A 288,358-nucleotide genomic window follows, 5' to 3' on the forward strand; every position below is an offset into this window, starting at 1 on the left:
TTGAAGGAGGTGAGGCTCTTCCTGCAGGGAAGATTCTCACGGGACAGCAGCTGTGCTCACAGACCTTGTTTCAGAGGGGTTTCTCTGCATTTTAAAGCAGGAAATTTGCATTGATCCAGGATGAAGCCTTAGACATTAACTAACCATGCTCCTTAAGTCTAAGGAAGAATTAATTTTGTTCTCAAGACCTTGGAGACAAAAGGGCTGGGAGTTCTTCCAAGGTTGCCTAACTCTTCCCAGTCCTGCAGCTCCTTTATCACCCTTGTGAGCCCACCCTGCTCCTTCCACTCTCTCCTGGGTGCTCCTGGACATCGTCGCTGCTACACATGGATGGGCAACCCTGCCTTCCCTGCTCATCTCAATGCTTGAGCCCACTGTCCAGAGGCTTAGAAATACAGAAACATTACGGACTTCACATTTTCCTAGCTGACTCAGGATCCTAAATATTTCCAAGTATGAAGGAAGTCAGTATGGCACTGCCTTCTGGGGTGTGTGGGGAAAACTGTGCCTCATCTCACATTTCCCAGAGGAAAAAGTGAACATCCATGTTAATCTCTCTCTGTTCATCCCACCCAGGGCAATGGAGGGAAACATCTCCATCCTCTCCAGTGATTGGAGAGACCCTAAATGGAGAAACACACTTGAAAAAGTCCAGCTGCTGCTGACCCAGGAGCCTCAGGAACTTCACAGTGGGACGTGGAGCACTTGCTAGTCAGGGGTCGATTGAGGATAAGCCTTCCCTTTGTTTCAGACCAAGATATACTAGATGGAGACCAAGAGTATTGATAGAGATCAATAGTGTCGATTCCAGTTCCACACTGCTCTTGGCAGGTGTGGGATCCAGCTCTGATCCTGGAGTAGGTCAATCAGACAAAGCATGGAAAGCACACCCTCTTTATCCCATGCTGCCTGGTTTGCCAAACCCACAAACCTGATCCATCATCAGAGCCATGGGACCTCTCCAACATGGTCACTGCTGGTGGTGAGCTGAGGGCTAGCTGTTTGCAAGCCTGTTGGGGAAGAATTGCACGTTTTCTGCGAGTGGATTTGCCATTTGCTAGCAGGAAAACCAATCAGGTTCAGCCTGGAGAGAGAGGTCAAAGCCTTGTGTGTCCTTTTGCATCTTTTGCAGATGTTCTCCTCAGTGGGCCGTGGCTCTCTCACACACAGGATGCAGCAACATAATGACAACTTCCTTTGATCCCAGAAATGTCAGCAAAGCTGTCCCCACAACTGGAGCCTTCCCACCATGTTTCTTATAGGAGCAGGTCCAGCCCAGCCCCCTGTTCTACCCAGAATTTCCTTTTATTGTTCATCTCAGCAAAGTGAAACACAGACCACATCTGGAGTGTTCTCCTGGACACTCAACCGTCCCACCAGCCACTCTTCTTTGTGATGTTTATTGCCTTCTCTGGAAGGAGAGATTCAAGCTGCCCCCTTGGTTAACTGTTATTTTAATTGACTCCTGAGGAATTTCTCTGCTTTGCTGTGTCCTGCTGTGTACTTGGCACAGAGCTGAATCCTAAAAAATTCTCCATGTCTCTCTGCAGTGTCTTCAGATCTCTTGCCCTTCTGTGTGCACCATTGCACAGCTTGCTTGGTATAAATACAGAATGTATTCACTCAAATGCAGAATCACCAACAAAGCAGCCACATCTTTCACCTCCAGGAGCACAGGGTGTTTCTCTGGGCCCTTCAGTAAATGCAGTGTCCATTTGAGAAGTCCCAGAGAACCCCCCCTGGCTTCCAGCTACTGCATCTGTCTCCTCTAGTTACTGGGACACACCTGCCACTGTGGGTGGGTGCCCAAAAACCTGACAATTTGAATCACATTCCATCCTTAACTTGTGCCCCAGAAGTGATCACATTTCAATACAGGACAAAGCTGGATGTGATGTGCACCCTTCCAGGTTCCCAGATCCATATTGCAACCCTCGTGTAACTGCAAGGACTCCTGGAGAGAGGAGACCAGGCCACAGAAACCACAGGTTGATGGGGATTTATTAATTTTATTAAATTTATTAAATTTCCTTCTATTTCTCTCCACTCTGGCTTTTAACTCTCCTCTTTTTATTATCTTGATAGAGCTGCAGCCCATCACACTGCAGAGCAGAGGGGAGTGGGGTGTGCATCTGACTGGTGCAAGTGTAGGGGTGCCCTTGCGGAGCACCCTCCTTCAGGATGCTCAACCTCTGAGCCAAAACTGACATTTTTAGGACAAAGCAACTCCCCTGCCATCACCCCCTGCATCTGTGAGCTGAATCCCTCCTCCTGCAGGTAGCAGAGAGCTGAGGCACGAAGCAGGGCTGTATCTGATGTAAAATACCAAGGTGGAGGGTTGTGAATGCTGCTAATTGTCCTTCACGAAATGTCAGCTCCCCAGGTACCTCATTAACATCCTTAACCCAGCCAAGAGGATGTGGCTTTATGCTGTGCTGGGACAGGGCTGCTCTCCATGCCTGTTTGCACAACACTGAGCAAAAGGCAGCTTTGAATCCATTTGAGCTTTCTTAGATCAATCTGAACCACAAGAATGAGCAGTGATATTCCTCAGGTAGAAATAAATCCCATTTCATTGCCAATACCCCAGGCTAAAAGGAGAATTTCTTTTTACTCGTTGAGGCTGCAGGCATTCTGCCTCCAGGCTGGCTCGATCTCTAGGGGGTGAAGTGTTTGCACAAGGTCTCCTGGCAACAATTTCCCAGTGTCTGGGTAGTAGGTTTGGCTTAAGCTGAATCAACAGTGACTCCACAATTTGGGGTGATTCAGGTTAATAACTCCTGCCTAACTTATCTTAGATCTGAGTGCCAGAGAAGAAGTTAAAGCCATCACAGATCACCAGTACCCAACTGCAGCAGGGAAACACCTCATAAGCCTTCCCCAAGGTCAGCACTTCGCTGGCAATCCCAGCACTGTCAGAGGGGAGATGATGACAGGCTCTCACACCTTCGAAGTCTTTCCTTTCCCAGCTGCTTGGAAAGCCCTGAGATGCCTTTTCTTTTCAAACACCATGCAAAAATTGTCATGCTGGGGGTGCTGCTGGTGTGGGCACCTGCACAGAGCTGCAGGAATGGTGAGGAACTGGCTGGATGGAGACTTCCCCTGCTCATTTCCCCTTTTCCCCTGGCTATTTATTGTGGAGGATTCTTTTGCAACTGGAGAGAGAGAGCTTTGGCCACATGTTTTGGTGCAAGCAGGAATTCTCCTGTCTCTGCACTTGTCCAGCAGGGAAATTTATCTCCATCTTTGTCAACCTTGCAACCAGCATCCTTCTGTAATTCCCATTACTGCTGATGAGAGTGACGCATTTCCACTAACTGGGTGAATGCCCCTTAAATTAGTCTTCACTGAGACATGGGAGCAGGGAAATAAAAGGGAGGCAGGGTTTCAATTAGCTCCTGGTTTGTTTTCAGCCTTGTCTCTAAATAGGAGAGCTCCACATAAAGTGTTTAAAAACCCCTCACTATTAAGGAAGAAAAAGAGCAAATTTGTTCATCTGTACAAAGCTTTAGTTTGTGAAAATAACAACATTTATTATTTCCACTACATGTTCTTTCTGTAAATGTCAAAACCTTTCACAGACCCAGCCCGTGACGATCTTGTTAATCTTGTTGAGATGCAGGATGTAACTTGGAGCTCGTGTTGGGAAACTGAGGAACTGGAAGGGAAAAATACAGGTTAAAAACTAAACCAGTGTGAACATTAGAAATGAGACTTAGGAGTGGGGTTCACCTCATCTGATTTCGAGAAATAACTCACCTGTCCTATCCTGGGTTCCCACTGTACAAGTGAATTCCCCTGCCCAAAAGCCCATTTCTCACCTTAATCCACCACGAACAAACACCAGCATAAGGATGGGAGGTGCTGGGGTGACACGGGATTCACACCAACTCTGCTGTGCTGATATCCCAGGGAGGAGTTTTGGGGGTGGAAGGAAGCCATCTGAGGTGATTCACGTCTCAGCAACCTATAGTTTGCACCAGGCATAAGGGAAACTGCTCACAAGGGCACTGGGAGCACCAGCCCCACTGTGGACATTGGAGTGGGGAAGAGGAAATGAGATTTTTGATAGTGCTGGAGGAACTGGAGGGGTCAACCACTTCTCTGGGACATGAGGCTTTAATTTGACCCCTTCTTTCCTCTTTATTTTTTATCCATGTCTAAAAAAGCACAAGGGAAAGCAGGAGGACACCAACTGAAACACAGTCCAGGACAGGGACAGGGAGACCAACAAACAGGGATTTGCCCAAGGCTACCTGACCCAACCCAAGCCTCTGGCCCTCACTCCCTGCCCTCACTGTCCTCCAGGCACCCTCAGAAAGCCCCAACCACATCCTAAATGCTCCATGGAGGGGCTCCACAAAGACAATCCACAAGCTCCCTCCCATCCCTTTCCCCACTCCAGGCTCCGAACAATTCCCCTCATCTCTAATAATTCAACGAGCTTTGTTATGACAGGGCAATGCACTTAATGGAGAGTGAAATTGAAGAAGAATGTGTGGAAGTTGCAGCTTTTATCTCTAAAATAAATAGTGAATTCCTCAGGGCTGCTGCAGACCCAAACAATGCTCCAGAGCTGCTGGACTTTTGCAGGTTGCCCTGGTAACTTCCAGGCTTTTTTGGGGGCAGGTCCTTGTCAGAGGGAAGACGTGGTGGCAAAGCCACTCCAAAGAGATGTGGAGTTGGTGTTGGGAGAGCAGTGTGGGCCCAAGTGGCAGAAGATATTTAGGTTGGAGAGGTGTGCTGCACCCAAGGATCATCGTGGGTAATTCTCACTGAAAAATCCAGATTGGGATTTCAAGGAGTTTCCTCTCCCCATGTTGAAGGAAGTATTTCTGGTCTCTTGTCCAGTAAAATGGAGCAATCCCTCCCAAATTTCTTTTAGAGGTTTCCTACTGGTGCTTCACATCCCACAGACCTCTGCAGGAGTTTGTGGGGAGGATGAACACAAGGGATTTTGGAGCAGCAGTGGCCACTCACTGTGGCCTTGGAAAAAGGGTTATCTGTATTGGTCTCTACCCCTTCCTGAGGAGGGGAAGTGGGGAGGGAGGTGCTGAGCTCTACTCCCTGATATCCAGTGACAGAACATGTGGGAATGGTTCAAAACTGTCTCAGGAGAGGTTCAGACTGGACATGAGGAAGTATTTCTTTACCCAGAGGGTGGTCAAACACTGCAACAGGCTCCCTAGAGAGGTGCTGCATCGGCACTGCAGGAAGGTTGGCAGCTTGCTGAAAATGAGGTTCCTTGCTTTTTCTCTTAAAAAGTTAAACTCAAGAGAATCAGAAATTACACCTGTCTGAGTGGTCAAGTGCAGAGAAAAGTGGAAGAACAGAAGTTCTTCAAAATAGGATCACAGCTGAGACCGGAGATTATTTCAGAACTGAGGGGTGAACCTGGATTTTGTAAGTCTTTGTCTGATACCAATGGGATTTTTGCCTCTCCATTCGCAGAAGTTCGGGAACAGACAGCTGGCATTGTGAGCAGTATCTCAGGCTGTTCTTGGCTTTCTCAAGACGATTCCTGCTCCTGAGGCTAAAAGCTGCATTTTGTTTCCTTCTTCTGGGTCAGGTCCAGGCTAAGGAGCAGATTCCCATGTGACATTTCTGACTCCCCAGCTTCTGAAACATAAATACAAACATCAGACCTCTGGTATTTTTGTCTCTTGATGAAAGGAGGGTAGTTTGGGTTTGGGTTTTTTTGCTTTCCTTCCTGGAATAGCCTCTAATGATCCTCAACCCAGGAGCCCACAGGCTGCTGCTCACACTGTTACTCACGTCAGAGGTATCAGCCCTTCATCTTCCCCATCGTAGCCCCAGATCTGAATTCCAAACATTATTACTTGGTGCCCAGTTGCACAAGGAGATAGGTGACGACATTCAATAAAATCGGATTACTGGCAAGTTAAATGATCCTAAGCTGGATCTCAGCCCGAGGATTTTTGAGCTGCACAGGCTTCCCTCGGTCATTTTCTGTGAGAAGAGGTAAATATTGCAAGGCTCCCTGGAGATGTCAGTCAAATGTTGTGACGAATCTGAACGCAGCCGAGAAGGAATTACAAGGTGCAGAGAAGATAAAACTGTCTTGGGGAATTTATCCCAGCATTGTGAAGCACAAGAGCAACTCCTACTTTATGTTTTCTTCTCCTTTGTCCAGTTTGCATTAAATTGCAGAGAAATGGGGTGTCTGTAGCCTTTGGGGAATCACAAAAACATCTTGGGATTTCTCCAACAAGGAAATCTTGTGTCATGTGGAGTCTTCCTCCTCCTGAGAGGGTTTCAGCCCAGCTGACTTGCATACCTTGAAACCAATGACTCCCTGTGCTGCTCTTTCACAGCCTTACGTAAATATTTGGCTGGAACACACAGACCCAGGTACATGTGAACCTGTGTGCAACCGTATTAATGTCAGGATTGAAAAACACACTTGGCTGACTTAAGCCCATGAGATTTTAAATAATCATAATGTCAATAATAAATTTTAAAGTGAATCCTTATTTTTGACTCCCACTTCTCAGAGAGATGTGCAGGCCATTCTCCAAAGGGTTTCCCTACACCTCTAAGGCATTCATGTTTGGAGTTGAAAGCAAAAGCCTCTACATAATTTCCTGGCCCAGTGATTTTGGTATTTAGGAAAACCTCCAGAGCTGGGATACTCGTGATAAAGCTCCCAGTTAGCAATGCTGCATGTCTTGGGGTGTCAAAGACTGTTTCCATCTTTCTGGGAAACACCGATGCCTTTTTGACACCCCCAGAAAGTGCCCAGTTTCCCAAATTAGGGTTCTTTTCCTGGCCTTTCCCCCAGCTGATGGTTGGGATGTACTTTATCAGACACCCAGCTTTTGAAGCAGTCTTGCTAAATATCCCTTTATTTTTCCCTCAGCTGCTCATGATTCACAGCCTTGATCTGACACCCTCAGTAATTATCCCCTTTGCAGCAGAGGCAGATTCAGAGCTGGCGCAGCTGGGAAGGCGCCTGTACCCTGCAAAGCAGCAGGAATAATGGGAGATCTTCCTGCTGCCCTCCTGGAAAAGGAGGCTTAACTCCATGTTTCTGGAAGAATCTGTTTTTCCAAGAAGCGGAGGCCATGCCGTTGTTTCAGCCACAGTGGCGATTGCCAGCAGCCGAGGCTTGAGGAGACAAAAGACCATTGCGTCCAACAAGCCTCTTGAGAACTCACAAAACTGCCTGTGTAAGTGCCAGGGTGCCTTTTGTGATAATTAAGAGAAAACCTACGTCCCAAATCAGCAATCTAGAAGGATTTAGATGCTCAGGGGTGAGGCTCCTTCCTCCTCCTTGCCCAAGGCCAAAGGACCAGCACAGCCCAGATCTGCTGATGGGACCAACCAGGCAGAATTCTTCTCCTAACTCTCATTACAAACAACAAAACCAAATCCAGCCTGATTTCTAAGTGGATTTCAGGCCGTTCTGTTTTCCTTAGGTTGCTGCCAAGGCAGCTCTGTTCTTATCTGTTATTCCCACAGCCCTCACTTTGAGAAGACACCCAGCACACCTTGGGGAATCCCCCATCTCCCAGGCACTGCTACCCCTGAGCAATGAGCCACGGGATATTTTTGCAGTGTTTTAGGGGCACTGGTGCCATAAAGAGAGAATTTGAGGAGCTCAGCATCACCTCCCTCCTGTCCATCCCAACCTGTACTGAAGCAGCTCAGGTTTTTCCCTGGGCTGTCTTGGCTTGGCAGTTAACAACAAAAATTCGGAGAGACTGTGTGTATGAATGGGATCTGGTATTAAAAATACTCCTCAGGGAGAGAAGGAAGTGCCTCTCTGATACTGGCAGGATTAACAACGTGCACCAACACATTCATTCATTTATTGCAACTCGAGTTTCACAGCTTTTGGGTGCTGTGTAGTGCAGAGTGGTAGCAAGAGGAGCTGAGTCTGGGCTGAGGCACCTGGAAAGTCTCTCTGCAGTGGCCCAGAAGTAAATCAGGACAAGAAGCCTTTTCTGGGGACAACATGTGAAGCAGGGAGAGCTGAGCCAGCAAACCCAAGCATCTCCTCATCTTCTGAAGGTGACCTTGCAACAAGAACAAAGTCCACCTTTAACTGAAGGCATCAAGAAAACCATATTTGAAAAATCCTTTTTGGAGTGAAGGTTACCTTCACCACCTCTGGGTCCAGGCTGGGAAGGTTCCTGGATCCAGCAGAGCCAGGAGGAGGATCCAGTGCAAAGGTCTGACCTTATTTTCAGTCTCCTCCCAGCTGCAGCGAGTGCTCCTTGCCTGAACACTACAAAACAACTTTTGGTGCCTCAACACAAAACAATGCTGAGATTTGATCATAGTTTTGTCCTTCGTACTTTGGACACGTGGCTGACTGTGAGACATTCTCAAACAGGAGCTAATCTTTCCCAGAAAACATCCTGGGAAAATGTACATTCTCTGGGGGGAAGAGGAGGGGTCAGTGTGTGTGTATATGTGGTGTATATGCAGAAGGTGATCCCAAATTAATCCCACCTTCTGATGAAAACTCCAAATAAACCCCCAGCCCTGCTGAGAATCCCAGAACTAACCCAATCTAGATTGAAATCCCCAAGTAACCTACACCTGGATGTGAATCTGAAATCAAACCCCAAACCCCCATCCAGATGAAAATCCCAAATCCACCTCCAAATGCCCATCCTGATAAAACTCACACATTTTTGCTGTGCAGGTGGGAATCCCAATGAGATCCCCAAGTCTGCATCCAGACAAAAATCCCAAATCCTTGGTCATGTGGGTGGGAATCCAAAATCAGTTTACAAAACCCTATCCAGATTAAAACTCCCAATCCCTCACAAGTCTTCACCATGACAAAAATCCCCAAATACTCCAGTGGAACCCCCCAGATCACTCCTATGTATGTTGAAATACCAAATCATCCTCATGCCTCTCATTCCAATAAAAACCCCAAATCCTCCCCAACATCCCAAATCCAACCAAAACCCCAACCACCCCCCCATAGATGGGAATGACAACAAATCCCCCCTCAAATGCCCACACTGACAAAACCCCAAATCTTTCCAAAGTCTTCATCCTGATGAATACTCCAAACTCCCTCCATGCAGGCAGGAATCCCACCACCCTTCAAGTCCCCATCCCATTGGAAATCCCAAATCCACTCCTAAATTGAATGTAAACCCCCATGTAGTTAAGAATCCCAAATCCCCTCCCCAAATTTCCACACATCTTCACCTCAATGAAACCCCAAAGTCCTCCCCAAGCCCCCAGCTCTAACAAAACCCCTGAATCCCCTGTGCAGTTGAGAACCCCAAATCCCAATAAAGCCTCTAAATCTTTCCAACCTCCCAATTCCAATGAAACTCCCAAATCCCTCTATGCATTTGAGAACCCCAAAACTTAATCCCAACAAAACCCCCTAAACCCTCTCTCACCTCCTAACTCCAACAAAACCCCCAAATCCCGACAAAACCCCTAAATCCTCTCCAACCTCCCAACTCCAATGAAATCCCCCAAATCCCTCCATGCAGTTAAGAACTCCAAATCTCCATCCCAACAAACTCCCCAAATCCTCTCCAACCTCCCAACTCCAACAAAACCCCCAAATCCCTCCATGCAGTTAAGACCCCCAAATCCCCCAGACCCCAATCCCAACAAACCCCCTAAACCCTCTCCAACCTCCCAACGAAACCCCCAAATCCCTCCATGCAGCTGAGAACCCCAAATCCCCCAGACCCCAATCCCACCAAACCCCCTAAACCCTCTCCAACCTCCCAACTCCAACGAAACCCCCAAATCCCTCCATGCAGTTAAGACCCCCAGATCCCCCCTCCCACACCTCCACCCTAACGAACTCCTTAAACCCTCTCCAACCTCCCACCTCCAATCAAACCCCCAAATCCCCCCAGACCCCCATCCCAACCAACCCCCGCCTCCCCTCCGCAGGTGCATCCCCCGCTCCTCGCTACCCCGCTCCATCCCATCCCATCCCATCCCATCCCATCCCATCCCATCCCATCCCATCCCATCCCATCCCATCCCACGGCGCTCTCTCCCCCCGAGCCGGGGGCGGAGGCGGGGCGGGCCGGGGCCGTTCTGCGCCTCCCCGGCGGCGGGGGAAGGGGGGGCCCGTGGCCGGGGCCGTGGCCGGGGCCGGGCCGGGGCCGGGAGAGGGAGGGAGGCATCGCCCGCCCGCCCCGCCGGGACAGAGCGCCGGGAGCCGCTCCGGGACGGCCGCGCCGAGGCACCATGCGGGCTGCGGGGCTGCTGCCGCTGCTGCCGCTGCTGCTGCTCGGTGAGTGCCGCCTTCCGCCGCTTTCCGTGCCTTCCTGCCCGCTTCAAGCATCCCTCGCCCTCTCGCCGCGCTCCGCTTTTCCCGTTGCTATTGGCGAGTTTGGCGGAAAAGGAGCTGCGGGGCCGCCGGGCGCCCACCCGGCTCCTGCTTGCAGCTTATCGCGCCGCTTATCGGAACCCCGGGCACATCCAGCGCTCCGCGGCAGCGCAACTTGGGGCGCGGGAGCCGCAGTGCTGCTTCGTTCTGCGGCGGGATGAGCCCGACCCTCCGGCACTTCCCTCCCGCATCCCTCTCCTAAAGCCCCCCCGCTCGGGGCTTGGGGCTCTTGGGAGAGCGATGCGCGGAGCGTCGAGCCCCACACCCCGCTTTTGGGGTCCCATCGAGCAAGGGGGGACCTTGGGTTCGGCGTGGTGGGGCTGTTCTTGCCGCGGTCCAGCGCGCCAGGTGCTGCACCCATGGAGCGTGAGCCAGAGATGGCGCGGGAGGAGAGGGGGGAAAACTGCTGGAGACAGCAATTCCCTGCTGGAAGTTGATGGTGGAGTTGGGAAAAGGTTAAACTGGAGACTTAGGGATGTGTCGTGCTGGGGAGGTTTGGGGGAGGAAACAGTGCCTGGGGTCCTGTGGTAGTGTTGGGGTTCAGGGGTGATGGAGTGGGAGTTCTGGTTCTCTGGTGGGGTGTTTTGTCGGAGAAGTGGCCATAAACCACATGGAAAAGTAGCAGGGAAAGGAAATGCACTGATTCTTTCCAGAGTGAATAAAGGTAGGGAGGAGTGGGGCATTTCTTCCGTGTAATCAGGGAAGGCGAGGGAGGTGCGAAATGAAAATAAAATTTAAAAAAATAAAATAAAATAAAAATTTAAAAATAGAGTAAAATAAGAGAAGGTGAAATCCTGCTCCAACCCATGTGCCACAGAAGAGCCTCTGCAGAGCTGAATGTGCTTTTATTCAAGGTAACAAAAGCTGGGGGATGCTCCGGAGGTAAAAGCACAAGTGGAGGCAGGGCCCTGGGGATTTAACTCTGGGGTGAATTCCCAGAGGTCTGGTTGAAATCTCTGCCTGCTCCATTTTCTTTCCTGTTCCTCTCAGGACTCACAGGGTTTGGTGGTGAGCAGGTGTTAACCCCCATCTGTCCCTGATGCCAACATGGGCTTTAAAAGAGATTTCTCTTCCCATTAAAACTCAGGAAGCCCTGAGCATCATTAATATTGGCATAAAGTAGGAGCTGTTAATGCAATTCTTCTTGAGCTGGCCAGAATTTAGCTGAGTTTAGCTGACTTTGCCTGCTCAGAAGGTTTTGATCTGTTTTCCAAAATGAGGTGATAAATGCACTGGGATTGGACAAAACGGGCTGTTAGTTGGAGGATGGTGTTGGGAACCTGTTTCTCTAACACTCTGGAGTGATCCTATTACATCTTTCTCAGAAATTAATTGATTAAATCCTTCCAAACGGTGTTTTCTGCTATTCGTTGCTGCCCTTAAGTTTTGAAATAAGCTCCTCAGAGACGCTTTTATGTTGCTCCCTGGGTATTGGCAGCAGGATTTTCTTTCTTAGGGGCCAAGATCGGCATCCCTATTTGCTGAGTGTTTGGGCTCGGAGTCCCAGCAGTGCTTAACCCCAGGACTGGTATCTGCTGTGATCATCTGAGTTACTCAAAGCCTAAAATTCATCTTTTTTTTTTTTTTCCTTCCTCCTTAAATAAGAAGAAGTTGGGTTTGTAAGTGAAACTGTAAGATTCGGGGTATCTTAAGAAATAGAGATTGGGATGGAGCCTGCATGATTTGCTGTGTTTAAATTGGATGTGGAATGAGAGTTGGGATTTCAGAGCTTGTTTTTGGATGGTGACAACCTCAGTGCGTGGGGCAAAGCAGAACCAGCCCAAGGTTGATGAAGTTTTTGAAAGCAGCTCTCTGGGGTAGAGCAATTTCCCCTGAAATACTGACTTCCAGGCTTGTACATCCCAATCCCCTGATTCTGGAGAGATTCCCCTTTATATCTCTGCTTAAATCAGAGGAAAATCAGCCTCAGACAAGGTACAGCCAGTGTGTACAAAGAGAGATGCAGCAAATATGGCATTAGGCAAAAAACATCTTTAAATTCCACCAGCCAGAGAGAGGCTCAGAGTTACCCACTACAGCATCTTCACGGGATATTTTATTTTATTTTATTTTATTTTATTTTATTTTATTTTATCTATTGTTTCTCTAAGTTGCATCTCGTATTCCCACAGGGGATCTGATAGCAAAATTGCATCAGGAAGAGACAAACAATACTTTTTATTCTCAGGGGATTCAAAAGAGCCACAGCTCAAACCTGTCCGGGGGGCAAAAAAGGGCAGGAAGGGCTTTTACCAGAGATCAAGCACCCGGCTCAAGGCAAACCACGGATTGATGGGTTTGAAATCCTTGTTGCCAAAACACCGCTTTTCATTCCCAAAGCTGAATTCCCAGGGTACCTCCCTGGTACTGGGAGTTCTCTGGTACTGGGAGTTCGTGTTTGTCCAGGAGCTGTCAAAGATGTGCGTTTAAAAAAAAAAAAAAATGTATCCATTGAATACTAATCCTGACACGGGCAGGAGGAGGCAATTGGCGCCATGTCCCTAGGAGGAGGAAAAACATGTTTAACCAGCGGGTTTTAGAATCAGCATCAAAGCTGAGAGCTTCTTCTAATATATTTTGTCTCGGAGGAACTTTGATAAGATTTTTGCAACACTTTTGCCATTTTAGCAGTGCAATGTCTTCGCACAGACACAGTAACACTACCCCGGGGGCTGTTTGGGAGGCTTAATTAAAGAATTGTTTGCAAATCATTTGAAGATTCCTGGATGAAAGGAACTGGAACCATGCAATATACTGATTTAATTCCAGGGAGTTGCTCTAAAGGCTTGTGACGAGGGTGATCATTCATGCTGGTGTGACGGGAGACCAGCTGGAAATATCTGCCCTCAGCATTTCCAGGGAGGCTGGGGTTGCGCTTTGGTTATTATTTTCCCTATAAACCATGCATTTTCTCTCCCCATCTGCACTTCTAAAAGGTCGAAAGCCACCAGCATGAGTTCTGGGGTATTTCTGGGGACTCAGGGAGGTCAGTTACAGACAGTGAGTATCCCTCTGGCTGTGCAATGCCCCCCTGTTATCCTGGGGGTTTTATCACTCTACAACAGCAGAGAGGAGCTGTGGGGCTTAGATGCCCTAAATTTTGCCCCTTTATCCATGATGCTGCTCTGGGTGGCCCCTTTGCCCTGTCCCCAAGGACCCACCACAACCCCCAGAGCCCCCTGAAGCTCTGCAGGGCCAGGGAGGATGGGGTGAGTGGGGTTTTATCCTTACAGGGTGATGCTCTGTGGAGGTGAGACACTGCTGTAACATCTGCCTGAGCTGCTCTGTGCTACGGGGGCTCAAACATCAAGCTCAGGTGCCTTCAGCAACTTCATCTCCAGGTGGTCCAGGTGGGATGAAGCCCATGGCAAACCCATCTGGGGATGTGCAGGAATTCCTCCCTCCCCGCTACTGAGCTGGGGGGGAGTGACACTTAAAAAAATGTGCAGGTTGTGAACCTGAATATCCAGCTGACTTCCAGTGTTGTTCCCAGCCTGACAGCACTCCTGCATGACCAAGAACCACCCTCAGCTCTGCCCAGAGCGGAACAGCACGAGAGGGTTTGAACTCTGCAGGAATCTGGGTGGCCCGGTCGGGTCCATTCCCCATGTGCAGGCATGTGAAATCTCACCAGCCCTCTCCAGAGCTTTCACATGCTCCTGCCAACTTCCTGCTCGAGAGCCTGTTTACGTGCTCAGCTCCTTCCACAACTGGCCCATCTCCACCTAAGGATGTTGTTTCTGAATTCTTGCAATGCCTGCCCTTTCCTTCACAGAGAGATCCTGAGCAAACCTTGCTCTTTTTTTCCACTCTCTACTCTAAGCGATGCACGCAGTCATCTGGCATTTGTTGTTCTGCAGCTACCTGTGCTCTGCCCATTGCAGCCCCCAAGGCTTTGCCAAATACTCCACGTTGCAGAGAGCAGTTCCTTTGGGCTTGGAATTGCCAAAAAAAAAATCCATCAAGTCTTTCTCTTGCAGTTTGTGAGACCACCCTGACTCTGCATGGGGGTCTTGCTGGTCCTTTGGGGATGTGTCACCCACCTTTCCCAAAAACCTCTCTGTCTGCCATTGGGGCTTAATAAAAAAAAAGTCCCTATTTTTTTTCCCTGAACTGCCTGGTGGGATGGTGTCCCACACCCCAGGGTGAGGGTGCTTCCTCCTGTGCTTCGTTATTTGGGAGGTTTGGGGACAGTTTCTCTGAGCTTTGTTGGGTTTTAACTGCTCTGATTATGTACTTGTTCGGCTGAAGCCTCATGGTGTTTTGCTCTGGGGATCCTTGAGGAAAACAAAGATCCATTCAAAACAAGCAGGAGGGATGTGCTCTGCCCATATCGCAGCTCCAGAGGTGCCTAAGCACTGGGGCTATCCAAAAACCTGCTGTTTTTTATGCTAAAAAGCCCTGTCTGGAAGGCAGACAGAGCTGGGGAGAATCAGATAATCTTCCCTGTTGCTGTACAAAAATCATATAAGATTTTTTTTCAGCTATGAACTGAAGAGGCAAAATGCTGTTTAAAGGACTGGCTGTGGTGGAATTTCTCTCTGTATTTTTCTTGTGTTTGGTGGAGAGACCGTGCAGTGAGTGGTGAGGGGTGGGGAGATTCTCTCAGGTGGGGCTGCTGCGGTACAAATAATATCGAGAAACGTTCAAAAATGTAGATGTGGTGCTTAGGGACACGGTTTAGTGGTGGACCTGGCATGTTAGCCATCAAATGATTCCATGATTCCATGGGCAGGGACACCTTCCACCATCCCAGGTTGCTCCAAGCGCTGTCCAACCTGGCTTTGGACACTTCCAGGGATCCAGGGGAAGCCACAGCTTCTCTGGACAACCTGTGCCAGGCCTCACAGTAAACCTGAGGTTCCTTCAAGGGTGACTAAGCCTGTTTCAAACCTGCTGGCTTTGAATTGCAAAAAATGCTGGAAATAGTGATTTTTTAGGGGAATCTTAGAAAATGGCAATAGTAACCTTACTGCTTTCAGGGGGTGCAGAGCTCTGTGGTGGCTTATTTGGGGTGACTTTTGGGGATTACATGCCCATATCCACTGGATTTGAGCTGTTGTGTGTCTTAGAGCCAGCCTGTGGCACTGAATATTGCCGAAATCCATTGGGAACCAGAAAATGCCAGGATACCCTAAAGAGAAAAAAAAAACCCTTTCTCCTTCAAGAGGTGAAACAAAGCTGCTCCAAACTCCACAAGCAGCGATATCCTTCATTGCTCATCTGCCTGTTGGGTCCCAGGTCTTGCTGATGGAAGTTTCATCACCACCAGATGTGCCTGTTTAGCAAATCTTTGCATCCCTGCAGCTCTGCATGTTGCAGGCACCTTTTCTGCCCCGTAAATAACGTGCGTCTCACGCCTCGCTTGGCCGCAGGCCAGGCGCTCTCAGCAGACACCAGTGACAGTTTGGTGACAAAGCATTGCAAGGACACAGGGAGAATTCAGACAACTTATTAAAGTCAGCTCAGTGTGATGTCTCAGCACCCAGCAGAGAGCGGGAGGGGGAAGGAACGGGGGTGAACGTTTTTTTTTGGGCGATGGGAATTCCAGCACTGCTGGAACTTCTACTTTTAGATGTGCAACCAGCAGAGGGAACAGGCCAGGCTGAGATTTAGTTTTCAGCAGGACTTCATTTGTGAATAATGTCCAGGACTCTGTGTCTTGGGGTTGGGTAGCAGCGGGAAGGGAATGGGATCTTCTTTGGACAAACTGAGACGACTGGACTTGAGGAGGAAGGGAAAGTTGGAAGTCACAGTGTGACTCTTCTGTGTTTTCTTCCCACTGAGGGACCCAGGGTAAGGCCATGCAGGTTCAGATATTTAACTAAGATACTTAAGGTTGAAGCTGAGTTATCCTTGAATCCACCTGCATCTGAAGGCAATCCAGATGTGTCTTGGGATGAGTTATCCACTAGAGATGCTTGTTTCCATAAATGATCCCCAACATGGCCTGATGTCACACCAAAAATATCCAAGATCTGCCCCTGGAAACATTTATGTTGTGTAACACTGTCTGTACGTGCTTAAAAACATTTTAAAAATTTAGTTTCGGGATTTGGAAGAACTTCTTGCTGGTGGGTCAGGAGTGTACCCTAAGGGCTGCAAAATGAACAGGTAAATAAGAACACGGTCCTTGGGCTTAAAAACCAAATCTGTGCTTGCTGTCAGGTGCAGGACAGATCCTTAGAAATAGGCAGAGATGGGATCTGCGTTAAAAGCTCCTCCAAAATTGAAAATGTAGTTTTTTTAATTTCTGAGTCAGTCCCATTTTAGATGTTGCTTTGAGGTCCGGTTCATATCCTTATCATCCTTCATAAAAATTGGATTAATCCAGTGGCTTTTTCTCTGTTTCACAGGCTCTGTGTGCAGGGAGCTTTGGTCTGAGGCCGCATGGCTGACGAGGGTGGTGAAAGGGGGAAGGAAGGTCATTTTGCAGTGAAAGAATAAGGCCTCGGTTATTAATGGCAAAGGCTGAAATGTTCTCTCTCAGCCTTAATTGATTTTGGCAAATTTAACTGGAGGAGGAGAAGGTAGAAATTGGCTTAGAAATTAAGCTCTGGTACCTAAATATGTATCAGATCTATTGTAGAGAAATGAGGAGACTGCCTTGTTAGGCATTTATTCTAAGTGGCTTCTGCTGGATACAGGCAAAGAGAAAAATACCCAATTTCTAACTTGGACAAAGGGGACTTGAAAGGCTCTTCAGAAAGGTTTGGAGAAACTCTGAAGGAGAAAGTCCTTCTTTGAAACCTAATAGCAAAGACCACTTTTTTTTTCCCCTCCTCCCTGGAGTCCAAAGGCAGGAGGGTGAGATAAGACATTCCACCACGTAGGCAAATGGGGGAAAAAAACGGGAAAAGTTTAAATGATACTGCTGCAGGCTGTGGAGAGTGGAGAGCTCTCAGGGTGACTATTATGTGCTGCTTATCAAAATACCGTGAGCCCTGACTGTGAGAAAAAGCAGAGTATTTAAAGAGATGCTCTGTGCCAGCACGGATCTGGTTAGCAGTGATTTTACTGGAGTAACACCAAGTAACCAAGGTTCTTGAGATATATCTATATCCACATTAAATAAGCAGTAAAGTTGTCCTCATTGGACATCTCTAATTTATCAAGCAACAGAAGAAATGTTTAAAGCACAGGTAAAGGGAGAAAGTTTTCTGAGACAGTTACTAAGGAGCAGCCTCAAAGTGGGATGTGATTGCTCAACTCCAAACCAGTATTCTCATCATGCATTTTTTCAGCCACCTCTCTGCTGGCAACCTGGTTTGGTTTAGGAGCCTAAATGAATAAAAATAACAAATAAACAAACAATAATTTGTTCCCGTGGGTTTTTCTTGGAGAAAGTAGCAGCACTCAGTAAAAGCATAAAGCAGCCTCCCCCAGTTTTATTTTCTTCTTTGATTGTTTTTGCTTCTAATATTGGTCTCATTTTTAGATGGATCAGCCCCCTGATCTGGTTTGACACAATGCTAAGAAGTGTTTGTTCTCTCCACTGCCTCATTCTAAGGGCACACAAATCACAGCAACGCCGTAAACACCCCCAAAATCCTGTGTGACGACAAAAAGCTGTGATACCTGTGCTGCAAATGCGATGAACAAGCAATTCTGGGGCTCCCAAAAATCCTCATCCAACTGAGAGACAATCACAGAAAAATATAAGCAAAATGGGACAGGGCATCCCATCAGCTGTGAAGCCAGAAAGCAAAATTCACAGCCTTGAGCCCAAATTTCAAGCGTGCAGGAGTTAATCTCCCCATCACCTCTGCTTTCCCAAGCCTCAGGGTCATTCCCATGCCAAAAAGCCAAGGAGAGATGCTGATCTCTTTGACATAAAGAATAAATTTTCCTGCCCCGTGCAGCATGTGGAATACTGCAGAAAAAGAAAGTTTAGAGATTAATGCAACACCCTATTAGAGACAATTATTTTGTTTCCTAAAAAATTTTCCCAGATGTCTAAAAAAAGCCCTCAAGGCTCTCAGCCCATGTGATTTTTTGGGCTTCTAAGACAGTTTCTGCCCATGAATGGCACCAATAAATCCCCATTAACCGTATTTAAAAGGAGAATGATCTTTTTTTCTCATTAAAGCCTCGCAAAGGGTTCAAAACCTCATTTTACTGGCAGGGTGCTTTGATTTAAATTGATGTGGCTTAAATTATGAATTTTAATCACGACTTAAAATACGGAAGGAGAAAGTCATAATTTGAATGATTTGATTTTAATCATGTTTTTCATTTACAATTCATAGCTGTATCTCTTAAGCAGGGCTGAATCTCCTCATTGTAAAGCTTGGAGATTTACAGCCCACTCTTGCCTTTCAACTGTGTTTTCTAACCGGGCTGGCACACTCTGAACATATTTGTTGAAGGAATTTTATAGCCTGAGACCTCTCTATTTTGATTTCTAATTTATGCATCTCTGGAGCCATCCTTGGTAATGATGAATAAAACTAATTTAGGGTTTATTGGTGGAAATCACTCTTTGCTTGTAGAGGAAATTTATGTTAAATTGACAAATGCAAAAGAGCATTTAAAATTCCTCTGAGATACATCAAATAACCGAGGACCTGGGGACCTTATGCAATAAACTTTTCAACAAGCTTTTGAGTTTAGTGCTAAGCAACTCACTGAGCAAATCTGGAGCATCAATCTGTGATGGAGTTAGTGACTGAAATGAATTGTTCTGTGTCTCTCGAGGGTTTCAAATAAACGGGAGTCGCTCTCTTAAAATTCACTTTTACTGTTGAAAATGGGAGAGGAGACAATTTTATTTTTTGGCTGCCAGTTTCCAGTTGTTTTCGCAGCTTGGAATTAACTGTTGGTGGAGCAGCTGAATGCATCTCTCCTTGACCTGCAGAGGGAATTTCAGTGGATAGCTGAGGTTTTTGCACATAACTTTTGGCTGTCTGGCTATCCCATGCTGAATGTCTGGATACCCTGGACATCTGCCCATAGCGTGGGCAGAAAGCAATTAAAGAGAAGCAAAAATTAACAAGGCTTTCTTTAATTGACTGCCCTGTTTTTGTCTCACATCCAAATCCAGCCCCACTTAGTGTTGGAAAACCCGAGTTCCCCAAGTGCCACGGGTGTCCTGGTTGGCTTTAGTCTCACTGTAATGTATTTAATGGGTTTTTTGGTGCTAGATGATAAAATCTGGCCTCTCAAAAGTTAGGAAGAGATTTGGCCTTGATGGATTGTGGCCCATTCCCCTCATCCAGCCTTGCTGATCCAACATGAGAGCATTTTCTCCAGAAAGCTTGACAAATGAAACTTCTCTGTTTAAGGCAACAGTCACAGAGGGGAGAAGAAGAAGGAAAATAAAATAATCCTGTGGTGAATGTGGTTGCCACTCCTGCTGTCACTGCTTTGCACGAAGCCATTCCAGTGGAAGGGATGCACCTGCTTCTGCTGCAACACATCAGTTTAGGCTGATAAAGGTCTCTGATAAGCTGCAGTCTGACCCAGCTCAAGGTGGAGTATGCACTAACAGACCCTGGGCAGGTCCCTGCAGCTCTCACTCTGTGTTCCTTAGCCCAAATCCCTCTCAGGCTCTTGGGAGGAGCAGCATCCCATGATGGCCGTGCTCCTGAGAAGCTCTTCCATGGAGAGTGGTTCCTAAAACCTGGACAATAATTCACCATCTCACCCCAAACATTATTTTGTGGGGAGTTTTCCAGCCAGGAGAAGGTTGATAGTGGATGGGGTGGTGTTAAGCAATTCCTAATGAGGACGAGGGTGGACAACACATCCCCCACTGTCAGCTGCCGAGTGAAGGACAAAGCCTTTCACCCATCACTGTCCATGCTCTCCATTCCAGGTTTCTCCAAATCATGGCTTCAGTTGCTGGGGGTGATTAAGGGTAGATGGTTTGCGGAAAAAAGCTTTTATTTTGGCAAAGGAAGTGGCACAAGAAGGGCAGAGTGGTGGGAGGGTGGCGAAAAGTGGACAAGTGAGGTTGGGTTGGTGGCAAGAGAGATAGGAGATGTCATGATCAGCGTGTGCATTTATGAATGCCCTTTACAAAGGGTTAGAGAGGGAAACACAGGAGTCCAAACTGATGAGCTGAGAAAGGAAAAAGATGCTTTTCTTCTTTAAAAAATCCACCTGTTTGTGTGCTCCTATTATGCATCTGGTCACGGGTAGCTGACAGCTGCACTGGGTAAAATTTTGGGGGTTTAAAGGAGTTTGGGTGTCACAGGAAGACCCCAAGGGAGCAGTGCTCTTCCTCCCTGATCATATCAGAAATGAAAATTCCAGCATCTTGTCACCATCCCTGGTGGAGGCAAAGTGACCTGTCCTGCCAGCAGCTCCTGCTCCTGCAGGAGCCTCTGCACTTAATCCCTGGCCAGTGCAGAAGATTCCAGCATTGCAGGACATGCCATGGACAGTGGGATAGGCCTCGGGATGGGTACAGAGCCCCAGCACGATGGTTACTGGTGAAAAATTCATGGGGGTACTGTGTAGAGCGGATTATTTTGGACCAGATCCAAAGCCAAGCTCTGGAGTGGTCCCACTGCGTACAACTCTCCACGTCTCAGCCGTGCTCTCACAGAGAAAAATCCCACTGCCAATCCTGATAAAATAGTGCAAGGAGGGAAAAAAAAGAAAAAGAAGTCAGGAAATCACCAAAAGAAGCTGCGTGTGCCTTGGGGGTTTGGTGGGGGGACAGCCACGCCGAAGGAATGCTGGCTGTTTCGGGCTGTGTTTGTGTTTGAGCAGCAGGAGGAGGAGGAGGGTTGCAGCTCCACACTTTGTCTGCCGTGAGAGCCTTTTGCATGTCTGGTAGGATGGCTCCAATCTGATTAGAAAGGGTCTTGATTAGGAGGGGTCCTGATTAGGAGGGGGCTCGCTGTGGGGGCAGCAGCAACGATGGAGGTAAAGCTGCTTTCCCTGGGAGCAGCGGCCAGGGGATGCCCTGAGCCCAGCTGGCCTTTTGGGGAGGGTTCCCTTCTAATCCAGCTCAGAAGCAATTTTGGGGCAGGGGTTTATCTCTGTCTTGGCTGGTCAGATTGGTACCCTGAGGTGCTGGAAGAGGAGTGTTGATAAAGTGGATGGGAGAGGAGGAGCAGCACAAGGAGTGCTCTGTGGGGGAATTGGCTTTGAAGCTGGGTTTTGGAGAGCGCTTTTGGGATTGCACTTTATTTATTTATTTGTTCCCATCCTGAAGGCTGACACTCCTCACAGTGAGGAGAAGGGTAAGAAAAGTGCAGTCCATGAGCTGTTCCTGCAAGGATTTCCACTCGGTCTGAGCAGACACATTCACCCCACAGAGGGACAGCAGAGAGAATGGGCAGGAAGATTTTGTCTCTGCCCAAATCTGACAAGACCAGATGCTCGCAGCCTATGTCTGAAGTAATTAGAAGCATTCCCGCCACAGGAATTTCTTCCTTAGAGGAATTTTTTAGAAAGGAAATAGAGGGATTATTGAAGGAAATATTTCTTAGAATTTATTTCTCATGCTCTCAGATCTCTCAGCCCTTGTTTTATGCACCAAGACTGCTCTTTGCTGAGATGGACTGTTGTGCCTGTGGGCAGATTTCCCATTTTTCTCCTCACAAAAGGCAAGAAATGGCTTGTTACAGGAACCTGGTGCCACCTGCACCTCTCAGGACTCCCCAAAGCCAAAGAGTTGCAAATTTTCCCAGCCTGTTCAACCTATGGCTACCGTCATGAAACTGCCAAGAGTGGGGAAAGGCATAGCCCTCTGCTTGATAATCTAGATTAGGAATAATTAATTTGTTTTGTAGTAATAAGGATCAGCTTTTGAATCTGCTTGGATTTGGATTTGAGCCATCTTCCCAGGGGTGAGGGTCTAACATCCAAATGTCCTGGTACTGTAACTCATCTCCATCACAGGTTTGTGCTGCCCTCCAAGCATCAGGGATTTGCTCCACATCTTGCTTTCCTCCAACACTTTTCTGCTCCTGTTTGGGAGAGCTGATTCCAGTCCTGCAGCAGCCCAGGACCTGGCCATCTGCTGCATCATCCACAGTCCCAAAATGCAGTGCCTGGATTCCAGCATGTGTCCTATTTATTTGGCAGCTCTGCTGTGCACAAACTTACTGGGCAAAGGACCTGGTGCTGTTGGTTTGCATCACTTGAGCATTTCAGCCTCTCATCAGTGACACTGTTGCCCACATTGAGAGGTCTGGGCACTGCAAGGGACTGCTGATGGACAAGGAGAGCAATTCAAGGCCAGGTTGAATGGGGCTCTGGTCTAGTGGGAGGTGTCCCTGCCCATGGCAGGAGGGCTGGAACGAGATGATCTTCAAGGTCCCTTCCAACCCAAACCATTCTGTGATTCTGTGATGATTCTGTGCCAGTACCAGGGGCACGAGCATGCCTGCACCACAGAGTAGTGTCTGCAGTACATAGGCTTGCAAGTTATCAATTATTTAAAGCAATCAGCTGCTAAGAATTTAAAGCAAACCACAATCAATTACAGAGAATTATCAATAAGAATTGCTAGAAGTCGTCTTTTGCTTTTGATGGCTCAGCTCTTTCTTGCCTCCATGGTCAGCTTGGGGCTTGATTTCTGAGTGGTGTCCAGCAGCCTTTTGCGCAATTACAATTTCCAGAGACATCAGGAGGAGATGGGGCTCAGGGCAACGAGAGGGTATTTTTGCACAGCTGATCATGCTTCTCCAAATGCACATTTGAAATCTGTGGGGGGATTTTTCAGCTGTCTCTTCTGCCTTGCTGTAATCAGGGATGCTGTTTTCAGGTAGTTTTGGCAGCAAAGCCATGCTTTGATTTGGCCAGGGATCACTTGCAGACATGCCAGGAATGTTCATGTAGCTGCAGCCTTCACCAGTGTAGGGGCTCCATCTCCACTGCCCAGCTCCAGGATTACAACCAGCAGCACCCACTGAATGCCAGTTCAGTGCCCACTCTCTCCTCTGCTCTCCTGATGGATTTCTGTGGGTTCCATATGTCCCCACCCTCTCCTCCCATCTCCAACCCCACCATGACTTCAGCTCAGCTTCCTGAAAGAAACGTCCAAGCTGACATGTCAGAGTTTTCCTGCTGAGCCCAAACCGGGACCTGGTGTCTGTCATCCCAGGAGCAGAGGAACTGGGTTATTATCAGCAAGCCCAGCCCCACAGCTCCCTCCCGTATCCAAAGCTGCCACTCACCTCTGTGGATCCCCTCCAAGCTGGGAACTCAACCTGGTGTTTACAGACCTGATGGCCTCTCTTAGGAGAAAGAGGAGGATGATAAACAGCAGGGAGGGGATGCAGCTCCTTCTTCCTTCCTGCTTCCTTTGCTCCTTTCCCTTGCCCTGCTGTGGCCTTCCCTGCCACACAACCTCCAGGCACTGCCCTGGAGAGAAGGGTTTTGATGGCAGGGAGAGGTTTTGGTGACAGAGAGACACTTTGGTGGCAGGGAGATATCAGCAAAGCCCTGAGCTTACAAGGTGACAGGGCCTGTTCCATCCAGACCATCCTGGGTGCAGTTGCTGTAAGCTTTGCTTTCCTCTAGATACCATTTAGGATTTTCCTCCCTGATCAGTGAATCTCTTCATGCTCAAACTCACTACCTGTCCAGGCAGTTTTTGGGGAGCAGAGTATGACCATTGTTGTGTGCTGTATTTTTTTCATATATTACTTTTTTTTTGCTGGGGTTTCTCAGCACACAGCTGTGCCATTGAAACCTACTGAGTGCGAAGCGTTACAGCCCCAACCCAGTGACATCCCACAACTTCCCATGTTCTTCTGCTCAGCTGTAACCACGCAGGAATCTCACTCCTTGCTGGGCTGCTGGGTGGACAACATTGTTCCCCTATTGAGTCATTAACAATGAGGTCATTGGGCTGGAAAGACAATGTCATTCAGCAGCCAAGAACCCAGCTGGCTGATCCCCATTGTGTCTCATCTCCTATGACAAAGCCACTTTTAATTGACTAATTAAAGCTTTTGCAGGCTCCGTCTTGGAAGGGATGACCAAAATACGCATTGCTCTTTGTCAGTATTAAGTCAGGCCAGTTGGCTGATTAAGAAGCAAGACCTTTCTTCCTTCTCCACTTTGCTACTTGCTATGAAGGCCTAAATTCTTGGTCCTGGCAATGGGAAAACCTCCTCAGAGGATTCCTCAGAGATATCCCACAATGTGTGTGAGCTGCTTGAACGAGGACCCATGGACCTCAAGAGAACTCACCCAAAGCCCACTCAAGCCACTTTGGGATGGCCTCTCTGCATTACCATCAAAGCTTTTGTTGGACACTTGTTATTTTGGATTCTCAGCTCCTACAGGAATTTGATATTGCACCTAAACCTACGGCACTGGGGTGCTTTCCATGCCCTGTAGACCTTACAAGGACAATTTGGTCCACTGGCTGTGGGCCAAGGGCATTTTTCTTTCCATTTCTGGGCCATCTTTCCCTTTAGGCACTTTTTGGGTGGCACAGTGTAGGCAGAAAGCAGGGGAAGTCCAAGCACTGGCAAGAGATGTGCCCACAGTAAATCCCTGCTTGCCTTAGCTGAGTGCTCCCACACTGCCAGGACCCTCACCACTCTCTGAATGAAGATGTTTTGAGCCCTGAGACCAGTGGGCACTTGACATTTCTTGCTCTCATTGCCACTCTGAGGAATATCATCCTGAAAACAGTGAATAAATGTGCCCTGAGGGACTCCGCAAGATGAACACTGCTCAGTGCAGCTACGTTGCTGTTTCCATTAAACCCTCAGGGCTTTTTCTGCCTGCACTGTGATTGTCTCAAATTAGATTTATCTCCTCTTTGCTGCCCAGGCCCAGCTGAGCAGGAACGCTGGGTGTGTGTTTACCAGGGCCGGTGTCCCAGCCCTAAAGCACAGCAGCCGCTTCTTTTGAAGAACACACAAAGCAAGGAAGAGGAGCAATTGTTTGGGAGGAAGTTGAACCATAATGTGATAGACTCCCATGGGATTTACTATTAGTAATTATTTGTATTGCTCTGGCACCTGACCAAGGTTGGGGCCCCAGTTAGAAAGGTGCTGGATCAGCCAGCAAACGAAGACATCTCCTCTATACAAAATCTGTCCACTCTTGCAGGTAGAGATGGGGAAACTGGGGCAGGGAGAGGTTGACAAGTGTAACGAGGGTTGTTTTGGAGAGTTGTGGCTGAGCAAGGAGGTGAGCCAGCATACAGTGCTTACAGGAGCATCCTTCCTCTCTGGGGGTAAATCCTGGAACATGGAGTTGCAGAATGGTTTGGGTGGGAAGGGACTTTAAAGACCATCTCATTCCACCCCCCTGCCCTGGACAGGGATACCTTCCTCTGGACCAGGTTGCTGAAATCCCATCCAACCTGGCATTGGACACTTCCTCTACTTGTGCTGCTCCCAGTTCCACGTAAGAGGCCACTCGGTTACAAATATGCTGTGCTGGAGATTCCTGCACTGAGACAGCACTGGAAAGGTCAATTTCTCACTGTTTGTGCCTTTAATAAGTGATTTCTGTGACCATGTGTATTATTTTAAGGAGGGTCAGAGCAGGAGCTGTCGAAGAACACAAGTTCGTCAAATGGAAACTGAGTCCCAGTGCTCCTGAAAAACAAAATCAATCAAACAAACAAACAAACAGCAAAACAAAAAGCTAAAATGGATTTTTTTTTCAGTAAAACTGACTGTTTCAGGAGAGTTAAGTAACGAGGCAACTACAAAATGACCAACAATAGAAGCTGATCAGATTACACAGGCCTGTAAAGCCAGATCGTCACTGGAGCCATTTGGTGGGAAAGAAACTCAGTGCCAGACAGTCTTTAAATAGTATTGAATAGGAGGGAGGGTTGGCTGTGTCCTTCCCTTCCGAGGCTCTCCCCACCTAAAGAATAGCACCGAGCCTCCTGCCAAGTCCAGCGTGTCCAGTTCATGCCCGAAGGCTCCACTCGCAGGCCCAGCTATACAAATATATATAGGTGCTCGTGCATGCACATGTGTATATATAGAGCTCCCAGTTATCCGGGAAGACCCCACCCTGAGGGAGGTGAGGGTGTGGAACTGGAGAAAAAATAAAAATGGTGGGACCCAAAATAGCACCAACACACAAAGGATTCCAAGGAAATGTGGAGCTCTCCTCACGGCATTGACAGGAAACCTCCGGGCTGCTGGCTCGGTAACCCTGGCTAGCCAAGGTCATGGGGGACTGATCACAGTGGAGGGATGTATCCTGACATCCATCTTCTGCAAAAATCATGGCATGAGGGGTGTGAGGTGGAAGCTTTTATGTCAGTGAAGATTTGCAGGTGTCCCAGATGTGCCTGCAGAGGAATCTGTCTCCAGAACAGCACTGAACAGTGAATATTTAACCAGGAATCACACAAAGTTTTACTTAGAGAGGCTGGGATGCCTGAGGAAGTCACCAGTGCCTCTTGGCTTCTATGTCACTTGGCATCACTTGTGTGTTTCACATCACCTTAGAGTGTCAGTGGACCAAAGATCACAGAATCACACGATATCTCCAGCTGGAACAACCCACAAGGATTATCCAGTTCAAGACATTTCAGCTCATCCTCTTTGGGTCCATCCTGACCTGGTGGTGGGTGGTGTGTGAGATGGGCTCAATGTGACTCATGACCCCCAAAAAGTTTAAAAGTAAATTTGCTGGCTGGAGGGCGTAAATTTGGGCTGATTTGTGACTCATCAGAGGTTCTGGGAGCACAAAGGAGGGTGAGGCTCTGGGCCTTATCGTGTCCCCACCATCTCTTTTCCGCTGGTGCGTTCTGTCCTCGGGATAGGCAAGCAGTGTCTGAGTGCTGCCCTGAGCATGGCCCCGGGAGACTGGCAACCTCCGCACGACAACCGTGGTGACAGGAGCAGGCAGAGGCTGTTGCATGAGGGCGATTCCTGCTGTAAATCTTCAGGGGAGGTGGAGAGGAAAGGGAGGTACAAGAAGCAGGGGACAATGTGTTGCAGTGCCACAGCAGCACTGTGTGCCAGCACAAACTGACCTCCCACTCACCCATCTCCATTTTTTCCCCTTGTACCAGAGCAGCCTGTTACCAGGCCGAGGTCTCCTTATTCTTTTGGGTTTAGGGTCTCTCCTCTTGTTTTCTGCCCCTTAGGGCTGTGGCTTGGACCTCCTGCACGCTGGGCCTGCAGCTTCAGCCTCCAGCTGGGGATGGCATCCTTGGTTTTGGTGGCACAAGTTTGGGCATTAGAACTCAGATGCTAATACCAGCTCTAATGCCTCTCCATGGCCTGGCTTTGTCAGGCTGTGAGGTCCCAGAGAAGCCAGTAGTCCCTCTTTGGGTTTGAGGTTGATCCTTTTTCTTCAGGAAGAGCCCCCACCACAAGAGAGGGAATATTTCCTCCCTTCCTCTTCCTCACTGCAAAAATTAGAGTGACACTCCCAAAAAGTGAGGAGAGATTCGGCTACACAACTAACCCACAGGAGTTCTGCTCCACGAGAGCCTTGTGGCCCTCACTGCCCACAGATAAAATCTAGACAGGTCTCCGATGCACAGCACCCAACTTGAGTGACATTGGATGTGACAGCTCTTCCCCGGTGCCGGCCAGCTGGCAGAGGTTCAGCTGGCAGGATGAGTAGCTCAGGGCCAGCTCCATCCCTGCCTTGCTCAGCGTGAACCCAAATATGGACCCAGCCAGCTGGAGAGGAGAGCAAGGCGAGGAATTTCATCCCCCATGCCACCTGACAAGTTGTAGGGTGCTCTCTCCACTGCCTTCTTGTGATCCTGCCTTTCTCTGTGGCAAAAACTGAGAAAAACTGAGTTCCAGGGAGATCTGATTGTGGCCTTTTTGTAGTTAAGGGGGCTTATAAGAAAGATAAGTGAACAAACTTATTAACAGAGTCCGTTGCAGTAGGATGAGGAATGATGGTTTTAAATTTAGATTAGATACAAGGAAGAGATTTTTGATAGGAGTGCTGAGATGCTGGCACAGCTCTTCCAGTGAAGCTGTGGATGCCCCAACACTGGAAATGTTCAAGACCAAGTTGGACCGGGCTCTGAGCAACCTGATCTAGTTGAAAATATCCCTGCTCATTGCAGTGGGGTTGGACAAGATTTTAAACATCTGTTTCAACCCAAACTAATCTATGATTCTATGATGTGACATCAAATCTGACATCAATCAGAGCTTTCCATGCCCAGGAATTAGGGCAACCTCAGCTGGGGAGGAAGTTGTGCCCCATCCCTAATGTTTGGTCAATGCAACATTTAGGAGCTTGTTTTTGTGGGGACCATCACCAGATTTCTCCTGAATTATATTTCTTAAAGTGCATCAGCTCCCCATCATCAGCTTTGAGAGCTGAGGAGACTTTGATTTGATTTAACCTACTTCATTTAGGCTAAATTAAATAGAGACTGATTTAAAGCTGAACAAGAGTGGCCACCTGGTGGGTTGTGTGCACTTTGACTAATCCACTCTGAAATCATACCTCCTTTTAATTTTAGATTAATTTTTTCTGAGTACCCCTGTGTAGACAAGCCATCAGGCTGAATAAAGATCAGTTCCTGTCTCGTGGGCTCACGTCCTCACTCCTTCCCAAGCTGTCTGGAGTGAAGTCCTCCAGGAAAAGCCAGCAAGGGGTGATTCATCTTTCTGAGGTGAAAAGCAGGGGGAGGAACTTTTCCTCTGTCTTAATGAATAAATCTGTGTCCTCAGACACCCTCGATGGTGAGTGGCAGGGCTGGAGAAAGGAGGTCAGGTCCCCAGGAGGGGCTGCTGCGATGTGACAGTTCAGCCCTCAAGAGCAAAGCTGATGCTTTGGCCAAGCAGCTCCTTGTGTTGGCTTCTCCAAAGGTCTCCTTCCCACCACCTTGCAGGCAGCTCCATAGCTCCTTAGTGCTGGAATCAGCTTATGGCCCAGCCCTCAACTCCAGGGAGAGGTGGTGAAGTTCCTCCAACCCTTCTTCCACCCTGGAGAGAGGTGGTGAAGCTGGTTGGGATCCTCATGTGGTCAAGGTGGAACCCCCAATCTGGCAGCCCCAGTCTTTAGGTCCTTCCCATGGACCTGAGATTCCTCTCCAAATTCAGACATATCTAGACTTTGAACGTATTTGCCTTTTCTTAAAAAAAAAAAAAGGTTTTTTTAGCACTTGTTCACAGACAAAAGCCTGAAAGACCATCTTAAAGACTTACAACACTGAAGAAAAATCCCAGATATTCAGTGTGTAACAAAGTTCCTTGTTCTTATGGTTTTCCTGTGGTTTTCAATGTTGTGTTGGTTCATCGCCACTGTTTTGGGGCAGAAGCACCTGGGTTTTACCTTGATATAGAGAGACTTTTCTGGTTCATCACTCAGTGTAAACCTTGAGTTTCTTCCAAAGTCCTGTGTGACTTTTGCAGAAATAGAGGGGTGTCAGGGCTAAATGTACCAGACACCGTGTCCTTCAGCCGATGGGTGATTGATGCTCGCTTGATACAGGCCACAAATGGTCCTTCAAAGCAGCAAGGTCATTGTGGGATAGTTCCACTCCAGTGATATAAAGGATTCAGGAGCAGGACAGGAGCATGGCCACGCTCTGTGTTGTGGAGGGCCTGGTCAGGCTGGGACATGAGGCTTTTTTGGCTCATGCTCCTCACGTTTCCGCTCCAGCAGCTCCGGTGCCATTTCCTCCATGACAAGGTGTTTCTGGCTGCAGAGACCCCGGCTCGTTCTGCAGCCCAGGGAAGGGTGCAGGGCTGCAGTCAGGTCCTTTAAAAATACCATCAGCTGCTGATGGGAGAGGATATTTCCAGGCTTAGTCGTGAAAAATGCCTGTGGGTTGCGTGGATAGAGGTGAGCATGTGTGTTTGTGTTTGTTTGCCTCCTTGACAACCTCCTGTGAAGGATTTCGGAGATTTCATTTTCCACAGTGGTCTTCCTGTCTCCTTCTGGTGGTTTTTTCATCTTTCCCTTCACTTCTTGGATAGCCACAGATTTTCCATGAGAAGAATTATGGAGACACTATCCTAAATAGGATGTCCTATGTTTATCCATAAGAGAGGCTGGACTTCCCACTGCCGGCATTCCTCACCTCTGGCCATGGGGTGCAGAACTGCCTGGGATGGTCCAGCTGGGTCCATTTGAGTGAAAAATGCCCCTGATCACAAATTTCTGGCAAACCCCAGACTCTGAGGAGAAATTCAGGAGTGGTCCAAGCGTGGCACAGAGGGCAATTCAATGACAAAGCTTTTGAGAAGGTGAGAGTGAGGAACACTGAGATACTCCTGCTCCCTCAAATCCACTGTCTGGTTATTAATTAGTGCAGCAAATGAACCCATTTCTACCTCCCCAAATGTGGTGTTAAGAGGGATCAAGGGAGGGAGGAGGAGACAAGTCAGGGCTGCAGGGAAAGAGGAGTGTGGGGAGGTGTGCCTTGGGATGATTATTTTTAATATTTGTCGTACTTCCAAATGAAACAGCAGATGAGCTGAGCTGGCTCAAATACTTGCAGAAAGAGCTGATGGGGAATTTGTTAATGAAGCAGCTTTCTCATCAGAAAATCCCTGTTCATCAAAACCTGGGTTCTGGGGACATGTGTTGCAGTCCTGGCAGGAGAAGCATACCAGGCTGCGGGTGGGTTTCTTGGTTGAAATCAAGGAGGTTTTAAAGGCTGTTGTGCAAATAAAATAAAGCCAGGCAGATCTAACAGAGAGGATGAAGCAGCCAAAGCTCGCGTGAGGTTTGCTTCAAGTCCTACTCTTCGGGCTTAAGGGTTACTTGTACTCGGTAAAAATATGGACAACTTGAATTTTTCCCGGTTCTGGAAGCAGAGTGGCCTTGTGGCTACTGTAGGGATGTGACTCACTGCAAAATGCTGCAGACTTAGAGTCCTCAAGATTATGCTAAAATGCTGTGAGGACATGCCCCAGATCTCCTGCCAAGGGGTATCTTCAGGCTGGCAGTGGAGTAGGAAGCCCTGGATGCTCCTCTCCATCTGGAGATGAAGCAAATCTGCTTGGAGCTTGAAGTCCATCCATTCCCCCCCTGCCCTGTTCCAAGTCCAGACAGTAAGGGTTTATTGTGAAGGTTTTTCAGGGCAGAGGCTGTGGCTGCAGATTCCCTTAATTTGACAGCAGAGAAGAGGGCACTCGTCAGCATTATTGCCTTGGTCTCACTGTCACTTCCATGCACAATCTAAACAGCAGCAATTTGAAGAGTTTTTTCAAGAGTCTTTTCACAGCAGGGCAAAGGAGGTTCCCTGCTGACAATAAATCCGGTGGCTCTAAATCACAGTCCAGGCACACTCGTTCCATAGAACCATAGAATGGTTTGGCTTAGAAAGGACCTTAAAAATCATCTCATTACAACCCCCCTGCCATGGGCAGGGACACCTTCCACTATCCCAGGCTGCTCCAAGCCATGTCCAGTCTGGCCTTGGACACTTCCAGGGATCCAGGGGCAGCCACAGCTTCCCTGGGTAACCTGTGCCAGGGTCTCACCACTCTCACAGCCAAGAATCCTCCCCCCTGACCTGCTGCCCACACTTCTTTGATGCAGCCCCTCCCCAGGTGTTCCTGCAGCACTAATTAGACCCAGCCATTCCATCTCATCTTTAATATTTTGCAGAGCAATTCTATCAAAAGTGTTCTGCAGCAGTTTTTATTCTGGCAGGGGTTTGGAGAGGATATGTGTGCACTGGATGATTGGTCTGATGGATTAGCGGCTAATGCTCTGGCAGCTGATGTTGGATCTTTCCCCATTCTCTAACCCAGGAAGACAAGTTGATCTTTGGCCTGGGTGAAGCCATTTCATAAAGCTGATGGTGAGCCTGGCAGCAAAGGGGTTGGGTGATGCTCATTAGGAAATGCATCTTAAGACATGGAGAGTGCCAGGGTGTGTAAACCATCCTTGTACCATATCCCTCACTAAAATCTCCACCGGCAGCTCAGGAAGAATCTGCTTGGATCCATCTATCCCTAAGCTGATGGAAGGGAAAGAGCCTCTGCACAGGCAAAATTAAAAACTCTGTGAAGTAACCATTTGCTCTGGTAGCCCAGCTTAATTCCAGGATAAATAACACTGCTCTGTGATATTCTGCCAATCTGATCTCTCTCACAGTTTCAAAAGGAGGTGACAGATTTCCTCTCCTCTGCAGCGACTGCGCTCTGCTGCACCTCAGACACGGCTGCACTGCAGCTGGTGGATAAAACCCTCCTTGCTCCCAGGAGCTTCTTGCAATGCAAAGGAACGTCCAGGAGCTTCCTCATTCACTTTGGCAAATGCTGTCTCCTAGGAAAGGCCACCCCCGGAGCCTCAGCCCCTGCTTTGCCTTTGATGAACTCAACCCGCTGCCCCTGTTCAATCAGGAAAGGCTGCAAAAACGAGGAGGAAAATAGGAACTTCCTCAGGGCCTGGCTCACATCCCTTCCCCTTCCCTGGGTTGCTCAGGCTCCTTAGCTTTCTCATCCCGCCTTGGGAGGAGCAGGAGCTGGCTGGCGTAAGGCTCCGAGCCGGGCTCAGCCTGCTGGTGTGGGGTGTGTCACCCACCATTTCCTAAGTTATTCTTTTGAGTTTCCTTTTCTCACTATTAATAGAATTTCAGCCAATATCTGAGCTGTTTCAACGAGGTGGACAGAGGGGAGACAGGGGGAGGCGTTACCAAAATAGGAAGCAGGAAGCTGTTGGGCAGGGAATTAATCAGAGAAGCTGCGTGGAGAGGGAATTAATTGCTGGCTTGGGGTGGGCTGCAGGAGGATGGACAGGACATGTCCTTTCACTTTGCATTTTGAGCCTGTTTAATTCTCATTTTGTGGTCCAAGCCTTGACCTTTCCAAAAAGCTTCTCCCCTGAGTGCCTTCCCCAGCCTGCAAAATTCCACGTACTCTCTGCATGGAGGTTACAACCAGAGCATCACTCCATGGCATGGTTAAACTGCAAGAGAGTCACTTTAGGTTAGATATTAGTAGGAAATTAGATTAGATATTAGTAGGAAATTTCTCCCTGGGAGGGTGGTGAGGCCCTCAGAGAAGCTGTGTCTGGTCCATCCCTGGAAGTGTTCAAGGCCAAGGCTTGGAGCAACCTGGTCTAGTGGAAGGTGTCCCTGCCCAAGGCAGGGGGTTGGTCTAGAGGGTCTTCAAGCTCCTGTTTAACCCAAACCATTCTGTGATTCCATGAGTCTGTGGTTAGAGGTGGTGCACAGCAGCTCAAAATTGTGTCTGTAACTGCTGTTGCGAGGAGCTGTGTTGGCACAAATCAGCTCAGCTTTCCTTTTACGTTTTGGGTGACTTTTCACATCCCACCAGCCCCTGACCAGAGAACTCCCACACCAGCCCTATCCACGAGCGCCCACAGGGCCACTTCCAGCCTCCCACATGGGGCGAACAAGCCCATGTGGGTAATTAGCAATAAGGGAAAGTTCTCTCCCCTCCTGGCTGTCCCCATCCCAGACACACCATATCGCAGGCACAGTCATGGGATACACGTATCCGGACATGAAATCATGTTTTTGCAGCGGACTCATTTCCTCCTGCTTGGCCGCTGAGCTCACGGATGAGTGGCGGGCTTGCAGCCTCCTCCCACAGACCTACCCCACACCCAGCACCAGAGGTCTGGGGTTTCTGAGGGATACATGAAAGAAGAGAAGTGCAGACCAACCTTTAGACTCTCTGCAGCCAGTGCTTATCAAAATACCTTGGTAGCTGATGAATCGCTCTCATCTTCCCTAAAATGTGGAATTGGTGACGGTCCAGAAAAGTGAAATCAAAAAAGCAGCCTTGGCGTGCCAAAATGCAGCCAGGAAGGTCAGGGGCAGGTGGCTTTTTTCTGCCTTCTGGAAAAGAGGGTGAGGGACTCTGGTCCAGTTCAAGTGGACTTTCTTCTGGAGAGGGTCTCCTCTGGGTAAGGGGAGTGATAACTTGGAGGATCTTTCCTCCACCCTCCTCCTCCTCCTCCTCTCTCACAGATGTGTTAAATCCTTTTATCTGCGGGGCTCACGGTGTGAAGGGATCACTTGTTCCCTGCAAAAAGACTTACTGTATCTTTTGTGAGTAATTTTCATGCTGAAGGGGCCCTGAACATAATCCTGTCCTGTCTGGCTGTCCTTACCAGGGGTTTTCTCCTCCTTCAACCAAATCCTTTTTGTTTCTTCTGTTGGGGACAGTTGTCAGGCAATACTGGCGACTAGCCCAGGCAAACAGGGGCTCATTACCAGTTATTACCCCTGGGTCCACCACTGAAATTTGGCACAGGTGGCCAGTGGCAGAGAAAGAGATTAAAAAAACATTTTCTGGCATTTGAAAGAGATACAGTACGTGTGGAAGGAAAACAGTGACTCCTGGGACTGTGGTGCTTGTTCCGTAGTTGTTTCTGCTTTGGAATTAAGTTTGCAGTTGGTTTGCCTAAGCCAGGTCTTCTGTGGGTGGTGATCCTGCAAGACACCAAAAAAAAGCAATTTTTCTAAATGAAATACATTTTTTCCCAAACCTTCAGTGAGAGAGAGTCCCTGGACAAACAACAACATTAAGCTCAGAGCAATAAAACTTCTGGAAGGCACTGAGCCCCGTGACTGCAGCAGCACCTTGTGCAGCAGCAGTGAGAAAACAGTTTCATTTAATGGAGAGAAAAGGTAAATTTTGCTGACAGAAAGGTGCCCAAAAACCTGCAGGAGGGGTGTGGGGATGGATGTTGTTGCTCATCACCCAGCTGTAGCAGCAGCTTCTCTCCACTGGTGTGTTGTGGGTCCAGCCCATGATGCTTGATCCCACTTAAATCACTCGACCTGGCTTAATGAGGAAGAATAAATGGATCTTTTAACATCTCTTGACCTTAGTGGAGAGGAACACTAGGAGTGGATGCAGAGATACAGAAAGACAAAACACCAGTGAGATTTTTGGGTGCCAGCTTGAGTCTTGGTTCTTCTCCCAGTTTCTTTTTTTGGGCTGTGTCCCTGTGTGTGCCCCAAAAGACGCCCTGCTACCACCCCAACCAGGACAAGCCTGGAGGATCTCACCAGACCTCTCCATCAGCAGAACAACCCCTTGGTTTGGGCTTTTGCCCTCAGTTTTTGCTAAAAGTGGTAAAATCTTAGCTGTATCTCCCTGGGGTCGGACAGGGAAGTGCTGGGGCAGGGATCCTGGTTCCTTGGATCACAGGGTGGTCCCAGCTGGCCACCAGGACTGGCGTAGAGCCAAGCCATGGTCCTATCCCTTTCTCTTGGAATGAGTTGAATTGAATTGTCTTTTTGACCTCTCTTTGGAGCCTTTAATTTCTGCCCCTCTGGGATGGGGCCGCAGCATGAAGAGGAAACAAGAGCAGTGGGGGATTTCCTCCTTCCTTCCTTCAAACCCTTTCTTTCTTTATGTCTCTTTTATTGGTCCTACCTTCAGGGGATTTTTTGTGCCTCCTTTGTTGTCAACCCCCCTGTCAAACTTTTACACCCTATTTATGGGACAGACCCATCTTGTGGCTCACTGCATGCCTGGGCTCTCCCCAGCTTGGTACAACCATCGCCGACAATTCAAGCCACACAAATTGATAACACAACTAAGGAGGTGGGTAGATAAAACCCTCTCTTATCTTCTGCACCTGGGGTTTATCTGTCAGGTCCCTGTGATGGTGTTTTGCTTCCTTACCTGTTCTTCTCCTGCAGACAGTGGTCAGCCTATAGGAAATATTACTTATCTCCACAAAAGCTCTTTTCCTGCAGATGTAATGGAAATGTTTTCTCGCAAGCCAAGTGTTTCCTAAAATAATTCATGCTGCTACTTTCAGTTAAACTCACACCTTGTCTTTCCAGGAGTGGCTGCTCCCAGTGGCTGGTGGGGAAACCGTGTTTTGGGAGGAGGTCTGAACTTTTACAAGGGCATGGAGGGACAGGACAAGGGGGAATGACTTTAAAGTGACAGAGAGCAGGGTTAGATGGGACATTGGGAAGGAATTCCTGGCTGAGAGGGTGGGGAGGCCCTGGCACAGGATGCCCAAAGCAGCTGTGGCTGCCCCTGGATCCCTGGAAGTGTCCAAGGCCAGGCTGGATGGAGCAGCCTGGGATAGTGGAAGGTGTCCCAAGGGGTTTGGAATGAGATGAGCTTTAAGGTCCCTTCCAACCCACATCAGTCTATGGTACTGTGATTCCCCTGAAATGGTGAGACAGTTGTATGAGCTGATCAGTGTAGGTCCCTTCCAACTGAAATATTCTATATTCTATTCCATTCATTTCCATTCCATTCCATTCCATTCCATTCCATTCCATTCCATTCCATTCACTTTCTGGATGGCTATGCAAGGCCCAGCTGTAGCTCCACTGCCTTCTCCAAACCCACTCTGTTCCCAGGCATCTCCCACAGGACCTCAAACCTGTTGCAGCCTCCTCATCCCAAATCCCACTTCCCAGGCTCTTCTCAAGCCAGATCCTGACATGGTGGAGTTAAATTTTCCCACCAGAAACTTGACCTTTCATCAGATCTTCCATGCACAACCAGTGTCAATAGACAGGCTCTGTAAGAGAAGATACTTTGCCTGTGTGCCAGCCCAGAGGAACAAAGCAGATCTCTGGAGAGCAGCATTAGGCTAAAAATCAATCCTTGAAAGTGTGACTCCTGTTTTAGAGAGTTGGAAATAATATACTAGCGCTTCATGGGGAAATAAAAAATAATGGCATTTCTTCTGCACAGTTCCCAAATGGAAGAACCTTCTCCCCAAATCAGGTTGTTGCCTTGACTGCAGAGGGATCCACATAAAGTGGCTCAACGCAGCCCATGGTTCCTGAAAGGTGAAAAAGTGGTCAAACTTTTCCTGGGGTGAATTTGAGCAAGAGCCCAGAACTGGTGGTCACCATTTGGGGAAATTCTCCATGGCAGTTCTGGAGCTCCTGCAGTGATTACAAACAGAAGAATAGACACAGGTTTTTATACTGGTTTAGCAGTGAAAATACCCCATTTTGGCATTGCAGCACATTGCAGAGCTCTCTGCAGTGGGAGAGTTCTCTCTTGTCAGGCGAGTTGTCCTTCAGCTGCATCCCCCACTGAGAAACAGGGTCATTATTTGAAAGTTTAAAGTATTCTTCAGAAGCCAACTGCAGATCTCTTTGTGTGTGATAATGTGAGGTAATTGGTTGGGCTTAATGATCTTGGAGGTCTTTTCCAACCTCAATGATTCTGTGATTCTGTGTCACCTTACGCTTTCAGGGATGTGAGAGACCTTTATAACAGGGAGGGACAATTGCAGTCAGTGCATCCCTTGGCTGTCCCCTTACAAGGGCTGGATCTACTTTATTTTGGGAACCACTTGCAGAGCTCTGCATGGAAGCTGGTGGACCTCCCATCTGAGGGAGACCTCTGTCCTGAGACCCAGCAGGTCTTGTCCTCCTGCTCTTGCTCTGAAGTCCTGTGAGTTTGACTACATTTGGAGGTTCCTCAGGTTTCCCCCTCTTGTCCTCCTCTGCTCTACTTCCTGCTGGACTCAGTGATACCAGAACGTGGAATTTGATACGACTTTGGAGAGCAGGAGGCAAGCCCTGAGTGAATGACTCGTGGTTTATGCCAGTGTTTATTTCTACAAATACCTGTTCTGATGGGAAACCAAGGGCTGTTTCCTTAGTTCAGAGTTTACCTTGGCATTTTTATTTTTCCCCAGGTGTCAGGTCTCAGGATGATGCAGGCCTAGGACAAAACATTACCGCAGCAACCATCACAGGGACTACCCCTGCAAACACTACAGGGATCTCACCAGCCATCTCTGCATTGTCACCTACCAAACAACCCCAAACGACCGCCACCACTATGACTGACAAAGGACCCACTCAGATCGCTGCGACAACCACTGCTCAAAGCACCACCACCAATACCACCAACGTGGGAGCGTCATCATCCCCCGCTGCAATGTCACCTACTGCAGTGGGAGGGACCACCCCCACAGCATCAGGGACCACATTGGCTAACACCACCACCACATCAGCCCCCACATCTGGGCAGGACAGCTCTTCACACAACGCCACTACCCCCACAGCCGTCCCTGCTGCAAGCGCCACTACTTCCCAGCAGCCCAGTAATACTACAGCCAGTTCGGGAATCTTGGGGACCATCACTACCGCAAAGACTGTCCTTGCTGGTGCCATCAGTCCTCCAGGAGCCGTAGGGACTGCTACCGCATCCTCTCCCAGCACACAGCCTCAGGGAAAACAGCCTTTGGATCATTCGTCCAACACCGCTGTGAGCACCACAGTGCCGAGGACTGACCCTTTCCAAAGCTCCAAGGATTGTGCTGTCTCTCCTTCCTCATGTGCCACCAAGCAGCCTCCTTCTTCTTCCAGTTCTCCAGTCCAGGGACTAATCCCTTCCACCAGTCCTGGAAGCACTGGCACATCTGTTATCCCTCTGATTACATCCCCGTCCCTCTCCACCCCTCCGACATCACAAGCTGGCAGCAAAGACACAGTCCGAGAGGCAGCCACCACAACAGCTCCTGGGGCAGGTAACCGAAGACAGGAACCTTGGTTTCTTGTGCTGGGGAGGCTTTTTTGTAGTCTCTTCCTCCAGCTACCCTAAACACCTCCTGTCATGATGGGCTGTCACTACCTTGTGTCATTTTAGGACTTTCCAGCGCACTTGTCTGTGTGACAAGCAGGCGTTTAGGTCCCTGTTGTCCTCGGTGGGGGTCGAGTCAATGCAGTCAGTGAAATTCAAGGAATGAATCAACTGGCAAAGCACAGGCATTGGCTTTTGGATGGACCAAACGGTGCCTGAAGCACCATCAACTGCAGCGACTCGATCCCCAGTGATGGCAAACGGGAGCGGCGGCGATGGGTTGGGGACTGACGCGGGAGAGCTGGGGAAGCAGCCTGACAGCCCCCGGAATGCTGCCCATGGAGGATCCCTGGTGCAGCTGACAGCTGAGGGAAGGCTGTCTGGGCATGCACAGAAAACGAGCTTTAGGTGACTAAGGAGATTTTGTGGCTAAACTCCGAGTTTACAACCCCTAAGGAGTCTGACTTTGGTAGGACGTTCATCAGTGCTGTGGGAGGGCTTTAGCTGCTCACGGCTGTCTAAGCAGCACTAGGAGTGTCCACATGCTGTTTAGGACCTTGCTGAACACTGTTAAGGTGTTTTCTCCCACCTCTGGAGCTTTACAGAGTCATGCTAGTTCCTAAGTGTCCCGGTGAGGCACAGTTTAGCCTCCCAAACCAGCATTTTGTCTGGTGGCATTTACAAGGAAGTCGTCACCCTGTAGGACTGCCAGGGCTCCATGGAGCCTTCCAGACTTGGCTGGGATTGTGGGTTCAGCTCACGTGGCTCTGAATAAAAGCTGTGATCACACTGAAGCCCTTTATTATCTTCCCCTGGAAAATGATGTTCTTGACCCAATTTCCAGTTACCTGTAATTAGAAGCCACTCAAAAACCATCTCCACCCCATTCAGCCTCCCAGCTGTGGGCATCACTAAATGGGCCAAGGTTTTATTGCAGGCCCATCTTCACTGTCTTCTCTCAGGTCATGTTTTCATGTGTGGGCAGGAATGAGGTGAAATGGGTATTTTCATGAAGGATATTTCTTTTACCTTTCTTTCCCCTCCGGCTCCACAGGACTGTTCTCCAGTGAAGGACGATATATAAAATTATGTTAATTCAAATTTGACCCCAAGCATTAAGCCTGAAGAGGTCTAAAAAACCCTTTATATTTAATAAATAGCTGACAGAATGCAAGAGAAACAGATGGGTTTGGAATGAACTCTCTCCTGGAGCCTTCAGAATGTTTCTGGGAGAGAAATAGCCCTCATCTTTGCTGTGGAAGAGGCAGGAGTCCCAGAAGCAAACAGGCTGTGAACATCCTGTGGCATTTTAATTCTCTTTGCCACCACTTCAGGATCAATTAGGAAGCTGGGGATGAGGGTCCTTGCCTTCAAAGGGATCTGGGGAGGCAGGAGGCTGCTGTGCTCCTTGCACTACTCCTCTGCACAAATAATTCTACGATGCTACAGACCTTAACCAAGTCCTCAGAGGTGACCTCAGGTATCAGAGACACCTGCATGGGCCTGGTAGATTTGGGACTTGTGACCTTCTGGAATATCAGGCAGGACACCCCAGGCTGTCTCCTGTAGAACCAGGCACCACTTCTAAGCTTGGGACCCTGGAATTTTTCCGTGGAGGTGCAGTCAGCAGAGGTTATGGCATTACATCCCCTCCTAACAGAGGTGGGTGGCAGGTCCTGGAGAGCCAGGTCTGCCCCTGTTGAGGAAATTTCCCTGGAAGACACCCCAGATAAAGTGAAATGAGGGTCACTCCATATTTCTAAGTGATTGCCCAGCTACCCACACACAACAATCCAATAGCCTTTGATTCCTCTTTCCAGAACACTCTGATGGGTTTCAGCAACAGAAAATAAAATCAGTAATAATATTCTTTCTGTATCAAAGTTCATTAAAAAAAAAAAAAATTAAAGAAACAACTTAAAGACTCTCCAGCCCTTGACACAACGAGCTTTGATGCAGGGCTAGAGCTAAAAACTGATTTTGAGCTGACCCCTAACAGAGCTGTGCCAGCTGTATCCTCTATACTGTGTCAGTGTCTCTCTGCTTGTTTTTTGGTGCATATTGGGGAGCCAGACCAGAGTACCCACGATGCTGGATCTGCATCAGCCAAACCCACCAGTGCCTCCCAGAGCCCTGCCAGTGCCCAGACATCGGCCCCAGCCCCGAGGGAACAGACAGACAGCTGCAGTCCTGGCCACCAGCACCCCAGCATTTCTTTCTCAAACAAGGTAACAGCACCAGAATGCGAAGGAGGGCACTTGGCAGTGGGGCTAATTTAGCTGCCATCCCATGTGCACGTGAAGCCTGCGGCTCTTCTCACTGTTTCTGTGTCAGAGAGAGAGAGATCTGCCAGGAAAGTAATTCCAGGTTGCAGAATCACAGAACTGTTTGGGTTGGACAGGACCTTAAGAGGTCATTTACTCCCATCCATTTCTCCTGCAGTTTTCCAGAGAAGAGACAATGGGGATGGAGGTGAAGGGGAGCGTGTCCAGGGGAGGGGTCTGGAGCACCAGGAGCAGCTGAAGGATCTGGGGGGGCTCAGCCTGGAAAAAAGGAGGCTCAGGAGAGACGTTCTCCCTCTCCACAACTCCCTGACAGGAGGGTGCAGCCAGGTGGGGGTCAGGCTCTTTTCCCAGGAAACAAATGATGGACTGCTGGATTGGTGACCAGCTGTCCTTCCAATCTTTGTGCACCACTGAGAATTGCTTTTCTTCTGCCTTTCCAGCTCGTCTGTAAAGACAGGGTGCAACATACCGGGCCCACCATTTATCTGAAGGAACCCAGAACCTGTGTAAGTACCAACTTGTTGACTGCCATGGAGGATTAGCAGCTGTTGGATGTTCAGCTTTTAACCTCTGGTGCTCTGAGCATGTGAGAAAATGCTCAGAAATGAGGAAATTTCATCAAAGATGCAACCAGTGTATAATGGCGAATGCAAACCCAGGCTCAGCAGTGTCACCAGTGGGGGATGTGGCAGGAGGAGAAGAGTCTGGTGTGGTCTTCTTCAAGTAGAAGTCTCAGCTGAGCCCACTCAGCTCTTACAGAAAGATAAATGGGAAATTTTAAAAGGTAAATCTTTCCCTATACAAAAGCTAGCAGGAAAGCTTTTTGCCTAAATTGAGGGGCTGGAATTTTGTGCCAAAACTCAAGAAAAAAATGAGGGGTTCTTCCACAGTTATTGTGTACTTTGTGAGATCTTGTACCTCACACTGGGGTAGGGTGGCATCCAACTGCAGAGCAACTGGGGAGGACAGGAGCCCAGAGTTTGAGACTCACTGTGCTCCTCAGTGCTCTCACAGAACCCTAAAGTGAGAGGAAAAAACTCCATTTCACTTGTTTCAGACCCTCTACAAGACCAAGGAGAAGTACAGTGTGGTGGAAACTCTGGGCACAGGCAAGCCCAACCCATGACCACACACCAAGACCCCTTCTGGTGGGTGGGCACTGTCTGCTGGTGTTCCTGAGGGATATCCACATTCAGAATGGTTCTTGTGGAAGCTGTGAGCTTCCTGCAGTAGTGAAGATGCACTGTACTGATAAGTTCCAAATAGGAAGAAGTTTTAAGTTGGTGATAAAGAGGAAGAGACACCAGTAAATGGCTGGCGAGGTCCTGACAGAGTGATTGTGGGCAGAGCTCAGGGGTGGGTTTTGGCATGATAATGCTCTGGTTTCTGGCAGTGTAAGCAATGGAAAATTGGCACTTCAGGGACCTTCTCACAGCCTGTGCTATGGGCAGGGACACCTTCCACTAGACCAGGTTGCTCCAAGCTCTGTCCTGCCTGGCCTTGGACACTTCCAGGGATGGGGCAGCCACAGCTCCTTTGGACAACCTGCTCCAGTGTCTCACCACCTTCACAGTAAAGAATTTCTTCCTAATATCTAATCTAAATCTCTCCTCTTAATTTAAAACCATTCCCCTTTGTCCTGCCACTCCCTGTCCTGTCCTAAGTGAACAGAATCAGCTGAGTTGGAAGGGAAGTGAAGCCACACTGTGTTCACAAAACCCCTTCAGACACACTGTCAGCACAGCAGCTCTTGAAATTCCCTGTCCCTGGGAAATGGCCCTGCCTGGCAGCCCTGGAAAGGGCTTGGAGCTCCCAACATCACCCACTGTACTCCTGGAGGAGGGAAAGCACCTGCCTGCTGCCTGTTTTCACCTTCTGACTCTGGCTGCTGCTGGGTGTGAGTGCTCCTTGCCCACACGCCTGCCGAAGTGGTGATGTCCATAGTGATGCTGCCCTTAATGCTGAGGATGATTCCAAGGAGGGACCTTATTTCCATGAAGCCCCAGCAGGACAGTCTCTCCTGAGACCATTCCTTTCCCCATGTAATGTCTGGACACAGTTGCAGGTTCATGCTGGGAAAGCTTCTCATTGAATTTTGTATTGAATATATAAAAAGATTCAATCAGATTGGACAAAATCCAATTTTGGAGACTAAAAGTACTTAGGACCATGCTGGTGTTTAAAGCTTCCCCCCTCCTCCTGAGCACTGGGATGCTCTGTCTGGAGCTGTCCTTCCCATAGAGCTGTGCTGGGAGGCTTTTTGGAAGCAGGGATGGTGAGGCTGGGAAGCACCAGCGAGCTGAGGGATGGGCAGACACCACATCTTGGCATCATCCACCACTCCCCTGTGCCCTCTCCGGGGCCGTGCAGCGTTGGAGCTGGCGAGCCAGGGAGTCTCCCACCCTGTTTCCCTTTGATTCCTCTGGGTGTAACAACGAGCCAGAGCATTGTTAGCACAAAATGCCAATTACGCCCCAAAACAGCCACAGAAAGGCTGCAGGGCTGCAAGGGTGCATCCTCCCATCCCATTGCCCTCCTCGGCTGCCAAAGCGCCTCCCACACGCTCGCCCTTAACTTTCCACTCATATTCCTGAGAATTGCAGCCCATTTTGTGCCTCCCAAGCTGAGCAGATAACAGAGAAATGGCACTATCTGGTTTCCCTGCTTTGTAGGCCCGGTAAACACGTCTGTAGCCAAATACTGACAGCAAAGTGAAAAAATCCTTTGCGTTTCACAGCCCGTGGGAAAACAGGAAAGTGTGTGCTATAAGGAGGAGTGTTCCAGAAACAGCTCCAATCCTGCTCCGAGAACAAGCCAGAGTCGGGGTGGCATTGTACTCAAAATTCAGATCCAGCAAGAAACCAGGGAAGCATCAAGGGCAACGTGGGGAACCAGTGATGGGGGACATGTCTGAATCCCACAGGGCAGGGGAGAGGACACTGCAGAGCCACACACCCTGTGCACAGCTGGGCTGGTGGGGCAGCACCAACAACAGGGGGACACCAGCAACTGTTGGGACTGAACCCAGGAACTGCAGACATTTCACCCCACCACACCTCACTTTCTCCAGAAAAAAAAGGGAATTCAAGCCATAAATCCCCCAAAAAAGCCAAATACACAGTTGGCACCGCTTTGTGGACTGTAGGCATTTCACAGGCTGGTTGGTTCCCTGGATCCTTCCTCTTCAGATGATGCTTTAAGCAGTGCTGAACAGTTTGGTCCATGTTCCCCCACCTTCTACTTCTCCTTCCTTTGCTTACAGCAGGATCTTAATGAGTTTTTTCAGTAAGTCTTATTAGCTCAATGCCTCACATTCCATAGGATGACTTCTCCCAAGGTCTGGCTCACAAATATATTTTCAGTTGGGTTGCTCCTGCCTTGGAAGCGATGGATGGATGGATGGATGGATGGATGGATGGATGGACGGATGGATGGACGGACGGATGGACGGATGCTCTGCTCCTCATCCCAACCCTAAAATGAGTTAGGTGAAGCAAGAAGTGATGATGGCAGAGGTGGTTGGTGTAGCCTGAGCTGTGGTTGAGCCACACAACCCCATGTCCCTCTCCCAGGGTTCCTCCTCCATCGTGTCCCCCACCTGGACACAAATGTGCCCAAGGAGCTGAGTCAGTGGATACTGGGGAGCACCAGAACCTGCTGCAGTGGGAGGTGCAAAAGCCACAGCAGGAGCACTCGAGCCCACTGGAATTGCTGTGTGCCACCCACTGCTCTGGGGACACAGGACAGTCCCTGGAGCAGCCAGAGGGACTCCCTCACCGAGCAGGGTCGTGGTCCCCCCTCATCCCGTGCAGCTGGCAGGGGTGGTTTGTTGACTCAAGTGCTGTTACCTCATTCGGGGATGTTGATTTTAGGTCCCCGCCAGTGTGGGAACCGGATCCGAGCTGCTCGGCAGCGCCTGTCAACTCCGGCCAAGGAATGCGAGCGGCTCCGGCGGCGGAGGGGGAGCTGCCAGGGGCATCCCTGCCTGCCCAGCGGCCTCACCCTGCCCCTCTCCAGCCCTGGAAAGGGCCAGTCCCTCCAGTGCACCCTCTGAAGGGCTTTAGGCACTGCTCACCAGCTGCCAGTGAAGCGGTCTCAGCGAGGTTTTAGCCTCGCATCCCATTTCCCTCCCCACCCAAAAACAGGGTCCTTTTTCCCCCCCATGGGATGGCAGAGGGACAAACAGGTTACTGAGGGCTGAGGAAAGCAGAGCTGCGGCAAAGCCTGGGGAAGGAGGATGCAGGGGGGCAGCAGAGGCTTTCCCTGCCTCTGCCAAGCGGCAACTGCTGCACAGCCAGGGACTGAACACTCAACATTCCAAGCGTAGGAGCACAACCCAGCGTCCAGACGTGATAAAACCACCGCGTCCAGCTGGGAACCAGCTTTCCAGGGAATGCTGCCCTCGGGCTGTCCCGGCACCGGGCTGGGGGCAGACTCCCCACCCAGCTCTTTTCCCAGGGACGGTACAACCCCACAGAGGGGCCCCGGGGAAATTCTCCCGGTGCAAAGCGAAAGGACAGGCAAGGGACAGTGGCCTCACGATGCTGAGCTCGCCCTGGAACTGTACCCGGGGCCGGCCTTCCGCCCTGGCAAGTGCATCCTGTCTCCACTGCTGCTTCCCAAATATTTAGATAAGATGGGGTGAGATTAGGTGCCTCCCCGGGCCGGGCAGCTCCCATCCTTGGAGTGCAGCAAGCAGGGTGCTGCCGGCCACCGGTGCTGTTGGGATGGGAGGGGAGGGTTTGGGGTGATGCAGCAGGCAGGAGCAGAGCCTTTCCCAGCCACGTACTTCATTTCAGCATGGATTGAGGACTTTGACACACAGGAGCATCTGCACACGAAGGACTTGTGCACACAGGAGCTGTATATACAGCACCTCTCCTACAGGACCTGTGAGAGCCAGGCCTGTGCACAGAATCATGGAATCGTTTAGATTGGAAAAGCCCTCTAAGATCATCAAGTCCAACCATTAACCCAGCACTGCCAAATCCACCACTAACTCATGTCCCCAAGTGCCACATCCACACATCAGGACCTGTGCATGGAGAAGGGTGATCCCCTCTGCTGAGCTCCCAGATGCTACGAAGCATCAAGCAAAGAACTTCAGAAACACCTTAGAGGGAGTGTGGGCTCCATTCACCCCTCTACCATCTCTCCAGGGATGCTTCAATTTGCCCAGAGAAGCTGTGGCTGTCCCATCCCTTGAAGCGTTCAAGGTCAGGTTGGATGGGGCTTGGAGCAACCTGGTCTATGGAAGGTGTCCCTGCCCATGGCAGGGGGTGGAACTGGATGATGTTTTGGGTCCCTTCTAACCCGAACCACTCTGCGATTCACTCTGCGATTCTATCCAAAAGCAAGGCACTGTCTCTTGCTCTTGCCTACAGAGCTGTGGGGAAGCTCCAGGCAGGACAGGGACCTGTGTTGGTGGGGACAGAGGGTAGAAAGGCTGGAGATGCCTGGGGGCGAACTGTGGGGCTGCACAGCCCTGCCCTGCTCCTGCTGTGGCCCCCTGGCCTCCCCAGCCCCGCCTCGCTTCCCTCAGGGACCTGCTATTCCTGGAACACCAAAAGCTGCGGCTCACAGATAAGGCTGGTGCAGGGCCCCGGTGAGGAACGGCAGCCAAGAGCTCGGCTTCTTGTAAAGAAACTACTTTTAAACTTTTCCTGTTCCCTGGGAGGGCTGGCGGCAGGCAGGCAGTGCAAAGGGATGAGGGAAGATCACAGAATCTGTGTGGTTGGAAACGACCTCTGAGATCATCAAGTCCAACCTATGACCCAATACCACCTTGTCAACCAGACTCGCACGGTCCCTGAGGCAGGCTTCCCTGAGCCAGGACACAGCTGACATTGCTCAACAGTCTCGGAAATTAAATAATATTCACGAAAATATTCTTCCATCGGCATATATTTTGACTCAAAAATTAACTGTGTCCAAACGGTCTTCCAAAAGTCTTTGGTAAGAATTAAATCCCAAGAAACATAGAAAAAGTTCTTGAACAACCATGCCAGGAAGTGTTTCAGTTCCTTTTGAGCTTGAATTAAGCTAAAATTTACAAATCGTTGTTCAAGAATCTTTTCAAGTTTAAGATAAATGTCCATATGCGGCTCTGAAAGCCAAGAGTCTTCCCATGGTTCCTCCATAGTTTAGAGATGGAACAGCAAAACAAAAACAAGAAGAGGAATCCACAGTTTCTAGAATTTATTCACAATCAGTTGCTGTAGGGATCAGGGATCATTCTGCTCACATTCCCCACCATTTGTTACAGTGGGGATACTGCAACACGTGTATCAAACAAGGAGGCCGTGGAAAAGAAATATATATGGACCAATTCTTGATAGATGTTTCAGAGATGTTTATTTCTCCAGCTGCATGGGCGGGGCTCTGCCCAGGAACTCTCACAATCCCCAGACCGAGGGTCCTTGCCCGCGCAGGGGAACACAAAACAGCCACTGGGGAACGAGGCTGACCAGGGGCTCGGGAAACGCCATCTCTGTCCCCTCAGGGCCCCTCTCCCAGGGCTACATGGCAGGGGGAGGAGACCCCGACACCAGCCCGTGGCACTGAGTGGCACATCCAGTCTTAAAGGGGTCATTCTATAAGGATGCGACATCCTGCACCCCTGGCGATGGGGCAGGATGTTCCTGGGCAGTCCCTGGTGGGGAAGCACTGCTGACCCTCACTGTCACTGCAGGCTGAGTGGGAGGCTGCCAGCAACGACACCACCTTCTTTGAGAGCTTCTGCTCCACGGCCCAGCACGCGTTCGACACCAGCAGGGACAGGTGCACGGTGACGCTGACGGCCTGCGAGCCCCAATCCCACTGCTGGGCCGTGTGCGTGGTCCTGCACCGTGAGTATGATCCCACCCTCCTGCTGCAGTGGGACAGGGTGGCACTGGAACTGGGGACCCCAGAGCTGGAGGCTTGGCAGAGCCCTCAGGTCTACTAGAGCTTGGCCAAGGGACTCTGTTCCTGTGGCTGCCCCATCCCAGTGGTTGGGAGAGGTACAACAATTCCAGAAATGAGCTTTGTGCCCCAAGGAATGCACCAGATCCCTCTGCCATGTTGAGTCAAGGCAGGAACCAGTCTCCAGGAGGAAAAATCCCTCCCAGATGGTTAAAATCAAGTGCCCAGTTCAAATCCTTCCCCAAAGACCACAGAAAGCAGCTTCTTGCCCATGACAGAGCCCTGTTGGAATACCCAGCTCAGCCTGGGGGTGCCCAAATATTGCTTTAGGACTGGGGTGCTGGGGACATGGAGACATCCTGCTGCCCTAGCATGAGGGGCAGGAAGGCCTGAGCTCCATCCTGCTCTTACTCATCATCAGAGCAGGGGTTGCATGGGTAGTCCAGACTCCACATCCATCCTCAGGGAAGGCACCCAGGCACTGGGGACTAATCCTTGAGGAGCAAAGTATGGCCCCTCACTGGGCTTGCTCGTAAATCACCCACTGGAGATGGATGGTGGGGCCTGGGGGCTCTGGGGCTGCCCCCTTCCAGAAGAGATCCCGGCTCCTTGTCTGGCTGTGGAGCACCTACAAGGGTTAGGTTAATCCCCACACATCTCCATCCTCCTCCTCCAGAGGATGGTGGCACATCCTCCAGGGGATGGTGGCACATCCCTTCCACACCTTGTGCTCACTGAAGCCTCTTTCTTCCCCCAGTTCGCTTGGACTCTGAAGAAGTCTTCAAGGGGCTGAAGGAGAAGAAGGAGAAGTTAGAGGAGGTAAGTGGGTCCCTGGTCACGGCACAGCTACCCCATGGCTGTTCCCCAAAGGTGGGTGGCACAGGAGCCTGACCTGTCCCTTCTGTGGCAGCTTGGCATCGTCAACATCACCTCTGACAAAATGGTGGAGGACATGACCATCAACGACGAGTTCAGCACCCCCCTGATCATCACCATCATCACCCTGGCCGGGTCCCTGCTGCTCATCGCAGCCATCTACGGCTGCCACCAGCGCTTCTCCCAAAAGAAGGACCAGGTGAGGTGGCATGGGGGTGGGACAGGTATCCCAAGACTTTTTTCATCCCAGAGGCATCTTCAGGAGATGAGGATCATCAGTGTTGCTGTCTCTGCTGGTGGAGACATCCTGGCTTGTCCAGTGGGCACCACCCTCGGTTGTAATTTGAATAAGAAAGGCCTTCTCAATCCAAAACCCCATTCCAAAAACCAGCTGTGCCCCTCAAAAAATTTCTTGAAATACTTTTACGAGTAGTGGAGCTGAGTTGGGTGCTCAGAATCACCCCCAGGGGTGCCAGGGAGCCCCCCTGCGTGCAGGGAAGAAGGAGGGCATCAGCAGGAGGGGCATCGACACCACAGGGCTCAGCCTTTGCAAGAGCTGGGCCAGGGCCAAATTTCAGAGCAGGAGCAGCAGGATTTAAGGAAGAACCAACACAGAAAGATAAAATAATGTGAGTTTTATCTCAGGAAGCAATCCCGGGTGATTTTAGTCCACCTGCAAGGACTGGGCATTCCCAAGCCCTGGGGCACCAAGGTTCGCACTGGTCCCAGCTGCTCTTCCTGAGGATTTAGCTCTGGGACAGACAGAAACAGAAAGAGAAAATAATTATGAAATCAGATTATACAATCAGGGCAAACCACCCTTCCAATGGAGAAGCAAACCTACTTCACTCTTACTTCAAATCATTTTCCCCTGGACCAGCTCATCCTTTCTCAGTGATCCCAACATCTGCCCCATGGGAAAACAAGGAATACAGCTTTAAATATTTAGAGTGCAAGGTAGGTGAACACAGGAGGGAGGGAAGAGCAAACCAGTGCCAATGTCAGACTTGTTTGTACTTACCAGGCTTGATTTTTTTGGGAAGAAATAGGGGAAGATGCAAAACCTCAATAAATATTTGACCTGTGCTGTGGTCGTCCTGGAGCTTACAGGATTTCATCACCCCTTGGATGAAACCTCCCTGGTTGGGGTGAAAAACATCCCAGCAGGGACAGAGAACAGTACAACATGCCCCATGATTTTCAGAAAACAGGTAGAAATAAGGTATTTTTAGCGATGTCCCTAAAATAACCTGGTGCAGAGGAACTGGTACCAGTCCCAGCTGGATGTTCCCGAGGTAAATTCCCACCAGGCACAGAGCAAAGTAGCAAAACCAAAGCTAGTTCTGAAAATCAAACGCATTCCTCCTTCCTGGCTTTGTTTTGGGGTGGTTTCTTTTGTTCTCCTTCTGTTTCAGTTCCAAAAATGACTTGAAAGTTTTTTTCTATTTTTTTTTTTTCCTCCAACCTTCCCTCCCCCTCACCTCCCTCCCTGTTGTTTTATCTTGGAAATACCCAGAACATCCACCCTGATGTCCCCGGGTTTGATGATGGACATGTGGCCCTGATCTTTAATGTGAGTTCCAACACAGGGATCGGAGGGGCGGGCGCCGCATCCGTAACACCCCCAGCTCTCACCTCCGGCGCTTGGTAGGGCCCAGGAGCTTTTAACAGGACTAAAGCCCAGCTTTACAGCCCCCTTCTCCTCGCTGCATGGCTGGAGGGTGCCTTGCCATGGTGGGAGACCAGCAATCCCACAGGGAAGCAGCCCTTGGGAGAGCCCAGATGTGTCCTCTGCTTTCGAGCATCCCCCAATCTCCACCCACATCCCCCCTGCCACGAGTGACACAGGGGACGCCCAGCAGTGCCTTTGCAGCCCCTCTGCCAGCACCAAGCCCTGCAGTTTTGCTTCTCCATCCCTTTCCTTCTCCATGGATTCCCTCCCACGCCTGTCTCCTGACATTTACTAGGAGCATTGTAATAGAGCAAGCTGTGAATCCAGGCAGATTTTAACAGGGCTCCCCAAAAAGGGCTGAGCAAGGACTGCAGTTCCCCACTGAATCCTTCCAGGGAAGGAGAGGCATGAAGGACCCACCGAGTGCCCTGTGCTTCCCAAAAAAAGGCTGACCAAGGACTGCACCTCCCCACTGAATCCCTCTAGGGAAGGATGGGGATGAAGGAGCCCAAGTGGATGCAAAATTAGGATGGGCTGGGGTTCTGCCAAGGGATGAAGGGCAGAGTCGGAGCCTGAAGCACATCACACCAAAGGACCAGGGTGACAAAGTGCCTGATTGCATCTTTCCCTGCCTGGTTGTCATAGAGAGTTCCAGAATGAGGAGGGATGATGCTCAAGATCTGGCAGGTGGGACTACTCCCGAGTTAAGGAAGAGAAGAATAATAGAGCAACTAAACAAAGACAGGGGTGGTGAGAAAGGGGAGGGGAAGAGCAGATTTGAGGTAGGGAGGCAGGAGTTGGGATGCAGCGATGCTCAGCCTCTTCCCAACATCCTGGGTGGAACAAACTGAAGCTGGCAGCTGCTCCTGGAGGTTTTCCACATGTCTCTGGCTGCTCTTTCTTCCTTCCCATCATCAGCAGAGTCTTCCTCTTGCCAGCTCCATGCTATCCCCTCGCTGACCCCACCTCAATCTCACCACGAATGTCTCTCTATGTAGTTACATCAATCTATATGGGGCAGCTGTCACAGCTGGCTGGGAGGTGACAGCCCTGAGGTGATGCTCACAGCGAGGCCAAGGTGTTGTTCAGTGGGGTTCATGGTTTTCTTTCCTCATAGCAGCGCCTGACCGAGGAGATGCAGACCATGGAGAACGGCTACCACGACAACCCCACGCTGGAGGTGATGGAGACCTCCTCTGAAATGCAGGAGAAGAAGGTGAACCTCAACGGTGAGCTGGGGGACAGCTGGATCGTTCCTCTGGACACCCTCATGAAGGAGGACCTGGAGGAAGAAGAGGACACGCATTTATAAGATGCAGAAGTCGATCAAGTGAAAAACGACCACCCCCCCCAAAAAAAACCCCAATAAACCCTACACACATGCACACACAGCTCCAAAATAAGGCAAGATTCCCCCCAAAAGGCAGAAAATCCCTTAATGAACTAATCATGGCCCCTTGTGCCACCACATGGGGTGCAGGATGGAAGAGGAAAGGACATGAGAAGACACCTCTGGGGCACATCAACACAAGCCACTTTGGTGGCCACATCTGGCCAAGCATCCTCCATCCCCCATCCACCTCCCACACCAGACCTGATCATGGGCAAACAGGGTGGCTTTGCTCCTGAAGAGCTGCTGGTGTCTCCTCCAAGCATGTCTCCTCCCATCCCACATCCAACCACGCCAGCTGCATCCTCCAGCTACGGAGCGACTCAAAAATCAAGAGAAATGAAGTAAATAGGACGGGAGATGGAGCACGTCTGACAGCAAAGCAGCACCTGGCAATTACAGCTAGAAAAATCCTCTGGCCCACGCTGTTTAGTCATCACCCTGCCCTCCCTGACACCCAGGTATTGAGTGGAAAAAGCTGGAACAGCCTGTTCCTTTTTAATCCGGTTTCCATCCTCTCCTCAGAGCTAAAACGCACAAGAGCTCCTCGTTGTGCCATAGGCAAATGGATGCATCGGGACCCAGCGGGATGGGAGGGATGCAGCAGTGCCAAGTGATGCTCAGCCCTGCTGCCAGGGGCTGTGGAACAGATCCTGCACCCACTTGGAGACTGAGAGAGGTGCAGCAGCTTCTTGTTTTGAAAGGATGAGATGGAGGGAGAGGAGAAGGAGGAATTCCTTGAGTTCATCCCTCTTAGGAAGGGTGTGGAGAGCAAGAGTGATGCCTGGTCTCTAGTCCAGGTATGATGTTGGCAGTTTTGTGGTGCAGGAGTCCAGCTCTGGTGCTGCATTTCCCTATAGAATGCCTTCCAGGAATTACACAGCAGCATCTCACAGCCCTCATCCATCCTCCACAAGACTGTGGGACACACACACCATGATGGTTTGTGATTTTTGAGGGCACATTTTCCTGCCTGAGCAGCAGAAGAGGTAAAAGAGCAGCAGAACAGGAGCCAGGGAGCTTGGTGGCATTCAGGGTTTTCCACCAGTACAGCCCTTGGTGTTTCCTCCCCTCGAGGTTTAAAAGCTCAGTCCACGCTCTTGAGCTCCTCTTCACAAGCCACTAAGACAACAGAGACCTGCAAAGCAACTTCCAGCTCAGCAGCAAAGCTGGGACTGAGCTTTGTCCTGCAGCCCTTGGTCTGTCACCCAGGTCTCCCTTTGCTGAAGTCTTTAGAGGGGAGAAGAAAGACACGGCTGGACTGAGGCCATTTCTGGATTTTGACTGCCCACCACAGCTCCTAAATGGCTCTGAAAGGTTGGGGAGGGGGAGAGTTTCATGCCTTTGCTCTGGTGAAGCAGCTCAGCCCTGGCAGAGGCAGGGACCAGTGGGAACCATCCTCCAGCACATGAGGACCAGAAGGTCACTTGGCTGAGTCCTTCTCCTGACCTGAGGATGGTGCTTATCCCAAATCCCTCTGCAAACCAGAGGAGCTGCAGATAAGAGCGATGCCCGAACACAGCCCTTCTCCCCTGCTTGCCATAAACCAAGGCACAATGGGGAGATTTCCTTTGGGCTCTGCCACCAAGTCAACCCGACTGGGATCTGCTCCCATGGCTGCCCTGAATGAGGGGAAAAGCAGAGCCAAGCAATGGGAAGCTTGGAGAAACCCTGGTGGAGTTGGGAGTACTCAGGAAGGAGAGGATCGGGGTGGTTTGTTCAGCCCCATGACAGGCACTGGCAGAAGATACATGTGGCTCTTCCCCCTTCTGTCCTGCACCGAAGGGCAGAGTCTGAAGTGTTCAAACCTTTATATTTTTGTATGTAAATATTCCTGCTATTCATTAGCAATGTATTCTGCACACTTCACTTACCTGTGCACTGCACTATGGGGAAGTAATTTTGGAGGGGAGGGGAAATAACAAAATAAAATTAAAAAAAAATTTAAAATTATTAAAAATAAAAAAAAAAATTAAAAGAAGAAAGAAAAAGCTAAAGGCCAGCCTGGTAGGGGATTAAATTTTGACATGAAGCAGGAAAACACAGCTCTTGCCCAGCTAACTCCATGCCACAACTTTACCCCTGTTCTAGCAGCATCAAGTTCAGCTCTTTAACATGGCCATGAGGCTCAGAGAAGCGGCCTCGGCATCCACAATTGCTCTGGTGAGGATTTTGGCCTCCCAGCTGCCCTGAAAGGTGAGCAGCAGGTCCCTGACCTCACACCTCTGTCCTTCCCAGAAATAAACACAGTGAAAACAGGGCGGCAGTGATGCTGTGGCCATGGGGGCTGGAGTTGCCACAAGGACACCCCTGGCAGGGCATCTCCAGGTGGTCAGGCTTTAGCTTGTGCCTAAAGATTCCCCCTTCCCAGCAAAGAGATGCCAAAGTGCTCTAATGAGTCAGGTCCAAAGACTTTCCAAGAGAACCCTACAGAGGCTTGAGATCAAGTAACCTTAAATCTTTCCGAGCAGAGACCAGTGAAGATATTACCTGCTCAGCAAGTGCTTACAGTGATTTATATTTGAATAGGAATTGTACATTTATTTATTTTTCCAGACACCATATTTTTAAACCACTAATATTTTATAGTAGATTTTCCTTCCCCTATTTAAAAGAACTATTTCCACAGGAAAAGAAAACAGTACTTTTTTTTTTTTTTTTTTAATGTTGAGAACATTCTTTTTCGGGGAAAAAAAAAAAATCAGGTAGGAAATGCAGCAATGAGCATCTTTGGCCTTAACCCTTCCCTTCGTAGACTGTAGCCATAACTGTCACACCAAAAATAATAAATAAAAAAATAAATATTTACCAAGGCATTTCCTTCCTCCCTGCCCCTCCTCCCTTCCCTGCGCTCCTCCTCTCTCCCCCAAAACAGCTTTAACATCCCACACGTTGTACAAAGAGATTCTCGCTCTTACCTTTTGGTGAGAGCTTTGCAAGCAGCTCAGATGTCCTTGCAAGAGACTTTTCTATTTTCAGATTCATGAGGAAACGTGTAAATACTTTAGGAGCATTTTATCTCCCGCTCCCAGTGCCATGACCCAGCTGATGAGGTTGATACTGTGACTGCTGCCTACAGAAGACACACAGAAGTCTGTGAGGGACTGGAGAAGGAAAACCTGATTGCCCAGGTGGTTACCTGTTGAGCCTTGCACATATAGTAGAGCTCTTACATACTGTGTGTAGCAGCATCTCTCACGGGGACAGGAGTCTGATTTACACTGGAATTTACTGAGGAACTGGATTGTAAGAGATTATTCTTGCATTTTCCTACAAATATATTTTGAGAGCATCATGTATTTCTGTCAATAAACATTCTTATGTAAAAGACTCGTACCTTTGGATGAGTGAGGGGAGGGGTGGGCAGGGCAGAGCTGGTGCTCCAGGGCCACAGCTTCCTGCTCTGGAGATGCTCCATGGGAAAACACTGACCAGCTGGAACAAAACTAACCCAGACCTTCAAGGTAGCCAGCCATGGAAGAGCCTGTATTTTTCCTATGCAGAAGCAGTATTATAGTAGTGGAAAACCTATTCAATTTAAAAACCAGAGGACTTGGAGGGGTGGGCAGCTGGGGCAATGTGAGGGCACCCCCACCACAGCCAGAGCACTTGCTTAAGCTCTTGGTGCCTTCAGGCTGACAGAGGGAAAGGCAGCTCACCCTTATTTCTGCATTTCACCCTTACTTTCATCCTAACTCACTCCTGGCCTGCAGCCCCTCCTCACACTCAGGGCAGGCTGTGGAGGAGGCAATCAAACCTCACACCCATAAAGCGGGAGAGGCATCACCCAAGGGCAGCAGAGGGGCAGCAGCAGCGTGGGCAGTTCAGCAGCTCGGCTGGCCTTCAAGTGCCCAAAATAAAACATTTTGTCCCACGTTAAGTTTCTGCTTATGTAAAGAAAAAAAAAAAGAATTTGGCTGAAGTCAGATATTAAAAATCAGCGTTTTGCAGCAGCCTATGTTCTAACTCCGTGTTCCTCCCCAGTAAAAGTTCCTGTGAATGTTGGGAACACGCTGGATTTATGGGATACTGACTGAGCTCATCAGTGACATCAGGAACAGGGCCAGACATAATGCACCACTGGTTTCACAATTTCTCCAACACTACAAGACCTTCACAGGCATTTTTCCACTCTCCAAAGCGATGTGAGAACAAAAAGATCTTAAATCAACACCCTTGCTAGCATATACATTTTTATTAAGAAAAAAATGAACAAAATACATTCTCTCCTTATGTACATTACATACAACATAACTACATTTGTAGATATTCCTCGTATCACTCATTCATTTATGTACAGCATGGGGCTCACACACCAACCCAGAAATCATCAAAGATGATTTATGCCAAGGAAGAAAATTAACATTCCAGGCTGAACAAAGATCACCCATAAAGAAAAGGGTGGGATGGGGAATCACCAGAGTCCAGGGAAGATGCCTGTAACCACCATGGGCTCAGCACAGGAGCAGTCAGTATTTGATATGCCTATTAAAACACATGAGCAGTTCACAGCTTTCATCACCCCGTGGATGCTCCTTTCCAGCCCAGGGCTGTCCACACCTCTCAGCTCAGCTCTCCTGTGCTCAGGTGTCCCAGACAACAACTGCAGGACAGACACCAAGGGGAATCCAGACGGACACCAGAGCCTGCAGGATTGCTGTGGAGGTGCAAACCCTTCAAGCTGGGTGCCAAAACAGAACAGAGAGGCCAAATTGTGGACAGGGGGTGGACACTCACACTTGCAGCATTAGGGAGGGAGAACCAGCTTTCGGGGGCCACACTGGGGTGTAGAGGACAAGATAATGAACACTGAAGGTCCAGACAAACCATCACACACTACAGTGATACCATCAGAGCAGAGGCAACAGCTCAACAAACAGCTCAAAACCCCACCCCAACCAGGTGATGGTGTCCAGCCAGCTCACCGTGTTTGACCCCAAGCTACCGGGTCCTGTCTATGCCACCAAATCCCCTAAGAGGGGCAACTGCAGCAGTTTCAAAGGGCAAACATTTAACAAGGCTCAATACTCCCAAAATGAGACATGCTGCATCGCAGCATCTGAATGCACAACATGTACAATACCACCAGCCCACAAGGATGGGAATGTCACCTCCAATTAACTGGGAATGAGCCCACAGACTTTCAATTTCTGTCCCTCAGCAAAGTGGTCTGCGTGGTTCGGGGCCTCCAATTCTCAAAACTCTCATGAACACATTTGTTTGTATAATTAAGCTCTTTTCTCTGGCTGACGGTCTCCCCAGCACCCCCTCATTTCCTTCTGTGGAGGAGGGAGTGCTGGAAGACACAGCAGGAAATACAGCTTTAGCAAAGTAACAGCTACTAATAACGAGGGGTTTGTTTTCCTTTCCACTACCCCGCACAGCAGCTTCTGAAGTGAGGAGTGTTTTGTACATCAAAACATCAATGGGAGGGATAGGAATGAGGAGGGAGAGATGAAGGCAATATTCACCCTCCACTGCTAGTTTGCATTCCTGATGACCACAGCAGACAGGAGGGGAAAACAAGTCAACAGCACAATAGTTCTCCTCCATTTTCCCCTTTTAAGAGCTGGGTTTTTGTCAAAACCTCAAAAAAAAAAAAAAAAAATCACGTTTTAGCCTCCAAGTGGCTTTTTAAATGAACAGACCCTGTTCACACACCGCAGCACTTCTCTGCTTAGTGAAACACTGAGTAATTGATTGAATCCCTTGGTTACTAAGTCAGGATATTTAAAGTATATTTTCCTGTCACTGGGGAGAAAAACCTATCCATTGCTATTTGGGATGTGAAGATGACTGCAACCACTGGAGCCACTGTTGTGGTTTAGCCTCCCCACCACCATATTAATTAAAAAGCACCTAATCTCCTTTAATCCAACTGGCAGCTTTCATCAGAAAGCTCAGAACACTTTTAGGTTTTAACAATCCTTTAAGGCACCCAGACCTGATCCAAAAGCCAGTGGTGCTGCACCACCTCCAGTCTGTCTGAGCAGGGTTAAGCCCAACTTGGCTTCCTTGCAATTGCTGTAAGAGAGAATAAAATTGTATTATCCTCTCTTTGGGGTAGACAGGGGCCAAAGCTCGAGATGAAGCTCCAGGACTAGAAGACCCCAATATTACATCACTTCTCTCTGAAAAAGAGCCAAACAATCCAGCTCACATTGTAAAACCAGCTCTAAACAGCAACGCTACTGGTTAGGAGAGTTCCTCAAAGCTCTTCCACAAGGACAGACCACATCTTATGGATCTACTCAGTCAGGCATCCCTGTATTAACCCCAAGACTATTTATCTTCTCATTCCCTCTGCCCTGCTATGTTGCAGAAATAAACCAAACACCCCAATACTAGTGAAAATTTTGGGATAACAAGAGCAGGTGCAGGAACCTGGGACAACTTGAGGGCTGGTACCATCACCTTTTTCTTCTTGAGGTCACACAAAATAAACCCTGAGATGGGAAGGAAGGAGTATCACAGGACTGAATGTGGGGCCATGGAAGGGCACAAGGAAATAAGTCTGTGCTGCAGTGGGAAATCATCTCCCACACTTCCCTGTCCTTACCCGGGATGAGAAACAGCCCTGGAAAGAACAATGTTAATCACAAGGATCCTTCCTGACTGTTTCAGAGGCAGCAGGAAGGAGGTTTGCAAAGGAAGCAAACAGAGCATGATGTGGAGAAACTGATGCCTCAATAACACTACACAGCTCTAACCTTCAATTCCTCTGTAGGTACCCATTAAACTCAGGGAAGTCTGAAGCATTTTAATAGCAGTGAACAGCCACACAGGAAAAGAGAAGTCAGAATAAATGAAGGAATAACCAAGAGGTCGTGCTTTGACCATCATACCTGCTCGTGATAAGACTCTCCTTTCAAATTAGTAGCAAACCCAAAAATCTAACCTGATAGAGCCAGTTTTGAGCTGTTCACTCACATCCCTGTTTCCAGGAATGAACTGTGATGCCACACTGGAGCTGAACAGTCGAGTGAGTTCTGACAGCACTCACACTCCCCAGGTCATCAGTAAAAGCTGTGCTGACTTACAGCAAACAGCTGGAAACCAAGCCAACGTGGAACTGTGTCTGCATCAAGTATAAATTGAGATTTCAGGGTACCAAGGTGATGCACTGACAGCAGCTCCACTGGAAGCAGAGCACTGAATCTGGGTCACAGCAATATCTGGAGTTCAGCCCCATCAAACCGAGTCCATGAAAGCAAAGCAGAAAGCAGCAATGTGTTATCCTCAGGACCTGTGCTTGGGCAAGGGGCTGCCCTGCAGAGCTCCACACCTCAGCCATACAGCTGGAGTTACACACAGCCCACACAGCCACCGCATCCTCCTTGGAGCTGTGCGGATATAACCGAAGCACACGTGGCTAATCCCGAACTCCAGCCAGCTCTGTGACCTCTGCAGGAATGCCAAAGGGATACCTGCTGGCATCCCCGTGAGGCTCTCCTCTGGGACTCTCCAGAAGCAATAAGCAGGTCATTAACTGGCTTCCACTGCAAAACCGCGTTTGGATCCATTGCCTACGGACAAAAGCATCTGGAGTCAATTTATCCAAGTGCTGAGCCATGGACTCTTATCCTGGTTCCAGTACAGTAAACCTACTTTTTCCACTCCAACTTTTCATTATAATAGAAGCTTTCAGTAAAAGAGGGATTTTGCCTATAAGCCATTACCACAACTTGAATAATCTCCAGTATAACCTTTTCCATGACAGGATATGATCAGGTCTCCCACTCCCACAGGCATTTAGATACACTAACAAGCTTCTGACAGCACATTTACATTTCAACAGTATTTACAGCTTATATACTACTAGCAATCTATATCAAGTCATATAGTTGTTCTTAAACTCTCCTCTCACAAAATAAGACCCATCTCCAAATTAACACATGTACTTATTAAAACAGGCCAAGCTCAGAGTTTCTATAATCTTCCCCCTAAATCAAAACACCAATAATTTTAATTTTCAACTGAGTCCACCTCTGTTTCTGTAGTAAGAACAGCTATAAAACAACACAAGCACTTCCAGAGACATACATGAACTGCTTTTACCGTCAGGACTTCACTTGACAATAGCCAAACATTCCTTAACTCTGAGCCAACTAATAAGCTAAAATTCAAAGCATACACGGGGACTCAAGATTTCACAAGACATTTTTCCACTTTTAAAAACAAAGGGACTGAATGGAAATGTATCTACTCATTTTTGCCATTTTCCCCAGAAGTGGCACAGCATTACATCAGCAGAATTACTGCCTGTACAGAGATGGAGGTTGTACAGAAGTTACTCAAACCTAAAGTTCACTCGGTAAATTCTACAAAAGTACTTATTTCTTGATTCTGAAATGCAGGAGGCAGCAAGAGAGCTGACAGTATTTGTGTTACAGGTACCTACCACCCTCCTGCATTTGAAACAAGCAGCATTAGTGCTCATTTTTCCCACAGTAAGAGCAGCAAACAAGTTTGAAGTGTTACTCAGGACACTGAATCCATCACTCCCCAGAGCAGGTTGGCACAGCAGGGCCAGGTCAGCACACGACTTTGGGACAGAGAAAACTCCCTTCGAAAAATTTGCACACATCAGGAAAATGGTTCAGCAAACAGCTGTTCCACAAAGCCTTATGAAAAACTCTCTTCCAGAGTCATTACTCGGCTTTGGAAGGAGTTTCTTCTGGAAGAAGGAATAGCTCATGGAGCGCTGGACACTCGTGGCTGCCAATTAAAGAAACACACAGATGAGCTGTAGCAATCCTGGCAACGAGCCCCACACCTCTGCCATCCTCCTGCAAATAGGTGGGTCCAGTTAATTTGCTTACTGACTTCTTAATCTTTAAACTCTCATCATTAAATCATTAAATTTTCAGGCTGGGTTATTATAATCAATGACCAAAAAGTTTCAGCAATTTCATTTAACAGTCATCCAGGACAATTCACAAAGGGAAGCTTTTCTACGCTCTTTAGGAAAATTTCTGCTTTCCCTCTAGTTGCCACTGCACAAGGCAATCAATGCCTTAGAAAAGCTTTTCCAATCGGGTGTCCCCATACTGATTTTCCAAAATAAGAGTAAGATTTTGCTAACTGAAGTTCTGGTAGGAAGCTCCAGCCTGATCTCTGAGCCAGCGTGTACCTGTGCACACCCAGAGCCATCCCAGGCAAACAAAAACCTAATTCCAGAGGTTCACTTATGCAACTGGGTACGACTACCTTAACTACCCATGCAAGATGCCACCCAGGGAAAGGGCAAACAAACTTTTCCAAGACAAAGTTCTCCCTCCTCATTATGCTCAGCAAAAGGAAGAGATTATAATAATAAACACATCACAAGTATCTTTAAAACAGCCAGAGGATAAAACCTGCAACTATTTTCCAGGAACATTTTGCATCACCCTTCAGGCCTTCCCAGGACCAATACTAACTAATGGGATCCTCAAAATAAAAAGGCAAAAAGGTGGCTAAGGTGGCTACAATCTCATTTAACATGTAACAAAGTCCTTCTGCCACATGACAACATTTAGGGTCACACCCCAAGAGCAAAACATGCTTGGAGAGGTAATTTTGGGAGGACTCTTTAACAACTTCTGCCTTGTGACTACTGTGAGGGGTTGTGTAAGACAAACGTTAACAAACTCACTTAATTCTACCTAATCCAAGTGACCAAAAAAATTAATTCTGAAGGGCTTTATTTCTCTAAGAAAATGTGTCACTTGACAGGAACAATATAAAGAATAATTTCTTGTTATCCAAGGAGATGATCCACTGAAGGATATTGTAAGGGTCAGTCGGTGACAAACCGAACACAGGAATTTCAAAGGGTATTTTTAAAAAAGCTAAACCAAGAGTGAAGTCTGAATGTCTGTATCAAGTTTATCCCATCCTGACTTCCTCCAGTTTTAAAAGACACACCAGAACCTTGTAACTTTGGCTTTAAAGACCCCAATCATGATGAATGAGTTCCTCTCTGATAAGGAACGATGCTTTCCTTTGCAATACCTTATTTACAGGTTAACACAGAATTTACAGATAAAACTACTCACTGTAGTGCAAAGATTATGTGGCGTGAAGTTCCTACACAAAGTCACTTTATAATCTAAAGGCAAATAGAGTATGTTTGTCTTGTCTAAGCTAAAGAGCAGCCTCAGACACAGCCTGCAAGCAACGATGGTGAAGTTTGAAGACTTCTCACGCACAGCTTGGATATTTATAACCTCGCATGCACTGGGCTGTGAAACGTTTTCAGGTGGCTGTTTTCAGATCCCGTGGGTTTCTTTACTGTCTGTATTTCGGGCTTTCTGTAATGAGCACGTCTAATGCTTTCCTGGAATATCACCAGTGTCTTTAAAGATCAGCATGCAATGAAAATCAGACTGCCTGTGTCACTGCCTGACAACAACTGGCTGATTTTGAAAGGGAATTTATACTTCACTGCTCAGAATTTTTTATTAGATTTTAAAGACTGTAACGTAGCATACACCAATGCAAAGAAATCATTTGACTCCTAGCCTTAAGGACAAAAAGAAGGGAAGACCCTTGGCAAAGCCACAAGAAGCCTTCCCTTTGGATTAACCTCTTTGGCCACATGGTGCCTCTGCTGCTCAACGAATAACTGCAGAGCTGAGCAAAGTTTCTGCTGGTTAATCACCAGCTGTAATCCATGAACTGTGCTGGTGCGAGCGGCATCGATCTGCTCGGGACAAAGGCAGGTCAATATTTGATCATCCTGAAGTGCTCTCGTTAGCTGGGACTGTCAGTCCTGCAGAAGCAACGTTCCCCTCGCTCAGACAAATCATTGATTTGCACGATGCTACAAAACACAGAGCTGAGGCTGCCGGGCCCCGCGCACACCCCTGGCACAGAGGACAATGAGTTTGGATCGAATTCCTGTCACACAAATCAGACCTGACACAGTGCACTGCTCACCAGCAATGCCATTCACAGCTCTGGGCGTTCCTGAACTTCCCCTGCCTGCTCGCCAGGTCTCCTCCACCAAGGTGTATCTTTTGGGTTCTTTTAGCCATCCAAGGTGGACACACAACAGTTTACAAAGAGCTTGGTTAATTAGCAACTGTCAAAAAGACCATTTAATCATCTGACTGAAGCTGAGGATACACAAGCAATGGCATCAAGTGATAAAGGAGCACAGCAGCACTAAATTTAAGTACTAGAGGGTTGCAGAATTTTGGCTGGTTGCATTAAAAGCTCTCGGTTTGATCTCAAGGGAAGCAACACCTCAGCCATAATATTCCCCCAGTATGTACATTTGTACTGTATAAACTCTACGTTAGTTAACAAAGCCTCAGCACAGGTAGCACACCACAAAGCCAAGCAGTGATGTAAAACTTTCCATGCCAATAGGAAGAAAAAACCTGCCATGTTCCAAAGAAACAATTTCATCAGATTTCATTTCCCACACTGAGTGGATTCTTCCCCAGACATCTAACTTGCCATCCACTGAAGTGCACAGTGTCTGAACAGTCTCAAGTGACAGGTTAAAAACACTTCATTTGTACAGTCCTCCCTGAAGACAAGCCTGGCCTCTGACAACACTATTCCTTTCTAAGTGATTAAATACTAGTATGAGATTTTGAAATTTATTTCTAATGCACCAGGACTACAAAAGTCACACAAAGAACATGATAAAGAGGCAATACAATCAAAGCAAGCAGACACTTGATCTCTGAAAAAGACACTCAACTAACTCTTTATTTCAAGAGTCCAAATCATCTTTGCACACACAGGACTTCCACCAAGTTCAACAGGAGCCACAGCGGGTGCAGCAATGATACCCGACTGGCATGAACACTGCTGGACAGAAGGGTTTGCAGTTTCATATAAATATTTACATCTGCCAGTGTGTACTGAATGCTCATGGACACCGAATGCAGAGTTTCTAATGCTGGGTATGCGTGTCCTTCATTCCACCTCACAGTGCAGCACCAAGCCCTTACAGTGTTTATAAAGAACACTTTCAGCAAAAGGGAGAATATATTTTCTATACATATGCATCAGCTCATTTTCAGAGATTTATGCTAAGAAGGCCTCCCTCACATTCAGATCTACGTCTAAAATGCATTGACAAGGGAGCTGCATTACACAGGAAGGAGACAAGCTGTTGGGAGCAACGCCCTGTACATGTACACATGGACAAATGCACAGAGAAGTACATGGAAACAAAGACAGTCTGCTTCAGAAATCCTACACCCAACCCAGGGTCAGGTTGCAGAGGTTGGGGGTGTGTGTGGTGGAAGACCCAGTTCTGCCAGGCTCGCCGAGGACCCGCAGGGTTTCTCAGTGGAAGAGCACAGCAGCAAAGAGATCAACTCCTGAAAAGGGGCCCATGCGGACGGCGACCGCACTCCCGTTTTCCAGCAGTATCTCTGAGGTTCCCTCTTGCCTGCTAGGTTTAAGTGGAAGGCTCCAGAGAACAGGAGACAGGGATGTAGGTAGTCAGTTTAGATGGAGTCTCAGATGCAGTTAGACACGACTGTCAGCACGACTCTGGGACGAGGAGACAGACAGTTCAGAACACGCGCTCGCCTTCCCGCGACACACCGTGAGCACAAGACTCAGGACGTAAATTACATCACCTCAACACGTGCCAGTGTCCTGCCACCAAGTCATTCAGCTGCTGAGGATGGAGTTGTGGGATAAAGCAATACATCATGACTAGCTACAAATGAGGAAAGAAAAACCTCTTCCCCCCTCCTCCTCAGGAAACGCAAAATAAAACCCATCATCTTTAATCCCAGACAACTCACAAATCTTAAATTTTCCCCCATAGGCAAAAAGATCTGGGTTTTATTTCTTTTTCTTTTCCCCCCACCTTTACATTTGCTAACTCAAAATCCAAAGTCAGAAAAAATATATATATTTAGTCAGAAGTACGTCAGTTACATTTTATTAACCTACTCCAAGGGAAAAGCTCCAGGGATTCACCAGACAAGTATAAAACCCCTTTCAAACACCTAGGGGTTACTATATTAACTTCATCCCAGCAGTCAATCAATGCAGTAAAAAAATTAAAATACTGAAAATGGATGCTTTTCCCCTCTTCCATGTGTCCAGTGATTGCTCCATTACAGCGTGATGAGGTCCACCAGGTTGCCTTTAGGAGGGGTCATGTTGTCTGGGAAGAAGTTGACTAACGTGTCAAACAGCTGAGTTCTCTGGGCATATGTGTGGTCAACGTCTGAAAATCCTGGGGGAGGAAGGAAAGGGAAAGTCAGTCCTCACAATCCCAAACATTCAGTTTAGTTGGGAATTGTCCATTTAGGAGAAATGTTAACAGTTTCCTCCCTCTGCCTCCACTAACAAGGCTGCCAGCTCTCCGTCCCACTACTGTGAGCACATATACAGAGATTATGTCACCCCAAGCCAGCACTGCCATCAAAATGCCATAGAAAGTAATGAACAAATGCCTGTTAAGCTCACTGACAGCCCTGAAGAAACAGGGGAAGCAGGAGTTCTCAGGGGACTGCTCTGATGTCCCAAAAACAAAATTCGTGCAGCTATTTTTATTTGGTGCCTCATTTCTTCTGTCCTCAGGCCTTTTTCATTATCTTCACTGCCATAACCAGAACTGCCCCTTGGATTGCTTGGAGTTTTCCTTGAGACAAGCTCTGCTGACAGCAGGAGTCCCAACTCAAGAGTTGGTATTTACTCACTCGACTTGCACCTGGTTGCATATTGGCACACAGGAGCTTTGCAAACTGGTTTCTGAAATGCTGCCCCCCAATACTGCAAGGTTTGGTTTGCACTGTTTATCCAAATCCTACACTGAAGCCTCCAGCAAGAACAACAGGGCAGGCACACAATGATTTCCTCCACTTTGGATTACTCCCATTGCTGCTATCTCAAAGGAATGCTTTTTAATTCAGTGAACTCACTCTTCAGTTAATTAGTCAACCAAGTTAATCAAATCAAGGAGGGCTGGGGTTTTTGTTTGATTTTCAAAGCACCTCTTGACGTACATATCCTCCTATCTGTAAAGCCAAAATCTGGATAAAATGTTGTACCAAGTGAAGAACTAACTCATCTTTAAAAATGCTTAAAACTAGGGAAAAGATTTGAGGGTGGTGAAGCACTGGCACAGGCTGCCCAGAGAAGCTGTAGATGTCCCATGTCTGGAAGTGGTCAAGGTTAGATTGGATGGGGCTTGGGGCAACCTCGGATAGTGGAAGGTGTCCCTCCCCATGGCAGAGGGGGTTGGAATGAGATGATGTCTGAAGGTCCCTTCCAGCCCAAACCATTCTATGAGTCTATGAAAAATCCAACTTTTTTGAAACTTGGGGTTTCTTTCTTTTAAAAAAATTGATCTTATAGGGTCAACTTGATGTCTTCCAAACCACAAGAACTCAGCAGAGCTTCCTCATCCAGCTAGGCAGAAGTGCAGTGGGCTTTCTCTTTCCCTCAATTTCTCAGACTGGGAATTACGCCTCCATAAAAGCTGAAGTCATCCATTCTCTTAGCAAGAGCTCAGTGACTTGAGGACACCCCAGCATTACAAGGATGTAATTTCTGCCTGTAGCTTTCCTGTAGCTCACCCAGGACAACTCTCTGAGATCTCTTAAACAGTTAACTGGACAGAGCAGTGAAACAAATCATGGCTTTGGCTCAGCCCTCCTGTTTCCAGCCCTTCACGCCACTGTTTTCTTCGCTCTTGACACTCTGCCCAAAGAACTCATTCTGCAGAGAACAGAGCGAACCAAACTACTCCAGGAATTGCAGTTATCACAGCAAACAGAGCCGTAGCCATGCTGTGAGATTCCAAAGTAACATGACAGGAGGTGCTTTATTCTGACCAAAGCTTCTGTTTACTTGGGTAAGAGCGAAGGATCAGATGTAATAAGAGACACAAAATGATCCCAGGAGGCACTGGTTTAAAACCACTGATGTTGACAGATGTTTTAAATATGGGCTTGAGGTATTGGATGCTGGTCATTATAAATAACCTCTCAAATGTCTGGGTAGTGGCACTTTGCATATTGAAAAGAGCCTGCAATGTTGATAGGAACTGTAACATTTGATATAAAAACCAGGAGAAACTAAGAGTAATTATCAAAGGGAACATCATGTAATTCCTCTGACACACAATACTCACCAAGAGTTGTGAAATCCGAGCCAGACTTAAATAATGCTGAGGCAAGAAGCTGAAACTGCAGAAGAGGAGGTAAAGGGAAAAAGAAAGAAAAAAGTGTTATTAACCACACAGGCAAAAACCCCAAAGGATTCATTGAAGTCCGAGTAGCTTTAGAGTTGCTGTGTTTTCTCTACACAATCCTCAGAACTCCTGTGCCATACACATGAATAACAGCAGCAGGCACTTTCACATGAGCACTACAATTTGTCACCTTGGCACAAGCCAGATGGTTTTTCCTAGAATTAGAGCAGTGTTGATGCAATGAAAGGTATTTGACTAAGAGCTCTAAAATCTCATTTTTTTACATATAATTTTTTGCCTCTTTAGCAGAAGGTAGAGTCCCTTCCACACAATAACAATCCCAGGGATTAACATGGTACAGGCTCAGCAGCTGGGGATTAGATGGCACAAAAACAGGGTAACTGCTGGAGTGAGCATGAACTTCTTGAACACAGAGAAAACTCTGCCCAGAGAAGCTGTGGATGACCCAACCCTGGCAATGTTCAAGGCCAGGTTGAATGGGGCCCTGAGTAACTTGATCTAGTAGGTGGCACCCCTGCCCATGGCAGGGAGTTTGGAACTCAAGGATCCTTAAGATCACTTCCAACCCAAACCATTCTATGATTCTAATGACAACAATCTTTCTGAACTGCCAGAGATCTCGTATCATGAATTTAAGGCAATACTTTCATAACTAAAAATAAAAATTCTTTGTTTGGGAACATCAGGGCCATGAACAAAAATGTTTTAATTAACACATTCAGGGTTTTATTCTCCCTTCATGTCTCACTGATAGACGGTGACCAAAGTGTCTTCCTCTGCCCCGACTGCTGCTTTCAGTTACCCAAGGAACAGCAAAGCTTAGTGCTTTGTCATGTGTAAAGAAAGAGTTGATTCCTTAAAGCCTTGGAATCTTGTGTCTCCTGCCTGTGTATCTTTTCAGCACACAGCTCGAAGGAAAGGAAGGGAGGAAAAAAACAGAAGAGAAGCAAATATGTTCAGGGAATGAGTGGGAAGAACAGCCAGGCATTACATACCCATCAGTTTAATTTCAATTTCAAGAAAAAAATGGGAACACAGACAATTTGTAGGCATGGAGGAGTGGAGAAGGTGATGAGTAGCAGCCAACGTGAATTTGGCAACAACAAGTTGTAGCACATCAATCTGATTTCTCCTATGAGGCAGAAGGCCCTAGGGATGGGACTTGGCAATAGACTTTGTCCATTCTGACTTTCATAGGAATTCTAACACTTTTATATGATATTTAAAGCACATTGTCAAGGCATCACTTAGATTAAGCCAAGAAGGAAAGGCAAACAGGTCAAATAACTTTACTGTGGGTGGCCATCAATGGTTTGACATCAAAATGGAGCCTTGAATCAGGAGTGATTCATCTGTGCCCCAAGGTCAGCACCACTCTGGGTTTTCAGTGATAACCTGCTTGGCAGAACAGGGCAGGATCACCAGACCTTACACCACACTCAGACTGACTGCCAGCATGGAACAGACAGCCTTCCAACTGTTTTTCCACTTAATCCAAATTATAATGATGGATTGAGGTGCATTTCACCAGGGCCAAGAGCAAATCAACATAAAGAGGAAAAATCAGCAATACAAAACAGGTGCAGAGGCTCTGTGAAAAACGCACTTAGGAGCTGCAATAGATCAGTATCACTTTATTATAAAACTGACAAATGCATGAAAAGGAGCAGAATCTTTAAATAAAATACTCTTGCTGTTATCAAGGTTTTAAAATCTCCTCTACAATAAAGTGCCCATTTTGGGATGCCCTGTATCAATTAGCAACATATGAGGAAAGCACTAGAAAAAAAATTAAGTGGTCTGAAAACCAAGTTCTATGAAGAAAGCTCAAAGGAGTCAGGGCTGCAGAGCCTCCACAGAACAACAGTCAAGTGCAAAGCTGCCAGAAGTCACAGATGCAGAAGGCTGCTACAAAAAGTAGATCCACAACTAAGTGCAAGAAATACTTCAGTAAGATCAGTTTCAATGTGACATCAAGGGAAAAAACAGGCTAAAATAAAGACTGTAGTGTGCCAGGTAAGTTTGAATCCTTTGGGGAGGGTACGGTGGGAAGGTTTAAGAACAGGTTAGAAAGATATGGGATTGACAACTTGCAGAAGTGGGGGGAAGGGTGCAAAGTGCCCTCCTTAGTGTAAGGCCTAAGGTTACATGAAATCACTGCAGTGCCACACATGGATTCCGCCGTGAGCCTCATTTGTGACAGCAGCTTGGCTTCCCAGCAGCACCATACTTAAACAGCTGCCCAGCATAAATAGCTCCAAAAGTTCCAATAAAACCCGTGGCTAAATCTGTGCAGCTTCTGAGAGCAAATGCCATGCCCTGGCCATCCTTCCCTCCCACACAATTACCTCACGGGCCCGCTGCCAGCTGCCTGGTGGCACACAAAGCTGGGATGAAGCGGATGCCACGTGCTTCCAGGGGTTCCCGGGCTGTCGCAGCAAAGCCCTGCTGGGAGCACAAAGCCACCCTGGGGCTCAGGTGCCCGACTAAGAGGCCAGATGAGCAGGGTTCAGCCAGGAACTTGCTGAACTGAGACCAGAACCTGCTGAAAATGGCCTCTGCCAAATATTCCAGCCTGATCTGCACCAGACACGATGGATTTTCACGGCTACGAGTTTCATTGCAGCTTTGTGGGGAAGGAGGATGTTGTTTCCTTCTCCACTGATGGCACCGCTCTTCAGTTAACCTTAAGGGCTGTTGTTAGTTCGGTTTGAAATTAAATTTGTGTATCAGCTCACACTCGAAAAGCAGCTCCTGATGGAAAAGTCAAGCATGTAAGTTAAGAACATCAGTTAAGGACAGTGCTGAGCCTAAGCTGGTTCACTCTGCATTCATATTACAATCCCAAACCCTACAATATTCTCCCAAAGGATCCCTACTTTTTTCCCAAAGCATAGGACAGTTACTGCTCACTCAACACCAGGTCTCCTACATAACTATTCACAGCAGATATCCAATGTGCTATTTTCTTCACAAAGTTCAAGCTCTGCTCTAAAGAGGGAATTATTTTCTTCATTGATTTTCTTATCATATTAATTGTTATTTTAACAGATGGCACTTCTGATTCTTATTAATTGTGGATCTATTTGAAACTAACAGTATCTGATTTTTCAAAATATGCAGTGTTATGCAACAGCTTCTGAATTCACAGAAAAGCAAAGCCCTCAAGCAAATCACACCTCAGATATCTCCCATCAGGCACCAGAATGAAACACCCAATTAATGACTATCTAGGAAAAACAATTTGCTTAATATTGCACAGCAACTCTGTTATGGAGGCAAGACCAGAATTCAATTATCCAGCAGAAGCATCCAACTGCTTTAATCACACCACCACCCATTTTCTTCTGACAATCCCTCTGGCTCACTGGCTTCATCCATTCCAAAGAAAAGACAAAAGACAGCAGTCCCCTTTGTTACACAATTAACTTTTCTCTCAGAGATCCAACCAACCTTCTGAAGAGAGGCAGGGGTTCCTTGCAGATAAACACATATGGATAACTAATAAAAGGTTATACTATGGCTATTTTTATATATTTGCTGCACACCTCTGCCTTTGAACAAACAAAATGGTTAAGGGGAAATGACTAACTCTCATTTGGGATACCGGGCAGGTTGTGTGAATCAGACACAATTCCTCCTCCTCCTCCTCTGTAATGTGTGTAAGTGCTCAGATCACAGCATAAACCAGTTCCTCAGCTTTGATCAGTCCTCTGGGGCTGGTGACTCCCAGCACAGGCTCAAAGAGAGGCTCAAACCCTTTGAGGACGGAGCTGTTGCTGAAATTGGGAAGGCTGAACGCTGTTTTTGTAGAGGCTCCTTGGCTCCAAAGCCTCTGCTCCTGCAGCCCTTGGGCTCTGAGGCTTTACAAAGAATCACAGCAGGACACAAAGAAGAGAAACAGGCTTTTCTTACCTCCTTCCTAGAACTATTTTTCCCATTTGAGCTTTAATTTTCCCAGAAATATCAGTCTAATGCAGATTCAAACAATACTTCTGGGCCCCGATGGCTTTATCTGTCAAATTTATTAAAGACAAGGTCTTAAGAATGGAAAGTATGAAGCAGCCTTGAACAGGGGCCTCCAGTCTCAGTCTACAAGCAAGTCAGGCCTCAGATTGGCCTCCAGGTCCTTGCTCTTTCTCCTACCATGCTCCAAGAAAAACATCCTGCAAGTTTTCCTTGCGCTTTGTATCTGTTTTACAACAATCATGGGATTGAGCTTCATCAGTTGTTGAATCTCCATGTACAAAATCATCCTGCTCTCCCATACTTGGAAAGCACTGGACGTTTTTGGTGTCATCTTGATTTCTACTGCAGCCCATTTAACAGCAGCAAAGCTCTGGGCATGATTACTGCAGTGTTCAAGGAGCATCTTTAGCTTTTGTACATGCACTACTGATGTTTCTGTGCTTTAACAGCACCTGCTCTTCTCTAAGTACAAAATCTGGCATTCAATTTGATATTTATTTTGACTGTCTTTTTATCTTTAAAAGTCTATTGTTGCAATCTACCACCAAATTCACATCTGTGTGTGACAGAGACCACCCATGCCAGCAGAAAATTTTACACGAACAAATGACACTTTTATACAACTTTTAACCTGTTAAATCATGGGCAAAATTCCCCATTCTCTAGGGATTTTCCCTCCTTTTCCTACAGTGACGGGGCTATTAACCCACAGCCAGTAAGAACGATCCACTGACTGGAAAACACTGAACAGACTGAGGAGGTTTAAGGGACTTCAAGCAGAATCACAGTTAAAGAGAACTGGATCTGCATTTGTGGGCAGAGAAATTGCTGGCACACAGCCTGAGGCTACTAAACCAAGCACCCATGCAATACCTGTTACTTGCAGGCATCTACTTCACTTTAAAGTAATAAAAAAGGGAAATAAAAATCTAGTCCTCTTAGCATCCCTAAAATTCACAGCAACAGAATGAAAATCTTGGGGTATGTTCCTACTATCAATCATTCATGCTACTTTAAACAAAATTGGTTACTAAAGCCAAAGTAAGTTTCAAGAACAGTCTGTTTGTTTTCCTTGGCATCCAACTCCAAACAGCTGAACAGACTTGCCTAACTAAGTTAGAAGGAATTACTTCTATTACAAAGCAAGCAAGCCTCACCACAAGGGGAAATTCTGCTTGTAATGGTATATAACACCACCCAGATCTCCATCCATAAAACATGAAGCCATACAGGCCAGTCTCCAGAATTATTGCACAAAGTTGGGGACAAAACTACACAGCCTGGTCCTTCCCAAATTTAACAGTAACCCTGGAAAGAGGGGAAAACAAGCAGGAATTGATTCCCTAAAGTTCTGCCACACTAAGAAGCCTTGCAGCACTCAATGGCTGCAGCCAATCACATCTATCGCCTTCGGTATTAATCAAGATACAAATCAAATAAAGGCAGGGTATGGAGGTGTTTGGGCTGAGAGACACAATCAAACTGGTGCTTGAAATTCGATATGGAATCCAAAATGCCTGCGTCAGTCCTTTGGAAAGCACAGGAGCAATTTGAAGATGCAATGCCAGAGCAAAAAGCCAACTCGATGTGATAACCGGAAGGTAAATTGACGTCAACTGGAAATACACCCAGTCAGTACCAGCCCAGCAGCTGGCTCTGTGCCACCACCCTGGCAGATCTGGCCAGTGTAAAAAAGCTTTGGAAGTTAAAGCTTTATGACCAGCACAATGAATAACAATCATAATTAAAAAAACCAAAACAAAACAAAACCCAAACAAAAATAGGGTCCCAGAAACGGTTAAATGATTTTTGGAGATGGCTGGAATGGATGGAAGCTTTAATTGTGCTGAATGGTGAGTGTTGATCCGACGGCCCAGCATGACAGACAGAAGCTATTGGATTTTGTTTGGACCAGACATTAGGCCTGCAGAGAAAGAATCCACAATATATTCACTCAGCTGGATCGAGCTATGTAAGCTCATTCACTGGATCATTAATGTTCAGAACACCAATGTGCTCTCTGAAAAGGGGTAATTCTTTTTTTCAAACATTTTATTCTATTTCTACCTGGTATGATACAGCTACTACATCCCCCAAAATCTCAGAGGAGCCCATGCAGTCATGTAAATTCTCCATTCCTACAAGGTGGACAAGTTGAACACTGCACACTGAACTGGGAAAAGGAAAAGCAGGATATTAAAGGCTTTCTTGTGCCAGATGTGCCCAACGTGCAGCTTTTGCAGCAGCTCCTTCAGTCTGTCGGTGACAGGAGGCAGCAGGAACTAGGAGAGGAGCTTGCTCATCACACCACAGCTGTTTGCTGTTCAGGGAATAATAACAAGGCCCAGCCAGCCATGAGATGCACGATCTCCTTAGGAGTAACTGGCTGAAGAGAGACAGGCTACCAGCACACAGGTGGGACATGGAGAAAAAGAGACATCAGGGAACATGGGACACATCTTACAGGAGTGGGAGGTAGCAGGAGGGGAGAAGAGAGCATCAGAATGGGGGCTGTATGGTACGGGTTAGTACAGGCTCAAACAGGAAGAAGAAACCTTGAATTCTGTGTTCAGTTTCAGGCCACTCACAACAAGAAAGACACTGAGGGGCTGGAGGGTGTCTAGAGAAGGGAACAGAGCTGGGAAGGGGCTGGAGCACCAGGAGCAGCTGAGAGAGCTGGGAAAGGGGCTCAGCCCAGAGAAAAGGAGGCTCAGGGGGGACCCTGTGGCTCTGCACAAGTCCCTGACAGGAGGGGAAAGCGGGGGGGGGGGGGGGGGGGGGTGTGTCACTCCCAAGGAGTAAAACATAGGACAAGAGGAAAGGGCCTCAAATTAAGGATATCAGGAAAAAAATCACCAGAAGGGTTGTCCAGCTCTGGCACAGGTTGCCTGGGGAAGTGGTGTAGTCCTCATCCCTGTAGGTATTTAAAAGTCATATAGATGTGGCACACGGGAACATGGTTTAGTGGTGGCCTTGGCAGTGCTGGGGCAATGGCTGGACTTGATCCTAAAGGTCTTTTCCAACCTAAATGACTCTGGAAGTGTTACCACACTGGGAAAATGGTACATATTGGGGGAAAAAAAAATCTCCTTTTCTACCTTATGAAATGCAGGATCATCTGTTGTATTTCCTATGCTAGAAATGACTGGAAAGGATGTGAAATTACTTGATATGGGACAATTTGAACAAGAAACCATTTAAAAAGAACAGAGTGTCACAGCACTTGAATGTTTTGTTGGATCACATGTTTATAAAAGCTGATTAGAATTTATGACAGATGTGATCAGTTCCAAGATCCTGATAAGAGTAAACTTTTTTTCTAGTTCTAACCGTACAATCTCATCCTGCACACACGTAAGAAGCATATTCTCCCCCAAGACCTTTCAGTGTCTGTATAATCTTTTCTTTAGCTAAAGTAGCAAGTTAAAGCCACCAGATTAGGTGATTTAATCCAGGGACTCAGCATGGAATAGAACTGCCCCTCCTCCTATCATGATTTTATAAAAGGAGCTGTTGAATCCCTTCCCAAGTCATTAAGGAAAGAAGACAGCAAGAACCACGGACTTTTCCTTATCTACCCATCAGGAGCTGAACGCTGGCACAACTCAAATTCCATGTGGAAATTAATGCCAGAGTCAAATCAACCACCTTATCTGACACTTCTCACTATTTCTTTAATCTGTTTTGTAAAGTGACATGCACTGCAGTACTAGAATCAAAACAGGAAACGGGAACAAATTCCTGGAATAAATAAAGAACATGCCTACTGGATAATATTCAAAAGGCAACGGACATGAGATTTTAAGGGTAGCAAGCAATGTATATATATAAACTACTTCCACAAATATTGATCATCTTTGAAAAAACTTTCCCTCCCCAGAGATGTTGAATGTTGAGAAGCCAAAAGGCAGCATGAGTAAGTTTCTATTCCCTTTCCAATGCACAACCAACTACAGACTGGTGACATTTCAGAGAGTTTACATTTCAATTAAAGCTCCCAAAATATACACCAGCACACTGGAATTAAAACAAAGGCTTAGTCTTCACTCTTAGGAGTACAAAAGCTATTTTATCTGGACCTGCAGTTGTTAACTGACTGTTTCTAAAACAGTGTGAACTTAAGTGCAGAGAAATACATGATACAGCAAAGTGTCTGGCACCTGCAGAGCTTTTATAAACTGAATAAAACCCAGGTTTAAGAGGCTCAAAACTTTCAATGAGAACACAGCTTAAATTTCTTTAGGACAAGGATCATTGATCCTCACCTCCTTTGTCTCCTCGGGGTCCGAGTGATCCACGGTTACATACAAATCATTCTGCAGGTACTTCAGTGCACTGAGAGGGTCAGTTTGAGCTTTCTCCTCAAACCTGCAGAGAAGAGACAGAAAACTTGAGCAAAGCTATTTCCTTTAGAACTAAGTACTACTGGTTCAACAAAGAGCAAAATCCTCATAACAATCACAGTATTTCCAAAGAAAACCATGTTAATGGCAGCTTAGCCTCGTGTTTCCTGGAATTTCAAGCCAGACTGAAACATGAAGGAGGGGTTTTTTGGGGTGTAAAGAAGTTAAAAGGGCAAAGTGTTACATTCTTACTAAAAATAATCAAAAGCATATGCACAGGAACTTCTTAATATATAAATTTAAAATACTGAGTACAGCTTGTTTTCTGCTGAGGTGAGTAGCACCTCACAGATCAGACACAGCCAAGCCCTGAACCCTTCAGACCCTGGGATATTAATATCCCACCTTTGGAAAGAGCACAGCTCCATAAAAATCCTGTGCACCACCACCATTATTTCCTCATTTTCTTTTAATGAACAGGAACTGTAACTTCTGTGAATTCCCTCAAGAAGCGAACAGAGCCCTCAGGAAATGATTCTGGGCTCAGCATCCTCAGTGAGCAGAGGATCGACTTCCCTGCAGCACTGAGTTGGTTGCATAAACCCAGAAAAGATGAGGTTTAAAATGATCTTTTTCCTCCTCTCACCTACCACCAAGTGGAGCATCACACTGTTTGTCATCTTCCATACTGTTATTTTTTTATTTGCGTCATCTACCTGGCTATTTATACCACAGTGGACACGTGTAGCCTGAATTTTGCAACTGCCTAAAGATGTCAGTGACTGAGCAGCACAGGGAGCACAAAGACTTCGTCTGTCACCTGATGCACCTGACAGTTTGGTCACTAGACATGGTTTCAGTCACTGACATAGATTTTCTCAGATGACATCACCATGGTCCAGAGAGCTGAAGTGCTTTAAATAAGTGCAACGACTGCCACCTTGCTCTTTTCCACCTGCCCAGCTTGGCTGACTGGTACTGAACAAGTTCAAAGGAAAAACAGGACCCCAGCTGATGCTGTGGGTTTGCTGTGGATGCAAGACCAGTACCTGTTCTGGTACCTAGAGCTTGAGGGAGTGCAGGAAAACAGCAGCCAGTGATTGCACAGCAATTCAGCTCCAGCCAGGCACCCATCCCACCATCCCTGGCTGCTCAGGTTTAGCTCCCTCACATGGACCCCAAAAATGGCAGCACGGTGCATAAACCCCGAATTTCTGCCAGATAACACACGGCAACATTTCCTTCAAATGCATTTTAAGCTAATAGGAACAAATAATCCAGAGCTGTCTCTGGAGGCTGCACAGCTGCATTTCCATACCACCACATCTGGGTTTAATAAGCCTTCCAGATAACCAGGCAAGGCCTTTTTTCATTCTTGTAGGTATTCACATCTACTGTGTGGCTAATGTTAGTGTCTCACCCAGCCACAGTGGCTGTGAGTTGAGTACAGCAATTTGCTTGCTGCCTCAGAAATAAAAAACCATCAGGAAAACCTGACCTTCCAACTCTTGGCAGAGCCTGATAACAAAGTATTCTCCCCCGGAATGCAAGGAGAGCTATTTACTGCCTTCAAATGATTTCCTGGGTCCTGAAAGGCTCTCTTGCTGCTGCAATTTCTTGACTAAGGCAACACCATAAGCTTGATTCTGAAAAGCAGTTGCCCTAAATAGCAAATATCAGGCAGCTCTGAAGAATCCAGAGTGCAAGAAGCACTGCAGTGTAGCTGAATTCTGCCTAAGTGAGCTCTTTCAGGAGTTTCTGAATGAGAAACTCTGATGACCTCACCACGGTTGAGTCTCAGATGTGCAAAGCCATCCAGCCCCCAGACTTCATTAGCATCCTTGCAGGCTGTTACTATCTCCAAGCACAGTGTTTCCAAAACATACTCCATTTCCTTGGGAGGTGACAGCACCAAAACACATGTTGATGAGCAGCAGAGTGAAAAGGGAATCTAAAAATTCCCCATGACTCCCCACACAATAACCAGATTTTTCTAGTTCTAGAATAGCATAGGCAAAATGCATCAAGTTAATTTTGTAGTTTAGCCCGGCCCACTGCTTTTTATTAAAATAATTTTAAAAAATAACCAAGAAACCTGCCAAAGGTTTGGAAGGGACCTTGAAGATCATCTAGTTCCATATAACCAACAAAATGACATTTCACAAAAATGTTTATGAGAGATTTGAGTCTTAGCAGCTTTAAAAAAAAGGAAAAAGACACACCTGAAAAAGAAAATTGCAAACCACCTTTGTTTCTATACCTGTGCTTTCTGATGAGGTATTTGCAGTGTCTTAGCAGGTATTCCTTCGAAGGTCGACAGAGCTTCAGAGACCAGAAATCATCTAATCTCATCTTTGGAGAGCAGGATTTACCAGGATTCCCTCCAAATAAGTAGTGAACCTAAGGAAATGAGAGGCAGATCAAAAAATTGATTGTGTACATCCACTGAACAAAGACAATTTACTATGTCAGCAGCTTTGCAGAGGTTTATTCTGGTGGGACAAACTCTGCCTTTTAGACAAGTTGCTCCATTTTATTATTAGCCTCACTTTGTCCCCTTGGAGATGAAGAAAGTTCTCTTAAACCATTTACATTTTAAGATAATAGTAGAGTTGTACTGTGAGAACATTACCCTAGCATATACCTAAGAGACTTATAAATAAACATCCCAAATTTGTGCAAACTCTTTCTTTAGGAAAAACCTATGAGCATGATAAATCCTTAAGCACTGACAAAGGGAGTGGGAAGTCCTAAAGATGCTCAGAGTAAAGTGACAGCAAGCCCAGTCCAGCATAACCTAGACTTACAGAGAGAGGCAAATTTCCAGAAGACTGGAAGTGTCACAAAAGGACTGTTTATTTCTTCACTACATTTTTCTTCCCATCATGTGGTAATTTCAGACTCTGAATTGTTGATATTAAACATGCTACAAAGGACCTTCAAATACTGAAGTCTAACAAGTCCAACAGGCTACCTTTCCCCACGGCTTTAAAAATAATCACTCAAAACAATGTATTCTGCATCCCACTGCTGTAGGCTCTCCTTATTTATATCAGAGGAGTTTAGAAAGGTCATTGGAACAGAGGTTTCTAAAAATAAGACTCTTCAAAACAAGCACATCAAACAGCTCTTCAGATAAAGCTGGGCAACAGCAATGATTTAGTAACCTTCAGAGTAACTCATAAAATACTACTCTCAGTCTCATGGTGCCTTACACTTAGAAGTAAAGGCAGAACAGTATTTACTTATTTACTGTATCATTACAGTGAAGACAACAAGCAATGCAAATTCTCCATGCAGAATCTGCACCCATTCCTCTTTAAAATCCCCCCTATTGTCAAAGTTTTGGGCTAGTTGGGTTTCCCAAATTTGATTAACATCCCACAGAATGCAAGATTAAAATATGTTTTTCTTTAACTCAGACTGTTTCAGACTAGGGAGAATTTTTAGAAAAATCCATGAAAGGTTCAGTAAGCATGTCACAGTAATTTAAATTCATGAGTTAATGAATTTATGAACCCAATGTGCGGGTTTGTGCTTTATCGGTTAATATGCACAAAGCTCTAAGTTTACTGAGCTGTCATATACACTAAACCCAATTTTAAGTCTATTTAAGTATGAATGTGTCCATTGGAGGCTGACAGTGCTAAAGAGCGTCAGTTGCTTCTGCAAAGTCAGGCACCTCTGGTTAGCTGTGATTAGTTCATTCGAACACACCTTTCCCTAAAAATGTGGGTAACTCTCTGTTCTCATTTAGTCACCAATAGTTGAGAGTAAATCCCTGAGGATAATGAATGAAGCTTTGTGTGCTCTGAAGCATGAGAGCAGCTCTCGTGTTTACTTCATATTGACATAAAAAGTAGCTTAGCACCTCCTTTTGAAATATGGGGAGTCAAATGGGAGCTACTCACCATATTAATCTGAACATTAACACTAAACTGAAAGCTATATTTATGGTACCATCTTTAAGGAAACAGCTATATCTTAAGGGCAAAAAGACTAAAAAAAAAAAAAAAAATCACCTCATACCTTGTGCAACTCATCGTACACCAGCTGATGGGCAAACCTTGGGCAGGGCTCCTCCTCCTGAAGGCTTTTACCTGGATTCTCTTTTGCTGCTTGGTCATTCTTATAGACACAAGACCTGAAATTCAAAGCAGTCAGGAATTATTAGTTGTACCTACAGGAAGCAGGAAAAGTTGCTGAAAGGCTGGAAGGTACAAATGATGTGTAATACCAAAGATTTTCTTACTTCTATGTTGTCCTCTATTATCCCATCCCATTCTTAGCTCTACAAAGAACCCAGCCAGCAATCAGAGGTCACCTTGGCTGAAAAGAGTCCTCAAGCACAAGCCAAACAGGAAAAAATTCAAGAAAATTATTTCTCATGAGCTTTGGGGCTCTCTTCAGACATTACATTATTTGCCTACAGAACTGTCAGCATGAAGTATTTTTTTATCATGGAAAAAAAACATCTTGCACCCAGTAGAGCTTTAGACCACGGATTACAGCAAAGGTGGTATTTCAGTCACTGATTTCCAAGCAGACTTAAGTTATAACTGAGAATTCACTTTTAAAAAACAACACTCACACCTTTTGAAGTGATCGACCCCACTTTAGAAGAGGCCTTGAACACAAAAACTCTGCCAGCTCTGGAAAGGAACAGTGGCAACAAGCTACCAAGCACAACTCAATGAACAAACCAGGAGATACTTTCTCAGAATGCACGGGGACTTCTCCACCACCATTCACATGCAGCAGTTTCCTCAGTTTCTAAGAACTAGCACCATGTACACTGCCATTAACAACTTACACTGGACTGAATTTGCTGCATTGGTGCTGAACCCTGGCCTTGAACCCTTCCTTACAGGAAAAGCCTTTTATAACTGCTCACTTCCCCTCATCCCCTGCACCTGGCTCCAATAAAGATGTTGACATGATTTCTCTCCCTCATTTGGATTATTGCCATGGTGCCTCTAAAGACAATGGGAAAAAGAGGTGCCTTAAGGGAACTCAGCTGTCTTCAACAACTTTCAACAGTTCCATGGTTAACAGAGCTTACAGAGTTCCCTGGGAGACAGGATTGCTTTCTAAAGAAAGTCAGTGAGGAAATCAGAACCTAGGACTTACCAGCTGTTCCTCACAATGTCATAAATCCAGAAGGAATTCCTTACGTTCTCTTCCCGCTTTTCCTTGTCTTTACTGAGCCCTGACAAGACATGGATTTCATTCAGTTCGGGATCAATGGTGGCCCTTTGAGTGAAACCTGTCATTGGAACTGAGAAAAGAAAATAAAAGTTACAGGCTGGAAACAACGAAGGATGCAGGAAGGGATCCAATCATCAGGCAAAGAGTTTCCCTCCCCCTGCAACTGAGCAGATCATCATCCAGAGGCCAACTTCTTCCCTGCTAAAGCCAAGTCCAACGCAAATTCTCTTCTTCTCTTCCTATCTCTGACTCTTGGAAGGAAAAAAAAGGCATTCTGAGAGCTGCTGTTTCCTAGGGAAAGATATGGATAGAGCTATTTGGGAGACTACCAGCTCAGAAATGAGGATTAAGTGCCTAACATAGAACTAAATGACCAGATGACCCTTACAAATATGAATGGAGTGATTTTGTTATTGTCTCATCCATAAAAGGAAGCATTGATTCCAGAAAGCTTAATCACAAAAGCTGGGAAACTCCAAAAAATTCAAGATGACCTCACTATTCTATAGCTCACAACCCTGCAGGACAAAGATGTCAAAGAAGCTTTTTGTATTTTCTGAATAGTCGGGGTGTAATCACCAAACTTCTTCTGTCCCACCTTCAGATTTAGAAATATGGTGAAATCCTGCAGATTCCAACAGTTTTCATCATAATTCCCTGAAAAAAAGGTCAGCAAATTTGTTTGGCAGCCCTTTTTGTTTGTTGTATAATTCCCCGTTTCCTGTTTCCCTAGGCAACCATCCTTCCAAAATGTATTTGTGAAGGGCACGTGATCTTTGTTTACAGATCCTGTTTGTCTCCTCTCTCTTTCTGGGTCAGTTTACAAAGGCTGGTAAAGGTTCCTGGCCTTCGGTCAAGATTTTGGCATGAAAAATTCTCAGAACTCTTGTATTTTGCAAATTCTTCCTTGTAATTAACTCAATTGCACCCACGGCTTAGAGCCCTATGTTAATAAACCATTTAATATTGCTGTTGGGGAATACACAAAATGGTATTTTGGAAACCCATTGTGTAACTGGTTTCATTCTCACGCTTCACTCTTTTCATTTGTTAGGCCAGGAAAGCAATAAAGGAATTTTAAAATTTTGAGTAGAATTTGGTTTTCTACAATTTTAGCCCCTAATGAAGAATTTAGCAACACCACAAAACCTAAGCATTTCTGAAAAGAAAAAATTTAAATGCTTAATTCTCATGTAAATTTAAATAGAAACTAGAATATATTTGGATAATTCATTTGCAGAGTCCCTTTGACAAAATCCTTCCTTATGATTTCACAGGAGGAAGAGGCTTTGGAGCCCTCATCAGCATAAACCTGTCTAGTCTGACCTCCAACTTTGCCACAAAGTTTTAAAGGAAAATTCATCTAGTTTATAAGGAAATGGGTAGTAAAAAAGAGAAAAAAAAAAAAATCAGGGAATAACACTGGCACAACAACAACTACACATCTTGTTTTACCTGCAAACCACAAAGAACTTGATTTTTAAATACAACAAATGAGGACTGTGAAAGTGATCCCATAAAGAAATTGAGAACAAAAAGACAATTATAGAGTAAAAATTGCTAATTTTTGAAAAGTATTGTGTAATGTGTTTGCTTGCATTGTCAGAGACTAAGTTGCTGACCCAGAAGGATTAAATTCAAGGCCTGTTTGAGACATTTCTGGCAGGAGAGCCACCTAAATTTGATCAGCAATGCTAATGCACATGGAAAATGTCTTTGCAACCCTATCTTCTGCTTTGAACATTTGAGACCATGCCGGGAATATTACATAAAAAAACTCCCATGCAAATCTTCAGAGCACTAATACCTCATTGAAATGAAAATTATTATAATCATGAGAAACAGGGCTGCTCTGTTACCACTGATACCCAAAGCATCTGAAACTTGTCTATGGAAGTCCCATCCCTCCTCCTGAAATGTTGTTAAATAAATGAATTTTGTATCTCGTTTATGCTCAATTTCCCGAAGCTGAAATTATTATTTAAATAATGAAGGAGGGAAAAGCTGCCAAAGTTCAGTGCTGGTGGTTTTTTTCCTCTTGATATTAAGAATAGAATTCATCTGCAGCAACTGCAATCAAACCCAGATTCAAGTCAAGTAATTTCAGGCTTCCCTCAGTTGTAAATCAATCCCTTCTTGAGACTGTTTGAAATGCAGGATTTCTAGAAAAGTATCAGAAGTATAAATCCCCACATTTACTAAGGGCCTAAGACGAGGTGTAACTTAAATAAACTCTGTGACCTATCTAAGCAACTGTGTAGAAACTGTATTTATGTAGTGCCTTAGGCTAGAAAAAGTTGACATCTGGTCTTTTGCAGAGGAGGACAAAATGAGAAAGTTGGATGCAGTATCATTAAAAAAACCCGTAACACAAATTTGATAAACAAGTCCCTGAAAATAAATAGACAGTAAGACAAGATACTACAGAGTGAGCAGGAGAAGCTGTGATGTTTTAAACCCAACAGAAACATCAAAAAGGTGTTTTCCAAGGAAGTCTGATCCTTGACAGAGCAAAAGGGCTCCATAAAACTCTCAGGACTGAAATACTTCCACTAGGGGGTAAGAGAGGTTCACCATCTGCAAGTGCAGCAGACTGGCAGGAAATGTTGGACAGAATTCACACGAGAATAGTTGGAATATTAGAGAGGGACACAGGATGGAAACATTGGAAAAATACTTGTGATATTTAGGTAAAAAAATTACACTGGGAAGGAAATCTAATTCTGCATGGGCAACAAAATGGAACCTATAAAAATGAGTCTAGTAACAGTGACAATAATTGATTGCTTCGGACATATCTTTTTTAATTTTAGGACTTGGGAGAAAAAAGTCAAATAACAAGGGGTGAGAACCAGAGCACTTCCAGATCTGTTATTTGCAATGTACTAGATCCAAAGGGTGAATGAAGTGGTAAGAAAGGCTCCATGCAAGTTCCCTCGCTTCTGCTTCTACACAGAGAGATGTAAGATCAGCTTTGGAGCAAATCTCCACCAATTCCACATCTTTCAGAGCACCTCTCAGGTTGGCCATGGGCAGCCAGCTCCAAGAACAACGCAGTGACTGAGGACTTAGCCCTGGGTGTTTTAAACACTGGCCCGTGGCTACGTGGTATTAACTTGGCTCCTATGACAATACATCACTTATTGAAGAGGAAAAGCTGTAGAGAGAAATCATTAAACACAACACAATCCCAAAAAGTCTAGGAAGATGGTGAATGCCTTTCCTGTGCTACTGAATGTTTTTTTCCCCCTTAATCTCATTAACCAGCCCAGAGTAGAAGGGCAGTAGCCACCTGAAAATAAGAAGTCTGAATCCTTGCTCAGGAACTCATTATTTTCATCCATTTTTACACAATAAAAATTAAAAGCTCATGGCCTCAATATTTGAAAACAACATTCACCCACAGAGGCCTGGAGTTCACAGCCAGTTCCATAAACAAGCAGTAATTCCCGAGCAAGCTCCGAAGTGATGCTGTGGAGCTCTGTACAGTGTAATTTCCATTTAAATACAACACATGGGAAAAGCTTTTCTCCGGAAGTGACACCTAATCATGGAACAGCCACGTTCCCACTACCATGGTCCCTGCTTACAGGGGTTTATGGATCACGGTGATCATTTCAGCCAGCTGAATATTTTTTGGCTTGTGTGTACGAACAGCTACAGTTGTTTCAAGCACAACCTTGGCTGCTGCCAGAATCAAAGCAAGAAAACAGCTTTTACACAGAGACAGAGCTTGCAAAGCAGGAAGTTGAAATTCATGGAATCCTAGGGTGGTTTGGGTTGGAAGGGACCTTGAAGACCATCCAGTTTCACTCCCTGCCATGGGCACGGACACCTTCCACTATCCCAGGGTGCTCCAAGCCCCATCCAACCAGGCCTTGGACACTTCCAGGGATGGGGCAGCCACACGGGCAACCTAAAGTCAAGTTTATGGTTACACAGACGTGGTTCTCATAATACTGGACAGAATTTCAGAAATTAAATCTCATCTCTTACATTTGAGGGGATACTACAGCCAATTTTTCAACATGCTTTGCAATGCAACAATGGCAAAAAAATATATACATTTATAGTCTATAGACCACATCAGAAGGATATCATTAAGGATAAATAAGGGAAGCAAGTTCACTGACAGGGCTTTAGTGTCACCTGAGTTATGAAACCCTCAGAAAATGTGACTGCCAATCCCAATGCAAGTGATTTGCAAGTATCCTCCCTCCTTGTGATGCCTCGTGATTAGAGAATTGGGAGAAAGCTGCATCACATGGATACTACTGCTCACCAGAACCTGGCACCTCCCGGTGGATTAATTTTTAAAAAGTGGTAGGTCTGCAAATTATTCCATGCCACTCCTTGTAATTCCTATAAAGCGGAAGCAGCACCGCCCCCAGAGTTTAATGGAGCAAGTCATGGTGAGTGATAGCACCAGGCCAGCTGTTGACACAGCAAGATAATGATTATCCTCTTGGATTTTTCCTGATGAGACTGCATCTGGCAGTCGGCCAAGGAGCAGCTAAGGAAACCATCTGAACAGTTTGGTCGTCATGTTGACAAAGCAACAATCCAATGTCCAACACTCGGCTCTCTCTTGAGATTTTGGAAAAAACCAGTAAATCTGAATGGAATTCTGAGCAAAGCAACTCTAGGATCTGGTGACTGCCTGCCCCCTTTCTCATCCTCACAGGTAGAAGAAAAGATTTGGGGATTGGTTCAGAGAAGCACCTCCCAAGATGAAAAGCACATAAGGTCCCTCACAAAACAAAATGCTTCCATGGCAAGGGATGTGCTGGCCACTGGCAAGACTTTACCTGAACACAGGCAAAACATGCCAGGTATCACAGAGAGATGATGAAAATGGGATACTCAGGCTGCCTGTCTGAGCTGGATCCCAGCCAAGCTGAGCCAGCTGTACCATCTATTTTGATTCATGTTTTTCTGACTTTGCCTTGTTTCCTGGGCTGGGCTGTGTTGCCTCTGTCCGTGGTACTTATCCATGAAATTCTCCATCCATCAGGCGCACAGTTCTGTATGTGAAATGAGCACCTGCTCAACAAGAGACCTGGGAGCTTCACTGGTAGCTTAAAAACTATTTGTAGGCTGCCCTTAAGAACCACTTCACCATTACAAGAAACCACAAGAACATTTAAGGCTTGCTCACATTTGACTTTGGAAGTTACTCCATGCCAAGGGATATAAGATGTTCTGCATCCTCTTGCAGAAGCAACTCCCCCTCTGAGCAGGAGCTCTGACACACCACCTGAGTCAGGGCCAGAGGGGATTATCACAGGAACCTTGACCACAAGTGTTGCCATGAGCTCCCTCAGGCTGAAATGACTGCCCAGGATTAGTCACGGATTGAGCATGAATAGAGTCAGGAGAGCTCCCAGTCCAGCCCTTGGGGACACCCAGGACTGGTGGCATCTCCAGATCACCCATATGCTTCAGGTATGCGCCATTTTTGTTTGTTGGGGGGGGAGGGTTTGTTGTTTGTGTATTGTTTGTGTGCTTTTTAAAGCAATTAAAAGTATAAAACTGCTCTAAAAGTGTCTGCCTGTCCTTCAAATACAAACTCGATTCAACAGTACTAAAATTCCTCCAATTTGTACCTCTGTTGTCTTCCTTCGCATCCAACACATCATCACAGTTGCATGTCTAAATTTGTCAGAATTATGTCTTTCACTTCAAATTAAGAAAATTTAAGTGATACTTATCACCCATTATTCCCAAACACACCAGCCATCCAAGGAGTTGGTCACAGGATCAACATCAGAGACACAAACAAAAGCAAAGAAATGCTGAACAGCATAAATATCTCACCCAGAAGATGAGAGCAGCAAAATCAACATACCATTACCATGGTTTTATAGCACTGCAACAACTCTGTGTTACTGATAATCCTTATTATCCATTTCACTACTTTTTTAAAAATCTCCCTACTCCACGAGATATTTAAACAAATGCACAATTAAGTTCTTTTAGAAAGGGTAAAAATCAAAATAGCACCACTAAGAATAGAACTGAATGCCACATGCGAGCCAGGAACAAAATGTAATCATGGGACTTTATAGGAACATTTAGGTCAGGCATCCTCAACTTGACTCATCACACTGAGCAGCTTAAAACTTCACAGCGACCAGGCAGGCAATCACTTTGTTCAGACAGATCAAAATGGTGTATCACTACCTAACAAGAGCACAATAAAGACTTGCTTTTTTTGGGTGAAAACAGTGCTGTCAACATTTGCTGTCTGAACGTAATAAGCATTTTGTTCTCTTCCTGTTAAAATGCAAATTATCCCAGCATTTTCTTTCAAAAGCGATGGAAACGTTCAAATCTGTTTGTTTACTTTCTACACACAGGAGAACAGTAAACCAAAAAAATCTACTCGTGAATTATTTCCAGTGAGTCATTTTCTTATTTTAAAAAAAAAAAAAAAAAAAATCTTCTATTCATCACTTCAGGGCCTCTGGGAATGGGAAGAAGGGCTAAAAACTTACTTCATTTCTCTTTTACTTCACTGAACTTTGCAGTTCATGTATGAAAAGCAGAGCTCAGTGTCCTGACAAACTCTATCTTTAAATCTGAAGTAGATAAAGGTGTCAGCTTAGAACATGTTTTCAAGCTTCTGCCTATGAAGACACATAGCTTGAAAAGATCAAAATGGCAGAATGCTACTAATTTCCTGAGGAAAAAAATGAATCAATTCTTTAAAAGCTCTAAGGACAACAAAGGGAGCATGGGTGTGTGCACAGCAGCATCAGGCAACGTTCACCTGAATAAAGGAGACTGTCAACAATATGAGCTGGTTCTTTCTTGGAAGCACTTGAGTAAATAAATGACTCCAGAGAATTAAAGCTTGGGTACTTTTCTCCAGAATTGGCGTAACTAAATTAATGAGCAAACAATAACTCGTCACCATCAATAATTCACTTCAAAAGTTCAGCAAAATTATTTGCTAAAAGTTAAGCCTGATCAAAAGGAGAAGGGCAGCCTAAATTCAAGATTAATTACCTTCCCGGGGTTTTTAGTAACTGGAAGAAAAGAAAACAAGATGTGAACAAGGACTGAATATACATAAAATGAGAAATACTCATAACTTCTGTCCCATAGTGGTACACAGTGCAACTCAAATTTCAAATTCTGACTTGTAGGATGAAAATCAGGGTATTTGGAACAGGGAAATGATGTGCTTATACATGCAGAAATGCTTTTCAGGAAGAAAGGAACATTTTTCTCTGTCATTTGAGGAGAAAAGGTATGAAATCGGTTCTTTATGGTTATGTTACAGGCCTTCTGGGTGTTTTTGAAGACTTCTGTCATACAGAAGTACACATAGGATATGTAGCTCCAGTGCTATGAATCACACAGAACTGAAGCCTTGCTCCCTCCTCTTCCTTTTTTTGCCCCTTTCTGATATTTATTACAAATATAACAGGACAACAGATTGGTCTCATTTTTCTAGTCAAAATGACTTTTGTCCCTCCACTCCAATTCTCTGTCTCTGAGCACCCTACCTGCCTTTCTGCAGCTTACCTCTATCTTATAGTAATTTTCACTTAGTGAAAACCAGAAAAATAAGAATTTGCTTTCTCCTTTCCAGGTTTTAAGACTTTTTTTTTTCAGCTTTTTTTTTTGTCTTTGCTGGAGTTTCAGAAGAGGTATTTTTACTTCTTACTTTGCTGGGCTTTTTTTTCCTTTTGAGGTGCTATGTGGTTTCATGCATCAATTATTTGTACTGTGCTCAAGAAGGGGAGTGTCAAATGACAGAAAGAACAGAAGAGCTGGCATAAGTTTAACCTATATTCTGTGCAGTTTACTTGGGTGTGGAGGGTTAGTTAAGGATGCCAACCTAACCTCACAGGTTGACCCTGGCCTTTCACTTGCACATCTCTCCTTTTACAGTATTTCATCTTTCACAGGGTATTTCTCATTTGTAAAAACAGAAAGAAATGATTATGTAGTTTTCCTCTTACCCATCCCTGAATCTTTCTTTGTGCCATCTGAGATAATGTCCACGTGGTCACTGTCCACATCATAGCTGAAGAAGTCATTCAAGTAAGTCTTCGATCTCTGGCCACCAAATACGTATAAGCAGCGATTTTTCTGGAATGGGGGGCAGAAAAGAAAAGTCTTTTTAAGTTCAAGACAGTATGCTGGTCAACTGTGATCATTAACAGAAATATTTATCATAGAATCAGAAGTGACATTAAAGCCCAGCCAGTTCCAATCCCCTTCCACTATCCCAGGTTGCACCAAGTCCCATCCAACCTGGCCTGGAACACTTCCAGGGATGCAGGGGCAGTCATTAATGAATCAAAGAGGAACAGAGATGTCTCTTCTAAGTTTAAAATCATTGCACACAAGTAACTGCTGCAGCCCTGCCTCATCCAGCTTTAACTGATGCTTTAACTTCACACCATTAAAGCAGCAGCACATCTTTCAAGTTTATTATTAAGGAATTAACAGGCCCTGTCTCTAAAAGCCATCATAAATTCATTGTTAAAAACACAATGGGAACAAAAGACAGACTGTAGGAGAAACCATCCAGGTACCAGCAGATTACTAAATTCAGTACAGGCAAATGGCAAGGAGCAAGCCAAGAATAACAGGTTTATTGCTTCTTTCAAGTCTGCCAAGTGGAAAGTCCGTAAGAGGCAGATTATTTTTCTTTCAAATGGTTGAGAAAACAGAAAAGGACTTAAACTTCCATGACCTGTGCTTACAGAAACCAGTATTCTTACATTTACCACAGGCACCTATTTGAAAGGTCCTCAAGGCCCTGTGCAGAATTTTGTGTGGCAATATGTTTTTCCACAAGATTTTAAAGAACCATTCAAAACAAAAATAAAATTGAAAGCTCTGAAAGCCCAGTATTCACTATAAAAATTCTGATCTTTCACTTGAAAGGGGAAGAGAAATAAAATCAGCAATTTCTTCAAATTGGTGGGTTTTGAATTGGTGGTATTAGTAAATATTTAAACATCACATTTATTTTAATTCTCCTTAATTCTCTTCTCTTAAATAGACATGTGGTTGATGGACACAGCTGGAAAGGCAATGGAAGGTGGTTTTTAATACCCAATACAGAGTAAAATGCTACATACACCCCACCCCTCTGCTCCTCCATGAGGCTCTGGATGGAGTGTCCATAACCCCAGCTGTTTACAGCTGCTCAGGACAACAAAAAGCAGCTTGATGCTCCAGCACCAAGGGCTCTGAGGCCTGTGCAACTCAATGCACACCCAGTAAGTCCCATTCCAGTAAAAACAAAGAGTATCTACCAGATCAGAAGCTTCTAAATTCCTCTACTAACTTAAAAAGAACACATTTTTGGGTCAAACTGAACCACAGCCTTTGGATCTACTCACTATTATTCCACTAAAATCAACTCCTTTAAATTCACCTTGATTTTCACTTGAAATTTTATTCAGTTGAGTCATGAAAGCTCCTAAACTTGAATTAGCACCTGCTGCACTTACTAAAGCAGCATCAGAATGTCAGCAAACATCAAATTAACTGAGACAACACATCGCTCAGGAGATTAAAAGAGCTCAAAACTTGCAAGAAAAACCAAAACCAGATGTTCTCCTTCACGTCAGACATCATAAATCAAAGTAGGGTGTGGATACTCACAGAATGGAACAACATGCAGTGTCCTATCCGGGACTGGATATCCTCGGGTCCGGCATTGCAGGAATCCTCCCTCAGAAGTTTCCACGTCTGGCACTGACAGTCGAAAGCAAACAAGCCACTGAACTGGGGCTCACTGGCTCTGCTGTCGTCCACACTGCCATTGCAGGTCAGAATTCGGCCTCCAAAGGTGTAGATCATGTGTTTTTCAGAATCCATGCACATCTGCAAGAACCAGGGAAGCAGTTTTAAGCTGGCACAGCAAGACCTGAACACTCTGATCTAATCTTAAACATGCCTCTCCTGCAAGCAGTGCCTACTAAGTTAAGACACTGCTCTGCACATTTCCTGAGCCTCCAACCAACAGGAAAGGACACACAATTTCATGGTTGTCAGGTCTTAATCTCATAAAAGAAATTTAAAACACAAACCTAATTTCTATATGCCATTTAATATGCCAAAGAAAGGACTAAATGTACCCTTCATCACCTAAAAAACCTGCTGATTTCAGAGAAAAGTACTTGAGAGTCTTTCACAAGGATTCATAGGGTTCTTTTCCATAGATCCATAGTTTCCACAGAAAAAATCCATGGGGATCTTTTCAAGCTACATCCTTATAGCCAGAGAGTTAACAGAGTATCACCTTTGGCAATGGCTGAGCAAGGAAGAAATTCAAAACTGCTGCTAATTCACTGCCCACCACTCAACTGAAGCAAAAATCAGCCTGTGATTTGTTATTGTGATTCCATTCCAAGCACACATTTACTGTTACCCCCATTACTGGAACACAAAGTAGGGGCATAACCTGGCCAAAGATTCCTCATGGAATATATTTATATATTTAACCCTCAAACCTGAACTGAGCTTATGGCACACAAGAGAAGCACTGCAGCATAGATCAAACCAAACCAAACTCCCTGACTCCAGGTGATGTTTTCAGACAAAGTGCAAAGCAGAGGGTTACAGAACACCAGAGGGGGAAAAAAAAAGCAAACCAACAGACAAGATTACAGTAAGATAGAGATGCTACTCAGCAAAGCCTACTCAAAACACTTCTAGTGCAGCACATTTCTGAAGGTTAAATAAAAACTGAAATTACAGTAGGTGCTGAGGGAGAGAAGAGGAAGAGCTGTAGATTGAGAGAACTCAGTGAGGCCCCTCTTTCCTGAGAGACAGCACAGGATAAAAAGGAATCGTTTCAAGAGGAAAACAAGGTACCCAGAGTAGCCTTGCCAGCTGACAATTTCCTTGTGCCTCTTCCCCAACACCTGAGAGACTGGCATTGGTTATTAATAGAACAGAAAGACTGACTGGCTTTTGTTCTGCAGACATGGCGTATCTTTAATTTTCGGTGTCAGCAGAAAGGCACATTGTGCTGGCAAACAGCAGCTTTGGTTACAAAACAGCCAGTACCAATAAAAGCAGATCTTGGGCTGCTTTAAAAATGAGTACTGATGTGCTGTTTCTTGGCGATGCTTCATTTAAAAAAAAAAAAAAATCAATTGAGAACAAAATACCTTTTTCAAGTAGACAAAAACCACTGAACACAACATAAGTAAAGAAGTTTTCAATTTGAACACGTGGACAGATGTGACTTTTTAAAGGATTAGTAGCCATTCCTCTAAGGTGTTTCAATCTTTACAACTCAAGCACATTCTACAGTTCTTAAAGTAACCAGCTTGGAAAGAATCCTGCTCCTGTGTTGGCCTCATTCCAGCAGCTTGCTTGGAGTATTCTTCCAAAGGTACCAATACACAGCTTTTCAGGTTGCTCCCCAAGGCCCTCTGGGCAGGCAGGTCTGCAAACCCAGCTCAAGGAGACTGATTAAAACCAGATGAACTGTGCTTTGAGCTTTAATAAAACGTGTCTTAATAAAATGCATTTGTCTGCAAAGGTTTTTATGATTCTTCTGACTCAGTTTGATTAGAACACCAGCATCCAGTGGCGTTGAGCAGCAATGCTATTAGGATTTAATTGAGTGCTCACACCCTCCTCATCCCTGCTCTGTTACCTGGTGCAGCACCTTGAAATGGCAGAGACTAGATCGAAACTGACTTTTAAACACTGAGAACTTGCAGTAGGAGGATGAGTGTGGCTGACCTGATGATCAAACACCAGCTTGGGGCCTCCATCTGCTGCAGTGTCCTCGCTCAGCAACATCCAGGTGTTGGTGTCGATGTCGTAGCGATAGAAGTCGCTTTTCAGGGACTTGCTGTTCCTCACGGAGGAATCCAGGTACCGCCCCAGGGTGTATATCTGCCGTCGCTGGATGTCAATGCACATCTTGTGACAGGACCTGGCACTGGGACCACTCTGAGAAAGGAAAGGACCACAAAAATAAGGAGAATAATGGATTTAATATTGCTCCAGGTAGGTCGCTAAGGGAAAATAAGTATTAGCAGCAACTAGAAATCCTTGGGGAATTCAGGAAAATCTGCTTGCAATCAAATACAGGATTAATATATAAATAGCTACAAGAGCACATCCCATAACTTCTGTCCTTTAGAAAGACACCAGCAAAAACCTTAATGTGTTTGTCACAACAAACTTATGATTTGAACCCCTTTTTGTCAGATTCCTTAGAAAACAGTCAGTTTCTCCCAGAAGTGATTCTCAGAGGCGTGTGAAAACTACTTGATCTTTTAAAATAACAGAAGTCGATGCACATGAGAGGCAAATTAAGATGTCACAGCCTATAAATAACTACACAGGAAGAAGATTAAGAAGTGCTCTATTACAAGAGCCTCCGTTTTATTAATAGGCTGTTTTCTAACAGATCATAAGCAGACACTCCCCCAAGCAATCATATCCCATAATGGCTCTGGGAAGGTAACAAAAGCACTCCCTGTCCTTCACAAATAGATATGGACCTCCCAGCCTCCATCTAAAAGAAAGTTTCCCACGGTAAGCAGCATTGCCCTGAGTTATGATCTTCAAGAGAAACACACAGAGTGCCCCATGTCAAATTATTATGGGCTTAATCCATCCAGGAGTGCTCAAGTTAAATCATGAAGTAATTTATTCAATGACATTATGATGATGATACACAGTCCTGGGCAGTTTCCTTTCTGCTTCCCAAATCTCATTCTAAGGGCCTTCATACTCTTTTTCTTGAAGCATGAGAGTGATATTCTGGTACTCCAAAACATTAGAAATGAAGATGTACAAAGCCTTATGTGCAAAATATCAGAAAAAAGAAAAACATCACAACCTGAGTGTAGATCAATTCTATAGTTTGACACAGTTGGGTGACAGGACACAGAGAATGGCTTCCCACTGACAGAGGGCAGGTTTAAATTAGATACAGGGAAGAAATTCTTCCCTGTGAGGGTGAGGAGGCCCTGGCACAGGTTGCCAGAGAAGCTGTGGCTGCCCCTGGATCCCTGGAAGTGTCCAAGGCCAGGCTGGACAGGGCTTGGAGCAACCTGGGATAGTGGAAGGTGTCCCTGCCCATGGCAGGGGTGGCACTGGATGATCTTTCAGGTCCCTTCCCACCCAAACCATTCTGGGATTCTATACCAAAAAATCTATTAAAAATTATTGAAAAGTAAAGATTAGGCAAGTAGGCAAGGATATAGCAAATCACTAAAATCATTATTGAAGACTTACAGTTAAAGAAGAGTAGCCATATCACACCAAATAATCAGCACAATAGTTGCTCCATGTGCTACCAAGTACTGCCTTATGAAAAAATCTGCATAATTGTACCCTTTCACTCAAATTCTACTGAAATTTAAAGTACACTAATGGAATGCACATCACTAAATTGCCTAAAAGAAGAAAGGAAGCATTACATCTTTGTTGTCAAAAGCCTGCACTATTCATGTTACAGAATTCAATTTCTTGATTAGGCAATGGTTCCAGGAAACTGTTTACAGTAACTCAAAAGACCATGTGAAGAGGTGAACTGAATTGTTCATATTTGGTAAATATGAAGCATTATGTCGGCAATGATTACAGCTTTGAGGATTAGTTACTTCATGGCAATTAAGATAATTTTCTTTTCTGAAAAAAAAAAAAGTACTGATAGCAGTGAAGTATTAGCATAAAATCCTGAAATGCAGCAAAAGCTCATTGATTGCCTTTGGTCACGTGGAAGAAGATGACACAGAAGGCAACAACACAATTTACTTTGTTCCTAGAAAATACAAAAACAGTATCTTGCAGAGGGCCCTGTTCCAAACACACAGGGGAGTACCTTTGCATGTGAAGCACCAACCTGCACACACACACAAAGGCAGCCCCTGGTTCACAAATAAGTCACCCCAGTGTGCAAAGTCCATCCCAAGCCATGGAGCTGGGACACTGAGGGATATGGCACCAGTCCTCTGCCAATGAGCACGTATTTGCCTTGGCACAGCTGCCTTGTAGGTGAGATGTGAGGACCCACCTTGCGCTTTCTGAGCCTCCCCTCTGGCACGTCACTGCAGTTTTTTAATTGAACTGGACAATTTAAGAATCATCCCCTACTCCCTGACCTCTATGTGGACTAAATTAAATCCTCCCAAACTCATTCAAATGATGTCTTTGGCACTTTCAAGAGTAAATCTCCAATTTAGCAATTTCCAGACCCTGCCTTGCCTCAAAAAGCTACATCATCAACCAAAATTTGTCTGCGCACAGACACAAGGCTGAGACACTTCACAACTCAACTCCCATTTCAAGGCACTGGCACCAACAACACAGTTGCTACACTAAATATACAACATACAGATTTCCTATGACTATTTTAAAATGAGAAAAGAATTCATGAAAAATACCTTTTTTCTTGAATTACATCCTGGCCACATCTACTTTTTTAAAGATCTCTTAAGGTATTAACATTCCATCTCTACAAACACAGAATCTTCATCACCTCAAGCTCACTCAAGAACTTCACCAAGTTGCAGAGCCTGCCATAGCATGAGCTATCTCTTGTAATACAGGAAACTTCATCCAATTCAAAATTTGTTCTCAAAGAAAACTGGAGTTCTGCCCGCACACCACTCACAAGATCACATGGAACCTGCCAAAAGTTTCCTCCTTAGCCTACATGTTTACCAAAATGAGTAAATAACTCCATTAACAATGGTACACGCTAGTTTGACATTTGAGGCAGAAAAGGGGGAAGGTCTAAACCTGTGTTCACTTCTGAGTTCAGCTTGACCATGGCAGTCCTTGCAGTTCGTATGTACTTCAAGGAGGGACACAATGTCCATTTAGAAAGACACTGCAAATGAGTAAAACGCTTCAAGGCACATGTGATGAATCAAGAGCCCGTGGGTGGCTATGAGTGTTCATGCAAAGCCGTGTGCTCCACGTGGTTACAACAGCAGCCTGTTGTTCACAAAAGGAACACACTGCCACAACTTGTCATGGACACAGCAATCCAGTAAATTCAAATGGGAAAGTTTGTTGATTCCACAAATGTTCAAAGAAATCTGACCCTTTAAAAACAACTAGTGAGAAAAACTGGACCATGACAGAGATGACTCTCTAACCTAAGGTTGAAGAGATCAAGCATGGCTAGAGGGCAAAGGAACAAACTTCTGTCTCCCTGCCAGGATGTAGCCTGGTCATGATCCATGAGTTCATGTCCCAAGCTGAGTGGATCTTAATAGAGATCTCTACACCCTTCTTCAAATTCAGGCCTTAGCACCAAGTCACGGTTTTGATCAGCTGCTTCTGTGGTTACCTGAACTCCTAACAAACCCATGCAAGACTCCTCATCTCTGGAAGTGTTCAAGGCCAGGCTGGATGGGGCCCTCAGCAGCCTGGCCTAATGGAAGGTGTCCTTGTCCATGGCAGGGAGGTGAAACTAGAGGGTCTTTAAGGTCTCTCCCAACCCAAATCATTTTGTGATTCTATGACTCAGTGCTTTACTTTAGATCTGGTTTCTTCTAAGTTGTTGACACATGAAATCTACATTTTTGCAGATGAAGTTTCACGACCTGATTGACTGAGGTAGCAGAGGTGTCCCTTCCCAAACAGAGCCCATCTTCCGTAAGACTCTAAAAGTCACATCCACCAACAGCACCCAAACGACCTGAACAAACACTGGCTCTGGGGACTCCTTCCAGTTCTCATCAGAAAGCTACTGGCAGACATTCTGCAGAAACCCCACGTGAAAGGGGCTTGTGACTGGGCTAAAATGGCAAGCAGTGCGTTGCGCTGCTTTGGCCTGTGCCTCAGCTGCTGCCAAGGCTGTGATGGCAAGAGGAAAGCATTAGCATATCACATTTCTAACCTACAGGACACCAAACAATACCAAAAACGACTAAGCACAGGCACTGCTGGGTTTGTGTGGGACTCAATAAATGCCCACACAGAGCCAGGACTGACCTGAACAAAGTGGCTCTGTGCCACCCAGCTCCACCATACAATCGGCAGAGCACAATAACAGCTAAAACAGATTAAACAGCATGTGCAGAGTCCCATTTGGAAGTGCTACAAAATACCAAGCTTTATGCCCAGCTCTAAGGCTCTTCCTCAAACAGGTTGGTGTTGATGCAACTTCTCTGGTCTCTACAACACAGATAAACGTCCTGGTGAGGGTGGGATGGTGGGGAAAGGAAGACAGTCTGTATGGTCAGGAGCACTTAAGACAGGCTTTCAATCCTTTAAGCACCCAGGGCCAAATAGGATTTTTAGGTTTCGTCAGTGCTACACGAAATTCAATTGTGCAATGCCAAGTGAATACACAGTATACTTTATGAAAAGCCTTCTCAACATGCTAAGCCACTTTATAAAATCTAATTAGAGCTTTCTTCATTTAACTTGCAAATGCTGAAAGCAATTATCCCACTTAAGGACTAACTTACAAAACGTTTTCAAAAAGCAACACAACAGCACCGAGAGACAACACCGCCTCCTTAGAATAATTGATTTGTTCCTATACAGGGGAGAAAGGATTGGGACTCAACTCCTTAGGGTAGGGTCTGCTCAAATCATTATTTATGCCAGAATCAGCAGGCATCATCTTAGCAACAGCATCCTGGCATGCTCCACTAAGGCACAAACATGATAGCTTTCATTTTTTGGTTTGTTTTTAAGTAAGTGTCCTATGAACCTCCTTTAATGTGAACATGACCGCAGGAAGGCGGTTCCACTGCCCATCCCAAACAAAAACTGGGGGAGCTTGGCTTCTTCTGGTTATCATAACCTTTTGCAAATAAAGGGGTTTCAGTTGCAAGAAAAATCTGTTTTATTCAGACCAATCCAGATGAAAAATCTCAGGAGCAAGCCTGGATCCTGTTCAAGAGTCAGGGAAATACAAACAAAGAACAGCTGACTAATTCTCCGTTCTTGGTCCTGTAAAAGACTGAGAGGAATGTGAACACTGCCTCCAGTATGAAGTTCAAAAATAAGCATCATGAGGTAAATGCTCTTGTCCTAAAGCAAACTAGGACGAGGACATAAAAAGACACAAACAACCTACTTTGTTTCCAGTCCTGAGAGCAGCCTGTCAGGCAACAAATAGTCCCTCCTGCCTACACACAACTGCAGAGATTAATTGCTCTCATTTCCCAGTTTCAGAGTATAATTCATTTCCTCCTCCACCCCTCCCCCCCCCCCCCCAAAAAAAGGGAAAGTTCTCCATAAACTTGAAAATGAAAGGAAATGCATATTATTCTTGGCATCAATTCAAGTCCATGTGCTTTAAGATTAGAGCTTGTTAGTGCTTTATCAATGCCGGTCTACAGCTAATAGCTCCCAAAATGTTTCATCTGAGCTGTAGCAAAGATTTGCTTTGCTCTAGCTGAGCACTAAATTCAGCAAGAGAAACAACTGCAGCCACACAACAAAATAGAACACTTCCATCCCATACAAGTTACTCACAGAAGGCATTTTAAGTTTCTCATAACCTAATGGCGCCAGGAACATAATAAAATAATTTAATCTACTGGGTTTTTTATGGTAGCATGGAGGATCTGGATGGCACATCAGCCCAGAACACAAACCAGAAGGAGCTGGGAGCTGATGTATCGTTCCCATCACCCACAAAATCACCGATGCTGTGTCAGGAGCACCAAACCACCAGAGCACACTCAGTCACACAACAGGAGCATCTCAACCATGCTCATGGACAGAGCAGCCCAGCATGGGCACATGGCGGGGCTCAGAGCCCTCTGTAAGGGTTTCTTCAACGTGAAAGACCCTCCCTTAAATAGCACATCCCAATTTCCTACTCTGTAGGATGGCAGAAAGCAGTTCCACCTGTGTCTTTTTATGTCCAAGACTTGACAGCTCCAGCAGTAGATTAAAACCCTTTGGATGTCACACAGGGTAGATGCAGCAAAGGACTGAATGTTTCTAGGAGCACAAAATGGGAGTTTAGCTCCAAAAAACAGATTCTGGATGCTCAATGTACACTCCATTCATTTAATTACTCTGCAAATAATCCCTGGAAGCATCCAAGGCCAGGTTGGATGGGGCTTGGAGCAACCTGGTCTGGTGGAAAGTGTCCCTACCCATGGCAGGGGTTTGGGATTAGATGATCTCTAAGGTCCCTTCCAACCTTCAACATTCCATGATTCTTGCCACTGTTTATAAAAATAACAGATATTCCAATTTAATTTTAAGGCTGCTTTACCAGTTACAAAGAATATTTCTGAGAATATGCAAATTCATCAACCATGGAATGGTTTGGGTTGGAAGGGATCTTAAAGCTCATCCAGTCCCACCACCTGCTATGGGCAGGGACACCTCCCAGTAGCCCAGGTTGCTCCAAGTCTTGTCCAGCCTGGCCTGGAACACTTCCAGGGATGGGGCAGCCACTGCTTCTCTAGAAAACTGTTATATATAATTTAAATATTTTCTGCCAATAAATGTTTTAGGAAGCCTACCAAATAGACCAGAATCTGTCTAAGAGTCATGATGCTGAAAACTCCTCAGGACCAGTACTGGAAAGCCACAAATTTACACAATTTTTCACACAGGAGAGTTAAATGTCTTACGATAAATACTAGGTTTGGATATCAAAAAGTTGTAATCAACTATTAATAAGTCCAGGCACAGCCAAGACAGGGAAGGCACCCTCGGTCAGGCAGTTGACACAGAATTTGAGCTATGGCTAATCTGCTTACTGGTGCCCTCCTGCAGAGATGCCACGGGACAGATTTACCAGCAAAGTCCTCTCTGGGCATCTGACTCAGACATGATGGAGCAGATTAAAGTCAGAGGCAGCTTTTAGCACACACTTTTGTGTGCACATCTCTTCAAGATGGGAAAACAATAAAATTAAACAGGATGAAGATTTTTTTTTTTCTCCCCTTCCTAAAAGCACACTCACATTTGGGACAGTCCTAATTTCCCACCGTTGATGCTGCACAGCCTTGAGCTGAGTCTGCCACAAAGAGACTTTCCCTGCTTAAGTTAGAATTAAAAAAATAAATGGCCTGATGTTCTATTTTTGAAAGACGGTTCAATAAGCTTATAAGTCAAATGATCAGGCTCAGAGATCATACGACACGATCCTTATGACAGCAGTGGGCTGGATTTGATGACCCTTGACAGCCCAACCTTCCAGTCTGACATGAACTTGACTCCAAGTCTTTGCTCCATCCTTCAGGGATCAGCACAGGTTTATCACAGCACAGACTCAGTGCAGCACAGGAACACTGCTATGAAAACAAATAGATAATGCTCTATTCCCATTAAATTTTTATTTATTAGCCTCCCTGCCAGCCTGCTTGCAGAAATAACTAATTTGAGAGTATTTTTATAAAGGAATGAATTAGTACATGATCTTCCGGCTTCTGATGTGCCCTGATCAAGGTACCTCTAAAGACCAAGTGTGTCCTCACAGCTGAACTTTCCAAAGCACCAACATTGTGCTCTGACAGCTGTGCTGCCTGACTTTTCCCCTACAGTGCAGAAACGGCTTTGGCAGACAATGCCAGAGGAACTGCCAGTGCAGGAGCCACATTCCTGCATCTTTTGAGCTCTCTGCTTTCATACCAAGGTACCATCAAGGCCTTCCAGCAATACATAACACCAGGGATCTCATGCTGCAGTACACCAAGACATCTTACCAGCCAGTGGACAGTGAAAAGGGAAGAAAGCTCCACATCTTCAAGCATGCAAAGAGTAGGAAATAATTTGTGGCCGCTCAGTACTTAAAAGGAGGTTGTAAAAAAGATTAAGGGGAACTTTTTACAGAGGCAGATAGTGACAGGACAAAGTGGAACAGTTTTAAACTAAAAGAGGAGACCTTTAGATTAGCTGTTAGAAAGAAATTCTCTACTCAGGAGGGTGGTGAGGCCCTGGCACAGGTTGCCCAGAGAAGCTGTGGCTGCCCTTGGATCCCTGGAAGTGTCCAAGGCCAGACTGGACAGGGCTTGGAGCAACCTGGGATAGTGGAAGGTGTCCCTGCCCACGGCAGGGGTTGGAATGAGTTGATCTTTCTTTAATGTCCCTTCCAACCCAAACCATTCTGGGATTCTTTCATTTACGCGAAGAAGATTGAAGGAATGTGTATGAAGGTCTTGCACAGGCTTTAGTTTACAGTCAAAAATAAAAGTCATTCAACCTTTGTGATTCAGCTTACAAATGCAAACAAGAGAAGTACTGAGGGAATACCCCAGTACAAGGCAACCTTGCAGTGAAAGGACATAAATTCTGTGCTATTTCTAACAAAAGACACAATCCACCTGCAAACCAAGTGCTGCTCACACTGGTGAAATGTGAAAAAACATATAACTTCTTAAATTTTACCAAGTAAATTGTCAGTTTGTTCCACATTCATTCCTCAGCTTTGCTTTCAGCAACACTGATGAAATGTAACAGACGACCCACCAGAGAAGCAGAGCTTTCACCAGCTCCGAGATGGGCCCTCAGGACAACATCCCTTGTGTGCCGAATTTAACTAACCCCATTAACAATTGCAGGATGTTGAATGAGGTCATTTTTGCATGCACCACAAGTTCACGCTGTCCTCTCATTACCAGTAACAATGGCCAACAAAGGTCCAGCCAAGAGAGATTTTTCCATAGACACAAACTACTCAGCTGAGCTACAGCCCCACTTGCAGACCAAAAGGCTGAAAAAATTTAAATGGTTGCTTATAAACTGTTTAGCCACAAAGGTGAGGATGCAGCAAGGTTACACTTTTGGAAATTGATTTTTTTTTTTAATTAATTGTCCCTGAGATGTCAGTGATAGACAAACATGAAATTCTAAGTCTAAATCCTTCAACAGACACAGGCTCTCAGATGTTTCTGAGAAAGTAGAGACAGTTTCAAACAGGTGACAAAAGAGTAGTTTGCACCCAAAGGAGTAAGCAAGTCATAAGAGTGGCTGTTTCATTTCCTAGAGCCCAATATCAGTAACATTTCCATCATATGCATGCCCTGGAAAATTCATGGATTAAGTCCTATTAAACACACTAAGGTCTTTCAGGTAGGTCTGAACTCAACACATCACTGCACCACCCATTCTGCCAGTAAGTTCTCTTGAGACACTCCAGAAAGCTCAATTCCTAATTACCTCCAAAATCCAGTGACTGAGATACCTCAGTAGTATGGTCCACAAAAACTTACTACATTTTCAAGCATGTAATTATCCAGACAATTTAGCTACAGATTTGTCTGGGATACTACTTGAGACTGCTTCCCCTATGTTACCACCTTGGGATAACCAGTATTTCTTTAGGGATTTCTGTATTTGTACAGACTGAGGAATGTTAATGTAACATTAATGTAAAAAGTCTCTCAGTGTAGCTGAAATAAGACATTACTCTACTCGCAAGGCAAAGCAGACTGGTGTGTAAAGCTACTTTCACTCACTGGCAAAAGAGTAAGTTTTCCTTCTACCTCTACATATTCTCCTGTTTCTTTAAAATCCTTTTCTTTTAATCCCTTCAGTGTGAAATGCAGGGGTCCTGACATTCCAGCTGGCTCATCTCACAGGTGCATATTTCTGTGTCTTTAAAAGCCAAAAGGATATAAATCAGAATTCCTTGTACCAATATCAGCCTCTTCACTAAATCTTTACCTGACAATCCGGTAATGTTGTTTTCCCCCAAAATGCATCCACAGCCACCCAAGAATGACTCTACACTGCCTCATCTACTATTCACAGGGAACTGCAAAATGCATTAGGATGATGCAATAATGTCCTAATAAAGCCATGTAAGTAAAATAAAGTTCCATTCCAGACCAGAGATCAGAGCATTAAACTCATCATAAGCTGCAGTTGAAGTGATGATTTTTATCGGAACATAAACGCCACAAATCAACTCTGCCTGATGCATTACTTCAAGGACTAAAAGTAGTTTTACTTTGCAACTGAAAGCTTTATGATGACTTGGAAATTCAGTATAACCTGAAGACTGGCACGCACAAGCTCCAGGGCTGCCAAAGTTGTGCAGCCTCCAGAACACCGGGCACAAGGCATTTATTTAATGCCTCTTCCTCCACGAGACTGACTTGAACAGCAGCGTGTGGAGGAAAGGGACCTCCACACATTCAAACATCTGGTGTGAGGAATAACTGAAGTCTGGCTTGTTTTCTGGGCTTTTTTTCATGCTGGAAGCAAGAAATACAGGCACCCAGTGAGGGAACTGAATAACTTAAGACCTGGAGCTGTTTTCAAATATGGATGATCTTTTCCTTAAAAAAAATGTCAAAGTTAAAAAAAAAAGACAAATAAACCAGTGTTAAGAGGACAGAATTGGAGGCACACATAAATCAGCTTTAAAAGCTGAAAACCTTTTCCAAAATGTTTACTTAAAAATAAATTATTTTTAAAAGCTGAGGTGTTACTCCCTCAACAGGGTCTTTGTGCTTTAGGCTGCCTAAGTGGAAATCACTGGGGATGTCAGTCAGGCATACGTGAAAGTCTCTCTCTAACATTCTGGGGAAAGAATACAGGCTTAGAACATTTTAAGCCATTATGCTACTAATAGGGAGGAAAACAAACCATTAGCCTGTGATATTTAGGATCAGCCTAGGATACTTTTCATTTGGTTCACTTCAGCATCTGCCGTCTTTGTCCCTACTTTTGTAGGCATTTGCACTATTTAGGAAGTTGGCTCCGAGGTATGTCTGCAGTATCCAAGTTTCTTTCAGGGACAGCTGCCTTCTCCCTATGTGCTTTTGTGGCACCAGGCATCTCATACAACTGAGCATCTGTACCACTGGAACTGCTCAGCAGTAGGACATGGCACATTCACTGTATTAGATCTCAAGTCCGTAAACATCACAATATTTGAAACAAAAAGCCCCTCAAGTCACTTGAAGTGTCTTCCAAACTGTATCACCATCTGTGGGAAGAAGTCAATATTTGAGACTAGTTCAATTCCTACACTTCGAACAGCATAGGGTAAAAGCTTTACATTTATAAGCTCATGTACTGCTGCATCACACCCAAAAAACCAGTCAGAGGTGTCACAAACTCTTAACAAAATGCTTCTGTGGTAATACAACACTGAAAGCTTTGGGTAAATTCATCCATGTCAACAAATGTAAGGAAATGCATGCAGAGACTGGAGAAAATTTAACTGGAAATACAATAGCAGCTGAAATTCCCCCTGGCTCTCACCATTAGGAGATCTTTCTACACTTGTCAGCTTTTACTTTCAGCATCCTGGAAAAGCACTTGGTGTTCACAGCAAACTGTCACCTCACAATACACCCATTCTCTACATCATTCTGAACCTAAGGAACAGGAGGCACTTGTTGACCTACACTTTCCTTCATTGTGAGGAAAGATTTATCTTCTCAAGCAGTTAAACCATGACAAGACCTTCACTTCTACCTACAGCAAGAAAACACTTCAAAAATTTTTGAGAGAAACACAGTGTCACCTAAACCTAACCCATTTACACAATTTCCATGTCCTTCACAGAGCTGATTTGAGAGCAGGGCTTTTCTCTGAAGAAGCCAGAATGAGGATGAGTCAATGTATTTTCCAAGAAGCAGCACAGAAGGTACCAATCAGTGCAGTGACACTGTTTGAAGGGAGCTCCCCCCATCTCTGGTCTCTAGGAAATGCTAAAACAAGGTACAGGAATACCAGCGACACACAAAATATGCCAACTATCACACTACTTTAGTCTCATTTATCTGATCTCCAGAGGCATCAACATCCCTCAGCATTTTGATCCTATTTCAAAATCCCCACGCCTATCAATTTACACCAAACGAAGTCTTTCCTATGCTTAAAACTGTCCTCTGCACTGAATTTCACTAAATTACCCTTCAAAAGAGAAAGCTGCTGCTTGGAAACTAGAAATAGACATCAAAACATACACATTAACTTTCTCTATTAACTGACACTGGCCTAGAATAAAAATGTCCAAGGAATGACAAGGTCTGTTTTTTTAAAACTATTTATTCCCTAATCCTGAAGAGGTCTGTTGATCTACAGCCACTAATAAACCCTGAAGACAACAGCATCTGTCAGAACATTCCACCTTGATTTTCAGGGTAGAAACTCTTAAAGGCTCTTAAATGAAATATATTTTGGCTGGGCCTTGTGCCAACTTATTCACAGAGCTGTCACACACTCCAGAGACAGAAGCTGTGGGTAAGCTGAGAGATCCTGAGCTGCTCCATGGAGCATCTCCCTGGAAGGATTCAGGCTTGAGGACAAGGATTTGACAAGGACAGCAAGAGCCCTGCTGGAATACTCTGAAGGGATGGTGGGGTCTGTTTGTCCATCAGCAGTGGTGGTGTGTTCACCAGCAGGTCCTCCACACCCTGTTTTTCAGGCTGTAAGTGATCAGCTACTCCAGCAGTGCCCTGAGCATATTGTCCAGACATACAAGACAGACACGGAGGTGGTAGAGCATGTGCAGGGAAGGGAACAGAGCTGGGGAAGGGGCTGGAGCCCCAGGAGCAGCTGAGGGAGCTGGGAAAGGGGCTCAGCCTGGAGAAAAGGGAGGCTCAGGAGGGACCTTTTTGCTCTCAACAACTCCCTGACAGGAGAGGGCAGCCAGGGGGGGTCAGGCTCTGCTCCCAGGGAACAGGGACAGGAGGAGAGGGAATGGCCTCAAGTTACACCAGGCGAGGTTGAGTTTGGATATTTGGAAAAATTTCTTCACTGAAAGGGGTGTTCATCCCTGGAAGAGGCTGCCAAGGCAGTGGTGGAGTCCCCATCCCTGGAGGGATTTAAAAGCCCTGTAGATGTGACACTTGGGGACATGGTGTAGTGGTGGCCTTGGCAGTGCTGGGAGAACAGCTGGAGCTGATCTTAGAGGGGTTTTCCAACTTAACTATTCAATGATTCTATGAAAAAGAGCTATGGAAAATCAGCTTTGGTGGTCTAATTGTTAAAAAAGACAAATGCAACTTCAGGTGACAAAGAGACACCTCACTGGAAAACTTTGAAAAACAGCAGCAAAAAAGTTTTTAGAAAAAGGTCAAACAACCTTTTCCTAATGCAGTGCAATAGAAGCTGCCAGTACCTTTATCCCAAAAGCATTACTGTGCATTATCCCTACAATAACACTGGACAGGATGCAATTTTCACCATATTTTGCTCTTGTCCAAGTTTAATTATTGAGTGGCTAATTTAACCACTGTCACTGATTAATTAGAATAAAAAAGCCAGAAGCAGAACTAGCACAATACAACAAAATAAGATTAAGCTCTACTGGAATCTACTCTGAATATTTTTTAAAATTCCATGTCAACAGACATTTCCTTTTTGCAAATTGTTTGTGAACAGTGATGTCCCTATTAGAGAAACATCTGGAGTCTCTGTTTTTGAATTTACTTTTCAACATTTGAGATTGACCTTTTCATTTCTAAATCAGGTTTCATCCAGATCTCTTTGGAAAAAAAAAAAAACAAACCACAACCCACTGCTGGTTTCCAAGTAGAGCTGCTGCCAGTTCACTGTACCTCTGAAAGTCACCAAAACCCTGGACTACACTTCAGGAGGCCTCTTGAACACTGCTGAATATATCACAGAATCATGGAATGGTCTGGGTAGGAAGGGACCTGAAACATCATCTTGTTCCAACCCCCTGGAAGGTCCATGTGCAGGACCTTGCACCTGGCCTTGCTGAACTCCGTGAGGCTCACAGGGGCCCCACCTCTCAAGTTTGTCGCAGAGAGTCCTTCCAGAATTCCCCTTCTAAAGACACCCACGTTTCTTTACACTTTTCTCTATTAAGTACATCCCTTCTTCAAAATTCCTCATACATTCATAGATTCAACAAGTCTCCACTTACTAAAAATTCCTCTTTCTTCCTCTCTCCCCTAGACCCTTCCCATCTTCCACCTGAATTTCCTGAACTTCCATAACACTCTGTTAACATTTTTCCCTCCAAAATCCCTTTATAATCATTTAATCACATCAATTCCCAACTCTTCTACTGTGTCTCCTGCACAGCCCTCCTTTTGTGCATCCCTCCTTCCTCCCATTCCAGTTTTATCCTGCTGGAGTCAGGCATGAGGAACCTAAAGAGAAAACATCCCAGCCAGGCCTCCTAAGCTTTACAGAAACTCAACTGGATGTGGCGTGACCCCAGCAAGAAAGGAAATGAATCCCTTAAACACCACTGACCCATACTGGCTTGTGCAGGAAGAAAACACAGTAGCCCCTTTTTGACTAAACACTACATAAATATAACAATTTTACCTCTCCACAGCTTTGTTATGACAGAAACCAGAGTATCATGTTGCCCATTTTGTAAAGGATGTTCCAATCAGTAAGTACATGACACAGAGATTTGAAGGCTACAGGAAATGCCTGTGAGATTTTATTCTTTTTTTTCAGCTCAGGCTATTTGTCCTACTTGATTACAACCTCTAAAAACCTTTGCCATGAAAAAAATGAGAATATTAAAGTGTTATTTAATCTGGTAAGGAAGATCACAAAATTAACCATGACAAGAAATTGGGAAATACAAATGAGAAACAAGACATTTTTATACTGTTTTCAAACAGTTGAGGAAATCAACTCCCAAATTTGTCAAAAAGTGGAGGGATCTCAAACTTTTCATACCTCCAAGAAAAGGTGGCATGAGTTGTCCTCTGACAGACAACTAATGAACTCAAAACACAACAACCACACAGAACTTGAAGATTTCAGCGGACAGTGAAAGGAATTACACAGGCCAAAGGTCTTGGACTTTTTTTGTCTCGCCCTATAACCCAAGCTACATTCATTTCAGGTTTCATATTGTCAAATACTGAGCAAAATAGGCCAAGGAAAATGGTTCAAATGAATTCCACGAAAGCTCTCAGGGTTGTGTAGCCTTTGGCAGTAACCCCTGTCCTCTAGATTTCCATCTGGTAGTTGTCCATTTCTATTCATTTTTGACAGAAGCTAAAAAAATAAACAAATTGTTTCTGAAGCTCGAACACCAGGATCGGGTCTGAAATGTTCATTAGCAAGTTCTTGCAACCTTCCAGTGGAAGGTGTCCCTGCCCATGGCAGCAGGGCTGGAACTGGATGATCTTTAAGGTCCCTTCCAACCCAAACCATTCTGTGATTCTGTGATAAGTCTCACTGTTCAGCCACACTAAATTATTTAACTCGTGCTCTACTCACTGAGCTGATTTTTCTGCTTTTGAGAAATAAACTTTTCCCCTCCAGGAATCTTGAACACTTCAAAGCCATCTCCAGCTCACATTTTCCCCACATAAGCACTTCAAAAGTCTTCAGAACTTGAAGGTCTGAACTCTGTGGCTCTCACCTCATGCTGAACTTCAACACAAGCACTTTAGAAGGGGCATTTTTGTGGGCAACAACTGATGTATTTTAAAAAATACGGATGTTTGCAGAACTTACCTCTTTCTCAGTATCCCTGGATATACAGGTCCACTGGTTTTCCTTCACACTGTATGCCCAGAAGTCAGCCAGATCCTGAGTTCCATCCCAGCCACCAAACAAATAAACAGTTTCTATTATTAAAAAAAAAAAAAAAAAGTTTTATTTTAAAAAGAGAATGTGTTTAAACAGGCTAATGCCCACAAAACATCTGTGACAAAGAGACTATCAGAAGAGAAATTTAAACTCTTTTTTACTGAAAACACCACTCCTCTTTGAATGGAACGAGTCATCAAGACAAAAATGTGGTTTGGTTTAGTAATGGAAGATTTTAGGGTTGATAGACAGCCAATTCTCAGAGTCATTTTCTATTTCCACATTTACATAAGAGGCAATCAAACCCACAGCCTTCTGATTAAAATTCCAGACAGACAAATGAACAATATTTAACATTTTGGATCCTGTGCATGTAGTCTGTCAATGACATCTCAGCCTGTGCCCCGCTTGGTGCAGGATTTATACATCAACAAGATTTCTGAGATAGAAGCAGCAAATCTTTTCTGTTTAGTCCATCCCTTAGACAGAAAAATCTACTTCAACTACAAAATCCTCTTCAAGGGAAATGTCTTGCTTGAAGTAACTTACCTGATGCCACGAAAGCCAGTGAGTAGAAGAGTTACAAGTTTAAGTCAGTGTTTCAGGGCTGTCACCTCAAACCCACAACTGCTCTGTGTACAACAAGTTCTAAGGCTTCCCAGAGTCACTGATAAAACCAGATGAAGCCTTTGAAGAGGGGAAGCATTTAAGAAAGGAGTTTCTGTTCTGCCATGGAGAGATAACCAAACTGCTCCCATTATAGAAACAGCACTATCTGGTCTCAAATGCTAAATATACTTCATTTTTAGACTGCATTAAAACACAACACAAAGCCAAGTCCAAGAAGAACAAGCTCCTCAAGACTTGCAGAGCTTTGAAAAACTCCTTTAAAATCCAAAAACCACTTCTATTATGGAGGTAATGGCCAATTTTTAATCCAACACCAATTAAAGAGCAGGGTTAGAGCGCGATTACAAAATGGGACTAGTCCCTGACCCTTACCTACCATCAGGATAGTGGTCATCACCATGGAAAGGTTACCCTGGTTCATTAACTTTAATTACCCTTCCTCCTGGACTCAGGGCTCCCAGTGTTCCCTGCAAAGAGCAGGTCCCTTTGTGCGCATAAATTCTCACAGCTCACAAAACCCACATTACCACAACAGCTTCATTGATAGCCGAGAAAAATAAAAGATTTGGCACCAGCTAAAAATCCTACTGGGACCTTGCCAAAATGTCAGGCCTGCCTGGAAAGGCTTTGTTGGCTCACATGAAATTTAATAGCAAACCTGAATGACTCTGATGAAAACTCAGATTTTGGAAGTTACCTAACCCAGGCTGACAGAATTGAATGTGAGCACTGAGAGAGGAACACGAGCACCCAGCTGGTGCTGACCATCCCCAGAGCGACACCCCGAACACAAATGGACATGAACTCTGTGCCAGGCCCATTCTTCATCATGAAGTAAAACTGTAGCTCACATGAAAGAAAGGCTCCATCACTGTCTAGACCCAATGAAAATAATTTTTTACTTTCATGCCTTATTGCAGAACTATATGCATACTTCAGAGGAAGGTTCTGTGTTCTAAAAAGATTATTTCTTAATACATAAATGCATCTGTTGCTGGTAATGTCAAGCAAGTAATTTGTTATGGTTCTCCTAAAATTTGGAAATGTTTTCCCATGGTATGAAGAAAAAAAATAGTTGTTTGGTGGTTTGTAGGATTGTTCTTGTTTGGTTGGGTTTGAGTTTGATTGTTTTTCTTTGGTTGGGTTTGAGTTTTTTGGGGATTTTAAGGATTTTTTTGAAGTCAAGCTCCACTCTATTTCCCAACCAGTATCACTGCTTGAATTCTAGCTGTTAATTCAGATTTTACAAGAGGGATTTTTTTTCACCCTGCATGCAGAGACCAACCAGGACAGGTATCAAAGGACAATATTCAAAGAAGAGGACAGAGGCCATAAACCCCAGGCAGCAGCAGTGGGGCAGCTCGAGGGGGGCCCAGCAGTCTCACACCAATATAACTCTGGTAGCACTGGGGAACTCAAGGAGGAAAGGATCCTCCCTTTGCATCCAAGCAGTATGGAACACAGCAAAATTGATGCTGCTTTATTAAAGCAAGTCTCTATTCAGCTTTAGGGGCAGAGAAGGAGAATTTTCAAACCTACCTGCAAGGCAACAAGAAAAAAACATGAAAGCAATTATATTTACCCAAAGCTTTTACCAGCTACGTTTAGGAAGTCAAATTTCTCCTCCAGCATCCTCAGCTTATTTCCTCTACATTTATTTCTGAATACGAATTCAACACTTTGAATTAAATATGTTCTCTGAGTATTTCTAAACTGCTTGCTCAGTCAAAAATGTTTCTGTAATGTCTGAGTTCTTTTATTCCCTTACTCTCTGGATGATTAAAAGGTGCCAGAGAAGTCCTCAAATTAGAGAATGTGCATTCCCAACAATCAACATATTTCCTGTCAACCTCTCCTTAATTTCTGTTTTTCAGAAAAGTAGCAAAGCAGCCTTCTCTAACACATTAAATATCAAAATTCCTGGGGAGGCTTCAGTCCAGGTTCGCACACATTCTCAAGGACAGTTCTTTAACTCCTGTTAACTCCATCTTCTCCATGTGGTGAAATCTTTGGTGGGATTCTGGTACAGGAGGCCTTCCTCAAGGAATGCACTCCGATCCTGGTGACATATTTAACTACATTATTTGGTCAAGTGGTATTTCCATGTCTCTGCTAGAACAGTTCTCCATGGAATATAGAAGAATTATGGATCTACAGCACCTCTGCAAGTCATCTGGTCCATCAGTCATCCCCCAACCCCCTCACAGGAGGGCTAACTTCAGCAGAGACCATGTTGGCCAGGGAATTATCCAGTTATACTTTGAGTATCTCCAAGGATGGACATGCAATGACTGATAAACTTCATTACAATTTTTTCACCCCTAATATCTAACAGGATTTTCCCTTCCTGTCCTTTATCCTATCCCTCTGCTCACCCCAAAATGAGCCTGGCCATCTCCGTGCTCTCACCAGTAGCTGAAGACATCTCTAGGATCCTCCCATGAACCTTTTTTCTACCAGACAAACAAAACCAGCTCCCTAAGCATCTCCTCACACATCACATGCTCCAGCCCTGACCACCTTGGTCAGTTCAGTTTGACACAATCCTTATTTTCCCAGAGAGCCCAAACTGGGCACAGCACTCCAGATATGTCCTCGAGTACCCAAGAGAGGAACATCACCCTCCCCTCTCCCTGCTGGCTGTGCTTGTGCTGGTACAGCCCAGCAGGAGAGGCTGGCCTTCAATGCCACAAGGATATGTTGCTGACACATGCTCCGCTTCCAGTACCTTGCAAATCCTTCCATGCAGCAAGTCCCCTGTCTGTCCTCCTGCACAGCTGTCACATCCCAGGGGCAGGATCAGAACCTCTCAGTTCTCTCCTGCAGCCCCTCAGGGTCCCCTGGACTCACCGCCCTGTTCTCCAGTTCATCACCCACTGCCCTCCCAGTCAGCTGCCAGCCCAAGCTTGCTGGAGCTATACTGGAGCATCAGTGTCCCAGAACTACAAAGGATTCCTCTCAGAAACAAAAAGATCAAGGTGTAAGATCTCACAAAAGCCGCCTACAAAAGGATGTCACTTCTCCACATAGCACCCACACCTTTAGTTATGTGCCAGCAGCACTGTCCACTTTGTGAGGAGCGTTTAAGACAACAAATACAAAATCAGCCTAAAATCTTCTTGCAGTATCACATCCCTTGATTTCTGAGCCACAGTTCAGCTGGATGCAAGTTGGCTGGATACAAGGGGTTTTTTTAAAGGATAGGCACACAGTCCCAAATGTGAAAGCACCATGAAGTTGAGTAACCTCCAGGATTCAGCAGCTGTTTGTGTTTCAGAGCTTAGAAGCCATCTGTGTTTTGTTTCTGAGATCCCTTCATCCTGTACACAAGTCCTGTTTTTAAATATCTTATGGATAGCAGTGTTTTCCTCAGGCAAAACAGCATCCTTCACGTCTGCTGCTCTCTCTTCATCTTTTTCATCTTTCCACGCTGCTTTTGAACCAGCCTTGTCATTTCTGCTGTGCTGCCCACATATACGATGGGCACGCTGGGCCCACTGCTCTGAATCTCCCTCTCTTCCCAACCCACAGATTTGTCCTCATTTATCTAATGGAAGGAAGCAAACAGAATTCCTTCTGACGAAAGGAAAAGCAAAATGATGTACAACCAAAATTACAGAGCAGTTGCACTTCAGTGAGAGCACAGAGGTACCACATCAATAAAGAGCATTTCACTAATGGTTTCCCTCAAGAAACTGTTTTGCCTGCCAAAGAGAAGAGAAATGGACACAGAAAAGAAACCATCCTGGTTGCTTTGCTGTTATTTCTAAAACAGGCTCATTGGAAAACTTCAGAAGGCTTCAGCTTTATGAACTAAAAAGATGAACACTTAAGAAAGCCTGACATAACATAAAATATCCTTTTTTTTAATAGAATGGTTTCTACATGGTCTATATTTCTATTGTTACCAAAATAAATTACATGGCTTTATGGACTGCACTGTCATTCACTGTGTCTGCCCTGTAAGAGCAGATCAATTCCACCTGGCCTATGGAATTATAAACCACATCTCCAAAACACAACACACAGACTGTTCTTAAGTACCAACATTACTCCTGAAAACTTTGCTTTTGGCAATTCACTTACCCATTCCCACTCTCTTCCAGAATAAGCACTGGAATTTTGAAACATGTGCCATATCTGACCCATAAGGAGGCCAGAAAGGGCAGACTCCAAGAGCTGTTAATAAGGAACCAGTGGCAGATGCTGACACCCTCATCCAAAACTGCATTAGGGTTCAATTCCCTGGGAACACAGTTTTACACATGAACCTTTGTGTTACTGCTCCAATATTTCCCCAGGGCCTACACAAACAGCTTCTCATGTCTGACGTTCAGCACACAACACTGTGTTCTTGTGTAGTTTTGGGGTTGTTTGGGGGATAATTTTGTTTTAATCTATGTACCTGGGTTGCAACTACTCAAATACTTCCCCTTCCTCGTAGAAAAGCAGAGAGAACTCTCCAGCCTCCCACATGGAAAGCTGCATGAGAAATGCACCTTGCAGGGAAAAGCAGGAATAGCACAAGCTTTCTGTTTTTATTTGCAGCCTAAAGCTTTAAAGTACCTAACAGCTATAACTGTGACTTTCTCTTAGTTAATGCATCTGCATTTGTATACCAAATCCAACTTCCTAATTCTGCCATCCAGAGTCATTCCAGTCTGAATGCTAACGGAATTAAATGCATGGAGGACACTGTGAGAATAACTAACTTCCCATTTTTAATTTTTCTTTTTTTTTTTTTTTAATATAGGAAGACATCAGGCTGCATTCTCAGTTCTGCATCCCACAATGCCTACAGTTCAATTGCAAACTGCTTTACGAGTTTTCCAAAGCATCAGGAACACTGCACTTACTCAGTCAGCTGTGGCAGTGTCAGAGACTGAAAAGAGTTCATGCCTCAAACATTGATATAAAGTTTTGCTCATTATAAATAAGCTACAACTGAAGAAGCTTCCCTGAAGAGTGGGACTTTGAATTGAAAGTCAGACTGTTGATTAGATAAAGGGAAACCCATTGTTCAGTCATCCCAGGCTGAGGGAAAGGAATGCATCCACAAAAGGCCAAAGCCACCAGCTGCAACTGTCCCCGGCTGACTTTGGGGTGGGGGAGAGCACAGCTCACAGAAGCCAGGTTTACACAGACTCCTCCCAACCGAGCAGGGAGGAGGAGGCTTTGGGTGCATGGTGCAGCCTCTGGTGAGAGGCAATAAACACCTATCCTCTGATTACACAAACCGGCCCAGCTGTGGAACCCCCAGCCCCACAGGCCACATCCACAGGACATTCACATGAGAGGCTTGGCCCCACAGGACTGCACATGATGCAACAGACCCAGAGCCTGCTGTGAGAGACCGACCCCCGCCCCAGGGGCACATGGCCAGACATGCCTACCTAGTCTGAGCATGTACACCCATGGCACTCTGTGCCTTCTGGGGGGACCTTCACCACCGAGAGACCAGCTGGAGAGGATCAACAAACATCGCTGGGATCCACGGAGTGGTGATTCTTTCCTTATTCTGTCCCTGTCACTCTTTCCGTCCCCCCCACCTATTTTCTACATGTTTTTCTCTCTCTCTCTCTCTCTCTCTCATATTGACCATCAAATAAAACCGTTACTATTGTCACTGGCATATGGTCTCGTTTGCACCTTAATTCGGGCAGAAGCATTTCTAAGAACCTTAAAACTGGATCATAACAGGCAGGTATTAAGAACAGGAGTATCAGATGGAAATGAGCTCCAGCACAAGTTACTGGCTGCCAGCAGAGATGCTAAATTCTCTTTCAGTTACTTTCAGCCTGCTCTAAGTGAAAGATAAACCATGCTGAAGTTTAGACCAAGTTAATCCATGTTCTACCTGAAACTGATAAACAAAGTCTCAGTGACTCTACGCACTATCAGCAACTTAAGATCTAGCTCAGCTACTCGCCAACCCATATCCTCTATCTTAACACCAGCACATGCATCCAGCAAGCTCAGTACTACTAAATTAAAATCATTTTTCTAGTCAGTAATATTTGGTTAAAATTTCCTTGAGGTTAATCAAAACACTGAACCATTTATAGTTCACTGATACCTACAGCAGGTCTGGCCATCAGAGATGAAAATTTGCTTCCAACGCTTATTCTATGTGATATGGAACTTCAGAATCTCCTTGTAAGTATGATCTTGATGTTTCACTTCATTTCCAAAAGATTCAAGTTGAAGAAAATACTGATTTTTGAGAAGGCACTCACTCTTCTAACAAGGAGTGCGAAGTGAGACGATTTCTCTTCAGTTGCCAGAGTCTTCTAAAAAAAACTCACTCAGCAAGTGTGTGAGTAAGGAGGGAGGATGTCTTTGAAGGGAAGAGTACACCACTGGCTGCTCCCTTTTCCATTAACACTGCATCTGTCCAAGGTTAGCCAGGGAGCTTTCCAGCTCCAGTCTGTAAAATGCATCCTGACAGAACTGGCTAAATTCCCACCAGCTCGTTAAACTCTACCTATATCCAAAAGGAAAATTCCAGCAATCAGCAATGGGAAACAGCCCCAAGAACTTCCCCTGGCCTATCACGAGCCAAATTAAATGGCAAAAAACTGATCATCTCAAAAGTATTTCAGCTCTTACATGCCTCAGTGGACCTGGATGCAAAACTAAGAGCAACTTCCCAAAGAGCCCACAGGGAAACTTTGGGATGGTATCCCACCACCTCTGAATAGAGCTGCAGCAAGAAAGGACCAGCATGAGAGAGGGAGGAAGATCCAGGACTCCACATCTGTGGGTGCTGTCCATCCACTTTTGTGCAAGTAAAAAACAAAAAATGGTATATATTTGATACATTTACAATACACATTATACAGATTTCCATAAATAATATAAATATTAATAGATAGGAAACATGCAAATATATCCAAAGTATATATAATACATATAAAATATATCAAGAAATATTGAAAAATAAATGGATGAGTTTTACTGCCTTGTTAAAGCAGAGTGAAAGTCAAAGGAAGAGCTAACTAAGCCTTACTGGGCCTTAAGAAAACCAAGAGGAATGGAAAGGAAGGCTCACACTACCATGGATATTTTATTTTCAGGAGGTGTGCAGGACTATCATTTCCAAGTTGACAAGGATCATGTTTCTTCCACACTCTTGTGAGACACTCACTACTAATTCCTGAGGCCACTAGGGAGCGTTCCCAGCCTCTGCACAGACAAACACCGGCAAATCCTCCAGCAGCGTTTTGTTCTAATCAATCTCAAACCTCTCCCACGAAATGAAAAAAGTTTACTCTCATACACAGAATAACTCGAGTGCTTCCTCCAGAGCAGTAACTACTCTGAGCAAAAGCCAGAGGCTGCAGCTACTGCTGGATTTTTGCTTGTTCACTATGACTTAGCAAATTACTCTGGAAGGTCCTATCCTGTCACATGCTCTGTCCCCGTCCTGTGACCACAACAGATACGGCCACGGGCATTTTTCTGCCAACTCCTTCAATGCCACCCTACATTCCTGTCCAATACCCACACCCTGGTCTTGTTTCTCCCTTCCCAAGAACAATCCTTTCACTCATACAGCAAAGACTCAGGCAGACGCTTCCTTATTCTAGTAAGGACTGACGTACCAAAGAAATCTGATTAAATAAGAGACAAAGATACAGAAAATTATGCAGAACAACAATCACTGGAACTGTTCCTGATACACCACCCCACTTTCTTTTCTATGCAGGTTCTCTGAAACAGAGGCTGAACCATTCTTTAAACTACTACAGGAAACAATTTTGCAAAGGATGTCTAAAGAATTATATTTAACAGGAGTTTCTTGCACACTGTGGAAATCAGAAGCCACTCCAACCAAAATACAAGGAATGTTTCAACACATCAGATTTACTGCTTGAGCCTGTAACAGATAAGGGAAATTATTATCCCTAATTTCTCTTCTCGCTTGAACTCCTGCTCTAAGATGGTAGGAGGAACAAAAAATTAAAACCAATTGTTCTTGGTTTCTTAGTTAAGACAAGACAATGGCTAAGGCATAACGCAGAATTAATAGGGAAGAAAGGGAAAGGCAGCTGGATATGGATCCAGAGAGGAAGCAGAGCATTTAACCCAACTGTTAGAAAGCGCAATTTTTTTTCTCAAAACCTGAAGCTAACACAGTGTCTGAAGAAAAACACATTTGCATACTAATCTGGAAAATAACTGATTAAATATTTTAGTAAAGAAATGTAACAACTACTCACCTGTCTGCACATCTATAACCATCTGATGGCCACCTCTCATCCCTGGCCGACTGTCTTCCCCGTCACCTTCACAAAAAGAGGGAAGGGAGAGTTTTCCATTATAAGATTTTTAAACCAAAGAAAGATACAACCTCAACACAGAAGCAGAGGAACTAAGTAACTCACCCTTCTTTCAACACTAGCACATCACTTTTTTTCCAGGTAACATTTTTTGTGTATTATAAAATTGTGCAAAGTTCTATATTGAATTATCTGGTGACTGACAGTACAGAGAGCAGACGTGAATACTGCAACTCCCAGCGCCTTGAAAGGAGCTCCAGTGTTCCTGACACACTCGGTGCACACAAAAGAGCTCTGAGCTGTCCTTGCAGCTCTCCAGCAGGGAGGACACAGCCAGCCTTTGGCTCCCCTTCCATCTCTCCCCACTTGAGAGCTGCCTGAGGGCTGAGCTGTGAGAACAGATACTCAAATGACAGGGAAATGAACCCCTGGGATGGGAGCAGGAGGTGATGCAGAGGTAGAGCACAGCAGGCTTTGCACCAGCTATTTTCACATATAAGGGAATTCCAATTGTCCAATTAAAGCAGCTTTCCAACCACTTTATGTATCTTAAGCATTCAGGACAGGTGACATAGATAACCCCTCCCAAGGGGCTTGGTGACAGTGCTCCACATTTGGCAATTGTCACCTTGGATCCTACATTTGCTCTACGACAGTGATTTTTGTACTGTGTAGTCAGGGATGCTGCTACAAGTCTCCTCTCAAGGCAGAGAGGAAGGGAAAAGATTCTGCGACTTGGATTTACTGTGTAACAGATCAAGACTTCAAAAGAACCACCTCATTTAAAATAGTCCCTGTTAAGATAATGTATTTATTTGTCAACTCTTCACTTTAAGTTGAAGTCACATCAATTCCATGTGCGAAATCCAGTAACACAGATAATTGATCTCATGTTTAACCAATATTCTGGGATTTGTTACTAAACTGATGATCTATCCTTAAAGTTACCACTTGTATTCCTGCAGTGTTCCTTACTCAACCAGAGACCAGACTGAGTTTCACTGAATTTGCAGACAAATGCAATTTCTTCAGAGAAGAAACCATTCCCTAGAACTCTCCTAGAGGAGACTTTCTTGCATCATTTTCTTGCTCCATATTCTCAAAGGAACAAGACAGAACTGGCAGTACATGAGTTCTATCTTAAGAAATGTCCTTACCTTTGGTGCTTTTGGGGATAATCTGCCCCCAGCGAGGTTTGTACTCTTGCTGACTGATATACTGATTGAATAAGCCATCTGCAAAACAAAAAATTTTGCTGGATAAAACATTTATCCTTCCATTATAGCAAAATCACTTTTAATGTGGGTAACTTCAACCTAACTCAATCCAGTATGCCACTCCAAAGCCTTCATTTTCAGTGAATTCCCCATTATATGTCAGTTAGTTTGTTAAACTTTTGTTAGTTTGTTAAACTTTTGTTAGTTTGTTAATGAACTAAATGTGCAAGCACTAAAATAAAAAGAATACTTGCTACTAGATCAATCAGGAATTATCCAGTTTGCCTGCCAGGTCGTGCCAAGTGTCTATAAATCTCCAGTGTGGTGTATTTAATTAAGAATAGAATCCCTCCCCCTTATTTAGGCAAAAGGAAAAGTTGCCAGGGCATATAAAATTCAACCATTTTAGTGGACGTTAAGTTAAAACTAGGTCAGACAGCATCTCTGGAGCTTCATCTGAGAAGAGAAGGGAAGCAGACCAGATTGTTTAAATGCTGTGATATGGGACAACCAAGCACTGGATGAAAACAAAATAATAGTTTACATTCTCTTCAGAGAGTTAAGCAAGAAGAGCAACAGAAGAGGCGTTAGAACCCAGGCCAGATGTGCCAAGTGCAGCATTTCTGTGAGCAGCACCACCTCCAGCACTTTACCCACACTCCCCTTGCGCCTCCCACCTCTTCAGCACCCAGAGGCCAGTTCCTAATCCTGCTTAGATGTTAGCAGTCTATCACAAACACCAATTTTTTGTAAAGGAGACTCATAACACCCACACTCCCTGGGACTGCTCTCCAGTGTCGGAAGGGCTTGGCACGTGAGGAACTTGGTGCTGCTGTTCTTCAAATGTCTCCTCTGAAACACCTACCTCACCTTCTGTAGCACAACAAACTAGGAGACCCCCTGAGCACTGTTTGCCTGGCTCCATCCCACCCATCACCCACCATCTCAAAACACAAGCTCTTCCTGACAAATGTTTCTGCTGTATTAATGCATTACCTAGAAACAAAACAATAGGAATTTAATAGATGATGAGCGCTGCCCCCGCTTATTTATACAAAAGCCCTTTGTAGGTATATAAAAATTGTCACCTTGGATCCTACATAGGCAAAAAAGAATGATACTTACTGAACACATCCCTACTTACTTAGAAAAAGGTAAAAATCTTTGTTAAGCATGACACAAAGTTCAGAGAAAATTTTAAAGTGTTTCCTGGCATCCTGTAGTTTGTCGTGACTGAAATCCAGGTTTTAATTAAAACCCAAGCCAGCAAGTATTTCCTGGGAGAAGATGAATGCTCTATTTAGAGACTATCTAACAGGAAAACAAGGGCACTCAAGAGCTCCTGAAAGGTGACGAGTTTGGTCTGAAAATATAAAACTTCCATAAACTCAGCTGTGCAAGTTTTTCCAAATAAATACTTTGGAAACAGGGCAGATTTTACTTTCACCTCAGAGCCAAAACCAGCAGCTCTCTCCCCACATTAGGTAATCGAGGAAAGCCAGAAGTTTGCTCAACGTATATAGAAAGAAAAGTGGTTTATTCTGGGTTTAATAGCAGGGTTCTTAACTCCCACTTCTTCAGCATTTATGAAGTTGGGACAACACACGAGAGGCTTGAAGCTTGAGATCTCATAAATTCTGATTCAGAAAAGCCAGCCCTAATAGAACAAATGCATGTGCTGTAAGAAATCCCACAGTGACTCAGCCACAAAACCAGACAGAAACACAGCTTTTTGGTTATCGTTACAGCCTTGGGTCTGCAAGACAGAAACCAAAACCGTATTTATCCCGATGGCAGCCAATAGATAATTGGACATAAATAGCTCAAAAGGATGAATTACACCACATAGGATCTGAAAGGGTGATTTAACCTCTCTCCCATGCTCTACACCCACAGGCTGCACTTGTCAAGATATGACACTTCTCCCCTACTGTGCCTTCAGCCTCTTTTAATAATGCTTCTTGTCTTCCACGGGACATCGGTTTGGAAATACTCCAGCTTGCTTCCCAGAAATGTTTCCACATTCACTCTACTTGCGTTGCAAACCAGCAGCAGCTTGTTTTGGAAGCTGAATCACCACCTGTCTGACACCACCAGGGTAAAAAAAGGAGGATTTCTAGGTGGATTCTGTACCCAATGCCAGACCCACGCCAGCGCACTCCTTATGTTCCTTGTCAGGAGAGCACTGCTGACCAAAAAGGTCTCCAAAGCTCCTGTGAGGCACTGAGGATCAGATCTAGGCCTGCTCAGGTCTGTCAGCTGCTCCCAATGTATCAGGAGTTTAAAATAAATTTCAAGACTCCTGTCAAAAAAAAAAAAAGTGCCAGGTGGAAGTTTTTAAATGCAGCGTTTTCCTTTGCTCCAGAGACCTCTCACTTCAATGTCCATGTTTACAAAAATTACAGCCAAAAAAACTGACTTTGTACTATTTTCAAGCCCTTTGCAGCAAGTCGTGACGCATTTTGGATGTAACAACACCAAGTGCATGGTGGTTAAAGCTAAGTAAGCTCTGCCTCCCTGATAATCCAAGTCTTTATTTTGCCAGCCAATTGCAGGTTACCCAGAAAGGATTAGGACAAACACTGTGCACAAAAATATTTAACTTGCACAAGCCAATCAGTTTGGGGGTTTTAGACAACACACATCTCCAGGTAGGGTTACTGAAATCCATTCACTTCACTGCTAATGGCTCAAAAACCGTCAGAGTGACATTTAGCCCATAATTTCTGGGAGCTGGGGTTTGAGGTTTTAAGATTTTTCTCAAACCAAAGAAAAGTAGCCAAAACACCCAAACAGTTTGAGGCTTTTTGAGTCATAACTACCTTCTAAAGAAAAACTGAAGGAGAGAAAGGTGCTACCAGATAAAAATCCAGCCATTACTTGACAATTTCCTCAAGACTTAGGAGGAACAAGGAAACGCGCAATTTTTTTTCCAGCTCAGAGCTGTAATATTTTCTTGCACTTTGTTTTTCATAAAAACGAGACAAGGTTTGCTCTCAAATCCATGTAAGTTACCCCTCTTCTACACAAACACTACGATTTACTTCCCAGAGGCTTTGGATCCCTAGCCAACCTCTCCCCTCCATATATCCCAGTATACAGAACACCTTTCTCAGAACCAAATCCAAACAATATTAAATGGCAAAATTCAGGTATACGTGTCTGTCTAGAGCTTCCAGGGGAATACAATTGTTCCTGTGCATCCTGTTCCTGTGAATCATGAGTTCTGGGAGACACTGAAGCCTGCAGGCTGCACATCATGACTTCTTGTTTGTCGCACAGGACTGACTTGTCACCAGATAAACACATGTCACATACTGACACAAGTGGTGCCAGAAGGAACACCTCAGTCCCTGGAATACTAATACGAAACAAGCAGCTCTTCCACCCATTCCAAGCAGCTTTCCATGTCTACAGGAGCTGCAAGCAGTTCAACCAAGCAATTTGCACTCCACATACTCTCTGTAGGAATATTAAGCAGATTTTTTCCTTCGATAATATAGGGCTGAAAGCTATAAGAATGGATCCAAATGTGAAGCATTTGAACCGAGTCTGTGAACCAGCTGAGATTTAGGGAACCTTTTCTTTTTGAGAGGAAGTCAGGCAGCTGCCAGAGTTTCCATTTGCCCATTTTCTAAGTGTAACGCACAAGTCAAAAGAATCAGCGGGAAAAGTGTGGCTGCCTGCCACTGAGCTCTCAAAAGAAATCATCTGGTGATGTGAGGTGGAAGACAGCGTTCATCATTAGCAATGCAAAAGAACAAGAGTTAGCTCTGCCAGCACTAATTCTTGACCACCTACTCTTTTTCTACATGACTAAGCCTATGGAAATAGCCCGCAAGAGATGCAGAGCGTTGCACTTTGTCAATACCCACCACTGCAAATATCAGCCTCTCCAGAAGACATTTTAGGCTGAACTGAGTGTGCAGTATCTCTGTCAACCTCGCTGCACTTCTGTTTGTGCCTTTAAGGCAATGAACTCCCAGATCAGCAAGCGGTCAGGAGTTCACATATTCATGCCCAGTCTGCAACAGAACAGTCACTCTTTGAACAATTTCAGGGATAATTTAAGGATCTGTATGTCTCAATTAACTCTACACTTCTGCTACACTACACAGACACAGGACTAAAGTTAATCCGCTTTTACTTGGAAAAACAGCACATCAGACAGGAGTTCAGTGGTTAAGAACACCCACACCTTAGAGACTAAGCAGCGAGCTACTGCGACTTCACAACAGAGCTCCCAGGAAAGTAAAATGGTAAAAAAATCATCACAGAATGGCCTGGATTGGAAGGGACCTTAAAGATCATCTAGTTCTAACCCCAGTGCTGTGGACAAGGACACCTTTCACCAGACCAGGATGCTCAGAAAATGCTGGGGAGCTTGAGCGATGCAGAACAGAATAAGGACAGGTAACTGTGGAAGACCACAGGGAGCAGGTAGTAGGAATACTGTAGGAGAACCTGCTGAAGGCTGAAAACCTCTATTCCCATCCTGCCAAGAAGAATCTAGCTGTTAAGCACCAGTAACATTCAGCACTTTGACTGCCACAACTTCAGATAAATTATTCCAGCTGCAGTTTTGGGGGTTTTTGTGGTTATCAGAAGAGGTTTATCCTGTCCTCTCCCCCACCCCAGCCTGATCAGCTCCCTGTCTGGGCTGGCCATGTGGCAGCACGAGCACCAGTGCCAGGGACACACTGTCCTGAGCAAGGGCAGGATTGACCCAGTTAGTGAAAACCCGCAGGCGTGTCAGCTTAAAGCAAATATGGGATGCAGCCTCGGTGTCTCGGGATAGGTAGCACTTCTCTCCAAAGGGTGCTGGGAGGCGACAGAGCTTTAAATGGGTACATTTAAAGCTGAAGACAGCATAAAGAATGGCAGGAGGATGGGGGAAGGAAGGTTAATGTATTCCAAGACAAGCAAAATCATTAAGGATGACCAACAGAGCGGTGGGAGATGCGCACGCTGACATTTAACTTCAGCTAGCCAGGTGTGGGATTAAAATGAAGCAAAATAAACATCCCTATGCATATCTTCCTGTCCCTCAGAAGCAGTGACAAAACTTAATGATGCTCTTGGAGAGTCTCCTGCTAAATTATCCACCGTCTGTTACTATCAAGACTTGCTTCTTATACTTGCTGGAACAAAAAAAGGGCTGATAAAACAAGCTACAGAGTATTTCTCCAGCTCACTTAAGTGATGCCGAGCTCCTCAGCCTCCAAAAAGGGACATGATCACAAAAACCAGGAAAGGAGGATTATCCACATCAAATCTGACAGGAAACAAGTGTCTGTCAGACAGAACAATACAAGACCTACAGTTTTCTACCAGACCAGTCCTTTGCCAGTACTTCCACACTTGGAAAAGCAGAGCACTGCTGACAGCAGCCCCACTCTCAGCATACATTAACTAGTAAAGGAAATTAAGATCTAACAGCTCAAAATATGAGGCTACAAACATTCACTTCATTAGTGCCCAAGAAAAAAATTCCATTTTTGAGAATACTTTTTCAGCACATTCTAAGATTTTGAGTGAAATTCCATTCAAGAAATCATTTCCACTCCAGCCTGCAATGAAGTGGAAAGAGGACAGCCTCCAGGCACTGAGATTAAGCCATGGCCAAGGCAGCAGAGCGAGGCAATGATAAAATCATCACCATCAGCACACAGCACTCCTCTGGCTGCTGCAGCATCGTGGTGGGCTCATCAGCTCCCTCCAGGCACTCGTGTCTTTGAGACACAGACAGCACCAGCTCCCCGCTGCTTTTCCAGCCTGCAATCCTCCCTTGCCCTTACAATTCAGGAGGAAGCTGCCAGGTGCAAAATGCCCCTGCATTGCAGGAAGCTGTTCACGCTCCCATCCCAGTCAACACTCCGCTGTCTCAGGAGGGTGAGGATGAACATGGCAATTCTCAGTCTCAACACTTGTAGCTGCTCATGGAGCTCAGCACAGGACAGGTCTCAGCCGCTCTGTCTGAAGAGAAACCTTGAGCCAAGCCCATAGAAAACTATTTACTGCAGTTTCGGAGGACCTGTTGCAATAAGCTCCTTAAAACTGTGCTCAGTTGAACAGCTTAGTCACAAAAAGATGGTGAGTTTTCATGGAAGACAACCCTTGATTTTCATCACATTCTGAGAACCACTTCCAGCTTCAGTGGTACAAACCACACTGATGGAAATCAAGCAGGTACACCGACATCCATCCAAAGGTATTACAAAATAACTGATTAGCCCAGAATTAGAGAACAACATCTCTGGTGGCAGCTATCCATGAAATTGGTTCACTAAGTCTCTAACTCTACTGGGATCAGACACAAAGTTTTTCTCTTACACCAGTACAAGTTTCCAATAACGAGTGACTGCACAGAGTCAAAAAGCTCTACACCCACAGCCAAGAGCGCCTCTGTTTTATCAGACTGCAATCCAAAACTGCTGCACAGATCTTGAGAGTCACTTCAGTGCAACAGCCCGACTCTTTCTGTATCCTATTCGATCAAGAGAGAGTATATCTCCCTCCTTTTAGGAGCTGATAGCTGTTTATACACAGTGTTTTTAAGTAGGAAGCTTCCAAGGAAAAAATTAATAGCAGTTCCAATGAAACTGACTGCCCTGCAAAGGTGCCACTCTGCAAAGGAAAACAGGCTCTGCCTGCTGCCACCGACTTCCACACCATTCTCCAAGGATTATTTTCCCCATAAGCAGAGAGAGTATCCTCATCCAGATACAGCTGAAAACTTCTGCGTGAACACCAATTCAGTGGTGAGCTCCAACCAGAAACCATGATCCTGATCACCACTGAGAAATCCAGTCTTCTGCTTCCCTACTCACCATTCCAGTGACTTTACTGACAGTTAAGCCCACCCTCAGCTTGCCAACACCTACATGAAGAACTTTTCTTTACCCACTCAAGTGCACCTCGCTGTCATCTCTGGGGGAAAGAGACTCCAAAAGTAGCAGTGGTAAGAGATTTCATGAATTTTTATCCTTCATCACATACACACTCACAAGTCCAAAAGCTGACAGCACACCAGAAATGAAACAACACACGGACCTGCCAATTCTACTACTAAGCACATTAACATTCAAAAGAAGGCAATATTTCAATGTGCTTTTTGTAAAATTAATGAATCAGATTCCTCTGATTCTCTTACCATTCACAGCTTTTTCTATCAGCTCTTCACAAGCATCGAAGTCCCCCTTCAACACCAGTTTGTCGTGCAGGTCTGTCAACATGGGGTGCTCCAGAGCAATCTTGGTTTTCTTCTGCAGCGACTCGAAAGCCTCGGTGTAGTTGTGCTGCCGAAAATGCTTTAGGCAAAGGCGAATGGCTTCCTGTTCACGGTACTACTGGAACACAAGAAAACCTCTGAGACATGGAGATTTTTCCTTTGACCAGCACTGCTGGCAACTACCTGTGAACCTGCCCAGAGACAGGATCTCTTATCCACACCACACAAATGACTCGCGAGCTCACGGAGGAACGCTGTGTGAGAGACATTACAAGCTGTGCAGGCATTTACTTTCCAACAGTATAGAAATTATACAACTTGGTATCATCCAATTTAATAAGCATACAAGAAGAGAGTGCCAGTGTCCCAGATCTCTGGGGTGACCATTATTTCCCCCCCATCCGCTTGGCCCTGCTGTTCGAGGCCTACAGGAAGCACAGAGCAAGAAAAAGCCTTCGCTATCAGCGTTACATAATTTGATTGTATGACTCTTACATAACAAAATAATTTAGAAGAGTAAGTAGGTCACAGCTTTTCTAGAAGCAGAAGGAAAAAAAAAGCTGCGAGAATGGGAATACTTGCAATGACCAGCACTCCTGCCACAGAAAGACAGAAGGCTGACCCCAAATCCTGCGGGGTCCTTTTGTGAGGGTTTGGGATCAGCGGCACCAAGGATTTATGTGCACGCCAAAGTTTTAACTTCTAAATATTTCCCTGCATCTTGAAGCAGAACCTCTGCTTTCACACCACGGATGGAGCCACAGCTGCCCATCTCCCACTCAGCTGTGGGAAGGGGTGAGAAAGGTGAGATAAAACCCACGCGGAGTCAAACATCCTGGCATAGACACACGAGGGAGTAGTAAACTCCGAGTAAGAGCTACAATTTTCAAAGCTGCTAACAAGATGCATAAGAAACACAGATTTTTAAAGTTGATAAGTAGCAGAATCACTTATTTTAAATACACTTTTCAAGCCTAAATTCTAAGGCATTAAAGAAAAAAAAAAATCTCAATTTCCATCTTTAACACACAACTACTGCGGTAAAAAGCAAATGTAACTTTAGGCATCTATAAGACTGATCAAATTACAGACAAAAGATTTTACTCCTAAATGGACACTTCTGGTAAAAGTGAAGTTTATAGTATTTAAATGAATAGAATCTTTATGAAAACCTGGAACTAACACTGACATTCAACAAAAATTAGTGCTCTTGAAATAATGGCTCGATAGCAAGAATCTCATAAACTGAAGCGGCTAAAAAGAAACACGGCCATGTGCTGTATTTTTAGTTCTTAATCCATCAGTATTTCACAGCTGCAAATAGCCAGAACTATGCATTTTTAGAAAACCAGTTCCCAGCCCACATAAAGGCCAAGGACATGTACCGATAAGAATGCAAAGCTGCAGCAAAGGAATATTAAAGCTAAAATAGTTTTACAGCACAACTGGCAAAAAAACAACTCCTTTTTTTCTGTCCAAGAGATACCTAAGACATGCTCTTTAAGCAAATCTTCACTTGCATGAGTCAAGGCCAAAACCAAATTAGATTTTTTTTGTTCAAAGGGATAGCAAGCACAAGGAGAGCTGCACACCAGTAACTACCAGCTTCTGCATTTTCAGATCCTCCAGTTTAGAAATCAGACAAAATGCAGACTTGGGATAGAAGGTACCTCCTCCCCTCCTCGGAGCCTCTCATGACTGATAGACTTGGCTTAGATAGACAGGAATGACTTGGATGAAGTTTGGCCACTTGATGCTATAAAAGTTTATATTCAAGTGACACCATAGTAGTACCTCAGAAGTTAAATGTAAAAATTTGCTTTAAGCAAAAAAGTGTATAAAAAGCATATAAAAGGCTCCTTTTTAAATGCTGTCATACAGGTTTAAAGAGATGACAATCCAAGTAATAGCTTTGATCCAAAGCTGTAAATAATTCCTATGGTTAAAAATGTAACAAGAGCATGAGACTAAGACATCAACACTGTCACACACTCATAGAATTAAAAATACTTAGATGTGTTCATTATCAGAAGTGGTACCCAGTAATAAACTACCCCTTCTTAGGTGCTGAAGTATGTCCACTCTTCAGGAAAAAGGAGTAAAGCTTTTTGAAGGCAGTAGGCTGAGCTAGACAGCGAGGAGAAAGCACTGAGGAATGTTTCAGCCCTTATCCATTATCCTCCACTCCACTCCCCACAGGAGAGGGAGGTTTTGTTGGCACTCTACAAAAAGGAAGGGCAATATGGTGTAGAACCTTCCTCTCATCTGATGTCGCAGGCAGTGAAGAATTATTACACTTCAAAGCTTCTGAGATTTCCAAAAACACATATGAAAATATTCCCACCATCTCAAAGAACAGGAAGAAACAGGTCAACCTTTCTGCCTTTCCCTAAATAATGGGTCAGCACATCCTTCTCCATGGATCCAGCAACAGTGGCCTCTTCTCTGTGAGAGAGGAGAACATCAGTGACACATGCACTCATCACCAAAAACTTGGCAACAGATCCTAGTAGAGCCCAAACCATCGTGAGTCAGTCTCTGCACTGCTGCTTTGGGGCTCCAAGCTTTAGGAGAACAATGCTGGCACCCCTTGAAGAAGCTGTCCCTACACACAATGCTGACCAGGAAAAGTGCCGATTCCATGGGATAAGATGGAACAAAACAGACATCATCACTGCATGACTCCTGACCAAAAAACCATAAAATCAGAGCTTCCTGCTTGCAGCAACTGGTCCAAACTGCCAGAGACACTACCACGTGCAGAGCCAGCAAAAGGAAAACCATCAGCAGCTTCTGTCAACTGGACTTTTCAAAACTGGACATCCATCATCAGCTGACTCATGACCACAACACCACTTGGATCATAAAGCAGCTCCAGACAACTTCCACTGTGCTGGTTATTTAAATCCTCCACAAAGCAGCTTATGTCGGTGCAAATGGGGACGAACCAGAAACCACAGTCACATGGCTTCTTCACCATTCTGGCAGCACCATGAACTGGTGTGGGAGTCTCGGTACCAATCACACACAATCTCTATCCCCTTTTAAGTTCTTCCTTCTGGAAGCAGAAATACACTGCTCCACTACTCAGTCCTATTCAGCTGGGAAGGATGTCTTCTCTGCAACATAGTATCAGTTTCATTAATTGTTCCGGAAGATTCAATGCACAAAATGCAGCAACAAAATGGGTTCTGGTTGTCAGTGTGCACTTCCCTCCAGCAGGAGAGGCATCTCTTACACTCAATTAAATACAGGTTATAAAAATAAAGTTTGAAACCCTTTGAACTTTCTGTCTGTTGAATGGCAAATGGCATAAATCATTCCATGTCACAGCTCAGTGGCACCAGCCCCACTCTGCTCCAGCGTATTGAGCATAAAGACAGTAAGAGGGAAACAGCAAAAGTTCAAGGAACCACAACAGGAAAGACACCAACTTGGATTCTCTTTCAAAGAAAGTCATTTTTATATGCTGTAACAAAAGCTGCATCTGTAACCCAAAAGGCTCTGGACTCCAGGCATGTTAAAAGAATGACTAATCAGAAGGCAGGAAGAGGGAGAAATGGAATCAGGTTTTGTTAAGATTAGTTTCCCTTCCAATACAAATACTACTTCACTAATATTGTCCCCTTTGACTCAGTGTTCCTTTCTTTCATGTTCTTCTTGTGACGTCCACCTGGCGGGTTTTTTGGGTGATGCTGGTGGTTTTGGGGGTTCTTGGCGCTGTTTTGTTGGTTTTTCAAAGAGAACAGATAAAATTCAGAAAGTTTCCATTAGAGTCAAAGTCAGCCACGTGGTTTCAACTGTGCGTGTTTGCTGTTTTAACAGCTGATACTCAAGGAATGAAAAGGTCACATCACTCCAGTAAGAGAAGTTTCACAAGATTCTGAGACTGGGAATCTTCAAACAAACGGCATCTAAAATGCAGGCCTACCTTGCTGTACCAGTTGAGGCAGGGCTGGACCACATCTGGATCATCAATGCCATTTAGTTCAACATACCAGATACTAAAATTGAAGCTAGGTCCCCAGGATAAGAGTGGAACTGGAGAAGAAAGGAAAAGGAGAAAAAGGATGCATAAACATCAAACAACCACTATTGCAACAGAATGCTTTTAAAGTTTACACAAAATTCAGTATTTCTGACTTAAGTTCTAGCTCATTTAACTTAGCTTAGCAAAATTACCAAACACATCACGTTCAAGTTGTCATTTAAAGCAACCTGTGCTGAGCAACATTAACACAGCAGATCATTACAAAGCAGAAGCTTGCTTTAAGCAAAAGAGCAAAAACACTATCATTAAGAACAGCTCCAAGAGGCAACAAGCTTTGACAAGGATGGGAATCACGAGCATACTAGTGATGGTATTTGTTCCTCATAGTACATTTATTTCCCCATTTGTCAGCAACAATTATTTCCCCTAATGGTGAAGACAAGAAGCTTGGGTATTTTAAATTTTACAAAATTAGTAACATCTGCAAGTTGTGGAGGAGGGAGGGAAGGATAACTGTCACTTTCTAATTTAAAAACTCCAACTTTTTTTTTAAGCTTTAATCTGTTCAGTTTTTCTGCTGATACTATTTTATCTGAATATTGGAACAAATTAACTTGAAATACTGAAAGACCCATGAAAAACACTACAGCCTCTCACCTACGGCTTCTCTACCACACTGGGTTAACATCTGTGGCCTTGCACTGATTTCGTGATTTATCTGCAGGTTAAGACTTGGTTCTGCTTTTTGAAGCAACTCCAACTCCCAGAAAACTTGTGTGTGAACTCTGACTCCTTAAAACTGCAGCGAAATCAAGTGGTTTCATTTCAAATACTTTTGTTTCCTTTTTATTTGACTGTAACTGATAAACAGGAAAAGACAGTATTAAAGTTGAATGAGCAGTTACCAGCAACAGCAAGGAGTCCACTACCTCCTCCCTTCCACTATTTTTGCCACAGAGAAATTGCTTGTTGTCTTTCAAACCACCATGAAATACCACTGAGATTAACCTGTTGAACTCATGTTTTTCTGACCTACTCCTTGAGGAAATAAAAACCCCAAACTCGTCATAAAGTTGTTCCTGAGCTCTTACAGGTTCTTAAGTATTTATACCTCAAACAAACTACATCTCTGACTGTCTGCAATGTGTTTGGGCACAAGGCACATGTTCAAACACATGATTTTTCTAAGTTTTAGAAGGTGTGTTTACAAACCTATTGCTAAAGACTCATGGTAACTTCTGGGAACAGTCAAGATCCAAAGAGACACTGTATATGCAACTCTTAACTGATTTTAATACCCCTAAGTAGGTACTTTCTATGTCACAGCTCTCAAATCATCTTTTCAAGAAGTTTTTTTCAACTTGATTATTCAGCACACAGTGTGATGCTTTCAGAGCATTTCCTTGTAGGAGAATGTTTGCAGAGACAAGAGAGAAGTGAAGTGGTCAGAAAAACCAAGAGTCACCTGTCTTTCATCCCCTGCACAAGCCGAGTGCTGCCAACATGGTAACTTAACACTATAAAACATGACTGCTTCTAAACCCAAGTTTGGTCCCGGATATCCTACCCATTACTGCAGCAGTCTGACAAAATACCACATCTAAGGTTAACACCTTTGGTCTGTCCTCAAGCCTGAACACACAGACCAGACCAAACTGAGGTTAAATTTGGTATTTGGTCAGCTATAAAGATCAAAGTCTATCCACCAGCTCACTGAACTGAAACACTCAACTAAACCACAGACCACCTCAAATGGGCCAAGACCATACATTTCCTGATGGTGAACCTGAGGCCAATTTCCTAACCGAAGTATTACCACCTTCTCTATCCACCTCTATTTCTTTTCAGCAATTCCCCATAGAACTTACATAAACTTCTCTCAGAAAATAGTTAACAATTTGTCCCCTTATCTTTGAAGCCAACTGCAACACCTAAGAAGTTATTGGGATGCACAAAAGAATCCCAGGCAGCTCTCACCACAAGAAAAAGCAAAGCCAACAACTTACTGACGCTTGTCCTCCCCACAGTTAACTGGGAGCTTCCAAGTCTTTTTTACCAAAAGGAATAAACAAAACACCAGAAATGGTGATTTTAACAAGATTTCCACAGTGCAACCATATTTTCTAAGGAAAGCACATTAAGGTGTACAGGAAAGGGAAGGCAAACACTTCCCCAGCACTGCACTGGCAGAGAAAACTGAACCTGATCTCTGTAAACTACTCCATAGGAGCAGGAAAAGAAACAAAGCTGAAGGTTGAGACTGGAACGTGATTTCTATTCCAGTTAGGCAAGCTGAAGTGTTCTGCTGGATCATCTCCCCATTTTTTGAACTTCTTTCCTGACTCCCAGGAGACACCTCTCATCCCTTCTGCCCCCTCTTTTTTGAGGCTTCCATAGGAGCGCTCAGATCTTCAGAAAAATCTCCTTTTAGAGCACCCACAACCTGACTTCTACCTGGAAAGAGAAGGCACTAAGTACAGCCTGGAAGCACTTTTTTCTGCACACCTTTGAGATGGTAATACACTACAATCAAAGGTGTTGAAAGCCTAAAGCTACATAATTCCTCCAGTTTTTATCATAAAGCCACCTCACCAAGTTTTGTTCCTGCAGGTACCACAGCAATCCATCCTAAAACGTCTAACTGTTCGGAGCAGTTGAATTGTCACTCCACAGTGAGAGGAGCTCAGCAGAGGAAAAGTAATTTTTTAAAAAAATCAATATTCTTCTGAGAAGGTATTTGAGTCACTTAAACACTTCTTAATCCACACAAGGATGATTTTAAGGGCTACTTCTCAATAATAGCTATGCCTAGACAAGGATTGCAGCTCTACAGCAGAGAAGATAATAGCAAAGGCATTAAACACAGTTATTTTAAATACCTCTCTCAAGCTAATTTCTGTGTCCCTCATCTACAGTCAGATATACAAACATGTACACTTGCAAAAATGAAGAAAATATCCATTAAAAAAGTATCCCTCATTTTTGTTCCATCAAAGCCTAAAAATCTTGAAGCCTAGTTACCAAACCCCATGCTAGTAACAAACTTCAATGAGAATCACACCTGGTACTTTTCAAGCTCTTTCATGGCAATCAGTCTTTACACCTTCTGCTCTCAAGGACACAGCACAGAAAAATCTCTGCTTGGAGGAATCATGAGAACAGAGCCAGAAACAAAGCTCACAGACATGAAAAAGATTATTCTTCAATATTTTGTCAGGATAAATATCTTCTTCCCTCTCTCCAGTTCTTTAATGAGGTGCTACATGAAATGTAAAAATTACCTGTCAAGTAGGTCAAAAGCCTGCACAACTGGGCATTTCAGTGCTCAGGAACTGAAGTTGAAGTAATTAAACTAACAGAAGTGCAAGGCTTTTCTTGACAGAAGGAGAGAGGTTATTCTTTCTGTGTTTTATGAGCCTGAAAATTCCTCTGATACGTGAGCAATGGCAGCTGGAGCAGGAATTGTCCCCCCTCCTGTATCTCCCCATGGTTCCTCCTGCCCCATGCCCCCATATAAACCCCAGTGTTGTGTCACTGACAGTGCTGTTGTAGGTCCCTGTGCTGATCTGTGGAATCATAAAGCCAATTCCTGATGCAGGTGCTGTGAAAACTCCAAACCCAAACCTCACTGATAGCGGGATTTTGCCGTGTCAGTCCCCCAAGAGTCCAAAAGGGCAGATTTTGGCCTCGTTTCCTGGCACTGTTACAAGGAACACAGCACGGTGCTTGAAATTTTGAGTTACTTTGGCTAGCAGCTTGGAAATTTTAACAAACTCAAAACATTTTCAAGCTGTGAATCTGAAAAATAACGGAATTTCATAACAGTGTTTTGCAGTTGTTTCGCAGCAAAAAACGCTCTCACAACTTCATCAACAAAATGGCACCGGCCATCAACCAGAGGCTTTCATAGGTTTGGGTGACAAGATCATTTCCAGTTCTGTCCTAGCAAAGGAATTCCTTCATGGAAGACAGCTTCAAGAAATGAAAGGCTATAGATAAGAGTTAAAGGAAAACTCACCTCAAACCACAACTAGTGAGGAAGTGACAGCTCAGTGCAAACCTCATATTAATGTACACAATAGGGAATGCTTATTCATGGAATGGTTTGGGTTGGAAGGGGCCTGGAAGAGCATCCAGCTTCATTCCCCTGACATAGGCAGGGACACCTTCCACTATCCCAGGTTGATTCAAGCCCATCCAACCTGGCCTTGGACACTTCCAGGGAACCAGGGGCAGCCACAGCTTCTCCGGGCAACCTGTGCCAGGGCCTCCCCACCCTCACAATCAGGAATTTTCTCCTAATATCTAATCTAAATCTACCCTCCTTCAGATAAGGCCACTTCCTCTTGTCCTATCACTGCGTGCCATTGTGAAAATTGCTACATGAAGATCCCATCCCAAGAAAACAAGGTACTCATGTAACTTCAGAGGAAAATATCCTGGTAGTAGAAATTAATCAGTGTTTCACTTTCATAACAAGTTTCAACTCACTGCTACACTTCATTTCATCAGAACACACTTTTCTGGAATACAATTTACACATCCAGAGAAGCAGCCAGAAATCTTTCCATTGGCCCCTTTAGCCCTCCAGGAACCACTTGATGGTTTTTAGCCACTGAAAAATAACATTGTCCAAAAACCTAATGCTGGAAGCTTCAGAATAAAAAATAAAAGTTTTTAAAAATTCATTTAACTTCCCTGATGTAGTCAACCTTTAACTCGATTCCTCTGCTACTCTTGAGGTTTCCTAAAGCCAAGCACTACAGTTGCTTCCAAAAGTAGCAGCCAGAAACCAGCCCAGTGAACAACCAAATTGTCTGCTTCCCTAAGAACAGGAAACCCCACAAATGATTACTGGATTCCCAGCCTGAAGCTTTCAGTTCCTGACAAACATGAAGAGATTCAGAAACAACACATTAGAGCAAAGGGCTCTGAGGGGAGCCCCTACACAGCCACTATCATCAGAGTCTTGGCAAAGGAATTACCCAACACATCAAAACACTCCTAAATTCATCTAAATTAGCCAACAGGATCTTATCTCATTTTTCAGCAACTACCTCCTTGCTCTATTTTTAACCTTAAACTGCTAGTTTAAACCCAGTCATTCTTGTACTATCTCAGTAGGTAGGAAGGGAAAGATAAATTTACTGAGCAAGCTGAAAGGCTCCAAATCCTTGGATTAAATCCAAGAACTGTAAGACTCTTGTTCTCTCTGGCCTGCAGAAAGCAAGGAAGAGACATCCTCACCTGCTCCCAATCACACGTCCCAGCACCCAGCCTTCAGGAGTACCCCCTCAGCCCCTGCCCCAGCCAAACCAGACATCAGGGGGTACAACCCTTCCCTGCCCCTGGGTGTCATCTTTAGCCGGAGGTGAGTGAGACATCGTGATTAGAGCAGCAGGGAGAGAACAAGGGAGGCTTCTGCTGTTGCTTTATGAGTCGCGAGCGTGTTTGAGAACAAAACTTTTCAAGCTTTTTCAGACTCCAGGGCTGCCAGTACTGAAACTTTTACTGCTATTTAGCTTAGTAATTTATTTAAAGCTCTATATAGCAATTCATAGGAGGACAGTAAGCAGCTTCTCCCGCAATTAGTTGACTCAACAGCTGTATTTCTGAAAATTGCTCTATTTTGCTTTCACTCTGCAGGATTTAAATTATGAAGCTACTATTTCTTATTAACAGGACTTCACTGTGTTCCAATCTAACCAGACTAAAAGATGATGAAATGGAACAGCTATTGTGGATACTTTGCCTGAGTACAATGAAGTCACAAGTGCCAAGACCGGCACAAGTATCAGAAGAGATTATTTTCTACTCAGAATGCTGAAAAAATGCATTTACCTATCTTAATGAATCGACAGGGGAACATCTGTTCATCAATTTTATGCTTCAAGGTGAATGTTTCTTTGTTATAATCATTCTTTAAGCCACTGTGGGAAAAAATAAATAAGGTTACTAAATCTTACCTTGTATTTTAGGACTAGCTAATAAATGCAATCTAGGTCACGCCTGAAACGCGAAGCTTGTTTCATACCACTCTGAATCATCAGTACATGTGCTGGACCAAGGCCTGGGCTGCTCTCCACCTACCTGTGCCTCCCTGGGAGGCAGTATTGGGATTCTGGGAGGGAACTGGCTTTGGATCAATGCTGCTCCTCTGCATCTGGAACCCTGAGACTTCAGCTCCTGATATACTGAACTGCACTCTTCCATTCTCAAGAGGGAGGTGGACCAGATCTCAAAATTATCACCCTGACAAAGTGCTTTGTGATTCATTTATGGGCATTACTTTATAAAAATATCAAATATTTAGTATAATTTATCAAAAATCTTAACTCCATTTTTACCGAAAATACAAGTACAGGTCACAAAATGAGGATTTTTATTGAACTTCAGACAAGTGAAATTATATTAAATGCCAATAATTACTATGATACTAAAAGACTTCTTCCCCCACAATTGTAACAGCAATAAAGGCAGATTTCAAGACTGATCTATCTAAGAGGGCAGAAGTGTGGGAAGGGTTGTTGGATAGATTCTATACGGTCTTGAATGACACCTGCAATGTACAGTTTCCCATGTTTCTCAATGGCTACTCCGCTTGACTACAGATGATGCACCCCATACATTCCCTGGAGATGGACTTCTCTTCTGTAGGCCTCCCAAAATTTACAGGTTCTTGCTAATCTTTTCTCTTGTACTCCTGGATATTTAGCTCTCATTTCCCTTTCTGAAACAGCAGACCCCTTAAAAGGCCCTTGCAAATTTATATTAGCAACTACTCAGAAATTCTGGATAACCTGAACAGCCAAAAGGTTCTCTCTTTAGTACCTAACAGTACAGTGCTACCAAATCCAACTAAACGAAGGAATATGCAAGTTTCCATTTGCCTGTTTGATTTATTTACCCATCTGAAAAGGCAGAGCAGCTGACTAGTTCAGATCTTTATGGCTGCAATGAGGTTTTTGACATGGGGAGGTTACTTGGGCTTTTAAAAATTACTTCAAAGTCCCCTACACGTGGGGAATCATTTCTACTGTGCCTCAAACACATGGAAGGAAGGAACTGCAATCCAGCAGCGCTGCACCCTGCGCTCAGCTCTTCCAAATCCCCAAGAGCTTGCTCTCCACAAATCCTCTGTGGTTAGAGCAGGATAAGGAAGGTTTCCTGGAGCAAGCGCTGGGACTGCTGTTCTCTGACCTGGCCACAAACATGAGGGCAGCCAATGGCAGGGTCACAACCACAGCTCTGCCCCACTGCTGGCCATGTGTCTGCTGGGGAGCCAAGGGGGAAGAGCATTCTGGTCCAGCCTTTACAGTTCCCAGAGCTGATGGAATCACATCTTACCTGGATAAGAGATCTGTCATATTCTCCTCATTCATCCCACCAAAGACTTTAAACTTCTTTAAATTGCAGACATGTGTTTTCTCGTATTTGCCAAATGTGATGCTCTGGACTATGGCAGGTCTTTCAAGCTTCAGAATCAAATACTGCAGAAAAGAGAACAGTGAGTTTGAATATTAAAGCCAAGGCAAAACACACTAAGGGAGAAGCATTACAACCTCCAAATACTGAGTTTACACAGCCAAAGAATGAAAGTGAAGATGAAACCTCCCCGTTATGGTATTTTCTCATTTGGTCCTGGAATGAAGGAAAGATTTTTTAAGAATATTACTTTAAAAGCAGTTTACCTAGGAAAAAGATTTGGTCGAACTACTTATTCCTACCAATTCTATTCAGAGATTACATACATTCCTTTAAGTTGGACACAAGACTTCCTGAAATCTGGCAAATAGGATCAAACTACAGAGAATGAAGATTCAAACGCCCACTACAGCCTGAAATGAAACCTAAACGGAATACACAATTAGATAAATACAGTATGTTCCACATGCTAAGAGAACATCAAATTACTTTTCCTCTCTGGGCTGACGCTGTTTAACCACTGAACACTAAGTTCGGTGTGTGGCAAACATAGGAACCAACTGCTTATTATTAACCATCCCAAATAAAAGGGAACCACTTAATGACAGAAAAGGAGCTTTACATGGAAAATGATGAAAATGCTCTCCCTTGTGAACATTTGCTCCCCTCTCACACTGGGTGGACACAATCTGTGTATGAGTAGTCAGATTATCTATACAAAGGCCACAGCTACCAGCTTCACCAGCACTGCTGGAGGAAGAGGTCTGCTCCCATGGAAAAGCAGATGCAAGGAAGCACTTGCACCATTCATCAGGGTCCACTGAGCACCTTCCCCTACCAAACAGGTCTTGGGGGGAGTCTGGAAACAGTTTGTTTTTCAGAATACATCCAGTTTTATATCTGAAAACAATATGTTTCATTCTCTTCCCTGATTTCTCAGAAATAAGCAGTGCACCGCAGAGGCAAAGCACAGAATGACAATTACTCATCGTGCTTGACTTTGTTACAAAACCCTGTCATCAGGACTCCAGCACGAGCAGACCAGCACACTGTAGGACACCTCCCACCGCAGGCTCTGCTGGTGGCCCTGTCCTCCACGCAGCAGCACCGCCAAGCCAGACATGATGCCTGAGTTTTGGTCTTTCAGCGACATCAAGTAGAGTTATTTGCATGTGTGTGGCTGCTTTCTGTAGAGACTGAGTAGTATCTCCTATGCTAAACAACTCCATCAGTAGGACAATCTTACCCTAGACAGGTAACTTTTGGGAGAGCAGCAGAAAAACCTTGCTCATCCATTTAGTTCTCAGGTTTTGGGGTTTTTTTTGTCTCAGCCCTATAAAGCAACTAAATCTCAATCTAGGAGCAGTACTGATATTGTTCTGGAGAGCACCAGGATAAAGGTATGATAAATAAAGGTTTGACCTCAATGGCTGGTTCCTACTACATTCAGAGAAAGCTTAGATTAAGAGAAATACTTGTATATAGAGCAGTTACAGGTGAGGATGTAGATTGGATAGGTACAAATAGCAGATTTACTGTCAAAGATGTTTCCAGCATCTCACTGTTTTTCAAAATGAAAAAAATCAACCAGTATCAGCACTGTGAGGGTACAACAGAAGAATGCTTTGGTGCTTTTCCAAGTACTTTTAATGAAAATTTTCTAGTTTTGTGAAGAACGCCATCCACCTAAATGTCAGAACCCACTGTTTATGCAGCAGCAAGCCATGCTGTTGTCTTGAAGTACTTCCCAAACTTCAGGAAAAGAACCCCACTAAAATTCTATAGAGAAAACTGATTTTCTAAAGCAGAAGAAAGGAAAGGATGAGCAAAAGGACGGTCCTTTAATGAGCAAGGCAGCACTTGATACATGGCACAGCCCGCTGCCAAAATTCCCATACAGAACAGACAGTACACAATGTCTAAGAACTCCTCCTACACCATCATATCTTCCCTGCAGATTTCTCCCAAAGCTGGAAAAGTGAAGCCAGCGCTACCAGCAATTGCAGTTCTTAATCCTGCTGGAATCCCAAACCTAATGCCTGGGCCATGAACACATACTTTCTCAAGTACCACACAAGATTTGCAAAAACTTGGCACAAACGTCACCCTGCATTATTCAATTCTTACCCTAAATTAAAGGAGAGAAAACCAGGACTGCAGTTAAGTCCTTTATGCCTGGAAGGGAGCAAGGCACAGCAATTACTCCACATGGCCAGCAGTGATTTCTTAACCCTACAGATAGGGAGGGAACTCTGCCGCCCTCCTTCCCTATTCCACACATCCCACCATCTGCTGAGTCATGCAGACCTTACAGAAAATAGAAGCACAAAAACTAAAATCAACCTTTTTTTGTGAATTGTCTGCTGATTGATATGGAAACAAAGGACAGATTTGTTTTAAAACCCTGTGCCTAGGTACGTATTTTTCTGGTTTTTAATGAATACATAGACATATCGAATTGGAAGACTTTCAAACTAAAAGATAAATTTAGATCAGCTATTAGGAATAAATTCTTCCCTGTGAAGGTGGTGAGGCCATGGCACAGGTTGCCCAGAGAGGTTGTGGATTCCCCACGCCTGGAAGTGTCCAAGGCCAGGCTGGGGGGCTTGGAGCAACCTGGGATAGAGGAAGGTATCCCTGCCCATGGCAGGGGGTTGGAATGAGATGAGCTTTAAGGTCCCTTCCAATCCAAAACATTCTATAATTCTATGGTGTATATATATATATAAAAATACAGAGATGTACTTTTTGGGTTTCTATACAAACACACACTACTGCCACTGTGTGGGTACCAGCTATGAATCCCACCGATGTTGAAAAAACACACTGCCTCAAGAGCTGCTAACAGCTGGCTGCATGGATATTTCTGGACTGCTACCAGGATTTTAGCTGTGACAGACTATTCTCTGTAGCTCTGAAGGATGTGACAGTAATGTCTGTAAGATCAAGTGATTTATTCAACCTGGAGAGAACAAGCCTATGAGATTTCAGGCAAATACATACACCAAGATATTTGACACTTTTCCATTTTGTTGCTGTGAGCAACATCAGTATATTTAAGGTCCATGTATTCATGCAGTATTCCAAAAATCCAAACTATAACTGAAGTGTTTGTCCATTAGAACACAGCACACAGATACTAATTGGCATGACTGAGCAAAAACCTCAGCCCAGTTGTTAGGCCTCATATCACAACACTAACAAAAAAAGATGCTACAGAACATTAGAACAGCAAAACTTCTGGTTTCTGATTCAACACATTTGTAAGTAAATATGCACGAAGAGTAGAGTAAGTCACATACGGCACTTCAGCACCCCAACAGCTCCTTACAGTGCGCCCCCAAAGAAAAGCAAGTCTAGCCCTGTCACACTGGGAGCTGCAGCAAATTCCAAACTTTTTTGAAGCTCTGGTCTGTGCTACCATTTGATGACAACCATATGCAGGCTGCTGCATCACACAACAGAGTGTAAATTTTATTAATGTACTTTAAATTAATTCCTGATACAGCAGGATGGAAATCATAGGAAAACTGTTCTTCAGATGCAAAACTGAAACCAATTGTTTGGACACCACCATTAACTTTATACATATGCTCCTCAACGGTTCAAAATTCACATCTCCACAACACTGGAATGGACTGCTCAGGGAGCAGGTGGCAGAGTCACTATCCCTGGGGATGTCAAGAAACAACTGGATGCGGCATTTAACTGGACCCTGGCACTAAAAAGGTGGTGATTGGTCAAAGGTTGGACTCTGTGATCTCAGAGGTCTATTCCAACCTAATTGATTCTGCGATCAAATATGCTGAACCAGATTCCAAGCTGCACTACACAAACTGCTTGTACAATTAGAGCCACACTGCCTTTTATCAATTTCTTCCTCAGTTCTGCTGAAGCATTTTTTTTAATTAAGGAACAGTGAAGCTTGTACTGCATGTAAAATAAAACCCACAAAATAACAAAATAACAAGGGCTGCCCTTGTGCATGACACAAACATCTCAACTGCTCTTGCAATTAAGTTGGTGGCTAAATAAAAACCTATGCTTTTGTTCTACACATTAATAATCAAGCCACTCCGGGGAATTAAATGCTGCTCTGCACAGTCTTCCACATCAGACCATCACTGGAATCATCAGGATGAGCCTTTCTGACACAGCTGTGGTCTTCAGCATCACCAGCCTCATTGCTTCACACTTCCTATGTAAGACGAGAACGACATTAAAAATAGAACCATCAGCCCTCTCCTGCCTGAATAGGTTACTACATAACAGGTTTGTTATTAAATATATAATTTCTGGGTCATCTATTTCAAGACTCAAGAAAGATATCTAGTTTAATAAACAGAAAAACAGCTGTCAGATGTATTTCCTTTCACTGGCACTCATTCATAACCAACTGGTGGCTCCCATGGCCACAAGAATTATTTAACTCTACCATACCCATGAAGCCCGGAAAACCCTTTACTAAATATAGTCACATGGCAACACTTCAAGGGACTACACTTCCACTTTCATTTTCTTTCTCTTTTTAAAAAGGTCTGGTATGGACTTTAGCACATTTACTGCATTTTCATTGTGTTACTGAACACATTTTGATGTTTTTACTTATGTTCTTCTGATCCGTGCTCTGAAAGAAAAGGTGCCTGGAAAGGTTTTGTTTCACTCAGTGAGGGAAGGGAATAAACCAATGTTTAGGGACTCACTCATATTTTTACCTCTAAGACAGCACAGCATCATCACCTCAGCAGGGAATTGCTAAACCCTGGCATTAAGGTGAGGCACTGAGGAGACAAATACGAGCGATTAGAGCTGCAGAGCTTATTAAAATATCTCACATTGAACACGCTGGACATCAGTCCTTGTGTTGTCCCTCAGCCCTGGGTTCAGCTAATAAAGCTGGAAACAAGGAGAGCTTTTTTCCCCTGAGTTTTAGTTCACTTCCTGTCTGAATTATTATGGCCACCCACACGTTTGAGCAAGTGCGTCACCACACGAGTTACCAGTTTTTAACTGAAGAGCTGCCAACACAACACTCATAAAATGCCCTGCAGCTTCATTTTCTATAGGATACGTGATGTCTATACCAGGGATTAAAAGTCATGTGTATACATCAACCTCTTTTGGAATATGAACTACTCGACTTGATTTTTCCCCAAATTCTCTCCTCACCACACTTCAGTCATCCACTGTTTCAACTGAAGTTTTCCAAACTAAAATTCTGCTGTAAGAAACAAGGAAGCAGAACACCTATATAAATGTTCTTCCTGCAGTTAATGGCAGTCTTTCAATGGACAAGGCACAAGAACTACTTTGATCAAAATGCAAGCAGATCTGGAGTTCTTTTGTCAAGTATGAGAAACACAAATGGGAACTGCTTCTATATACACAAAAGTGACAAAAACTGCACTCTTTGCACACAGGACTCTTCTGCAGATTTTAATTCCCCATTTCCTCTTTCCAGCTAATTTTTCAACAGGGAAATTAAATCATAAAAAATGCTTTGCATGAATAATTGAACACTCAGATTACAAACACAAGAAGTAGCTGAAGTATATATTACTTTATGTAGTATAAAGGCACTGCAAATACATCATCCCTCTTACTCAGTGCTCAGGATTGGGGCTGCTGAACACATGAGCAGCTACACAGTACTTCATATTTTCACTATTAGATACAGAGATTCAAGCAAGAAGATCCAGCAGCATTGTCTTTTCCAGTTAGGCAGCCAGGTTTTCTGTTAAAGACAAAACTAAGTAATAGAATAAAACTCAAATACTGTCTTGCCAATCTCTGTTGCCACTATGAAGACTAGTTTTTTGCAAGCCAGGTCTTAATTCTGGATACCTAATATATGTCTCGATATGCACACACGGGTAGATAATGCCACTGTTAATTCATCTCTCTCCTACCAAAAAGTTTGGTTTAAATGTCTTGCTTAGCATGCAGAGCAGTGCCCAACTCTCCAGGGTTGGAGTCAAGTCATTCTGCAACAACATCTCCATTCAGGTCACGACTCACACACATGAAATTTTTGGAAGACATCTCTTTAACAAGCTCATGTGGTTTGTACAGAAGTCTGCCACTCTAATTAATCCCTGCTTAATCTAAATGTCTGAGTATAACCTGCATCACTGCTTGTCAGCCTTAAGTATAAGTTGGGAATATTCTAAAGCATCCACTTACAGGAGGTGTGTTCCCATCCCAGAATCAGATTTTTAGAAGTACTAACTGTTCAGGATGGCTCAGAAAATTGAAGAACAGATCTGAGCAAAACTAGGAGCACATCTCAGATGAAAAACCCCGTCCAAAGACATACCATGAGCCAGCCCTGCCTTGGGAACAAAGGCATCTCAAGAAAAACATGTGCTTCCTGCATGAAAGAAAGTAAAGGATGGTACAAACTGGAATACAATCCATGCTCAATACCCATTATTCAGCAATCCATAGTTCCTAGACAGACTAGAACTGCTTCAGGCTATGGATTAAAATCCGATGTTGTTTATCAAAATATGAGTATGTAAAATAATCCAATTAAAAGAGCCATAGGTGCACAGAGGATCAGTATCAGTCTTCACATTCAGGTTTAAGGAACAAGTTGATAGAATACAAAGGATAGCTTTCCTTCTCCTCTAAAAAACCCAAAAACCTAATTTTACCGACACAATGACATAGAATGATTGATCAGAAAATCCAGGTGAAACCTCTTCAGCTGGAGCAGATGACCTGCTGCGCTAGGGAGCCACCAGTGCAGACTCTGGATTTTTAACAGAACTCCAAGGCAAAACAACAAAATTTACCTGGAGAAAAATCCTGTGATATTTCACTCATGAGGAATACTTGGATTAAATAAGTAGATATGGAGAACTTTGCATGAGAGAGACACTGTGCAAGTCACTCTGCTGTATATCAGTGTTTTAAACAAAGAATTTAAAACAAGCAACGTAAGAGACACAGAAGCTGATCAAACCATATCAGACTAATAAGGTACAGATCTAACACAGAGAAAAGGATAACATTCATTGGAGAGAGAAAAAAAAGTGGAAAAGCATTTTCTGGATAATCTAACAGCTTTAATAATAGTGAGAAAACAAATTAGATGCTAAAACCAATACAAATCTTATTTTAACAAGGTGCTTAATCAGTAGAAGAGGTGACATTCGTGTCTCCAACCAGAGGCCACATTTCTAAACGTGCTGTTAGGAGAAACAAACACCAGCTCCTTAGATCTGGGATTCAGGGCCAAGAACCTACAACAGCCTCCAGTAGTGCTGACAAAGGGGGGGACCTGCACGCCTCATTAGCAGCTTAATCTCACCATAAGGTTTGATTATTTCCAGCACAACCACGATTGCCAAGGAGGAAACCTGAAACTTCCCCCGCAATGAAGCACTTCTAGAAGGATCACAAATTGCTAGAAATATAAGTATCTCATGTACCAACAACCTGCATTTTTCTCAGAGAAGGAAGCCTATAAATACATCAATGTCAATAGCAGCAGCCCACATTTAAAATAAGAACCCCAGTAGACATTAAATTGTACGACACAGCTATAGAGCAGCAGAGATTCAGGAGCTTACCTGGGGAGGATAATTGCTTTCTGAAGACCATCGTGAGGATTGATCATTTGGCCTATCCACCAAGATATTCCTAAAAAATGAGAAGCCAAAAGTAATTTAAATAACAGCTGCATAGTTTACATCTCCAATAAACGTGTTGTAGATTCAGATCAGTAACATTCTCATGCAACTACCTAAATCATTAGGTACAGACTCAGGTTCTCCACCTTCTTTAATAAAGATTTTCTACATTGCCATTTTACAGGACCCATCAAAATACGCCCTCAAGCTTTGTGGTTGTGAAACGGAGCTCCAAGTTGCGAAATAAAAAAAAAGCCAAATTGTGAAATAAATGTAAAACAGATGAATTTACACAGGCCTAAGTCTGTAATGAAGTGGAAAAAATGGGCTTATTCACCTCAGTGGGGTAAGAACTTTTCAATAAGGTTAAAATGATGAGCAGGAGGGTTAATAAGCCAAAAACTCCTTTAGTAGATAGGCAATACTGGAATGGAGAGAGAGGGCTGCTAACCTACTTAAGCTTTCCCGAAGCATGGAAAAATGACCACCTGAGTCATGACAAATTTTGACAAGTATTTTTCATGAGCTACAAGCCCAGAACAACACACAAGAAAGCAGAAGTTCAGCTCTTCAACCAGCAAAATTGAGTTGCTTTCTTCATTTTGAAATAGCACAATACTTCGGTATTTAACAAATTCAAAATAGGGGGTTTTTTGGCTAAAATTAAACAGATTCATCATGACAGTTACGTGACACATCTGCTTTCTCTCCTATAACCACGCAGTAAAGCTCATGTCCCAGATTAAACTAAAAAAAGACCCCTAAAAATCCCTAAAATATGTAATTACTGGCAAGGTGACAATGCACCACCTGCTGGACAGTGCTTGTGAGCTCTACCACATCCAACTAACGAACTCGTCAGCTCATAAAACTTATGTAAAAAGAAGGAAACAGTCATCAAAAGGCTTATGCCATCTCCATCTGCTGTGTAGGAGGAAAAGAACATGAGCATCTGGATTACTACAAAGGGCTGGAGGAAAAAGCACTCCAATGAAAGCACCAAAGGGAAGGAGGTTAAGTCAGAGGTTGAGCATTAACAGACAGAAATTAGCTGGCTCCTTCCACACTGGGCAGCCCAAAATCACCGCAGTAGCAACAGTATCCAAGCAGTCCCACGATGAGACAAGGGACACAGCCAGGAGCCAGACCAGGGTGGCCTCTTAAATCTGAACACTTTCGAGAGCTGGCCAACTGGCTGTGTCTATCCAAAGGCTTAGAGAACACCTCCGGATTTTCACACAGTGCAGGAATAAAACTGAGCTTTCCCCTCCCTTTAGCTGATTCCCATCATAACACGGCATTTATTAACACAGCGATGCCAGCGCCAATCCAGGTCTGTGGCTGCTTTATTGACCCATCCCCACTTGGGAAAACACGACAGAACAGCACTGCCCCCCACTCCAACCCCATCAAACATAAAGAACATGGCTCTACAAAATTCAACATCCAGCTAAGAACATCATTTGCAGTGCAAAGAGGCTCAACTCCAAGAGAAAACCTGGCTCTGTCTTTAATCACAATTGGGACAAAACAAACCAACCTAAGCAAAGGGAACAATTTGGGAACTGAGATACAGATTTCTAATAAAAGCTGCCAGTCTGAAGGCTAAGTCACCATTAGAAACCACAAGACACTTGCTTCTGAGAAGAATCACACCTGCAGTCTCCTGTACCATGCCACAGGCAAGACGTGGTATTTAATAAATTCTTAATACCTTTTAGCATCTGGAGAGAAAAAAATGCTAAACTTAAAGATATGTATTTTATATTAAATACTTTAGGGATGCAAAGGCAGATAAAACTAGATAATGCTATATGGCTTTTCTCCTTTATGGAACTTTATCCTAATCCTGGAACAAAAGAAGACAAGTTACCATATGGAATAAATTTTATTTATGATTCCATTACATTTGTTTAAACATTAGACAACAAACTCTTCAAATGCTGAGCAACACTTGCAGGAATTGGCACTGCCGCATGGTCAGATATTGCCCAGCTGGAAAGAGGCATTTTATACCTGGGACAGATCCCAAATATCATATTTTTAGAAGTAGATTTGTTTGCTTCTCCAGGTCAAAGATCAGTTTGCCACAACCAAGGAAGATCTCAATCAGTACAGCTAGACAAGATAAAACTTCTTTCGCAGAGAGAGAGAGAAAAGGGACAGGCAGCGCACAAAAAATACAGGCTAAAAAGAAATGTGAAAGAAAGAAAGATAGCTGTATCAATGGAGTTAGAAATGTTTAAAATAAATGGGTTATTAATTTATTAAAATTAAACAAACATTAAAGACAGAAGTCCATGTGTACAAAGGCAATTTACCATAACAGTTTAGGAAAATTTATGGACTTGGAGGAATTCAAGCACTGCAGCAGCCGTGAGGCAATAAGAAACAAACAAATGCATGTCCTAACAGCAGACGCCTTTTTCCGTGTAAAGCCCTTTTTCTGGACATCACAAAACTCCTGCACAGTACCCGGAGGGAGACTGCAGATATGACACCTAGATTAAAATCTGAGAAACTTTAGAAGTGAAAATTCCACTAACGCAACGACTTCCTATGTAATTTGCACAACACATTACAAAAAAAAAAAAAAAAAAAAAAGGTATTTGTAAGCCCTCGAGCTACCACAAGTACCAATGGTTTTACACAAGTTTCTCCTGTGAAAAAAGCAAGCCATTAAACGTGGTTTGAGATAACTTCTTATCATCAGCTGCGGATACAAGATCCAGCCTAGCACGAATCTACAACACTGCCAAAGGGACCACCCCACGCACTCGCAAAGGATCCTCCCCCTCCATGCACCAGCAGCTATAATAAAGATTTGCATAAATAACTTCTTTCATCAGATCAGCTCTCCAGTTCAGCTCACACCAGCGCCGGCACAAACTGAGACTAAAAGATGAGCAGCTGGATCCGGACAAGGGGTTCACACTGGAGTGAACTCCCAATCCCCCCTTCCCACTGGAAAGAAACTACTAAAAAGATGAGATGATGTGGCACCTCTGCTATGAGAAGCAAAGCAGAAGGGGCCATTTCATTAACCCCACCAGCAATGCCAGAGGCAGCCCTGGTGTGCCTCATTTCCTAACCTGGCTGCCTGAAGAGCTATCAGCAGCTAAGCCTTTCTGTAAGCATTCCCATCGCTAAAAGGTAGACAGCTCCACGCAGAAAGCTCTTGGCAGAGCACGGTGCAAGTTTCTTTTTATTACCCAGGCAGACATGGGTCTTGCAACTGCTGGAAGGAGATAATTTTTCCTTTTACCAGCCCAGAAACCGTCATATCCTTTGTGCCAACTGTTGGCTGATCTCTGCTGGAATGACAGAGATGTCCCCATGCCTGGGGACTTCTCTGTGCAAGAAGCTCTGTGGGTTCAGACACAATAATCACTAAGGGAGAGTTTTCCCTTGCTCCAATGGGGAAGCGAGAAATAAGATGACTTTGCAGAATACACTGCAAATTAGTTTTAAGGCTGCTATAATTTGCATCTAACCAAAATATTTTCATGGAGCTGCTATTAGAGAAATCCATGACTTTAGGAACGAGCCTTTAAGAATAAACAAATCCCAAACTCTCACTTTGCCTGGCACATTCACATAGCTCTTCAGAGAGCAGCTGTGCAGGAAAGGGCACAGGCTTTACTAAGAGGAATTGGAACTCAGGCTCTCTTCTAGAAAACCACGGAGCTACCAGGCCATTACACTGCAAAAAGGCACTTGGAGTGCTAGGAAAACACAGGCTGGCTGGAAATGGACTAAGTACTTGCTCCAGGGTTGTCCACGTGATGATTCTTTCAGTTTTTCCTACAACCATCCCAAAAGAGATTTGGAAGAATACAGCAACCTGGAATATACGGACTAGAATTTCCACTAAGTCCACTGTAAGACGTGGTGGATCAAACTATTCCAAACATGTGGAACCCTCACAGCAGCCAGCAGAAAGCATCCACGGAGATAATCCTGCCCAGCCTAGACACTGGAATGTACACACAGTCTTAACCAAGAAAAACAGGGGGGAAAAAAATGACTTACCACCAAAAACCCCAAAGGATCTGGAAAGAACTACAGGTTTTTTTTTTTTCCTCCTGCAACTCGCATAACTCACTACAACTCATGCTGGTTTCAAACCACCTGGCTGCAATGTTTGAAAACCTGCATGTACGTATGGCTGTCCCCTAAAGCAGGTCAAAAAACACTTTTTAGGTTCTGCTACAGTTTCTCTCCTTCCCACTGGAAGAGCTCTCTGCTTAGAGTGGCAGAAGGATGTAAAGACGTGACAACATCTTGGTTGAAACACAGTAAAAACGCAAAGTTATTGTGAAGTTATTATGCAGGTTCATTTAGGAAAAAAGTGGGAGGTTTTGGGGTTGCTTTTTTACAACACAGGATTTCTTAACCTCTTGCAAAGCAAAACAAAGTTCGAGTAAAACATGTACAGAAGTGCACAGTTTTAAATATTATAATGTCACGAGATTGGCTAGCTTTCTGCTCAATTTTGTTTCAGCTCCTCAGCAGCCTCACACTATCATCCAGTATATTATAAACCTATTTCTATCAAAAATAAAATAGCTTAGTAAGTACAGCATAACAAAAATAAACTGAAGAATTTAGGAATCACCTTACAGAAATATATTCATCAGATCACAGCTGACTATACTGGACAATAAACACAGCATTACTTAGCTCTCGCCTAGAAACAGCCCAATTAAAATCAGTTTCACAATTTTTTTCAATTAAAAGTTTACTTTTGTTTTTTAAGCTGCCTATCATCACTGCCAGACCAACCAAACTGCTTCTTAAATGCTAAATGACCCTGTCGCAGACATTTCCAGTAAGGCAAGTTAGGAAGTTGTTTTTTTTTTTTTCACTCCCCTCATCTAGTTAAGACTTTTTTAAACAAGATCTTTTGGATTCATCAGCTCTTCCTCAAGACACAATGGGAAATAAATAGTATCGATAGTGACTAAAACAGCAACGTAGTGCAGGAAATTATAGAATCACTTGGGGTTGGGAAAGCCCTAAGATCACCAAGTCCAACAATTAAACCAGCACTGACAAGGCCACCACTAAACCATGTCCCCAAGCGCCACATGTCTTTAAAATCCCTTCAGGAACGGTGACTCTACCACTGCTCTGGGCAGCCTATGCCAGGGCTGGACAACCCCTTTGGTGAAGAATCCCTTCCTGATATCCAATCTAACCCTCCCCTGGCACAACCTGAGGCCATTTCCAAGTTATCAGAGCTTGGTAAATAACTTCTATTCCAGTGACACTCAACGACCCTAAATCACGGATTAAACTTTTGACTGTATCACTGAGATTCAAATCCTTGGTGGCAAGAGCTCCCAGCTCCAGGCTGGGAATATCAGTATTAGCACAGAGGAAAAACAAACAGGAGAAAAAATAAAGTCAGGCTTATTTACTTATGTTGGTACCCAGAGTAACTCCATGCATCACAGATGATTACCAGCCTAATTGTCCCAACATTTAGGGATTATAGCTCAGATGCAATTTCATTGCTAAGTGATGCTGAGAATCTTCTAAGCTTGAAAAATTACCAAGGTTTGTTACCTCCCTGCAAGGTTTGTTACCTACCTAACTTTGGGTTTAAATTTAAGAATTGTTAGATTACTAAAATAGATCTTTTCTATGTACTTTAATTCATGTCTATCTGCTTTTTTGTAAGAAAATAAAATGCCAGTGATATTAGTGAACTCAATGATTATGAGATCATCTGAAATAGTTTCTTTTGCTCATTTCTTACTCTGTCCTTTTGTACATGTCCAAGACAAGGATATTTGAGGACACAAGGTTATTTGAATTCCAGCCTTTTAACTAAGCCTAGGTAAGATACTAGAAGACTCCCTGAGTAGAAATAAATCCCTGGCTTAATAAAAAGACCAAGAACAGCAGGCATTCTGCCTTTCAACACTCAAGGAAAAAGATGAACAGATTAAACTCTTCAGTTCACTGAATTTGTAGCCAATAGATAAAATAGTGGAGTAAAATCTTCCAGAGTTTAAAACATCACCACCCACAACCACTGGATAACAAAGTTCAGTTTTCATTTTGAGAAAATCTCATATCTAGCTTGAAAATAGTTTGGGTCTTATGTGAACATGGGGATTTCTACTGCCAGCAATCACCAGAAAAGTCACTGAACTTTGACTTTCCAAATTTTCCACAGTTCTGGTGGAGCAGCCCACTTCAGCACTGCTCACTTCTCATTTTCAAAAGCATCTTCTTAGGACGGGACAGATCCTTTTTAAGTAGATTAGAGGAAAGCAATGTCTAACACACATCTATGTAAATCCCCTGTGCTGCATTTTGGAAGCATCACAACCTCAGTAGAGTATTTTTGTTTGACTAATGCACATATGGAAAAATTTAACGAAGGCCAGGAAGTAGATTAAGGCCTTCCCCGAATTCACAACAGCGCAAGGATGCTCTTATATTCCACAGTATCTGTAATAATTCCACTCAGGGGAAGCCACAAAACCAGACGGAGTGATTACATGTGAAGATATACATTGCTAATGTAAGCCATAAACACATCTTTAATAGTCATCAGCACCGTAACCTCACACCCAGTAGAAGTTCACCCAAAAAACTGATGCCTGTAAAAGAATTCAAAGCAGACAATGTTCAGTAAAACAGACTGAAGCGCCCTCATGCCCAAACTGATGTCAGGTTTGGAGATTTTTCCACCAGAACTCTATGGAAAATGCCTCCTGGTCCCAGGTGGGACAACTTTCACAGCGCTCCTTTCAAAATCAAGCTTCTTTCACTGACAGTGCAACTCAGGGAATGCAGAAGACAAAATACTGATCTGGGAAAATGAGGAAATATCAGCCTGTAAAGTGCTGGTTATTTGGAGAAACGTAGCACAGGTCAAACATTTGACCCTGGAGTTACATTAGGGAATAATTCCTTATTTTCGATCAATATACATAATTCACGCTAAAGGATACAGCCATTCCCAGGCCAAAATTACTTCCATATTTGGCAGCTTCCAAACCCTGTAGCAGAAACCAAGATTTTTAGGAGACAAAATTGAAAGTTAGCAATTGTACACTGTTCCATAAGAGTGGAGTGGGAACTCATTCACCAATTCCTTATTCGTGGGTCAATTTACCTAACCCAAATTTTTACCTCCAATTTTAACACTCTGTGTTAAGAGCATCTCTTTACTAATAAAACTTTCAAGTGCAGAACAGGCTAGGAAATTGCTGTTTAAATATAATTACCATAAGAGCCAAATGCTGCTTAAACAGAAAAGGATTCCAGAAAAATACAGGTCATGTACCAAACAGAGTTTAAATGTTTTTTCAGGCACCTTCCCAGAGCTTGAGCATGACATTATGAACTCAGCCAGTCTCAGGAGGAAAGGCAAGGGAAGAACAAGGAAAACACCACCAAATTCAAATTGACCAGAGCACAATTTTTCTCCGTGATGAAGATCCTGTCCTTTTCCAGGAACAGAGGGTGCCAGCAGAGGAAGAGCAAGTGCTATCAGCCAGTCTGGTTCTGCAGTTTAAATTCAGACATGCAGGCTGCTGTCCTCAACTTAAATAGATGGTTGTGTTCCTTGATTTAAATTGATCCAGGAAATAATTTCTCAAGGATTATGCGCACCGAGTTGCAAGTAATGACTGAAATAGCAACTACCTAAAGCAGCAAACCACTCTACATTCTTCAGTGCTCCCTCCTCCCCTTCCAGTAACCAGTGTATTATGGAATTCAGATCCAGTGAACTTACAGTTCATTCTTCCCACAAAATTCAACAGGCAAAAAAAGCAAAATTACATTTGGGTTTACAAGTTTATATTAATATGCAATTAAAGTCAAGCACTGGCTTGCTTTGGAACAAGTCACCATCTGTGTAAGTCATGGAATCAGTGCTACCCACACCACTTAACCTCAGCAAAAAATCAGGATCAGATTACAAAGTCGATGGTGGTGATAAACCTGACCGTTCTACCAACAATCTGATAAAAACATAATGAATGTACACATTTAAAAACCTTATTCTTTGCAATGAAAATAAAAAAAAAAAAAAAACAAACAAGCAGACTGTACGTGATGCCTGAGGAACAACATTTATCCCAAGGAAAACTCTGTTTCAAAAACTGGTTAGTCTTTAAACCAGTAATTAGTAATTAAGAGCCGGAAAACTTTTATTAGACTCATAGGCTATCCAGCCACATACACAGCAAATGATCCACCATCTGATGATGTTAACACCTCCCATGAAAATTTTACATTCTTAATGTTCCTGTAAAATGCCATCCCAGAAAAGGCTGAACATCAGAGCACTACAGGTTCTGCCAGGTTGGGCACACCAGGGAACCCGAGCAATTAGCATTTCACCTGCCAGTGAATAAACCTGTCTAATCTCTTAAATAATGTCTATATTTTAACTGGAGCCTAAAGAGATTTCTCCTGATACTACAGCACTTGTGCTTTTACCTGGGGAGCAAGAGTACCATAACTCATAACTCCTTATAACTTCATAATTTTGTGATTTTTTTTTCACTCCCTCTACCTCTGACATTTTTCTTTCTCACTAATTAACTTTATCAGACACCAAAGAAGCACCTAAAGGTTATGTATTCAGTCTGTAGGCAACTTTATTTTCTACAGAAATATTTTGGTTTTTAAGTACTGAATTTCAGCTTTCACAGAAAAATCCTAGGCTACAGAAGTGATGCAAACAAGAGGGAAAATGCCTGTCAGAACATGAGGCTGTCTAGAAACATCCAGAAAATCCACACAAACAAGCAGAGGGGGAAAAAATATTTTCCACTGGCCACTGGAAAGGATGAAAAGCAGAACTGAGAACATTTCTATACACAGGGTTCGGCTGAGAGGAAAGGAGTGGGGGAGCTCACTGGTTAGCCAGCATTTGCATCCCCTGCTCATTTTAATAAATGTTGGAAGAATTGATCAATATTAAAAGTCATCAGCAGTTACAGAGCCAGCCCCTGTGCCTGCTCACCATCCCATATCTAAAAGCAAAGCAGTTACAAAAAGGAAAGTGAATTGGCTGTGTCAAAATACTGAAGTAAAGCTAGAAATGCTGACAACTTAAGCTGAAAAAATATATTAACACTTATTATTAGTGCAAAAAACCCAAAGTCACAGTTCTACAACTCTTCCACCATTTGGGTCTGGTTTAGATGGCTTTAAACTGCTGAGATGTCAGGAGAAGACATCCTCACCTCGTAAAGGGAACAGAGCTTGGGCTCAGGGAACATAATATTAAAAATAAACCTTTTCATTAGTCATGACTGATCTCAGCTTGAACATGAGACTCTTCAAGACCTGGATGTATCTATAAGGAGATTTATGAACCTCTAAGGTACAGATCTGAGTCATCAGTTTCATGTGGTTGGGGGAGAAACCGAGAATCACGTTTCACTGGCCAGAAACATATGTTTTTTCCTGTTAAAAAAAATCTCAGTGAGCACAGAAGCTGGACTTCAGGTTATTTTCCACCTGGGGTTTTTTTGTTTGTTTTTGTTTGTTTAGATCTGTTGTTTCTAATCCTTATAGATTTTCCCTTAAGAGTTTGCTACACGTGTTCTCTTCACCTTCTTACTAAGGTTTGGAAGATTTGAAAACATTAAAGAGTACACTTCTTTCAGAGTAGACCACACTACAGCAGTACATTTTAGTCTGGCCAGGAACTTGCTGTTACATCCTCATAACTAGAAAGCAAAAAAAAATTTGCATTCTCACTTTAAAAGCCTATGAGTCACTCGTATTTTACATCAAAGTATCTTTCACTAAGTTTAGTTCCCTTGGTTTGATGGAAATACAGAAAACCAATGAAAATATTATTTCAAATGTATTTTAACAAACCAACTGGATCCTTCCCTACTCCAGGACACTTCCTAGGAAAGGCACAACAGAGTTATTCAGACTTCAGCATATGACACCGCTCAAAGCATCAAACTGGAGAAGACTGGAATTCTCTGAACAACTGAAGTTGACTGTGAAACAGGTAAAAGTGAGTTGCAGTGAAAAAGTGACACCACCTAAGAGGTTGTTAATGGCATTTAATTATCAGCTAAGAAACCATCTTAATTTATATTCTTAATAAAGACCGTAGCACAAGAAATAAACAAAATACTAACTAAAAATCCTGAAGTCAAACATAGGAAATATACTGATCCTCTACACAGCTTCCATACAGGAAAACTTGAAGGACTGAAAATTTGAGCAACAGAAACAGGATGAACCTTCCCCACAAAGGTATGCGAATAGAGTAACAAAGCAAAAAGCTCTTGTTACTCTCTGAAGTGGGATTTCAGCCGTATAAACAGTGACAGAAGGACCTGAGTGCATTCCCAAATAAAAAATACCATCAGCCACGAGGCTGAGGCAGCCTCTAGAACCCACGGCCCCAGGATACAGCAATCTGGCAATAAAAAAGGGTACACGGCTGCCATCGCACAGAGCACAGCACTTCACCTCTGATTCACTTCAGGAGGAAGTTCAAACTGGAGCAGGTGTAAAAACAGGCCACTAAAAAAGTCAGGACATGAAGTGCTTCTCTCAGTGTAGAGCAACAGCTTCTGGTTCTATTTCCTACCAAAAAAACCCCAAGTTGGAGCAAGGCCTGCATTACCTTCTATAAACTGTTTATTCCCTCCTTGTCCAAAGAAGAAACTGACTGAGCTCATCGCTTCCTACAGGAGGGCAGAGGAGGGAGGGGAATAAAGTCCATCTCCCTGTCTCTGTGCATGTCAAAAGACACCAGCATTCCTTTGTGTCACTGGTGTGAAGTGACTGCCGGTGGTGGGACAATCCCTAAGGCAGTCCCAGGTATCAGAGAGCCTCCCCTGAGGCTCCATTCCTTTGGGGAGGAACCTTGGAGAGGCACGGAAAGGATCTAACAGAGCAGTCTCAGGCGATGGGTTGGGTTGGTCACTTTCCAAGTTGGATAAGCTGAAGCCTCTCAATGCACCAGTGCCTCTGCACAGGCAGAGCATCTCTGGGAACACCAGGTGTTTCAACACCAAATTTCCTCTTGGATCAATTCTCTTCCCAAAGGCACAACCTCCCCTACAACACAGACTGAGCCAGCCACTATTACCAGACCAATACTTTGACTTCTACCCACAGAGTTTCTAAAATAAATATCCAAGTCAGTCTTCTTGCTGGTAGATACAAACCAAGAGACAACAACTCCAGTGGTTTGAAAAACAGAACTATTCCTTGGCAGACACGAAAAAGACTATCCTCACTTAATGTCTGGAAAGGTCCTTGCAAACATGCAGGTAGCTGCAGCACTGGTAAAATTGCAAGAAACTGGATTCAGCACTAACTAATCCTCCAGTACCACCACCAAATGCAAGAGGAAAGACACTGACATTCAGCAGAGGAAGCTTCTCTTGTCACTGAAAGAAAAGGGGTGTTTTTCAATAGATCCTCAACTAGAGCATGACCAGAAAGGCCTTTGAAAAACACTTTTTGTTTTGCTTTGTTAAGGTTTTCTTAATTAAAAGAGAGGTTATCGGGTGATTTCAGTATTCTGAAAAGTTTTAATGTCAGTGTGGCATCACATAAGCAGGTGAGATGTCGCTAGACATCTAATTTCTTCCTTGGTCAGCAGTGATGAAAGCTTTGTATTTCACAACTTTGTTTTACATTTAAAACCATACAGCTACTTAAGACGTGTTTAAATCATGCTTAACTGACAAGCTGCTCTGCTGCTCCTCCCCCAGCACTTTTGCAACTTCCAACAACAAGCAATAAGATTTAATAAGTTGTATACTCGTTCCTACATACATGAGGGCAGAGCCTCTTTTCTCCCTCAAGGTTAAAGTGGTTTCTTTCTAGTTATGCCAGCAAACTTATTTAAACTACAGTATTACCAGAATTCCCAATGTCATAGAATCATATAGGTTGGAAAACATCCTCTAAGATTGAGTCCTTCCAGACAAGCATCATTTTGTTCTACACATTAAATACTAAGACAACTTTTAGCTCTGTGTGCATGTTCATCCCACAGGGTGTTATGATCCTGTCCCAGCCATTTTTAAGATTTCAATCTTCAGACCATCCCAAATAACCCACCCTCCCACATATTTCTTATTAAACTTTCTCTTTTTGAGAGGCTGATCTCCAGTCACAGGTCAAAGCCTCTCCTTTCCAATTCAGACTGTAGTCCAGCTCTCTCCCAGACCACGGGAATTAAAAGTTAGCAAGCAAAAACCAAAACTTCCACAGCAGACAGCACGTTAGGAGCAGCATCCCTCAGACCAAGGTCAGCACACCAGAGAACAACCCCACTGCTGGGATTACAGTGCTTAAAAGCAGATAAAATTGTTTTCACTGATGACAAGCACTTTTAAACAACATCTTAGAACAGCCAAATGCAAGGTCACGCGTCTGTAAAATACCAGCCCAGCTACAGGAATGGGAATTGTATCAGGAAAGGCATTAAGGACTTTGGGCAGCACTGCAGATGCCACGTGAACATTAATTCCTGACACGGGTCTGCAACAAAAGGGACTAATGGGAGCCTTGGAAAGGAATATCAAGGAGAAAGACAATACTCTGTGTCTATATCGCATCACTGAGATCAATAATGGACTGTCACCCTTCCGCTCAGGGACCAACATTTTAATAAGATTGCAAAAGCCAGAAATGCCAGTAGAAAGAACTACAAGACAATCAGAGACCTGAAAGAAGCACCCTAAAGTCAAGCTATTTTAACAGGAAAGGTAAAAGGGACGACTTAATTATCACCAAAGACTACCAACTACAAAAGAAACCAGTTCTTCACATCTAACAAAGACAATATACAGAAAAACAAAACAATTCGGAGTTCAGTTAAAAACCCGTTTTTAGGGGTTTGCTTCATTTTGGAAAGTGAAGATAATTGAGGATATTAATAATTAACAATTAAGGCAACACTGTCACTTGTTGATAGCGGGTGACATCAGGATACATCAATCAAAGGTCAGTACATGCAGCACAATCGATGATCGGATGAGTCTCTACAGCCCATGATGACCCAGCTGTGCTGTGATCCCAGCAGTCCTCCCGAATTCCAGCACAAAGGATGACTTATCCAAAACGTGTACCAAAGACATCACGCCTAAACCATGCTGTGGTCACTCCAAACTGGACTGCCAGCAGCTAGCGGAATTCCACAGGCTGCAGCCCGATGCCTTTCAGCCAACTCTTCCACTGGGGATGGGATCAGTTGGTAGGTACAGCAGCACAAACCAACGGTTCTGCCAACCCCCAAACTCCTAAAGGCATGCGATTAGGGCAGCAGGCCGCCCCTTTCCCCTAAAACCACACACAGCAGGTGACACAGCCCACCATTCCAGAGGTCAGGGGCAGGAGAGGATGTCCAGCTGCCAAAAAACACAGAACCCACACGCACCTGATATAGGCAGGGCAGGGAAGGAGGGACACTGACCCTTCTCCTCGTTTCACCCAGTAACTGACCAGCCTCTCCCCCACCAGCACCTGTTCTTCCCCCAAATCTGTGGTCAGCTGCTACTCCTTAAGTGCAACTTTCCTTTGCCCATGCCTCGTGCTAAAACACCCCCTAAACCTGACCCTCCAGGCCCTCCCCACTTAACTCACCACCCTAAACCTGCAAGCCCAGACCCTCTACCCAACACAACTCCCCCCAAAAGTCTTCATCAACCACTTTCCCAAACACACCCCCAAGTGATGGTGCCCTGTCCCTGAACCTCCAATCCTGCTGAGCAACTCCAGCCCACAAAGACACCAAGTGCCGCTGTACACAAACGCAACCCCCCCAAACCCTGCTGTAGAGATCCCTCTCATACACAGCCCCCCAAAATCTGCTGCACAGAGCCCTCTCACACACAGAACGCCGCTCACACACAGCTCCGGTCCCACTGCCCCCCGCCGCGGCCTCCCCACGCAGGCCTCAGCGCGGGGCCCGCGCAGGCCCCATACAGGCCCGGCCGCCCGGCCACCCCCAGACCCGAGCCCGGAGCCCGCTGCAGGCGCGGCGCAGGGCTCGGCACTCACTCGGGCAGGTAGGTGGAGGAGAAGCTGCTCCAGCGGTGCAGGCTGTAGCCCAGCACACGGCTCTCAACGCCCGCCGGACCCGCCGCCGCCGCCATCTTGTTGTCAGCAGCGGCCCCGGCAGCGACCGCGGGGGGCGGGGCCAAGCTCTTAAAGGGGCCGCGCTCTTAAAGGGGCCGCGCCGGCGGGGGTGGGGACGGCCTGAGGGGGCTCAGGGGGCGGCTGAGGGGATGTCCCGTGGGGCTGAGGGGTTCGGACGCTGCCCCTGGAGCTGAGGTGCCCTGAGGGGTCCAGGGAGTGTCGCACGGGGCTCTGATGGGCTGTGGGTCTGAGGGGATGCCCTGAGGGGCTCAGAGAATGCCCCATGGAGCTTGAGGGGTGCCCTGAGGGGATGCCCTGAGGGGCTGTGGGTCTGAGGGGATGCCCTGAGGGGCTCAAGGGATGCCTCAAGGGTTTGAAGTGAGGTGAGAAGTTTGGGTAATGCACTGTGGGGATGAGGGGCTCAGGGGGTGCCCCGTGTGCCTCAAGGGGAATGCCCTGAGGGGCTCATGGAGTGTTGATTGCCAAAGGAAATGCTCCTTTCTGGCGCCACACAGGCGGGTGATTGGGAAAGGGATCTAGAAAAACCCAGGGAGGTTTGATCCCACCCTGGCTTCTGGAATTATAAAATTTTTAAGGTTGGAAAAGACGTTTAAGATCATTAAGTCCAACCACCAACCCAGCACCGACAGAACCAGCACATAAGATGGGGATTATTTGACACATTTATCTCTCTGAGGTTGGTGTAGGGCTTTTCCTGGAGAATGGAGATGTGTTCACCCAGGGCTCCCACCAAAGCAAGGGTGAAGCTTGGGACAGCCCTGGGGGAGCTCTGGGCTACTTGAGAAAGCAGGGGAGATATTTCAAGACTAGGGGGAGAAAAAAAATAGCCAAACCAATAAACCGCTGTCTGTTGGAAATGACAGATTGGAGAGATATTATGAGGCAGGACAGCAGGATGCCTGGCTAGATTAAATTAGCACAAGGGTTCTTTTATTTTTTTTCCTCTTTATTTTAGGAAAGCGAGTGAGAATGTGGCAGCAAAATCTGCCTGCGGATGAAAAACTCGCTCAGCAGCCTTGAAGGCTGAACATCAACTGGGTGTTTCAAAAGTGAGGGGGAGCAGAAAACACTTCATCTCAAGACCCATTCCCAGAGGGGGTTCACTGTGTTTTCACTGGTATCAAAGCCACACGGCTCGGCAGCAGCACAACAAAATCCATGGATGAGGCACAAACATCCACATCTCCCTCTGCTGCTGCACTAACGAGGCCTTTTGAAGTTTGTGGCCTTCCCGTGGCACTTCAGACTTCACTTATCCCAGCTCCTGCCTGCAGGCATCCCCCTCCCAAAATTACCACAGGAGTAATAAAACGAGTACTTTACTAATAATGTACTCCCAACCCCAGAGAAAGAGATGCCACCTCAGTGTTCAGAACCTCGCTAACAACCAGCCCAAGAGGAGCGATGCCATGTGAAACCTGTGACCTCTGAATATGAAATTTAGGGGATTGAGAGTAGGGGTAACAACACTGCAGCAGCCAGGAGGAGGAGGAAAAGGAGGAAGAGCCAGCAACTCACTGCTGCACAGTGAAACCACCCCAGGATTTCTCTGCCCAATATCCTGTTACCACTTGAATCAAGACCTGGATGCCAAGCCAGCGTATTTTTAGCACATTTTGGACTTAAAGTGAAGGGAATGCTGGTGAAATACGCAGTACTGACAGCCCTGGAAAATCTTTATTCATCTGCAGCACAGGCGGCAGGGAAGGCTGTGAGGAAGCAGAGCAATCCAAAGCTGCAAACCGAGCCCCCTGGTCCCTCCAGCACAGCCTGCCCAGTCCTGTGCGGCTACCAGTGACTGCTGGAAAAGAGGCTTTTTCCCCAGTCTGAGTGGACAGAGCACGGTGGGGAGGAGCGTGTGCAGGGCAGTGTTGTGCTGCAGATTTGGACAGCCTGCAGCTTCCAGGTGAGCTCTCTGTATCCAAACCAGGGCAGCTGCTGGAGCCCAGCTGGTGACAGGGCCATAGAAGAGGGGGAGAAAACTCAGAAACACAAGCATTTGAACCCCACTGTGCTGGTCCAGGCCTGAGCTGTGCTTGCTGTGCCAATGTAACGCGGGATCTGTGGAATCTGGAGAGCCCAATGGCACCAACGTGCCCCATCCTGCCTCCAGCAGTGACTGAGACGCATTGCTCCAGGGAAGAACCGCAAAGAGGGCACATGTACGTAGAATCACAGGATCACTAAGGTTGAAAAAGACCTCCAACATCATCAAGTCCAACCATTAACACAGCAGTGCCAAACCCACCACTAAACTATGTCCCCAAGTGCCACATCTACATGATTTTTGAACACTTAGAGGGATGGTGATTCCACCACTACCCGGAGCAGCCTGTTCCAGTGCTTGACAACACTTTCAGTGAAGAAATTTTCCCTAATGTCCAATCCAAAGCTCCCCTGGGACAAGTCGAGGCCGTTTTTTATCATCCTATTGCTGGGTGCACCCTCCTGTCAGGGACTTGTAAAGAGTGAGAAGTTCCCCTCTGAGCCTCCTTTTCTCCTGGCTGAGCCCCCCAGCTCCCTCAGCTGCTCCTCATCAGACTTGTGCTCCAGGGCCCTCACGAGCTTCCTTGTCCATATGAAGCAAACCCCATGCAGAGTTTTCCTGCTTCTGCCCCCCTCACTTGGGACCTCACTGCAACCCTCCAGCACGTTTTGGTGCCTCCCAGCCCAGAGTTGCCTGGGTGGATCCATGCTGCCTGTGGCTGGCTGCTCTCTGAGGATGGGGCCACAGAGGGGAAGTGAGAGCTTTCCTAGCAGCAGAAAGGTCCCTTTGGCGTTCAGGGACCAGCCTGCCAGAGAGCTCGGATGTCCCTGGACGTGTGCCTTGGACAGTAGCTGCAGTTGCTGGGAAAGGCCAAGGTGACCACAAGAGATGTTCCCCACATCTCTTTGCCAGGAGGATGCACACACACCGTTCACGTGCTTGTCCATCAGCAAGCTGGAACTCCAAACACAGGAAACTCGGGGATTTGACAATTGTTTGTGTCAGCCTCGAGACAAATATCTCATCTCCCCCCCCCATCAGGAACTCGCTCCTCTACTGCGCGTGTGTTTCGAGTTTCCTCATGCAAAACCTCGCGTGGGCGTTTGGATATGTAATGAGCACATAGTTCAGGATGAAAACAAGTTGCGTGGAAGAGCCAAGTAACGCCAGAAAAATGAAAGCAATACAAACAACAACATGGCACGCAGCCATACCAGCCAGCTCGTGGGCCAGCCGGATCTCACGTCCTCCCCGGAGCTGCAGAGCTGATCAGCTGTTGGAAAAAGAGACCTTTAAAGACAAGCGAGAGAGGAAATAGCATTGGCAGCACAGGCCGCTGCATGTTTCCTTCCAAAGCAGGACAGAGCCAAGGACATTAGGCAGAGCTGTAACATTTGGGGTCTTGTTGCTCAGCCGTGGAGCAAGGCAGAAACCTCAAGTGGGCTGCAGTTGTGTAAACTCCTATTGTGTAGGGAGCGGAAGCGGAGCGCTGGCCTGGCGGGGTATTGTCCTACCAGATTTTGGCGATGCTCACCTAACCAAGCTCCTCCTGCAAGGCAAGGGCCTCGTTTAACTCAGACATGGTGCAAAGAGAATAAAACCTCCTGCCTGCGCCAGACCCAGGCTAAGAGCTTCCTCCCAAACCAAACACCTGCTGCCTCCCATAGCACCTTCAAAGAAAAATGTCTCTAACCTGTGGGCAAGGCTGGAGCACAGCCAGGGGGAGTTCTAAAAACTCCTCAAACTGGCCTCACTCATCTTCATCTCTCATTTTGATGACATGATGGAAAAAAGTGGCAAAACTCATTGAGACCCATTTCCTGTGGGGCTGCCGTGCACATCCACACTGAAAAGGGATAAGAACAAGCCTCAAAACCAGATGATTTTTTATTTCTCTCTTTAGAGAGAGGGATCATCTGTGCCTCCTTACAGTGCAGTAAAACAATACCTCCTTCAGTGTAATAAAATACCTCTTCTGATCTAGGCCCTGATCCAAGCATCTGCTCCTGGGCTAAACACTCCAATACCTGCTTGAGTCCTCTTCACTGCCTCTTGCAGCATCCATCCTTTGGTTGAAGGCTTAAATCAGTGAAAGACCTCTCTGACAATCCAGAAGATTGAAAGGGCCCAAAATGCCAGCGCCTCCATGCACACATTGGCATAATTCTCTGCATAAAAGCCAGCTCTAAAAGGCTTGTTTTGCAAAGCACAAGTGTGCATTTTTTTCGAATCAAGGTCAGTAACTCAGCTTCATTCACCAGTCTCCAGCTGCAAAACACCATGCCCCAGACAATGGAGGAGAGTGTATCTGAGTCAGAAGATGCCTTTTAAGGGATGCAAATGGCTCCGAGCCACACTGGGGAAAGAAGATCTCCTTGGTACCCTTGCGTGCTCAGCCCTGTCTGAACTGAAATAGGGCACCCGAGGGCAGGGAAAGGACAGTGAGGTGGGAATGGTGGCACAAATCACGCTCACACTCTCCATCCTTTGGTAAAATCACAGAATGGTTTGGGTTGGAAGGGACCTTAAAGATCATTTAGTCCCAACCTCACCTGCCATGAACAGGGATACTTTCCACTAGATCAGGTTGCTCCAGGCCTTATTCAGCCTGGCCTTGGACACTGCCAGGGTTGGGTCATGCGCATCCTCCCACTGGTGTTCCAGTGCCTCACCACCCTCACAGTAAACAATTTTTTCCTAATATCTAACCTAAATTTTCCCTCTTTCACTTTGTGCCCATTACTCCTTGTCGTATCACTACAATTCCTCATGAAGGGTCCCTCTCCAGCTTCCCTGTAGGCCCCGTTTGGATACTGGAAGCTTGCTGTGAGATCTCCACACAACCTTCTCTTCTCCAGGCTGAACAGCCCCAGCTTTCTCAGCCTGTCTTCCTAAGGGAGATGTTGCAGTGCTCTTACCAACTCTGTGGCCCTCCTCTGGACTTTGCTCCAACAATAGCACATCCTTCTTTTTTCGGAAAATGCAGTTTTCCTATGTCACCCCCATGCCACCCTCTCCGTGCCCACCAGTGTGACGCACCACCACACTCGGCTCTGCTCCACAATACAGCACTTGTAGGAAGCAGACGAGACGCTCCCAGCTGTGCCTCAGGCTAAAAATATTTACTCATCTCTTCCCCCCCAGGCAGGTGTGTTCATCCCAGGCAGGCCTGCTCCCACATGGATGTGCTTCCACACCAGGCACACGCTGCTCATTGTACGCTGCAGAGCTCTGGGGTGTTGTGATGATTCCTCTGAATCACCCAAAGAGAGCTCTGTCCTGTGTTTCAGATGCAAAATGTGCCTTGGAATTCAATAGTTGCTGTAGTGCCTAATTGCAGATTTTATGGCGTACTTAGTCACAATGGCTAGAGCTCTTGTTATTTGACTCGGACTCCTTCTGTTGCTTTATTTTATAGACCTTTTTGCTGAATGTTTTCTCCCTGCATTAGAAATAGTGTATTGTAGCATTTTCTCCCTCCAAAGATATCCCAAATTCATGGAGCACTGGTCATCAAATTGATAGTAGTGAGCTTGCAGCCCTCTTTCTGTCATGGTGTTCCACAATACACATCAAAGTCGGCTCAAATAACAGCAGCAAAACATTTCCCAGGATCCAGGAACTCTTGAGCACTGATCCTGGCAACACTGCTGTCTGTGGTTTGGAGACAACTCACACAGTCTGCTTGGGGCATCCACACCTTCCCTGGGCACTGTGGAGAAGGTGGACTCCTTGGGTGCTCTTCCCAGAGGATGATTCAGCCCACCACAATTGGACACGTCTTGTGCGAAGCTGAATCACTCTCCTGAGGTGCTGGTCTGTTTACGCACATTCTAGAAGGGCTCACTTTATTGCAGATGGCTGAGAAGGGTAAGACAAGCCCCATGCTCTGCATTCCTCCTCCAAACCGGAGGAGTTCAAGTGGAGTTGACTGGAGGATCACGGCCCACCTATAGTGCTGTGTTCAGCTCTGGAGCCCCCAACATAAGAAGAACATGGAGCTGTTGGAGCAAGTCCAGAGGAGGCCACAAAGATGCTCCAAGGGCTGGAGCAACTCTGCCCTGGACACAGGCTGGGAGAGCTGGCGGAGTTCACCTGGAGAAGACAAGGCTCTGGGGACACATTAGAGCTCCTTCCAGTGCCTAAAGGGGCACCAGGAGAGCTGGAGAGGGACTTGGGACAAAAGCATGGGGTGACAGGACAGAGGGGAATGACTTCACACTGTCAGAGGGCAGGGTTAGGTGGGATATTGGGAAGGAATTCTTCCTTGTGAGGGTGGTGAGGCCCTGGCACAGGCTGCCCAGAGAAGCTGTGGCTGCCCCATCCCTGGAAGAGATCATCTCCAAGAAGAGGCTGGACAGGGCTTGGAGCAACCCAGTGGAAGGTGTCCCTGCCCATGATAAGGGAGTTGGAATGAGATGATCTTCAAGGTCTCTTCAACTAAAACCATTCTCTGATTCAGCTGCAGGGATGTTCTCTACCCTACATGACAGGATTGGTCTTTCCCCTATTAACCTCTTTTTGTGCCTGTGTTTCTTCATCAGGAGAACAAAGCTAAGTACTTAATTGCCTACTTTCTAAGGAGTCAGGCAGGATAATTAACTAATATTTGGGTAATGTGTCATAGGGTAGGAGTGCTAAGTAGTGTTCTGTCAGCAGCACAGTGGGAAATGAAGGACTCAATCTTGTTTTTCAGCCGGGAATGTCACGGTCTCCCCGAAGTCCATTGTTCCCATTGACTGGTTTGCTGAGGGCAGGGAACTTGGGCAAAGTGTTTAAAGGGAGAGGAAGCCAGGGACAGTAGAGAGCTGTTGGTGGTCCACAAGAACTGTCAGAAAAACTGGTGAATTTTGGAAAGAGAAAACTGCCAATGAAACCAAAAGCAGGAAATATGCCTGGGGCTGCACAGAAAATCCTTACATTTGTAAGTGTGGTGTAAATATTCAACAGCAACATCCTCTGAGTAACAAAAGTGCATCAGAGAAACTTTTCTTGCACTGCACTTACTGCACATAGGCAACACAGTGGGAATCGTGGTACAGGCACCCATCTAACTCGCCCTGGGGACTGAAGCAGACGCAGCCCAACAGAGATTTCACATCTTTAATTTTTATTACTCTGCAAATTACGTTATGGATGAACTTCAAGCCCTCCTCATGTTCACTGATCATAATTGATGAGATTTCAATCGCACCTCCTTGAAGTTAAACATCTGAGAGACACTTTGGTTAATAGCTTGCCTTTCAGAGCAGTGCATTAGTTCTCTTGTGCTCCTGTCTGCTTAATTTAGAGCAAGTGGCCAAGAGTGGTGCAATTAAGGAAGCAGGAATCTTGGGCTGAAGCTCTCCATGCTTTCAAATGACCAGCAGACCCCTCAGCGCCAACTTGTTTTTCACAGTAGCTGGAACAACACTTTCCATGACTCACTACTAATTGTGCTCTGGACTTGCAAACAAAGGTTTTTAGCCTATTCTTATTTTATATGAAAATTATAAAATTCAGTGCTCTCCCAGTGCCCTCCTCGAGTATTCTGTCCCACCTCTGCAAGTCTGACTCTTGCCAGGCCATTCCAGGGAGGCACATTCTCCCCCTGCCTCTCTTCTACACAGCCCAAGGTTTCTCACTCTCTTTAGTTATTTTCTCTTCCTGAGGACAGTCTCATACTTTGATCTGTGCAGATGACTTTTTTAGTGAGGCTGTTGGGCTCTCCCTATTTACTGTGGAGCGTCCAGCCACAGGCCACATGGAGATGATCCATCCCTTTTCCCTGGAGTTGCTTAGCCAGCTGCAGACCATCTCAGCAGCTTCTGCCAACTGCTCTGCATCCTGTGCAGACAGCTCACCCGGGATCTGCACAGCCAGGAATAGGGAGAAGAAAAGCCACAGATAACCTGGAACTGATCCTCTCCACCACAGGCATTCTCTGATCTTTGGCACAAAGATCCATAAGGAGCAGTAAGGCCTGACCTTTGGAAAAAGAAATCATCCTTTCACTTCCCCGGCCTGATGAAATGCAATTATATGGCCACGCACATGAAACATCCACATGCCAAACCCACCAACCCACCAACCCATCCCAGCACTCCCTGGGGAGAGGTTGTGCCCAGTCTCCAAAGTCTCTGAAAAGCTGTTTTATTCCAGAGCATTGCTTCCTGTTGTGTCTGCTCCTGGTTTTGTAGGTGGAAATACTGGCAGCAGTTCTGGGAAGGGCAGGGCTTAGGGAAGGACATGTCTGTTCACCAAGGCCACCCTTCATGGCCTTAGATGCTCCACTTAAGACCCTCTTTGGCACTCAGGCACAAGTGGAAAATAAGGAGAACACACTGCTCCCATGAAGAGAGATGAATTTTTCTTCCACTTAGGAGAGAAATAATATTCTGTGGAGGAATAAGCATTTTCACTCAGTGCAAGTCATTCAGAGATCTCCAGCTCCATTTTACTGTTGCCCCAGCAGCAAATTCACCCAAACAGACTCCTTTGTTCTGTCCAGACCTCAATCTTACTCCCACCAAAAGGCTTTTGGGAGGGGCTGGGGTGACACATGGTCTGGGGCTGTTTTTATCTACAGATCCAGAAGTTCTCAGTCTATTGCAGGACAGTGCTTCCATTTTTTCAGGAAGAAAGGAGAGCCACATACCCAGCGGGAGACTTGTTTCTTCCCAGGCTCAGCTTGTTCCACCCCATCAGAAGCAATTTCCCAGGAGCTGCAGACAGGCATGGACTGAGGCCTGAGCCCGTCCGTGCTCTGCTGGTCGCTGAGGTTACATAGGTTTGCAATCTGCTTCCTGGGAAAAGGAGGGAGGCAATGGTCCTGTGACTGCTGGAGGCTTGGGATGGACTCATGCTTACAGGCAGTCTTCTGCGTGGGCTTGGCAGGCAGAGCTCAGAGGTTTGTGGGATGTGGGAGTGCCATCCCTGCTACTTTTCCGACCTGCTCCCACATCCGAGGATTGGCTGTAGGGCTCAGGGGCCTCCCCACATTGCTGAGAATGAGGAGTCCCTCTCCAGAGATGCCAGAAGAGGATACACAACCCAAAGTCAGAGAAAAGAGGCAGGAGTATGACCCAAATCACCACATCCTTCAACATGAGCACCTGGAAAAGCACAGTCCAGAGAGTATCAGCCCAACATGTGCTGGAATAAAACACGCTCCCTCCTAACCTTGTCCAGCACAGGTTTTCCCTTGCTGGTTTAGACTGGGACTAAGAACAACATTCAGGTTGTGTCCTGAAGTGGTGCTGCATGCTGCAAGCCAGGCAGATCCCAGTTTCTCCTGGTTCTGGTGTAACAGGGGGAACACCACAAGGCAGGTGTTCTTCTGCTAAGTGCCAAGACTTCTCCAGTCTTGGCACTTAGCAGGGGACTTCACTTTCTGCACAGGTCATCCCACATTACCTGCTGATGTACTCCTGTTTGCCCTGACTTAGGTGTGGAAATTCAAGCTCCTTGGTCACTGCAGGTGGTGAAGGAGTTTGTTCTGCATAAGCCCCAGGTTAAGAGCCTTTGTGCAGACACCTTGTTCCTGGGATTTGTCTCAATGGGACCTAAGTCTGGCTGTGTCCTTCTGCAAGGTGAGGCCCTGATCCCATGGGAGCCCTCCAGCTCACCCTCTTTTTCTTCCCTGAGACCCTTAGTTCTGCCCTTTGCCTTGAATCCAGTCATCTTCGTCAAAGATGGGGAATTTGGCTCCATGCAAAACTAGAAGAAGCTCAAGACTGCGTTGTAACCTCATGGAATATGTCCCTACACATACCCCAGAACTACAGATTTGTTCATGATTCCCAGCTCCCTGTTTGTCCTGGATGTCTGGGGGGCACTTATCACCCATGAGAGCTGCAGAGCCCTAAAAATGAGCCGTGGGGAGGCAGAACAGCCCTGCCTCCTCCAGCAGGACAGCAGCAGCAGCAATGGCTCCCCCTGGGAATACACAGCTCTGAGGGTAAAAATAGCAGCTCTGGAAATGGAAAAGGGCAAAGCAAGCAGGTCTGCATGAGAAAAGGGAAGATGGGGCGATGAGCAACAACACATTTCTGTGCTGGGGGTTGACCCTACAGAGCAGTTAGGGGGCACTGAGGCTCAAGAAGTACCAGAGACACAGGTCTGTCTCTGGAGGACGAGGGCTGGAAAATGTGTCCCTGCTCTGTCTCGTTGCCTGGGCAGTGCTGGAGGGGATGGCCACCAAAACCACATTCCCAGGCATGCTCTGAGCCCTGTGCAAGGCTTTCTCCTCACAGCACCAGCCCCACTGAGCTCCTCCCCAGCTTCTACATGTGTTCTTCAGTGCTGACCCCATCCCATGAACTGATGGAGATCACGGCACTGGGCAGATTGGAGGTGCCAAACCTGCCCACAGTGGGTGCTGAAGTGCCTCACGTCATTCAAGCCACTCACTGGTGCAGCCTGCTTAGACCTCAGCTTCCCCTGCTGCCAGGGAGCAGCAGTCATTGCTTTGTGGGCATCCAGAGTGTGTGGCTGAATGTGGAAGCAGCGAGCGGCTAAAAAGAAGGTAATTCCAAGGAAAGGCTACTGTGTGGTAAGCAAGGACAGCGTGTTCTCCAGATTGCTGAGAGAGGAAAAGAAGCAACAGTGGTGACCTTTTAGAAATGGTGGAAAACCAGGCAGATAGCTGGGAACTTGGAAAAGGAAATGGAAAGAAGAACAATCCCGGAAATTTTTACCTGGCAATTCTGACTTCGGTCCTGAACACAGCAAGGGGGAAGGCAGGGAGTGACATCAATCTCTGATCGGCGAAAGGAGGATGGAATAACAAAAATTAAGGAGTAGGGCTATCGAGAACGCAGAGATAGATTTCTTATCATTGTATAAAATGAGTGGATGTGGGAACACTGTGAGGTAATACATCAACTCATCAGTGAGTTTGGTGAGTTTGATGTAGTGTCTAACAAAGCCTTTTTTTTTTTTAATTAATTTCTCTTGGCTTGGATCTGAACATCGTCACACAGGCTGAACATTGCAATCTAAATGTCCTCTCAGATGGCCACGTGGAATCTTGATTCCTCCCAGATAAAGTTTGAGTGTTTCTGTCGATGACCCCACCCCTCCCCTGAGGCCGGCGCTCTGCCGACATGAAACCACTGCATTCATCTGCTCCCTCCAACCTCAGTGCAGATAAGACTCGACAAAACACCACATCCTGCAGGATGGAGGCGGGAAGCGAGAAAGCCAGCGAGTGACTCATCCCAGCCTTACGGGCAGGAGTTGCCTGGGATCTGCACCGTGCAGGAGGCGAAGAGCTGTGCTAGGGGCTTGCAGGAAGCTGGTGCTGGTCCTGCTGGAAGCCTAGACCCTTCCCAAGGATCACCCTTGCTAGCATCATCATCATCATCAAAACCTTAATCATAGAATCATAGAATGGCCTGGGTTGGAAGGGAACTTAAAGATCATTCCAACCCTGCTGCTGTGGGCAGGGATACCTTCCACTGTCCCAGGTTGCTCAGAGCTCCATCCAACCTGGTCTTGAACATTTCCAGGGATGGGGCAGCCACAGCTTCTCTGGGCAACCTGTGCCAGGGCCCCCCTATCCTCCCAGGGAAGAATTTATTCCTAATATCCAAACTAATCCTACTCCCTGACAATTTGAATCCACTCCTCCTAGTCGTGTCACTCCAGGACCTTGTAAACAGTCTCTCTCCATCTTTCTTGTTGTCTCCATCAGGTACTGGAAGGATACAATTAGGTGTCCCCAAAGCCTTCTCCTTTCCAGGCTGAACAGTCCCAACTCTCTCAGCCTTTCCTCACAGGAGATGGCCTTCATCCCTCTAATCATCTTGGTGTTCCTCCTCTGGACCTGCTCCAACAAGTCCATGTCCTTCCTGTGCTACATGCAGAACTCAGCAAAAACATGTGCCAGTAACCACCATGTCCTTGTCTCCCTCTCTTCTCCTGCAGGACCAGAAGCCATCTCTGCTGGCTCTCCATCAGGGAAGAAGTGTCTTCTAAGAGGCTGCAGCAGTGGTTTGTGGCCAAAATCCTAAGGGGTGTAAATATAGGCCACACTGCAAGAGAAAGTGGCTTTCCAACTGTGTGGTAAGAATGGCCCCTCATTAAGGAACCGAAACACGATCCATCAAGGCTGTCTCTTGCAACATGCCCAAGTCCTGATTATGGTCATTTTCCTCCCTGCTTCCACTGCATGCCTGGGAAAGGGCCGCAGTAATTAAAGTCTGAATCTCATTAAAACCCAGAAAGTGCTTGGCTTTCTGAGAATCCAATTATCACAAACGCTACGTAACGCCAGTCAGGGCACGGCTTGTTTTTGGTGTTGGGAATTATTTTTGTTAAACATACAAATATGGTGTGAAATCAATTTTTCCAGAGGACGTTGCAAATCCAAAGAGAGCACAGTTATAAAAGCAATTGAAGAAAAACACTGGAGAGGGAGGAAGAGGCTGCAAGGAGGAGGAAGTGGGGGGAACATAGTGGTGCTGCTGAAGAAGAACAGAGCAGAGGTGCCAGGCAGCAGGGATGATGCATATCCTGTCCAAGGCCCTCCAGGGACAATCTGTCTGGGTCTGCATCCCGTGGATGGGGCATGTCCCAGCTCCTGGCTGGTGACTTTAGGCACAGAGCAGTGGCCTGCTGTGGCTCAACTATGTCCCAACAGTCCTGACTCACCACACAGCTGCTTGGGTTTCATGGGGAAAGTCCTTGAGTCAATGGGTCCAGCATGTATCCATGGGATGGTCAGGAAATGGGAAATTATATGAGCTGGGCAGCAGGAGATGAAGCTGCTCTTCCTCTCCCTCCTCAGTGTAGCAAGCCCTACAAAAATGCACTGTGGGCAGCAGAACCCTGCCACTTTCCAAGGAAATTGATCTTTCTCAGAAGAGCTTGACTGTGGAAAGGGAAGAGATGGGATCTCCATCCTTCACTAGGATGGGAGCCTTTCTGAGGATACAAACCGTTTGTGTCAGCACACCTACAGCCGGTCCCTGTGGCCGTAGTGGGCTGCAGCACCTCCAGATCCCACCCAAAACCTCCTCCTCCTCTGCTGCCAGCTGATCCCTGGGCTGTGACATCGCAGGGTTTTGCTGACAGCGAGTGTGGCAGCATCCATGCAGCCAGGGGTTTTGGAGTGTCACCCCTAACTGGAACTGGCAGTGGAATTTGGGATGCCTGGCTTTGCTGCTGAGGCCCCAGGGAAATGGGGACAAGGCACTTTGCTGTTCTGTGCCTCAGTTTTCTCAGCTGTAAATGCACATTAAAACAATTTCCTAATTTGTCGGGTGCTGACAACCTCCGGCAGCGCCAGTGAGGAGCTCTGCCAGCCTGGGGGAAAGGTGCTGGTTCAGTGCAGAACAGTGTCGTGGCTTTCATGGCACAGTGTGTCTGCCATACATTGCACTTATGTAACATTTCTTAGCACTCAGTCGGCACTTCAGGTCTTTAACTAATTACACACATTCAGACAATTTACCAGCATGAACAGAAAAATATCCAATAATGACTGATCTGGAAGTGTTGGACTGATTTCCAGATTTCTCCAAGAGTGAGCATTTGCAGAAGGTGGGAAATAGGGTTTTGAAAAAGAAAGGCCAAACAAACAGATGCATTAAAAGAGAAAAAAAAATTGTATAAAAAGTGTGTCTGCATGGAAGGAATTGCAGGGTGAAACAGCCGACTGCAATTCCTTGTGGAAACACCCAGCCACGGCTCAAGCTGCAGCATCTCCAAAGTGCATTTAAAATTCACCTCCTCCTTCTTTTTGCAATTAAACACATATTCTTATGCACCTCGACATTTAAAATAAATAATGACAATTTTTAGTGCTGGCAATTAAAAGCGATGCTGTTTACATTTTAATGAGCTCCTCGAATGTGACTAGCTCAGCTTCTTTCAATCAGAAATGGATGGATTTAGAAACAAGACATCTTTAAATGCGCTTCAGATTTCTGTAAACAGTAGCCCAGCTCTGCTTTCAGGTTCTCAGGGTGGAGGGAACAGAGAGGCAATCTGCTGGATAGAGAACTCTGCACAGCTTTTCTTCCTGGTGGCGATTCTCTGTGGGAGTGCAGAAAAGGAAGTTTATTTTGGAAGTGAGAAAAATAAAGCAAGGTTTTGTTCCAGGGAAACACAAAGATAAGTAGCATCTGTGCAGCTGGAAGTCCTGTATGTGGCTGTGAAGCCCATATTTACAGCTGCAAAATGCCAGGTACATTTTCACATCCTGGTAAGACTTCAGAAGGCATCAAAGTGCTACTGAGCTGATTTCCAAGATGTATTTTCCACCCACCTTTGGCTTGTGCTTGGAAAACCATTAATCATGTTTCGGCTCAGAGCCATCCAAGGGTCTTGATTCGGCGTAGTGAGGGTGGATGAAAACTGTACTTCTGATTTCAGTACAAATAACTGTGTTGTTCCAGCCTGGGTAATATGGGTGGGGGACACTGGGCCCTAGGGCTCTGCAGATCAACACTGCTCCATCTGAGCCTCCTCCAACAATTCCAGGGCAGCAGGCAGCAGGTTGGAGCCGGCACATCTGCATCTCAGATGCAAACCTCTTGGAGAAGAGGTAGATGTCAAAACACCACTAGGAAAGCTTTTGCTGCTAAATAATTCCAGCATAAACAGCAACTGTGAATAAGTTGACAAAGCGGGCAAAGGAGAAGCAGGTTCAGAAGCCCAGCAATAATAGGAGCGGGGTTGGATTTAGTGCTGCTAAAGCAGTATTCTCCTTCCTGCACCCTCATGCTGCTTGGTGATGAGGTGTCAGCATTTCTGACTCACAAAGAGACTCAGGCTTGCACAGGGCAGCAGGGAAAGACTTTGGAGGTAGGGTGAGAATTTAATGCTTTTTTGGGGAAAGTTATCATAGAATCATAGGATGGCCTGGATTAGAGGGGACCTTAAAAATCGTATGGTTTCAATCTCCCTGCCATGGGCAGGGACACCTTCCACTATCCCAGGTTGCTCCAAGCCCTGTCCAACCTGGCCGTGGACACTTCTGTTCCAGTGCCTCACCACCCTTATAGTAAAGAATTTCTTCCTAATTTGTAATCTAAATTTACCCTCCTTCAGCTTAAGTTCTGCCCAAAAATCCCTGTTTCCCAGTGATTTCAGCCCTGGCAGGCTGTCAAGGGAGGTCAAGAGGCACCACAGTCCCTGACAGCTCTAGCTCTGAAAAGCACATTTACCTTGTCTCTGTGCTTCAGTTTCCTTCTACAACCAGCACCCCTTGGCATGGGGTTAATGTAGGGAAAATGCCCTATAAAGACCAACCATTGTTATGGAGTTGGGAGAGGAAAGGCAAATCGCTGTGATTTGAAAGATAATAGAGCATCCCTGCCACGGCTGAGTGTGTAAGAGGTATTGGGGGTTGTCTGGGATATTCCCGTGGGGAAATGACTCCTTTGTTCAGTGGAAAAAGGCTGTAGAGATCCCCCCTTCGGCGATTCCTGGTGATTCCCCACGGGGGTGGCTTCTGGTAAGTGAAGGCTGGTCCCTGCCAGCCCCCGGATCCCATGAGGCTGGGACATTCCCTCACTGCTCGGTCTCCTCCAGCCACACAATAAGCAGATAAAATAGTAAGGGACCTCCAACGGCGTTGCATTAACTCGGGGACACCGCGGGCTGGGATCCGCCGGGTGCGCGCAGCCAGAATCACACCCGGCTACTGAGTCACTTTCAGGGAAATCCATTAACAGCAGGGCTCTGGGGAAGGAGAAAGACCTGGAGAGAGCCATTCCCTAGGGAAATGCATTTTGCAGGCTGACATCACCGCTCCTGTTTGCCCAGTGAGATGACGACCACCGAGTCCTTATGATTTAGCAATTATTTCTCATAGCAGGGCTGAAATCTGACACTGAATTCTCAGTTTAATCATGATAATGATTAAAGTGGGATATTTTCCCCCATTTTTGGTGCTTTCTACATAGCAGGAGTGGTATTTCAGGCATAGATGGGCATCCCCCAAAATGCTTCTGCATTTGAAACTCTCATCCTTTCCCCTTCCACAGAAGCCCATCTGAGTGGTGAGTGTAGAAACACTGGCACAAAATGTGTCCCCCGCCAAGGCCAGCACAGGGGACATTTGACCCAAAGCCAGGAGCCTCCCAGCTATTTTGAGAGCAGCCCTTGCCAGTGTCTCTCCTCAGAACCCCGAGCTCCTGGCAGCCCAAGGTGAGGAAGCTGCCAGCAAGGACTGATTGCTCAGGGTGATGTGGCAGAGCCTGGAGGCAGCACAGCAAGTGCAGGAGAAATCAGAGCTGTCACAGCTGGTTACGGCTGCGGCCCCGAGCTTGAGTCGCTGGTTCCTTGGATGCTTTGAAAAGAAGCCCGTGGTTCATTGGCTCCTGCTCTAAGGCTGGAGGACCACCCCAACCTCCCAAAAACTACTGGGTTGCTCTGTCTTGTTGCTTCGAGGCTGCACTGAGCTTTTACATTTTTCCAGCCAATCCTCCACCCAGTCCCTGCTTCTCTCCAACTCAGCTGCTCATCCCAAAGTAAGGATCCAATGCAGGGGTCCAGAGCATGCACTCATGTGATGAGTTATGCTTTGGAAAACCTTCCTAACCCTACTTCTTATAGACTGGGAGTAGAGGGGAATTCTTGGACATGCAGCTTGTGAAAGGAGCTCAGCTGGCCCACAGTGAGGATTGCATAGAGAAAGAAAGAAAATAAAACAGGGATTTTGGGGGTTTTAAGTCTCTGCTTGAAGGGACAGTAAAAGCCAGAGGTGAGGGAGAAGGCTGGAAAATCCCAAGGAAGGTTCTACCTAGGGATGAAGTCCAAGGGTTTGTCCAACATAAAAGTTGTCCAAGGCTGAGTCTCAAGAGGCTCTTCAGGGATGGGGAGCCCTGGACAGATGTGTGCTCCTTGATCCAGCTGTGCCACTGGACATGCTCCTCCTCCATCCTCTCCTCCCCACCCCCCAGCTTCTCCAGCCCTTTCAACATGGAGCAGCATCGCTTGTTGGAGCAGATTTGGGGTCAGAATGATACTTCATGGACACCATGGGGCAGACTGTCCTGTGCTGCTGAGGATTATTGGCTGGGGCACTGTGACATTTCCAGCTGGCGCAGCCCTCTGCAGGGTGGACATCTGCCCATGGATGGAAAATATAGGGAGGTAACCATGTGGGAGCCTTTGGAGACAGTGAAGAATTGCTGGGAGGAGGACAGTGAGCCAGGCAGGAAAACAGATTGGTCTTCATTGAAGGATTAAGAGGAGATTTACACCCAAAAAGGAAGCAGGGAGGTAAGTGAGGAGGAAAATGACACTACTGACAAGCCAAAAGAGCCAATACTCTGAGTGATCCTTAAAATCCTGTACTCCAAGTGCAGGGAGAAAGAGGAAAAAGGCGTTCTTGAGAAACTTTAAGAAACAAATCTGTGTGGGTTGCAGACATCCAGTATCCATTCTCAGCTGCTAACAATGGGATTCTTTAATGAACATATTGATCTTTGGGTGGTTACATTTTAAAATCCTTGGACAGTGTGATCTTGAGAGGCAGAAGAAAGGAAATGAGGTGGTGATTTAAAACAAAGAAGGGGAGAATATAATTATGGCAATCACCAGCATATAAAAGTAGCAGAACAAATATTTTCTAAAAAATCAGGATGAAATATTTACAGCTTGGTTCTGTCCACACAATAGTGTCAATGGGGAGAAAATTTGCAGAGGCCAGATTCTGAATAAAATTACAACGAGACAACAGTCAGACTCAAGGGATGATGGGCACAGAAAACTGCCAGTTTTCTTATTTTCCAACTTTTTTTGGTGTGAAGAGAAATGCTGTTAGAGATCGGCATGGCCAGAGGATGAAAGCAGTGCAGCCTTTTATGAACATGTGGTTTTGTTTTGACTGATGTATTTTGCTTCTTTGTCTTAGGAAATACGAAAATTAGGCAAAAAAATGCCTTGGTCTGAAATGTGGTTTGTACAAACTGAAAACACATTGGGATGCAGTCAGTAATCCTGAACAGGAGTGGGCTACACGGTGCAAGGCGCAGTTACCAGGGCAGAACAAGAGTCAGGCCTAAAGATCAAGTTTCATTAACATCTTTGCTAATGATCTGGAAGGGCAGTGCATAAAATGAGAAACACAGAGGATGGTAAATTTGAAGCAGTTTGGTAAATAATGAGGAATTGTCTCTGGTTTTGTTGCAGACACCTGGAAATTTCCATCCAATATCAAGTGGTGTTGAACACCCTGAAACATCTCCTCTTGCTGAGTGACATCTCCATTACTCACCACTTAGCCCACTCAGTGTCTCTTTTTAACCCTCCCAATTTACTTACCACCGTCTTTCCCGGGTCTTGCCGCAGACCCAGCCTTGGGCTGATATTTAGAGAGACATTTCTGGAGCAAACAGAGCAAACCAGCACACGTAGCCGCCTTCTCCAGGTTCAGTCTCCTTTCCCCTCCTGCAATGAACACCGCTGGGAAGGATGATGATGATGAGTACTGTGCCTTCAACTGTGTGTCCCACCCTGCTTTTCGTCAAGTGCTCCGACCTAACATGGCTTAAACTGGTCCCCCCAGCAGCCTCTGAGGTCTGTGCTGGCCTCAAGCTCCTCTGGCTGCCTCCTCTTTGCACTGTTTGGGTGATTCACGGCTGTTGCTCAAGACCTTTCCATCCGTGAGGGCTTGAGCAACAGCCGTGAGTCGCTGGAGTAGCCTGATCCAGGTCCCTGGAGCACTGAGCCGAGCTCTCTGGGCCGTCAGGAGACAGGGAGCAGCAGAGGACAGGGACCTGGGAGCATCTGTGTCCTCTCTAAGCAGGCTAGAAGGACACAGGATGTTTCTGGGGAGGATTTCATGGCTTTTCTCACAGATCAAGCTCAGTGGTGGAAGGGAATCAGGTAGAGTGTTACCCTCAGTGAGGGAACCAGGTGTCACTGTGGGAAGGGGACACCTTCATCTGGCAGTCTTCTCAGGACCTGCTGGGATTGAAGGGAGAGAAGGAAGAGCTGAGGCTTGCAGCAGAAGTGGTTTTCACCTATGTTTTTTATGGTCCCAAAACCTCACTCTCTGTCCTGGCTGAGTCTGCCTGTGCAGAGGCCCTGGTCACCAGTTGTCCTTGGGGCTGCAGCACCGCGGTCTCAGACACCAGCACCACACAGGGAGCAGGAGGCCTGAAAAGAGGAGGGACATAAAATATTGACACCCTTTGGTCTGCAGATGTGATGAGATCTGGTCCTCAGGAGGTGCCTTTTGCAACTCCAGAGCTTTTGTAACTTAAAACAGGAGTTAGGGTTTGCAAAGTCTATCATCACCCACTGGAAGTCTTGAGTGCCCCTGAGATAGAGGGGGAAGAAACCTGGAGAGATCAGAAATGATGGCTACAGTGACTGACGAGCAAAATTACCAGGGATGGGATCTGGTTGGATCAGCTGTGGAGGCCGTAACCTGCACAGGGCAGGAGCAGGTGGTGTGGGATAAAACCTTCTGGAGAGACAATATTTATCCAGTTTGGTTTGAGACTGTTTGAAGCTGCTAGAGAATTTGCTCCCAAACAACCAAACAAACAGAGGAAAAAGAAATGCATGTGAATGGATCCAAATGTCTCCTTATGGTGTGGGGGATTTTTTCTTCTTTTTTTCTTAATGAAATACATGGATTTTGCATTTGCAGCACATCAGGGCTAATTTTAGGAATGTGCAATTATTTTCTTAAAAAAAAAAAATAGCCAGGGGGTTGCAAAAACCCTGCAGAAGATAATACATGGTCTTCAGCCCCAAAGGCTGAACCTTTGGCTTTCCGCCAGAGAAGCAGCAATCCCTGGGGTGGGAGAGCAGGCTTTCAGCAAGGCCTTCCAACCAAGCCATGATCCTCGAGCAGGGCAGGGGACCAAAGAAAACTGCTGTCTTCCAAGCATGGGAAGCAGGGTGGCCTTCCCAGGGAAAGCAGCTCCAGGATTACCAAGAGCTGGTGGGACCCGCTGTCTGGTACCTCCTTGTCCCTCCCAGCCTCCAAGGGACCTCCTGGCTTGGCAGGAACAACACAAACCACAGCTGACCCTGTCCCCTCCCTTCATGCTGCTCTCCCGGACCATGCTGGAATTGGTTGCGGGCGCCTCGTTCTCTGACTCAGCCATTATATCTGGGGAATTTATGGCTTTTCCTTCCTGCCAGCCTTAGTAAATAACCCTGTCATCTGACTGGCTTTTGGGAACTGACCAGGAGCAGGAGTCTCGCAGGCAGGCTGAGAGGAGGACCTGCATCCAAGTAGGAAGCAGCATTGCCACGGCTGCGGGGCTCCCAGCGGGACCCTCACTCGTGGCATCACCGTCCCCAGTGGGACCCTCACCTGCAGCATCACCATCCCCAGTGAGACCCTCACCCGTGGCACCACCATTCCTGGTGGGATGCATGGCATCACCATCCCCAGCAGAATGCAGAGCCACGACCAGGGAGTCTAACCCAAAGTGTGTCCCCATTCAGGATAGGGAACACTGGGCACAGCTGTGCTCCCACACCTGTGATGCCTGGCTGCGATTTGGCTTTTCTTTTCCTCTTTCTCGGAAGATTAGCCATGAAACTGGGAGGAGGACAGGAGGCAGCAGGAGGGCTGAGGCCATGGAATAAACAGGTCTCCATCAGCCACATGCTTCAGCAGTGCTGGTACCTCCTCTGCTTTCTTATTCACCCAGTGGCAGCTGTTCCCCCAGCCCAGGTAAAAAGATGCTTTCACTCAGGGCATCCAAAGAGCTGGGGGCTCCAGCGGACTGAGCAGAGCAGGGAGACCTGGGTTCTGCTGGAGGGACCCCTCATTGCTCCAGGACAGACCAAAGTCACCTTCACAGATCCCCTATAGTAAATTTGGGCATCCTGGCTTGCCCCCTGGAGGCAGCCCCAAGCACTTGGATGGAGGCAAGGAAAACAATGCAGCAATATATGAGGATGAGCTGATGGAGAAGTTCAGGTACATCTGAAGGGCTGCAGGGAGAAGTATGCACTTTTGAGATGTTGAAGCAGCTCTTTTGGATAGATGGAACCATGCTGGACTGGGGATGGGATGAGCCAGAACCCAAATCCTGTGTCTAAGGTGAGGAGTGTCCCAGGACGGATGCTCATCCATCCCAGAGCACTTTCTCCCATCAGGCACCTCAAAGTTAATGGGAATTTTGAGCAGGAAGATCAGAGAGGTATTTTAACTCCCTGTGGTGAGGGAGGTCAGGCTGAGCCTCGGGGACTGCTGTGGAAACTGCCATCCATGTGCCAGGAATTACATGCTGCATCCTCCTGGCATGGGTGCGGGAAGTGCCTCTTCCTTCCTGGCTTTCCTCCTCCCTGTCATCGCCTCGGCAGGCTTTGAGGACTGCTCCAACACGGGGTCTCTGCTCCACATGGCATTTCTGGAGCTGGGATGCCCAGGAAATGCCATCAGGCAATGAGTGCCATCTCTCCACCCCCTTTCCAGGAGTCTGCCCTTTGGAGGGTCTTCCAAGCAGCCCCTCCTCACACTTTTCCCTGGTGCCTCCTTCACCAGTCAGTTGCCTCACATTACCTGCCACTAAGGCTGCCCTTCCCTATTTAACAGCCCCACAGCTCCCAAATCCCTCTCCTCACTGCCATGGGGCTGCACAATGATCTCAGTTGGGGAACTGATCCAGCACAGAATAATCCATCAAATAAAAACCCTCCTTTGGACAGCACAGCTGCCGGAGAAATGTTCCAAGAGACATTAGGAGTGGAGCTGGTTTGATGACCAGGCACATCTCAGCATCCGTAGAGTGGCAGCATGGTTTGGGTTTGAAAGGACCTTAAAGATCATCTACTTCCAACCCCTCTGCCATGGGCGGGGATGCCCTCCACGAGAAGCAACCCTGTGTTACTCCTACAAGGCTTCAGCACATGGTGAACTGGAAGAATAACATGGAACAAGAGCCGACCTCCAGGCCTTGGAGTACCTCTGTATACTCTTGGGAGCTGGGCTGCACAAGGTGTAAAACATCCTCTGTCTCATGGCTGGGCATTATTTTACCCTCTCATGGATGTCGAGCAGCTGATAATACATAATTAGTTTCCTGTCCAGTGTGCACTTATTGTGTCTGTGTGTTCCGTGCATTGGGTGGAGAGTTCATAAATCAAAAGGTCTCAAGAACTCTTCTGTCCCAAAGTGCTTTTGTGGGCAGGCAACGCCCAAGAGGCCCCAGAGCAGTGATTAATAGCACCCATCTCTCTGTTTGGGCTGGTTTAGGGCAGCCTGAGTTACTGCTCTCGCTGAGAAATATGCAGGTTGGCAGAACTTCTCACCCCCAGAAAGTGCAAGACAGCAAATCCGTGTGAAACACCAGAGTCAACAATAAGTGAATAAGTAAAAAGTGCTGCTGGGAGCCTGGTGGAGACCCCGCAAGACAAAAATTGTAAAGACAATCCGCAAATTGCCACTCTGGACAAAGCTGTGGAGGCAGCGTCTAATCACCATCCTGATGTAGGGCCACCTTAGTCATCCTTTATTGATTCCCTTTTCTGTGAATCATCAGCTCCTCGCGGGGAAGGGCTTTCCAGCTCCCCGGCTCGGAGAGACACAAATTACCAGGGAGCAGCACGTAAACAGGAGCAGGAGAGCGGAGATGCCGACGGAGATGCCCTCGGTCACGTGCCCGGCAATTTGGGAAGGCGATTAGAGCTGCTAACCAGGAAAAAAAATAAATTGAATTTTCTATGGGAAAATGAGCCGGGTGAAAGGTAGCAGGCACGCAGAGGAGGCTGCCGGTCTTCTCCACGAGAGAAAGTCACCTCCTGTTCACTTTCCAGGGAGAAACGGGGAAGGGGTTTCTCCCTTTGATCAAACACTCTCAGCTCTTATTTAATCAGGTGAGAGGCTCCTCAAGTGTGAAGCAGCAGGAGCACATCGGGAGCAGTGATTTGAGGTCACGTACATCTCTCCAACCTGCTCTAAACCCCTTTGAGTCATCCATGCCCTATCACACCTGACCCATCCCCTCCCCTGCTCTTCCCAGGAGATTGTTCAGCCGCAGGAGCCGAAATTTCCTCTGCTTGCCCCGTGGCCACCCTTGCTCTCACCGTGCGCGGAGCAAGGGGGGACCACTGAGGAAGGATTTGGACCTTCTGGCGGGGACCACAAGGAGAGCAGCCCTTGAGGCAGCTCTGGTCGGCTCTGCTGGCACTGGCGCTGAGCACAGCTGGCCTCGGGAGCGGCTGCAGAGCATCCCTGGCGCTCTGCAAACACAAACTGCAGCAACAACACGGCTCGGGGGGAGGAATGAGGGGTGCCAGCCAAAAAACGGGGTGGCTTCCTAAACGCCCAGGGCTGTGTCCTTGCGATTAACCCCCAGGGCACGGGAAGGGCTGGAGTCCATCCCTGCTCCACCCTGGGTTTATTCTCCTGCCTTGCCGGAGAGACAGATGCCGCTGCAAGAGCGAGGCAGGCGGTTCCCCTGCAATCCAGAGCAGAGCGAAGGCGAGCAGGCGCTTCCGCTGCCAGGGAACGAGCTTGAAAGGGATCCAGCGGATAAAGAGATATTCAAAGTTCAGCTAATGAGTGAGATGAGTCACTGGCTCAACGAGACAAAGGTTAGGCTGGAAAATAAAAGCCCTCGCTGCAAGGAGCGGGGTTGGTGGGGATGCAAAAGGCAGAGGATGGGGCGTAGCTAAAAGCAGGAACTGCTGACAGGGGCAGAGGGGCAAAGCAATGGCTGTGGATGGGTTGTGACCCCGGGTTTGCCCCAGATTTGGCCCAGGATGGGTACAGGGAAGCAGAGACAGTGGCCGTGGATATTCAGGCACACGGCAGCTCCCTCCAGCAGTCAGCAGCCCTTCTGCAGCCCCACCAGCCCCTCTCTGGGGTGAAGCACGGCTATTTGGGGGCCCAAGGAGATGCTGTTTGCAAAGGAAGCACAACAACCCTTCCTTCACTACCCAGCGCTGCTGACAAGGGACAGAGATTGGTCAGACCTCAGAAAACACTAATTAATCACTGAGAAGCATCAGCCTACTTCCAATGCTCTCATTGTTACCACCGTGCCCAAAGAAGAGAAACACTGTGGTAAATGTGGGTCCTGCTCCAAACCATCCTGAAAATGAGGACTGGAAAACCATCACCTTCCTGCTCCTTGAGGATGCTGGCTTGGGGTTACCCAAAATCCCTGTTAGAGCACCCCTGTGTCAATGCTGAGCAAAAGAGAGGAAAAATTCTTCTCTCCCCATGGTCTTTTACAGTCCAGAAACCAAAAGTCTGCAGCTTGTAGACAGCACAGAAGGGGTACATGTGGCATGGGGCAGGTGCAGTGCTGAGGGACTTTTCTAGAGATCTCAGGACTTAATTTTTGGATGCACTTTTACTTCCTTCACTACTGGGCTCAGCCCGGGCCAGCTGAGTTGCCACCTGAACTGCTCCTCTGAATAAACATTCCTGTCCTCCTGAGAAAGTGAGAAGAAGAGAGATGGGGTGTTAATTTTCTCTGGGTTCCAGCAATGGGGAAGGATGGAGCAGCTTTTGAGCAGCTCTGATAAAAGGAGCAGTGGGCAGGATGCTGACCCTCTCCCTTCTCCAGCTGCCTTGATTTCCATGTCTGAGGGATGGATCCCCGGCAAAGGCACCACGATTGGCCAGAGATGCTGATGGAGGACTGAGATGTCTGTTTGCTCCTTTCCCAAATCCACCCTTGCAGCTCCAAGCAGGCTTGGTTATGGTCCCCAAAATCCTTGTGCTGCTCTTTAATGAATTTATCTGGAAACTGTGAGCAGCACAGGAGGGAAGAGAGAGGCATAGCAGATCCCAGCTTCTCTCCTCCCAGGGGATCCACAGCACAGCCCAGGCTTTCCTGAACTGGCTGCACCAAACCCCTGGAGTTCAGGAGCTCAGGTACAGAATCCATGAAATGTTGTTTCCAGAGTGGGCAGATGCCCTGGGTGCCACACCTGGACCCTGTGTGCCTGCTCTGTATGTGGGTGCCAATGTCACTGTCCCCAAGGGGATGAGACAACAAGCTGGTTCCTGAAAATGTGAGGTTGCTGATATTTATTGCAATGTGGAACAGGGATTATTCCAAAGGAAGCAGGATATCATGCAAACATTAAATTGACTGCACTTGGAGACTTTTATGGTCCTTAACGTGCTTTGGAAGCCTTAATTAATCACGTACTAGCTTTGCATACTCGCCCTGGCTCTGCTTTGCCAGGCCACTGTCCCTCTGCCCACCAAGACCTGTGGGACAGGCTAGAAACAGTGGGACGCACATAAAAATCCCTGGCACAAGGGCTGATGGTTTTAAACTGGAGGAGAGTTGATTTAGATTAGTTGTAAGGAAGAATTTTTTTACAGTGAGGGTGGTGAAACACTGGCACAAGTTGCCAAGAGAGGTCATGGACCTCTGGGAGCATCCAAGGGTCAGGTTGAATGAGCAGGGACGTCTTCAGCTAGATCAGAGCTCAGAGCCCACCCAGCCTGGCCTTGAGTATTTCCAGAGGTGGAGTCACCTCTCTGGGCAGCCTGTGCCAGTGTCTTACCACCCTCTTTGATTTCAGAGCTAAATGTGCAACCTGGGAATTAATGTGTGAGCTGGGCTGTCCCAAATGCACCACCTGCATTGGCAGTGTTAGAAAAGCCAACTCAAAGAGGTCCACAGCCTCCTGCAGCCTCAGATGCTGTCACTGCCAGGAGCTGGACCTGCTGCTGTCACCAGAGCTGATGGAAGCACCTCGCAAGATGTGAGAAATTGGGTGGGTTGAATAGAGACAAATGGATGGAGTCATCAGGGAGTTCAAAGAAAATGGTGACAAGTCAAATTGTTTTTAAAAATTATTTCCACTCTAGTGGTTGAAGGCTGCCACGGATTTCTCTCAAAAGCCCTACTGATGGAGAGTGACTCAAAATAATGCCTTCTGATAATCAGAGCATTGGCATTCCTAAGGCTGCACAAAGAGCATGACAAGATTTCGATCAAAATAAAACAATCCCATGACTGATTGATGTTTACAAAATAAAAATGTGGCTAAAAGGCATCAGTGGGGACAGAATAAGGATCCTCACACCAAAAATCCTCCGAGCACATTCACCTCCTCAGCATCACCAGTGGCACACAGGGGAATCCAGCCTACAGCATGGAGAAGCCATATCCCACAGGCTCAAATCCTGCCCCCACCTCTGCTCCTGTGCCCCTGTGCTGTGATCAAAGACCAGCCAAGAGCTGTAGACTGCAATGGTTTGATTATTTTGGTGACAGTCCTACCCAGGGCTTAAATAACATAGTAACTGAGTAATTGCCCAGAGAAGCTCTGGCTGCCTCATCCCTGGAAGTGTCCAAGGCCAGGTTGGACGGGGTTTGGAGCAACCTGGGACAGTGGAAGGTGTCCCTGCCCATGGCACGGGGTTGGAACTAGAGGGTCTTTAATGTCCCTTCCAACCCAAACCATTCTGGGATTCAATGATTCCATGAATGTGCACAAGGGGCTTGGAGAAAAGTTTCATTGCAACAAAAAGTTTTGCCTGTGCATATTTTCTTGTGCATCTTGAGCTAATCCTTTCCCAGGGTGGTGCTGAGGAGCTTATTAATTTTACAAGAGTGAAAACCTACCAAAATACCCTATTTGTTTTCAACCATTGGTCTGAAATGCCCGTAATTAAAGTAGAAGTGAAGGATCTTCTGCACAAAAGCAATGCAGCCGAGCCCTCAGCAGCTCATGGTGCTGGAACAGCACCATCCCAGCTGCCCCCTGGGGACACACTGTGAACAAAAAACACCTTCTGAAAGCATTGAATAAAACACCACTTGTAAGGATGTGAAATACAAATGGGTTTGTGTCTGTACAGCCAGAGTAAAAATGAGACAAGGAGGCAAATGAAAATAAACAAATCGGGTTTGAGAGTGATTTATGCCCAAGGGACGAGGTGAGGGCTGGACTTTGAGAAGTCAGCACTGTGTTTTTGCCGTGGGCTTCAGGGCAGTGAGTGTTTCAACAAACATTTACCCTTTGCATGCGTTCATCACACTTTTTCCACCTTCAAGCACAACCTGGAGGAGACTGGCCTTTCTGATGATGGAGGAAAACCCTAAATTTGTGCCAGAGAGGTGTGAACAAAGGGGGGACCCGATGCAGGGAATCCGCTCTGTATCATCTCAGGCACCTGGGAGCATTTAATTCACCCAGATGATTCTCCCAGGCCAAACAGACTCATCCCTTTAACGCGACATTATCTCGCTGCTGCTGTGACTCCTGCTATTAGCTTGGAAACAAGCTTTATGATGGATTGCCAAGGGGATAAATGGGAATCCCCATTTAAATAAATTTCACAGGGGTGACGTGAAGAGAGGCAGTGTTTAACTTAAATGCTGATTTTTCTCCTGGTGGAAATACAGTGAGTTGCCTCCAGCATGTACACTTGGACAAGGCTGAAGATCAGAAAATAAATAGAAAAACTCTACACTGGCAGAGATGAGGGCTGGGTGAGCTGACATATCTTCCCTCTCTCTATGGTCAGAGCAAAGATTTTGCTTTAATTGGCTTTAAATCATCTATCTAAGTCACTCCCAGTACTCCAGAACCTGAACAACAGCCAAGTTTTTAATATACTCATCCTCATGCAGCTCTGCAGGGTTACGAAAATACCCAGACCTGTTTTCAACATGGAAAACTGAGGCAAAGAGAGACCAAGAGCCTTAACCACAGCTTCCAGGGTGGGATGGCTTCACCATTGGGTGGGATACAGTGTCCCTTCCCAAGAAATAGCCAAAAGCTTGGCACATCCCTTGGGATGCAGAGAATGGCACTGACTGTGGCCAGCTTGAGAGAGATGTTGGACCACTGTGTAAAGCACCATTTCTTGACTAAGCTGGGTCTGTCCTGGCCAGATTTCTGTGGAGAATTTGGAGGTGTTGTCTGCTGGGTGGGTTCATCCAAAGATGCCACATGGGCAAGAGTGTGAATCTTCCCTCCAACACCTGCACAACGCTGCCGTCTTCTGAATCCTGAAAGGTGCTCAACTCCACACAATGAACCAACCACACTCCAGCACAGCAGAAAAATACTGATGGCAACTTGTATGAAAAACCTGGAGCTCCTGTGAGTCACATCTCACATCTTCCTCTCAATGATGTGTAGTAGGTCTACAACTGCTGGATTTGATGCCAATTTACGGCTTGTGTGACCCCATACCCTCCTCAGCAAGGCCATCAAGGGCATGGCTCTCCAGCACCTCCAGCAAATACCTGCCCAGAGATAAAGACATCCTTCCTCCTTCCCTCAACAGAGCAGCTCTTCACTTGGATGTTCTGCGTGACTTGACCTGCTGCCAGGCTTTGAGCTTTGGTCTTCATCCAGGAGAGGCAGAGACCAAATTCATCAGCTTTTGCCTCAAAGCATCCAGGCACAGGTTCCAGGTGTAGTGCTGACGAGCTGGCGGGAGCCAAGGTTGGCCAAGGTCACTTTGTTGCCAGCAGTGACTCTGGAGTGATGTGTCAGCTCCTCTCCAGCCAGTGGCACAGCACAGGGGGATCCCAGTTTTCCAGGCTCCTGCTGTACTGCGGAGTCACTGCCCCTTGTCGCTCGTGGCCTCTTCCCTCGTGGTCACATGAAGGCAATTCCTTGGTGAGATCCCAAGGCAATGGAGTCACGCTGGGCAGGGGAGGGCTTTACTCCTGCCCTGTCCTTGCAGCTAGTCCAGGACAAGGTTCAGTGTCTAGACGCGAGTGACTGGCAGCAAAACAGGATAATTCTGGGCACTCTTTGCAAATCAGCAGTGGCTGGGTTTTGGCAGAGACAGCAGGGACCGAGCCTGGCGCGGGAGCAGGCGGTGACACGGTTGGGTGGCATCCGCTGCAGCCCGAGGGCTGGACCTTCTCTTTTGCGCAGTGAGGAAGGATTGTCCTTCCTCATCCCAGCAGGACTGCACCAGACTCCAGGGAAAGGGACAGCACTCATCTTCCCTGACTTTGGGGGTAAACAGGAGCCTTCTGCTGCTCTCATCACCCTCTGCTCCCTTCATTCCCCCGCTAAGGGAGAGACGCAGCTGCACCTGGAGGTTGGTCTGTCAGTTTTGATGCCAACCTTAAAATGAAGCAATTCAGCCCCTGCTGCTGCAATTGGCATTCGTAATGTTATGATCTTTGTTTCTTGTGAGTTATAAAGGTGCTTCAGTGAGACACTCCACAGCCCACCCACGAAACCTGACCTTTCACGTAAATGGTTTTGTTTGTCCTCTAAATATGTCCAGGTCTTTTAACATGTCAAAGCCTGGCATCCATTTAAGGGGTACCATGTTGAGATCAATGGATAGTACCAAGTTAATCCCTACAACAGCTTTTCATTCCTTGGGGAAGCACCATCTCTCATTTAGTATGACAACGGTCAGCTCAAAATCTGTGGATGAGGAGCACAAATCAGGAAGTCCATGAGCCAGTCCTGCCCTGACTCACCAGAGAGCTCTCTGCAAAGCACATCTCAAGATCTCATTCTCAGTATTTTGCTCCAAATACTTCTTATAGATCTTGAATATCCTTCAGGGCTTTGTTTTTTGGCTCTGGCACAGTGGGTCCCTATGCAGTGGGGGATCACCAAGAGGATGGTTTTGTTGGCAGATGTTTTGCTGCCATCTCTCAATTTGGCCAAGGCATCCTCTCTATCGCAGTGATGTCAGTCCTGCATTTCCACATCACACAGGGAGGAAGGAGGTTGTGGACCTTGCAGGACTCTCGTGGGCTACATCCGACGTGCTGGGAAGTGCACAAAGATGGTGGTTTTTACAATCAAGTTTTAGAGCTATGGTAGCCTCTAATGGCTTTATTCAGACAATCTATAACACATCAGGTGCCCCTTTCATTCAGTTTTCTTTTCCTTAGTTAATACAGTTATGAAAGTTTCTCCCTCCAAACAGAGACCCTGCACTGGTGAGATTGCAAGAGGTGTGGAAAGACACAAGGCGTTTGTTTCCGTGCTTATCATGGGTATTTCTAATTTCAGTATTTCCTCATTGTCCTTCATCTCATCAGGCTGAGATTATAATTTATTGTTAGTTCCATAATTATTTTTTGTCTCCCAAACTCTTCAGAAACCCTAAGAAAACTAAATGCCATAGTTTCCTGGTATCTTTGATGGCTTGTTTGTTTAAAAGACTTTTTGGGGAAGAACAAGGGAAACATCCTTGAGTCTAATCTGGAAACTGGATCTTTCTAAATGTTCCCCTTCCTGCTTGGCACTCAGCTGAGCTAAGCTGCTCTCTGGAGCAGTTAATTCCACTGACTGATGGAGACACATGATTTTTAACTTCTAGGTAGCACTCCAGGATGGGTTAGTAAATCACCCAGAGCTTCCCACTAGAAGATGTATTACCTTGCTTTCAACACTGTGAACTCTGGAATATTTGGGCAGAAGTTTTCTGTGCTGAGTGTTTTGTACTAATGCTCAACCTTCAGCCAAAACCTGTCAGCCATTTCTAAGAACAGGGGTAGGGAAGAGTGAGATGTTTCTTCCTTTTAAGAAAGTATCTGTGGATTTGAGCTGTGGAGTAGGATTGATTGTCCTTTGGATTCCTGTGAATGCCATAATCTTCAAAAAGGGCCATTGGCCAGCGTTCAGATGAGACATCTTCAATGGCAGCAACTGAAATCCCAGCGGACTCAAAGCCCACCAGGTGCCTCCCTGCACCTGGAGAAAGAGCAGGAGTGTCCCTGTTCCATCGGGGCTGCCAGGTCCATCAGCTCTGCGGGGTTCAGCCTGGAGCAGCCAAAGAACAACACTGATTAGCTGCTCATTAACTGAGCACGGCACATCCTGAGCACTAAAGGAGGCAGCAGCTCAGTGCAAAAAATAGCTCAATTAAGGGCCATCAGGACTCACCCACACAAGGGGGATCATTGCAGGTTGCAGGGATATTTTTAAGCCAGGGTCTTCCCAACTTGCGTTTGATCATCTTTGCTTGTTGAGGGTGTCCCACCACAAGCATGCCTGGAGTCTTTTCTGCTGAGATTTTAATCTAATTTGTGACAATAAGTACTAAAATTGAGCAATGATTTCTTCTTTCCTACACCCCAAAAGGACCTTGCATCCCCTGGTAGGGCAGACCCGAGAACAGCCACACTCCTTTACCCACTGGAGCAACCACTCTCCGTACTCCCAGTGGGCACCAAGACAGAGCACATGTTTCAGAAGCACATACCAAGTGTCTGCCCTGTCCCACCAAATATTTGTCACGGATCCATCCATGGTGGCAGGAGTAAGGTGACCCTGCCCTCACCCCACAGGGCCCCCGTGTCACCTCCCCTGCTCCAGTTTCGGGGTGGTCACAAGGTGCTTACTCAGAGGGGATGAGGTAACACCCCTGTCAGCAGTGACGCCATCGCCTTCCCCGTAAAGCACTCTTCTTATCGCCTTCTCAGTCATGTTTTCCTGGCTGGCAGCCCAGCCAAGGGATATGGTAATCTCCAAAAGCTATCAGACAGGGTGATCAGCTGAGGCTGGGATATCTCCCTGCAGTGGTTGTGGTGATAGCATCCATCCCCATGGAATCAAAGAGTCATTCAGGTTGGAAAATGTCCTTAAGATCATTGAATCACACAACCATCTAGGTTGGAAAAGACCTCTCGGATAACCAAACCCAAACATGAACCCAGCGCTGCTGTGTTTACCACTAAACCACGTCCTCAAGTGCAAGAGTCTTCTGAACACTTCCAGGAATGGTGATTCCACCACTTCCCTGCTCCAGTGCTGGACAACTGCTTCAGTGAAGAAATTTTTCATAATATCCAACCTAAACCTCTCCTGGTGCAACTTGAGGCTGTTTCCTCTCATCCTGTCACCTGAGAGCGAAGACCCCCCTGGCTGCCCCCTCCTGTCAGGGACTTGTGCAGAGCCACAAGGTCCCCCCGGAGCCTCCTTTGCTCCAGGCTGAGCCTCTTTCCCAACTCCTTCAGCCACTCCTGGGGCTCCAGACCCTTCCCCAGCTCTGTTCCCTTCTCTGGACACGCTCCAGCCCCTCAATATCTTTCTTGTCATTGGGGCCAGCAAGACAAGACAGAGATTCCTGGCTCCCTCACGCTCTCTCCCACACCTCCTGTCATTCCCTTCCTGCTCTTCCCATGGCTCTCTCCTTGCCCAGCAGGCTCTGTGCCATTTTGGTCTCACCTCTGCAAATGGGATCATCCTGGTGCTGTCTCCTGGCCCTTCCAGGGTCATACAGAGGGAGTCTCCACGGGGTTCTTCATCTGGAAAGGAATCCTAGGTACCAAGTGTGGGTTGTCCTAAGGCGCAGCTCAGTGTGGATTTTAGAAATCCACTGTTTTTCCTCTCCAGATGGCATTCTTGTTTCTTGTGGTACGTTTCAGCATTGATGACTTATGTAATTTTATTATAAATCTTGTGATATTTCATGCCATCAGTGAGGCAAAGGTGGTCAGAATCACATGGCTCTGTGACAAGGAGCTTTTATGAGGGGCAAAAATAGTCCGGTGTATTTGTGCTCCTCATGCTATGAGGGAAGCAGGAAAATATGCCCCCTAAAGGTTTGGAAAGCAGACACAGAAAGGAAAGAAAAACCAAAACACAGCCTAAATTTGGATGATCATTTAGAAAAATCCCATGATTTTTAACCTGCTGTGATTTTTCCTGGTGCTGGTTCGCAATTCCTGCTCTCCTGAGAGCAGCTGTTGTGCTGGCTTCCAAGCTGTTCCCTGAAATGTGGAAATCCCCCTTACACAAACAATGGCACTGTTAGTCTTGCTGATTTTCTGGAAGCACAAAAACATGTTTGTTTTCAGCCATGATCCTCTGAGGGAATTTCCTCCCTGATTTGGAATATGGGAATTTTTTTTTATTCCTATGAAAGCCATTTTCCCAGTTTCCAAGATCCTTAATAAACTACAATTACCAAGATTAAGAGCATTACGTGGCTGGCATCAGACACAGACCCTGAATTGTGATTGCTTTGGTGGAATCTGGCCGGGATAACTGAGTGAAATGATCCCTTCTCCTGCACAGCGGGTAAGAGTGTGGAATTGATATGTTCCTGTTTGGGATAACAGGTTGCCCGTGGCAGGAATTTTGTGTCCATGGAAGCTCAGGCACCTGCCTCAAGCGCCAAACTGTGGAGGAAAGGCAGGGAGGACCTGCTGGCAGCATCAAAACATGCTGCTGGGGGCTTTGCAGGTTCGTGGAAAGGAGGTTCAAGGGCTTTTCCCAATAATGTCTGAGCCTCCAAGGATCCAGCATCTCATTTATCAAGGGAATAAACACACTGGAGCCCCAGTCTCCACTCAACATGCCCCAGATGTTGCTGGTGGCCAGCACATCCTGTGTGTCCTTTCCCACTGCAGCACTGTGCATGGCTCTCAGCAGGAATTCAATGGAGGGATGGATGAAGGACTCAGGTCACCACCTGGATGTGTGACAGGGAGGAACACACCTGTCCTCAGGAGGAGCATGGGAGTGCCACTCCTGGAGCTGGTGCTGGGTTTGAGGGCAGGGAGCCCGTGACTCCTCTGAAATGATCCATCCTGGCTGACATCCCGGCACGTGGTGACACGAGGAAGAGCTGCTCCATGGGAAGAGCTTCTCCATTGGCATCGCTAGCAAATGGTCTTGTAGTTCCTGGAACTTCCTGCTGCTCTTGCTCCAGCTGCTTATGTGCCCTTGTCTGGAGAAGTGTCAGCAACACCAAATCCTGCCCAGACCTTGCAGGGATGGCTGAGTGCCACCAGCAGGGAACAAACGCTGACCCATCCCAGGGAGGCTTTTTGGAGCCAGATGAGCTGCAGCACTTGGAGCTGCCAGTGCCGCCCTTCCTTCCTTTGTGTTTCACTGACTGTGGCCACCCTGTCCCTGTGCCCCGAGCCTGGGTGGCACCTTGAACCCTCTGATCCGTGCCACGAACCCGGGCAGTGCCGTGCGGACACCGAGCAACGCCCGGTCGGCTTTGGGAGAGCACGGGGTGCCTCAGCTGAGGGACCTTTGGCAGATCTGAAGGGATGTCTGATCCTCCCGGGGTCTTCAGAGGTGGGTAGTGCCACGAAGGCTCCACGCACATCCCTCCTGTGGGAGGAAGAAGCTCCTCTGCCGGGTACGCGTAAGATCTTCCCATCAGGGAAGAGGCAGCTATTGAAGGAGGAAGTCTTTGAAACTGTACTCCGCTGCAAGTAGCTCAGACATCCTCAGTGACCCCTGGATGAGTAAGAAAGGACCTTTTTTTTCTAGACTAGGTTGAAGGATATGTGGGATTTCCTAAAATCCTTCTAGTTGTGTGGCCATGTAGCTTTGATTCCAAGCTGCCTGGCACGTTAGCAGCTCAGCACACCCTTTGGAGGACAGAAACTCCTGTTGACCACTGTGAATCTTTCCACCACAGGTACTCAATGGAGACCCAGGTGATGCCAAAAATTTGCCAACATCCATTCTCAATCAGGCACCCACAACAGGCTTTACAAAGACATTCAAATCTGCCCTAAAAATTGTTCCAAGGGAAGTGTTCTCTCGTCACATCTGCAGCTTGATGGTGGGATTGCAGCCAGTGCAGGAGGATGAGGAGCCCTCACCCCTTTTCTGGCTGTGTGGGCTGACCCTGAGATATTCAGCACTGAACTAGATCCTGATGGGCTCAGGAGAGCATCCCACAGATGGATGTGCAGCACCAGCTACACCCTGGTGGGCTCAGGAGAGCATCCTGCAGACAGACACGCTGCCTTTCCCACGGCGGCTCCCCTGCAACGCTCCACCAGCGTGAGAGCTGCGAGGGAGGCAGGACTTAATTAGAGGAATCTGGAGAAAGGCAGATTTTGTCATGTAAATGATTCCTGTCATAGGACACGTTCTAAATTTGGATTCTGAAGCTGGGGCTGAGCAGAACAATCTCTGCCGTAGCGTGGCAGCTGTCAAAGGTAGGGAGAAGCGTTGAATGCCTACAGGAGTGATGGCTGGTGCCTTTTATTTCACTGCGGGGTGCTTTCAACCTCTGAGCACATCAAATGATTTCATATTGCTGGACAGGAATGATCCTGTGAGACAGCTTCGATCATCCCCACTCCTTTTAACTAAGGTAGCCAAACCCCCAAGTCCATGTGGGCAATAAAAGGAGTTGTTATCGCAGACGTGATTTGATCCTGGATTTCCAAACCCCCGGGCCTGTGCTGAGGCTGTCAGCCGATATCACAGCCTGTTTCTGTTTAATATTTTCTTTCTCCATTGCTCAGCCCCGCACAGCATCACAACGGGAGGCAGCGCTTTCTGCTCGGCTCCACCTGCTAATGGTGCCTCTCACTGTGTTTTTCTTCTGATGCTGCACCACAAGGTACTTATTCCTTTAAAATAACAACTTTTAAATAAATTTAAAAACTCCCTAAGGTAGGTATGGTAGCAACCGATAAGGTTCCTGATAAGGATGCATTTTGAGTGTGGATTCTCTTGTGCCTCATGGGGTTAAGGCTCACCTTGCTTGCAGGCAAAGGTCTTACAAGAGTTCATTTCTCTCTGGATTCCCAGGGGAGCTGCAGTCAGCCTGTAATCTTTCTTTTCCTTGCTGTTTCCCTTTGCTTGCTTTCATTAAACTTCCAAAAACGTTCATAGAATCACAGAAGGGTTTGGGTTGGAAGGGACCTTAAAGCCCACCCAGTTCCAGCCCCCTCCCACCCCTCCCACCTCCCACTATCCCAGGTTGCTCAGAGCTCCATCCAACCTGACCTTGGACACTTCCAGGGATGGGGCAGCCACAGCTGCTCTGGGCAATTTTCACATCTCCATCTATTAAATTCAGATGAAGACGCCCACCAAGTTCAATAGCTCTGAGAGGTGCTGGAGAGACAGGTATGGAAGTGTGGCTTCAAATGCACGGTGATTGAACACGTCAGCCTCGCTTCCTTGGGAAGCCAAAATAACAGGGAACAGTAAAAATTCTCTTTGGAAAATGGCTGGAACAAATCCTGTTGAATGTATAATGTGGATAATGTTCCAGTGTCTGGGAGAAGTGCTAAGAGAACCAGAGCAGAGCGGTAAGTGCATCATTCATAAGCACCACCTCCTTTAACAAATGTGGCTCCTTATTATGCTCATGAATTATGCATGGAGGAATCACAATTCCTGACGGTGTTTGGCGCTCGCAGTCGCTGGGTTCAACCGTGTGACTCTGCACGGACCAGGCACCGGCGCTGCTCTGGGGCTGATTCCATTTGGATGGGACCATCCTGGCTGGTCAGAAAGCATGGCTGCTCCCGACTGACTGATTATTCCAACAGCTTCAGCCTCGATGTAAATCTCTCAGCTGTGAATATTCAGTTGTAAATTTGACGTACAGTTTCTATAAGCCGGTAAAACTTGACCTAGACTGGCAAAACTGTTATTGAGCTAAAAGGCCCAGCCCACTCAAACACAAATCTAGCAAATCTCTTGGATTATGGAAGGGAATAGAGGCAAAACACTGTTGGCAGAATTTGCTGAAGATTCTTCATCAGGTTTCAGTTTTGTGACCCATAAAGCATGTCCATATCGTACTAAATCAAACAGACCATCCTAATAAATCATTTTCAGGAATAAAGCCCCTGAGGAAGAGGTCTAAAAGTCACATTGCCTGCTATGCCATCATGGACAGCAGCAATCCGCCCTCCTCTTGCCCTCTCCATCTGCAGGGAGCGAGAAGCAGCAATTAGCCAGCCTGCGGGTGTGTTCCCTGCTTGGGGTGAATGACACCCTGAGCCCAAAAAATTCAGGTGTGACCCTGTTTGGTGGCAAACCTGGCTTGGGTTCAGGCAGCCAGCAGTGAATCAAGCTCTAAGGTCAAGCTGAGTTCACAAAGTGGAAAAACCCAGTGAGCAGCAGCCTGAAATCACGCCCTGAGTGCACCGATCCCGGAGCGGTGGCCCAGCCGTGTGCCAGGCTCCAGGACACCAGGTCCTGGGCTCTGGCTCATCTCCCACTCAAAGACGTGGTCCTGATTTTGGAGACCTGATCCTGAGCTTGGCTCAGCTCCAGGACGGAGGAAATGACTCAAGTGACACTTTGGCAGCAGCCATGAAGAGGAAATAATAAAGAAATCCTTGAAAATAAAAATATACCATCATTAGCAAAGGACAGTGAAAACCAATCAGAGTTTTTATGGTTTTTTTTTTCCCAGTTGAACAACCAAACCCAGAGGGAAGCAGCACATGGTTCATATTGCTCCTGTACCTGGGGACTGTACATATGGATCAGGACTGGGCTGTGCAAGGAGTACAGACCCAGGGTAAAGGACTCACCTCACCCCAGTGATGGCTTCCACCTCCTGTGTTTGGCACAGGAGACAGCAGATGGACTTGGATTGAAGGACACATAAATGAATAGGAGATCTCAGTGACAAAGCCATCTGTCTAACCAAAGTCACCCACTTTTGTAGTCTGTGAGGCTTGGATCCACCCACTTGTGTTGTGGAGCCAGACTCTGAGCTCAGTAATTTTGCTTATGGTAGAGTGTGGTGTCTATTTTACGGGGAGATGGGTTGTGCCCTAAGGGTTTGTACTTCTCTGCATTTACTGCAAGTGCAGAGCAGGATTTAGTTGTTGTTTTGTCATCTATAGTCAACACATCCCAGGCAGACACTCAACAGTTCAGCTCTTTCCCTGTTAGAGATAACTTGTTTTAGTGTCTTGGTATTTAGGGCTTAAGTGATGGAGAAGCAAAGAGGGACTTCAGGATACTCTCATGATTTGACCCAATGGCAAAAGGATTTGTTCTCAGAAGGACCAGTCCTACCTCTTCTCACTCACTGACACCTGACCACATCTTCTCCTGGACTAGGAAAAAATTAGAAAAAATTTCTTCACCAAAAGAATTGTCAAGCCCTGGAAAAGGCTGCCTAGGGCAGTGGTAGAGTCGCCAAACCTGAAGGGATTTAAAAGATGTGTACATGTGGCACTTGTAATGTGGCTTAGTGGTGGCCTTGGCAGTGCTGGGTTAATGGTTGGACTTGATGGTCTTAGAGGTCTTTTCCAGCCTCAGTGGTTCTGTACTCAAAGGGCCCTGCAGGAGCATAGCTAAATAAAACCTTTGATATTTTGGTGCAGTGATCTGTTCCAGCTGGAAGAGAGGTGAAGTTCCCTACTGTGCCATGAGTTTGCTTTTTGGTTTTGTGTGCTTGGACATGAAGAACTGACTGCTCACCCAGCCATTCATCCCAGTTTAGTGTTTCCTTTGAGATCCTACACACTGGGAACTGGCAGGAACATCTTGAATGCACTTGGGAGCACGGGGCTGAAGGGAGTAAAAACCTTTTGGGGCATTAGAAACAAGCCAGCCAAGAACTCCCATTGTCTTTGGATTAGGCTGGCTTTGTGCAGGTGTTTGTGTCTGCACTGGCCCCACAAGTCCCCTGTGGAGCAAACCCAGAGCCCCTGGTGCGGGGCTGGCTCCCTCCCTTCCTCACCACCCCTGCTGCTCACCAGGAGCCTGACAAAATGAAGCTGCAATGTCTCCATCTCCATGAATCCCTAATTTCTGCTTAATAAATAGTCCAGTGGGTGATAAAATCAACCACTTCTGCTGGTCCCACTGGATGGAGGGGGCTTTTCATGCCAAGGGATCTCAGAGCTTGGTAGGATTTTGTTTTCATGTTGTTATTTTGAAATTTCAGGACTGCTTTGCATTTTGCTGCAAGACCTTGGCAGGAGCCACCCCACCATCCATATGGGACAGGACAGGGAACAGGGAGCTGGGTCCAGCCCTGGCAGAGCCTCAGCCTGGGAGAGATTTGCAGAAGCCAACCCGTAGCCTGTGCAGAGTCTCAGTGCTACAGCCAGGAAAGGCGGCAGCGCTGCTTCCAATGTGTTTCCTTTGCTGTCCTCCCACCCTCGCTCCTACAAGCTCCTCATCATCATTTTTACAGCACAGCTGACAATTCCCTCCCATATTTTCTGTCCCTCAGAACTCTCTGTTCAGAGCACCGGCAAGAACTACCAGGTATTTAGACCGAGGGCTCACACAGGTTCCCCTTAAGAGCTGTTTCTCCACTATTTACCTGCTTATTTCTTGTGCAGTGTGCAAAGTATTTGAGGGGGCAAAGGCAGATTTGCCCTCTGGGCTCCTGGGCTTTTTATGGAAAGAGCATCAAAAGCAGCTCCAACCTTTCCAAGCTGTGCTGCAGAGCTTCTTGCAGAGTCATTGCTGTCCTCTGGCAGCGACCGTCTCGTTAAAATACAGGTTCCCATTATCTCTGACTCGGCCAGGAGTGTTACAGGTGCCTTGCTAGTCCTGCACGTGTTTCTCCTGCAAATGCATCACTTTCCTCTACTCAGGCTGATTTTTCCAACCCTTCCCACAGCCACTCATTGATTCTTTAAAGCCAATTGCAAAGCAAACAAAGAAAGAGAAACAAACCAAACCACAACCCCCAAATACAACAAAAAACACAAAATAAACACCCCAAGACTCATCAACCTGTGTAGTTTAAAGCCAGAGAATATATTAAAAATTTCCATCATGGAAATTTCCTAGCTCAGCATGGAGATTTCCCAGTATATTAGACTCTTCTGTTTTTCAGGGCTGTAAGCAAAGAATGGAAATTTCCAATTACTGCATCAAAGGCTGCTGCTCTCCTGACAGTCTGCTTAGCAGGGGTCATCTGCTCCTGTAGGACATTAAATAATTTAAGGGAGGGACAGGGAGGATTTGCTCAGCTACACCATTTCCTGCACGAGGCATGAGCATTTCCTCTGCTGCTTGGTGGAAGAGAAGGATCTCGGCAGCTGAGAAGGACCTCAGGGTCAGGATTCTGGGAAATGCTTCTTCCTCATCCTGGCAGACCTGGTGTGCAGAGGTGGGACCAGAGGAGTCTGGTTACCTTTGCCTTGACTGGAGCTGTCCAGCCCTTAACCTGTTGCACAGTCGAATTCCCACCACTGGGATGCACAGGCAGAAAACTTCTCTCTACCAATAGATCATTATTTTTTATTCCTCTCAGGTCACTGGACTGGGAGGAGGGGGGAGGAGGGAATATGCCAAAGCAAGAAGGAATCACACTCCCTCCATTTTGCAGCTGTGCCCCACCAGCACAGGCTGACAAAAAAGCTTCACTGGTCACCCCCAGCCAGGGTTTGGATGCAGGGAGTCAGAAAGGCAGGAGAACCAGTCCCTGCTTTCTTCTCCCACTCCACCATGGGACCAGCAAAGCCCATCAAGCCCTGGTGTAGTGGTTGGCAAAGGGGGGTGATGGTGCCTACCAGGCAGTGCACTGTGGGGTTTAATCAGTTTGTGCTTGTGGATGGTGCTGGAGCTCCCAGTGCAGGTCCTGTACAAAAGTGCCAAGTAATGCCATTACACGGGGATTTTCCTCAACAAGTCTCGGTGCTGCAACATGAGAAATGCTCGGGATGATGCCATTAACAGTAACCAGCTCCTTTGGCAAAAGCAGTGGGAAAGGAGGAAGGGGAGGGAGGGAGGGAGGGAGGAGAAATGAATACATATGACTCCTAGGAGAACTGAGATTTGAACACGGTGTCTGATTTTTCACAGGCTGTGTCTTATCTGTCTTTGTAAATCTGGCTCCAGGGCATTTAAAGGAGCTCTTTTGTACTAATGCTTCTTCTGAACTCTGGTAGATAGACCGTGGTTTTTGTAGGTCCCAGCTCATTACAGAGGTAATCATGTGAGCCGGTTTATTTAAAAGGGAAACTAGACCTGAATGTTCTCCAAACCCAGAACACCTTTTACGAGCATGAGTCTGCAGTAGTAACTGCCTGTACTTCTGCAACCTCTCTCATCCAAGAAATTCAGGACTTTTTATGAAGCAGAGTTGATGTTGTTTCCCTTACAGTGACGGGGAAATGGAGAGAAAAAGGGGTTTGTCTCAATGTTTCTTTCTGATTTATTGGCAAAATATGATTAGAAGCTTGTTCTTGTTGGCTCATATACCTTCTCCACCCTCTCAGTTTTAAAATCAACTCAGGCTAATTGTAGTCAAGCCTAAGAACAGGTATTTGTAGCATCTCACAATCAACATGGGTCACAGAGTTGAACAACAAAGTCAAACGAACTTTTCTATGAGTTCATCTTCATAATACATTACAGAAAATACAGCTGTTGTTAAGAGGAATGTCAGCATGAGTCAGGTATAAGACAAGTTTCCTGCAGCCAGCAGAAAAAACATCACCAAGCCTTCTCAAAATTAAGGGAGATCATTTCTGACACAAATGGTCTTGCACCAAATGTGAGCCAACTGGTTCAAGCCTCATTATGACAGACAAAATTATATTTATCACTGGGCTGGAGGCTGGTGGCTGTTCACAGCCTTGTGAACATCACCTGCAACAGCATTTGGTATGAACTAAGAGAGAACAGACCCAAAGAGAGACACAGCAGCTGGTGACACAGTAGGTTTCCCAAAGCTGTGGAGAGAAATGGGATAAAACATTGATATGGAGCCTCCTGCACGGAAAAGGCAAGGTTGAGAGGAAGAGGTTTTTTTTAGAATGTCCAAAAAACTCAAGTGTTCAGTGTGGTGCTCATCTTGGGTGAACAGCAAGATGAAAGCAGCAAGAAGAAATAAAAAGCAGAATATAATCAGCAAAAAGCAGGGGAAGAAGGGGATATAGACAATGGATAGGAAGTGTCATGCAGCAATTAATTAGGTGAACTGTAACTTCAAGAGGCAACATGGGAATAGTTGGGCTGAGAGGCACAAGGAAGATAAGAAGTAAATGAGGAGCAAAGGGAGTGCTTGCAATGGAGATGTTAAATCACTGCCGAAAGGGAAGAGGGCTACCAAGCCTCAGTGCCTGATGCAGCCGCCTGCTTTGCCTTTCTAAACAGCTGATGGAGAGAGACACCTCTCCTGGAGAGTGATTCAGTTGTTCCAGAGATGGGTGGGATGAGTTGCTTTCTAAAACTGCTTCCCTCCATTGACTAGAGAGGGGGAGGCCAGACTTGGCTCACACCGAACACCTGACGTTTTGGCAGCTAAAATTAGGTGAGATGAATCTCATCTGTTGGTAGAACCAAGGAGGATATTGGATATCTACTACAGACAAATATTTTTAGATTAGCCATCGAGGAAATTTGCATCAAGTGGTCCTCAAGAGCTGCCTCCATAGGCCTCTGGATGGCTTGTGTTAATATTTCTGCAAGCCTTGACATATGGAAGAGCTCCTGAAGGCCAGGAGAAGGATAATCATAGAATCATTGAATCCTAGAATGGTTTGGGTGGGAAGGGATCTTAAAGATCATCTATTCCAACCCCTCTGCCATGGGCAGGGACACCTTCCACTGGACCAGGTTGCTCCAAGCCCCATCCAGTGCTGATGGATGACAAGGCAAGCAGGACAGCACAAGTAATTATAGGCATGACAACAGTCCCATGAAAAACAGTGGACATACAACTCAAACCATATGGTATCAAATGACAAGAATATAATCAGCATCGATCAAGTTGGCTTTGATAAAAACCCAGCATTTTCAAATGAGTTCGGCTTGTCGTTCTTGAGTAAAATTACAGGTTTGTTTCATAGAGGCAATGATGACAGCAAAAAATGCTCAGACCTTTGTCCTTGCACCCCATACTCCATACTCACTCGTTGGGGACATATTTCCATTAAAAAACTGGCACTGAAAATTATCACAAATTATTATTTGCAAAATGGATTAAAAAGTGGCTGCCTGGCAGACCTCAAATTCCAGCTTTGGCTGGGAATTAGCACCAAATGCAATTTGGAAGGTGAGGTGTCACAGGGATGAGGAGTCTGGTGGTAAATACAAAGTCACTGCTGCTGATGTGCCTCTTTCTGATCACACATGGTGGGATGAATACTCTGACTCGGGCTCCCCAAGCAAATTCTTCTCATTCAAATACTTGCTAATTCTCCACCAAGGGAGAAGGATGTCCAGTCATCCCTGTCTGCTGAAGGATTATACTCTGAAAGATTAACTGTGGGAATCATTCAGGAGACAAGAAACTCAATGTGGTCTCCCAGTGTGAGACTGTTTGAAATGGTTGATGAAAACCTTCTGTAAGAAGCACATCCTTCTTTCTGCGCATGGTGGGGAGCTCTGTCCTGCTCCTGATTGTGAGAGGGTGTTGGAAAAGGGGTAAAAGGATCATGTTGGGGTCTCCCCCTCCTGCCATGTGGTCCTGGGAGAGGGGCCCTGGGGGGGAGGCACTGGGGGTTTCCCTGCCCCTGCTCAGCCTCGTTCCCCATTGGTTGTTTTGTGTTCCCCTGCACGGGCAAGGACCCTCGGGTCCCGTGATTGAGCAGTTCCTCGGCGTGTTACAGGATCCCCACTGTAACAAATGGTGGCGAATGCGAGCAGAATGATCCCTGATCCCTAAGGACAGCGACTGATTTGTGAGTAAACTCTGGATTTCTCTTCTTGGTTTTGTTTTGCTGTTCCATCTCTAAACTATGGAGGAACCATGGAAAGACTCTTGGCTCTCCAAGCCACATATGCACATTTATCTTAAACTTGAAAAGATTCTTGAACAATGATTTGTAAATTTTAGCTTAATTCAAGCTGAAAAGGAGCTGAAACGCTTCCTGGCATGGTTGTTTAAGAACTTTTTCTACGTTTCTTGGGACTTGAGTCTTACCAAAGACTTTTGGAAGACCGTTTGGACACAGTTAATTTTTGAGTCAAAATATATGCCGATGGAAGAATATTTTCGTGAATATTATTTAATTACCGAGACTGTTGAGCAATGTCAGCTGTGTCTTGGCGAAGGGAAGCCTGCCTCAGGGACCATGGGACCCAGGCCATGTGGACCGAGCGCTCTCCGAGCAGCAGTGAGACAGTTCCCGTGCACGGGCAGAGCGACACGAACTGCAGTGTCAGCAGCAGAGCAAGGCATGGTGGGAGTGGGGCGACCCCGTGGTGCCCGCCCAGCCCCACGCAGTGTGTGGTGGAGCGAGCCCCGTGAGAGGAGCGGTGCGCTGGCGGCGGTGGCGGTGGAGCAGAGCCGTGCCTAGCTGAGACTCGTGCTGGAGCAGGGCACGGGGGGTCGTCGCTCGGGGGCCTGGCCGAGACGTGGGCGCGGCCCCAGGCAGCGGCAGCGCAGCTGAGAGCAGAGGAGGCGGCGGCACGCGGGGAGCTGAGCAGCGCGGCCCAGATGGGCTCACGTGGCCCCGAATGCAACCCTGGGAAGAGCGCGCAGGCACGAGCAGCCCCGGTGGCCCCAGCAGCCCTGACAGCTCCAACACGGGAGCGAGCGAAAGCGAAAGAGAAAGCAAAAACACAGCGAGACAGAAAACAGCAGCCACTTGGAAAAAGGAAAAAATCATCGTAGCTAAGGTTTTAGGAATAGTAAAATGGTGTCATGTTAAACAAAATTATGGATTTATAACAAGATGTGGCAACCAGGAAGACATATTCGTGCATAGAACTGCTATTAAAAAGAATAACCCTGAGAAATACATCCCAAGCTTGGGAGATGGAGAAGTAGTAGAGTTCAAAATTGTGCAAGGTAGAAAAGGGTTACAAGCTTCAGAGGTCACTGGGCCTGATGGTGTTTCTGTAAAGGGCAGTATATATGCTAAAAATCGTAGTCATGTTAGACAATATCTCCATTGTAAACCCCCCCTACAGTCTCCCTTTCCTAATCCCACCTTTCCCTTTAACCTATACCCAATATGAACCCTTTCCTAAGTCTACCCCACCCCCAATTTATCCCTAATCTGTTTTACACCCCATGGTTTCCCTCACAAAGCCATGCCTTTACCAATTGTTTCCCCAAAAATCCCTTTCCAATGCCGAGTGGGGGATGAAGAGGGGGAGGGAAGTAATTAACTACGGTTGTTTAGAGTTCCAACAGGTACAAATGGAAGAAACCCTCTCCTGCCTCAGTTTCCCCACAAAGCATGCTCGGAGAGTCCTGTCTCCCTTCTTTCAGCCTTAAGATGTTCCAGAGAATCTGTTTGGACATTTAAAGACTCAGGAGGGTGGCTTGTATTGTTTTAAAACTGTTCTTGTTATGTTTATCCAGTTGTTTTCAATGTTAAGTTTTAAATCTCTTTTTGTTCAAAATAAACGGGTGAAATGTCGGGGTCTCCCCCGCCTGCCATGTGGTCCTGGGAGAGGGGCCCTGGGGGTTTCCCTGTCCCTGGTCAGCTTCGTTCCCCATTTTGTTGGTTTGTGTTCCCCTGCGCGGGCAAGGACCCTCGGGTCCCGCGATTGCCACAGTTCCTCAGCAGAGCCCCGGCCATGTGGCTGGGGAAATAAACATCTCTGAAACATCTATCAAGAATCTGTCCTTATATATTTCTTTTCCACGGGCCTCGTTGTCTGATACACGTGTTGCAGTATCCCCACTGTAACAGGATCAGGAGAGAAATACCACATCTAGAGAAGGCAAAGGAGCTGTGGAAGGGTCTGGAGCACCAGGAGCAGCTGAGGGAGATGGGAAAGGGGCTCAGCCTGGACAAAAGGAGGCTCAGGAGCACCTTCCGACTCTGCAAAGCTCCCTGACAGGAGAGGGCAGCCAGGTGGGGGTCAGGCTCTGCTCCCAGAGAATCAGCAATAGGATGAGAGGAAACAACTGCTAGCTGCACCAGAGGACATTTAGACAGGATATTAGGGAAAATTTCTTCACTGAAAATGTTGTCAAGCACTGGCACAAGCTTCCCAAGGATGTGGTGGAGTCCCCATGCCTGGAAGTGTTCAAAAGGCATGTGGATATATCAGCTGGGGATGTGGGTTAATGGTTGTATTTGATGATTTTAGAGGTATTTTCCAGCTGTAATGATTCCATGATTCTGAGATCAATGCCTTGGGGTCTGGAGGCAAAGCTTTGGAGGGAGTGGTCAAGAAGCTCTGGCTTTTAGCTGGTGATAAGCTGGGCAGGAGTTTGCCCTTCCACAGGATGTGGGACAGCAGGCTCTCATGGGCTCTTTAAACATCAAACAGTCACATCAAGACCCAATGATTCCAAGTGGAAGCCAGACAAGTTCAAAGAAGAGAAGAGCTTCAAGATCACAGCAGGAAACCTGATCTACCAGTGGAATGAGTGGTGAAGTGACTGGTGGCACCTTCCATGTGTGATGCTTTCCTGGCTGGAACACTGGGCATGTCCAGGGACCCCTGCACTGGGCAAACCAGGGAAATGCACCAGCTCACCCCCTCAGAAAGGCCCAAGCAGATGATCTCACACACCGCTCATGACTCTGATTTGAACCCCCCATGTCTCCCCAGGCCAGGGCACTCACCAAGCCCATCTCCCCTCGAAGGGGAGCTCTGCCTCAGAAGAAGGAGCTGTGCAGAGCCAGCAGTGCCTCCTCTGAGCCAACTGTGCACCACTCACTGTTGGGATTTGCTCCAGGACTTTGGGCTTTTTATCATGTCCCTGCTATCGGTCACACGGCGGTGACAAGGCCCTGACTCATGAGGGGATGTGCCATGTGTGCATGACTCCATCTGCCTCCCTGACCCACTGCTTGTGTACCTAATGCCTGCTTGGTGATTTCAGGGTTTGGACGTTTTCCTTGAACCAGCTCCGATGACTTCAGCCGCAATATTTCCCCGAATGCCGATGGCTGCTTTTGCTGCAGACACTTAACACCAGCAGCTGTTTGGCAGCATTTTGTGCTGCTGCATTTGGGATGGAGGACAATGACTACACCAGCAGTGAATTTTGGGGTTTGCAGCCTGTGGCCAGGGTGGTGACACCCCAGTGGTGCTGCTGGCACTGGTCTCATTGCCAGCCATATGATTCCCCGTGACTGCTCAGCTCAGCAGGGATGAGCCGTGCCACCCACGGCCTGAGCACAGGCTGGGGAGGGAGGATGTTCTACACAGGGATCTGCCTCAAAAACACCTTCTCTCCCAGAAGTCTCCCACCACGTGGAGAACCAGACAACTAGAAGATGGTAGCTTTACCAGGTGCATCTTACGAAGTGGGATTTGGCCTCCTCACAACCTGGGAAGGAGACTGGCAAGGAAAAAGCAGGTGCTCCAGGAAGTGCTGTGTGTGAGCTAACAGGTGATGCTGCTTGCCTGTGTGAGAGGGATCTTATGGAGCAGAGGAAGGAGATGGCGTGAGGTGCCCTGGCCATGTGGAGGAAACAACCTCCATTCTATGTCCAACCTGTTGGGTGATAGCAAATCTGTGCACTCATCCCCCTGCATGTGCCTCAGTTTCCCTGTTTATAAAACTCAATTCCATAACCTGAGCAATACAATGATCCCCAGCTGCATCCTACATGTGAGGTGAGAAAGAAATGTCCTGGCCATGGACTGCAGAAGGCCTTGTTCTTCCAAATCTTCTTCTTGGCTGAACCTGCTAATTTTCTTTAAAAATTCTTCCCTGTGAGGGTGATGAGGCCCTGGCACAGGTTGCCCAGAGAAGCTGTGGCTGCCCCATTCCTGGAAGTTTTAAAGGCCAGGTTGGACGGGGCTTGGAGCAACCTGGGATAGTGGAAGGTGTCCCTGCCCATGGCAGGGGGTTGGAACCAGATGGTCTTTAAGGTTCCTTCCAGCCCAAACAATTCTGAGATTTTTTCAGGCATCCTTTGTGTTGGGGTCACTGAGCCACCTTTGGATACTTGGCCACCCAGGTGGAATTTCTCCTCATCCTCCACAATGAAGGTAAGGGGATTTTCCCCCTGCCCCATTCAGACAGGTTTTGTGTTGTCTCATTGGAGGTACCACCCCGCACTGTGGAGGGTGCACCAATTTAATCCCATAATTAACCCCTGTAAATAATGAAAAGATCGCTGAATAATTCAGTCTAACCTTTCACACTCAAAGGACAGTGTTTTATGAACTGTAACACATTTTCCAGATGGGCCCTACTGCTCTCCTCATACCACTCCAGACTTTCAGGGACTAATATAATAAATATGATATAATATAGGATGCCTTTGTGACAGCCAGTTATACTTTTAAAAGAGAGTCAGAGATGTGCCACATGAGATGGCAAAAATTACTCCAGTAGCCCAAAACATGCATTGCCAAGGCTTTTTTCATGGGATGCCCAAGCAATGATGCAATCTGATGCTTCTTGCAGCTTCACTATATCATGCAGAGACAGCAAGAGAAGTGTGCAGAAAGTATCCAAAAGTCCTGGGCTGAAATCCCAGAAAATCTGGTGGCAGGATTTCCATCCATTTCAGCAGAGCCAGGACATCTCCCCTGAGAATCCCTGCTGGCTCTGCTGGGCTGTGTGTCCATCTCCAACTTTTTCTTTGCTGTTACCAGTACAAAGGACACAGGAGCCCATTTTACTCACGGGGCTGTTGGGCAATTTAACTCACCTAGTTTTGCATGGTGGGTGGGAATTACCTTTTGGAAGGGTCAAAATGACCTCATTATTGTCTTTATTGCCTGAATTTCTGCCTGTGCTGAAGGGTAGGAGCAGATTCATGCTCGCAGTCTGTGCTGTGCTTTCAGATGCAAAGTTTGTTGACGGAGTTCTGATCCCTGTCCCCATCTTTTTGTTTCATCTCTCATTACGGGCTTTAAGCTGCAGCCAATTAATATCAATAATGGGATCAAAGGTGTGTTTTCCTGGCGTTTCCTCTTTCCTCCCTGGGGCACAGGTGAAGTCCAGCCCAGTGGGATGCTTGGGCTGGAAGCTGGACCAACATTATGCCACTGTCACATAGGGATCCATCTGTCCATCCGTCCATCCCTCTGGACAACTCATGGATTCTTCTGCTCTACATTTTCTGGTCCAAAAGTAAAGCACAAGCTCCATGTGTTTTTCTAGATACTTTCACCGTACAAGTCCCTATTGCTCTATGTTCCTCCTGGACCCTGCGTTTATATCCCTAAAAAAAGCAACAAAACCAGAGCTTAGACTGTGCTGGGAGGGGGTGGGAGGAGTTCCTCAGGGAAAGCTTCACAGATCTTCATTGCCAATGGATTAAGGTGAACTTAGATGGAAAGAACCATTGCCAGATGATTGAGTTCCTGAGTGAAACTCGTCGTGGTTGAAAATCCCTTCAAGTCACAGAATCATAGAATCATAAGGTTGGAAAAGACCTCAAGATCATTGAGTCCAACCTTTGACTGAAAGGATCAAAGCATGGTGGGTTGTCCTGCCCCTTCTCATTGGATGAGGAAGGGTGACCCAGTTCCTGGTCAGCGTGTCATGCCCATGTCTTCCTGAGAAGGCAGGAGATATTTGTTTTTAAAACTGAAATTTCTTTTCCTTAGGAAAAGAGAACTCCTGACACAGCATCCCTGTGATCCCGAGACAACGGGAGAGGGCTTGAAAGAGGGAGAAGTGGGGGGAGGCACTTTTGCCACTGGATGTGTCATGGGGGGGTCAAAGCCAAGAAGAAGGTGACATCACAGGTGCATCACTCTGCAGATACAAGTCATGGGTAGGAGGGGAAACCAAGGGATGAGTCAGAGCCAGCTGCTGGGAAGGAGACAACACTGGTGTGCTTTGTGCTGGGTCTACATCTCCTTTGCTGTCTCAGGCAGAGGATTGCCTTGCTCGGGTTTATAGCTCAGCATAATCACCCAGTGAGGTCCTGGAATATTCCCTCTGGGGGACGGACTTGAGTACTTGGAGCAGGAGGCTGCCATCCAGCCCTGGTGGGATTTGTCCCAGTCTTACCTCTGCTACCCTGTGTATCCTCCAGGGTCCCACATCCAATCCACTGAGAGCTTCAGCATCCCAGGTGAAACATGGGTGGTTTTCTCCATTCTCACACTGAGAGCCCAGAAGACCCACAGGGATCTGCCTGAACCCAGCGAACCAAAGAGAACCCTGGAGATCTCACCAGCAGACCCTCTGCAACTATTTCCTGGAGAACATTTTCAAGGCTTCCTTACTTCCCACATGCCAGGCAAGCCCTGGGCTGGGAAGTGCTCAGGTAAGATGCTGCAGCTCTGCCCATCAGCTTTTTCACGTGGTGATTCAGATCCCTTGTGTGGCTTTATCCCGACCACTCTATCCTTGTGCGGCGCGGAGGCAAACGCTGCCAGGAGTTTGTGAGTTTGAATATTCCTGACTAGCAGGAAGCCAAGGTTTGAGTTGTTCAGTGCTCAGGAGTGTTAGAGGAGCCCTAAATGGCTGAATTGTTACTTGTGCTGAAAGAAGCAGGCATGGTGTTTCCAATTATTCTTCATTTCAGACAACAGCAAGCTGTTTTGGTTTATTGGAGCAGTAGCTGGGTAGAGGAACAATATTGAGTAAAAGGTGCTGAAAAAGGCTCAGCGTGAGGCAACAAATTTTTCTGACATAGACCCAACCTTACTCTGGAATATTGCTGGCAAGTCAATAATAGGTATGGCAGAAATCAATTGGGAATAATGTTGCAAATGATTCAGGGAGCACAAAAAGTTCTTTCAGCGCCGTAAATAAATCCTGTTTGTTCAAACAAGTAACATTTATGACATGATATGGAGCTTCCAGAAGCAGAGATTTGTGCAAACGGGGGAAGACATTGAGTTTATTAAGCAGACAAGAAATAGGCAGCCTTTTTCTTCTTTTCCTCCCAACAGCGTAGAGATGAAATATTAGAAACAAAATGCAAGCAAGGGTTCTGGAGCTAAAACATCTTACAGAGATGCAGCTGGGGGGAGGCAGTCTCCTGCTAGAGATGATGCTCTCTTGGGCACAAAATTATTTTTAGGTTACAAACCTACGTTACGACCCTATAGAATTTAGCAGGAAATTATACCTTTCTGTTGAGCTCTTAGCTGATATTAAATCAGTGCAATAGAATTCTAGAGATTATTAAAAACTCTGTAAAAATTAAATTATTCTCTGTTTAACTCTACAGATTTTTAAAATAACTTCCATAAAACTGAGTTACATTTCTATTGACTTACACTGCTTTCTTTCCTTACCCAGTTCTACGAGATTTTTTCCCCATAAAGATATATTATGTAACATTAAAATTGCAGTTGATTTTCATTTGCAAGTGGACTGTCTTTCAGCTATTTTAGTATTTATTAAAATGTACTACTCGATAGTACTAAAAAAACGGTAGCATGGCAGAAAAATTGCATAAAATATTCACGGATACATATGGAAAGAAAAGTGATGTTAAAATGACTTAGAACATATTGAAATTGTGGGCTTTAAACCTTGGAAGGTCTGGTATCACCTGGATATTGAAAAGACTAAGGGACAATCAAACTGCAAACAAGAAAGGGCATTAGAAAAAATAGAATTTTTTAAATGCATGAGACAGAATAAGGAAACCTGGAAGGAAACTGGCAATCTTTCAGTCCATCAGAGAGTAAAAGGGGCAATTAGGATGTTGCAGAGAAGAGAAACGATTTCTTTGTGTCTGTTTCCAATCCAGAGGTTGTCAGTGAAATACTTGTTCTGTGCTTGCTCATTGCATGTAATAAATCTGGGAATATTGTCAAAGAATTAGGCTAAACCCGTACTTAAACATTTTGCTGGAATAACTGTGTCAGCAGAAGCCCATGTGCTTTTTATATTATAGCAGCAAAAAGTCAGCATAATGCAAAAGACAGCTTATTCTGCTGGAGGGAGCTTGTTTACCCAAAATTCATGAAAATTGAAGTGTCAACAGAAGATAAGCGTGTGTAATATCCCCATTGAGGCTGCACAGTCCCATGACTTCCAGGATGGGTCAGGAAAGATCTGCAGGGTTGAGTAGCTCCTTCCCCATGGAAGTGTTCAAAGCCAGGTTGGACAGGGCTTGGAACAACCTGGGATAGTGGAAGGTGTCCCTGCCCATGGCAGGGGGTGGAATGGGATGATCTGGAAGGTCCCTTCCCATGCAAACCATTCTGTGATTCTGTGATTAGTGGCTTCAAGAGCAAGGAGCCAGCCTGGGAGTCACAGGAAGAGCCAGGTAGGAGAGCATGGGTAGGGTCCCATGGGTGCTGCCTCAGGGGGCTTCCTGTGGTAGCCCTGGTCCTCTTGTTCCAGGGCTTGTGGTATGGACCCAGTGCTCTCCTGGGGGCTTGGGTGTCCTTTGCACAGAGAACAGGCTGGTGCACGTTGGTCTTTCTTGGATACAGATGTAGGACATGGCCATAGAATCACAGAATCATTCAGGTTGGAAAACACCTTTAAGGTCATCCAGTCCAGTCATTAACCCAACACTGCCAAGCCCATCACTAATCCATGTCCCCAACTGCCACATCCACACATCTTTTAAATCTCTTCAGGGATGGTGACTTCACCAGTCCCCTGGACAGCCTGTTCCAATGCTTGACCACCCTTTCCATGAACAAATTTTTCCTAATAGCCAATCTAAATCTCCCCTGGCACAGCTTGAGGCTGTTCCCTCTCATCCTGTCCCTGTTCTCCAGGAGCACAACCCAATCCCTGCTTGGCCCCTCCTGTCAGGGACTTGTGCAGAGCCACAAGGTCCCCCCTGAGCCTCCTTTTCTCCAGGCTGAGCCCCCCCCAGCTCCCTCAGCCACTCCTGGTGCCCCAGACCCTACCCCAGCTCTGTTGCTCAGCTCTGGACACACAAAGAAGGCCCAGGCCCAGGAACCAGGGAGCTGTTTTCTCAGTATAGGCACTGCTAATGTCCCTTTTAGGCACCAGAGTATGCCAGGCTGAGCCTCATCCCATATGGTGGATGGAGAGATAGAGGGATCAGTTCAGAACATACACCTGTAAAGCCTACTCCTGGTATGTAGAGGACAGTTTTGGATGTTCTCATGCAAACCACGTCAAAAATCCCCAAGAAAGAGCAGGCAAGTGCCCAGGGCTGTGTCCCAGCCGTGGTTTGTACATGCTGGCTGTGCTGCCAGGTGCTCTGCTTTGGGACAACCCCAACTACTGAGTATTTCCTAGCACCTCTCTCTGAGGTGTTTATCTAGAGAAGTCATATGAGAGCAGAAAAAGGGATGCTAGGAAAATAGGATGAACTGAAGAGCAAGAGGTTTTTAGGACTATTTAATGCACTTCCATGTGTTTTGGGGAAAATTAGCTATGAAGTATTAAACCATTAGGAAATAGATGTGTTAATTGCATTAAAAGCCTGTGACAAACCAAAGGCCTGGAGCACACCTGGGTAATGGTGTACTCTACTATGAAAGAACAGAGGAGTAACAGTGATACTGGCCGTGATCCCTGGCCCTGATCCCTGGCCCTGAGCCCAACTGGCAGCACCTGGCCACCAGGATAAACTCTTTCACCCCCCAAAACAGGGACCTTATAGTCCAACCACCCATCAGGAGAACTCAGACTCATGCCCCAACATGATCTGGGAGAGCATTCATCAGCCTTGGCAAAAACTAGACCAGGGACCACACAAAAAATTTAACAATGTGGGCAACGCTTGCCCCTGTGCCCTGATCCCACTGGTATACATGTCACTGTGGGATCAGACCAAGCTACAAGCAGTCCAACAGACGACCTCCTGCGATGCCCCCACACCCGTGGGGCTGTTTGCAATTAGCAAGTCTCCACCCAGGAGGAATTTGTGACTGTAGGATCTGTCTCACGTCTTGCAGCATTGCGCAAAAACAGGAAAGCCGTGCAGTCACCGTGGCTAAAAGTAAATTCATGATTAGCTAATATGTTTTGCTCTAATAGTAACACTGTCTGGTGCTAGCTCAATAGCCAAAAATGACTGGTGATAGTTACACCCTGTGCTTTGCACAGAACAATAAATAAATGATCCAACAAAAATGCCTTGCTCGGCGTGTCCCGTTTCCTCGCTAAGGTGCAAGCAGGAGTGCCAGTCCCAAGCTCTTAGGGCCAGGAGTTGTCATGTTTTAGGCTGAGACTTCCAACATCCTCCATTCATCACTGTCCCTGGTGGTTTTCAAAAATCTCAGCTATGAAGCAACTATCCCAAGTGAATGCAACAGAAATAGTTGTGCTGGTAAAGGCTCAGCTTGTGCCCTGCGTCGTCACTGTCTACAGCCAAAGAGTTGCAGACGTGCAGGGGAGACTTCTCCCTGGTGGATCAAAGGCCACAGCACATGTTGGGGACAGCTTGTGTCCCCCAGCACTGCTATTGAGTGGCCTGGTGAAGATAGTGAGGTGGCCTTGAATTCCTTCAAGGAGCACCATGTCCATCCGCCAAGAACAGTGTGATGGGAATACCACCTCTGACCACAAAGTACAGTCTACAATAGGTTGTGGTTGCCATATCCCTGGAAGGGTCCAAGGCCAGGCTGGAGAGGGCTTGGATCAACCTTGAATAGTGGAAGCCGTCCCTGCCCATGGCAGGGGGTTGGAACTGGGTGATCTTTAAAGTTCCTTCCAATCCAAACCATTCTATAAAAGAAAAGAGCAGCAAGGACCTGCTAAACCTTTTCCCCTTTGGTTTCCAGCTACAGAGCACTTTCCAAAGAAGCCAGGCAGGATCTGGCCCAGCATGAATGATGTGGCTTTTGGCTATCCCTTTTCACCTGTGGATCTCAAAACATTTGGCAAGGGGCTCCCCTCACTTTCCTGTAATTGCAGCAATTTCAGCAATGCACATAATGATTCAGAGGTTTTATCATTACATACCTTTGTGGAAAGGACATGGCACAAACCCGCCTATCTGCAACTCAAAATAATTTCCCCTCGTTAAGGTTGCAGTCATGAGTTAATTGCAGGAAAGAAAATGCAGAAGGCTCCAGACACAATCCCAAGAAATTGTTGCTGTCATTCATCCAGCTGGTCAAAATGTGATGATCAGTATCAGTTACTCAGCAACTGACCTGGCATTGGGCTCCTTTGATTTAAGGTCCCGTAGACTCACTTGAACTTGCAGGCAGAAATAAGTTCTTCTAAGGACAGACAGTCTCCTCTTGGAAACCTAGTACTTCTTGTGAATCCTGGAATTCCTTTGAATTGGAAGGGTGGGGTTTTTTCCACAGGGAAACTGACTGCTTGTGAATCAAACTTCTGAGGAAAAATTTAATTTGGTGATAATTTAAGATTTAGCTAATGCACAGGACTATCTTTTGGCAACAGTGTGATGCAAGCTTGACGTTTTCAGGTTATAAACTTCAAGCAAATAAAAAGAGAGAGAAGGATGGCTTCAGAAAAGTTCCATTGGGCTGAAAGTCAGAGGCTGTTCCACAACATTTTATCTCTGAAATGTCATGCTGTACTGGCCTCAAAGCAAGAAGAACAGACGGTTCATCTAATACAATTATTTTAGGATCCTTTCATCATAAACAGTGTGCATGCCAAAATGAAAACGTATCATGGGAAAGCATTTCTCATTGAAGCCTGAATCTCCTCCCTAATGTTTATTCTATGTCATGGAGAACACTAGGGGCCAAATACACTCTGGGTTAAAAACACTGGCATCAGTTCTTGCAACACAAATCTGGCAGGGATTCAGGATGTGACAGCTGAAGGAGGCTGCAGCCTTCCTTGTACCAACAAACCAGTTGGTGCCCAGCGCTGGTGAGTGAGGAAAGGGGAGGATGAAGAGAAATCTGGAGGGTGCCATGGAGGTTTGCTCCCTTCTGGAGCTGCTGGCTGGCACCCTGGATCCCTGCCGTGGTGTCCCAAGAGCCTGCAAGGTGCAGAGTAGGTGGGTAGCAGCAATATCCTCCTCGTGTCTTGATATAAATCCCTGCATGGTGGTGAATGTACCTCCTTGCAACAGCTCTTCAAATGCCATCCTGGGTGGCAAATCAATCTCTTCTTCAGCTTCAAGAACATCCTGAAGTCTTTTTCCTGGGGGAAAAAGAAAAAGCTTTCATTGCTGTTAGTTGAATTGGGGTTGCTGTAAAATTTTCTCAGCATGTTCCCATTTAGTGGATTATTTGGGCTGTTTCATTGTTCCCACACTCCGGGCCATTGTATTTCTTCTTGCCAACATGATCCATACATTTAACAACAGTGATGCTGCACTTTGTTGTATTTAAATTCACCTTATTTCCTTGCCTTTCTCCTACCATGAGTCTGGAACTTCCACGTCATCTTCAAGTTTATCAGTGATGATTATTATCATTTCCTCTGGGTCAATCCCAAAGACACTGAACAACCCAGGGTCCAAAATAAATAAATGGAAGACTTCAATATCTCTAGTCTAATTGAATTTCAAATTGCATTATAAGATCTCTTGCTGAAATAGTTTTTAATCCATTTAGTATCCCAGATTAGGTTTTGTACCGTTTTCCTTTAATTGGGACTGTGTTCAGGAACTGTTCAATAACTTGCAGAAATCTAAGTAATTTATAACAGGCTTATCTTTATTAACCAAACTTACATTCTCATTAAAAAAACATTCATTTGTTTGACATGACAGACTTCCCATAAAACTGCTCAGGCATATCAATCAGGTTAGCATCCTTTAATTCATTACTAATCACAGCCTATATCAGATTTTCTTTGATACTGTTTGGGATCAGGTTTAAACCAATGAATTTGTAATTACCTGGGATTTTCCTATTATACAGTCTTTGGATTCTGCACAGAGTATCCTCACAAATTTATGCAAAACAGAACCAACATGCTTGGGCAGCTTTGTAATTTTGTTGGCACTCAGCTGCAATGAGCAGGACAGCAATAGGCCTGCCCCAGACCCACCCATACAGGATTTCAGCATCACAGAGATTTGGGGAGGGAAAGACCTTCAGGGATCTCCAGGCTCCTCTCTCACACCCTTTCATCAGATTTCCCAGAGCCTTTCAGGGGAGTTTTGCAAGGATGGAGACCCCCAAAGCTCTCTGGACTGGTGTTCCAGCAGTTAACTACTTTAGTTGTACTTTTTTTCCCTCCTAATATCTAGTTTTAACATCATTTGCTCCAACTTGGGTTGATTTTCTCTCGTCCCATCACTGTGCACCTTCAAGAAAAATCTGGTGTTTTCTTTTCATTAATCTCCTATAGGTAGTTAATGACAGCAATAAGCCTTGTTATCTCAATTACCTCCAGCCTTCTGGGTCCCACCATGTGTTCTCTGTGGGCCCAGGGCTGCCTCCAGGGTGGAGAAATGTCCAGCTTCACCAGCAGCCCCACTGATGGGGAACACACTGCTCAGATACTGAGAGCTGTTTGTTTAATGCGCTCCACCAAAATAAAAGTGGGCAGATATATTGAACCAGCTTAAATACAACCTCAGTTCTTGGACCTGCTCAGTGGAGAGTGCCCATGAGCCTGGAGAGCCTAAAGAAAGCCTTGAGCAAGAGTCATCTGAGTGCAGTTAATGAGAAAGAAGAGGCAGGTGGATGTACGTGGAACTGCAGGTCTCTGTGACCTTGCAGGTTTGTGTTCTTCCTTGTTCAGAGATGTAATCATTTTATGAGGAACAGTGACCCAGAGAGCTGGGGACTTAATTTAATACATCTCATATAGGCCTGGGTTTGTTTTCTGATTTATTAAAAGATAGCAGCACAATTTTTGGTGGAAAAAAAAGCCACCTGTGTGCTGGACAGTATAAATCTGAAATGGTAAAGGGATGTTTCAGTGCATGGTACACTCAGACCCCTTAATTGCCTTTCTTAAAAGCCTACTTGCTCTCACACCAGGCTGGAGAGGGGAGCCTCAGCAGGCAGGTGATCTCTGTAGTGCTTATGGGAGCATCATCTTAACCCACCACCCTAACAAGAGTTTTAATGAAGGCTCCTAGCTCTTAATCCAGGCCCTGGGAAGAAGAGGGAAAGAGATGAGGGGGTGGGAAATGTCCTCTTCCATCCTTCTAGATGGAGAAAAAAGACAGGGCAAGGACTGGCATATTGCAGAGGTGAGCATGGGTTTAAGAGACAAACTCATTGTTAATTATATCTGCAATAATAGAGTAAAATGAATAATGGTTTCCTATCTGGCAAATGAGCCAAGGGTGCTCTGGAAAGAGGGACTGTACAAAAACTGCCTTGCAAGCCCAGCAGGAGGGTGTGAAACTGTGTCTGGAGGGAACAGAAGTGCAAATGATGGAGCAAAGTTCCTGTGGGACAGAAACACTGGAGCTCTCTGGGATTGGACTGACTAACAGGGAGGAGATTGCTGAGGATGGGAAGGTGGGGGTTAATTAAGCTGAAAGAGATAACAAAATGATGGAGCATCTTCCTCCAAGGAGAGGAAAGCGAGAGGAAAGCAGAAAAAGGAGGATGGACATCAAGATGTACAAAGATGGGAAACAAGGCTAGGAAAATTATGTCTGTAAAGGCATAGTGTTACTATGAAGGACTAAAATGTGAAAGACCAGGGGCAAAATGAGTTTCAATTAGGAAGGGATATAAAGGGCGATAAAAGGATGCTCTGCAAAGGTATTGAAATAAGAAGAAGGCAATGGAAATTGTACATAACTGAATTAATGGTAATAGAGAGAAAAGAAATAACAACAGAGAAAAGACTGGAACATTCATTAGTTTTTACACTTTAGCCATGGAGGGAAATAAAATATTTTAAAAAAAATTATGAACTGGTATTTATCAGGATCACTTTTACTGCAGAGGGCAAGACAATCCAAACTAGCAAATAAACAGAGTTTAAATCATTCAGAGAAGTTGGACAAATTCAAGTCAGCAGGACTGGATGAAGTTCCCCCTAGAGCACTTCAGGCACTGGCCAGAGCAATCTGACTCATTAGTAATTATCCAGGAGAGCTCATGGAGAAGGGAGGAAATCCCTGAGGAGGGGAGAAGGGCAAACACAGTGCCTGTCTTTAAAGAAGGGCAAGAAGAACTTAGGGAATTACACAGCAGCCAGTTCAGCGTGTAATGCAAAAACTGTAATACAATAAAGTGTGCAACGATCTCTTTATGAGCATTTGACTGACAATAGAAAAACCACACAGTCAGTCACACTGGATTTGTCACAGAGGAGTGATGTTAAAACCATCCAGTTTCCATCTTTGAGCCCAACAACTGTGTTGTAGAATAAGGAAGCGGGAGCATATGTCATGTATCTTGAAATAAGCAGGGTTTTTAACACCATTTCACATGACATTTCCATAAGCTGACCAGGAACTATGATCTCTGTGAAATCATCTTAAGACATACTCGACAGAAAAAAAATGTATTCACATAAGAATTACTAATTCCTTTCCTTTGGATTTAGAGGGTTTTCCAAAAGGGCTCCCTCAGGGTTTGCTCCTGGATCTGATTCTAATATTTTCGTTAGTTATTTGGATGACAAAATAAAAACTATATAAATACTCCAGAGGATGTGTTCCAAAATGTGGCCTGGGAAATCAGAGTAACAGTATAAAATCAACCAGATTTGGTTCAGTAAGGTCATAAGCAACAAATATATCAATACAAAGTGGCAAAACACTGGTCAAGCAGGCGTTCAATGGAAAAAGAGCTGTGAAAGAGGCACTGGAGAGGACACAGCTGCTGCAAAATCTTATTCTGGGGCATATGAACAAGAGTGAAACATCAGAAGCAATGATTCGGCTCTAACGAGGGCTCTGTTGAAATACCAGGTGTGGGTTTGGATGCTGTGCTAGAAGAAAGCAGAAGAATGTCATAGACAAATTGTAGAGGGGATGGAGGAAAGCAATGGGAATTATGAGTGGTTAAAAAAATTTGGAGGATTTTCTTTGCTTTTTCCAGAAGGAACAAAAGGTGTGAGAAGATGAAAAGTGCCTTCTAAGGCAGAGGAGACTTACAAAAAGGATATTGACAATTGTTCAGGGTCCCACAGAAATAAATTGGCAAAGATCATTGTTAGTAGATATCTGGGAAAGAAGAAAACTCCAAAAATTAAACCCAAAAGCTTTCTAATTCAAAGCAAATATCTTTGAATTAAAATTTCTAAATTAATTTGTAAGTATTCCGCCCTGGAAGTTGATTAGTTTCTCTCAGGGATGTTTGGATCTTGCTCAGGGCACTGAGGAGGATTCATGGTCTTTCTTCATCTCGCCTGTTCCATGACTGTCTCCTCAAGGTGTGCCAATGCCATCTTCCCCATGCCTGGCCAGAATGTGAAATATCGATGCAAATCCTGTGTTTGCACTTTAGCAGAGCTTCAAACACTCTGTTGGTGTTAATCCAAAAACAGCAGGAAGCCAGTGACACCGAACGAAGCACAGAGCTTCCCTGACCAATAACACAAGCACTCCTTCCTCCTGTGCATTGCAGAGCTCCACCAATTCTCTTCCCTAATGCACCACAAGCAGAATGAAGAGCCTCCCCTTCTGCAGACCTCCCACAGACAGCGTGTGGCTGCTGGGGATGAATGTGGTGCTGAGGTCCTCGCTCCTGAGGGCTCCAAAAATTAGGGAGCATGCTGGAGGGCAAAGTAGCCATGCAAAAACACGTATTGCATGCCAGGGAAACAGTGTTCCTCACTTTTCCCTAACAAGGAACATCTAATTTGTGAATAAAGGAATAATACACAGATAAAGTTTGCCAGAAGTGTTGTTCAAGAGGAGCAGGTGGTGAGGAAAAAGGAGGAGGACGTTTGCAGGCTATATTCCTATCTGGAAGAAATATACTTTCTCTGAACTCTAGGAAGATTATGAAACAATCTGCTGGATGTCTCTGGGTAGTGATAAAGGAAAAGAGAAATAAAAAAAACCCAGGAGCAGTCTCATGGTAGAGTCCATTGTACTTCAACTAATGGAAAAAAAGGAGCTAGAGGAGCATGTTTTTTGAAAAAGAAAGCAATTATGTAATGAACAAGTGCTGGTGGACCTGAAAGAAAATGATACATCAAAGATATTGTGAATGTTAAAGTGAGAAAAAAGAGAGGGAAAAAAAGGAAAAGAGACTAAAAAGACAAGAGGAGGAATTTCAGATTTTGACTGCTGTTCAGCACAGCCCTCAGGGTCTTTGGGAATTTTTTGGTACTCTGAACATGTTGCCTTCTTCCTTCGTAGACTAACACCAAGTTCTGAATGATCAGATGGCAGGGATGGGTTTCTGTGGGCATCTTTTTTCTTGCAAAGCACTTTGCTTATTCCATACAAGTAGCATGACTGTAGACTGAACTTCTCAGTGTAGATGTGCAGCATGGATTTGAGGAGGGAACGATGTCCATCCATATTTTTGGAGAGGGCAACTGAGCAGAGGGCAACTGGTCAGTTCAGCTGGTCAGGCAGCATGGAGAGACCCTAGTGCCTATGAATTTGCTGCTGTATTTTACCTTGAATATTTAACAAAGGCATGGTACCCAAGGTTTTTAACTTAAAAATCACTTTATGGATCTCGTATGATGCTCATGGCATCCCCGTCCAGCAACTAAATAATTCCTGTTCCCAGGAGGATGATACAGAGACCAGGAATTCAAAAATGTATATTTGGCAAATTTTTATACACCTTGAAAGTGAGACCCCTTCGTTCCCTGGAGAGATGAGGTGTGAAATCAACGTTCATACGGTCTCTGTACCTCTCTGCTTGGTCGCTGGGGTGGCTGCAGCTACCGCATTTCTCATGTTGCTGAAGAGGTGGATGAGGAAATGATCAGAGAGGGTAGGATGTGGTTAAAGCCTCGGTTTGCTAACTGGGGCTAATGTGAGGGAAGCATATTATGTCTCACATCCATTAAGGCCTCCAGCAATCACCTCCCACGAAGGCGAAGGAGCAGCAGAGAAGGAATTGTGACTTCCTGAGTCCCAGTAGCTCCTGGAGCTGTTCCTGTTAATATTCAATTATGTGCTGCCCTGGACTTAGAGCAGCTTAGAGCTGAACTACGTCTCACTCCAGCCTCGAGGCTCAGCTGCAGCAAACACAGCTGCAGGAGGCTGAGCCACGGAGAGAAACAGCCCCAAAACAGGGTTATGACACCTCCAGCCGCCTGTGCGGAACCAGCGTGTAGGAGGAACTACTCCGTTCACCCCTGCCCTCTCCACCTCCCCTCTCCAGGCTGTGAGACTTTGGGGAGGTGGTTATTCTGTGAGCTATGGCCAGGGTCATCAGACTCTTCCCCCCAGTTTTTTAACCTGGATGCACCAATTGACCACAGAATGCTCTGCATGCTCTTCCTCTGCATCTCACAGCACGCAGCTTCTGCTGTGGCTTTTCCTTCATCTCATCCTCCCACCCTGAAGTGTGTCCCATCCTCGTTGACCCACCCACCGTCTGATAAGCCCCTTCCACTTCCAGATCATGGTATTAACTTGACATTTGCAAAAGGTCACCGTGTTTGCTCTGCCTGAGTGTTATATTGCTCACTCTTTTGTTGTTCTGCTTTGTAAGCCCTTCAAGGCAGAAGTTCTCTCCTTGGGTGTGACTACACAGTGGCCAGGAGAATGAGGCCCCTGGTCTCAGTTGGCGTCTAACAGCTAAACCAGAAATAATAACGTGCTCATTGATGGAGAGGCTGGCTCTGATTTGATAGATTATGCATCAGAGGTTAACAAATCTTAAATTTATATGCAAAAACCTTCCTTCCAGAAGAGGTCCATAAGCAGGATCACAACTAATGTCTTATTTTCAAAGACTACCAGCATCAGATCCCTGCTGTGTTTCCAGGAGTCCGTTCAGACCATGTGGTACTGCTGGAGCATATGCCATTTGCTGCAGGAACAAATGGGGGACATAAGGGAGGTGACACACAATACATATTTTGTGCACCCAGTTTATGCAGATGAAGTCCTGGCTTTTTTTAGCCTGGAGTTTGTCATGCTGGAGCTGTTGCATCAAACTAATTGCAATGGAGATGAGCGCGTATGGTACGCGCAGCGTCAGGGCGTCCCCCCTCCGGTGGCTGCTCCCAGCGAGGTGCAGCTGGTAGAGAAAGGACACATAAATTAATTCTTTGCTCTCAGGTGAGAATAGATCTGATCCTGTCCACAGTCCTGACCTGACCAGCATTCCCTGAGGCGGAGATGCAAGGCTGGAGCTCTCCCATCTCCGTTAGGCAGCCAGGAGGGCTCCAGCCAAGGTAGAGACCCAGCACTATCCATGAGGAGACACCCCGGGCTTGGCTCTTCTCAAACATAAACCAATTCTGAGCCTCAGCTACAGCGAGGCGATGCCAGAAAGGAGGATGGGAGAGTGGGGCTGTCAGATGCAGCAGCCTGAAGCCCGTGGTTGAGGCTACTCTTCACCTGATGTTGCCATTGCAGACGAAATGCATCTGTGTCTGGAAGAGGTGCAGCTGGGGGATCTTGGCCTTTAGCTTTATGCCAAGAACAACATGGCACCAGACTGACAGTCGTGCTGGCTCTAGGAACAGCCCGACCTGGCTCCTCTGCCATGGTTTGTTTTGGGACTGACACAAAAGCTAAATCATTCCCCAAAACAATGTACAGCCATTCCCAGGTATTAACTTTTCGTTGCTTTTAGTGATACTCCTTAAGTTCCTCTACTATTTTGCTTTGAAAACAGCTCATTCCCTGAGTTAGTCCAGTTCCTCTGCTTCTCCATGATATCCCTTGCCAGCCAGAGAAAACTGTACTAGGCAGGATAGGGCAGCACTGTGGCTCAGTCACTGCACAGAGATTAATTGCCTGCTACGGGTGGGTTGGTTGGCTGGAAGGTGGATGCCAACCCAGAGGCGTTAGGGCCGAGTTCTGCTTCAGTTCCTGATCTGAGTCTCTCCCTCCTGCCCGTGTGCACCTCACAGGAATATAACTGAGTTTGAAATATCTGCTTCCTCCCAAATTCATCTGAAATTCATTAATGGGTTCAGAAGCTTTTGGGAGAGGGGGATGGACACATACATGTACAGAAAAGCAGCGCAGCAGAACCTTTATTTCCTTAGGGAGGCAGCCTAAAGAAATATTAGCATTTATTCTCATCTGTTGCTGAGCTTACGACCCACACAAATAACGGAATAGCGAGCGAGCAGCCGGCTGCAGAATGGGAACAGGGAAAATGACTCAGCAAGCTTGGCACCGATCTGGAGAAAATGCAGGTATATTATAACCTTGCTTGAGCATCAATCTCATCCGTGACGTGACGTAGAAACAGCAGCCAGTGTAGATATTTGGATTTGATGGAAACCTTCCTTCTGATAAATGATTTAGGTCTGCTCTTGCGAGTAGTTATACACAGGAGCAGAGCAGGTGAGAAGCTGCCTTCATATATGCCAGCAAGGGAGAGAAAAAGTTCAATGAAAACCGCTCACTGCTTTATAAATACCCTTCTTTTCTTCTGTTATCAGTTGACAAATAGCTGCTGAATTATAGTTTCATGCTTTGTTCATGTCATTTTCCCCAAGAACAGTATTTCCTGCTACATCACCTTAGAAACTCTATCAACAAACACTCTGCTCTACACGTAAACAAAGCTTTATTTTACCCTATTTTTGACAGCAGCCAGCGTTTTAGAAACCAGAACATTTTGGGTTCTCTGGGCTATTTGCCTCAATTTCACAATTTGATTTTGGTTTTGAGGGCCTGTCAGCATTGTTTATACCCAGATCTGTTGGAGTAGTGATGTTTTTGTGTGAGTGGCAAGGAAAATATATTGCAGCAAATTGCTCTCTGGAATCAGATTTTCTTCTCTTCTCACGAGTCTAAATGAAACTGCACTTTCTAACATATGGGAACTAAAGACTGAAATGAATTCTAAAGAGAAGTGAAACAAGAAAATTTAGTGTCAACAACAAAAATGAATCAAAAAGAAGCAAAGACAACTTTGACAATTAAGCAGGACCATCTCCAAAACTCAAGCTCCAGTAAAATCCAGGAGTGTTATCGCCAACAGAGCACCTGAAGAACTCTGCAGGGCCCTTTAGCCATTTCTTTGTGCAATAACATCAGATCTTGTCCTGACCCCATGACAAGGTCATTTTTTTTTTAACTGTGGAAAAACAAGATCAGAGCCCTATAAAGTTTTCTTACTTGGTTTCACAAGATGAGCATTTCCCAGGTAGCGGCTGTGAAAAAACAAATTAATCCAACAGCAAACAGGGGATTTTATTTGGCAGTTTTTAAAAACCTGCACAGGAGCCACAGCTACTGAGCCTCCTGTGATCTGCCACCACACGAAGACAGAGTCCATCAGTTAGGGATTAATTTTAAGGCAGATATTAAAGCCTATCACATGATGAAGGATTTTCCTCTATGTGGACTTCAATGGGACGCTTTAAATCCTCTGTGTTTGTGTGGATATGTACGTGTATGTGCACATCAGTGTTTATTTGTGGGCAGACAAAGCCTCAGGCTTCTTCAGGTCTTTCCAAGGAACATAAATTTGGGGGGAGGGACAGAGAGAGCGAAGAGTCATCTTTAAACCTCACATTTTTGAAAGTTTTTGAAGGAGACAGGCTGAGGTGGAGGGAGCCAAGATCGTAAAGATTTTATAACTAACAACATTTTTTAAGAGGAGGCAGAATCTCTGCTCTTTTTTAGTGCAAGATCTTGCAATAATTTAAAGCAAATTTGGAAAAAAGCCCCCTTTTGACAGAAATGCTTCATTTTCCTTTTCTGCTGGGCTATAACCTAAAGCGTCTTGGCTCGAGAAAATGAAATAAAGCTGAGCGATGATGCGCTGTCACTGCTGCTGCCGCCACTCTGCCTCCTGCAAATCTCCCAAAATCGTGCACAGCTCTCCAGGTCAGAGCCTGGGAAGGGAGCGGTGCCTTCTCCTTCCAGGCTCAATCCTGCACCAAACTTACCCAGGGCTTTGTAAAACACGGCTGGGGTTTGCAGCGAGTGGCTCTGCCCGAGGTGCCGCTTCCAAGGGTTGGTGTGGAGAGGAAACTCTTCCTATGACACAGCAGAACAGCAACAGCAGCAGCAGCAGAGTAAAACAGATCGGTTCTGGCAGTACTCCTAAAAGACTACTTCAAATCGCAGCTCCACTCTCTTCCTCCTTTAAGGATGATCTGAAGAAGGGAATACGGACTAAAAAGAAGCTTAGTGAGGCAGGGAAATGAGGCCCAGAGATATGGGAAGCAAGGCATGTTGTAGTTAGGCTCCACAGCAGTGGGAGAGCCTGGATAAACAGCAGAAAGGAGCCCAGAGAGGAAATTCCCCCAAAATTAGATGAGAAGGAGAGAGAAACATAAACAGGGTGTAGGGGGGATGGAGGGAAGAATATGAGAAGGAAGGAAAGGAGGATGAACTGCTCCTCACTCTGTTAACTCTTTCCAGCTAAAATCATTAGTAATTTTTACAAAACTAAAAAAAAAAAAATTTAAAAAAAATAGTAGAGGTATCTGGAATACTGATCTGTTAGATATACAGCTCATTGCATGGGCACCTGGAAATGAGCGGGGCAGAGAACAGGTACTTCAAGTGCAAAGCACAAATGGGAGAGCGGAGGGACATGATCCACTGTCACTGCAGGATTGGGCCTGTGCCGGGGTGGCCGGGAGGCTCTGGTCCCCTCCTGTGGCCGACAGGCATCAGCACCAACCCGGGAATCAGAAAAAAAAGTCGTTTACATGACTCCTTTCAAGAAAACTTGGTGGGACACCAAAGAAATTAAATCCCCAATTTAAAATTTACTGCATCTGTGGGTCATGTTTTTTTAATCTGCTGAAGGGCTGCTGGAAGCTCTAAAGAAGGAGTGAATGTGGGATTGCTTTTCCTCCTTCAGTTTTTAACACCAATTTCATTGCCCCTCTCAATCTAGCCCCTAAAGCCTTGCACTTGACCACCAACACCGACGTGATGCCACCGGATCGGGAGCAGAATTTGGGGGCCTTCGCATGAACCTTCCAGGGGGAAAACCCCGAGAGCCTCCAGCGCACTGTCAGCCCGGTGGTGGGACCGTGGAGCGGGTAGGCTTCAGCTCCCTGATCTCAAATCCTGGGGGCTGGTGGAGAGCAGGGAATAAAACCCACTTCAGCACCGCAGGCGGAACAGCAGCCGGAGGAGCGCGGCGCTGCCGCTGGCCGGCCCCGCACCCCCCGGCGGCTGCGGCCGGGCGCCGGGATGCGCGGGGAACGGGGGGCTGCCCGAACCACGGGGAATTGGTCGGCATCTTCCCCTTTCCCTTCTGTAAAGGCTGGCTGCTTGCTGGTAGTGTTGCAGTGGCCAACACACATCCCTTGGAGCGGCTCCTTCCAGCAGCTCGGCACAGAGCCGGCTGTCGGGAGCCCGACGGTGCGACGGGTCGGGACGGTGAAATCGCTTCGCTACCGACTGGCAGAGTTAAACCGGTCGCGACCACCGGCATCGACCCCGCACGGGCAGGCACCGCTCACAGCTGCTCCTCCTCAGTCCGACACAAACAAGGGTTTTCCCCCCGTTTTTCTTTTTTTTTTTCTTTTGGTTGTTTTGGATTTTTTTTTTGTTTGTTTTTTCTGCCGCTTCCAGCACCCGAGACCCACCGCGGCCGCAGACGAGCACCGGATCCCTAAGCCTCCAGGAGCGGGGTCCATCCTCCCGCACGGTGCCCGCCACGGCCGGTTATTCCCCGGTTATTCCCTTCTGCGGAAAGAGAAGGGGAAAAAGGAAAAAAAAAGCCAAACCCAAACACCAAAGCAACTCTAATAAACAATAAATAATAATAATAATAATAATAATGGAAGAAGAAGCAAGCGCAGCAACTTGCTTTAAGCAGAGGGCGGTAGGAGGCGAGAGCGCAGCCCCCCGGGGAAGGAAGGGAGGGAGCGGAGGGAAGGCAGGCGGGCACCGGCGGGGCTCGCAGCCCCCCCGGGGTACCGGCGGGTCCGGCGGCGGCGGACGTGAAAGTCCCCTTTAAGTTTCCATAGAGAGGCCTCCGGGTGTCACATGATGGACATGATATAACGAAACAACATCGTGGGGAGGGACGGAGGGAAGCAGTGGGGAACCCGGGAGGTGGCGGCGCCCCCCGACCCGCCCGCCCCGGCTGCACCTGTCTCGGCGCGCCGGGAGCGCGGTGTCCGCCCCCGCTGATGGGACTTGCGGGCGGCACCTTCCCCGGGGGAGGAGGAGAAGGAGGAGGAGGAGAAGGAGGCGAGCCAGTGGCGGAGGTAAGTTACCGGCGGGACCGGGCGGGGGGCGCGGGGCGCGGGCGCGGTGTGTGCGGGGAAAGGATGCGGGGTGTGTGTGTGCGGGGTGGTCCGCGGTGTCCCCGCGGAGCGCCGGGCGTGTGGCGCGCCCTCCCGCCCTCCATGTCCGCATTCCAGCTCATGTTGCGCAGATAAAATTCAAACTTGAGGTAAACACAAGCGGCGGGGGGGGGCGGACGGGGAACTGGGGGGGAGGGAGGCTCGCTCCATCCCGGTTCCATCCCGTTCCATCCAGGCTCCTGCCGCCCCCTCCCCGCCGCTCCCCCCGCTCCGCACCCGCGGAGCCCCCGCGCACCTGGGAGCACCGGCACCGCGCTGCTTTCCCCGGCGAGGGAGAACCGAGCGTCCGTTTCGCCGCACCCCCGGTAGGACACGGCGGGTCGGGGGCGGGGGGGGGGACGCGGCGCGGCAGGTGCGCGGAGCGCTGTCGCGACACGGCGGGGGGGGGAGTGTGTGTGCGCGTCGCGACATGGGGGAAGCAACCAAGTGACAGCGCGGAGTGGTGGGGGGGGTGAAAGGACGGGGCTGCGCCGCGTTGTTTTCCTCGGTGCTGCGTGGGTATCCTGTACAGAGCGGGAATAACAGCGGGAATAACAGCGGTACCCCCCCCCACCCCAGTCCCGCTTTTCTCCAGTACGCATTTCCAAGTGCGTATGGAGAAAACAAGATGCGGAGCGGGGCGGGCCGGGGGGGAGGCGGGGAGGGCCGCACTGCCGCTCGCAGCCCTGGTCCGTGACATAGGCGCTGCCTCCGCGGGGATATTTAAGCACTTGCCCGCGGGCTGATGATGGAGGCGGCCGAGGGAGCCCCACAGGTGGGTGCGTGCGGGGAGAGGGGCCGAAGCGCTGGTCGTGTGGGGAGCGTCAGAGCGGTCCCGCACTCCGCGGACTCGCGGCGGGAGGCGCTGCCGGGGCTGAGAGTGAAGAGGGGTGCGGGAGCAGGACCTGGCAGCCGCGGGTTGCTGAGTGGCGCAGCTCCGGGTGCCGCGAGCGGTGCGGGGGTGACGGCGGTGCCGCCATGGCGGGTGCGAGGGAGCGGCGCCCTCAGGGGGGTCCCGGCGGCCCCGCTGAGGGCGGGAAAAGCGCGCGCGGCCCCCGCCTGGCGCCTCCTCAGCACTGCACCAAGGCAGCGGGGCGGGGGGGGGGGGGTCGCAGGGGGGAGGTGGCGGCCACGCCCACCGCGCCCCCCCGCCGGCCAATCGCCGGGGGCGGTGCGGCGGGGACACGCCCCCCGGCGCGCGGCGCGCCCTCCCGACCAATCGCAGCGCACCCCGGCCCCCCCTGCATCGCCCCCCTTCGCCCACCCGCCTGTTTGTTACGGTCTGGGCCACGTGCCTGCGCCTCGGGCCGGTCACGTGGCCCCCGGGGCCGGGGGTTCTGACTGGGACCACGGGGGTCTGGAGCCCTCCCGTCCGTGGGGTCTGACTGGGACCACGGGGGTCTGGAGCCCTCCCGTCCGTGGGGTCTGACTGGGACCACGGGGGTCTGGAGCCTCCCGTCCGTGGGGTCTGACGGGACCACGGGGGTCTGGAGCCCTCCTGTCCGTGGGGTCTGACTGGGAACCATGGGGGTCTGGAGCCCTCCGTCCGTGGGGTCTGACTGGGACCACGGGGGTCTGGAGCCTTCCTGTCCGTGGGGTCTGACGGGGACCACGGGGGTCTGGAGCCCTCCTGTCCGTGGGGTCTGACTGGGACCACGAGGGTCTGGAGCCCTCCTGTCTGTGGGGTCTGACGGGAACCATGGGGGTCTGGAGCTCTCTTGTTCGTGGGGGTCTGATGGGACCATGGGGGCCTGGAGACGTCCTGCCTATGGGATCTGATAGGGTGACACTGGGGATCTTGGAGCCCTCCTGTCCAGGGTGTTTCTGGTGGGAAACAGGGGTGTCTGGAGCTGTCCTATCTATGGGGTCTGATGGGGAACAGAACTGCCTGCCAGATTGGGAGGAGCCTGAAGCCCCCCTGGCCAAGGGTGTCTGACTGGGCCTGGGTGTGGCTACCAGCCCAGGGAACCTGAGCAGGCCCAGGGAACCTGAAGCCCCCCTGTCCAGGGAATGTGGCCAGGACCCTCTTGCCATTGTCCCCAGGCCCTTGCTCACCATGAGTGTCCACTCAGCCCCAGCCCCATTAAACCTCCCCTCAAGGGCCTGTCCATGGCTGTTGTTCCTGTCATGGCCGAGCTGTGACAGCCTGTCCGTGGCTGGCTCTGGCCTCCGGAGAGGGAGGTGTTTCTCTCCCGAGGAGAGCTGTTTATGCCCAGTGATTTTTTTTTTTTTCTTCTATTTTTTTTATTTCTTTCCCCTCCCTCCGTGCTCTCCTGCGTAAGCCACAGCAGCAGCTCGGTGTCTGCCCAGGCCGGCAGTGTTACGGCATGGCTCTTATGTAGGTGAAGCCAGGGAACACTGCAAGGATTGTGTGGAGCTATCAGTCTCCTGAGCCTGGAGCTTTGAGCCTATTTATAGGTGGGTTGGGCAGTGTTCAGTGTGAAGGACTCATGCCACGTCCGAATCCATGGCAAAGCGAGGCGTCTTAAATGATGGTGTTTTGTTTTCGGTGGTTGTTCCTGGGAATAGGGTTTTATGAAATGCTCTGGAGCATGGGTTGTTAGTAGGTTATATGGGAAAGGCGAGTCAGTTTGGAGTTAAGGAACGTGATGCCATTTTAATGCGACTTCTCGGGTGGCAGAGCAAACAGTAAGGGGATACTCGGTTCTAGATCAGCAGCTTTCAGCTTTGCAGGCAGTGGACAACTCAGGCAGGGTCAGTGGGAAGCCACAGAGGAAAGGACATCGTGTTTTCTGTAGGCTTATGCTCATTATAGTGTTTTCTGCACTGCTAAAGATTTTGTGGCCGACAAGCTGAAAAAAAATATGGAAGTCCACTATTCTAGATCACTGAAATGTTTTGGTTTAGAATAAGTAGAGGAGGGGTGGGGAGAAAAATCCTCAGCTGTGTGTTTTGTTGGGTATGTTTCTATTATACAGCTTAAAAATTTAAAATTCAGTGTATTTTTAAGAGTTACATAACCTTTAGTAACGTGATGTGTCTCAAGTAGCCTTCAAGAGTTAAATAACAGCAGATCAACGAGACTGGGTCGAGAAGAGGAAGAGAGGGTTTTATAATGGTGAGGACTGTACATAGATATTTAAAACTGCTTTGGTGTTGCACTAGAAAGGAGTCTTTGCTTAGGAGGAGGAGGATTTTAATACCTTATAAATACAGAACATGAGAAGGAGGATGGGGAGATGAAGTTTGCAGTTTTATACTGGTCTAGTCCGGTAAATGGATCAGGAATACTTTATGATATTTCACATTCTTCAGCTTCTCTTCCATCTTGACTTTTTCAGTAGAGTTTTTTGCAATCTGAAATTATGGGAATTTCCAGATATTGACCACTGTGGTTGAGGAAGGAAAGCTGGCATTAAAATAACAAGAAATTATAGAAAGGAGTGAGTGGCACTGTAGTGGTGAGAGAACTGGGGCGATGATACATGTCCTGGGAGAGAGCTGGTGCTTTGTGTTGGTTACAGGAGTAATTTGACGCGGTGTTACCTACAGAAAGATGTTTATTCAGCCGGGGTGGTGCACTTGGTTCGCGCAGGCATATCCGTGTTATCTTTGTATTTTGGGGGGGGGAAAAAGAACCCTGCCTTAATAGAGGAAATTGCTGGGGAGCAGATGACGCGCTGGAGATATGAGGATACCCGGAGGTGCGCAGTGGCACAGCGCACCAGCGCCTCGGAATTCGGAGCGTACGTGGAGGTGCTGGCGTGGAATTGATGCACCAGGAAATTGCTTTCTCTATTTTTGTTGGTGAGATGCAGTTAAAGTAAAACGAGCCCTTTGGATCCCGTATCCCATTTCTCTTTAATATAACTAAGATCATTTATCTTCTCAGGCAGCAAGAAGGAAAAAAAAAAAAAAATACTTTGTTTTGTAACTTGGTTCACCTTCTCTTCATTTGCTGTCAGCTCATGACAAGGCACAATGTGTGCTGCACACTGTTCCACTGAGCTGTTTTGGTGACGAATAAAATGTATATGAAAAAAGGGCTATGAAAAATAGGTATTGTGCCAGTTGTCTCCACTTTTTATATAAACAATCCCCATTTTGCTCTGAAGTACTCAAAAAGTGTCATATTAGGGTCTTATGCCTTGCCAAATTTTGGTGGGAAAAAGGTTGCTGTTTTAGTCTTCGTAAGTATTCGAAAAGCAGCTGAAAACCAAATATTTAAATTAGTGTTTGTATTGGTTTTGCAGTAGGAAGTAGTAAAACCTTTTTTCAGTTTTAACGAATAGGGAAATTGTGAACTTACTTTAAAAACATGTTTGATTGTGCTGTATTAGTCTGTTATATTGTTAAAATTAAGAGGATTTCTTTAATCCAGGCTAGATTTTAATTGCTGTGATCATGCATTTACTGTATTTCATTTGTATTTATAAATGAAAACACAGAGTCATGGTTTTTGACCTCGTGTATAGCATGACTGGCTGTAATTCATGCCATATTTGCACGGTGTTTTTCCATAAATATCTTGCTTCTGAAGTTATTGGTAGCACCAGAATATGAGCTCAAAAATACTGTCACATAAAGGCTTAGAGCTCTTGCAAACAGGAACGCTGAAATACAAAGTTAAAAACCAAAAAACCTCTCCCCAGCAGTTCTTTCAAGTCAGTTTGATGATAATTTTGGATCCTGACTCGTGGTTTTCTAAATGGCTGGAGATGGAATTAATGGGGCTGCAGCTCCTTGTCATGAATTTCAGCATAAACAGTATTTTTCTTTCGGCTTTGAATTTCATGCAAATGCAGTGAAAAATCCCCCGTCCTTTCCCAGTCCCTCAGGATGCTGCACCTCAGCCAGCAGACGTAGCATTGTTGTCTAACAGCGAGGCTGGAAATGGGAGTTGTTTGTGCTGAGTTTTACCCTTACCAAGGTCAGAGATTTCATCCTGCCATAGATTCCTGATCTGGGAATTTAACACTTGCAGTGGGTCCTGATTTAGGAATTTTCATGAGATACCTTGAGCTCTGGAATGAATTTAAATGCCCGCGTGTTGTGCTTCTTTCCAAGCGTACGTTTGGAAATGCCTGAAATCGTGACGTCTGTGTGGCAGAAATACTCATGATGGTAATAAAACAGTCAAGCTGAAAATCTAATTTCTTACATACAACTGATTTAATTGGCAGGACAAAAAAAAGCAATAATTGTAATAATATTCTTGTTTTAAATAGTTTTGGTCAATATGGGCATTGAAGTTTTGCTTTTGACAGTGGTTTATGACTTGTGGGAAGTAATTTGAATTAGGGGAGATGGTCCTACTCTGTTTCAGTGGGCTGAGTTTCAGTGTACTGTTACCTGAGAATTATTTTTTCATAATTATGAAGTATTAGTGAGCTGATGGTGAGGGATTTTTTAAAAATTCTTACTAGGCTAGAAATGTCTTACTAAAATACAAGCAAAAGAAATTGAGAAACAAATGGTTTAAAGGGTGTTTATAACACCATTTGTAAGCCGTGATTTTACAAACACTCCTCTGAATGTGTCTTGTGTAAGCAGCAGGTCCTATTAGGGAAAGTAAATTGTGCAATTGTGTAGAAAATCAGCAGAGTTGGTAAATTCTGAAGCAGTCATCCTGTTTTTTCTGTCCTATATTTTGGATCCTTGCTCTCTGCAGCCAAGCCCATGGTGTGCTTATATGTGCATAGTGCTGAACATTAGTCTCATCTAAACAAAATCTTACAAAGTCAGCCTGCCAGTAATAGTGGCATGATATTATTTATTTTCCTTTATTTTATTTTTTTTTTCATTTGTGTTCTCTTGCCAGTTATCAGAAGCAGCAATTAATTGTTGGGGGGGGGGGGAAAGATGAGGTGAGCAGAATGGGGAGAGAGAAACCTGGTAAACATCATTCTCTGTTGTTACAAAATATAGCTATTTCTGCCCCAGTTTACCTGTGTGCTACACTAAAATGTACCAATTTCAGTGCTGAGCCTGAAGTAATCCTTGGGTTTTTTTGTAGTGATTATTAACTTGTGTTGAACATCATCCATGGAACTTCTTCTGTTACAGGTGGAGCAAGTTTGTATCTCTCTGGAAAATATACCTTGCATCTGGGCTAATTCTTTTTCATCTGTGTAGTCATCACGTATATTTTTTTTGGTAGCTTTCAGATTTTCAGAAAAGCGAGATGATTTTTGTGGTCATTTAATAGCATTGTATGTGGAATGCCCCCAAAATGTGCTGTTTTGAATAATACCTGCATTATGCTCAGGTTGCTGAATTTTAATACAACTGTAGTAGCTTCTCCAGGAGCTTCTGCAAAAATAAGAGTTGTAAAATGAAGGCAGGTACTGGCCTTGAATAAATTCCAGTGTGGTGAAGAAAGAAGGGAAAATCAAACAGAGGTTCGGATAGAAAACAAGCATTTGCCTGGGTTTTATCCTGATGATTATTTACATCAGCACAGGAAGGTGTTTGCCAGAGATCAGGTGCTGGTGAGACGTGTCTGAAGCAGGAGGGATCCTTGTGTTTGGATTATTGGAACTTGGGAGATTTCTTGCTACGCAGCAGCTCATGTGAGCAGCTGTCAGGTCTCCTGGGAGGGAGACGAAGCCTCCAGCCACCGTGTTTACTTCCCGCAGGAGGAGGAAAAGGACATTTCTGGCTATTATCTGGATGTGTTTTGTAAACTGAAAGCACCGTTCATGTTCCCGAGCAGGGTGTAGTTGCTGTATCATTCTGCAGTGTCGTTCTCCACCGCTTTTTCTTATTTTAGTGTAACTTCGGTGTTCATCTGTCAACATCTGCTGGGTATTGATGGATCATCTCTAGCTCTTGGGAGATCCTTACATCCTAATTTCTCTGGCTTCGTGGCAGTGCTCCAGGACCCTGGAGCAATCAGGATTACGTTTATCCCATTGATAGAGAACAGGATTCCAAATCTGGAAAGCAGCAGGTATATTTTTCCGCTCTGTAAAACGCAAGTGCAGGAAATACATCTGGAGGAGAAGGCTCGGCAGAGCAGCAGCGTTCAAGCCCCGCGGCGTGCAGTGCTGCGTGTGCTCCGAGGCAGATGTCGGCGGTGTCTCGGTTCCATGGAATACTCCGCTCCTTTCCAGGTGATTTTTCCAGCGTTGCCCTCTGCCGGAGGAGACCAGCAGCGCCAGGGATTGCTGTGTGGGCTCCTGGATGGAGTCCCTGTCACTTGGCACGTCCTTGGCAGCTCTTGTTCCAAGAGCCCACCTTCTTCCCGGAGCTGCAGCAGGGGCCCCTGTTCCAGCCAGAGCGTCTGATTCCTGCTCTTCCCTTCTTCTCTGTGTCCATGGGCATCTGTTCAGGGAAGCCGGTGGTTGTTTGGATAAACTGAAAGCCAAACAGGGGATCCAGCATTATGGGATCAGCTGCTTCTCCAAAGGTTATTGTCCTGGAACCACGACTAATTCTGGCAGGGGGTTGTGCATCTTTCCCATAAAACAACTTTAGTCTTTGGATTATTAGCCCTGTATGGCTTTGGTAATCCAGATGGTTTTAAAACAATACTGATGTAAAAATCAGTATTTTGAATGTAAATGCATTGAAATTTGGTTTAAATTTGTTTGGTGTTGACACAATGTGAAACAAGAATAAGATTGGAGCAATTAAATGTACAAGATTTCACTAACAGTGACTGTATCTACTGTTCTGATCAGCCTGTACTATAGCACAGCTATATGTTGTGGGTTTTCTTTGTTTTGAGGTTTGTTGGGTTTTTTTCTGTTTAGTTTTTGTTATTTGTGTGTGTTTTTTGTGGTTTTGTGTTGTTTTGTGTTGTTTTTTTTTTTTTGTTCTTGGGGTTTTTTTAATTTGGATTATTATTATTTTACTAAAAATAAAATAATTATTGTTTTGGGGGGAGGGGTGTGAAATTTTATTTTCCTTTGTGTTTTTGTGACTTAGGAAACGGCTGCCTTTTTGGTTTTCAAGAAACTGCAGGTTTCATGTATTGCTGGTCTTGATGTTAAAAGGAGTTAAGCAGGGCAGAGCTCAGCTGTACTATTTCAGTGGGAGTTGAGTGGCGACCTCTGTTCTCCCAGTCCTTATTAATGGAATTGCTGGCATTCACAGGGAAGTCCTTGCTGAATATTGGAGAGAAAAAAGTCAGAGATGGTGACTGTGTAGAAGTAAGCAGGAATTGTGAGCTGAAATGTTATTTATTGAATAAAACTGAATTCCTCAAAAGCAGTATTACTTCAGCAGTGAATGAGTCACATCTATAAGCAGCAATAATTTGTACTGGAGACCAAAACTGTGTAATACAGTGGGCGAAAAATGCTGGTAGGGACGTTTGATAGGTTAACTCAGGCCTCCAGCATTGTGATGGGAGAGCAGCATTTGTCAGAGCACTCTTCCAATTACAGAAACATGGAAAACAGATCCTCATGGTGCAGCCTGGATGGCAAGATCCAGCCCTTCACTACTGCAAGTAAATGTGCAGTATGATTCCTGCAACAGATTTCAGGCTCCAAATTGGAACCCTCACTGCTCCGTTTTTCAGCTTTTTCATGCCCTTCCCCCTTTCCAGGATATATTGCAGTCCCTGGTTGTTTAAAGACCACTGGTTTCAAAAACAAGCCCTGGTAGCCTTTTCCTGTAAAGTAAACGTTGTATTCCTGTGGGTAAAGTTACTCTGAGAAGGTTTAGGTAAGATTATTCTCCTGGTTGCTTGGATCAGGTAAATACTATAAACACAGTTTGTCATGTCTTATGTTTTCCTGATCAAGTTCTCTGTAGGATGTATCTGGTTGTATTTATCCCTTTTGTTGATGTTCGCTTTTGCAATTACAAAGTGCTCCTATATCATGAACAGGTTTAATTCTGTTCCAGATGCTGTGGGCTGATAAAGTGCTAATGCATTTTCTGGCAGTTTCTTGTGAGATCAGTTACCATGAAAAAATTGTATTTACCCAAAGTAAAGTCTGCTTTGAAGCACAGGCTTGTGATGTGCATACAATTCCTGGTAGACAAGGAATGTAATTTATTTTTTTCTAATTCTGCTACTTTAGAAAAATCTCCCTGGCTAGATGAAACCTGGAAGTCAGCTCTGAGACTTTCGGATGCAGTCTCTTTGGTAGCTGTGTCAACATTAATTATTGTATAGCTCTAATGTTACTGTATAAAGTGACACCTCTTCTAGCTTTCGACGTTTCTCCTGGGTAAACTATGCTTGGCTTATTTAATTTTCATACTTGATCCTTAAATCTTTGCAAAGATCTTAAACAACGTTGTTCAGCTGTTCATTGATCTTTCTGGTAACATGGACAGAAAGGCATCATGTTTTTGAAAGACATTGCAGTGATTCTTTCCCACTTCACGACTTTTCCACTGAAATGCTCCCTCATGGTTGTGCCTGCAGTAAGTGTCCATCCTCGGTCTTGTCTTCAGGCTGCTGCTGGAAACTAAAATGAGGTGTCTAAATCTATCCTCCTCCTGTGAATGGCATTCATGACTTGTCTGTTTTCTTGAGTTGTTTTTCTGCTTTTTCCTGCAGCAAAAGGAGACTTTGCCTCTTTGCTGAGTGCCGGGTTATCTTTGTGATTTGTTGTTTCTGGAAATGCAAAGAAAGAATCTGCAAGAGCAGAAATTGCAGCAGGGAAGGGCAGCGGTAGGGAGGTTCTCTTCATCCAGTCACAGTCAGACTCCTCAGATCAGCCTTCCATCCTGACGTGTGTTTTGTTCTCTTCTGCCCATCACTGCCACCAGGCACCTAAAGCATGGGGATGGGCAAAATCCATCTTAGGCTCTTACCAGGGCTCGAGGCAATGTTCCCGTGGATTGTAGCAGTGTGGCTCATAGCTTAGAGGTTTCTGGAGTGAGGAATGGGATCATGGAATGGTTTTGGTTGGAAGGGACCTCAAACATCCCGTGCCACCCCCTGCCATGGGCAGGGACACCTTCCACTACCCTAGGTTGCTCCAAGCCCTGTCCAGCCTGGCCTTGGACACTTCCAGGGATCCAAGGGCAGCCCCAACTTCTCTGGGCAACCTGTGCCAGGTCCTCTCCACCCTCACAGGGAGTAATTTCTTCCTATAAAAGAATCATTCCAGTTTTTTTTTTTTCTAGACCAGGGCCTGTAAGTAACTGACTTCGCATGCTGTGGTTGTAAGGTATGTTTTCTTGGCATCTTCACTGTGTGTACTAGATGGATGAAGGTTTTCAGGATGCTCGCTTTTAAGACTGATTTTGTAGCAGCCTTTCTTGCATAACTGACTTCAGAATGAATTCCCTGCTAGCATTTAGTTTAAAATGGATGAAGATCATAAATACATGTTTTTTCAACTAATCTTATTCAGCTGACCCCTCTACTTCTACATTCTGTGTCTCTCAAGGGTTCTGTTAAATAATATTTATATTAATAGTACCATCTACTGCTGAATCCCTCCTGTGGTTTATAAGAGCATATTTAAGTATTACATTATGTTAACCAGCTTCACTGGTAGCTCAAAATTCGAGCTGTTTGTATTTGCAGTTCTGCTGCAAAGTCCCTCATCTCCTGTGAGTGTTGTAAATAAGATTTGGAGCTGCAGAGAAGGAGGCCTGGGCAGCAGGGGCTGGGATTCCCCAGCCCTGCAGGGAAAGGGGATGTCCTGAGATGCATGCACAGCCACCTTTCCTCCTGTGGAATCTGGTGCATGTGGGTCAGCATCACCAGCACTGAGGGCAGATCAGAGGAGCTGGGGAGGGGATTCTGTCTGTGAGCATCAGTTCTGAAAGTGTAGAAGCACAGAAATCCAGACTGGGTAAGATTTAAAAATCAGAGACTGTGAAGAAAAGACAAATGGCTAACATAGGGAGACCAGAATAGAATCGTAAAATCATTCAGATTGGAAAAGACCTTTAAGATTGAGTTCAGCCATTAATCCAGCACTGCCAAGTCCACAGCTTTATGTAAAAGTCAAACAAAACTGTTTCCTCTGTACACAAAAATCAAATTTGAAGAGTTCATTGAACTTCTCTATATTACATCTGCTTATTACTAATTCATGTTCCTAGTACCTATTATTAGGCATTTTGGCTAACTTTAGGGGCCTGTCAATTACTGACTTTCATAAACTGTTTGTTATATTACTTACTTTTTGGTGGGGAAGACAGCCATGTATTCAGCTGGGAAGATGTTATCCTGTGCTCAGCTCCAAGGCAGCAGTTCTAAGGCTCCCAACTTTGCTGTCCCATGTTGCCACATGTCAGATTTTTGCTGGGATCTTCCATAATCCTTCCAACTGGCTGTGCTTCCTGTTGATTTGCTTATTGCTCTTCCTAATGAGTGCTGGTGTTCGACCTGGTTGTGTAAACACAGAAGGGTTTGGTGCCTTTTATTGAAAGAAACTTGGAATTTATGGAGGAATTAACTTCAGGGTTGTCAAGTGCCTGGAGCTGTGGCGCAGAAGTTAGTTCAGGAATAATGCAGGGATCTTAAATTTAGATTTCATGGAAAGATACGTCTTTGTGTTACTGCTAGATTAATGTGTTGGCCCAGGATAATGCTGGCTTTTGAAGAGCTTATCTTCAGATGTTTAAAAATCTGTTCTTGTGTTTTACCATAAACTGATGTGGTCCAGCAGTCATCTGGCTCACGTACTGGAAATATTTTGTTTTTCTTTTAACATGACTCATTACCATGCATTTGTAACTATGGTTATTTTCTCTTAAAGGATTTGTTCTTCCCTTTAATTATCATGTTTTGGGGCATTCAGGTTTGACTTACTACCAATGTAGAAATTCCTCCAGCGACTGCTAGCTTCCAAAAAAATGTTTTAGGCTGCTTGCCCATAAAATTAGCAGTCTTCTTATTACTTCTCCGTTAGTCAAAATTAGCGCTTCAGTTATGTTGCCCTGGTGCATGTGTGAATCTTACAACTTACTTAGGATGTCAAAAGTGTTGCTTTTGATGTGTTTGGGGGAGTTTAGCTGCTAGAGGTGCTCTCACTTGCTCAGTAGCAGTGGTGTGTGTTTGTACTGATGAAATAGCGAGTGAGCTATCATGGCAGATGTTATTACTGATCATTTGGACTTGAAAAAATCATGAAGAAACATTGTCCATGTATTTCTGTTCTCACTGAGGTATTCCATTAATAGCTAGTGACCATTTCCCTTTCTCCTTGCATTACTAGGTATGTTCTTCTGGTTTCTCTAAGATCTTTTTTTTACAGTCAGAGATTTAGAGTATTGTTTTTGTTTGCTTTCTGGAGGATGATTTTGCAGTTTCTATTCATTATTTTTATTCCTGAAGGGGTTAGTTTAGCAGAACTTTTGATTGGGTCAGTTTTCTTCTTTATTTCTTCAGTATTGGGTAATTCTCTTTCTTACCTTCGTTTCCTGTCTAATATACTTATTGCTGATGGCGTTTGTGATATTCCTGCAGAATTAATGCTAACTGCTAGTAAGAATATTGAACTGGAAATGGTTTCCTAGGATTCCAAGTCTTGTCACTTGATATAGGAAGCCTGATGTTGTATAATTGCTATACAATTTGTTCTTTAAAATAATCAAACTCCATCTTAAGGACAGGTTTTTTTCTTTCCATTATTGGAATTAGAAGAAAGATTCCAACTTTCAGAGCATCCAGGATCTTGCAAGTCTTCAAATTGCCAGCCTAACATCTTGAAGAGCCATTTCATGCTCACTTGTTAATGATAATTGTAGAGTTTGCCTTATACCTCTTAGCTTGTGTTTATTACTCTAATGCTTTTATGACCAGGAATTATATCAGTTACTACCTCTTCAGTCAGGTAAGCAAACAAGGCCTGTAGTCTGTGCTCAGTATTGAATTTTCCATTTTCCTGACTGCCCCAGACTGTGCCTGCTCTGCATTCTTGGCTCAGCTCGGAGCTGGCGTTGCACCTTGGTTTGCCTGCAGCCAGCACAGTTAAACCAGCATGGGACACTGTGTCCCTGAGGATCTCTGTATTCCTCTAGAACGTCTGTGGTGAGTTTAGCTCGCTGTGCTGGGCTCTGACATGCAGTTGGAATCGTTCATCAAAGCACAAACATGATTCAAGGAACTATTCTTAATCATGTTGCTGTTGTTTGCTGCAGCTGAGGCTGCACAAAATGAGTGCTCGGCTCGCCCTCCATTTCCTGCCTCACAAACCTCATGGTCCTGCCTTTCATTTTGGAGCTGGGGCTCCCGTGTTGTTTCCCGGGGTGGAGGCTGCAGGTGCTGCTTCTGATGGCTGCCCTCAGCTGATGCCTGCAGTTGGACACAAACCACTGATGGAGCAGAGGACGGCAGAGCAGGAGCTTGTCCAGGCAAGGATTCATCGGTTCTGGGAGGCAGCGAGAACCAGCAGCCACTGTCCTGTGACTGCTGACACTGATCTTGGCTGAGAAATCAGAATTTCAGGTCTAAGGCCATGGCTAGTGGTCAATGTCCTTTTTTCTTTGCTTTTTTGTCATTTTAAACTTGCAGTGAAGTGGGCCAGGTCAATCTGCCAAGTGCAGAACTCGCAGTTGCAAGGCAAAGCTTAACCATCTGCTGCCATTCCTGCTACCTAAATCCACCTTTCTTTCCATGTTCCAGGGTGAATCCAGCTCCCTTAAGCAGGGCATGCACAGTAATTAGGTGAATTTTCCAGGCAGTCATAAATTAGGGTCACAGTTGCTTTATTTAGCAGGTGTGTCACTCTGATGGCCGACCGTCACTTAGTAATGGGCTAGGATTTTTCCTCCTTCATAGTTTCCAAATTAAGGAGGTGTTTACCTGGTGGGAATATGCATTTTACCCAGATATATGACTGCACATCTGCTGCTGTTGAAATTCATCCCGCTTCTATTATTTAAGTTTATTATCTAAGTTCTTTTTGTACATTCTCCTAGTTCTCCTTTCCTAACTCAGTTTCATCAAAAACCATAAGCAAAAGTCAGGATTACTAGTGGAAAAAAACCCCAAAAACTTATCCCCAAACCTGACAAATTTGTAATTCTAAGCTTCTATGTATCCATCAGCCAAGACCATGACTAGTTACCAGTGGAGAACTTAGTGCAGTCCAGGCACTGAAAAGAGTTGGATTTTTGCATGTTCCCTTTTACTAAGGTTTTAAACATGTCCCAGGATATATGAGTGGATTTAAAAAGCAGATGGTGAGGTCCAGTTCTTCTTGGAGGTGTTGCAGCTCACTTGGAAATACTCTGCTCAGTGAGGTAAACCAGGCAGAGATCCTGGAGATTTGAGAATGGAGAAACGTGGGAATTTCTTCCAGTCAGTGGTGTAAGAGCTCGTAGGAGAGTGGTTCCATTCTTGTGTTATTTGGATAGAGATAATGAATGCTTCAAATCCAAATACTTGGCTAAGTTCATTAAAGAAGAAACAATATAAAGAATGGAGAAAGGATTAAACCTGCCTTAAAAAATGAGAAGATAAGTAGAACCTGAAAGCCACTCTAACACATGTCAAACAACGATAAATAAATATCAGAGTCTTCAGTCAATTCAAATCAGAAATAGAATGGGGAAGCACAGCTCTCATTGCAGGTGATGGCATTTAACAGTTGGTTCAGTCCTTTCTTTGTAAGGATGAGGAAAGGCCAGATAATTAATGGACATGATGGTTTAGAAGGTGGATAAGAGGTAGGGACAGGTAGTTTTGGAAGTGGAAGGAAGGGGTAGAGAATATAGGGATTTTTGGTGGTTGGCATGGCTGTGAGGGGTCCCATCCTCTGCCTGTTGGGGCTTGGCACAATGAAGTTAATAGTCAAAATATAAGGAAATCATTGAAAGGTGGTGATATTACAGAAATTTAATGGTGTTTCATATTGGATATGGCACAAGCCACAAGCACACATTAATCTGTATTTTTAGACCTGTAAAAACCCGATTCCTTTGATCTGCAGTTTTCGTAATTGAGAAGCGTTGAGTGAATAGTGAACACGCTAAAAGAAAGGGCAGTGAGAGAATATTGCTCTTTTTCATGTTGTAATTGTGTGGTGTTTACATGAAGCTGTGAGGTCACTGGCTTCCGGTATGAGCCACTTCCTTAAAACCTTGTTCTACATGGTACGTCTAAAAATGTACTTCTTAGAAAAACTCAGCTGATTTTTGTTTTTCCTTCTCGTGCTGCTGCTGGACCACCTGACGTTTGTTTCTACTCCAGAGCTTGTATAGCACTGCAGTATAATGATCCTTGGGATGGAGGGTGATGCTGCAGGGGGCACTGGATGTACTGGAGGAGTACACAAAACCCAAAGCAGGCAGTGGGAGCATGGGAACAACTTAAACACATAGTCTGACACGTAGAAAGTATTGATAGTCTCAGGCTTTAGCAAACTCTGAGTCATACTTTGAGAAGTGATGCAGTTAGGTTTGAAATAACGAGGTAAAACCGGCATCAGCAAAATTGCTCCATGTTCTTATTTTCCTGCTGAGTTTCAAGTGTGTAAAAAACAGTTACTTGCAAAACGTGTTGAAATGAAATAATTTTTTTTTTTTAGTGCAAAGTTCTCATGCTGTCAGTGGCTTCTGAACTCGTAGGTTTTGGAATCATGGAATCATGAGACTTGGAAAGGACCTCTAAGATCATGGAGCCCAACCATTCCCACAGCACTGGCAAAAATTGGGTTCCCAAAGGTGACATCTTTGTGTTCTTTAAATCCCTGCAGGCATGGGAACTCTAACACTACCCTGGGCAGCCTGTTCTAATGCTTAACAACTCTTTTGGTAAAGAAATTCTCCCTATTATCCAACCTAAACCTCCCCTGGTGCCACTTGAGGTAGTTTCCTCTTGTCCTGTCTCTTGTTGCTCAGGAGATGGAAGTAGCCATCAAATTTTTGTAAGACATGAAGGATTTGGCAATAATAAAAGAACCCCAAGCATTATATATGTGTGTGTGTGATAAAGGAAACAGGCAGCCAAATTTTATTACTCATCACATAGAACATAGTTTTGGATTGTATGACATTTATAATGTAAAAGAGATGATTCCTACCAAAACGTGTTATTTGAAGTGAAATATGGTCCTCATAGAGAAACATAAATTAACTAAACTGTGGCAGGTCAGCTTGTGTGGGAACCAGGAAAGATGAAAAGCATGTCTGAAGGAAAAGTTAGAATTCTAAGGCAGTTTTAATAGAGTTATGTCTGGGTTTTTAAAATTTTTTTAACCAGATTAGATGAACTGAAATAATTCAAAAGTGCATACATATTTCTAAAATAACAGTATAATCCAAAAATGCCTGGATGACATGTTCGAGTTGAATATTTTTTCTTTGTGGGGGTTTTTTTCTTCGTATTAATTGGCTAAAATACGACTTAAGGCTAATACCTAACCTAGCAGAGTAAAGACTAGCTAGAACACCTTTAAAAGAGTGCTTTGATTTATAAATGATCTAAGTATTGCAGGATATGAAAGTACAGAGATTCTGCTGTGAAAATGAGCGTTTGAACATCATGTGTCAGTTTGAAGGTCGAAGATAAATGTGAATTTTTGGGGTTAGTAATATACTCATTCATTTCAAATCAGGTCTTACTTTGTTTGATGACCATTCACAATATACTGAAACTTGCCAGGCTTCACAGAAGTAATAACAATGGGAAATTCTTAAGTATAAGTAGTTCTTAAATTTACAAGCACTTCTAATAATACTGTGGGTTTAGCCAGTCATCGTGCTGTTTTATAACAGCTAAAAACTCTATTTCCAGAAAGACATGCTGCCTGTCAACCTAAAGTTGGCAACATTCCTGTGAATTTCCATGGTAATTTTATTGGTAATTAGCATTTGTCAATAGCTTGTCTGTCATAACCCTTACATATCTCAAACCTCTTCTGCCTGTATAGCAATGAGATTCCTAAAACTCAACTTTGTTGCTTTTGTCACCCCTGTAGGAAGAACCAGGGGTATAAACCCCTTGAGGTTCCTGTGTTCTGTTGATACTACTTTCGTTTTTCCCCCTCATTGTCTGGGTTTTAAACTTGTAGCTGTGGCACCAGTATCCTCGTCTTCTGGCGTGTATTTCCTTTTATCCTGGGTATTGGGGAGAATGCAGTGTGGTCATAAGAATTGCAGGTAATCCCAAAAAGTTGTACTTGTTTGAGGGCCAGGTGAACTTTCAGTTCAGTCTGGTAGAGCTGTCGATGATTTTTGCATTCCTCTATAGGTTGGTGTTGTCATTCATCTGAGATAAACTGGGAATATCTCTTGAATTGTTTTTTTGTCAGTTCTCTGGTCAGTGCGTGGTCACCTGACAGGTGGAAAAAAAAGTCAGATTCTTCTTTGTTCTGTTTTGGACAAAATGCAATAACCTGTGATAGAAAAGGGTTCAGATAAAGTGACCTAAAGCCTTTGGCCTGCAGAGCTGTGGTCCAGCTGCTTTGTAGAAATGAAATTGAATCTTCAGTAATGATCACATTGGAGGAGCATTCATGTTTATTCGGATTTAAAGTGTTTTGTCTTTGGGTGAAACTGGCACGTAGACTTGGCTGAAAATCATGTTGAAGTCACTTAGTTTTCTGTGTTGCTTAAAAACCTGAGCCTTGAAGTACTTTGCACTTTGTTTGTTCTTCTGAAACCTTAAATTGCTTTATTGGTTTTACATTTGCTGTGCAGTAGTTAATAGTTATCTTTGCATCTTGATTTTATTCCCAGCAAATACCTAGTGCTGAGCTTGTGGGGGCTTTATTTGGGTGAGTAACCGTGAGCAGTATGTGGCTTGACAGCTGGAATTTCCCAAAATCAAAGTGGAATGAAGGAAATGAAGAGTTAAAGCAAGGACCGAGCTCGTAGCAGCGGATCAGTGCAGTTTCAGATAGTTATCACTAGGAGGACACACAGACCGTGATATTAAGGAACTAATTGTTTACCTTCTCCTATTAACTGGTTTGGTACTGGAAAATTTTGTCTTGAGTGGGTGCCATATAGTAATGTGTTAATTAAGATACTTTATTTTACTAGAAATTAAAGGAAAGAGTTGTGTAATGGACAAAACCCGGAGTGTGATGATTTGAGGAAATCTCCCGGCAATTATTTGTCGGTGAAGCAGAACATAGATTCTCAGGGGTGTTTGCCTGCCAGAAATAGGTGACATTTAGGTAGAAGTGATCCCTTCTTTTACCATTTACTTTACAGCTTTGTGTTGCAGGAATTCTTTACACCTTTCTGTGAAATGTTTGTGGAGTTTCCTGCTGGGCAGGACACCACGTGAGGTGGATCAGCGGCTGGGGTTTGATGCGGCGTTCACTGTAATCATTTAATCTGTTTGTGATCTTTCACAGTGTTTGCAAATAGCTTTTCTTTTACTTGTCTATATGTGTTTACTTAGATTCTGATGTACAGTGTCTGTGTCAGGTTGAGTAATATGGAAATTAGTCTAATTGATTTAAATAGTTTGTAGACTGCCCATGTTGCTCAGGCAAGCTGTTACCTAATAAAGACTTTGGAATCTGACTCTTTCTGTATAGAATCATTATTGATATCACACATGCAGACAAAGATGATAACTGAAGCATATGTTTCAAATAAAATGACACAAGAAAATGAAAAATGGTTTCAAATTTGAAGTTACTGAAGGATGCACAGAAATAACACCAGATGGAGAGAAAGAGAAACTAAGACAGAGATTATTAATAAGCGTGGTGCGTTGCTGTTGTATAGAATAGAATCCTGCAGGCTTTCAGTGTATAAATGTTGTTACTTTGGTAATAGTCCCTGTCATCTGTAAAAGTGAAAATGCATCATTTCACTCCTCCAGAGTAATAGTCCCTGAGGATACAAAAAGGAGCACAACCCAGTTCTAAGTCACTTTTGAAAACATAGTTTTGAAAACATACTAACTGTTTTGCCGTGGTAGATGTGGTCAAGATTGAACTCTATCTTTATGAAAAATAATACTTGTGGGATCAATGTGATTTTACATCTCTGGCTTCATAAATTTACTTCATTGGGAGACATTTTCCTCAGTACTGAAACTTGTTTCTGTAGTTCATTTTGTCGGACTAAAAAACAAACCACTGAATCTCCCTTTGATAAAACCTGTGGTCTGGAACTGTTGCATAGTTGCTTTGTCAAAATTTCTGTGTTGGAACACGCTTGTTCACCTTCCCCTCAGTGTCTGTGTCTAACACAATTTAATTGTTCGCACATTTCTTTCATCTTTGCAGCAAATCCTGCGTTTTAATTTTCCTGCAGACTAGAGTTCCTGTCCATCCATTTGTATTCCCATTAGTTCTGTTGACTTTATCATTATTTTTAGTGAGAATCAGTCTCTGCTTTGTAACAGAAACTTGGTGTTCTGTGTGAGGCCCTCAGTGGTTGGAAAACAAGGATCCAGCCTGGTTCCAAACTCTTGAGTTGAGTATCTGTGCTGACTCTGTGGACAAGACTGGGCACTCTGCAGATCTTGGGCTTCAGTCTCTTGGGCCAATTAATTCTTCATCATTTGGGCTAAACTGTCAAGGTTTGTCAGGGCAACATTTTATTTTCTGACCCTGCAGAGATTTTCTGTATTTTGCAGAACTTTCTAGAAGTCTGGAGTAGGACCTGACTCAGCAAAGTACTTCAAGTTCTTTTTAATTACTGCATAAGTTTTAATGACTGAGGCTTCTCAGTCTGTCTTTATGATTTTTAAAAAGACCTTTTAATCACTCATCCTAAAAATAGCCTGGAATACGCTAAGCAGTGATTGATGTATGAGCAGAAACACTGTATAATGTCACTAGAGGTCTGCACTGGTTTTGTGAATGATCTGATTTGAATTTTGGAAAATTGTGAGCATGGAAGGCAGAGATGAGACCTCGTATTACTACCCAGAGGAAAGATGAGGATCTTTTTTAATTTAATGGGGAAAATAAGGGTGGGGCTGCAACACTGAATTGTAGAATGCTAAAAATAAGGGTTGGGTTTTGTTGGGGGGGGGGGGTTTGCTGGTTTGTTTTGGTTTTTTTTTCCCCAAAAGCTGGGTGAACTGCTGTGTGCTGAGGAGTTACGCTGGATTACTGGAATAAAAGAAGTTGCTCTCAGCATGAATAAATATTGAAGTACATTTCTTGTTCATACTAGGGAATAGTTGATGCTACTGTCAGGGTGTTAACACAGAGACTAACTATAATACCATGGAATATTTGCAGTGTTGTAGGGAAGTAGATTTTTGATTTTTCAGACCCTTTAAATTAAAAATTGCTTTGTAAGTTATATTCAATTACACACATTAATTTGATCAGGTTTTTGTTTTACAACAGAGATTTTTAACCTACTAAAAGCGAGTCCTCTGGAAGTCGTTCAAGGCGGCGCATTGAGATAATCATTCAGATTTTGAGAGCAGTGAAAACTGATCAATACTGGGTTCTTGTTCTGTGAATAATATCAAATTAAATAATGCCTCATAAACTCAGCTGTGAGACTCAGGGATGGACAGCTGGGACACACTCGGAAGCAGGAGCGGGTCAGGGCAGGACGGAGGGAGGCAGGAGGTTACAGCAGGCGGACCATCTGATGGGCAGACACTTCAAAAGGAGCAGTGCAGATGGCAGCACTACTGTGAGTAGTGGTATTTGTAACGTAGCACATGAGGATCCTGTGTGCATTTACCACTAGGAGTGTACTCACACGTGAAATCCTAATTTCTGCAGCGTTTAGGCTCTGTTACGACAGATTTGCCAGACTTGGCGTTTTGCAGCCCTATGAGGTGTTGCAAAGAGCAGATCAGGGACGAAGCAGCTTTCTGCCTTCAGCTTCCCAGGTGGATAATTTGAGGTGGGAAAAAGGAATTGCTGAACAGAGGCAAGGGCTGAGGAAGTTCAGACGTGCTGAAATAGGAGGTTGTTATAGATCAGCTTTTCTCAGCTGGTTGCCAGAACTGCAGTGCTTCTCCCAAGAAGCTGTAGGTTTACTTCCAGAATATTCCCAGGATTGTTTTGCTCTAATCAGAAGACCAAATTAAAAAAAAAAAAAAAAACAGCAAGGGAGAAGGCTTTCCTTATCTCCATGACTCTTCAGGATTTTTATGCTGTCGTTTCAGTGAATAATCAGATTTGGTACTTGTTTCCCCGGTGTAGAACTGCATTAGCACTGGTGGAAAACTCTGTCATTGTAACACTGTATTGCCAAAATTGGCATCTTTTACACGGTAAAGGTGGACAGAATAGGATCTTGTTATTGTAGAGTGATGTAGGTTTCGGTGTAGTTTCTCTAGTAATTGTCAATTTTTTCTCTAATAATTTCTCAGTGTAAGCCTAAAAGTAAGAAACCAGTTTTGCATAACTAACAATTTTCAAAGAATCATCTGCATTTGGCTTTTTGGAAATTCTAAGGATAAAGCAGAAGTTCTGGAATTGATTTTACCATCATAGCAAACAACCAAAGGGTTATATCAACTATTTTCCAGTAGTAAATGTATCTTCATTTTTCTGTACTCAATATTTGATAATTTTTTTCTCCTGCTTTACATTAAAATCTTTTTGTCCTCTTTTTTGTTTGCACCCTTTAGACTTTTTTTTAAACTAAAAATGGTTTTAGTTGCTAAGTGGATTTTCTGATTTAAAGTGCCACAGGTGGGAGCAGTATTGGGGTACTGGGTTAGTCTGGGAATGAAAAAGAAGTATACATTGTGTAGGTGTCAGTGTTAGAATATAATCTTTTGTTTTGACCTGAAAGATCTGTTTTAACAGGAAAGCAATTTCTTTGTCTTTCGTGTCTGTATTGTCGTGTTGTAAATAGTTCTGGGAGCTGGAGCAGAGAAGTTCATGTTCAGAGGCTTTACCTGAATCCATCTGTTGTGCAGTTTTTAAGTAGATCCAGGGTGCAGGAGGGGAGATCCAGGCTGCAGCAGTCACACGGAGTGCCTTGGGTGGCAGAGGAGTGTTTTTACACTTGTTTTTTTAACTGTCTTACGGGAAATAGATGCTGCAGCCCAGTGGAGTTGGCTTTTTGAAGATGAAAGGTAATTGAACCAACATGGGATTAAATAAGGCTTTTCCATCTCTCCATGTGACCCGTCTTAACAGCTTTTAACCAAACAGTGGAAAAGTACAGAGTGTGTCCGTGGCCATTTGGCAGTCGGTTTCTCCAGACACCATTTCCAGGGCCTTCGGTTGTTCCCTTCATTTGCTTTAGTCAGTTTGTTAAATTTGATAACATTATTTGATGTTATTTGATAGCATGTTCTTCAAGTTTGAATTGAAACAGAGAGTGGCTCAACAAAGGAGAATGAAGGAAAGGCCCAGAGGATTCACCCTGTATAATGTGAACAGAATAGAAGTAAAGAAATAAATCAGTTCTTGTGTACAAATGGGCGGGAGTCTGCTTGGTGCATGAAGGCTGGTCCAGTGGGTTTTTTTTCCAGCAGAAACAGTGGAAATTCATATCCAGAGAGAGTTTCCCAAGTCCATTTATTCTCAGTTATCTCAGATCTGTGGGCCACTAAGGGTGAAGCTTGCTCAGCTTGCTTCAACCACAGGACTGATAAGTTCCAATGGAATTATGGCTCTGTGTTTCAAAGGATGCCTTGAAATTTATTGGGAGAGGAAGATGACTGACATAAATGTATCCGAACAGGAAAGGAAGCATGTTATTCTTGGTATCGCTCAGGGTGTTTTTGTCTTCTGTGGAATACAGTTGAATCATGGACAGGAATGACAAACTGGGAAGTTTGGAAGGGACTGCAGTGATCAGACCTGATAGTGCTTGCTTAAGGAGTAAAAACCCTTGCTGAAACCAGGTCCAAGTGAGTGAAGTGCATGTTAAGACAGCCCAGGAGCTTTTCTGGATCTCAGTGGGACGAATACTCAGTAATAGGTAATTTTCTTTTTTGGTTAGAAAACTTCAGAGTTGATTAATTTTTTTTTTTTTAATAGAAAACACTGAGTTTGTTTGGTTTTTTCTGGTTTTGGGGTTGGGTTTTTTTTATGATTGGTTTGGTTTTGGGTTTTTTTTTTTTTTTTTTTTTTTGGTGTTGTGTTTTGTTTTTATAACCAAATGCTAAGTAAATTAGTAGTATTAGGTATTTCAATCTTGCATGTTGTGTTACGTGGGTAACAATATTGTCTAATTATAAGACATAGGTCACTGACTGATGTAAAGATCAGATGAGGGGAGCTGCTCTGTATTGTGCAGAAGAGAAATTGTGCTTTGCTACCTCCATTTAATTTCTGTTTTCTTCTGTCTGAAGGTCTTGTCTATCTGTGGTATCCTCTCTAGGTACAAAAGACTCAGCAGTTTCAGGAAATAGATGTGATGGTTCATTTCTCTCATAGAAAGATGAAATATCATCATGTCAACAGAGGGAGTTGTGGTCAGAGCAGGAGGGCAGAATGTCTTTGTCCTCAGCGTCATTTCCTTGGCTGGTGACCACAGGGTCACTGTGTCTTTAATTAATATTCTGGGCTTGCGTATGTAATTTTTGATACCAGAAGTACAAATCTTCCTTTTGCCAAGTGTTTAATTTTTTTGGACAGGAGCGTGGCCTTGAAACCGCCTAGGAGAAACTTAAAATTGCCAGCAAGATTAATCCCTCCAGGCTCCAGGAACCAGCAGTGTCAGGGAATGACTGATCTGAGCAGGTTACTCTGGACTTTACAGTCAGTGGAGGGCTACCTTAAGAAGTTTAGGATGTGATTCCTCATTTTCTCATGGAGAGACTGGATTTAGTGAAATGAACCATACTAAAAGCTCTGGTAGTTTAAGTAGATCTCCTTTACCTACAGGCATACCTGGATGGCTGGTATGTGGTGTGGACAATTGAGATAACTCCCAATAATCCATGTTTTGATTACTGTGCTTTGTAAGAAATACGGTTTTATTACAGATGTGCTGTTTTTCTGTGGAAATCTGTAGAATCCAGGTCTTTTGTCTTCAATATATGCCAAAATAGGCTTTTGAAGGCACAATGGGGAATTATTAGCATTGCACTTTCCTTTTTTTTAACATATGTGTTGATGTGTAGAATCTTTCTTGAGTTGTAAGAATTGAGTCAGGCAGTTGGAGGGGAATGTACTGGGTTAGAATAAAATTAGTCTGTCAAATGTAGATACATAATAGACACCATGGTGCTACCTTGGCCACTCTGTCATTAAATTCCCAGAAATAGTCCTGATGAGTTTTATTCTGTTCTTGTAATCAGACTCTGCAGTGCAGTTAACTGTAGTCTTAAAATACCTGTATGGATTGATTAAAGAGGTGCAGAATTATAGGGCTCTGCTCTAATGTTCCCAAATGATTTCACCATCTCTGGACGTGTCACCTGCCATTGAAATAATGGGAGGAAAAGTAAAAATTGAATCATATTGGTGAAATTAGAGATTTTATTGGAAGGTTTAGGTGGGCACTAAGTACCCTGCTGAAATGATTAGGTGCAATCTTTCCCACTTGGTGCTTGCTTTACACCCAGGTGTAGATGTTAGCATAGAATAGAATATTTCAGTTGGAAGGGACCTACAGTGATCATCTAGTCCATCTACCTGAGCAATTCAGGGCTTGCTAAAGGATTAAAACGTCCAGGTCATTGATAAAGCCATTGAACAGGACTGCCCTAGGGCTTATCTCTGAGGAGCACCGCTGGGGACAGTTCCCAGGCTGCTGGGGAGCCTCTGTGAGCTCTGCTCTTCAGCTAGTTCTTCACCCAGAGCACTGTGAACCTGCTCTTCCCACAGTGGGACAACTTGTCCAGAAGGATGCTGGCAGTACCAAAAGCCTTACTAAAATCCAGAAGAACTAAATCCCCTTCCTCCCCTGGGCAGCTGACCTTATCATAGCTGCATATCAAATTAATTAACCTTGTGTTGGCTGTGCCTGATGGTTGTCGTCTTCAAAAGACTCTGAGCAGCACCCAGTATAATGCTCTCCGTATTTTTTTCAGGAGCTGAGGTCAGGCTAACAAGTCTGTCGTGTTTTTAGCTGGGATAGAGTTAATTTTCCCTAGTAGCTGGTGCAGTGCTGTGTTTTGGATTCAGTGTGAGAATAGCGTTGATAACACACTGATGTTTTGGTTGCTGCTAAGGAGTGGTTATTCCTAGTCAAGGACTTCAATTTCCCAGGCTCTGCTGATGAAGACGTGGCTGGGACAACAGCCCTGAACTGGCCAGAGGGATAGTCCATACCATGGGACATTATGCCCAGTATGTAAACTGGGAGATGTTACCCAGAAGGAGTCAGTGGTATTTTGGGATGGGCTGGGCATCAGTCAGTGACTGGTGACTTGCACATCACTTGTTTTCTCTCTTTTTATCATCTCTCTTCTCGTTACTGTTATTACAGTGATATTTTACTTAATTTAAATTACTAAACTGCCCTTATCTCAACCCATGGGTTTTAAGTTTTCCCAGTTCTCCCCATCCCCCTGTGCTGGGAGCGAGGGGCTGCGTCGAACTTGGTTCCTGGCTGGCATTAAACCCTGACAGTTTTTGGTGTAAGTTCTTCTAGAATTATTTTCTGCACAAGTTGATGTCTCTTGCAGATAGTTTAATTACCGTGGATTATTTTAGGTATCATATTGATGACATGGGTGAGCAGAAGGAAAGGGAATGGGGTTGTCATGACTACTGTGATTTTTTTTTTTTTTTAATTTTTGTACTTCGATTTAAAAATATTTTTATCTCTAAATTTTTTAGGGATAAGAAATGTCCTTTGCTGATTGTAAATTACTGGTCATACTTCAGACTCCAGTAATTCTAGCAGAAGCAGTTTTTCACGACATTTTTTCTGGAAATCAGAAAAGGGTAAAAAGGAGCATTCTCTTGGCAACTTACATAAAGGAGAACTGGGTTAGTTTAATACTCATGTAATAGTTGAGTATAACTTACTGTGGTGCTCACAAAAGGGCATGATTGTTTCAAATCGAGTGGTTTTATGTAGAATTTCTCGAGACATTTTTTAAAATGCTGGTAATTTTTGCTTGAACTAGTAAATTTCTGCAAGCTTTCAGCTACTAACAGTAATTTCATTGTTTTATTTAAATCAATATAATTATTTTTCCATGAGGAGATCTTGGAGTGCTCATGCCTTAGTTGTGGTTAGGAATGAGTTTCTCTTGTGGAACTGATTCAGGCCTTTAATTATTTTATAGCAAAGGGAAAACTGATGCACTTTTAAGGTATTTTCAGTCATTCAAGGGGTAAATTAACTTCTTTATGACTAATTGAGTAAATATTTCTCTAATACATAAGAGTGGGTGTCTTTTGTGTTCTGGGTGTGTTCATTCTTGACCTTTGCATTACTTGGACCATAAACATGGTAGTGCAGGGAGAGAATTCCAGTGCTCCCTGTATGTTGTCAGCATTGATCAAACAGGGATCCTTCCACAGTGAACAGCTCAGATCTGGCTTTTAAAAAAGAGAAGGAATTTTCTTGGGTTTTTAAAAACATGTCCATTTAGTTTACCCCTAAACGTACATATTTATGTGATTATTACTTACACAGTTCCCTCCTGAATTTGATTGATGCCTCTGGCCTCCTTTATGTGCTTACTCAGCGACAGCAGTGTCTCTGCTCTGATTCCCAAGCTGGTTTTAGCTCACGTTGGTGATATAACCAGATCAGCCCAAGCTGAAAATGGGTTAATTTGTCCTGTTTCCAGTCCTTGCTGCATTGCCTGGTACATGAGTAGGCTGCCACTAGTCCCCCTGGCTTGCTCAGTCTCGTTCTTAGACAGTCTGGCAGTTGGTGTTGGAATGAAAGTGCAGAAAATATTATTTCTCAGTCATCCTTAGGTTGCTGGTATCTCTTAACTGGGTGTTTTTGTACATGTACTTGGAGGATGATAATCTCAGGTATTAATTTTCTGAAAGATTGAAATGCTTTTTTTTTTTGTTTTGGGTTATTAGAAACAACACTGAAAGTTGTTTTGTTTTTGTAAAACCTACTTAATATTATTGACTAATGTAAATAACAGGATAAAGAATCTCCAGCAATGGATTTTGATGCTGACTCTGTCAGTGTCAGCTACATGCAGCTCATTCAGCTGAGGAGCTTGTCTTAAATCCCACACCTGAGCTACTTAAAGGAGCAGGTCTAAACAGAGGCTGTGAATTTGCAGAAAGTATAAAAGGACTTTAAAGCCTCGTGTTGCTGAAGATATTTCTGTGTAGTGTGTTCCTTTACAGTTGGTTTTTAAGGTGTGTAAAGCCAGAAGCATCAGGTGTGAGAAGTGGTGGGCTTGGCTCTCCCAGCACTTGGTTCCCATCCTGTGTATCCGTGACTGTTCCTGACCACTCTTCTCCAGTCCACAGTCTGTCTCTGCATGATGGATTTAAAAGTGCAGTTTGCCCATGGTGGTGATGAATTCCACTTTCCCTGGTCACACAGAAAGCAGGAGAGAATTGGGAAAAATCCTCATTCCCTGCCCTGCTTGTTTTATTTCTACTTCTCTGACAGGTGTTGCTATGTAAGTCAAGGATCTTGTAGTTAAACGAACACGGTCTTTATTTTAAAGTGAAAATAGAATTTTGGCAGAAGTTGGCAGCACTGGAAAAATGCTCCTACTTGCCCTGAGCGGATTGTTTCTTTCCAGGAAGTGTGTGTATGTGACAAAGGCTGGAAAAGAGAGGGATAAGTGTGTGTGGGCACTGGCAACAGGCCACACTCTTCAGGCCATGCTCTGTATCATCCCTCCCGTCTCTCATTGCCTTGCAGAATTTTATAGGCTCAGCTATATAAAATAATACATTTATTTCAAAATTGTGTTAAATGAGCTCATCTCAGTCACTCAGCAGTTACAAAATCCTGCCAAGTGCTACACGTCTTGTAAATTTAGAGTTTTGTTTTTCTTTTTTTTTCTTTTTTGCAAAGGATGAAATACTACACAGTCACTGAAGCAGAGAGAAGACATCTTCCTTCACCCTGACATACTGAGGCACGAAGAACGATGCTGAAAGCCAAGGTTTCTGATTTGACCCTCCTCCTTAGAGCTTCTGAACATGAAGATTCCCGACTCACAGAAGCTGTCTGCTCGTGGCAGGCAAAATTATCATTCCTTGCACTCACAGCTGAGGGTTTTGACGGGGTTGGTGACCAGCTCTAGCACAGCACAGCTCCTTCTCATTTTCCTTCTACCTCTCCTTCTCCCTCATCGCCAGCTTGAAACCGGGAATGGGTGAGACTTCTGCTTCCCTCCTAATGAGGTACGAGTTCCAGATCAAATGTTAAGAGCTGCTTGTTTCTACGTGCAGAAATCAGATTCAACCCCTGGACTTGTTCCAGGCAGGGATATCATTAAATTTGACTCTTGTGTTTCGAACTGTTAAAGCCTGCTGATCTGACACAGCCAGGGATGGAACTAAAATATATCTGCGTTTCAAAGATGGGAGGCAGAAGGAGCTGTTGGGTAATTTAGTCTGACATTTAGGGTGTTGCAGGTCATTACGTGTAACTGTTACTCTCTGTTTTGAGCTCAGTAGCTTATGTTTGACTGAAAATTTGAAAAATTAACAGGCATCTGCTGAAAATGTTTCTCAGAAGGGCAGGCTGGCTTAGTTGGGAGTTACTTAGAAATGAGGATTTCAACATCTCTCCTAGTAATTTGTTCTATGGGACAAACAGTCTGTGCTTGCTTCTTATTTTTTTTTTTGTTGTTGCTGTGTTTTGCTGCATTTCTAGCTTGAATATGCCTAATTCTACGTAGTTTCTTGGGAATTTTAAGCTGGCATAAACTGGCAGAACTGCTGAAAGAAGCAGTCAGCATCCCCCAGTTACTTCCTGGATGCCAGCTGGCCCCTGGTCCTGGCCTGGTGCTCCTAAAGCTGTGGGTGAAAACCAGCAACAAAAGCAGCAAAATCAGATTTGTCCAGGGTCAGTACCAAGATCTAGTTCATGGCACAGCTGTATGAAGGGGGAATGAACAGTCAGGGATGAGAAATGGGTAAAGGTGGTTTTAGCAGCAGGTGGTAAAACCATAGAGTTGCTTTCAGCTGTTCGTTCTTGGCATTTTCCTGGTGGGATTGATGTTGGTTCTTGGCCCTTTTCTGATAGGAATAGTGGTGGTTTGGGTTGCTGTGCAGCCAGCAGTGTCTGTGAGTCTGTGGGTTCATCCTCATGGTGTTAAACACGAAAACTTCAGAGCCAGGTGTGCATCAGAACCCTGGAATGAAAAAAATACAGTTGTTTGATGTAGCAAAAGCTGTTCAGATGGAAGTGTTATCTAGGTATTAGCATTTATTTTGTTTCTGAGATTTTAGTGTCTGTGTTGTAGTAATTGGTAGCTAATACACAAGGGAAAAGGGCTTTGGATTTACTGGAGGGCTTATATGAGGCAAATTAGTCTGAGTATTAGGTTGAATGTGGAAATTCTCAGTATGTGATGACTGTTTTCAGTAAACATTTTTTCAAAAAATAAACTCTACTTTAAAGACACAAATTGATATTTATCTTAAGACCAGCTGTTGAACAATATTTAGTGCTAGACCACGTGAACTTCACACTAAATAATTTTTTTCTCTCAACTGAACGTTTATTTCTCTTAGGAGAGCATTTGGTAAGAAGTCCCTGTGCCAGCTCTCATGTTTTTAATACTTTATCATGCTTTGTAGTAAGAGGAGAGCATCTTCAGCCTGTAAAAGTCTGAGATGTACATCATACTAACATTGTATTAGTTTAATGTGCTTCCTCTGTAGTCTGAGGAAGGGCGAGGTTTTCTGAGATAGAGGAAGAAGGAGCTGAAGCTGTAAAGAGCAAGATCCAAGGACAAGTCAACCCTGGCACCAAAGGATTGTGCAGTCTGGGCAAGGGAATGGCTCTATCACCACAAAGCACTGTGGAGTTTGTCCCTGTGGAGTTAGGAGCTAGAAATTCAGGATATACCCATCTCCTGGAGCATCACATGCTGATGTTGTTCTCCATAGATGGGAGATGACTTTTTCCAGATACTGCTGAAAGTGTTGACTGATTGTTTTTTTACTACTGTCAAAATAATTTTTGTTGTTTGCATTTTAGTTTACCAGTAACTCTTAATGTAGTGAAAGTTGTTACATAAAATTGGCCTGTCTTTTCTTACCAAAAGACTCCAGTACTGTTCAAGCAATGGTGCTGAACAGTTGAAGCAAAAAGTCACTATTCAGCACCCTGATTTCACGTCTCTTCTGGCAGCACAGAGCAAAGCCTTCTTGTATTTCAGACTGAAAAATACTCCATGTTCTTTTGAGATGGATTTGGGTTTGGATAATCTGATTGTGAATTACTTCAGCAAGAGTTCACCTTCACAAGTGTTAGCTGGTACAGATCTCATTTTTAAGCATGGGAACTGATGAACTCAGCTGTACAGGCTTGTTTTGCAAGAGGAATCTTCTTTCCCCTTCGTTTTTGTTTAGGGGCTCCTGACAGCCCAGGTCATCAGAGCTGTTGCCACCACTTAGGTGGAAACCCTCTTTCCCTTGAGATCTGACTGAGTGTTGGTTCAACTCATAAACATCTTTAAAGTGACCGTCTGATTTGGGCTGCCTTAATTGAAGCTTCTCAAAGTTGCCTGGCCACACTTGGCCCAAGGATCTTCTACTGCTGCACCTTGGCAGCATCGGGTTCATGGTTGGACTAAAATGATCCTGGAGGTCTTTTTCCAACCTAAATAATTTTGATGTTCTCTTCCTCAGGTGTCTTTGTTTCTACTGACTGAGCCTCCAAACTTTGATACCTTTCTTACATTTTTTACTTCCCTTTGTACTTCGTTTCTGGTTGGCATCTGATCTTGAGTAGTCCTGTCTGAGGCAGTGCCTTGTGTCCTGATTATTCTTTTTACATCTATTTTGTAAAATCTTGTCATTGAATCTGTGGGTAAGCTTGCTTGTCTAAAATTTTTCTGGCCACCTGCAATTTTTATAGGGGAAATTCCCATATTTCTCATTTAAAATTCTTACTTTAGGTTTTTATTGAAGACAGAAAAGGGTGTCTTTTCTGCTTCTATTTTTTGTCTTTGTTTCAGTATTCATTGTGCAGATGTGTATTACCCTGGTAAAGCTGTAAAGTAGCCAAGTTGTGATGATCTTCAGTGGAGGTGGAATAGTTTAAAGAAGGTTTTGTGGTCTGCTTTAGTTGTTTATACTTGAAAATAATTTAAGAAAAAGGTGCCTTTTTGTTTACCAGGCATTTGCAAGTAAACCTTAAAAACCCATCACAGCAAATAGTAAATAATTTTCTTTACAACACAGGGTATTTTCTTTTTCTCTGTGAAGAGATGGGATTCTTGCCAGCCATCAAAGTTTTCAAAAGATTTCTCCTATTTTCTTCTTAATATGTGTCAAATAGTAAAAGATAAAAAATTGTTGACAAGCTTTTTCAAAAAAAAATGGTGTCCAGGTTTGACACCTTTTATAAAATACCATTTAACTTCTTTTCAGGTGGAAAATAATGGATATTAGAAGAGAAAGTTAGTAAACAGTGCTGAAATGGAAGTCGGAGGTTTTTTGTTTTGGTTTTTTTAGAAGGAATCTCAAATGATTAATTGCTTCTGGAACCTTAATAATCCAGTGGCTTTGGAATTTTTCAAGGAGGGCAGTGGGGCTCAGTCTCACTAGAGTCCCAATCTGCTATTGTATCTATGACTTTCTCTCTCTTTCCCTATGTACTTACTTTATATATCTATATCTATATATATGTATGTATGTAAAATGTTCAAAACATTAAATAAAACGAAGTTTTGTACTTGGTTCAAGCTGTCTGTGTGCCTCCTGCAGATGCTAGAAGTACAGTTATCAAGGAAACATCAGTTTTCTGGTTGGCTAAAGAAGGTGGTTGTTTATCACTTCTATGCATAGAGAGTTCTGAAGAACTTCTTTTTTAAAAAAAATTGTAACTAGAGAAACCAAAATTTTAACAATGATGGTCATCTATTCATTGAACTGTGGCTGAAACCAACAACAGGACAAAGAACTTTCCACTAAGAAGCCTGATCATGGCTTCAGTGTACCTTCCATGAACCAAACAGGAAATTCTGCAGAGAAAAAAGGGAAGTAAGAACTCGGATCTTGTTAATGAAGGTTTTGGCAAGCTGACCTTTTGGGCCTTTTTGAAAACCCTGTTTTTCATCGTGTCTGGTGTTTGAATTTCTTGTGTCTCTGCTGACCATGGTGGGGGGGAAAAGTTCCTTGTTGTGCTGTGTTTGTCATCAGGTGCAGGTCTCTGATAGGAGGGAGGTGGAGCATTCCCTGAGAGCATCTGACCGTATTTTTAGGAAGCAGCTTTTTGGAGGGTGGCATAGAGACTGGTCAGAAAGGAGCCTTTGATAGGAATGGAGACTGAGGAGGGGAAAACCAGCAGTCTCTGGAAATGTTCAAACAGGGAAACAAAGACTTACTTCAGGGATGCATAGGGATTTGGGAAATTAGGTTGTTAATGGATTGAGAACAAGCCTGAAAAAAAAAAAAAGAAACCACAATGGACCAGTTACTTAAAAGTCTTTTATTCATCTTGCTTTTAGTTTTACTATTCACGAGTGCCATGTTTTATGTATTTTACTAATAACATGGAGCTCTGCAGTTTACAGTGCTTTTAGTGTTTCATGATGCTCATTCCGAAGGAGGAAGCAGAGCTCCTCCATCACTCAGTGACTCAGGGTCCCAGAGCAGGGCTGGCAGAGGCAAAATGTGAACCTTGAGGCAGCCTTGGGCTTGAGGGCTGGAAATGAGCAAAGACCTGTGTGCTCTGAAGGCTGAGACAGAAGGTTTTATTTGTATTTTAAAGAGTCAGTAGCACTCTTCCAAGTCAGGGAAGGAATTGCAGTGTGTGACATCCCTTTCTTCAAAGCCTTGTTCAGAAACTCAGCTGGTGGAGCTCTGTGTTGATCCAGGTGTGTTTGTAGCACCTGATACAAATGAATGTTACAGAAAACAAAAGAAATCAAAGTGATTTATTGAGTTCATCCCATGGCTCCCATGCATGACCTTCATATGAAGAAGAGATGAAGTATAAGAGCCCAAGAATCCAGTCAGATCACAAGATAGGCAGAGATTAAACTGGGATTAAGAAGCTTGAGCAGGAGGAACATGGCAGAGATAAACCACTGCACAGGTGGGGCCACTCACAGAAACAGAATATCTGAAGAGTATATGTTAAAATGAGCATATTTAACATAAATACATCGTACAGGGGGTTCCAAAATGCATATTTAAAAAAAGGAGAAAAGCTAGCAAGAACTGTCTTACAGTCTTTAAAGTTATTTACTTACTCTGAGATGGTGAGGATAGGGAAAAGATGCAGTAGTTTCATCACCTCCTGTAGGTGTAGACTTCAGAAATCAGCTTGTTGAGACATTCCTTTGGAACAGTGTAGGATTTAAGTCAGGTTAGAAGATGACTTGCAACACAACTTTGGAATTAATCTCAGGGTGCTCTGAGAATAAGGCAAATGAAAATGGGAGGCGTTTAGTGCCTGTTGAGAACTGGGTGCCCTGGTTTTGAAAACATCTCAGTGGGTTAAAAGGACTTAGACTGAGAAATTGGTCAAGCACCATATTTGGTCTGAGTGAACACTGCAGATCAAGTTCACCTGTCTGCCCTGTGAGAAGCAACAAAATTGGGATCATGAGTGCAGAGTGAGGACGTAGCTTGGGAGTAGTGTTAAGATGCCTGAGGCAGGGATGAAAAATCCACCTTTCCTCAGAGGAAAGAATCATCTGTGATAAAAGGGTCATTTTGAGGCTTTGGAGGCTCGGTTTGTCAGAGACACTAGAGGTAACTGGGGCAGAGAAGAGGTTTTCTCCTGCATTAGCAGGACATGCAGGAGGTTATAGCTGTAATTGGGAAGAGGAGGAACAGAGAAAATGCTCTGGATTTTCCACAGTATTTTAGAATGCCACTTCTGCAGGGGAAAATCCCCGAAAGAAGCTTAACAAACTAAACCCCATGGGCTGAAAAGGAGGCATTTTTTACCTCCCAGAGTATGGAGGTGGATGGCTGGATGGCAAGTGTGCCCTGGGCTGGTGGGATGAAGGAATTGGCAAAACTCTAGTTCATCCTAAACTGAATCCAGAGAGGATTAAACAGGTCTCACTTCTAAAAATGCTGGGAATGAAGGAAAGGAAATGGTTGGTTTTGTCACATCATCTTTCAGAAACCTTGTTCATAAATGGGAAAATAAGGTGACTGAAAGGGATGTGCAGGGGGAAGCAAGGAATGAAAAACTGTGGAACCCACCAGGAAGGAGGCAGCCTGTGAAGGACTGCTCAGATGTGCTTTGTCTTTGGTGGGATTCGGTGACAGAGAGAAAAAAACTGGTTTCACGTTCTAATTTTTAATCAAGCAGGTGATAGAAGAAGACAAGAAAGAGAGAAGGACCTGCCCTGGAAGGGCAAAGTGAGCACTGAGGAGATAGTTTAGAAACAGTTTCATTTATTTCACTGTAATTTTTTTCTGTGCAATAAATGTATATTTAATCTAGTTGGTTCTAGTAAAACTCAGCTGTAGAATTAACAAATATACTCTTGGCTCTTTTGGGTGTCTCATCATGGAAGGGTGAAAGTAAATCCACCTCTCACTTTTGAGGTCCTGCCAGGCAGTTTGTAATACCACAAATCCAAGCACTTATATGTTGTGATATCTTGAGATCACTGACTTGGATATATTAATCATATCATCAAAGACAGGGAGACCTCTGAGTGCAGGAGTGACCATTTCCATCATGGATAGTTTTAATGAAAATGATGTTTTTAAGGCTTATGTTAACCTGTCTTTTTGTTTAAAAAAGTGAAAACGGGGAAACAAAAAAAGATTCTTGAATAATAGAAATTTATAGTTTTGACCAGTGACAGAAAGCGTAATAAGGTTTTGCTTTGGTTTGGTTTTGTGATGGTTTTATTTATATATTTATGTGCAAATCATCAGCTTTTGAAATGATGAGAAATCAGAGAGGGAAAGGAAAATGTTTTGTACTTTTAGACTAGCGACACGAATGCAGAATTGGGTGCTTTGCTGGGCTTCTAGCTGTGTTTTAAGCAAGGAGAATTTTCCTAATTTTTCAGGCTGAGTGAAGTTGGGAGCAATTTGCTGTATGATACGGAATACAGTGAATCAGCATTCTCGATGGCAGCTATTTATAGTTACTCTATTTTTATTCAAAGCAAAACAATAGCACTGAATTTCAGGCAGTTGGACCAGACGCTCAGGAAGGTCCCTCTTGAAGCTGAGGGAAAAAAATATCATCTTGCTGGGTCTTGAGAGCTGAGCTCGTGAGCTCTGCCGGCATCTCCGTTTCAGTGCCGTCCTCTGAAGGTGAAATCCGGGGCTGTGCTGGGGAGTTGCAGGAGCAGATGCCTTTAAAATGTAGTTTTTATCCACAGTTCAGGGGCTATCAGCATTCCTTGTGTTTTATATTTGAAGAACGGAGCAATATAATTAATGCCTGTTAATTTTAACCATCTCTTCCAGGTTTTCTGTGACTGTTTCATGTCCTGCTGCTGCAGCCAACGTGGGTCCAAATGCCGTGGCTACAAAGGCTTGTTACTGTCTCATGCTGGGTCCCTCAAATCCAAGAGCTACTTGGCAGTTTCCAAGGCAACCACCTGTGGAATAATTAAAAAGGATGAAGTGTTAGCGTGCCAGATATAAGGGATTCCTGCCTGGAGAGAGCGTTTCACTTTCATCTGTCTTGAAGAATCAAACGTGCTTCTGCCAGCAAAGTTAAGGTAGTACAATTAAAAAGCAATGGTTTATTTTCTGGAAGTTTGAGGTGGAGCAACAAACCTGATATGACTGTATGCTATACAGAAGTGACCATGGTTCCTTCTGGGTTAATATTTTGGATATATTTAAACAGAAAATGCACGAGAAAAGTGGTGATGGAACGGCAGTGTGGGTGATCAGTATTTTGTATTAGTAAAACAGTTGCATGGACTGTTTTGTACTTTATGCCGTCTTCCCTCGGATGATTTTAAGCTGGGAAGGACTAAAATGGAGCATACATTAGTTAGAGCATAAATATAGGAAGTGCAGCCTTCATGCCAAGTACACTGAGATTTCTTTGGCGTTCAGTGAAGTGATAGATATAAAAGGAATGTAGGAGTGGGCTCACTGCAAAATGACAGTCGGAATCAAGGATTGATCTTTATCCCAGAGCTTAAAGGGTGGGCAGTGACTAAGTCCATGCTGAACCAAACTGATAATCAGGTTTAGCTGCTTCGGTGAAGCAGCAGCTAAAACCATTTTGAAGTCACATATTCCCAGATTCAGAGCTGGAATTGCATGGTGGAAGAAAACAAATATTAAGCAAAATAACCCTGTTAGAATAACAAAAAGTGGCAACTTTCATTGTGAAAGTTTGAAATGTCGCTGCAGAAGTTGAGGGCAAAGGTGTTAGGCTTCAGATAACTGGAAAAATTCTTCTCCAAGTATTATATGTTACTGGATGTATCTGCTTATTATATCTTCCTTCTCTGCCAGTCATTCAAATATAGTTGAATAGAGAAATATTATTCATTTCTGACAATGGAGTTAAATGGAGAAAAACCACATTCCCATTCTTCCCATAGTCCAAATAACTGCTCAGTTAAGTCTGGTTACCTTGCCTGATGCTCTTGTACAGTTAATTTTAGGCGTGATGCTTTTGTGTAATTTATTTTAAGGAAAAGAAAAAAAAAAAAGGAGTTCTAAATTTTGAAGTAGAAATATTTGGGATGCCATCTGGGCTTTACATAATAAATTTTTCCTGCCAAAATGTTTGTGGGATTCTGTTGGGATGTGGATGGGATTTCACATTCCATCCCTTCCACAGCACAAGAGGATCATTGTTTTTTAGATACGGTGGGTCCAAGGAGAAATAAGAATTGTGTGGTGGCAGCTCTGTGATCTGAGGGAATACAAATAGAATCTATCCTGTAACTGCTGTCACCTGTTACAGATGTTACCTCATTTCAACAGCAAATACTTGCAGGTACCAGCTGAGCACAGCTGCAGTTTTTCACCCTAATACTTGATTTCCTGTTCATTGGTTTGTTGTCACCACATCTTAAATGCCAAAGTGGTTTTCTTTGTGAAGTAATTCTTCAGCCTGTTCATTCCTTTCAGTGTGGAGCTGAGGAAAGTGGGGTTTTCAGGCAAATGCTGTTTTCACATGTGGAAGGGGTGTGCTGGCAAAGTGTCTGCGCCAGGCACAGTGAGGGGGATATGGAATTGAGACACTCTGCAAGTAGAGTGAAGGTAGTTGGTGTGTGGGGATCCAGATCCTTGATCTTTCCAAGCAGCATAAATAACTCTCAGAGATGGAACTGGATGCTTGTAAATGAGTGTATGGGTGTATTTGTGGAAACCTAATATAATAGCAATCAGGTACAGTAACTCAGGATTCCCAGGAGCGTACACAGAGAAGTGTCAGCTTGGATGCTCCTACAAAACATCCCAAATACATACAAACACCTCCATTTTTCTGTTCTGTCTCAAATGCTGTGGGTGAGGTTTTTCTCATGAAGCTTACATGTCCAGGTAGTGCTGAAGCTGGTGGTGAACAGCAGGTAGGATGAACAACTTCCTGTAAGTTCCTATTCCACACCCCCTTGAAGGGGATGACTTGTCTCTAAAAAGGTGCCTCTAGAAAGGAATCCATCTTTTCCATGGAGAGTTCAGCCTGGACAGCTGATTTAGCCTAGGTGGCAGACCTTTCAGGAACTTCAAGTGTGCAATTAGATGCATTTGTATATCAAATTCATTCATCCGTGCTTGTTTCTCTGTATTCCATTCCTACTCCAGACCTTCCAGAGCTAAGTGGAGTTGCATTTGATTACTGGTACAACCCCCTTGCTCATCCTCCTCTTCCCAACTTGTACATTTGGCCCTGTCAGTTTTTCCAACCTTCATCTGCAGGCCTGTGGTTCAGTATCAAGGGTAGTGAAGAGCCCCATGGAGTTTGTTAACATAGTTTGTAATAGAAATAAAAACATCCATGCTAAATTTAGGCAGCTGGGCTGTGTGAAAGAAAATACAGGCAGAATTGATTTTTGATGTTCTGTATATAGGTTATGTTTTAATAATCTTTATCTCTGGGAAGTTTTACAGAACTGAAGGGAATAAAAGGCTAGAAGTATTGATTGGTTCAGTAATTTTAATCTCTTAAAGTGATTCAGTACCTGTCGACATACAAGTTGTTCCTGTAGCCTTGGCTATTAGAATTAGCCTTGGCTAATTAGTATTAGTGCTATATGCACCCAGAAGAGTAAAATTTTCTTTCTAATTCTCTTTCTGTGGCAGAAGATTGATGTTATGCTCCATGTTGGGGTAACTTGATGTCTTTTTGAGAGGAAAAAAATGGGAAATAGTGATATGGTAATTGTTTCAAAGATTGTTTTGATACAGTGGTTAATATTCTCCTATTTTTATACCGTCAGAACAACTGTATCAAGAGTCAGTTACTGTGTGGTAGTCTAAAAGTGTCATTAAAATACCCATTAATTTTGTTAAATGAATTGGGACTGTTTCCTAGAATAGGTAGGACTTTCATCTTGTTGCTTGGAAATTCAGGTGATTTTTCAGGTTGGGATTTTTCGAAGGGAGTTTTTCCTTCTAGAAAGAAGTGCTTACAGTGGAAATATAGGGGAAATTCAGGATAAGAGCAATAAGCTCAAGTCACTTTTGTGGAAAAGGGAACTCAAATAATGAGTGGACCCTTTTGCCTAGGCTTGATTTTGCTTTCAGAAGGAGGGAGCTGTTCTGCTGCACTTCGATGGATGGATGCTTTATGGGGAGCAAAGCTGCATCACAACTTTAATGCAAACAGAATTATCTACAAGGTGACAGACCTTATGCTTAGGCACCAGATGCCTTTCTCCCCTCCACCTGCTCCTGCTGGGCATTTTGGATATGCTTTTCCAGCATAGTTCAGATGATTTTCCCTGATAGACAACACAAAAAGTCCAGAATAGAATAAGAAGGTCTGACAGCTTGCAGAGAGGCAGTGAGGGTTAGGGTAGAAAAGCAGCTCTTGTAACACACTCATCTAGAGCAGTGATTTGTCTTCAGCAGTGGTCCCAGGTGGGTTATTGAGGAGCACAGCAACAGAATGAGCATAGGATCCTCCTTCTGCACAGTCTTCATTCTCCAGACGTCTGTAGTACGTGGATTGACTGAGCTGGATGTCTTTTTTTTTTTGCAGTGTTTACTGGACTTGGCTTTTGGAATTCATTAATGAGAAGTACTTGGAAGTCTAAAGCTCTGTGGTTCTCCAGCTTAGCTAACATGTCAGCCTGTTCAGTGAGGAACCATATTCTATTGTTAACTGTTGAGCCTGAGCTTCATTTAAAATCCACTTCTTGCACTGGAAAAGACTTAAATAATTCATACATAACTATTTTCATTACAATCATAATTCAGCTAGAGCTCAGCCTGCTACAGGTGTTGAGTCAGTTCAAAGCCTGCTGACCTGCACATGAAGTAGGGCCGCTTTCCCCACCTCCAGTCATCCTACTTCACACTTAATTTGATTGAGATTCCTCATGAATTTCACTCCTGAATTTAATTTATGCATTTTAATGTCCAGTGAGTAATCTGCACACATTTCTTTTTGGTTTTTCCTACTTATTTACTGCCTTTGCTACTGTGAATAACTTTACTATCATCAGCAGATGTTGTCATCTCACTGTTGAGCCCCTTTAATGTCATTTATGAATTCATTGAACAGTGCTGGGAACAGATCCCAGCTCAGATCCCTGTGGAAAGAAGAGCTGAAATGGCACCAAGTCCTGCCAAAAGCAGAGTGGGTTTGCCCGCTTCTGCACGTGGCACAGCTGAATTTGTGGTAAAATCACTGTGCTGTTTTGGTACACTTGCAAATGCGGAGTCACTGTAAAATACTTTATAGGAATGGATAATAATATGTAAGATACAATGTCATTCTTCATCACAGAACCGTTTGGAAAAGACCTCTAAGGTCACCAAGTTCTGTCCTCAACCACCACCATGTTCACCACTAAACCATATCCTCACGTGCCATATCCACGCATTTTTTGACTCCACCACTTCCCTGGGCAGTGTGTTCCAGTTCTGCCTGTTTGTAATTTCACCTTCGAAAGATAGGGTGGGCAAGGGATTCACCTTTCTGGATGACTGAGGATGATGTTTAATGTTTAAAAGGTCCACACCTGCTTTGTTCACAACATTTTTCATCTTCTGAGTTTTCAGTCTGAAAACCAGCTTGGTTGGAACGTGCTGGTTTTTCACTCTCTGCATTACCAGTAAACAGAAAATTAGATTAAGTAAGGGAAATTAGGCTACAGAATAGATCTCCACAATCATAAATACATGCTTGTGGTAGATGATTAAGTGTAGGAAGTTGCCTGAGCAGTAGAACTGTTACTTGCTCTTGTTTTCTGACATTAACATAGCAAACATCTAATATAAAACTGGGCCAGATCTAAAGGACGTCTAATTTTTCCAGTGGTGTCCTGCAGCTGCAGCTTAGGGAAGTGGAGAGTTGAGGACATGAATGTGTTGCCCATGAGTGCAGTGTCCCAGTGTCCCACTGCTGCTTCCTCTTACCACCTCTGTTTCTTCCTAATTATTCCTGAAATTCTGTTTGCTTTTCACTGCTCCTGTTACCAACCCCTGTGAAAACTGTATTTTCACGAAGCTATCTACAGTGACTTCAAGGTCTCTCCTAATCAGGAAAAAAACTAATTTAGAACCCTTCATTTTCTGTGTGTAGTTGGCTGCTTTTTCTATATACAGGGCCTTGGAATTAATCTACTTGAATTTCATCTTCTGTTTTCTCTCCCAGTCACACTGTATAATAACTAGCTGGAAGAAAAGATTGAGGATAACTGCTTTGATGCACTTACTGGTTTATCTGTATTAGACCTGTGACCTCACAGTGTGTCCTTTTCAGCATAATTTATTGTTCAGTTAAATGAGAGAGGTCTAACTCCAGACCTGTGTAGGATTTTATGTGCGTGTGTAAGGGGTATGTTCTCTGCATGTAAATTAACTGTTGATTAATGAGACCTTCCTCCTTCCTACACCAGAGTTTTCTTCAGGATATTCTGGAGAAGTTGGTAATTTTTAGGGGCTCCCAATATCCACGGAGCTCTTTCAGAGCCCTGCTGTCTGTGACCTGCAGATTGCAGTCCATCAGTTGGTATTTTTAATAATTTGGTTTCCTTAGAAATCTGGCTGCGTCCACGTGCTCCTGGCTGTGTAATTCCTGGTAGGCTTTGGCAGTGAGCAATGCTCAGCTTCCCGGAGAGGATTCTCTTTCCTGGTCCTCTCTGCAGGCAGGTGCCAGAGGTGGAAGTTCCCATAACTGTTACATACTGAACAGTGAGTTCATTTGGGTTTTCGTGTGGCAAACAAGTATTTCTCAGGTTTTTTCCCCCTTCCCCACAGCTTTGTCCTGTTGAGCCTTTTGTCTTTTGTCGCCTACTGGCCGAGGCGACTTTCTTATAAGCTTCACCCTTCTGGTCTATTTGATAAAATTTCCTCTTAGCACATCAGTTCTCAGTGGCTTTTTTTTTTTTTAATCTTAGAATTTTGCATTTAGTTTGTTAAAGTGTTCATTTTTTTCCTGGAATCACAGTATGACTTCTCTTTCTGAAGGACATGCTTTTGAACACTTTCTTAATCTTGTTCTTTGTTTTGTTTTAAGTTGCACGTACTCTGTTCTTCCGTATGCAGTATGGGGTCTTTAGCAAGCTGTCACCTCCTTAATAGCTTCACCTTTTTGCCTGTTCATTTTAGTTTTCTTTAAAGTAGTTTCCTTGTTTCTTCATGACAGAATGCTTGAGGTTATTGAGGACCTGACTAAGGTCATCTGGTCCAACCCTCATGCTCAAGTGGGGATTTTTTTTTTAGTTGCACAGCTAAAAATAGAGAAAACTACTGTTTCAAGTACTGAACTTGAGTGCTTTGTAATCAGTAATGCAGCCACTCTTCAGCAGTGAAGATCCTGTACACAGGTCAGGACTGGGTCAAGTCTTGCCTCTGCTGTGTTTTCAGAGTTGTTTGAAGGAGTGCTAATTAATGGTGTCTTAAAAAGGCAGTGTTTGCATCACAGTGACTATACCTAGAATTCATCTGTCTCCAAAATCCTACAGTTTGGCCACTTTAATTTCAAGAGGTGATGTTTGATGCTGACAACTGTCGGGTACCTTCATGGGGCTGGGAAGTTTCAGACCCACAGAGTGGTTTTGGTTGGAAGGGACCTTAAAGCCCATCCAGTTCCAGCCCCAACATAGGCGGGGCCACTTTCCACTAGACCTGGTTGCTCCAAGCCTGGCCTTGGACACTTCCAGGCATGGGGCATTGTCTGGAACTGGGAAGTCTCTCTATCCTGCTGAACTTGGTTTTGTGTCTTTTCTCCCTTAATATGCTCTTCTTGGAAGGAAGAAGTTTTGAGCTTCATGGGCGTCCATGCACTTTGAGATACTCCTGTCAGACAAAACAACATGAGGAAGTTTTTACCAGAAAATTTGTCCTTGTTGTGGTTCTCATCCTGCTGGAATAATTGGAGGATGCTGCCCCAGCCAGTGAAGTGGAATGAGCAGTTTGATTTATTCTGCCAGCATCTCTGTGTGGTCAGATGAGCTGCTGTCTGCGTTCCCTGAGCTCTAGTGAGTGCAGGCATTTGAAATTCAGTGAATAAAATCCCACCCTGTTATTTCAGTGTTTTGAACTGGTGAATGTTTTCCCTTTTAGAAAGTTTTTTCTGTCACTATGATGGTTAAGAAAGAGCAATTTGATGCTTGATTAAAAGCAAGGAGAAGGCTTGCAGAGTCTCTCTGGGTGAAAAGAAGTTACAGTTTGGTGGGTGACCTAAAGGGATGAAATGAGAGTGGAATTTTAAATCAAATACAAGGATGTAATAAAATTATGCTGATTGCAAGGAACAGCTTGGTTTGACTTGGGAACTTGATAATTTCACCTGTTTCTCCTCATTCTTAGGTAAATAAGTGAAAAGTTTGCAACTTGGAGATGTACTCAGAGACTGCATTTCCAGCAGTATAAATTCCATTTCAGAGACTATTTACAAAAGCATACGGTGACAGGAAAAGGGGGAATGGCTTCAAACTGAAAGAGAGCAGGTTTAGATTAGATATTGGGAAGAAATTCTTCCCTGTGAGAGTGAGGAGGCCCTGGCACAGGTTGCCCAGAGAAGTTGTGGCTACTCCTGGATCCCTGGTTGGATGCAACCTGGGATAGTGGAAGGTGTCCCTGCCCATGGCAGAGGGTTGGAACTGGATGGGCTTTAAGGTCCCTTCCAACTGAAGCCATTCTGTGATTCTGTGAAATGAGGAAAACCCCAACATACTCAACAGAAGAAACTGGGTGAGATGAATCTGTCTTTAAAGGTCAGATTGTATTTGGGTGTTACCACTTTCTGTTCGTTCCATATGGTCAGTGGCAGCACCAGTTGAGCTGTTTTTGAATTTTTAAGATGAGTTTGTGTCTGCACTTATTCACACACTACCAAGAAAAGAAAAACCCAAAGCCAGCCCTGAAGTGGATCTTTTAGCATATTAGTTGTTAGTGGCTGTTCATCCAAATAAAGGACTGATCTGACTCGCTGGAAATTTTGTGGTGCTTTACCCTTGATATTATGAGATTGCAGTGCTAAGGTTTGTGTGGGTGAGTGGGCAGTCCTGCCTCAGTGTGCAAATACAGACTCTTCAGCAGCCTCTGGGCTGAGGTTAATGAACTTTTTCTGTTCTCTTTTGTTCTGTCTGTAGCTTCCTCAGTTTTGGGCTCTGCAAGAATGCAGACTGGTCTAAAAACTATGTAGATTACATAATGTAGGGCTGGGGTTTCTTCCAGCCGAGTGGTAGCTGATCTCAGTTTCTAGCAGGTTTGAAAAGCTCTTCTGCCCACCAAACCTTGGAGCAGGTGCTTGCTTCACCAGTGGCATTTGCTGATCCCTTGTTATCTTAATTTGGGTAAAGACAATGTTTTTTTGGAGGACAGAAGGATGCTTCAAGAGCTTGGTGTTTGTTTTTTCCCATCAAATAAGTGTGGATTGAATGCAAATGTTCAGGAATGGTGTCAGGACGGAGAGGATGAGGGGTGTTTTCGGTTAATGTCTGCCAAGAATTAAGGAAAATTAACACAAAATTCTTGTGGTTTGGGAGAATACTCACTGGAGGAGTTGTCTGCTCCACAGATGGGGGCTGTACAGAGTACTTGGGATAACTGGTTTGAAACAAGGGTTCACATCCAGTTTGCAGGGGGATGATTCAGCTTCTTTGGGATATAGTACCTTGTAGTTCAGTTGCTGAGCACTTCTAAAGGAAAGGACCCCACAGTCCTTGAACAGGCAGAAATCTTGATGAAATCACTGATTTGTTGGTAGCAAGGCCTGAAGAAAACTCTGCACTGCCTTAAGGGTGGGCAGGACTCCTCAGGAATCAGTGAATAATCAGGTTGGTGTTTATTCAGAGCGTTTGTTTCCTTCAAGTTGTCTATTTTCACCTTCTGTAAGGTCCTAAGGCTACTTCAGGCATGATGTTTCTGGTGTTGTCTATTTTAGACACTTGATGTGGGATTTCAAACTCTGCTGAGGTATTGGCAGTGGTACAGCATGTGACTGGTTTACGGTAACTCCTGCTCAGATTTGTAATGCAAATACCATCTCTTCTGCAGGTTTTCAGAGCCCTGGTTCCCCTGGAACTGAGGGTTTCACCATGTAATCCTATTGGATTAAGATTAATCTCACCTGGGTGTCTGCTTTTTAAAGTGAGATGAGATTTATCCAGAGTCTCCTAATTGCTGGAATAATTCCAAACAGCAAGTAGTAAGATCTTATCTTCTTTCTATCATCGTGGTTCTAAAGAGGGAACTTAAGCTTCCTTCATAGTTGTTATTTCTTGGTGTTCTGCCATAAAAAGCAGAGAACGGTCTAAAGATAATTGGGCAAAGGAAACTTGGTGCTGGATGTGGAGGGTTTTTGTGTTGGTAGAAGAGGATGAGCATCCTAAAGACTGAAGTGAAACTCACTTGAAAAAAAAAAAGATTTGGTATATAAGCAGTTTTTTAGAATGATGCTGCTTCTCCTCCTTGAAGCTCTTCCAACTGAAATACACACTGCCATATGCTGCTGGAATACCAGCACACGGACTGGATTAAAATACAAATGAACAGAGCTACAGTCTGAGGCTTTCTTTCTACAGAGGGATCCAAAATGGTTCCCTTTTTCACTCTATTAAACACCTAAAGTTAGTTTTACAACATGCCTGTGCAAAACATTTTGGAGGCTTTGGGTCTGAAACAGGGATGAAGAGTTTGAGAGGGAGAGAAAATAAATTTTTCCAATTTCTTGTCCTGATCTAGGGGCAGGCACAGGTGACTTGGTGCCAGTGCTCCACCTGTAGCAAATAAAGAGATAAGGGAAATTTTGTAAGCAGGTCAAGAAGCTTGGATACTGCATTGGACATCCAGCTACCCTGCTCCGTGGGACTAATCCAGATATTTGGTAGCTTCCAGACCTGTAGCAATAGTTTCACACTTGTCTCTACTGCTGCTCTTTACTTAAAATAGCTTTAAGGCACTGATATTTAAGTGTTAGCTAGGATTTGGACTTCTTAATGTGTGTGTTAATCTTCTAAAATCTACTTGTGTATTTTAGGAGAATTTGTGGACCATATAAACAGGCTTCCTAATTGGGAACAGATAGTTTAGATGCATTTTTATGTTTTACATAGATATTTGCTAAGGAAAAATGCAAAGTTTCCCAGCTACTCCTCTCCTGAAAGTTGTTTTGAGCCAGAGGAATGATGAATAATAATGAGAAATAAATTAACAGAGCTGTATGTTGCTGTCATTGATGGGGAAGTGCTCCTGCTGATTTTATTCCAAATGCTGATCCCATAGTGGTTGATGCCGTGGTACTGGGAGGAAACAACTTAGTTTAATTCATGTGTTTTATTAAAGCCATAGATACTTATTTTAATAAAAACATCAGGTACTTGTAATCTAAAAAAGGCTGGAAAACTGTGATGCAAACCAGTTCTTTTTCTTTTTTCTTCTTCTTTTTCTTTTTTCTTCTTTTTCTTTCTTCTTCTTCTTTTTTTCTTTCTTCTCTTTCTTTCCCTGGATAAAGAAGACCGGACAGAAAATCATGGAAATTATCAACAACATTCCTGACCAAGTATTCAGGAACAATTGGGCTACTAGTATTTCAATAATTGATAATTAATGAGACTTCATAAATAACACTTTGAGTTCTTTTTACGTGCTTGCTGGGTTTTTTTTGGAAGAGGGAGGAATGTCAGACAAATTTCTGGTGTTTCTGTGCTACCTTGGAGACTAGAAAAAGTTTCATTATTGGCATCTGAGATTCTTATGTAACTTGGTAATTCTGGGAACAAGAATTTTAAGAAAAATGCTGAGCAGTTCGAATCTCCTCGTAAAATTAGAAGATTTAAAACCACTGTGCTAAATACTTCAGTGATAAATTCCCCAGAAATACTAGTGTTCCAAGCTCCTGGAATACGTTGATTTTGCTAGGATTCCGTCCTTAAGGAGTTAAAACTCCACATCCCATGGAGTGAATGACACACTGGCAATTATTACACAAACGCAGTGTATTTGCTTTTGCAGAATATTAAATTGCAATACAGTGGAAGTGTGAGGAGAAGGTGAGGAGCTGTTGCCTCGTGGCATCAGGAGCAGAGCTGGTGCTGTTTAGGATGTGGTTTGTGCGTGCAGCCCCCAGCACAGGGCGGTGTGGAGGAGGTTGCCCTGATTTCTTACTGCTGTCAAGAGGTTTATTATTTGTTTTCTCCACGTTCAAGGTCTGTAATTCTAGTGGGGCAAGCCAGGGAAGGACTTGACCTGCTTTTTTCTTTTAGAGCAGTGTGGCTTATCTTATCCACTCTTTTCAGAACTCTTAACTATATTCAATAGAGAGGGCTTGATTGATTTCCACCCCCCCCCCCCCCCCGAGTATAAAGTGAAAATGGTGGCTTGTTAGTGTTACCTGCTGTGTGAATTTCCTGATTCTTAAGTGGGTTAGAAATTGGCATATTCCATTATCTTCTTGAGGGCACAGATAGTCTGACACAGGAATCCACTGATTTGGGAATTTTCAGGATTAAAAATGAGTCAATTATTCCTTATTCTGTTTAATTTTTTATTTTTTTTTTTAAATACAGAATTAGAAGTAAGCAAGAGTACAAGAATCTGTGTACTTCATTTCTTGTGTCAGGAAACAATATTCCTTCCTTTATTTTTGTGTTTCTCATTTCTCAGGGCTCATTTGTGGTGTTGGCCAGTTTGTTCTCTTCGTTCCCCTTTCCTCTCAAAATTCAAGGTGTTGGAAGAACAAGTACATTTAAAAGTCTTATCTTCTCCTGGGTTACTGAACTGGGTGTGCTGTGCACTTTGGTGCCTCCAAGTACTGTCTAAACTTCAGTCAAAAATTCAGGTTCAGGAGTTGCAGGAGGGGTGGCAATAAAATGTGTTTGGATGATATAAGGGCTGGAAAGTGGGAGCTGTGTCATGCAAGCAGCAAGCATGTCTTTAGTCACTTCTGTTAAGTGCTTTTCTGGCTAAACTAGTGTCCTCTTGCATAAATTCTCATCATATTCTAATAATACACAATCAGAGTTACCATTTACTTCTCCTCTAAATTAAGGTCCTATATTCTCTTGCTTTTCTCTCTTGGTTTTCCGTGTTATTTCTTGAAGTAATAAGGTGCAAGCAAAATAGTAAATCAGGTATTTTCCATGCCTGTATTTTTGCAGATAATTTTACCAAAGAGAAACTATCTTAGAAATGCTTATTTCCAGACAAAGGAGCACAATTTGATCTTGAGACAAATATAAAGCAGTAGGCATTACATAGCAGTAACAAAATTAAACATGAAAATTAACTTCAGTACTAACTCAAGGATTTCATATCTGGTTTTTAATAAAAGGCAGGCAGCATTAGGAGAAGAGGAATGGATTAAAGCTGAAAGAGAGTAGATTTAGTTTGGATATTAGGCAGAAATTCTTGGCTGTGAGGGTAGTGAGGCACTGGAGCAGGTTGCCCGGAGAAGCTGTGGCTGCCCCATCCCTGGAGTTTTTCAGGATCACATTGGGTGGGGCTTAGAGCAACCTGGTCTAGTGGAAGGTGTGCCTGCCTGTGGCAGGGGATTGGAACTGGATGGTCTTTAAGGTCCCGTCCATCCCAAACTATTCTGTGATTCCATGGAACTTCTAGATTCATGTCTCTCTATCAAGCCTCTCTGGTTTGCTGTGAAAGAAGATGAGAATTTTTCCTCAGAAGAGCATCTAGGAGTGCTGTTAGAAGCTCTGCCATCCTAAAGCACCAAGTCCTGATAAACATTTAGCAGTGCTGTTGCTAGAAAGTGACACATTAGTTCAACGTCGAGCTTGTTTGGCTTCCAGCTGTAATATCTTGCTGTGCCGTTCTCTGCAAGGATCACAGGGCTGTTTGTTATTTGTTGTATTCACAAAGTACCTATGAAAACAAGGTCAGGGACTCATCTCCCTAATGAAGGAGAGGTTTGGCCTGGCGTCACGGAGTCTGTATCCCAGCCAGACCCACTGTTTTCCGAGCTCTTCCCTGAACACTTGCCAGTCCTTTGGCGTCTCCGCAGCGTGGGTATCAGAACTGGACATGAAGTTCTAGCCTAGAACTCAGCTTGATTTGTTGCATGAACACTGAGCTGATGTCATCAGCCAAGCCCTTCATGTGGTTTTGCCCTGCACTGGCCATCCCTACCAGGGTGATTCAGTACGGCTGCTCCCGAGCTCTTTTCTGGGAGAAAGTGTCCAAGTCATGGAGGAGTAGCCTGAATTCCTTCACATCTGGGTGACGTTGATTTGTTAGGATTAAAATCAGTTGTTGCCTTCAACCACTGTCTTGCTATGGAGTGTTACTGTTTCCTCTGCCAATGCTTCAGTTATCTAAAAACTTAACTCTCAAGTATTTTTATTATGTGGATTGTTTATAAAATTTCTAGGGCCCAGTCCCATGTCTGTTGCTCCTCATGTCACCTGTGCTTTAATAGGGAAGCTGCCATCTACCACCTTTGCATGAAAAAGCTGTTACCAGCTCTGGAAAAGATGAGGGGACTTGGGTATCCCAGGTGAATATTCTTACAGACAGAATGAGTCATTTTTGTGTGGACTTCTAATGTGTGGGTGAGTGAATCATCAGGTGTTGAACAGATTAATCCTTCTTAATAGGACATGCACAAGATAGTGTATTTCTCACTGAGACAACTTGTAGCTGCCTAAATACAATATTACAGAGGCAGAAATACAATGACGTCGTGTGCTTTGGAGCATGATACCTTGGGAGGTGATCCATGAAACAGCCCAGTGTTGCTTTTCATAGTTCATGGTGTGCGTGGGGGGTAGTGGCCTCTAAAGAATTGTTAAGAATAGAAGATTTTGGTGGGGGGAAATAATTAAAAGTTGACTGATAGTTGCATAAGGAACTGATCCAGAGTTTGACTTTTTGATGTACTTGTCTTACAAAGCAGTTGTAGGTGGGTTGTGTTTGTCTTTTCCTGGTGATAGGACAGGAGGAAGTGGCCTCAAGTTTCATCAGCAGAGGTTCAATTTGGATTTTAGTAAAAACTTGTTCACCAAAAGGATTGCCAGGCCCTGGCACAGGCTGCCAGTGGCAGTGGTGGAGTCGCTATCCCTGGAGGGATTTAAAAGATGTGGCACTTGGGGACATGGGTTAATGGTGGCCTTGGCAGTGCTGGGTTAATGGTTGGACTTGGTGATTTTAGAGGGGTTTTCCAGCCTAAATAATTCTGTTTAAAATTTGCACACCTCATGATGTTGATCCAGCATAGATCAAGAGCATGTGAAAAAATAAAACCATGTCTTTGGTGAAGAGCTGCGCCCAAGGCCCATTTAGGTAGAAAAAAAGGGGCTAAATTTCTTAGATGTCTCAATGTTGGGGATTTTTTTATCCAGTCCACAGCCAAGTTCCACTATCCAGAATTATGCTTACTTTTGGGTTTTAATGAGGTCTGAAAATGACGGAGCAAAACCATCTTGCTGTTATGGCTGATTTAGGATAGGAAATGAAGTATGACATTTAGCCATGGGTAGGCAGAGTTGAGGGCTTCAGTGAAAACTCACCACAAGTTTACGTGAAAAGCTGGTGGTTCTTTCCTAGAATTTTATTTGAGGTTTAGTTTTGTACCAGTACTGTGAGCTCAGGCAGTTTTCTTTAGGTCTCACTGGAAAGCACTTCTCAGTAGGTGTCTTCTAGAGGGTTTTGAAGGGATAAAAATTATTTTGGAGAGCATTACATGGACAAAACAATTTTTTGAGCAGCACCACTTTTTATATAAGTCAGGGCTACAGACTAGAAACACACGTTTTGGTCACCAAAGTAAACTTGAAGGGAGATTCATTCATTGCAAATGAAGGTGCAGATGCTTTTAGAGTCTGACCAAATCCTTGTACGTAAAAGCATCTTCATCCTTACAGACTTCTGAATATGGATTTCGTATAGAGTAGAAGGGTTGAACACCAGAAGTGGAATAATAATAAAAAACCACAACACCACCCCCACTCTTCACACCCCCCCCTTCCCAGCTGTCTAGCTCAGTGAATTTCACACCACGGTTGCAAGGCCAGAATGATTATGAATTAGGGTTAGCACAAAATCTAGCTATTTGAAAATTTTACAGCGTTTTACTGTAATGTAAAGGCTAGAATTTCTCTGAAAATCAAACCTGAAAAATGCACAAGGGCTGGGAGGTCTCGCTTTGAAAACCCAATTAATTGTGACAGAAAATGAGATTTCTAACCTTGTCTTTCAGTCAGAACAAATTGTGCCTTGTCCCCTTGCACTTTGCCATTTGAGTTCTCATCTGTTCTTCACTCCTTCAAGCCAAAATCTGCATCCCCAGTTGAAGTACATTAAAAATCTTGTGTATAATCAACATTTTTTGACTGCTGGTTAATTTTTGATCTTTATTCTGAGTGTCCTTGGGCAAGGCCCCAGGGTGTCATGACCAAGTTCACAGGAGGTGCAGGCTATGGTGAGGTTTTTTGAAAATATTACACTGTGAAGTGGCTCTCTGAGGGAGTATCTTTATTGTGGTGAAAGTCATACTTCAGGTTTTCACTCTGATTGCAGCTTCAGCATAGCTCACTCTAATTTAGTTAGCCCAAGGCTATAACATACTGCTTTTCAGGATTGTAGAATGGCCATTAATGGGAATTTGCTGAGAGTGGGTGTGTATGGCTGAAGGAGAGTGCGCATAAAAAATTAAAAGCCTCATGCTTATGGTGTAGTTGGTGTGTGCTGTTGTCCTTGATCTAACTTAACTGGGTACTACAGGTGAGAGCAGCACAGCAGTTCTCTAAATAAGTCACTTTAGCCTTGAAATCTGCATTTGATAAGATTTTGTTGGCCTCAGTAGTGTGCAGCTGGTTCTTAAAAATGAGTTTTAATTTGTGTACTCAGTGATTTACAGCCCTGCACACAGTGAAGTGTCTTTGCTTTATGGATGGCAGAAGATACGTGGCTTTCAAATACCTTTACACACAGGTGGTATTTAATTATGTCTTAACAGTAATTGGTGATAAAGATAAAAGTCCAGGTCCTCAGTGCATGACCCCTTGCTCTAGCCAGTGTCACCTTTCCTTACACTGGCTTTTTCCTTTTCATATGAAAAGAGGGCAGGTTTAGATGGGATATTGGGAAGAAATTCTTCCCTGTGAGGGTGTGGAGGCCCTGGCACAGGGTGCCCAGAGAAGCTGTGGCTGCCCCTGGATCCCTGGAAGTGTCCAAGGCCAGGTTGGACAGGGCTTGGAGCACCATGGGGTAGTGGAAGGTGTCCCTGCCCATGGCAGGGGGTCTGAACTAGATAATCTTTAAAGTCCCTTCCATCCCAAGCCATTCTATGACTCTGTAATACTTAATAATACATTTTTTCAGACTGTTGCTATTCATGGCAATATCAAGAGGTAAAAATTCTTTTATTGCTGCGGAGGAGTATTTATAGAAATAAAGCTCCATCCCAGCTCCCTGCTTGCTGCCATGTTTTAGAGGAGGTGTGAGAGCTGTGAATGCATCCTTCAGGGTTTCAGGAAAGCATTGATGTTTCAGTGTGCTGAGCCAGAGCACCTCAGTGTTTGTTAGGATTTAGTTCATGATAACATCCCCCAGAGATAAGTCAGAGTTCCCCAAGAAATCCCAGATGGAAACCAAAACCAGTGTACAGCAGGGAAATGGTGGTTGCCACTGCGGATGTAACAATCTACCTTAATTCTTCTGAGACAAGGGTGGTGAGGTGGCTTGCTAGCTTTTCTTCTTCCCACTCCTTTTAGCCCAGCATATTCCTGTGGGATTGTAGGACAGGAAAGCTGCTGTGTTCCACAAGGCACTTCCACACAGGGCTCTACTATCCCGCTCTAATTATGATCGGTGTGGCAGCTGCTGCTGTTAAGGACATGCTGCACTCATGGAATAAAAAATTGCTAGAATTCAGCTTTTAATTTATTTGTCCTCCCATTTGGAGAGAACACTTAATGTGATTTCATGTAATAAAGCCAACTATGTGAGCAGCCACAGAGGTGATTTTCTAAATTTAAGGTTTCCTTTGAATTTATTCTTATCTCACATAGATTGGATTACTATAGGCTGTGTCAGCGTGAGTCACTTGTAAGTGCCTGTTAATCCAATAAATCTGAGCGGTTTCTTATGGAAATACTATTTTCTGATTTCTATTTATATGGTGGTCCTGGCCTTGTTGAATCCGTGCTGACTTCACTGGAAATATCTCTCTGGAAAAAAATGATACCATTTCACATGCTAATGGAAATTGCAGTGAAGCAGTAAAATGAAAAACAGCCTCAAGTAATTAATAAACGGTTTAGAAGTTCTTTGTGTCACCTTTATTAGGTATTTTGTAGTAATACTGCCCGAGTCTAAAATGAATCGTCAGAGGGTGTTGTTTTGTTCTGTTTGTTTTATGGGTTTTATTCCCCAGTTAATAATGCTGTTCTATCCTCCATATTATGTTTTTACATTACCCTGCAAGTTTTTTTCCTTCAGTTGTTGCCACTTCCCTACTCAAGGGTGTTGGTGGTTGCATTACTTTGGGCATTAATTTCCCACCCATAACATACTCAAGTTCTGAAAACTAAACACTTAAATAGAGAAAAGTAGCTGTTTTAAAATAACTTCAGCCTTTTTCTGTTTTACTTTTGCAGCAACTGGTATTCAGCAGCAGCAGAAGGCAAAAGCTTTGCTATGGTTTGGAATTTTTGCCTGAAATAAGAAGGAAAAAATCAGCATAAGAAATGTTTTTCCAGCCTGAGATCAGTGTGCTTGTGTACCAGAGAGGGAGGGTCTAAACACTCCTAAAGGCTGGCTGGTAAAACGTGGTCCTCTTTTGAGCTAGAAAGTGCAGAATATAATGATTTATACTATGCGTTGGGAATTTCTAGTGCTGAGGTGGGGAAAAAAAAAATGCATTTACTGGAAATAGTTTGACAAAATTCGATGTTTGTAACATGTGCAACAGTGCTGCTACTGTAAGGCACCACAGTTTTCATAATCTTAATGTGCTCATATGTACCAAGTTTCCAAATACCTTCCTCCTCTCTGTCTCTGCCGTTGAATTTTCTCATGCATGGTATGAGGGATAGGATGCTGAAAATCCCTGGATTTTTTGACGTGTTAAGACAGACTTGTGTGGATGTTCACTGCCTGCTTGATGACACATGGAATGTTTATTGAGCCTGTGCAGTAAAATGCTGCCGAGGGAACTGGATCCGTAGTGGAGGAGATGAGAAATTTTAATCCCCGACTGAGGCATTTTGCAGAGGCAGCTCAAGACTGTGAGGTTGAGATTTTGGATCTCTTAGTGGTAGTTTATTGGTAGCTACTCCAGATCCTGATTAATTGGCATTGCAGCTAATTTTGCCAGCTAAACATATAACCTGGTCTAGGGGAAGGTCCTCGTCTAGTGGAAAGTGTCCCTGCCCATGGCAGGGGAAGGAGGTAGAGGATCTTGAACGTCCCTTCCTACCCCAAACATTTCATGAATCTGTGGTCTCTCCAGAAAATACTTAAAGAAATACAGAGGATACACAGAGGCTTAAAGGTTAACAGTGTCTAGAATAAAATCGCAAGAGAAAAGGGAAAACAAAGTTGTGTGTGTCATGTTGATATATTAAATTTAAGTCATTTGAAAAGTAAATACAAGGATACAATTTAAAATCAATGTAAAAGCGCATTAGAAGCACAGAATGGTTTAGGTTGGAAAAGACTTTAAAGACCATGTTGATCCACCCCCTTACCATGGGCTGGGATGCCTTCCACTATCCCAGGTTGCTCCAAGCCCAACCCAGCCTCGCCTTGGATACTTCCAGGGATCCAGGGGCAGCCACAGCCTCTCTGGACAACAGTTAGATAGGGTTTGTATAAAAATCTAAGGGACAGAAAGATGGATAACCAGCATTGACAAGTAACATGTAAAAAACCTTGTAAATACACTGGAAACTGGAGGAAGTCAAGGGATAATGCAGGTCTCCTTACCAGAGTGAAGATAATAAATCAGAGATACTACACTGAGTAAAACTGCTGAGCGTAACTGTGTTAAATCATGGATCTTCTGAAGGAACCAAAATCCCTTTGGACTTGCTGTGGGAATAATTTTGGTAATTAACAGGTCTCATTTGAAGACAGTGTATTGTGATTTTTCCCATCTGAGACCGGTGCAGACTCTGGCATTTTACCAGAAAACAGGTGTGGGCAGTGTGTATAGGCAGGCTGACTGAGAGACTCAGATGCCAAATTTTTCTGAACACTGTTAGTTTAGAAATTAGGAATTTACAGGTGTTTAAATAAGTATATTTGTTGCAGTGGATTGGACTGATTTAGGTAAGGCCAAATTGCTGTATGTGCCCAAACAGGCTGTGTAGCAAAAAGAGCAATGTATGGAGAGATGTGGAGAGTAAAGTTGTGGTCTAAAACAAACCTGGTGTTTCCTAGACAAATCTGGTTTCTAAACCCAGTTTTTATTTCATATAAAGGTTAAAATTCAGATTTCTAGTAAAAGCACAGACCTGTTTCAAAAACTATTCTAAACTAAGAAAGGGAGGGCACAAGTGTTTCCAGGACTGGGACATGGAAGTGTTTTTTTTAATTTGTTTGTGGGCAGCAATGCGGCACAAATTGCCAAGACCTGGGTTTGAAAGCTCTGTTCCCTTCCAAACACTTACAGTAACCATAAAACCCAAAAAAGAGACTTTTTTTTTGTGGTTTATGACCTTGTTGCACTCCCACAGAGCTACTGAGTGTCGACAAAGGATTCTTGCCCCAGGTACTTGGGCATGTGAATAAGGAAGGCTGAGTTCACCCTGTAGGTTTGCTGATTTGTATGGAATCATGGAGTTGTTTGGGTTGGAGAAGACCTTTAAAGGTCACTTAAATCCAACCATCAACTTACCAGCACCATCATGTTCACCACCAAACCATGTCCTCAAGTGCTCTATCCATATTTTTTTTTAACATTTCCAGGGATGGTGTCTCCACCACTGCCTTGGGCAGCCTGTTCCAGTGCTTGACCACCCTTTCCATGAACAAATTCTTTCTAATATCTAATCTAAAGCTCCCCTGGCACAACTTGAGGCCATTTCCTAAAATGAAAGGTTCAGTTAGTAGGATATTTTAACAACGACAGCAACAACAAAATTACAGGGTCCATTCCATAGCCTTTGTGCACACCTGGGGTTCCCTAAGTGCTGCATACTCAAATGGAATTACATACTTCCTTTTAAGAGCAGGAGAGCCAATTTCTGTGCCATTTGATGGGATAGGTTTGGTACTGGCTGCTTATCAAACACTGAGAGCACTGCAGAGAGGGAAGTGAGGGAAGAAAAAAACTGAAAAGTAGTAGCAGAAGATGTTTTGGCAGTTAAAGACTTCTCTTGTAGAGGGATTGTTTCCAGGACGACAAGGTTGATGGAATTACAAAGTGAGAGTTTTCTTTCCTCTTCAGCTTATTAATCAGTGAGGTAGGAAAACTTCGCTTTGTACGTGAGCTGTGTTACATCAGTTATTTTTAGTCTGCACTTGATTGTCCATGTGGCTCTTTTTAGCTATTTAGGAGATACCTGGCATGCAAGAAATCATTTTAGCTTCATAGGATTTTTTTAAGGTCACATGGTATTTTAAAAAATGACAATCTGGACTATTAACAGCTCTTTCTGGTATTTTTTTTTTTTGTGTGTTTGTTTCTCAGAGAAGTAAAACAGCTTTGTGCTTTAAGTTCCAAGCTCATCTCACTGGTGGGATGTGAGTTTCTTTCACTGTTTGCACAGAATTTTTCCTCTGTTGGTATAATACATTTTTTTTTTTGTATATACTAATGATATACTGTCATGCAAATGAATTTGGAATAAATTAAAGTATTAATTTTCTCCCAGAGTATATTCAGCTGTAGGATTCCATTGTGAGATCTATTTTCAACTGGAGTTTGGGACTTGGAATAAGGCGGCACTGAATTAAATGTAGTTGCCAATTTTAAAGGGGCACAGCTCGTGTAAAATCACACCCATCTCCAAAATATCTTGATCTATTTAAAATCTGGAGGAGTATGATGAAATCTGTACTTGTGTGGTTTTCCTTTGTATATTGATTGTATTCCGAGTGTAATTTTTTTCTTGATTGTTTTTTTTTTCCTGCACAACAACATTTTGAGAAAGAAATGCCATTTTTTTAAAAAACCACAAATATTGGCTGTGCATTTTAGAGGCTGAAATAACAAAAATAGTGTCCAGGTCATTAGTGAGAAACACACTTCATAAAGCTGTATTGTTCTGCTGAATTAAATAGCTTGAAGTTTAACTCTGCCCCTTATAAAGGAGTTTGATGATTTCATACCCCCTAATGATACATGTATTTATTTCATGTTGTGATTTTAGAATTTAGGATTAAGAAAACACTTCTCCTGCGTAGTTGTCTGATGAATTAATGAGATACTCAGCTTCTTTCTGAATGTTTTGGGGTTCTGCTGGTGCTGAAGGTTGGATGCCATGTCTTAAGACTTGGGTGATCACTTGTGAGCAGTTAAGTTTATTCTTTGGATGTGTCTTTCTATCCAAATCCCTGATCCTTTATTGATCCTATGCTCAGGTGACTCTGGTGATCACTGCACTGTTCCTGTATCCTGGGGCTTTCCAACTTGTTGGAAAGGGAAGGGAAGCTGTTGGACAAATCCACGCCGGCATTTACTTGTTGCTTTGTTATCCCTTCCTGGCTGCAAACCATAGCCAGAGTCAGGATTCTTTCTGGCTGGTGTCCTCCTCCTTCCATCTCTCTCTCTCTTTTTTTTTTTTTTTTTTTTTAATGCTCTTTTTTTTCTTTTTTTTCCTTGCAAATTACCATTTTCAGCAGAGCAAGAGCAGCCCTGACCTTGAGCGATGAGATGTCTCTGTGCTTCATTTTCCACTCTGTCCCCAGTTATTTAGTTATTCCATTATCTGGAGCATACCAGTTTTTCTTCATGGAGGTTTGAGAAGTTCTTCCAGGTCGCTACTTAGCCTAGTAAGGGAATGAGGAATTTTTTTTGCTACTTCTTCTGGAAGTTTACTAATTATGTGGTTAAATAGAGAATGTAGCATCAGAGCATTCTTTTTCAGGACAATACTCTCATAACTCTGCTTAGTAGATTTTTCTGTTTGTTTTTCTGGTTGCTTGCTTTTCTTTTGCTTCAGTTCCCAGTAAGGTATGGATGTACTTTCTCCTTTTCTACGTATTTGAATCCAAAGCACACAGCAGGACATAAGGGACAACCCTTTCAATATTCAGTTCCTGCAGAAGTTACTTAGAGTGCCTGAAACACAGGGCTGCCCAGGTATGATCCCACACCAAGGGCAGGTCATCACCTCTCTCAGTTAGGTGCTGGAGGCCAACAAGGAACACTCACAGATCTAAGAAGACATATCTAAAAAGATATTTTTGAGCAATTAGATGATTTTTAAAAATGTTTATTCACTTTCTCTGTGGATGCGAGGAATTTCTTTGGTCAACTCTGCAGTAGGTCTTGGAATTTATTTCTAGTTCTTCAGTGTTATGCTCAAGTCACCTGGCAGTCTCCAAGGTTCATTTTTATAGAGCAGTTTCATGTAACAGGAATACTCTGGCAATCAAAATCAGAGAGACAAGAAGGATGGAAATATTTTCCAGTGTTGACTAAAAGCAAGCAGTAAACTTGAAGCATTACTTAACAATGTGATGAGAAATGTCAGTTCAAGCAAATACTTTTTTTTTTTTTAACAGAATTTGTTTTCTTTGTTGTGTTGCAGAAAAAGAAGCGGTGGCTGAGTTGCACAAGTGAACCAGGATGACACAAAATGTAAGTCAAAAGGAATACTCGTTTTCCTATTTTATAAGACTATTGGTCAGCTGTTCTATAAGACATCCATTTAATTAAAAAGGCCATTAGTTTTCCTCATTTTCTGGACCGTCAGTGCAGTTTGTGGAACTGCCTGGGTTCCCTGGTTTGGAGCCACATGGCTCAGGGTGAGTGGCACGAGGTGGATCTTCTCTCTCCCTTTGTCATCACTGTGTCACGGCACAAAGGAATTCAAGGTTGGGTTGTGTCTTAATTATTGCAGCTGTGGTGGTCCAGGGATGTAGAGAAGAGAGGTTGGAAGGAAAGAAGGGCCGGAAAGAGATTTTGGCCTCCAAAACTTGTTAGTATTGTCTGTAATACCAGCTGGTGTAAGAAAAGCTTGGACCTTACTTTAAGGCTGCTGTATATTGGCTGAGTATTTTGGAATATGCTTAAAACATTTACTTGAGTACCCTAAGTGTTCATAGTTTGATGTGGCTCCATGGTTTGGAGCAGCCTGGTCTAGTGGAAGGTTTAGCACAAGAGTTTTTCCATTTTGGTCAAGAGAGCAGCATGTTCTTCAGTGGTATTTTGCATAGCAGGCCTTACAGACCATCTCTCTGATTAACTTGTAGTAGACAATGGCAAATTTTAAAGAGAGATGCTTCCAACTGTCTTGAACAGAGCATGTTCTGTGTGATAACAACATCTACATTGCAATTGTAATAACAAAACCTAAGGTGATTCTGAATCTGGTTTCACACCAGCTAACAAGTGGACTCATTATAAGATGATGTGAGGTTTTCTATGTATTGTTGACTCAACTCTAAAATTTCTATAACTCTGCAGAATGTGTCTCAGCTTGTTTACTGAGCGAGAAGTATATTCTTAATGCATAGGTTTTGATATTATTGGTGACTCCAGTTTTTCCAACAGCGTTTGCAGGGTGTTATAGTTGTAATTTTTTTTTTTACTTATATGAATGCCATTTTAATTTATACCCATGTCTCTCTTTTTAAATTTTTTCTGTTGGAAAAGTTCTAAGTAATTCTGCAGAGCTGCTTTTTATAGATGCTCAATATTAAAAAAAAAAAAAAAAGTGGTAGAACATGTGTCAGGCATCTGCAATTCCTTCAGCATCATGTTTTCCATGATGATTTAATAGCTAATGAGTCTCCTCAAGTATCTTTGCTTCCAAGACCTATTTTATGGTAATAAATCCTCTTTGCTGTAAAATTCTTGAAATGATTCAGTAGGACAATTGTTTCCTTAGCACATTCCCTGAGAGATCATAGACAGAAATGGAAAAGTCCTTAACCTGGTCACTTTTTTCCCTGCAATACATGTGGTCAGTGCTGGAAGTGATAATGATGTTGCCAAGATTTGTTCTGGTGAACTTCACTTGTCCAGTGCTCCCTGCTCATCCCTTGCGGATTCACAATGAGTTTTCTGTTAAGAGGTGCTAAATTACACTGAGAAATGCTGATCCAGATGCAGAATAAAAGATTTGTCATGGTGTGATGCAACTTCTCATTTTAAAAAAGGTCTGTCTCAAAATTTATATGAAAGTACCAATGAAATTACCCAAGACTTCCTTAATTTCTTCATCCCTTTGCACATGAGGGTGGGGATGGTGCAGTCCTTGGGGTAGAGGTTGATTTAATAAATTACCAGGCGTGTGAGGGTGGTTGACTTCTCATACCTGATCTGTCAATCTCTGGAGGGTGGTCATGCATTATGTAACCCCTTGTGGCTTTCTGACACCTGGAAAAGGCTGTTTAAGTTGGTCTTTAGTTACTGGGGGCAGGCAGGGAAGGAATTCAACCAAGAGCCCATGAGGAGTTCTGTGTAGTAAGTAGCTCATCTAGAACATGATGCGAGCAAAGAAAAAGGAGATGTGTTTTTGGTGAAAACTCTGCACATCTGGAGTTCCAGGTGAAAAACGAGCAGGTTAGAGAGGGATTCAAGGAGAAATGGCATCCCTTGATTTTAAAATTTGTATCTTTGTGCATTTCTGCTGTTTTCTTCCTGTGATGTTTTCCAAGTTGAACATCAGATATGGTTACAACCTCTAGGATTGCCCAGAGAAGCTGTGGCTGCTCTGTCTGGAAGTGTTCCAGGCCAGGTTGGACAGGACTTGGAGCAAACTGGGATAGTGGAAGGTGTCCCAGCCCATGGCAGGAGGTTGGAATGAGATGATCTTTAAAGTCCTTTCAAATCCAAGCCTTTTTATGATGCTTGAATCGTCCTTCAGGTTTCATGCTGAGGGAAGCAGTAAGTTCTGGGGTTAGTTCTTCACATGAGCATTTCCTTAAAATAATCAGGCTTTAGGATCTGGGATTCTTGATTCTCTTTCCTACCTCAGAACAGGAAGTAAAGCTTTGCAGTTACCCCAAGGTTTAGAGCAGATTAATGTATTAAATTAGATTAAATCTCTTACATTTGTTTTGGAAAAGGGAACCTTGTATTCCTACAGGCCTCACCTGCCAAACAGAGATAATTCCATTTAAGCTGTGCATTTTAATCAGGTGCTTTTACTGCAAGGCATAAACCTTAGTTTTTTCAAAGATGTCCTTTAAAATGATCCAAAATAACTTTTGTTACAGTCACGATAGAGAACAACCTCTGCACTTAAAAGATGGACTCCAAAATTCCATCTGCCCTGCAGGATCTTGGCAAGGGTATGCTGTGTCATGTCAGTGTATTCACTCCAGTTTATGTCTTACAGAAAAAATGGTAGTACCATGCACACAGACACATCTAGGGTTGGTAGAAGTGTTTTCTGTCATAGCCCTGTTCAGATGGTTGGTTGGTTGTGTGAGGCTGGTCTTAAGAAAGGGCCAGATGATAAGAAGCCCTTTATTGGCTGAGGGAGCGTTCTGCTAACTCATGTACCTTCCACAGAGTGGCTTTGTCAGTCGTGTTTGTCACTTGTGAAGTGAGGGCACCAGGGCTGCTTCAGATCTCAGGCACAACAATAAATATTAATATTTTAGCAGTACTCTTTAGCAGTAAAAGCCCAATATCTGACCTCAGGAGGAGCTCACTCCTGGCTCATCTGTGAGCAAGTTGGTGTCTTGGAGCATATTCCCCTTTATTCTGAATGAGAAGGAGGGTATGAAAAGAAAATTACAGACAGCAAGGGTAAAGAGGAAGCTATTTCCCTCTTCAGGTGTCCCTTTTTTTCTGAGAAGGTCCACAGGCTTGGATGGCAGTAAGGGAGACAAACCCTGAAGAGGTCAGTGTTGTTGGAAGTGAGGGGAGTAGCCATTCACACAGGCAGTGGGTATTCAAAGAGAAACTCTCCATTTGACAGTGCTGTCTTCTAGAAGACTTAGAAACATAAAAACACAACTTGGTTTTGAAAGAGGGCTTTTAATTTATGTCAGATGTGAAAGTACCTGTGGGTTTAATGTGTGCTCTGCAAAAAGTGAGGAGCTTGCTAAGATGAGTTCTTAGATTTCCTTTTTGTGCCTTGCCTCTGTGGTGAGGTGGCTTCACACAGAAAACCCTGACACCACCAGTGGTCACTGAGAACCTTTTATGTGCCTTTTGTAGGGGTAGTCCTTGTGCCACATGAGCTGTGTGCTGGAGTGATCTGTGTTACCCACTGCACTTCATGGGGCTAAAGGATGGTTTGTCAGTGTTTTGGATAATTGCCTCATCTCTGCCTGCAGTGAAGTAAATCTGCATCTGAACAGAGAATACATAAAATGCATTATACATTACATTAATGCAGGAAATAGAGGCATCATAAATATATCTATTTAGTAGCATCTTAGCAATTTCAATTTTCATAGTTTCCAAGCAATGTTTTCTCTCGTCATAAGATGAAGGAGTGCTAGTTCAATTCACTGTGCCCATATGAAAAAGAATTTGCCTTTAGATAAAAATTTAGGACTTTCTTTTTTTTTCCTGTTTCCTTGGTTCTGAAATACTAAATCCTTTTATATAGTATGTGTAGAGAGGAGGAGATAATGGGTGAGATACCACATCAAGGAAAAAAAAAATCTACGCAGACCAGAATTAACACTTAAATGTATGTGGAAGACCTTGTTGGAGTGTTGGAGTGCAAAATGGATTTAGGTTTTTAAAATGAAAGAATGGTAGGACACAGAGATGGAGCC

At 45.0% G+C, this 288,358-nt stretch overlaps 2 protein-coding genes and 1 long non-coding RNA gene across 4 annotated transcripts; 2 read left to right on the forward strand and 1 right to left on the reverse strand.

The window, feature by feature from the left end:
- The first annotated feature begins 10,130 nt into the window (after positions 1–10,130).
- Positions 10,131–55,192, forward strand: PODXL (podocalyxin like). Its single transcript, XM_039571224.1, has 9 exons — positions 10,131–10,255; positions 37,847–38,683; positions 40,810–40,964; positions 41,462–41,527; positions 47,713–47,869; positions 48,682–48,743; positions 48,835–48,999; positions 50,317–50,373; positions 51,590–55,192. Exons 1-9 carry the CDS (start codon positions 10,210–10,212, stop codon positions 51,782–51,784), a joined length of 1,740 nt encoding a protein of 579 aa, XP_039427158.1. The 5' UTR covers positions 10,131–10,209; the 3' UTR covers positions 51,785–55,192.
- Positions 55,193–56,042: 850 nt separating this feature from the next.
- Positions 56,043–158,561, reverse strand: MKLN1 (muskelin 1). Of its 2 annotated transcripts, XM_039571222.1 has the most exons (18): positions 158,437–158,561; positions 144,349–144,418; positions 136,694–136,836; positions 135,188–135,276; positions 129,287–129,396; positions 125,278–125,470; positions 118,065–118,142; positions 116,848–116,913; positions 107,921–108,033; positions 92,297–92,509; positions 90,200–90,421; positions 88,540–88,669; positions 80,489–80,636; positions 79,388–79,502; positions 77,619–77,758; positions 75,281–75,383; positions 66,966–67,020; positions 56,043–65,063 (listed from the first exon to the last, which is right to left on the reverse strand). In XM_039571222.1, exons 1-18 carry the CDS (start codon positions 158,529–158,531, stop codon positions 64,942–64,944), a joined length of 2,205 nt encoding a protein of 734 aa, XP_039427156.1. In that variant the 5' UTR covers positions 158,532–158,561; the 3' UTR covers positions 56,043–64,941. The 2 variants fall into 2 exon arrangements, with proteins under 2 accessions (XP_039427156.1, XP_019147783.1); XM_019292238.3 differs by lacking the exons at positions 135,188–135,276; positions 144,349–144,418; positions 158,437–158,561 and having other exon boundaries at positions 125,278–125,473; positions 136,694–136,782.
- Positions 158,562–226,315: 67,754 nt separating this feature from the next.
- On the forward strand, positions 226,316–284,430 carry LOC104695940. The gene is made up of 4 exons (XR_005604617.1): positions 226,316–226,429; positions 253,803–254,134; positions 261,362–261,618; positions 284,203–284,430. It is a non-coding gene; the product is annotated as an uncharacterized LOC104695940 (long non-coding RNA).
- The last annotated feature ends 3,928 nt before the right edge of the window (positions 284,431–288,358 follow it).

Source organism: Corvus cornix, chromosome 1A, assembly GCF_000738735.6.
Source record: "Corvus cornix cornix isolate S_Up_H32 chromosome 1A, ASM73873v5, whole genome shotgun sequence".
Taxonomy (NCBI): domain Eukaryota; kingdom Metazoa; phylum Chordata; class Aves; order Passeriformes; family Corvidae; genus Corvus; species Corvus cornix.

Excerpts from the sequence above, each read along its gene's own strand:
- PODXL (XM_039571224.1), top strand. The coding sequence starts at position 10,210 with ATGCGGGCTGCGGGGCTGCTGCCGCTGCTGCCGCTGCTGCTGCTCG. Across the intron at positions 38,684-40,809 it reads CACAACAGCTCCTGGGGCAG|ACCAGAGTACCCACGATGCT; the intron begins GTAACCGAAGAC and ends TTGGGGAGCCAG. Across the intron at positions 41,528-47,712 it reads TGAAGGAACCCAGAACCTGT|GCTGAGTGGGAGGCTGCCAG; the intron begins GTAAGTACCAAC and ends CTGTCACTGCAG.
- MKLN1 (XM_039571222.1), bottom strand. The coding sequence starts at position 158,531 with ATGGCGGCGGCGGCGGGTCCGGCGGGCGTTGAGAGCCGTGTGCTGGGC. Across the intron at positions 125,471-129,286 it reads GCCTCAACTGGTACAGCAAG|TACCGTGAACAGGAAGCCAT; the intron begins GTAGGCCTGCAT and ends GTGTTCCAGTAG. Across the intron at positions 90,422-92,296 it reads AGCTGGTGTTTGATCATCAG|ATGTGCATGGATTCTGAAAA; the intron begins GTCAGCCACACT and ends TGGTTCTTGCAG.